Below are 241,721 nucleotides of genomic sequence, written 5' to 3' on the forward strand. Positions count from 1 at the left end.
CTGTTTCTTTGACCTTTCTAACTTCTTGAGGCTGCCTACATTGCTTGGCTCATGGCTCCCTTCTTCCATCTTTAATGTCAGCAATGATGTAGAGATCTCACATCACATCACTCTAAACTCTTTTTTGTTTCCCTCTTCCACTTTTAAGGACCCTTGTGACAACACTGGGCCCACAGGATAGTGCAGGAGAATCTCCCTATTTTAAGGTCAGAGAATTAGCAAACAACTCAATCTGCAATCTTAATTTCCTTTTATCAACCAAGGTAACATATTCACAGAATCTGGTAATTAAGACTTGGATATCTTTGGGAGGGGCTTATTCTGCCTACCACATCAGGTAACAGAGTATTGCTCATTTATTTAACTGAAAACTTCTATGATTTTATGTAAAATCCATCACATTTTGGGTGGGGGAGTAGTAGTCCTTTATAGTACCACTGAGGAGAAATACTTACATTTACTAAACCATTAAATAAAACCTCTGTAATGAACATTGTTGTTTTACTGAGGGGTCAACTTCTAGTCCATCCTTTTTTGGTACTGGGAAATTTCTGCTTCCCCACTGATGAATCCCAGGATTGCTAATCATATGCCTTATCCTGGGTAAGAAGCAAAAACTTAACCTAAGATAGGCCAACTGAATTCTCTCGTTGGAAACTGAATTGTGGGAAAAGAACAAGATTGACGACAATACATATTTTGTTGTTCCATTGGCTATTACGGCAAAAGTGTCAATCAGCAACAAATATTTCAAATCTTTGGAGCTGCCTGGCTCCTGAGGATGCCAAGCCCAGTTCTTCAGCTTTCTTTTCCTTCCTACAAGCATCTATATATTCTCCCAGTATTTTGCTTATATTAGATAACTTCTAGCATGCAATCAAATTGATACTCTCTCATTCTTTGACCTCTATGACTACATTTCCTGTTTCTCTCAGCTTGTCTGACCACTCCAGGCTCCTACCATGTGAGGTTCCTTTTAGAACTCTCCTCTCTTTTCTGTTCCATAATTGTCCATTCTTAGATGCTTTTTATTCTTTACATTTTCAATGAGATTTCAGTCAAAGCTGTGGCTTTGACTCTTATCTTTACACTGAATTCACAACTCCTGTATTGATCTAACTCTACATTTGCCTGCTATTCATCATCCGCATTTAGATATCACACTACTAACTCAAACTCAGTAGGGCCCAAGTCATATACCTCTCATTAATTTAAAAGCTGGTTTATGTTCTTCATTCCTGATTTCTGTTATCCAGTCCCCCAGGATGGAAAATTGATTAGGATCAGTCTTTCTAATTTTTACTATATTAGATATCTGTTGCTTTTACCTATCCTATATGACAATTTCTTTGAGAAAACTACACTTCTCTCATTCCATGTCAGTCATGGTACTCCGCCTCCGCCCTTCACAGAAATGGTTATGTGATTATACAGAACCAATATGTATAATCATTTATAATGCAATATTTATTATAATTATACTGTTATACTTATTATTAATTTTAGAGAGAGACAGAGATAACAAGTGAGCAGAGGGAGGGAGTTGAGAGGAAGAGAAAGATTCTCAAGCTGACTCCACACTAAACGTGGAGTCCAATGTGGGACTTGATCTACAACCCTGAGATCATGCCCTGGGCTGAAATTAAGAGTTGGATGCTTAATAAACTGAGCCACCCAGGTGCCCCATTGTTATATTAGTATAATCATATGTAATACACAACATAATAATTGTAACATTTATAAATATGAGGTTGGGAAAGAGAAGTCATTGTTACTTTAAGTAGCTAAGCTGGAAGGATATAAATCTGTCATGTACAGCGAGCCTGTCTGGCTCATTATGAGGAGAGTTTTATTTTAAAAGTGTCATCCTGGGGCACCTGGGTGGCTCAGTGGGTTGGGGCTCTGCCTTCAGCTCAGGTCATGGTCTCAGGGTCCTGGGATTGAGCCCCACGTCGGGCTCCCTGCTCAGCTGGGAGCCTGCTTCTCCCTCTCTCTGCCATGTTGTCAAAATATCCATTTAACCCACCCAAACATCTCAAACCCACGCTTTGCTGACCTTTGATAACCTCATTTTTTAAAGTTTCTTTTCCTTTTTTTAAACAAGAGAAAGTAGACAGGTACATGTTGGTAAATGTTAATTGCACAAATCCACATAAAGACACAGTGTAATCTCTGAGCACAATATAGGGAAAAGGCTAGAATTCTATGCACTACTACACAGGGGCCCAGTACCTTCCAGCTTTCAGCATAGCTAAGGGAGCAGAAGGTTTTTCTTTTTTCCCCACAGAGCACAGTGGTGTTGATTCCATAAAGTTTTTGTTGAGACAAGGGGAAATAAAAATGAATTTGGAACAGAAGGGGGTAGAGATTCTTCTCCCATTATATTCCCCCTGAATAAGTTGAGAACCATGGTATAAAAGGAGAGAAAAGAGACTTCAGAAAACAGGGTGAATGAGCACCAGAGGGAGGGGAAAAACACTGCAACTTGATCCCAGGGATTGGAGAAAATTAAAAAAGGAAGGTTGGAATCCAACAGTGTTCCATTAAGTCATCTTCTCCTGCATCCTCCTCCTTCTATCGCCTCATCATCATCTTCCTCATCTTCATCCTCATCTCCTTCTTCAATATCTTCCAATCATTTTATTTCCTTCCCCCTTTTCATCAACCATATGAAGAACCAAGTAGTACTATAATGAAATGGCCAAATACCATCTTTGATGACCACTCCTATCTCATCTGCACCTGCCTCAGAATGGTCAGTAAATCAGGTGGAGTTCTCTGGTTCCTCATGCTGTCTCTTCCTGCTGGTTTTATTCTGCATTTGACTTGAATGTTTTGTCAAATCCTTTCCAGATTTCCATTTGATTTCAGTGGACTTTGATGATGGATCACTACTCTTATTCAGATGAAATTCTTTGGGGGAGAACTTTATTTTCAAAGTAAGGGTTTTCATCAAAATTAAGATCTATTCTGTAACCTGATTTAATACTCCAAGCAGTGCAGATACTTGTGGATGGCTGACATATGTTATTACCCAAAGATTCAGGATTTTGGCAATAAATTCCAACCTCTTCTGGAAAATGGCTGGCAAAGTTGTTACATTTCTTTTCTACTTTCAAAATCACCTCAGTGGCTTGTTCATTAAGTCTGTTTATTTCATTTTGCATTTCATTAATATGTTCAGTTGCTTCTTGCTGTTTCTTTTTCTCCCTTGGCAAGTGCTGAGAGGTTGACATCGCCTCTGGCTAGGGGGCAGGAGGCAATCTTGGTTTCTTCCTTTAAGGTAGGACTGAAGACTGCCATTTGGGGGCCATGCTGTGAGGAAACTCCATAAAACCAGGAGAGATGCACATCTGGAAGAAGTTCTGATTACTCCAAAGTTAACTTATCTTATTTTAAATAATTATTTACATGTCCATTTTGCCTTACACAAATACTTGATTTTATTCATCTGTATATTCTTATCATGCTTTCCATATACTGTTTAAACATTTAAACATTACTGTTGAAACATAAGTACAAGAAAACATTGTTATTGCAGGGTGAGCACAGGATGACAGTGACTTTATTTTATGACAAAAATTATCCTAGTACTTTCTAATAGATGACTTAATTTAATCCATGTAACTTCATACTTTGGGAAACAAAGACCAACGGAAGTAAGGATAGTGTGTGAAGGTGAAAGATGGTGACTATAACAGAACATGAATCCAGATTTTTCTGACTACAAAACTCAAACCCTTTCTACTTCATCATACACCACTCTAGTTTGTTACTGCCAGTACTATGAATACAGTTTTATTTCAGTGGGCCAGATTCACCTTAGTCAAAGATGGGCTTAAATTGTAAAAGCTGAGATTTCCTGAAAGCTCTTGCCCCACCAGTTCGTGATTTCATAAAGAAACAAGTATTTTGCAATTTAGGCATTATTTTTTATCTATAGGTATAGTCCCAAAATGCATAACACAAAACTGAAATAGCAGAAATTGAGCCATAGTTTTGTTGAAACACACTAGTATAACCAGAATATGCAAAATAAAATACCTTTTCTGAAATAGTGTATTACATATTAAGAAAGCAAAAAAAGTCGGTTTTGTTCTCCCCTCCAAGTATTTTCTTCTTAAACCACTTTTAGTTTGTATTCTAGTCCTTACACAAGAGATAAGCTACAATTCTACTGTTACTAGCTCATTTTTGTTGACTTTGAGCAGGTTATCAACTATTTTAGTCTCCTCGTCTGTTAAAAAAAAAAAAAAAAACGCAGAGAAAAATATCGAAATTTAGATAATAAATTTGTTCTCAAAGGGATTAGAATTCAGCTCAAGAAGAAAACTTCATACTGTACTACAACGACGTGAACAATTATCACAACATATTTGTAACTTATTAACTATAAAATTACTTCCTCATTTTGGAAGTATTATTCTGCCCTTTGCCTGATATTTAGTGTGGTATCATTTGGTTTAGGACATACAATACTGTACAATAATGAAATATCAGACTATGTGGGTTACTAATATTATTCAAAAAATTATAATCTTATGATGGTTAAGTAAGTTTTTACTAGCACTTATTTGGTATAAAATACAGTGTAAAAACAAATGATCTGGTTATATTCTTCAACAATTACCAACTTTACCTTATCCGTCCTCGTGATTATAAAGGAAAAACAAATATATCTGATATACATTATTTTTGAGGGTGTTTTGCTTTAAAAAGTCTTGGAAATCAAGTTAATAATATACTTAAAAACTAAAAAATAAACTGAAATAACAATTTTCTAGTTTTTCCCCATTTTCTCATTCCCAGGTAAAGAGATATCTCTAAGAAGAAAAGGGCTAAGGCTCCTAAATCTAGGGCCTTATTTTTCTCATCTGTAAATTGGGGATCTGTAAATTTTCTCATCTGTAAATTGTAAAATCTAGATCTTAATGTGGATTGAGATTACATTTGTCTCTTAGAAAAGGACACAAAATCTAGCATTCTTCCACTTACCATTTGACTGATCTTGCCCAAGTTACTTTACTACTTTGAACTTTTGTTTTACTCATTTGTAAAATGGGGCTAATATGTCTAGTTTATGTAGGTTTGTTTTGAGGATGATAAAAAAAATGTGAAAATGTTTTTACATCACTGATTTGTAAAATGGGGCTAATATGTCTAGCTTATGTAGGTGTGTTTTGAGGATCTGATAAAAAATGTGAAAATGTTTTTACCAAGTATAAGAAAATGTAAGACTAATTATTTCCAAAATGAAATATAATTTTCCCTGCTACAAAGTGCTGCAGATTCTCAGATAAAATATCATATGGAAAAGGACTCAAAGTCTTTTCTCTGTAATGACCCACTTCTTACTGTGTCTGCTTTCCTATAGAAATAGTTCTATCTTTGTACTTGTCTAGGTTATAGCAAAGTCATTTGTGGCAAAGGACAGCAATTGCCCCATGTTACTGCTAATCATTTCAAGAATAACTGAACAGTTAATGACATTTCTGTCCCTTCTGGAATGTAAAAAAAAAAAATTCTTGAAACATATGTTTCAAATTCTTGAAACTATGTGTTACATAAACAATGGTTTCCTATAGAGAACTCTTCTCTAATAATGAAAAGGCAACTTGTATATAATGACAACTAAATGGCTGTGAATGTTAACTAACTGAAAATTACGAAACTATATTCCTAAAGTATAATCTTCCTTGAATCAGAGAAGCAGTGTAAGCTAATATAACAAATAGTACAAGGAAAAAAGAATAAGAAGATATTTCTAATTGTTGATAATTTTTTAATTAATAACTAATGTACCTTCTTAACCAATGATAAAGTTAAATTTACAAATTTTGTAAAGTTGAATATTTTACTTATTGATTTTCCAGAATGTAGTTATAATGTATGTAACTCTGTAATAGTTGTCAACAGTATCCTTTGCAAATTAATGATTTATTCAGCTGCTCTATTAGAGACCTAGAACTCAAAATCATGTCAAGAAAAGGGACAAATTATGCCTATAACCACTCTTGTATTATTAAAACTGGTCTATAAAAAGGCATACATTTAAAAACTCACCCCAGGGGCGCCTGGGTGGCTCAGTGGTTAAGCTGCTGCCTTCGGCTCAGGTCATGATCTCGGGGTCCTGGGATCGAGCCCAGCATCGGGCTCTCTGCTCAGCAGGGAGCCTGCTTCCTCCTCTCCCTCTGCCTGCCTCTCTGCCTACTTGTGATCTCTATCTGTCAAATAAATAAATAAAATATTAAAAAAAATAAAAAAATATAAAAATAAAAACTCACCCCAATGAGGACAGTATGAATAGTCCAGGATTCTAGAAATATTCCCTCCAGAATAAAATATACCAAAAAGTTGTCTTTAATTTGGTATATATGTGGCTTAATGCTATTTAGTAAATTTTCCATGTATGTAGGGCAAATGTCACATCTATAGCATAAAACATGACTGGAAAGATGTGACATTGTTGCAACATTGTTACATGCTGACACAAAACCTATCTAGTCCAAACCCTTTTTTTCTCTGTTATTTTTATATTATCTAGATTTAATGGAAACCCTCAAAACAATACAGTAGTCCCTCCCCACTTATCTGTGGGGGATATATTCCAAGAACCCCAGTCAATGCCTAAAACCACAGATAGTTCCAAATCTCATATATACAATGTTTTTTCTTATGCATGCACACTACCTATGATATAGTTTAATTTATAAACAGGCACAGCAAGAGATTGATGATAAATAATAGAATGGAATAATTTTAACAATTTATTATATTAACAATATTAGCAATATATTATAAAAAAGTTAGTGTATATGGTCTCTCTCTGATCTTACCTCTGTCTATACTCACCTCTGTCGTGATGATGTAAGATGATAAAATGCCTTCATGATGAGAAGAAATAAAGTGAAGGATGTATAGACTATGACTTAGTGTTAGGCTACCACTGACCTCCTGACAGGTCAGAAGGAGAATGACCTATTTCCTGACGGTGGAGAACTGAAACTGTGGAGAGCAAAACTGGATAAGGGGGAACTACAGTATAATGAAATTCCCCCAAAAGTAAACTTTTAATCTCTTCTCTCTCAAATCAATGGATTTCAAATGAGAAAGCAATTTACCACAACATCCGCGGGTTTCTGACCAACATTACAGAGAAAAGGATGGACTTTGGAGTGCAGCCACCTAGGTTTAAATCCTGCTTCCACCAGATGATAGCTGTGTAACCTAGAGTCAATTGCTTAACTTCTCTGTCCCTCAGTTTGCACATTAAATAACGATAGTAAAGCTACATTATCTCACAGGATTTTGAGGAACAATTTGTTAATATTTCTACAGTACTTGGAATACAGTGTATATAATACACATATTTGCTCAGTTAATTTAACAGAATTGATCATAAGATATAGAGTTTACGGAGGAACTGCTTCAATTAGCACTGGGTTTTTGTCAGTAATGAAAAACATTTTTAAAAAAAAATTCTGAAAAATATCCTCAGTTTACTTTCAAGTCAGCAGGTGTCCATTAAACCCTGTGCATCTGGTGCCTTGGGGACGCAAAACAGGTTTATGTGGTCTCGCCCTCGGGAAGTTAACAGACTTCCCGCACTAAACGCTCACAGAACAGAGTTCAAAGGAACATGCAAAAGGAAAGTACTACACTGCCACATAAATCACCCGACAAATAAAGGTACTTGAAAATTCAAGTACTCTAAGTATATGAGTAAGTGCTCTATGTATATCGATAAAAAGCAATTATCAATTGGGAATGCATTTCACATCTACACAGAAAGCTGCTAAATACAAAGCCTCGCATCAACAGACATTGTGCAGCGGCCAAGTTTTCCTTATCTCCGCCTGGGATGTCTGATAAAACCTTGAGTGACCCCACAAAACGCGGCGAATGAAACCCGCTCTGGAAACATCCAAGGGCCGGCGACGGATGCCCGAGAACCCGGAAGACAACGTGCTCACGGGCTCGGCGGACACCTGCATCTTGAGGCTCCCAGCCACAGTCGCGATTAGGGACGAGGCTGTTGTCGCGGCACGTGCTGACCAGTCTGCCCCCGCCAGAAGCAGGAACGACGCGGCTCCCCTCGCCCTCGCATACGATCTTCCGCACGTACGTGCGGTTCTCCCCGGCCTGTCGGGAGAAGGCAACTTTGAATGAGGAGCCGCCGGGATACGGCGCACAAAGAAAGCCACCGAGCGCGCCCACACGGCTTCCCGCGGCCCCGCTCCAGGACATGGGGGACTCCAAGCTGAGAGACGACAGGTTCCTCGAAGCTAACGGTTCTCACGCCACCGCCCCCATCTCAGGGATGAACATCCGAGCTCAATGCCGGGCGAGAACACGCCAGTTCAGCCGGCCGCCGAGGTGCCAGTCAGAGTCACCCCACTCAGCCGCCCCGGATCAGGGCCCCTCACCCCGTCGCCCTCGTCCGGACCATACGTCACTTCCGGCGCGCGCCCGCCCGCGGAGAAAGAACCCGGCCCGGGCGGGGGGGAGGGGGGCGGCGAACCAGGGGGGCGGGGCGGGGGAAAGGGGAGTGTCTGCCCCCGCCGCCGCAGCCGCCGCGGGTGCTCCAGCTGCTGCCTCCCGGGCTGAGGAGTTGGCTGAAGCCCTGCCCTCCGAACCGGCCCAGTCTTCCCGCCCGCTCTCGGGGCGCCAGCGCCGGCAGCACTCATCGCTTCGACCCGTGCAGAAGCGAGACTTGCTTCAGCCGGTGGAGTGGCGGGGACGGCCCCGGCCCCCTTTCCCCTCCCTGACCCCTTCTTTCCATCGCCCCCGTCATGGGGAACGCGGCGACCGCCAAGAAAGGCAGCGAGGTGGAGAGCGGTGAGTCAAGGGCCGGGTCTGGGTACCGTACGGGAGGGCGGGCGCGGGGCATCGACCGCGCGTCCGGGTCGGAGCCCCGAGGCCGCGGGCATGGTCCAGGCCTCGCAGCGGCCGCCGGGAACTGCTCGTGGGGGCCCTAGGGACCAGCTGCCTTCCTCCTCCACAGCCTCCCCCCAGCCCCCGCCCCGCCTCCGGCGTGAGGGCCGAGCGCGTGGGACCGGATGGAGAGATCGAGGGAGAACAGTGTTCCCCGAGATTCCCTTTCTCTTTAGAGCGAGGGGACGCACTCGCTAGAACAATTCCCCAAATATGGTCCGGATAAAGAAGTCCCTTGTACCACTGCAATCCTCGCTTCCTCTACCCTAGACCATCTCTTTGGGAGCCACAGGTAGTGCTGTGGGCAGAGTTGGCTCTTTTCCCTCCATCACTTGGGTTCTGCCCAACCTAATCACAGCTTAGGTACGGGGCTGCTAGTCTGGCTCTCTGCAGGTAAGGTTAATTCTGAATAAGCAGCAGTGGTTTTGAGATCTTACATCTCTTAGGAATGGAAGATGTAACAACTAAACTGCAACTTTATCCATGAAAAAAACCAAGGCAGGTTTGCCTTTGCTTGAAACATTTCAGGAATCTCCTAGAGTGTCTGTAAAACTTAAAGGTCTCTGGGAGATGAAGTGCTTCCACAATAAGATGAATTTCTTCTGACGCTGAAAAGTGCAGGCACCCTGCACTTTACACCAGATAGTAAAAAATCATGCAAGTTGAATTTCTGTATAGTTCAATCAGTCAGGATGGTTGTGAAAAAATATTAATGTGCCTTTGTCAGGTTCATCTCTGATTTTATAATTCAAAATGATAAGACAACAAATGGTACTTGTTATGTCACCAGGACTGAATGACATTTTAGCACTTGAGGGAATGCCAGTGATTTATTCCAGTTTGTATAATTAGTATCTTTTAATGTTTCTATGTTTGTAATGTGTTTTAGGTTGATTTTGTAATTTAGCATGAAGGAATTAGCTTTTTTTTTTTTTTTAACAACAAAGCAGAATCAATTCAGAAAGATTTAGTCATTCATTTTGTTTAATGTGAATAATGAGATCAGATTATATGTTTATATTTCACCAGTGAGGTTTTGGTGTTAGTTTTCAGGAGCTCCAGAAAAGTTTGTTGTAATGTCATACAGATTATCAGTGACCATACTTTAGTATGTGATAGGGAAATTTTAAAAAGCCCATGTAGAGGTAGAACTTTGTTATCTTTTCTTTTTTAACTGCACAAATGTAGTAACTGTACAGAAAGAATAGGAATGTGGAAGATGTAAAGAATTATTTGTGTCTGGTAAGTTATTTTCGTTTTAAAGATAAAAACGTGCTAATTGTGTTGCAAAGGAGTGTGCTTGGTAATTGAATCATATCAGTGATTTTCATTGGCAAGTACTGACATGTACAGTGTTTCCATTTTTAATAATGATAGTAGACTCTTCTCTGATCTATATATTTACATTATTAAGTTACCAAACTTATTCTCCCCAAGACAGTACTGATTTGAAGCTCAGAACTATTGGATAATCTTGGAATATTTACAGAAAACAGGATGGAGACTTTAAATGTTTATCTAAATATATTTAAATTATTCCTATGAATAAAATCTTTCCTGAGCTCTAACTATTAGTGACAGCCTATTTAGTAAGTATGTTAGCCAGCTTTTTATGTAAGTTTATTTATGGAAACTGAAGATCAGTATGGTAGTTTAAATGAATGTTGTGAAGTAATAAAAGAAAATAGCGAGTGATATCTCATAGGGACAGTTATTAGAAATGCCATGTGTTGATCACTCTGTAATTTTATCTGGAGCAATGTTATCATGTGTGTGTTGTTGCTGTTCTATAGTCAATAAAGTTTATTGATATCTCTTAAAACTTAATGAAAGGGCAGCTTTTACCATTGCAAACCTAATTGTTCTGCGTATTTCTTTAAAAAAATTATTCTTGAAAATAAATGCCTTTGAAAATTTGAATGTAGTTATTTAAACTTCAGTTGATACATAACAACATAAACTTCTGGAAATATAAGTAATCTTAGAAATCAGCCTGTATAATCATTCCATTTAATGATTATAAATAGTGATAAATGATTCTAAAGCCAAAGAGTTTGACCTTTGAAGAAGCTGAAGTTAAGATCAGATTACTAGTGATACTAGAGTATCACTAGAATCTGAATCCATTCTGCCTCATGAAATAATCAATTAATACCCATATTTTCAAAATGTCTGTAAAGTGTATTAGTTTCATGTGGAGACTAAGAAAAAGTTCAAGAAATCTACTACCTAGTATAAGTGAAAAAATGTATTCATAAAAGTTATCTGAAGAGCAAAATATGGTAAGTGCTGATATTATGGAAAGTGAAGTTAGAACTCTGAAAACTACAAGTAGGGAAATGTTTGATTTGAAATGATGATTAATATATGTTTATAAAAAATAAAAAATTATATTAAAAAAATGTATAAGGTTGACTAAGATTTGAGGTTTGGTTTGGACCATGCCTGATATAGGTGACTCTGGAGCTTCGTTATAAACATATTCCAGAAGAATGAAACTTTTACCATTTGGTGCCTCTGTTGTAATCTATTCAATCTCTCTACTCTTAGAATAAAGCATTTTCCAGGGTAGGACTTGGAGATGCCATTCTCATCTCTATACTTTTTGGAGATCACATTAAGTTGGGTATTTTTCTACCATAGTGAACTAGGAAATTGTATTGATATACCTTAAAACTTATTGAAAGAACATTTCTTACCATTACATACCAACTGTTGTGTATTTATAAAAACTTACTCTCAAAAATATGGGTTTAAGTGTAGTTACTTCAACTTTCACTAATATACAGAAGCATAAATTTTAAATATATGAGTATATGATTCTCGGAGAAGTTATAAACTCTGGTCATTCAAAATTGTTTTACTTATCCAGTCTCCCACTTCTTTACCCACAGTCACCAATATAAAAAACAGATGCCACCATTTTAACATGGGAAGGTCTTTTGTGATTTATTTCATTAAAAAAAAAAAAAATTAGACCCATTAGGTTGCTTGTGGAGCTTCGTATTACACTTGGATGGCAAAGGTGTTGAAGCCAATGGGTAAAGTGCTGGTAGAGATTTGGAAGCTGGTTCTCCTATGACTGTAAGTGGTAGAACAACAATGTAACCTAGTGTTTGCATAATGATCTTTCAATGTTTTCCAAAGTATCTCTCTGTCTTAAGAGCTTGAGGGTGAATAGAAATTAATCAAAGAAAGTCGCCAGTAGTCTAGGTTCAACCAAATGCAAGTTTCATAACAACTTGCATTTTTGGAGGGCTTACTGTGAACCAGGTTCTCTGTGCACTTTGCATACATGATTTCACTTAATCTTGCCAAACCTATGAAGTAGTTTAATTATTTTTCTATTTTATAAATCAGGAAATGGAGACTCAGAGAGCCTAAATGTCTTGCCTAAATTCATACAGCTAAGAAGTCAAGGAAAAACATCTGAGCCTAGGCAGCTTAACCCTGGACCCGAAATCCTAACCCCTGTGCCAACAGCATATATATATCTAATGGGAAAACTGATTCTGAGACACACAGAATAGCTTAGACTTCACTTTATTTCAGTTTATTATCCATTATAAAAATTTTGGTTGTTTTTAATAGTGACTTCATTTATATATATTAAATATCTTAAATGAGAGTTATTTTTTCTTGTACTGTTCTCCAGATTCTATTTCCTCACCTGTAAAATGAGGATGAAGGATTAAACTGTCTTGAAAATCTTTTCAGACTTGATATGGTAATTTCAAATTAAGCCATGTAAATTAATTTATATACTTACACCCTTCATTGCTGTTTATATTTGTGTTTAATTATTTTTCTCATTTGTAAATGTATACTTTCCCTTCCTGATAAATAGCCAATCAAAACATTCCTATTTAAATCTGTATGGCCATTTTAAAAAGTACTTCGATATCTGCATTATGGTTTAGAGTAGTACTATCCAGGCAGACTTTCTGTGTGGTGGCAATGTTTCTGTATTGTTTAATGTAGTAGGCACTAGGTATATGTGGCTATTGAGCAGTTGAAATATGACCAGGGCAGCTGAGAAACTGAATTTTTAATTTAAATGTGGCTACTAATGTTTGGTATATTAGACAGCACAGGTTTAGAACATAGCTGTCTTTATATGTAATAAAGATGCCAACCCATCTTTTAATCATCTTGGTAATTTGGATCCTCACCAGTATGTGTCGATCAACAGAATGCTGGATTTATCTTTTCTCATACTAGGAATTAACTTATTTCTAAAGCATTTCCTCTGAATAAGCCTCTATGAATTTAGTGATGAGTTTACTATAGTAATTAGTGTATAATCTGTAAAGTTAACTACAAAGTTAATTTCTCTATTGGATTCTACTAGAATTATTATTATTATTTTTAGTTTTTAATATTGACTGTCAGTGAGAATATTTTTATTGAAAGTTTTTATAGATTTAAATGTTGATTAGGAAAAATTTAGTGATCTCATATCTTACTCATGTCTTTAAAGCTTTTAATTATCAGATATTTATTCCAATTTATTAAATTGGCAGAAGTACTTAGGAATAGTTTTTGAGTTAAAAACATTTTTTTTGTTAAAAATTTTTGAAAAAGAAAAAAGGTCATAATGAACAGCAACACTATTGAAATAATAAATACGTATTATCTCATCCAGTTATGTGATCTTGTAATTCATTTTGTGCAGATCATCTAATGCATAAAATCATTTCATGGTTCAAGAACCATGTTTTCCATTCTCCTATTCAGTGTCCTTCACTTAGGATATAGACAGATTGTTGCTTTTCATTGCTGGCAGCAGGATAAAGACAAAGTAAGCCATAGCTTAGTGGCAGAAGCAGCACATGAAAAGGTCCTAGATAAGCCAGGATAGTTATTAAAATCCTTCAGATAGTTAGGAGTTGACCATAAATCATTTTGATATTCCATTAAATTAATAAAATTAAACAATTAGTATAATTTGCAAAATTGTCTGTATATCTAGGTAATATTAATGTTACTATACATATGTGCCCAGATTTTTTCAGGGGAATAAATCTTAAGTTTTTAATGAACAAAGTATGTTAAATAGAAAATGGAATTTATGGTCAGTACCAAATTATTTTGAGTTTTTTAATTTAAAAATATTCCTTCAGGAGGATCCTATATGGTTATTTTCTTTGTTGGCTCATTCATTCCTTCCACATACTGGAGTTCCTAATATGTGATGGACTTCATGCAAATCTCTGAGAGTAAAGATTGAGTATGACACAGTACCTGCTTCAGAGTGCCTGCATTCCAGAAAGGGGAGACATACTTGTCAACAAATTAATGGGGGAGAAAAACTATTACAGATGCTTTCATAAAAGCTCAGTGAGGAAACTGTAGAAAGTATGGTCATTTCCATTGGCATGGAGAAGATGAGATTCAAAAAGGACTTCAGAGAGGAGGTGAGCTCTGAGTTGAGTATTGAAAATGGTAAATGTTCAACAGTGGGATTACAGGGGGAAGTGTCTTCTGAGTAGAAGGAACACAGTGAGCAAAAATGCAGAGGAGTGAAACAAAAGAATATACAGGAAAAGAAAAGTAAGTTGTCTATTATGACTAACTTGAAGGGTGGAACTAGTGGTAGGGAAGAAGGGAAATTATAATATGAAAGATAAGACTGAAGAAATGGATAGAGGCCATGTAATGGAAAGGTTTTGAATTTTAACCCATAGATATTTGGGAGCTATTATAGACTTTGAAATAAGGGAGAGACATGATCAAATATGGGTTTTAGAGAGCTCACTTTGGTGGTACTGAGAAGATGAGTCACTGTGGGACAAGTGGAGTAGAGGTAGGATGATCAGTAAAAAGACTCTCATGCAAGTAAGGGAATTAGAGGGTCTGAATCAAGGTGGTAGAGATAGGTATGCAGGAAAAAATATAAAATTTCATACCTTTGGAAAATGAAAATGAGCAAGCTATACTTGGAGAATGAGGAAAAAGAGGATTTGGGAATAACACCCAAATTATTGTGCCTTAGTGGATGGGTTATGATGCCAGTAATGGAGTCAGGAAATAAAAACAAGTTGAGGAGCAGAATTGGGGAGCATATGGAATTCAGGATGACTGTGGCATTTCTGAGAAAAATGGTATCTGATTGGTTGTTTTGTATGTCTGTTGTCTTTGATTCTCCCAGCCATGGGGGGAAAATGACCTTGGATGGTTAGGATCTGTTCCACATAACATCCTCATTTTGCTCCCTTTTTTAATGCCAGCTGTTTAGAAACTATAGAACTGCAACATCTGACACAATTCCTATGGCTACTAAAAGCTTAGCTTTTTTATTTTGAAAAGAGTCAAAGCTAAGGCACTGACGAAAATGATGCAACTTTTGCAGAACACAGTAATTTAAAATCAGATAAAATATTGCTTTCATAATTAAAGTATGCATCCTGTAAGCTATTGAGTTTTGTAGAGCCATGTGTAATAGTAGAAAGAAAATGTAAAATACAGAACCAATATATTTTACTAAGTAAATATTAGTTTTCTCCCCCTAGAGTGCTTTCAAGTAGATACTAAAAAGTTGGGATATAATTTAATAATAAGAACTTGAACTTAGAATAAGAAAAAATCTAGATTCTTTTTTTTTAAAGATTTTATTTATTTATTTGACAGAGAGAGATCACAGTAGACAGAGAGGCAGGCAGAGAGAGGGAAGCAGGCTCCCTGCTGAGCAGAGAGCCTGATGCCAAACTTGATCCCAGGACCCTGAGATCATGACCTGAGATGAAGGCAGTGGCTTAACCCACTGAGCCACCCAGGTGCCCCGAAAAAATCTAGATTCTGTTTCCTAGTACTTTCTATTATTTCACCTTGAATAAGTGTTTGTTTTAATGTCTCCAAGCTATAGTGTAAATTTGAGAAGGGTGGTTTTGATAATGAGGCTGTGGTCTTTTCCAGTTTTATAATCCAATGATTCCAATGTATTTATTAAGAGAAAGAATGTATATTTAAAAAGTACCAAGTCTTGGGGAAAAATTATAGAAGGTTTTCATAAAATTATGTGACTAGAGAAGTGGCAAATTAGCCCCAGTGTGAGCACGTATAAGGTATTGTCTTTAGGGAGAGTTTTTGTTTTGGGGGTTTTTTTTTTTGTTTGTTTTTCACCTGTACTTACAGGATAGTAGCCTCTGAATTTTGACCTAGGAAGCAAATTTATGAATCACCATATTAGTCTTTGAAGATATTCTCATGTTCTGTTACAGGTAAAGGGATCATTTAAATGTTGGTGATCAGAGGAATGTATTGGAAATAAAACGTACAGCATCCTACTATTAATGTAAAAACCCTTAACATATGATGTGTAGTTGAATTTTTTTTATGATTTTTAAAATTTCTCCAAAAATTTTATTTATTAATTTGGGGGAGAGAGAAAGGAGAGAGAAGGAGCAGACAGAGAGGGAGAAGCAGACTCCCTGCTGAGCACAGAGCCCAACTCAGGGCTCAGTCACAGGACCCCGAGATCATGACCTGAAGTCAGACACTTAGCCAAATAAGCCACCCAAGAGCTCCAGTTATGATTTTTTGGATGTAGCAGAACCAGGGAAAGTTAAGATCAGAAAGGCAGCTAATAGAAGATAATGGAAGGTCCAGTGTATGAGAGTAAACTAAAAAAAAAAAAAAAAAAAAAAAAAAAAAAAAAAAAATCAGAACAGAACTTTTCAAACTACAGTGGTTATGGATACATGACTGAAATGTATAAATCAATAGCATTGACAGAAAATCTGTGATTGTTCACCTAAATTTGAAATACTAGGATTCATGGGATTTTCCTCAAAACTTATAAAAGCTAGTTGTAGAGCAAACAAAATACAACAAAACCTTGATAAACTAGGCTTAGAGAATAAATATATTTAACTACTTTTTAATCATTTATGTTTAAAGGTAAAAAGATCTGTGCTCGTAAATTCAGCTAGTATTCTTAGCAACTTAAGAATTGCTAGAAAATTTTAATGCCTTTTTACTCTTTTTATAGGTCTAATAACCCTCTCAGTTTCTTACCAACTTCTGAAAAAGTCACCTTTTTCTTACTATTGAGGTTTATTATTGTAATGCAGATAATAAATTGTTTCCCCTGATATGAAGGTATAGCTTGAATTGCTTAAACGATACGGAGGTATAGCTTAAATTTTTACTTTAATCTTATAATTCATCCAGTTATTTAATTTTAAAAAATTCTTTGAGGATGGGAGATAAAGAGTTGCCTTTATGTAGCTCATAGTCGTTTGGAAGATTTAAATAAGTAAAAGCATAATTATGAGATATTGGTGGGAAGCATAATATAGGATGTTTCCCATAGTAATAATTTGGCTTTTAACTTTTTGGTTGTCATGTAAATTAGACTCAGTAATGTTCTGAATCTATGCGGATGATTTTCTTAATCAAATCTGGGACTCTTAAAAAAGAGAGAAATGCACTAATTGACAATCCGCAATGAAGAATGATACACTAGTACATTTGACATTAAAGCTGCCTTAGAAAATCCAGTGTAGATGCTGTATCTTATCTGACTTGCTATTTACAGGGTAAAAAGTCCCAGGTTTTATGGCCATGATTTAAGGTTGTATTCCCTGCTGCCGACTATTCATATAACATTAACTGTTCAGTGGCTTTTGAAATTTTTGTTTTCTTGTAAAATAACTATTGAACCTAAACCTTAAATCCTTAGCAAATCTGTATGCTCCATTTGGACTTTGTCCCAAGGTTCTGGGATCGAGCCCCACATCAGGCTCTCTGCTCAGCAGGGAGCCTGCTTTGCCCTCCCTCTCTCTGCGTGCCTCTCTGCCTACTTGTGATCTCTGTCAAATAAATAAATAAAATCTTTAAAAAAAAAAGATACTGTCTTGAGATCTCACTTTAGAGTCCTACTTAATAAAATGAGTATTCAGTTTCTATATTACTTATTCTTAAGTAGATGACATGTAGTATCAGCACACCATTGTCGGTGAGCCACAAACTTAAGAGAACATGTTTGTACAGGTATTACTTAGCTTCTTTTGTAGGAGCTAGTTCTGTTGATAATTTAGCCCCTCTAATCCAAGGAGAAGCTTCCTAGCAGCCATGAAAGGTTAAACTGGGGAAAGATATGAATTCCTCTTTAGGCTATAATCTTAAAGTTACTAAATAAGCCATAGTTCATGGTAGAATGACAAAGACAGAATAGTCATTTATTTGTCATTCATTCAGTAGTCATTGGTCAGTATTTATTGAGTACCTACTGTGTACCAGCATATAGACTATATGCTAGTCCACAGATGCAAATGTGTGAGTAAAAATAAGACTTGGTTCCTATTTTAAGCTGGGAAACAGATACATACAGATATTTATGATAAAAATGTACAGTGATACCTTTTATCATAAGATTGCTACTGGGGTGAAAATACAACACAGGAATTTATATAAGAATAAGTGTAGAATTTCTGAGATCATCTTGGGAGATTGACTGACTGACTGAAATAGAAACTGGCTTTGAGTCCGTTTTGGAGATGTTTACGTTTGTGATTGTAGCACTTATACTAGTATTGATTTGTCAGCTGTTTCTCTGACTATGCATTGTGATCTTTCTCTATACTCTAAGCCCTGCATTTATCCTAGGTGGCTTCACATCCTTACCATTGTGTTTCAGTTCCTTGATCACATTATTTCCTATCCCCTTCTGTTGACTTGATTTATTAACTGCTCAAGAATCATTAATGTACACATACCATTTTCTGATCGTAACACCCTCTCCTTTTTCTTTGCTCTTTAAATATTCTTACTGTTAATCTTCATCAGAATCTTTCATCCATTCATCCATCATGTCTCTCACTTCGTTTTCCTTCTTAACCAATTTGGATTACATAGTCCCCAAGATCTGTTGCACTTTTATCTTTTTATCACATATTTCTGACAGAACTCTAACTGATAAACTCTACTTTCTCAGTGCTTTCAGCAAAGAGCTAAAAAACCGCTAGAGAAAACCAAAAGGGCAATATAAATTCAGCCACAAATAGACTGTCAGCATGATTTGGCAATTCTACCATATTTCTCTGATCAACACTGTCCCATTCTTTATAATTTCTATTTTATTCTCTTCACCCTTCTCAATCTTCATTATTACTCTCATTTTAAGAGATGATCTTACCTCAAATCTCACAAGGAAAATAACATATATCAGACAATCCCTTCACCTTTTTTTTTTTTTTAAGATTTTATTTATTTATTTGACAGAGAGAGATCACAAGCAGGCAGAGAGGCAGGCAGAGAGAGAAGAGGAAGCAGGCTCCCTGCTGAGCAGAAAGCCTGATTCGGGGCTTGATCCTAGGACTCTGAGACCATGACCCAAGCCGAAGGCAGCGGCTTAACCCACTGAACCACCCAGGCACCCACCTTTACCTTTACCTTCTTTTTATCAAACATGCACACTTGCTAGATTTTAACTTAATTTATTTTGTTATTTTGTTTTATTAGAAGAATTGTCTGTTCCATTTATCTGTTGTTACATCACATATCACTCCTTCATTTAGTGGCTTAAAGCAATGATAACATTTATTTTGCTTTGGAAAGTACAGTTTGGGCAGAGCTCTACAAGGATACCTCATCTCTGCTTTTTTTTTTTTTAAGATTTTATTTATTTGAGAGAGAGAGAGAGATCACAAGTAGGCAGAGAGGCAGGCAGAGAGAGAAAGGGGAGGAAGCAGGCTCCAAAACAAAGTAGTATCATGTTGGTTTATATATTCTGTATACATATACTTCAGTTTAAATTTGTATCTCTTCTTGGTTTAAAAATATTCATACTCTCATAGTTAAATGGGAACATATTTTTATTCTCTGTGAAGATAGAGCTTTTATTAACTGCAAATATAAATTCTTCTAATTGAGAAAGGAATTGAGTTACACGCCTTCCCCTCACTTTTAAATAAATCAACTGAATATCCTATGAGAATTTAGAAGCTAACTACTTTGGTGTTTAGAAATTACTTATTTGGACATTTAACATTATTAACCTGATGTCTGTATCATACTGAAATCCATAAAGTAGTAGAAGTGTTCTCAAAGAAACAATAATAGATGTTATAGAATACTTACTTCAGCTCACACAGTTACTTTCAAAATCTTTCCTAATATGCAAATTGGACATAGTGCTAATTTGTGAGGTTTAGAAATCATATATTCTGTGGTTCTCCTGGGACCAGGAAGATGGTCATAAATGGTAGCTATAGTTTTTGAGAGAAAACTGTCTATAGATTGGGCACCTTTTTCAACAAGTTGTCTGAATTACTGGTCAGTGAACAGTTAGAAACTGCAAATTAATTTAGTAGAGTATTTTTATATTAGGTTACAAGTAGTTGACTTATTAACTATTATATTAACAATTATAATTAAAAATTAAATATAAGTATATTCATAATTTCAAGATCATCAAGAATAAAAAGATAAAAATTCAGAGGGAAATTTTAGAGTTATCTATCAGAACTTTAAAAATGACATGAAGCAGCTTAAGTCATTTATTTCTCATAACCCTGTGTGGTAGATACTATTATTCTCTTTTTTTCTAGTAAGAAACCAAGGTTATAGAAGTTAAACACACAGCTAGTTAAATGGCAGAGCTGAGGGTGACACAGACTTACATGGTCTAATTCAAGGCCCTTATAAGCACTGTTTTACACTGCTCCTCTAACATGATGATGATGTTTTCTTTTAAAAATTGTGCATTTGAAACTGTCCTAGAATCTAAGGGCCTCTCAAAGCTCTATCTACATATCACCTTTTTAGAAATTACTTAATTTTTCCTACTGCCAGACACTGATAGCACTGCATATATAATAACTCATTTAATCTTCACAACCTTTTGAGTAAGGAACAATGATTGCTCTTATTTTATATAAGAGGAAATTTAGGCCCAGAAAGGTTAGGTAACTTGTCCAAAGTTATTGTTAGTAAGCAGTGAAACTAGAATTTGAACCCAGGAAATCTAACTCTAGAGTCTGTTCCTAACCACCGCACTATATTGGCCACTTCTCTAAAAATTTATAGTTTTTTTCTTCATTCACAGATTACGTTTGTAATCATCTTTCTAGTGACAGAAAACTCATTACTCTGTAAAACAGGAGTCTTACATATCAGTCAGGGATACACCAGAGAAACAGAATCAGTGGGATATGTATTAAGAGATACATTGCAAGCAATTGACTTAACTTATGGTGGGATCTGGCTAGGCAAGTCCAAAGGGCAAGTCTAAAATTCATAGGCATTTAGGAAGGGCAAGCTGGAATTCTTGGCTGGGTTGAAGCTGCAGTCCACAGGCTGAATTTCTTCAGGGAAGCTTTAGTTCTGCTATAAACTTTTCAGCTGATTGAATCAGACCCAGATGATCTAGGATCATCTTTTTTACTTAAAGTAAACTGATTATAGGCTTTAATCACATCTAATAAATGCCTCTATAGCAACACCTAGATTAGTGTTTGACTGGATAATTATTTAGATACTGTACCCTAGCCAAGTTGACCCAAAAGTGATCACTGGCTTTTTTTTTTTTTTTTTTTAAACCCTGGGGTGGGTTTGGGGTGGTCAGCTGCTTTCTTTCTTTCTTTCTTTTTTTTTTTTTTAATTTTATTTATTTATTTGTCAGAGAGAGAGAGCGAGAGAGAGCGAGCAAGCACAGGCAGACAGAGTGGCAGGCAGAGGCAAAGGGAGAAGCAGGCTCCCTGCGGAGCAAGGAGCCCGATGCGGGACTTGATCCCAGGACGCTGGGATCATGACCTGAGCCGAAGGCAGCCGCTTAACCAACTGAGCCACCCAAGCGTCCCTGCTTTCATTTTTTTAAGCTAGGAATGAAACTTCTGTTTTCTTTTCTATCTTCCATGTATTTATTGATTACTCCTGCCACCTCTTCAAGTCTACCCCACCCCATTATCACACCAAAAGGATTTCAGGTGTTTTGCCATTGAAGACATCTACATAAAACATACTACCTTTAAAACAAAATTTTAAAAATGAACAAGAGCCTCAAAATAAAAGGTAGAGCAATGATTGAACCAGAAAACCTATGCTAAAGCTAGTTACCTTTTTGAGCATAAAATTAGCACTTTTTACATGGCAAAAGAGTCATATAGTTAGAATCTCTTCCTCAAATTCACAAATATCCTAATAAGAATTTAGCATCAAATTCTAACAGGAAATACATCTATATAAATACATATATACATATATTAATAAATATAAATACATATATAAATAAATATAAATTGGCCTACAAGATAATTATTACTTAATAAAAGAGAATTCTCTGTAGATTTTGAGGTACAAGAATGAGGTTTCAGAGAGATGCATACAGTTATTTTTATTGTTGCTGTTATTATTTTGGTAATTCTTATTTATATCTTGATTTTTTTTATCCTCTTTTGATAAAATTTAAAATGCTATAAGCTCCTTTATTAAGACATAGAGATTTAAGATGATGCCTCATATACCTTTAACCTGACTAAAAGGTTTATCTTAAATGTGTATCTTATGGTTGCTCTCAACTTAAGAAAGTTGGGATTTATTGAAATAAGGACATTCATTGTCTTATAGCAGCCTAAAGTGAGGCACAAGGTAGAGAAGCTGTCTCAGAAAAAAACATGAATGCAGCTTTTGTCTATTGAAGTTGATTATAATTTGATAATAAGAAATGTATAATATTTTATTATTATTATCAAAGTGTAGTTGACTTACAATATATTAGATTCAGGTATACAACATAATGATTCGATATTTATGCGTATTACAAAATGATCATCATGATAAATCTAGCTACTATGTATCATCATACAGTATACATTGTTGCAGATTATTAGGTAAATTCTTTCTTCTATACATTGTATCCTTTGTCTTATTTATTTTAAAACTGGAAGTTTATACCTTTTAATCTCCTTCTGCCATTTGTCCATCCCAACACTCACTTTCCCTCTGGCAGCCACAGATTATTTTTATCTATGAGTCTATTTCTGTTTGGGACTTTTTTATTTTGTTGTTAATTTATTTTATTTTTTATTTTTCACATATAAGTAAAATCTTAGGGTATTTGTTTTTATCTGACTTATTTCACTTAACATAATACCTTCCAGGACCATCCAAGTTGTCACAATGGCAAGATTCATTCTTTTTTATGGCTGAATAATATTCCATTATACTTATTAATTCGTTGAGGTATGTTCTCTCTATAACCACTATGTTGAGTTTTTATCATAATGGATGTTGAATTTTATCAAATGCTATTCTGCATCTATTGAGATGATCATGAGTTTTATTCCTTCACTTTGTTTCTAGTTTATCATATTGATTGATTTGTGGATATTGAACCATCCCTTGCATCCTTGGGGTAAATCCCACTTGATAAGGGTGATGATCCATTTAATGTATTGTTGAATTTGGTTTGTTAATATTTGTTGAGGATTTTTACATCAATGTTCATCAGGGATATTGGCCTGTAATTTTCTTTTTTGTGGTGGCCTTTCAGTTTTTTGCAGTAGTTCGAGAAGGATATATATTAAGTCTTCTTTACATGTTTGGTTGAATTTACCTGTGAAGGCATCTGGTCCTGGACTTTTGTTGATTGTGAGTTTTTTATTACTGATACAAATTCGGAACTACTAATCAGTCTGTTCGGATTTTCTGTTTCTTCTTTGTTCAGTTTTGGAAGATTGTATGTGTCTAGGACTTTATCCATGTCTTCTAGGTTGTCCCATCTGTTGACATTTAATTATTCATAATTGTTTCCTTGGACCCTTTGTGTCTGTGGTACAAGTTGTAACTTCTCTTTCATTTTTGATTTTGTTTGGCTCCTCTTTTTTTCTCTTGAGAGTCTGGCTAAAGGTTTATCAGTTTTATTGATCTTTTCAAAGAACCAGCCATTAGTTTCATTGATCTTTTCTGTTGTTTGTTAGTCTCTATTTCATTTATTTCCCCTCTGATCTTTATTATTTCTTTCCTTCTATTAACTTTGAGCTTTGTTTGTTCTTCTTTATCTACTTCTTTTAGGTGTAAGGTTGGATGGTTTATTTGGAAATTTTCTTGTTTCTTAAAGTGGGCCTGTATCACTGTAACTTCCCTCTTAGAACTGCTTTAGTTGTATCCCATAGATTTTGTATTTCATGTTTCCTTTTTCCTTTGTCTCCAGGTATTTTTAAAAATTTTCGCGTTGATTTCTTTGTGTACCCACTGGTTATTAAGTAACATGTTGTTTAGCCTGTGTTTGTGGTTTTTTTCCAGGTGATTTTACTACTTTTGTCTTTTAATCTTCATACTGGTTATGCAAGCAGTTGGTCCACTACCTTTACTGTATGTTTACCTTCCCTAGCAAGAATTTTTCTTTCATTATTTTCTTCTTTCTAGTTATGGCCTTTTCTTTTTCATTTAATGAAGATCTTTAACATTTCTTGTAAGGCCACTTTGGTGTTAGTGAACTCATTTATCTTTTGCTTGTTTGGGAATCTCCTATTTCTCCTTCAATTCTCAGCTATAATCTTGCTGGGTAGAGTAATCTTGTTTTAAGTTTTTTCCTTTCAGCATTTTGAATATATTATGCCAGTCCTTCTGGCTTGTAAAGTTTCAGCTGAAATATGAACTGATAGCCCTATGTGGGTTCTGTTGTATGTGATTAGTTTTTCTCTTGCTGCTTTTAAAATTCTCTCTTCAACTATTGACACTTTGGTTATGTGTCTTGGTGTGGATCTCTTTTGGTTAATCTTATCTGGAATTCTCATTGCTTCCTGGATTTGGATGTCTATCTCCTTCACCAGGTTAGAGAAGTTTTCAGTCAATTTTCTTTCAAGTAGGTTTTCTGTTTCTTTCTCTCTTATCCTCCTGGGGCTCTTGCAAATGTTAGTGTGTGTGATGTTATGTCAGAATTTCCTTAAACTAACCTTATTTTAAAAATTCTTCTTTCTTATTTTTGTTTAGATTGGTGGATTTCCACTGCCCTATATTCCAGATTGCTGATCTGGTCATCTACATCATCTAATCTGCTGTTGATTCCCTCTAGTGTAGTTTTCATTTTGGTTCTATTCTTCAGTTCCAATTGGTTCTTTTTTATATTTTCTGTCTCTTTGTTGAAGTTCTCACTGTGTACCTTCTTTTTCTTGCTTTGGTGAGTATCTTCATGACCATTACTTGAACTCTTTCCTAGTAGATTTGTTATCTCCATTTCATTTCATTCTTTTCTGAGGTTTTGTCTTCTTTCTTTCTTTTTTTTAAAAATATTTTATTTTTTATAAATATATATTTTTATCCCCAGGGGTACAGGTCTGTGAATCACCTGGTTTACAAACTTCACAGCACTCACCAAAGCACATATCCTCCCCAATGTCCATAACCCCACCCCTCTTTACCCAACCCTCCTCCCCCCAGCAACCCTCAGTTTGTTTTGTGAGATTAAGAGTCACTTATGGTTTGTCTGCCTCCCAATCCCATCTTGTTTCATTGATTCTTCTCCTACCCACTTAAGCCCACATGTTGCATCACCACTTCCTCATATCAGGGAGATCATATGATAGTTGTCTTTCTCTGCTTGACTTATTTCGCTAAGCATGATACGCTCTAGTTCCATCCATGTTGTCGCAAATGGCAAGATTTCATTTCTTTTGATGGCTGCATAGTATTCCATTGTGTATATATACCACATCTTCTTGATCCATTCATCTGTTGATGGACATCTAGGTTCTTTCCATAGTTTGGCTATTGTGGACATTGCTGCTATAAACATTCGGGTGCACGTGCCCCTTCAGATCACTACGTTTGTATCTTTAAGGTAAATACCCAGTAGTGCAATTGCTGGGTCATAGGGCAGTTCTATTTTCAACATTTTGAGGAGCCTCCATGCTGTTTTCCAGAGTGGCTGGACCAGCTTGCATTCCCACCAACAGTGTAGGAGGGTTCCCCTTTCTCCACATCCTCGCCAGCATCTGTCATTTCGTGACTTGTTGATTTTAGCCATTCTGACTGGTGTGAGGTGATATCTCATTGTGGTTTTGATTTGTATTTCCCTGATGCCGAGTTATATGGAGCACTTTTTCATGTGTCTGTTGGCCGTCTGGATATCTTCTTTGCAGAAATGTCTGTTCATGTCCTCTGCCCATTTCTTGATGGGATTATTTGTTCTTTGGGTGTTGAGTTTGATAAGTTCTTTATAGATTCTGGACACTAGTCCTTTATCTGATATGTCGTTTGCAAATATCTTCTCCCATTCTGTCAGTTGTCTTTTGATTTTGTGAACTGTTTCCTTTGCTGTGCAAAAGCTTTTGATCTTGATGAAATCCCAATAGCTCATTTTTGCCCTTGCTTCCCTTGCTTTGGTGATGTTCCTAGGAAGATGTTGCTGCGGCTGAGGTCGAAGAGGTTGCTGCCTGTGTTCTCCTCAAGGATTTTGATGGATTCCTTTTGCACATTGAGGTCCTTAATCCATTTTGAGTCTATTTTCGTGTGTGGTGTAAGGAAATGGTCCAATTTCATTTTTCTGCATGTGGCTGTCCAATTTTCCCAACACCATTTATTGAAGAGGCTGTCTTTTTTCCACTGGAAATTCTTTCCTGCTTTTTCGAAGATTAGTTGACCATAGAGTTGAGGGTCAATTTCTGTGCTCTCTATTCTGTTCCGTTGATCTATGTGTCTGTTTTTGTGCCAGTACCATGCTGTCTTGATGATGAGAGCTTTGTAATAGAGCTTGAAGTCCAGAATTGTGATGCCACCAACTTTGGCTTTCTTTTTCAATATCCCTTTGGCTCCTCGAGGTCTTTTCTGGTTCCATATAAATTTTAAAATTATTTGTTCCATTTCTTTGAAAAAGATGGATGGTACTTTGATAGGAATTGCATTAAATGTGTAGATTGCTTTAGGTAGCACAGACATTTTCACAATATTTATTCTTCCAATCCAGGAGCATGGAACATTTTTCCATTTCTTTGTGTCTTCCTCAATTTCTTTCATGAGTACTTTATAGTTTTCTGAGTATAGATTCTGTGTCTCTTTGGTTAGGTTTATTCCTAGGTATCTTATGGTTTGGGGTGCAATTGTAAATGGGATTGACTCCTTCATTTCTCTTTCTTCTGTCTTCTTGTTGGTGTAGAGAAATGCAACTGATTTCTGTGGATTGATTTTATATCCTGACACTTTACTGAATTCCTGTACAAGTTCCAGCAGTTTTGGAGTCGAGTCTTTTGGGTTTTCCACATATAGTATCATATCATCTGCGAAGAGTGATAATTTGACTTCTTCTTTGCCGATTTGGATGCCTTTAATTTCCTTCTGTTGTCTGATTGCTGAGGCTAGGACTTCTAGTACTATGTTGAATAGCAGTGGTGATAGTGGACATCCCTGCCGTGTTCCTGACCTTAGTGGAATAGCTTTCAGTTTTTCTCCATTGAGAATGATATTTGCGGTGGGTTTCTCATAGATGGCTTTGATGATATTGAGGTATGTGCCCTCTATCCCTACACTTTGAAGAGTTTTGATCAGGAAGGGATGCTGTACTTTGTCAAATGCTTTTTCAGCATCTATTGAGAGAATCATATGGTTCTTGTTCTTTCTTTTAGTGATGTGTTGTATCACACTGACTGATTTGCGGATGTTGAACCAACCTTGCAGCCCTGGAATAAATCCCACTTGGTCGTGGTGAATAATCGTTTTAATGTACTGTTGAATCCTATTGGCTAGTATTTTGGTGAGAATTTTCGCATCTGTGTTCATCAAGGATATTGGTCTATAGCTCTCTTTTTTGATGGGATCCTTGTCTGGTTTGGGGATCAAGGTGATGCTGGCCTCATAAAATGAGTTTGGAAGTTTTCCTTCCATTTCTATTTTTTGGAACAGTTTCAGGAGAATAGGAATTAGTTCTTCTTTAAATGTTTGGTAGAATTCCCCCGGGAAGCCGTCTGGCCCTGGGCTTTTGTTTGTTTGGAAATTTTTAATGACCGTTTGAATCTCCTTACTGGTTATGGGTCTGTTCAGGCTTTCTATTTCTTCCTGGTTCAGTTGTGGTAGTTTATATGTTTCTAGGAATGCATCCATTTCTTCCAGATTGTCAAATTTGTTGGCATAGGGTTACTCATAGTATGTTCTTATAATAGTTTGTATTTCTTTGGTGTTAGTTGTGATCTCTCCTCTTTCATTCATGATTTTATTTATTTGGGTCCTTTCTCTTTTCTTTTTGATAAGTCTGGCCAGGGGCTTATCAATTTTATTAATTCTTTCAAAGAACCAGCTCCTAGTTTCGTTGATTTGCTCTATTGTTTTATGGGTTTCTATTTCATTGATTTCTGCTCTGATCTTTATGATTTCTCTTCTCCTGCTGGGCTTAGGGTTTCTTTCTTGTTCTTTCTCCAGCTCCTTTAGGTGTAGGGTTAGGTTGTGTACCTGAGACCTTTCTTGTTTCTTGAGAAAGGCTTGTACCGCTATCTATTTTCCTCTCAGGACTGCCTTTGTTGTGTCCCACAGATTTTGAACCGTTGTATTTTCATTATCATTTGTTTCCATGATTTTTTTCAATTCTTCTTTAATTTCCCGGTTGACCCATTCATTCTTTAGAAGGATGCTGTTTAGTCTCCATGTATTTGGGTTCTTTCCAAACTTCCTCTTGTGGTTGAGTTCTAGCTTCAGAGCATTGTGGTCTGAAAATATGCAAGGAATGATCCCAATCTTTTGATTCCGGTTGAGTCCTGATTTAGGACCGAGGATGTGATCTATTCTGGAGAATGTTCCATGTGCACTAGAGAAGAATGTGTATTCTGTTGCTTTGGGATGAAATGTTCTGAATATATCTGTGATGTCCATCTGGTCCAGTGTGTCGTTTAAGGCCTTTATTTCCTTGCTGATCTTTTGCTTGGATGATCTGTCCATTTCAGTGAGGAGAGTGTTAAAGTCCCCTACTATTATTGTATTATTGTCGATGTGTTTCTTTGATTTTGTTATTAGTTGGTTTATATAGTTGGGTGCTCCCACGTTGGGGGCATAGATATTTAAAATTGTTAGATCTTCTTGTTGGACAGACCCTTTGAGTATGATATAGTGTCCTTCCTCATCTTTTATTATAGTCTTTGGCCTAAAATCTAATTGATCTTATATAAGGATTGCCACTCCTGCTTTCTTCTGATGTCCATTAGCATGGTAAATTCTTTTCCACCCCCTCACTTTAAATCTGGAGGTGTCTTCAGGCTTAAAATGAGTTTCTTGGAGGCAGCATATAGATGGGTTTTGTTTTTTTATCCATTCTGATACCCTGTGTCTTTTGACAGGGGCATTTAGCCCATTAACATTCAGGGTAACTATTGAGAGATATGAATTTAGTGCCATTGTATTGCCTATAAGGTGACTGTTACTGTATATGGTCTCTGTTCCTTTCTGATCTACCACTTGTGGGCTCTCTCTTTGCTTAGAGGACCCATTTCAATATTTCCTGTAGAGCTGGTTTGGTGTTTGCAAATTCTTCCAGTTTTTGTTTGTCCTGGAAGCTTTTAATCTCTCCTTCTATTTTCAATGATAGCCTAGCTAGATATAGTATTCTTGGCTGCATGTTTTTCTCGTTTAGTGCTTTGAAAATATCATGCCAGCACTTTCTGGCCTGCCAGGTCTCTGTGGATAAGTCAGCTGCCAATCTAATATTTTTACCAATGTATGTTACAGACTTCTTTTCCCGGGCTGCTTTCAGGATTTTCTCTTTGTCACTGATACTTGTAAATTTTACTATTAGGTGACGGGGTGTGGGCCTATTCTTATTGATTTTGAGGGGTGTTCTCTAAACCTCCTCAATTTTGATGCTCGTTCCCTTTGCCATATTGGGGAAATTCTCCCCAGTAATTCTCTCCAGTATACCTTCTGCTCCCCTCTCTCTTTCTTCTTCTTCTGCAATCCCAATTATTCTAATGTTGTTTCGTCTTATGGTGTCACTTATCTCTCGAATTCTCCCCTCATGTCCAGTAGCTGTTTGTCCCTCTTTTGCTCAGCTTCTTTATTTTCTGTCATTTGGTCTTCTATATCACTAATTCTTTCTTCTGCCTCATTTATCCTAGCAGTGAGAGCCTCCATTTTTGATTGCTCCTCATTAATAGCTTTTTAAATTTCAATTTGGTTAGATTTTAGTTCTTTTATTTCTCCAGAAAGGGCTTTTATATCTCCCGAGAGGGTTTCTCTAATATCTTCCATGCCTTTTTCGAGCCCGGCTAGAACCTTGAGAATTGTCATTCTGAACTCTAGATCTGACATATTACCAATGTCTGTATTGATTAGGTCCCTAGCCTTCGGTACTGCCTCTTGTTCTTTTTTTTGTGGTGAATTTTTCTGCCTTGTCATTTTGTCCAGATAAGAGTATATGAAGGAGCATGTAAAATACCAGAAGGGTGGCAACAACCCCAGGAAAATATGCTTTAACCAAATCAGAAGAGATCCCAAATCGTGAGGGGGGAGAAAGGGGATAAAAAGAGGTTCAAAAAGAAAGAAAGGAAAAAAAAGAAAAAAAAAAGAAAAGTATTTAAAAAAGAAAACGAATAAAGAAAAATATAAAAAAGAAAAAATATATATATTAGAAAAACTAGTTTAAAAACGATAAATAGAAAAGGGGAAAAGTTAAAAAAAATTTAGCAGAAGAAGAGAAAAAAATGAAAAAAAAAATTAAATTAACTGCAAGACTAAAAAAATCACAGGGAGAAAGCCATGAGTTCCGTGCTTTGCTTTCTCCTCCTCTGGAATTCTGCTGCTCTCCTTGGTATTGAAACCGCACTCCTTGGTAGGTGAACTTGGTCTTGGCTGGATTTCTTGTTGATCTTCTGGGGGAGGGGCCTGGTGTAGTGATTCTCAAATGTCTTTGCCCCAGTCGGAATTGCACCGTCCTTACCAGGGGCTGGGCTGAGTAGTCCGCTCGGGTTTGCTTTCAGGGGCTTTTGTTCCCTGAGCACTTTCCGTAGAGTTCCGAGGACAGGAAACAAATGGCGGCGCCCTGGTCTCCGGCCTGGAGGAGCCGAGAGCCCGGGGCCCCACTCCTCAGTGTGCCCTCAGAGAGCAGCGCCCCCTTACTCCCGTCTGCCTGACCTCTGGCCTTGCTCCGAGTTCACTGAGCCTGCGACCGGTTCAAGGTAACCCCGAGCTGTGATCTTACTGTCCGTTCTGTCTCTGTAGCCGGCTTTCCCGTTCCAATACCCGCAAGCTCTGCAACACTCAGACACCCCCGATCCTTCTGTGACCCTGCGGGACCTGAGGCCACGCTGACCCCGAGTGGGCTTCGCCCAGGTTTAGCCTCTGGAGCAATGTCCCTCAGCGGAACAGACTTTTAAAAGTCCTGATTTTGTGCTCCGTTGCTCCGCCGCTTGCCGGGAGCCGGCCCCTCCCCCAGGGTCTATCTTCCTGTCGCTTTCGATTCACTTCTCCTCCAGTCCTACCTTTCTGAAAGTGGTTGTTTTTCTGTTTCCAGAATTGCTGTTCTTCTTCTCTTCGATCTGCCGATGGATTTGCAGGTGTTTGCAATCTTTAGATAAGCTATCTAGCTGATCTCCTGGTAGCTGAAGTAGTCTCAGCCTGCTACTTCTCCGCCATCTTGACTCCTCCCTCGGTTTTGTCTTATTTCTTAATGTGTAATATACCTCTGTCTTCTTTTTTGCCTAAGTCTATTTGTTTCTATATATTAAGTGGATCTGTTATGTCTCCTAATATTCAAGGAGTAGCTTTATACAGAAGATATCTTATGGGGCACAGTAGTGTAAACCTTCCTTGTCTTGGGCACTCAGGTGCCCCAAGAGTGACCTGTGTGGGCTGCGTACACCCTCCTGTTGTGACTGGGTTGTGATTGGTACACTCATGGTACGTGGAATTTTCCCTCAACACAGCTCTCTGCAAGGTTTAGCCATGACTGTTTCAGGTAGCTAATATGTGAGTCTGGCCCCATGCCCATCTGGCTGAGAGGCCTGGCTGTAAGCTGACTAATGCAGGTTAGTTGGTATGTGTGGTTGGACCCTAGCAAGGCTGGCTGCAAGGCCCAGCTGCCATATCTTTAGCTGGTCAGGTGGTTGGGGCAGTCCTTTGGCATGGTTCACTTCAAGATTGGGCTATGATTATTGTAGGTATTTTAGTGTGCTAGACAGGCCCTCCAGGGCAGGGATACTTGGAAGAGGCTTTGGTGCTGGCCAGGCCACCCAGCAGGAGGTACTCTGGACCAGGTGGGTGATTGAGTGAGGTGATTCTGCAGGGGCATGTGCTAATAGGGTAAGCAGTGCTAGTGCAATAGATGGAGAGTGTCAGAAATGGCACCCACCAGCACTGGGCCAGCGAGGAAGAAGGGAAGTGCCAAGAGGAAAAAAAATGGTGCTTCTCTGGCACATGCCCTAAAATTAGTCAATAACTAATTGATCTCCTTCATGTGTTACCCAGGGCATTTTTAAACTGCTGCCTCTGCTCTGGTACTTGGAATGACTGAGATTGTGCACTTGCCTTTTAAGAGCAAACTCTCGATTTCCTACTATCCCCCAGCTCCCCTGGACATAAGCCAGGAGTTGTGGGGGTTTGTCTTACTGGTGCAGGTCCCTTGGGCTTTGGAGCCTAATGAGGGACTCATACCCCTCATTCCTCAGGGAGGGCTTGTTTGATTATGATATCTCTTCTGCTAGTGGGTCCTTGCACTGAGGGTATGGGTCCTAAATGAACCGCATCTCCACCCCTCCTAATCCTCTCAATATGGCTTTATCTTTATATCCTTAGTTGTGTATGATTAGTTCTGCTAGTGTTTAGTTCATTCTTAGAGATATTTGTTCTATATGTAGTATAGATTTTGATGTGTCCCTGGGAGGAGGCAGCTCATCCCATCTTGGTCCCACCCCCTAACCCAGAGTTTGTTTGTTTGTTTTTCACTTTTTATTTTATTTTATTTGACAGAAAGAGAGAAAGAGAGAGAGAGATCACAAGTAGGCAGAGAGGCAGGCAGAGGGGGAGGGGGAAGCAGGCCTCCTGCTTAGCAGAAAGTCCGATGTGGGGCTCAATCCCAGGACCCTGAGATAATGACCTGAGCTGAAGGCAGAGGCTTAATCCACTGAGCCAGGTGCCCCCTAACCCAGAGTTTTAACAGAAGTTTTATCTCATTGATTAAAAGGGGCAGAGAGAGTTCATAGTGAAAAGAAGCTTCTGAGCTCTCAAAGTCCTGTGAAAAGGATGCGGGCTCAGTAGCTATTCACCTCTAAACAATGGCCATTTCTTATGGAAAATGAAAGATGACTCAGAGGATGCAGCCAAGAACAGAGAGCTAAGAGACATGAAAAACCGCTGCCAAGGCTAATCAGGGAACTGGTGACATGTGCCCACTGGATTTCAGAATTGTTATTGACCAATGACTGTTATGTTTTCTGGTTTTCTCCCTTTTTGAATGGGAGTGTCCACTGAAATTTTCATATTCTTACCTGACCGTTGTATAGTAGGTGTGTGTTGGGCAGTTAACTTGTATCATTTGTTCATCTCATATTGGAGGAATTGTACTTGAGAAGCTGCAACAAAGAAACTTGATCTGTGAAGCTTCATCCATATATAAATAACTGTACCTGATTGTAATGTGATGAGACTTTTGGAGCTGGGGCGGGGGGTTGAATATATTTTGAAAATGAAGGAGTATAAATAATATGTGGTCAGAGGGTAGACTGTGACAGTAAAGATGGGTGCAAAATTTTAACCACCCTTTGCATCCAGAGGCTTAGCTGATTTCTTTAGCCCATTGAAACTCTGATTGTTTAACCAGTAAAATATGGTGTATGTGATGCTGGTCAGTTCCAGGCTTATGCCTTTGAGAGGACTGACAGCCTCTTCTGTCAGAGAAGCCCACTGCTGTGTGAGAAGTCTGGCTATTATGAGACCAGCATACTGTTAGAAGTCCAACTAGCCACTTAGAGAAAGAGAGGAAGAAAGATGAGAATGTGAAAGATTGGCCATATGGAGTAGCTCCTAGGTATAAACAATTGAATGAAGGTTTCTTAGACCTTTCAGGGAGCCCAGCCTTCAGCTGAAATCAGATGAGTTAATGACTCAGGCAATAGTGAGAAGCAAGATGCCAGACATATGACCTCAGTTGTGCTATTCCAGTCATTCTCCAGCTGTTTGAGCAACTAGCTCAGACACCTTACCTTGTAGAACTGTACCTTATCCAAATGCTTAAATCACAGAATTATGAGCAACGTATGGTTATTGTTAAAGCTAAGTTTTGGTGTTTATTACATAGGAATATACAACTGAAATATAAATGAAGGAACTGAAATACAGAAAAATTGTATCACTTGCCTAACTTTAAAGAGATAATAGAACCGTTGCCTTCAATCATGTTTTAAACTGCTTGTATGCCTCTTCTTTACAGAAGACACACTGGGGTGCTCACTTCGGCAGCACATATACTTAAATCAGGAGACACACTGGGGCCCCTTTTTGATCATTAAAGAACCTGTCTACACCTACAGGTTTTCCTTATAATGCATTTATTCCTACCACTTTTCATCTAATAGTTGGACAACTATGGTTAGCATATCCCTTGACTTAATTCTACAGTAATGTTATAATCTGAGGGTACAGTTGGGTACTGTCCCTTAGTTTAAAAAAAAAATCTCAGAAGGCATCTTTTCTGAGCATTTTGTAACAGAAATTCTGCACACAAAAGCATTTAGTTAGCAAAGTGCAACTGACTGAAAATTTCTTAAAGGAAAGTCAGGATAGTTTATATAATTTACCAAAAGGTAAGCAACTTAATTCTCGTAAGGCATTAAAGTTTTTCTCAGATGTCCTTCAGATTGCATTAGAGGTTTTCTGTTTTGACTATTCACTAGAACAAAATTCTATCCTGGTCATTTTCTTCCTTCTGGATGATTTCATCTGGAACATTCAATTCCTTCCCACCTCCTTATTCACAGAGAAATGTCTCTCTTTCACAAAAAACTCAATCTAACAGTGAAATAGTGACACCTGCTTTTTGTTTTTCTCAGAGTGAATTTATCAAACTATTTTTCTCAGTAAAGGAGTTTTCATAACTATTAAGGTGAAAACTTCCACTCACCATTACTTATACATAAGAAAAAAAAGAAGACAAATCTTAGCCAGAATCTTCTAGTCACAGATCAACTCTTGTTACCAATTTTGTTCAATATATTTTTTATAAGTATATGGGTGCCTAAGAATAAATGAGATTAAAATGATAATAATGGCATAGTGCTTATTATATGCCAGACACTGTTATAAGTGCTTTAATCTGGTTTATTTTATTTAATCCACTTCACAATCCAGTGAGTCTATACTTTTATTGACCCCATTTGCAGGTGAAGAAACTGAAGTATTTAAGTAATTTGCCCAAGGTCACATAACCAAGATTCAAGTCCAGGCCATTTTTACCTTATAGCCTGCGCTTTTAACCATTATTCTAACCTGCCATCCATATTAAACATACTGACTTGTAGTTTGGTTTTTTTTCCTTTTTATGTCATGAATTTTTCCATGCAGCCCGATATTATTTAGTAAGGAATTTTTTTACATTCAGTATGTTACATTTATTAAAATAATAATATGTATAGACTAATTTTTTAACTCTCTACTTCAATAGTAACTATTCTCCCTACTTGTAATAGATTGATGAGTTTTGCCTGTTTTATAAATGTAATCATACAGTATGTACTCTTTTCTGCCTGGTTTCTTTTGCATGACAGTTTGTAGGATTCATCCCTATGGTTAAACATAGTTGGAAATTGTCCATTCTATTTGCCATACAATACTCCATATTTTGAATATATTGTAGTTTACCCATTCTGTTGAAATGTGGTAAATTTCCATTTTGGGGCTATCATAAATGGTGCTGCAGTAAACATTACATGTATATTGGTGAACATATGTATACATTTCTATAGAATATGTTGCAGATTGTAGATATTTAGATTTAATAGATGTGGTCAAATAATTTTCCAAAGTGATTGTTCCAACTTGTATTACTACCAGCACTATATGAGAATTCTTATTGTTCTACATTCTTACCAACTTTTGGTTGTTTCTTTCTTTTTGCTCAACCTTTCTGGTGGGTGTTAAAATAACATTTGTATAATTGTATAGTGTTCCACTGTAAGACTATGTACTTTTTTTTTTTAAGGCACTTCCTGTGGTTGAACATTTAACTTATTTCTATTCTTTCTTTGAAAAAAAAATGATGTGTTGACACTAATGGTCTTGTCTATTTTTTAAGACTTCGGATACATGTTTCTTATGCACCTAATTGTACAAATAATATATGAGTGTTTCACTGAAGCATTACAAGAATGAGTTATTATAACTCTTCCAACTTCAGTTACTCAGTAAAAGATAGCATCTCATATTTTAATTTAATTTCCAGCAAAAGTTGAACATTGTGTTTATTGGCAGTTTTTATATTTTTAATAAATAGTCTGTTCTCATTCTGTGCTCGTATTTCTCTTGAAATATTTATAAATGTCTATATAATACCATTATTAACTCTTTCTGGTATTATATGTTGTAAACTTTCCTTTTTATCCTTCAACTTTATAAAAACTAAGTGGTTTGTAATCAAATATATATATTTTACAGTTTTTATCTTTGGTATACTTTAAAGGGCCTACTCATATTTTCAACTCTTCCATTCTGCTCTCTTCTTTCCTTTTGTATATGTATATGTATGTATGCATGGATGCACAGAAGCATCCATGCATACATATACATGTGTCCGGTAAGCATCATCAGTAATTCTAGTGTTATTCTATGAATTTTTTTCTTTACTCTGTAATAGAGTTTCCCTACTCTATAGTGTTTACCCAAAAGAATTACTTAAAGTACCACCACTCCCCCCCCCCTTTTTTTTATCTTTGTGACCAACACATATCTCTATTCTGTTCTCCAGGCATATCTAATTTTTACTGGATATGTTTCCTAGAAAGCCAAATTGAGGAAATTTTCTTTTCCCTAAATCTCCATCTCCTTTGGGGAACTTACCTCATCATGTAAGCCAGAAATCTAGAAGTCTAGATTCCTTCATTTTTTTTATTCCCGGCTTCTCATTGGTGACAGGATCTTATTAATAATTTGTCCTCTCATTTCCAGTTTCACTATGCCTAGCTTATTTCAGGTCTTTATCATCCCTTTCACTGATATATAAAATAGTTGCTCAACCATTCCCCTATATTTATTTTTCTTAGCCATCTCTCAAATCTGATCTAGTTACTTACTGCCTAAGATTATTTTTATTGTGCTTCATTGCATATAGGATAGAACCTATTCTTAGCATGGTATGTAAGGCCTGTCATGATTGGGCATGATTTCCTTTCTGTTGCACCACATGGTGCTTTTAAGACACAATAAGATTTTACTGTGAGTGCACTGACATTGTTTCTGATTTTAACACCCAAAGTTGTGGTATTCAGAAGTGTGTCTCGGATAAAAACAATTCTTTCTGTACTGCTAGGTAGTATTTATTTATATTTTACAAGTCAGCTTTTTTAAAGCAAAACAATATACTAGAAAATATATTGGCTTAATTCAAAACTAAATCAAAATTATTTTGCCTGCTGTTTCCTATTTGGGATTATCTATATTAGCATCTTTCATTAGTACGAGTTATTAAAGATTTACCATACCTGAACTCTTCTTTCATTATTTGATTTTATGGAAATATCTCAAAGGAATTAACCAAAGATATAAATAGTATGTTATAAATACATGATTACTGATTTCTTGATGGTATCTTAAGTATGCTTTTTTTAAAGCTATAGTTTCTGAAATTCACCCTCCTACTCCCCCCGCCCCCCATAAGGCCTTTAACCATACTATTTCCTGGATGGAGATCTTTCTATCTTATCTCCCAGTTCCTGATGAACCCTTTTTCATATCCTTTACATTTCATTTCAGTCATTATGCTTTTCAGAAGGTGTTCTTTGATCTTCCTACACTAGATTAAGGTCTCCTGTTATCTTTTTATGGAATCAGGGAACTGGTTTTTTGTTTTGTTTTGTTTTGTTTTTTAAATAATACAGTCTTCCCACTGAACTGTAATGTCTGTTTTTGCTCAGATTGAAATCTACCACATAGTACTGTGTGTGGCACATAGTGGGTACTCATGAAATAGTTGATGAATAAATAGTTTCTTGATAGGCAAAAGAGGATAGATCTGAAATATTTTTCAGAGAGATGCTTGTTTTAAATATGGCCATGACAACTTAGATATATCTAAAAATTACTGTAAAAAGTATCTATTGACCCTGTAGAATCCTGTGCTAACAATTTTTATTTTACGTTTATTTCTAATATAAGATTGGGAAGTTACCTATCAAGATACTCAGCAGTATGCTTAGTAGTAGAGAATACTAATAGTTATGTGCCTAGAGAGAATTGTAACTGTTTTTCAACTTCAGGCCAGGGTTAACTCATTAGATTAGACACAGTGTCTCAATAAGAAACTAATGTTGCAAGAGAGTCTTATAAACTTGATTTACCGACATAAGATCAAACATTATTTTGCAGAATTGAGAACATAGTGGGATAGCAGTGACTGTTCATTGGTGGCATTGCTACCAGTCTTGGAGATGACCGTTCAATTTCACATCAGATTGCTTTTCAACTCTGTCTTGCCTTCTTTGGTTCATATCTTTATCTAGTCTTCCAGTCTTCTTCTGTACAACTCTGTAATGTACCCATTGAATAAATTCTTTTTCTGCTTGAATTAATGTTTTTTTATTGTTTTGTTTTTTACTACTAACAACCTACTATATGTCCTAAAGGGGAACCTAATTTACATTAGTGAATTAATTGATGTCCACCCAGGAAAGGCAACTTGGGAACTTCTTTGTATGTATGTTTCATAAGGCTTCCTGTAAACCAGTGAAAAGTATTCTTAGGATGTATAGTTAAGCTCTTTGGCATAGGAATCAAGGAGCATAAGACTGTAAATAATAGTTCAGAGAAATATTTTTCTGTAGGACTCTGAAAGACAGTGTTTCATACTCCTTAAGTAAAGAGATTGGCAGGAAATATTTTCAATGAATAAAACTGGTAGGATTAATATCTAGAATGAAAATATTTTATAAGTCAGCAAAAAGATATAATATGAAAAAGGAAAGAAAAATAAAGTATATGAATAGGTAAATTACCAAAGATGAAATTCGGATGATCAGTTGACATATGAAGATATTTTACCTCACAAATGATCAGTCAAATGTGATTTAAAGTGAGAGGTCTTTTTTTCATTTGCCAGATTTAGCAAAGATGAACAAGTCACATGCGTGGCAAGCATATTGAGTATAAATTGGAATAGCCACTCCTGGGATGATTAGGTTGTATTTATTAAAACTGAAAATGGGTATAAATTAGACTCAGGAACTTCCCTTTTTTGGTACCTCCTGAATAGAAACACATATGTACAAAACGAAGTATGTATTTTTTTTTTTTTAGATTTTATTTATTTATTTGACAGAGATCACAAGTAGACAGAGAGGCAGGCAGAGAGAGAGAGAGAGAGAGAGAGAGAGAGAGAGAAGCAGGCTCCCTGCTGAGCAGAGAGCCTGATAAGGGACTCGATCCCAGGACCCTGAGATCATGACCTGAGCCGAAGGCAGTGGCTTAACCCACTGAGCCACCCAGGTGCCCCCGAAGTATGTATTTTTAAGAAAAGGAAAAGAGAAGAATTGGCAAGGATGTGAAGAAATTGGAACCCTCATACATCATTGGTGGAAATGTAAAATAGTGCACCCACTTTGGAAACAGTGTGGCAGTTTCTCAAAATGCTAAGCACCAAATTACCACACCCAGAAGTTTTACTCCTAGAAATCTATTCAGGAGAAATAAAAACATATGTTCACAGAATAACTTGTACATGAATGTTCATAGCAGTATTATTCATAATAACCATAAAGTGGAAACAACTAAATTGGCAAAGAGAAGGTGCTATATCTAGACAATGAAATATTATTAAGAAATAAAAAGTAACAAAGTATTGATACATGTGCCAACATGGGTGAACTTCGAAAACATTACGCTAAATGGAAGAAATGAGACCCCAAAGACCACATATTGTATAATTTCATTTCTATAAAAAGACAAAGTCTGTAGAAGCAGAAAGTAGATTAGTGGTTGCCCAAGGCTAGAGGTGGGAATGGAGAATGGCTGCAGATGGGCATGAGGTTTTTTCGGGGGGTGATGAGAAATGTTCTAAAGTGAAGTAATGATAATTGCGTAACTATAAATTTACCTTAAAAGTCCTACTGAATTGTACACTTAAAACTGCTTAATTTCATGGTATCATAATTTCAAAATGATTAATGCCTGGTGATTTCATAAAATTATGGCCTGAGATGGTAGGTTAATTCTTGTATGAAGGGTAGCTGGGAAAAATTATGACCAGAGACATAGCATGACTTTTAGGAGAAATAAAATAGAGCATGCACATGCAGAGATAGAAAGAGGGATGGAGGGTGGAGAGAGGGAGAGATACAGATGCTCATTATCACATTCTTTGTAATAATGGAAACAAATAACCTAAAGGCTCATCAATAGAAAAACAGCTAAGTAGAATATGGTGTATTTGAAAAAAGGAACTTGCAAAAAGATATTTAGAACATGACACCATTTGGGTATATTAAAAAATAGTAGTATATATATATATATTTTTTTTTTGTGGAACTATGTGTATGTAAAGTATGAAAAAGAGATTTGAAGGCTAAGCACAAATTTAGAATAGTGGTTCCCTCTTGGGAGCCAAGCAGAGAAGTTGATGAAGATAGAAATCAGGAGGGCCTTTAGTACTGTATGCAATTCAAATTTACTCAAAATTAAAAATTACTTAATTTTTAAAAAGTATAAACAGAAAAATGGACTTGAAGCCAAATATTCCAATTTGTCAATTGTAGTATTTCGGGTGGTGGGATTAAGAATGAGAAAAGAAATCAAAATCTTAAGAACAAATACGTAAGAGCCATCTTTCTCTTTGGTTACCTAATATAAAGGCGTTTTTTAAAAAATAATGTAGAAGTGGGAAAAAAACCCCCAAAACTTGAAAAATGGCAGTGATAACCCTGTGAGCCCAAAGCAGACCTTGCAGAAACAATACCAGAACAGCAGCTTACCATTAAGGTCACTGACTTTTGGAACAGAGCATCAGTGACTACCAACAGGAAAAGCTAGGATTCTGCCTATAATCAGAGGGAACTTAGGGATCATGGTATTTTATTGGCCGGGGCCATAATATAATTAGTGAACTTTCCAAATTTTAATATTTTGAACACTGTATAGCCGCGTTCCACACTTACCATCCTCTATTTCTTATTAAAAAATTAATCTTGCTTTTATAAAATCTGATATTTTTCAGACCACTTATATTATTCATTTCTTCAGTTGCGGAAAAGGGGAACTTACTTCTGTCACTACCTGGCAGCTTTTAAAATTCATTTACTTATAGAAAATATTTGCTTTTTTATAAAAAGTGGAATAATCCAAAAAATTATACTTATTTACAGAATATGTATTAAATGCAAGAAGTAGAAGCCCAATTGAAACTGATTAAAATGCAAAGAGAATCAATTTTCTGAATAATTTGAAAGTTCGAGTGATGAGCCAGGCTTTAAGAATTGACCTTAAATGATGTTATTAGATATATTAGATATATCTGTCTCTCTTTCTGTTTTTCTTTTTCTGTTTTACAATATTGATAGTTTGGGTTGTTGTTGTTATTTTTTTTTAATAGTCAGAACCTGCAGCTGGAAGTCACTGAGATACTGACTCTGAGAAAACTTATTTCCATGATCTGTGCTTGCCAGCAGAAACTATACCCTCCCATGTTTACCTTCCAAGTATCATAGAAGTGCATTTAACAGAGAGGACTTTATTTGCATCCAAACTTTAGGAAGTCCAGGAAATATATTTTATAGCTTTCCAGCCTCTTCTACTACTACAGAATAGAAAGGATGTTGTTGAATGAGCCTATTTCCAACATCCAACTCAATTCACTCCCTTGGCTGCTTATCACCTATACGCACCGTTTTACTGATGCTTCCAAACAACAATGGCAACCACAATATGCTACATTTAATTTGACGCTGCTATCCTCCATATAAATGAAAGCACACTCAAACATCTACCCAAAGGGAGAGACTCAAAATACCATCAGCTCCTGTATCAATCTGTGGATGATATTTATCTCAGCCATTAGTTTCTCACAGTGATTTTGTGCTGCCTTTGTTTTAAATTATAAAGTTAATCACCACTATCATCCCTTATATGAAATTCTTGGGGAAAGGGCAGAAGGAAATCAATGTGTTTATATATTATATACACTTACATTCATATGTACACACATTAGAGCAAAGTAGTATTTATGGGTAGCTGCCGCAGTCCTTGTTTTGTCTAGAAGTTGGTATTATATATATAAGCTCCCCAGTGTTTATCCCATGTTCTATCTGCCAGCATATAAATTAGAAGGGGTTCTATTTTAGAATAGTAGTTTAGATCATCATTCTTGAGTTACTGAAAACTTGTTAGTGTTTCCTATAGTGGAATGCTGAGGTAACTCATGTGTTTTTCACCATTTAATATGGAAATTATAAGAAGACACCTCACAAGATCTCCTAGGATCCATTCCTTTTCTTCTCTGCTTGCATTTTGTAGCAACAACCTTTGTCAGTGATAACCAGATTAATTACCCAAACAAAAATAGTAACTCCTTTTTTTGCATTATTGTAGTGCAGTGAGGAGACCAGAATACTCAGGTGGCACTCTTAACTTCCAGTTCTAGAGGTTCATTGTTATATCTTCTTGGTAGACGTATCCTTTTTTTTTTTTTTTTTTTTTTTTTTTTTAAGAAGGATCCCTTTCATGAGTGCCAAGATTTCTAAATCATCCAAGATCACAGGAACTGGAAGCAAACCTTCCTCAAATGGATAATTAAATATGATACTATATTTCGTTAATTCTAGGATACATACTTTTCTCATACATTATTGTCTCTGAAATTAGGATGCTTCCTACACTTAGTGTTATCCTATAGTTACTGTCAGGCAGTACTTGTGACATACTTGTCATTATCTTTGCATATACAACATCAGAACAGATATATTGGAAGAAAATCTGGAGGTAGTAGTAGAGCACTGCAAGAAATATTGCATGAACAATATTCTTGATGTCATATAGGACAATAATTGTGTAAAAACATAATGACTGTGAGTCAAAAAATGACTCTATAGTTAAAATATAAATGTGAAGGAGTTTTAGGAATTCCTTAACCAATTTTTTTATGTTTTTTTTATTTTATGTATATACAAGTGATGTAAGATAGAAAGTTATGACAAAATAGGTCCAAAGTAGTTCTAAAGAAAAACAGAAATTGTGGCTAATAAAGCATTATCTCATCATAGTTTAATTGTTGTACTTTTTTTCTTTTTTCTTTCTTAGTGGTAAATAAAATAATAATGATTCTTACAACTGATTAGTCTTAGATTCAATGAAATAGTGAAGTCTGCCACTTCTACCTCTAGCCTCTGGTTCTCACATCTATGTTTTTTATGGTTGAAGAAACACCACTATGACAGATTTCTTTCACAAAAAAAGATTTCAGGACATTTCAGGTTTTCTTGACAATAATTAATCTTCAGTAATTTTTGAGTTAATGTTAATCAGTTTTTCTTCAACAGCCTTATACTGGCTGTTACAAGTTTTATGTATTTCTGTCAGTGTTCATATTTTGTGTTAAACAACAAGAAATTTTATTAAAATTAAATTAATTAACATATAATGTATTACGGTTTCAGAGGTAGAAATCAGTTTTATATAATACCCAGTGCTCATTATATCACGGGTCCTCCTTGATGCCCATCACCCACTTACCCCATCCCCCCAACTTACCCCCCTCCATCAGCCCTCAGTTTATTTCCTATGATTAAGAGTCTCTTACGGTTTGCTTCCCTCTCTGATTTCATCTTGTTTTATTTTTTCCTCTCTTTCCCTATGATCCTCTGTTTTGTTTCTTAAATCCCACATATGAGTGAGATCATATGATTATTGTCTTTCTCTGGTTGACTTATTTCACTTAGTATAATACCCTCTAGTTCCATCCATTTTATTGCAAATGGCAAGATTTCAGTTTTTGACAGCTGAGCAGTATTCCATTGTGAATATATATCTCATCTTCTTTATCCATTCATCTGTTGATGGACATCTGGGCTCTTTCCATAGTTTGGCTGTTGTGGACATTGCTGTTATAAACATTGGGATATAGATGACCCTTCGGATCACTCTCTTTGTATCTTTTGGGTAAATACCCAGTAGTGCAATTGCTGGGTCATAGAGTAGCTCTATTTTCAATTTCTTGAGGAACCTCCAATCTGTTTTCCAGAGTGGCTGCATCAGCTTGCATTCCCACCAACAGTGTAAGAGGGTTCCCCTTTCTCCATAGCCTCACCAACTTTGTTGTTTCCTGACTTGTTAATTTTAGCCGTTCTGACTGGTGTGAGGTGGTATCTCGTTGCAGTTTTGACTTGTGTTTCCCTGATTCTGAGTGATGTTGAGTGTTTTTCATCTATCTGTTGGCCATTTGGATGTCTTCGGAAAAATGTCTGTTCATGTCTTCTGCCCATTTTGTGATTGGATTATTTGTTCTTTGGGTGTTAAGTTTCATAAGTTCTTTATAGATTTTGGTTACTAGCCTTTTATCTGATAAGACATTAACAGCAAGAAATTTAAAAATCTTTTTCTAACATATTCATATTTCTCTTCATTAATTTAATTATGAGGCAAAGTAGCCTATTCATTTTTTTAAATAACTTACTATTTTTGTGTGACCTAAAAATTTTTTGTTGTGTCACTTTGCTAAATAAGAATAATATTGATTTTGTGGCTCTTTTTCATCTGTTTTGTGTTCCATTATGTTTCTATCTAAATATTATCTTGGTACTTTAATAAATAAATGTAAAGATGAAAAAGGAGGTGCTCTTCATGTATGTTCAAGTCATAGGTCTATAATTTTTTCTTTTGAAAAATCCGCAAACTTTTTCCAAGTTGCAGCTAAAATGACATATTCCTATATCGGTTCCCCTTAGTTAATTCTCTGAGTTGCCTCCAGCCACTTCCTTAACACCTGACATAATGGGTTAGTATGAAGAGGGAAAGTTGGAATGAAAGAACAGGAGTTTTAACCAATTGTAATGTAAAATATCTCACTTTTGCAAATCTTACAAAAGCATATATTTGGGAACACAATGCTAGACTCTCTCCCAGGGCATTAGAATTTTCTCCTGCACCTGGAGGTTCCTGAAATTTAGGTTTCTTTAGCTTGGCAGGTAATTTGTTGTGGATCTTGGATTTCAGTTCTCTTTATGAGGGAATGCCTCTCTTTTGACTGGCCACTTACTAGACTCCCTTGTCTACACATCTTTCCCTTGGGTCTCTAAGACAAAAACACATTTTTCTGGGCATTGCAAGGGAAACTCCCTCTCTGTGCTATTTTACTCTGCCAGTGGACCTAAGTATCTTCATCTACCATAATATCTACATTTGGTACATTTGGTAAGTCTCCTGAAACAGTCTCTAACTTCTGTGGACTCTAGAGAACAGGAGATAGGTCCCATCTCTGAGTGGTTCTCCAGAAGCCCCTTATTTGATCTGAGGTAAAGGTGAAACACCACCTTTGCTACATGGTGTTGCCTACCTCACAACTCAGTACATAACAGTTGTTTCAGGACTCTTCTACTTCTGCTTCTGTTGTAAATTGGTTAATGTTGGTTGATCTGGTATTATGATCTTAGTGTGTCTCTGTACACATGGCTTAGTCCCTGTTTGAGAGTAATTAGCATCTCTTCCTTTTGTGTTCAGTTTGGGGAGGTTGATCACCTGATGGAAAACTAAAGAGAATCATTTTAATACTAATTGGTGTCTTAGGTATCTACTGAATTGCTTTTGGCCCTTAGTTTTCTCCTGGAAATCCTGTACTGAACTGGGCACAAGTTTTTGAGGGCTCATGTATTCTAGGTTCTTTGACTGTTACCAAGAAAGCAAAAATAAACGGATTCATTATGAACATTCAAATGTAATATGAAGAATAATATGGCCATATATTAAGTGGTAGGTTTTTTTTTTTAATATTTTAAAATTTATTTTAGAGAGAGACCATGAGTAGGTGGAGAGGCAGAGGGAGCAGAGAAGAGATCCTCAAGCACACTCTCTGCCAAGCAGGGGAGACTGATGCAGGGCTGGACCCCGAGATCATGACCTGAGCCGAAATCCGGAGTCGCTTAACTGACTGAGCCACCCAGGTGCCCCTTACGCCATAGTTTCTAAACCCCACTGGAACCACCCAATATAAGAACAACTGTTTTCTTTAAAGTTATATGAGATTTTACAGAAGATTTGGGCTTTACCATAGCAACTATGATTGAACTTATGAAATTAAATATACTATATAATACATTTACTAGTAATTTTTCATTAAATTATTACTGAATCCAAATGTGATATTGGAATGTTATAGCCGACTTTGAAGGACTTCATTTTTTCATTGAGTTTTGTAAATAGGGAAGATTTACCAGAGCGGGTAAATGGGGGATCAGTTTCTTATGTCCTTTATATGGGAATTTTATAGTTTGATTTGTATGTTTGAAATGATGCTCTTTTATATCTCTAGTACATAAAATTTCTGTGCTAGGGTCTAAAATTGCCGTTTTTTGTATACTGCTAAAACCTTAGGTGATGAAAATAAAAGATTTCTCTGGATTTGTATGTGAATCCTAAGTGGCCCCATTCTGCCACCTTCTGGCTGACTTCATATCTTCTAGTGGTATGAATTGAGACTCCTCTAACTGTTCCTGCCATGGTTGGCACATATCATTTATTTTGGGCCCTGGGAGATTTCACATGGGGTCAGTTTAAGCTGTAACTAGTTCTAGTACCCTAGGCTCACATTTATTTCTCAGTTCTAAAATGTCTCAGTTTATGGAATGTGATACCACATGATGATGTGAAGTGTTGTTTGTTGCCTTTAACAGTATGTAGTTATAACTACTTTTGGGTTTTCCTCAAATATCAGTAGATATTACTTGAAATTAAGACATATCAAGTTTGTTAGATATTTTTCACAGTCACATTAAGAAAATTATTTGGAGAGTGATATAGGAATGGAGTTTACTGAAATCAAGGCTAAGTTCTTGGAAACTAATGTTAGGTTCCTTAATCACTTAACAGAGCTTGAAATAAAAGGAGAAACCAAGTGCATGTTAATGAAATCTTAGTACTTCTTTGGTTTTGTGACTCTTAAGTATACACTTTTCATTTATTCAAGAAAGATGTTGTTAAAGGTTTAAAACTTGAAGATATATTTGAAATAAGTACGATATACTTTTTAGGTAGAAGGAAATATAGGATATTACAATTTTATGACCTTTTGCAACATGCTTTATCTCTCTGTTCCTCTGGAAAATGAGATAATTATTGATCTCAAAGGTATGTTGTTATGAGAAGTATATGCATTATTTAGTTAATGCGAATGCTTACAACAGTGTCTGACATATAATAAGTAAGTATCATCAATCTTACAACATCCAGAATATATTTCATATTCTTACATATATTTTTTATTAACATATAATGTATTATTTGCCCCAGGGGTACAGGTCTGTGAATGATCAGGCTTACACACTTCACAGCACTCACCATAACACATACTCTCTCTAATGCCCACAACCCAATCACTCTCTCCCTAACCCCCACCCCCCAGCAACCCTCAGTTTGTTTTGTGAGATTAAGAGTGTCTTATGATTTGTCTCCTTCCTAATCACATCTTGTTTCATCATATTCTTATATATTTTATAAGTAAATAGACTCCAAAATATCCTGGACAATGTTTTATATTTTCTTACAGTTTTATATCCAATGTGAAATTAGAATAGAGAAATTGAAGATAGTGAAAATGTATAGCCTGCTAAAGTAGTGTAGAAATATATGTGATATACTGGGGCGTATCTTTGTGTGATTTATATTTGACTTGAAAAATCTAAAATTGTCTCATAAGAGCTATGGTGTATCTTAAAAAATGACTCAATTCAAAAACATTTATAGAATTTGTACTTTGTAGTCACCATTGTTTTAGATTCTAGAGATAGAAATTTAGGGGAGAAGCTCACGAGAAGAGTTAGAAGTATAAGCTAATTATTGTACACTGTGGTCAGTACAATGATGTGGGTGTTAATGTATTTTAGGAGTTAGAACTGAGGAACTAACACTGAAATAAACTTTGGGTAACAAGTAGGAATTTGCCAGGAGAAACTCATCTTACCTAAATGCAACTTTTATGCTTAATATTTTGACTACTGGTTTATCTGTACATTCCCACATTTTGTATTAGTAATATACTTTCTTTCATATCCAGAATGCTTTGTCATGCATCACCTGAAGAATGAGATTCTCAAGTGTTTGTATTTTAGTAGGGAAGGTCTGGCTTCCATTATGGTAATTCTGAGTAAAGGTAAACTGTATTTTTCTGGGTGTGCATTTGCAATGTTGTTATCTGAACCTGTAGCCCCCTACAATCACTTCCCCATTCTGTGGAGGTAGACCTATCATACTGGCCGTCCTGAGGCCAGAGTTTGCCCTTATCTATATGGATGAAGACTCTCATTTCAGTGAAAGGAATGATTCCATTTATGTAGTGGTAGTGGGAGTTGAAGGGATAAGTTCTATATTCTTCACTCCTGTATCAAGGATTTAGAAAGTCCCTCCATGGAGATTTAGATGTTGGACTGCCTGGCCATTATCTTGGCTAGTGAGTCAGTAGTGAGTCAATGGAAGATTCTCATCAACATAAAGGACTATAAGGGCTAGAGGGAGAGATCTCCTACATCAACTATGATTAGAAGCTTCATATTTTCAATTTCACACATTTAGTATTCTGAAAATAGAATGCCACTTTCCCCATCCCAATCACCTTATTACATTTAACTCTTGTCTCAGTTTTCTCTTGATGCCATGACAAATTACCTTAAATTCAGGGGTTTAAAACAACATCCATTTATTATCTCATAATTTTTTAAGTCATGGTTCTGTTAGGCTCTTATCTGGAGTTCCTGGGGAAGATTCTGCTTCCAGGGTCATTAATATTTTTAGCAGAATTCATTTTCTTTTGGTTACACAACTGAGGTCTCTGTTTCCTTGATGGTGTCATCTGGGGGCTGTTCGTAGCTCCTAGAGGCCTTTCGCTGGTCCTTGAACATGGACTCTAATATCTCAGAGCCAGTGTGTTGAATCCTTTTCATGCTTAGAATCTGATTGTTTCTTGTCCTGGCCCTCTTCTGCTTCCACTAGAGAGTCTCTGCTTTTAAGAGCTAATATGATTAGATCATTCTCACCTGGATAACCCTTAAGAACCTATTTTAAGGTCATTAATTAGTAACCTTAATTATATCTGCAAAGTCTCTTTAGCCATTTATTACAGCATATTTAAGGATCCATTGTTTCACTTTCAAGTATGGGTTTTTTTTTTTTGTTTTTTGTTTTTTTTTTTAGATTTTATTTATTGAGAGAGAGAGAATGAGAGAGAGAGAGTGACCATGAGAAGGGGGAGGGTCAGAGGGAGAAGCAGACTCCCTGCTGAGTAGGGAGCCTGATGCGGGACTCGATCCTGAGACTCCAGGATCATGACCTGAACCGAAGGCAGTCACTTTAACCAACTGAGCCACCCAGGCACCCTCAAGTATGGTTTTGAACCAAAGTGGAAGATTGTGTGTACAAAGGCAGTAGAGTTTAAAAAAAAAAAAGGGTCATGTTGTACTCAAGAAATGGTAGTTAAGTTAGCATTGTTATTGTTTGAGATATAAATTGGTAAAATGGAGCTAAACGGAGACCTGCTTGAGTTTGACAAAGGTCCTTGATTACTGTGCTAAGGGTTTAGATTTTTGTAGGCCTTTGAAGTCACTTGAGTTTGTTTTTCTTTGGAATGACATAGGATTGTGTTTTAGTAATATGACAAATATGAGAGAACTAAGACATTGGGAGCTTAGAGAAAAAAGTACCTTTTCTCCAAATCTCTGGTATGTATATCACAGTTTCATAGTCACCACCAAGAGAGAGATTTATTTACCATTTTAAGTAAATTTAAGCCATTCTTTTTTCCCCTGAGTAACCAGAAGTATAAAACACTTGATAAGGTAATTTTAAAATAAAGTTTAGAATGTAATAATGTGTTCTAGACTCCACTGCAACTATTTTTGAAATTTCCAATTTGATGTCTGTTTGACAAAACCTTTGTCATACTTCCAACCTGTTCTTTACCCTTCCCCCATCTTAGTAATTGGCATGACTATTTACCCAGATGCTCAAGGAAAAACATTGGTTATTTTTATAACTTTCTTTTATTCATTCTCCAGGTTCAGTGTGTCACCAGATTTCCCTGTTTCTCTAAAATATGTAAATGAAATTTGTCCATTTGTCTCTCTCACCACAATCTCAGTGTAAGTGACCACCATCTCTTGCCTGGACTTTTTAATAGTCTCAATTGTTTTCCCTGCTTCCATTCTTACTCTGAGCTTAACACAGACCCTCATCTCCCAATCCATTCTCTGCCTAGTAGTCCTGTTATTTCTGTCCATTCTTCTGTCAGGGTCTTTCATTCACTGATTCTTCTTCCTGGGTTACTCTTTTTCCATTAGCCTTTGATTTTCTCCTTTTCTTTATACTTCAGGTCTTGACAACTCAAAGTAAAGTCATGTTCCTTAGACATCTTTGATGACCCAATATAAAATAATCATCTCCCTGCAAGTTACACTCTGTCATATCTTCTCTTATTTCCTTCTTCACATTTCTTAATCTGAGAAGGGGAGTAACTGGAAAGAGTAGAGCACGTCATATTTATTCTTACCTATAGCCTTCATTTATGTAGATTGATCTTTTTGCTTTGCTGTTTTCACTTTTTCTGGTCTATGTAAATCCTGCTTTTCCTCCAAGACTCTTCTCAAGTTTTACATATTCCATTCCATTTTCCTCAGTACCTAGTATACACTGAACCCTTCTTTCTATTCTTTATGGTTTTTTTGGTGCTTTAACGTCCTTTAGGCCTTTAAAGTCCCTTAAGTAGAAAATACTACTAGGGATGTTAGAGTTCTAAATGGTCAGTCTTTATCTTTATATTTGCTGTGGGGTCTTCCATATAGAACAAGTAGCAGGAGTTCCTTGATATGTGAGTTCTTTGACATGTTTGTTTGGGATAGTATATCAGTAAAGTTACTTTGTTAAAAAAAATTATCTCAAGCCATAAAAGATTAACTATACAGAAAAATTTGCATCCGTTCTACAGCTGTATATTTAGTTATATGTGATATAAATCTTCAATTATTACCTGTAGCAAATACTACTACCTTTTACTTGACTTTTAAATTTCTTGAGTAGTTACTTTTACATAATTATTTTATATTCTCTATAATTCAACACTTGGACATTATGAATACTCAGTATATATTTATGGGTGGTTATATATTCTCTGTTTCTTTGTTGATTAGAAAAAAAGAATTCAGGTCCATCGGCATGTGTTCATAAGTTCTCTGGAATGTAAATTACTTAAGCTAACTAAATGAGTGTGTTATATCAATATCAAAAATATTTTCTAAGAAGTTGTTAAAACTAACTCACTTTTTACAATATCTGCCATTTTCCCAGGGAATAAAATATTCACTAGTAGAACTTTACTGTTTCAAGACCTAACCATTATCTCCTAGTTGAGTGAATGTAGGGAAACGGAAAAAAATCCACTGTGTATATTACCCAAGATACATTATAAAATGTGTACTTTTGCACATCAGGTGAAGATAAATAAGGGAGGAAAACCAAAGAGTAGCATAAGCTGGCTAAGTTGAAAAATTAGAAAATAGTGATTCATCAAATAAAATCTGAAAAACAGGTGCATCAGAGGTTTAAACATATCATTAAGAAGCAAAACAGGTGCATCAGCAGTTTAAACATATCACTAGGAAGTGTAATAATTTCCCTGTGTCCCTTAAAAATACCTGGAAAACATTGAGTTAGATATTCCAAAGCCTTTATTTGTTGGAAAAATAAAAACTGATGACAAAAATGTTGTATTGTGGAACTCCTCAGGAGGTATACTCAACTGTATCAGTATATTAAAAAATCTGCCCTTCCAGAAAAGAATGAAGGTAACTTACCTGCTAGTATTACTAATAGTTGCATTTAATTAGGTAAACAGTGTGAGTTCAGAACAATTAATCATTCGCCATAACTGTTTATTCATGATTCATTACTGAACTAGTTTACTGTCACTGACTATAATTTAAATGAGAATTTTGTGTTTTTTCTTTTTTTTTATATTTGATAGCTGTACACAGTAAATTTAGTTCTTATTCCCTGTTGAACTCTGACTTTTGAAAAGTTATTTTAATAATACACTGAATTATCTATATTAACTGTTTTCCTGTTTGGGGATTTACAGTTTTGTTTTGATAATACTTCAGTGAAAACACTTTATGCTTTGAAATAAATTTATTATTTCCTATTATACTAAGGATGAATATATGTTCAATGAGAATTTTTTATTTAAAGAAAACTGATTTGCAAAATTTTTCATTATGTTAAAAAAAAAAGAAAGGAATTAAAAAGTAGGATTTTGACCGGGACTCTTCAATTTCTGATCTATTTTTCATTAAGATTATTTCTATAATGTGGGTACCCCATCTGCTAAAAAATACAATTTTAAACAGGGTTTTTGACATACAGTATGGGACCAGAGAACTGACAACTTTCATATTTTTAGATCAATATTGACTTGATGTCAAATAAATGTCTATTTCTCTTTTGATGTGGAATAATAAGGTACTATCTTTGTATCTTAAATCAATTTATCTTATTACTTAATAAGCAAGATTATAAATGTTTTGGGTTGTTATACTTTGAGTATTTTTTACTATGTGATAATTTAGGCATTATGGAGAGTTAAGGATGAAAAATAGATTATGAGTATGAAAATTTATATATTTGAAAATATATTATTTTACCAAGCGTGAAACCATTAATTCCATATTAATGATGGCACCATCTTTGTTATTAGTAATAATTGTGCAGGAAGAGGGAAGGCTAATCATTGTGAAATATGCCCAAAGCATTGTTCAATAATGGTCTACTCTCTGAGGGAAAATATATTAGTAGAGCCTTATCTCAGTTTGGGGAGAGCATCCCTCCTAGTCCAGCCCCCTGTTGGCTTCCTTTCTCAAGAGGGAGAAAAGCTACATCATGGAGAAACACCTGTAAAGGTCACAGCCCACAGAAACAGTCCAAACAGGAAACTAAGATTTAATTCTAAAATTATGGAATGCTTTTCCTCCCCCATACTTTACCCTCTTATCAAAATAAAGAAAGAAAACATCAATTATGCAAAGTGTGTGTGTGTGTGTGTGTGTGTGTGTGTGTGTGTGTGTGGTGTGTGTGTATAACAGATATATAACAGGAATACAGTATAATAACAGTGAAATATAGCCTAAAGAGGCATGGACTCTGACAGAGAAGTACTGAGGGAAGCCCAGAGCCAATAAGGGACTCAAAACAAAGATAATGGAGGAACTTGAAACTTCTGCCACCTATTATGAATATCAAACACAGCTCACCTCCTGGCCAAATTAACAGACCCACATAGTAAATGCTTATTTACCTCTGGTCCTATTTCCCAATGCCAAATAGTGAACTTTCAGCAAAAAGTTAGAGGACATCCCTAAAGACAAGAAAGAACAGTGTGAAAGACAATGCACCAGAAACAGACTCAATTGTTGGAATTATCAGATAGAGAATTTGAAATAACTGATTAAGACATAAGAACTGTAATGGAAATAGTAGACAATATGCAAGAAAACATGAATATTGTAAGCAGAGAGAAACTCTAAGGAAGTATCAAAAGCAAGCGCTAGAGGTTAAAAAAAGACACTAACAAATAAATCCCTTTGATGAGTCATCAACAGAATGGACACAGCTGAGGAAAGAAATCATTGAGATTGAAGATAAATCAATGGGAAATACCTAAACTGACATGCAAAGAAAAAAAAGAATTGGGGGAAAAACCCCAGAACTGAACATCAATAACTATGAGATAGTTTTTTAAAGTGTAACATGCTTAATTGGAATACCAGAAGGAGAAGGAAAAGAAAAGAACTATTTGTGAAAGGAATAATGGCAGAAAATGGTACAAAATTAATTACAGACACCAAAACACAGACCCAAGAAGCTTGGAAAATACCAAGCAAAATAAATATCAAAATAACTACACCTAGGCACATCATACTCAAATTGCAGAAAACCAAAAACTATGAAAATCTTGAAAGAGGCCTTAGGAGGACGGTAAAAACCTTACCATTAGAGGAATTATGACAGCCTTCTCCTCACCCACCAAATGAGAAGAGTTTTAAGTATTTTAAGAGTTGAAAGAAAAAAGGCCACTAACAGATAATTCTGTATCCACTGAAATTATTCTTAAAAAGTGAAAGAGAAAGTCTAAGGGTATTTATTGTCAGCAGACTTGTCCTATAAGAAAAGACAGAAAGAAGTTCTTCAGGGAGAAGGAAAATTATATAGGTTAGAAATTTGGATGTATATAAAGAAAGGAAAAGCATAAGAAAAAAGGAAGATAAAGTATTTTTATTATTCATTGATCTAAAGCAGAACTAAGATAATAGTAACAAGGTACTGGGTGATTATGGAATATGGATAAATGAGAGGAAGGACAGCAGTGTCTATAAGGTTTAGGAGAAGGGGTTGGGGAATGCTCAATTATAAGTTACCCACACTACAAGAGCAGTATACTGCTATTTAAGGGTGGACTGAGATTAGTTAAAAATGTATATTTCAGGGCATCTGGCTGGCTCAGTGAGTAGAACATGCAACTCTTGATCTCAGGGTTGTAAGTTCATGCCCCACATTGGGTGTGGAGCTTTCTTTAAAAAATGTATACTGCAAACATTGGAATAACCACTAAAATTTTCCTGAAAAGAATAATTCATATGTTAAGAGAGTAGATTAAATGTAATAATATAAAATGTTCATTAAAATCAGAAGAGACAGAAAAGTAGGGGGAAAACACATGCAATGGGTAGAAAACAGTTATAAATATGTAGATATTAATATACTTATGATAATAGTTACTTTAAATGTGAATGGCTTAAATGCACTAATTAAAAGACAGATTTTGTCAGAGTGGGTAAAAAAATAAGACCCTTATATAAAAAGAAAGACCCAGTTATGTGTTATCTATGAGAAACTCACTTTAAATATAAAAAATTATATTAAAAAAATAAAGGGATGAAGAAAGATATACCATGTTATCACTAACCAAAAGAAAGCTGGAGTAACTATATTTCAGACAAAGTAGATTTCAGAGCAAGGAAAATTATGAAGGATAAAAACAACATTACATAATGATTTGGTGGTCAATTTTGCAAGAATTCTTAACAATCCTAAATATTGCACTTAACAAGATTATCAAAATACCTGAGGCAAAACCTGATAGAATTGGAAAGAGATATAGAAAAAGCCACTATAGCTGGAGACTTTAACACTCCTCTTAAGCAGAAAATCAGTAAGTATATAGATAATTGAACTACACTATCAGTCAACTGATCTAATTAACATTTATAGACTATTCCATTCAACCACATCAGAATATACATTCTTCTTTAGTTTGTGTTGAGCATAAGCAAAAGAGATCACATTCTGGGCCATAAACCCCACCTATCATGTTTGAAGAAATAGTACTCATGCAAAGTATATTCTCAGATCACAGTGGAATTAAACTAGAAACTGGTAACAAATTAAGCTGGAAAAATCCCAATTATAGAAATTAATTGAGGAATGTACTTTTAAATAACACCTGGGTCAAAGAAGAAGTCTCAAGAAATTTTAAAATAATATAAATGAAAATGAAAATACAATTTATCACAATTTGGGGGATTTAGCAAAAGCAGTGCTTAGCAGGCAATTTATAACCTTAAATGCATAAAGCGGAAAAGATGAAATATCTAAAATCAGTAACAATGAGTTTCTACCTTAGGAAAATAGAAAAAGAAAAATAATTTAAGCCTAATGCAAACTGAAGGAAGAAATAATACAGAGCAAAAATTGAATACAGGAAAACAATGAGAAAAATTGTTTTTAAAAGTTTGGTCTAGGGAAAAATCAATAAAATTGATAAATATCTAGGGAGCCTAATTAAAAAAAAAAAAAACCATGAAAAGCCCAAATTACCAATATCAGAACTGAAAGCTGGATGATCAGTATAGCCCCTAAGGGCATTAAAAGGTAATAAAAGAATACTATGAAAAATTCTAGGCCCACAAAGTGATAGCTCTGATGAAATGGGCCAGTTTTTTGAAGGACATAGATTATCAAAACTGACAAAAGGAGAAATAGGTAATTGAATAGGTCTATATCTATTAAAACTGAATCAATAATTTGAAAATTAATAATTAAGAAATAATTTCTGAAAAGCATCAGGATCAGATGGATTCACTAGTGAATTCTACCAGATAAAACTCTATTATAAGATAAAAAACATGGTTGCCTGGGTGGCTCAGTTTGTTAAGCATCTGACTCTTGATTTCAGCTTAGATCGTGATCTCAGGGTTATGAGATCAAGCCCCGCATCAAGCTCCATGCTGGGCATGGAGCCTGCTTAAGATTCTGTCTCTCTCTGTCCTTCCTCCCTGCCACTTGCACTCTCTTTCCCTTAAAAAAGGAGGAAAACATCCAATTAAGAAGTGGGCAAAAGATCTGGACAGACATCTCACTAACAATAATGATGGTAAATAAGCATGTAAGAAGATGCTCATTGTCACTAGGGAATTGCAAATTAAAATAACAGTAGGATACTACTATACATCTTTTAGAATAACTAAAGTAAAGACATACACAAGTTGCCAATTTCTTATAAGAACAGTGGGAACTCCTTTCATTGGTGATGGTGATAAAAAATAGTACAGCCATTTTGGAAGACATTTAGGCAATTTCCTGCAAAGCTAAGCATAGCCTTACCATACATGTCAACAATCACACTGCTAGGAATTTAATTTACTATACTGATTTTAAAACTATGTCCACACAAAAACCTGCACATGAAAATTTACAGCTTCTATTTTTAATTGCCAAAAACTGGAAGCAACCATGGTCCTTCAGTAGGTGAATTGATAAACAGACTGTGGTATATCCATATGATAGGTTATTATTCAGTGATAAAAAGAAATAAGACATAAAGCCACAACAAGACATGCATGAATTTTAAATGCATATTGCTAAGTGATAGAAGCAGTCTGAAAAGTCTGCATGGGATGTGACTCCAATTTTGACACCATGGAAAAGGCAAAACTCTAGTAATGGTAAAAAGTTCAGTAGGTGCCAAAGATTGGGGAACCACAGGATATTTACAAAGGTGGTAAAATTTCTGTATGATAATGTAATTGTGGTTACATGACATTATGCATTTGTCCACATCCATAGTGCCTTCATACAAAGTAAATCTGAATGTATGTAATTTTTTCATATATGTAATTTTTAAAAACATCATATAGAAAATTGAGAGATCCCAGAATTAAATTCAGACTGTGACAAAACAATCTAATTGTATTGCAAATTCATGAAACAACCTTACTGAAGATGAGTCAAAAGGTGCTGACCTGAGTAAATTTGGAAAAAAGTGAAATCTGTAAGAGTAGAGGCAAAAGTACATATTAGTGTACGCTAGTTGATAAAGTTGTTTCCCATGGGGTTAAAGTTATTAACTGTACCAGGTTAACAATTCTGATACTGCCACATGTGTATACTGAAATTGAACAAGTGAGTAAATGAATGGTGGATGGTGGAAGCCAGGTTTCTCACTGTTGGAGTGGGAGTTTTTAAGTAAGTAAGGAGGGGGAGTAAAATGAATCATGCAGGCGCCTGCGTGGCTCAGCTGGTTGAGCTACTGCCTTCGGCTCAGGTCATGACCCTGGACTTGCAGGATCTCGTCCTGCATCGGGCTCCCAGCTCCTTGGGGAGTCTGCTTCTCCCTCTGACCCTCTCCTCTCTTATGCTCTATCTCACTCATTCTTCTCAAATAAAGAAAATCTTAAAAAAAAAAAAAAAAAGAATCATGCAGTAATGGATTAGAGTTGGAGACACTAGGAAGAACTCATTTTTATTTCATTATAGACACAACTGATTACATGTAGAAATACAGATATGGTTGTAAAACATTTGTATACACATATATTTCTTGGCTCATCAGCTGAGAAGGCCTAGAGGCAACAACACTCTAGTAGCAACATACTCACCTAGTTCTCAGATCTTTGTTTCTAATACCATTCTCCAGTAAAAGGAAATAGGGCTCCTTGGAGAAATGGCTGATTCTAGAATTGGGGCAGGAAGTATACAAAATGAGCATGGGCCATGTTGTAGTGTTAGAAAGTAAATGTTCAAACATATATGCAAGTGTGCATGTGCTCATGCAAACATACCATTGTATCTCAATGGGACATAGGAGGCAATTGAAAGAGTTTCCAATGGTCAAATCTTGAATAATATAAGCAAAAAAATTAATAACATAGTATTGGATTATAGCTCAAAATATAAAGTAAACATCCATGTGTCCATACTGAATGTAAATAAATGATTGAATGAATAAATCAGGGAGAAGAGACACATTGCCCAGATAGAGGAATTCCACTCTGTCTTCAAGGAATTAGAGTATAATTCCCCTTTCTTTAAGTGTGCGCTGGGCATAGTGACCTCATTCCAACAAGTACAGTATGGATGAGGGTGAAGGGAGTAACTACAGTGGAGGCACTTGAAAAACGCTACCTAAACCAGTAACAAGAATACCATTCACAGTGATAAGTCATGTTGATAGTATATATCCTTGATATGTTATGATACAAATGGCACTTTACTTCTGTTTCCTCAGTAGCCCATAATCCCAGCTAATCATGAAAAATAAACAAAACCCAAAAATACTAACTGAGGAACACTTTACTACATACTTGACCAATACTCCTCAAAATTGTCAAGGTCATCAAAACAAGGAAAATCTGAGAAGAAGTCTAAGGAAACATGAGTCATGACAGCCAAGAGGAGCCAAATGAGACATCAGTACTAAATGCAATGTAGTATCCTAGATGGGGTCCTGGAACAGGAAAAGGACATTAGATTAAAGCTAAGGAAATCTGATTAAACTATGGCCTTTGGTTAACAATAATATATCAAAATTGACTCATTAATTGTACAAATTTGCCATACTAATGTGAGATGTTAATAATAGCTGAAACGTGTGTGTTGGGTATATGGCAACCCTATGGTATCTTTGCAGTTTTTCCATAAATCTAAAAACTGTTCTAAAATTAAAGTTTATTTTGCCAAAAAGTTCCATTTTACATAGGTCTTAAAATGTAAATTATGTATTTTGTCAGGAAGTATCAAGTTGCCAAGGATTTGGAATGGAAAGAAGGAAAGCTTATGAAGAGGCATGAGAAAAGTTCATTATCTTGATTTATGGTCTCACAGTTGTATTTATATCTCAAAACGCCAAATTTCACACTTTGGATATTTGCAGTTTATTGTATGTCAGATATATTCATGAAAACTTTTTTTTTAAACAAATAGGGAACAAACAGAAAAGAAATAAAGAAAACAATAGACCTTGAGCCAATAATATCAATAATTACAGTAAATATAAATGATTTAAACAAGACTCAGCTAGATGTTGTAACAAGAAGTCAACTTTAAATATGCTGATATAATATTTAAAAGCAAAAGAATGGGGGAAAGATAAGTCCATCTTGATACTCTTGTTCGACATGATCACTGAAAGTCCTAGAAATAGAACAAACTATATCTGTTCAAAGATGACAAGCTTGCCTACATAGAAAATCCTAAGAAATCTACAAAAAGAAAAAGGCTCCTAAAACTAATAAGTGTGCTTAGCAAGGTTGCAATATACAAGGTTAAAATATAAAAATGTCATGTTTCTGTATACTAGCAATGAACAACTGCAAACATTTTTAAAGTACTATTTACAGTCACAATCACAATCAATAACTCCAATTTAAAAAAATGGTATGTAGGTATAACTCTTAACAAAATATTTGCAGGATCTTTATTCTCAAGATTATAAAACACTAATGAAAGAAGTCAAAGACCCAAGTAAATGAAGAGATAACTCTATGATCATAGATTGAAAGACTCAGTATATTGAGATATCATTTCTCTCAATAAACACAATCTTAATAAAGTCCCAGCAAGGGAGCACCTGGCTGGCTCAGTCATTAAGTATCTGCCTTTGGCTCAGATCATGATCCCACAGTCCTGGGATGGACCTCTGCATCCTTCTGCCTGCTCAGCGAGAAGCCTGCTTCTTCCTCTTCCACTGCCCCTGCTCGTATTTCCTCTCTTGCTGTCTCCCTCCGTCAAATAAATAAATAAAATCTTTTAAAATAAAAATAAATGAAAAATGAAAAAATAAAGTCCCAGCAAGATTATTTTTGTAGACATAGACAATCTTAAAATATATATAGAAAGGTTAAGGAACTCTGATAATCAAAACAATTAAGAAGAAAATAATGTTGGAACATTTACACTATCAGATTTAAGATTTACTAGAAAACTGTAATAACCAACACACTATGGTGTAGATGAAAGAACTGACACATACACAAATCTGTGGAACATGATAAAGTCCAGAATAGACCCAGACAAATATTGTTAATTGATTTTTGACAAAGGTGCAAAGGCAATTCAGTTGTTAATGGATATATAAATTGTGGTAAATCATACAATGGAATACTATTCAGCAATTAAAAAAATGAGTGAACTATTGAAACACAACAAGGATGAGCCTCAGGTGTTAACACTGTGCTAAATGAAATAAGCCAGTCTTAAAAGTTTGAATCCATTCATAAAATATGTGAATCCATTTAAGTCATTTTTTTGAAAGGCAAAACCATTACCTTAAAACCTTTATTTGAAGAGCAGGGGTCATGGTCATACTATTTGCCCTCTACATGGACAAATACATAATTTATGTATCACATATGCTTCCATGTTTTTCTTTTCTTTAACCTTGAAATTCTAAAGTACATAGTTATTCTTGGCCTCAGCATGATTGTGAACCTAAAGGTAGACAATGAAGTCACATGGCTCTAAGGTGACCGATCATCTGAATGGAAACATTCTAATAAAAAGATTCTTAGATGCTGAACAGTATTTCCAAGAACGAATTCCACCCTCCTGCTGTTCTTTTATTCTGACTTCCCCATCTTTTTTTTTTTTTTTTTTAAGATTTTGTTATTTGAGACAGAGAGAGGGAGAAGGAGATGCAGACTCCCTGCTGAGCCCCCCACTTCCCTATCCCTATTGGAAATATACTGCATTTGAAAAAATCTTTACTTCCTTTGTTGATCACTGTTGTGCAGTACAAAGGAGCTTTGATCTAGGAGCCAGAAGACTTAAGTGACTTTGTGCAAGTCACTTAGTGTTTCTAAGTTTATTTTCTCATCTTAAAGTAGAGATAATAACACCTGTCCTGCCTACTTCATTTGTAAAGATCTGATAAGCCAGTAGAAATTCCCATTTTGTATGTTGTAAAGTAATTGGTAAGTAAATATAAGGTTTCACCACTATTACTAAATATAGGAAAAGAAAAACCTGTTTTGTGGTATAACAGGAGATTCAACTCTGCAAATTGTTATAATCTCAAAAATTAATGCAGAATGAATAATAAGGACTTCATAATCTCAAAGTTGATTACTCTGGTTTTATTATCATACATTATTTAATTAAATTATTAATAGGGTATAAAATATGCTGTTATACCAAATTTGGAGTACAGGGCTAGACATTTTAGTACAAATTAAAGTTCTGTAAATACCATCAGGATGAATAACAAGCAATATACTTCTTAAGATTAATTTCAATTAATCAATTATGAAGGAAGGAATTCAGTTTTAGTAAAAGCTGTAGTTATTTCCTTCTAGCAGTAGATGCCAGTAGAGTTCTTCTTTTTAATAAAAATCAAGTTGCCTAAGTACTTACATAGCAACAACTTCCTGGTCACATTACCATATATAGAAACATTGCTCTGCAGACTAAAGATTCTACTTTCTATAAGGACTTTGTAACAAATGGAAACAGTTTTACTGAAAAAACAGTCCAGGTTTCAAATGTAGGGTTTTCACTCATCTAGTAAGGCTTACTTCCTCCCCATCCTTCTTCTATTTACTTTGCTGTTAATAGCCTTAGGTATTGTTTTAAATAAATGAATCTTAGTGTTCTAGTTAGGACTCTGGAATATCTGTTCTAAGCTTGAGCAACCTTGAATATGTCTGGCTAAACATGTTAAAGATGATATGGTGGGGTTGAAGTGTTAGGATTAGTTCGTTCATTTGGAAGAGAATACCATGAGTTGAATATTTTGGGAAGGTTAATGTGTCAGAGATGAGTGATTGAAAGAAATGACTGGAAGCAGGGAAAACAAGTTATTTTAGAAATTCACATTTGCACATTATAAAAATGAAACCCAAAGAATGAACAAAATTTAGTAACTGTAGAAAAAAAGAGTTCAATGACATTGCATAAATAAAATTAAAACGTTTTCAAGTATTTAATGATTTTACTTAGACCTTTAATTTGTTAGAAATGAATGCTTTCATTTTTAGGGGGAGACGAACCATGAGAGACTGTGGATTCTGAGAAACAAACTGAGGGTTTTGGAGGGGAGGAGGCTAAGGGGTTGGGTGAACCTGGAGGTGGGTATTAAGGATGGCACATATTGTATGGAGCACTGGGTATAGTGCATAAAAAATGAATCTTGGGACACTGAAAACAAAAATAAAATTACAAAAAAAGAGAATGCTTTCTTGAACATATTGAGTATATAATACATGCTCTATATTGATGAATTCAAGTAACATAATTTGAGACATAAATTTATAAATAGCAAGTTTTAACACAGAAGTTTAAATCAGTGGAGAAAGAAGAGAGAAATTTATTTTCTAAGAAATATGTTGGAAAATTCAGTGAAGAGGTGACACTTGGAGTGAGTCTCAAGGATGAAAGAAATTTCTCCTCTAAGACAGCAAGGCAGAGAATTAAGGGATTTCATCCACTTCAGGCCCTGTAGTCCTTCCATGCTCTGTAGAGACTGAACAGACTGCAGACACTTGTTCAGTCCTGTTTTGTGTAAAGCACTGTCAGATGTTTAAAAAAAATTATCTATTCTTATACACACATGTTTACACAGAAAGCTACAGATTTTAAAAGCTTAGTATTATAGATACTGTTCCCTATTTGGTTACATTGATACTAATTTTATTACACAAAACAAAATATACAACAGTGGAGCTGTTACTTGGCAAAATTCATAAGTCAATTTGTGTGTGTGTGTGTGTGTGTGTGTGTGTGTGTTGTCCTAAACTGATTATATTATTGTTCCAGTTTATTTATTATTGTTGTTCCTATTCTATTTGTCAAGCAGCTGGCAGGAAATTTGGACTAAGGTATTTTTAGGTAGATCCTCTCTCTCCCCCAAGGAGAAAAGCATATAGATTTTTCATCCTTTAATTAGTGTCAAAAGGCAAGTACTCGAGTTCATAATTAAGTGTCACAGGTTACTTTTTTCCTGCAATTGGCCAATGGCAAATTTTACTTTCTTTTAATCAAAGGAGTTGTTTCTAAGTCAGACCTAAAGTTAGGGATCAGTGAAGAAGTAGTACTCAGTGTTAAGTTTTAAAAATTAAGATGTTTCAGTAAACTAGAAGGAATTTTTTTTTTCAGTTGAAATGTTTTGCTGTGGCTGATTTTACGTAACTTTAAATCTTATATTTTGTTCATTTTTTCATATTTTAAAATGTACTGCTGATAAACACTTGTCAGCAGATGGTAAGTTTGATAAGCAGTACTCATATACTACATTTTTGTAGTTCCTGTATATATTAGACTTAAGTCAATGAGTTAGCAACATTTGGTTCTTTTTTTAAAGTGCTAGTTCAGATATTTCTTAGTTAAAACATGTTATAAAGTTGTTTTGCAAGGGCTTTTAATATCCAGTTTATATGAGTTTTCAGTGAAAAGTTAACTGCTTATCAGGATTCATAAAATCTGTACATTAGCTGATTTCCTGAAAAAAAAAAAAAAAACCACACAACCTTTTTAACATATTATATTTGGAGAGTGGTTTGGCCTTGAATTGTTTGCATAGAGTTGTAATACATGTTTAACTAGTTTTCTTTTTGAAAAGTTTTTTTCAGTCTGTATATAAAGTCTTATCTTTAATGTTCTCACTAAGATTAAACACTCTTAAGCATAAAACCATTTAGACTGATATTGCAAGTCTTTAAAATCCCCATCTCTAGTTGAGATGGAGGGTTTGCTAAGAAAGGCTCAGTAATGTACTGTTTTATATTAACAGGAAACAGAGCAGCAGTAGTGGTTTGAATACCCTGCAAACAGGAAGTTTGACACATGCATAGCTCTTAGCTTCTGTGTAAGAACTTGTTGAGCTCCTTCTGAAAATATTTTCATTTACTTTAAGTAAAGTGCAAATGCACATGAATGGCAGCTTATAAAGAACTACCCTGTAACCAGTATACGGGTACAACTGCTCTTCAGAAATTGGAAGGTTTTGCTAGCCGATTATTTCATAGACATTCTAAAAGTACTGCACATGATCAGAAAACTGCTCTGGAAAATGACAGCCTTCATTTCTCTGAGCATACTGCTTTATGGGACAGATCAAGTAAGTTTTGTTTGTTTTTTTTTAATGATACATTTTAACTAGAAGCTAAAATACTAATTGGAGTTTTAGAATCAAACATAAAGAACAATGTTTTGTCTTTTTGTAATTCATACAAGGACATTTTGCAGGATGAAGTTGCAAAATCCCACAAAACTTGATTATAAGTTGAACTGAATCGTGTAGTTCATTGTTTTGTTTTATATGTGACCATTAAGTCCCATGTCAGTAGGAAATTTTCTACAGAATTTTATGTCATGTCTAGTGAATGTTAGTTTGTTTTTATTTTTTGTTCTTATATGAAAGTGAAAAGCCTAAATTTTAGAAAGAATAATCAGTTTATTTTTTTTTTAAGTTTTTTGGATTTATAATCCTTAAAATTTAAAAGGGCAGAAGACTCTGGAATTTATAATTAAAGTTCTACTGTGTTTACCATTTTTTATTTTTAAGTACCTGTGTGAAAGTTACTTCAGGTTTTTTTATAAGCAGGATTTCTAATACGAAAGCATAGTATAATTACTCTATGTAAAATCTTATATTTATAACATAATAAATATCAAAAGCTTTTATATTTTTATTTTATGTTATTTTAATTGTGGTTAAAGGAGGGAAAACTTGTTTATGCATACATCACATTCTTTCCAGGCATGGTAAAATGTTTGAACTCGGTGCTTTGCTAAAATGTAACCATTTTTGGTGACATGCACTTTAAAAGATAAATTTCAGGTATAAACAATACCAGTACCTCCATTCCACATCTCACCAAAAATACCCTCCCCAAGGTATTTTTGTCATTGTGATTAAAGGAACAATAGAATTACCCTTGGTACCTTTGCCCTTTTTGCTATGTTTGATGATCAAATAGCACTAGGTTTTGCTTTTTTCTGTTTATATATTCCATTGCAGTTTAAAACTCAGTTTAAAAAAATAAAACAAACCAAGAATGGTTTACAAAATTTAGTCCTTGGTTTTTTACAGTACCTTCATGGTTCTATAGAAGTTTATTTGAATTATTTATTTACTGCATCAGAATTTTTTTTTACCTCCTTTGAGCTGTTTTAAGGAGAAAGTAAAGAACATATATATTGTTAAAATTCTTCTTACTTGAAGGTTTTGATTGTTTATAATTAATCCTTACTGTAAAGCAGGTCGATAGATGAGGAATCTCAAATATCTTCAAGGTAATGAACTGTTAAATATTAGAAATAATTCTACATTATTAAGATTAACCAAACAGCAGAAGTTTGTTATTCATTCCACTTGTCCTGTTCTATTAAATTGCACTCTTCTAGGTCCCTTTGGAAATCTTTTTCATGCATTTGGAAGACCTTTTAATTAAGCGTTCAATTAAGAATGGAGACAGTACTGAATTAGTTTCTGTTTCACTAGTACCTACTCCTCCAAAACAGACATAGTAGGTGTCTGTTTAGTAAATGTATCTCAAATGTGTTTGATGAATGAATGAGATCACAGGCTTGTAATAAAACTTATGTTTGAACCATACTGTCACTATTTCTTAAAAATGTATGGGGCCTGTGATGTTTTCTGAAACACATTTTAAAACTAACTATTGAAGATAACATCATGAGCATGATTTCTTTTAGAAAAAAGAGACTGATGGGGCGCCTGGGTGGCTCAGTGGGTTAAAGCCTCTGCCTTCGGCTCAGGTTGTGATTCTAGGGTCCTGGAATAGAGCCCCACATTGGGCTCTCTGCTCAGCCCACTGCCTACCTCTCTGCCTACTTGTGATCTCTGTCGGTCAAATAAATAAATAAAATCTTTAAAAAAAAAAAAGAAAAAAGAAAAAAAGAGACTGATAAAATGCTGTTAACATTTTTCTGAATTGTGATGTCACAAAATAAAATAAATAGTACACTTGTAACACAAGTAAAATTAGGTGCAGGCCTTGTAGCCCTGCAAATAATAGGCATGACACAAGAAATATTTAGAATAACTGAATATTCATTAATCAAGTATTTCTTCTACTCTCTTCTCTTTTTCATATCCCAAAAATATCAAAAGACACAATAATTTTATATACATAATGATGGGTATAGTAAACACAAGCTCTAGTTTTCTGTTATGGAGTGTGTTACTGTAGAGGAGAAAACACTGATGCAACAGAAACAGAAATCCTATCATTTCAAAATTCCAGGGTTTATTTTTGTGATGAAAGCACAAATTACCATTTACAGAGTGAGTTATAGAAGGAACTTTTACTATATGAAGTTTTTATGAAAACCACATTCTTCAAAGCTACTTAAAGCATTCTACTTGTATGACTTGTTTGACAAGAAAAAAGAATGTACTATCTCCTGATAATAAACATTTTGAATATGCTTGTTCCAAAAGTGCTATTTTAAGAAATCAACTAAGCACAGAAAATACATGTAATTTTTTTTTAATTGCCTGTTGAGTAAAGATTAATTACCAATTTAAGCATTTATGAAATGTAACAAGTTTTAATCCAAGTTTTTTCTCTAGTGATAGTAAATATAGGAAGAAATACAGTATAAAAGCCACACAGAACTGTGTTTTATCTTCTGTTATTAAACTAAGTAACAGGAATTCCTGTTTGATAACATAAATATTTAACAGCTGATTCCATCTACATATAAGTACAAGAAGTTCAAAAGAAAAACATGGAGGAATTCTGCTTTTTGTTCTGACTCAGAATGAACAGGAGTATTGATGTTCATTGAGTTCTCTTTGTAGCAAATGTATTATGGTTAGCTTTTAAATATTTCTTTGATCATAAGTGGTATATCAAATTATACAATGCTGAACTTAATTGAAGTTTTCACGATTTAAATCTTGGACTTTATACACTTAATGAATGTCTAATAACATTTTAAGGACTAAATAGGTGAATACCATCAAACACTTTTTTTATTCTCCTTCCCCATGAATTGACAAGCTATTTTTCTGGTAGATAAAAAGCTGTATGAGTGAATCTTAGATTTACGTATCATATTAAACAAATACACAATTTTATATATAGATTTCTTCAGGTAGGATTAGATAACTAAAATGGTTTATCAGGCCACTTTATCTAGTTAGTTTTACCTTTCCAAAGCTCATACGATCTTTAAGACAATTCACTTTCATGTTTTTTTTTTTTTTCCCTTGAAGATTAATTTATTCATTTTAGAGAGGGGCAGGGAGGAGCAGTGGGAGAGAGAGAAATCTCAAGCAGACTCCATACTGAATGTGGAGCCCAATGTGGGGCTGGATCTCATGACCCTGAGATCATGTCATGAATTGAAATCAATAGTCAGAGACGTAACTGACTGAGCCACCCAGATACCACTTTCATGTTTATTTCTTAGGCCACTGAATCTTTGTTACTGCAACTTCCTTTTTTTCCCCATTGTAACTTCTAAGCTAGAACACCATCCACATTATCCTTTTATCTGCTTTTTCTATCAGCAGCTATTCCATAAGTTTCTTGGTAGCAATCCATTTTTAGTCATTTGGCAAATGTTTTTGAGAATTTACTGTATCATGGTCTATAAATGGGCTATGGGAAAAATAAGTTCTAGTTCTTACCTTCAAAAACAAGAGTAGGAAGAGCAAACATACAACCAACATAATATTTAAGGTATAGTGAAATGGTTACTTAAAATTGTAAGTTTACTGTAGGAGCTTAGTGTAAGAAGAAATTAACATTAAGGGGAGATGGGACTACCTTTAAGAATATGAAGAATGAATTGACTTCTGAGACTCAGAAAAGGAGGAAAAGGTTATTTTAATATAAGAAAATAAATAACATACACAAATATGTGAAAACATGAAAATTTAGGGTTTACTGAAAAGACATGGTAAGATATTAGAAGGGTAGCCTGTAGATCTGATCTTGGAAATCTATCATATACTCAGAATTTTGAACTACATTCTAATAGACAGTGGGGAGCTAATCTGTTTTTTTTAAGTGGAAGATAGTATATGTGCGTTCTTTGTTAAAAGGGCCTAAAGAATTTTAATTTTTTTTTTTTTTTAAATTTTTTATTTTTTATAACATATATTTTTTATAAACATATATTTTTATCCCCAGGTCTGTGAATCACCAGGTTTACACACTTCACAGCACTCACCAAATCACATACCCTCCCCAATGTCCATAATCCCACCCCCTTCTCCCCAACCCCCTCCCCCCGGCAACCCTCAGTTTGTTTTGTGAGATTAAGAGTCACTTATGGTTTGTCTCCCTCCCAATCCCATCTTGTTTCATTTATTCTTCTACCCACTTAAGCCTCCATGTTGCATCACCACTTCCTCATATCAGGGAGATCATATGATAGTTGTCTTTCTCTGCTTGACTTATTTCGCTAAGCATGATACGCTCTAGTTCCATCCACGTTGTTGCAAATGGCAAGATTTCATTTCTTTTGATGGCTGCATAGTATTCCATTGTGTATATATACCACATCTTCTTGATCCATTCATCTGTTGATGGACATCTAGGTTCTTTCCATAGTTTGGCTATTGTGGACATTGCTGCTATAAACATTCGGGTGCACGTGCCCCTTTGGATCACTACGTTTGTATCTTTAGGGTAAATACCCAATAGTGCAATTGCTGGGTCATAGGGCAGTTCTATTTTCAACATTTTGAGGAACCTCCATGCTGTTTTCCAGAGTGGCTGCACCAGCTTGCATTCCCACCAACAGTGTAGGAGGGTTCCCCTTTCTCCGCATCCTCGCCAGCATCTGTCATTTCCTGACTTGTTGATTTTAGCCATTCTGACTGGTGTGAGGTGATATCTCATTGTGGTTTTGATTTGTATTTCCCTGATGCCGAGTGATATGGAGCACTTTTTCATGTGTCTGTTGGCCATCTGGATGTCTTCTTTGCAGAAATTTCTGTTCATGTCCTCTGCCCATTTCTTGATTGTATTATTTGTTCTTTGGGTGTTGAGTTTGCTAAGTTCTTTATAGATTCTGGACACTAGTCCTTTATCTGATATGTCGTTTGCAAATATCTTCTCCCATTCTGTCAGTTGTCTTTTGATTTTGTTAACTGTTTCCTTTGCTGTGCAAAAGCTTTTGATCTTGATGAAATCCCAGTAGTTCATTTTTTCCCTTGCTTCCCTTGCCTTTTGCGTTGTTCCTAGGAAGATGTTGCTGCGGCAGAGGTCGAAGAGGTTGCTGCCCGTGTTCTCCTCAAGGATTTTGATGGATTCCTTTCGTACATTGAGATCCTTCATCCATTTTGAGTCTATTTTTGTGTGTGGTGTAAGGAAATGGTCCAATTTCATTTTTCTGCATGTGGCTGTCCAATTTTCCCAACACCATTTATTGAAAAGGCTGTCTTTTTTCCATTGGACATTCTTTCCTGCTTTGTCGAAGATTAGTTGACCATAGAGTTGAGGGTCTATTTCTGGGCTCTCTATTCTGTTCCATTGATCTATGTGTCTGTTTTTGTGCCAGTACCATGCTGTCTTGATGATGACAGCTTTGTAATAGAGCTTGAAGTCCGGAATTGTGATGCCACCAACGTTGGCTTTCTTTTTCAATATCCCTTTGGCTATTCGAGGTCTTTTCTGGTTCCATATAAATTTTAGCATTATTTGTTCCATTTCTTTGAAAAAGATGGATGGTACTTTGATAGGAATTGCATTAAATGTGTAGATTGCTTTAGGTAGCATAGACATTTTCACAATATTTATTCTTCCAATCCAGGAGCATGGAACATTTTTCCATTTCTTTGTGTCTTCCTCAATTTCTTTCATGAGTACTTTATAGTTTTCTGAGTATAGATTCTGTGTCTCTTTGGTTAGGTTTATTCCTAGGTATCTTATGGTTTTGGATGCAATTGTAAATGGGATTGACTCCTTAATATCTCTTTCTTCTGTCTTGCTGTTGGTGTAGAGAAATGCAACTGATTTCTGTGCATTGATTTTATATCCTGACACTTTACTGAATTCCTGTATAAGTTCTAGCAGTTTTGGAGTGGAGTCTTTTGGGTTTTCCACATATAGTATCATATCATCTGCGAAGAGTGATAATTTGACTTCTTCTTTGCCGATTTGGATGCCTTTAATTTCCTTTTGTTGTCTGATTGCTGAGGCTAGGACCTCTAGTACGATGTTGAATAGCAGTGGTGATAATGGACATCCCTGCCGTGTTCCTGACCTTAGCGGAAAAGCTTTCAGTTTTTCTCCATTGAGAATGATATTTGCGGTGGGTTTTTCATAGATGGCTTTGATGATATTGAGGTATGTGCCCTCTATCCCTACACTTTGAAGAGTTTTGATCAGGAAGGGATGTTGTACTTTGTCAAATGCTTTTTCAGCATCTATTGAGAGTATCATATGGTTCTTGTTCTTACTTTTATTGATGTGTTGTATCACATTGACTGATTTGCGGATGTTGAACCAACCTTGCAGCCCTGGAATAAATCCCACTTGGTCGTGGTGAATAATCTTTTTAATGTACTGTTGAATCCTATTGGCTAGTATTTTGTTGAGTATTTTCGCATCTGTGTTCATCAAGGATATTGGTCTATAGCTCTCTTTTTTGGTGGGATCCTTGTCTGGTTTTGGGATCAAGGTGATGCTGGCCTCATAAAATGAGTTTGGAAGTTTTCCTTCCATTTCTATTTTTTGGAACAGTTTTAGGAGAATAGGAATTAGTTCTTCTTTAAATGTTTGGTAGAATTCCCCCGGGAAGCCGTCTGGCCCTGGGCTTTTGTTTGTTTGGAGATTTTTAATGACTGTTTCAATCTCCTTACTGGTTATGGGTCTGTTCAGGCTTTCTATTTCTTCCTGGTTCAGTTGTGGTAGTTTATATGTTTCTAGGAATGCATCCATTTCTTCCAGATTGTCAAATTTATTGGCGTAGAGTTGCTCATAGTATGTTCTTATAATAGTTTGTATTTCTTTGATGTTAGTTGTGATCTCTCCTCTTTCATTCATGATTTTATTTATTTGGGTCCTTTCTCTTTTCTTTTTGATAAGTCGGGCCAGGGGTTTATCAATTTTATTAATTCTTTCAAAGAACCAGCTCCTAGTTTCGTTGATTTGTTCTATTGTTTTTTTGGTTTCTATTTCATTGATTTCTGCTCTGATCTTTATGATTTCTCTTCTCCTGCTGGGCTTAGGGTTTCTTTCTTGTTCTTTCTCCAGCTCCTTTAGGTGTAGGGTTAGGTTGTGTACCTGAGACCTTTCTTGTTTCTTGAGAAAGGCTTGTACCGCTATATATTTTCCTCTCAGGACTGCCTTTGTTGTGTCCCACAGATTTTGAACCGTTGTATTTTCATTATCATTTGTTTCCATGATTTTTTTCAATTCTTCTTTAATTTCCCGGTTGACCCATTCATTCTTTAGAAGGATACTGTTTAGTCTCCATGTATTTGGGTTCTTTCCAAACTTCCTTTTGTGGTTGAGTTCTAGCTTTAGAGCATTGTGGTCTGAAAATATGCAGGGAATGATCCCAATCTTTTGATACCTGTTGAGTCCTGATTTAGGACCGAGGATGTGATCTATTCTGGAGAATGTTCCATGTGCACTAGAGAAGAATGTGTATTCTGTTGCTTTGGGATGAAATATTCTGAATATATCTGTGATGTCCATCTGGTCCAGTGTGTCATTTAAGGCCTTTATTTCCTTGCTGATCTTTTGCTTGGATGACCTGTCCATTTCAGTGAGGGGAGTGTTAAAGTCCCCTACTATTATTGTATTATTGTTGATGTGTTTCTTTGATTTTGTTATTAATTGGTTTATATAGTTGGCTGCTCCCACATTGGGGGCATAGATATTTAAAATTGTTAAATCTTCTTGTTGGACAGACCCTTTGAGTATGATATAGTGTCCTTCCTCATCTCTTATTATAGTCTTTGGCTTAAAATCTAATTGATCTGATATAAGGATTGCCACTCCTGCTTTCTTCTGATGTCCATTAGCATGGTAAATTCTTTTCCACCCCCTCACTTTAAATCTGGAGGTGTCTTCGGGCTTAAAATGTGTTTCTTGGAGGCAACATATAGATGGGTTTTGTTTTTTTATCCATTCTGATACCCTGTGTCTTTTGACAGGGGCATTTAGCCCATTCACATTCAGGGTAACTATTGAGAGATATGAATTTAGTGCCATTGTATTGCCTGTAAGGTGACTGTTACTGTATATGGTCTCTGTTCCTTTCTGATCTACCACTTGTAGGCTCTCTCTTTGCTTAGAGGACCCCTTTCAATATTTCCTGTAGAGCTGGTTTGGTATTTGCAAATTCTTTCAGTTGTTGTTTGTCCTGGAAGCTTTTAATCTCTCCTTCTATTTTCAATGATAGCCTAGCTGGATATAGTATTCTTGGCTGCATGTTTTTCTCGTTTAGTGCTCTGAAAATATCATGCCAGCTCTTTCTGGCCTGCCAGGTCTCTGTGGATAAGTCAGCTGCCAATCTAATATTTTTACCATTGTATGTTACAGACTTCTTTTCCCGGGCTGCTTTCAGGATTTTCTCTTTGTCATTGAGACTTGTAAATTTTACTATTAGGTGACGGGGTGTGGGCCTATTCTTATTGATTTTGAGGGGCATTCTCTGAACCTCCTGAATTTTGATGTTCGTTCCCTTTGCCATATTGGGGAAATTCTCCCCAATAATTCTCTCCAGTATACCTTCTGCTCCCCTCTCACTTTCTTCTTCTTCTGGAATCCCAATTATTCTAATGTTGTTTCGTCTTATGGTGTCACTTATCTCTCGAATTCTCCCCTCATGGTCCAGTAGCTGTTTGTCCCTCTTTTGATCAGCTTCTTTATTCTCTGTCATTTGGTCTTCTATATCACTAATTCTTTCTTCTGCCTCATTTATCCTAGCAGTGAGAGCCTCCATTTTTGATTGCACCTCATTAATAGCTTTTTTGATTTCAACTTGGTTAGATTTTAGTTCTTTTATTTCTCCAGAAAGGGCTTTTATATCTCTCGAGAGGGTTTCTCTAATATCTTCCATGCCTTTTTCGAGCCCGGCTAGAACCTTGAGAATTGTCATTCTGAACTCTAGATCTGACATATTACTGATGTCTGTATTGATTAGGTCCCTAGCCTTCGGTACTGCCTCTTGTTCTTTTTTTTGTGGTGAATTTTTACGTCTTGTCATTTTGTCCAGATAAGAGTAAATGAAGGGGCAAGTAAAATACTAAAAGGGTGGCAACAACCCCAGGAAAATATGCTTTAGCCAAATTAGAAGAGATCCAAAATCGTGAGTGGGGAGAAAGGGGATAAAAAGAGGTTCAAAAAGGAAGAAAGAAAAAAGAAAAAAGAAAAAAAAAAAAGAAAAAAGAAAAAAAAAAAAAAGAAAAGAAAAGAATTTTTTTAAAAAAGAAAACACCTAAGAAAAATGTAAAAAAATATATATATATATTAGATAAACTAGTAAAAAATCGTTAAAAAAGAAAAAGGTAACAGTTAAAAAAAAATTTTACCCGAAGGCGAGAAAAAAAAAAAATGAAAAAGAAAAAATTAAATTAACTGCAAGACTAAAAAAAATCACAGGAAAAAAGCCATGAGTTCCGTGCTTGGCTTTCTCCTCCTCTGGAATTCTGCTGCTCTCCTTGGTATTGAAACCGCACTCCTTGGTAGGTGAACTTGGTCTCGGCTAGATTTCTTGTTGATCTTCTGGGGGAGGGGCCTGTTGTAGTGATTCTCAAGTGTCTTTGCCCCAGGCGGAATTACACCGCCCTTACCCTGGGCCGGGGTGAGTAATCCGCTCGGGTTTGCTTTCAGGAGCTTTTGTTCCCTGAGCGCTTTCCGTAGAGTTCCAGAGGACGGGAATACAAATGGCGGCCTCCTGGTCTCCGGCCGGGAGGAGCCGAGAGCCCAGGGCCCCACTCCTCAGTGCGCCCTCAGAGAACAGCGCCCAGTTACTCCCGTCTGCCTGACCTCCGGCCGCGCTCCGAGCTCACCGAGCCTGCGACCGGTTCAAGGTAACACGGAGCTGCAAGCTTACTGTCGGCTCTGTCTCTGTAGCCGGCTTTCCCGTTCCAATACCCGCAAGCTCTGCGACACTCAGACACCCCCGATCCTTCTGTGACCCTGCGGGACCTGAGGCCACGCTGACCCCGCGTGGGCTTCGCCCCGGTTTAGCCTCTGGAGCGATGTCCCTCAGCGGAACAGACTTTTAAAAGTCCTGATTTTGTGCGCGGTTGCTCCGCCGCTTGCCGGGAGCCGGCCCCTCCCCCCGGGGTCTATCTTCCCGTCGCTTTGGATTCACTTCTCCGCCGGTCCTACCTTTCAGAAAGTGGTTGTTTTTCTGTTTCCAGAATTGCTGTTTTTCTTCTCTTCAATCTGCTGATGGATTTTCAGGTGTTTGCAATCTTTAGATAAGCTATCTAGCTGATCTCCGGCTAGCTGAAGCAGTCTCAGCTTGCTACTTCTCCGCCATCTTGACTCCTCCAAGAATTTTAATTTTAACTAGCATAATAAAGGAAAAGTTAACTGGCTTATTCTGCCAGGAAATAAGCAGGAAATTTGGATACTAAAGATTTTCTATTTCAGCTGGGCAGGTATTTACAACTAAGACTTTTGGTCAGTACATGACCATAGCAAATGAATAGTCAGACACTGGATTCCCTTTACAATAACAGTGCTAATTTAAGATGTTTCTTCTCTCTGGAATTCCTTTTCCTTTCTCCCACCAGTGGTAAGATCTGCTCTTACGTTCAGACTCTGTTCAATTACTATCTCTAACAAAAATCACCAGAGCATTCTTTTCCTATTTTTCATTCCAATAAAATTCATAATCTTCTTTCTTTGTTCTCCTATCATCTTATGCTCACTTCAATTATTGTTTATTTTATAGATTTAAAAAAAGTTTTTATTTTTTAGTAATAGTTTTATTATTAAAGTTATATTACATTATTCCTTAAGTTACATATCTCCCATATTTGACTTTGAACTCCTAGAGGGCATAAATTTGTCAATTTATTTTTGGTATTACCAGCCTGTTTCTCAATAAACACTGAGTTGTTTGTTATATTGCCTTTAAATATCACTATGGTCTTACACTAACAAGCATTCTTTAATTTGTTCTATTATGATCTTTGCGATTTATTTCAAAGGCTTATGGTTACTAACCAAAAGCAGTAAGATGCTGGCCTGAACATGGAAAATACCACTTTCCAGAGGCACTAAACTCTTCAGCATTATCTGTGCATTTTTATCATGATTGCTTATAAGAACTTGAATAATCAGCAGACCTTATACTAAGCTAATGGGAAAATTAAGTAATTTAACATTAGAAAATGTTTCCATGGGCTACTTAGCAATGCCATATTGTATATCAAGTATAATAACATAAAAGTAGCTTCTATTTGCTTGTGTTTTGCAAGAGTAACCATACTACATGGTTAGAGAAAAAGGAAGATTAAGTATATATTCTAGGTATTGTCTTGCTACTCGAAGTGTGTTGCCAATCCAACAGCATTAGCATCACCTGGGAGCCTGTTGCAAAGGAAAACGCTCTGGATGCCTGGGTGACTCAGTCAGTTAAGTGACTGCCTTTGGCTTATGTCCCGATCCCTGGGTCCTGGATAGAGTCCCACATCGGGCTCCTTGCTTAGCAGGGAATCTGCTTCTCTCTCTGCCTGTTGTTCCCCCTGCTTGTGTTCTCTCTCTCTGACAAATAAATAAATAAAATATTTTTCAAAAAAAGAAAAACCCTCAGGCCCTATCAAACCTGAGTCAGAATCTTCATTTTAACAGAATTATCCAGCTGATTGATACGCACATTAAAGTTAGAGAAGCACTTTTTCCCTAGTAATATTTTAATCCTATTATCAAATAATATATCTTCACTGGAGAAAAATTTGCAAACCTTAGAAAAGAACAACAACAAAAAAAAGAAACCACACAATTCCACCAAAAGATAACCACTGCTAAAACCTTTTGTACATATAGTCTTGTAGCTCTAGATATCTTTTGTATATATAGACTGCTTTTTGCATAGATGAACAAATTTCCACCAGCCCCTCAATTTGGATCTTTTAGTGCACAGTATTTTATTACATTTTTGCTTGTCATAAAGAGTTGTTACATAATACATTTTAAGATGGCTGTTTTGTATTCAATTGTATTCAATTTGTATTCAATTGAAGGATGTAACACTATTTAACTGATCACTGGCCATCTAGACTGTTTTTAATTTTTGTTATTATACAAAAAAATGCTGTGATAAACATCCTTTTAGTGAAATCTTTGTATATATTATTTTTATATTTTATAGGACAAATTTGGAGAACTGTTATGACTATTTTAAGACTTTTGTAATAATTACACCCCAGATATACAAGTAATATAATCTTTTGGAGTTGAATTTGTTTTCACTATTCAGAGATGTTTAAATTCCCTGCCTTATTTTCTCCTTTATTATTAGTTTTTATCAGAATTCTCCACTTTTCAAAACTGATCAATTATTAGGAGCAAATGGTCTGAAAGACATATTTTAGTTGACAAATAGAGCATTATCATTATATGTTCCTTGGTAGTCAACAGACAATAATCTACTTGGAGATTCAGACATATTATAAAGTATATCACATACTTCTGATTGTGCAATATAGCTGTGACTCTTATCCCTTCATTCCCATATTCCCTGGGTGGAATATTGTCATATACATTATCATATGAAACATTTATCTATTGTCAGACATTGTTTTAAGGACATTGCATGTATTCATTCATGTAATTCCTTAAAAAGCCTAGTAGGGTTTACAGATGAAGAGAATAAAGCACATTGAGGGACAGTAATTTTTTCAAGATAACATACTTAAATAGGAAGAAATTTGAACCCAGGCAGTCTGGCTCCAAAGTCCATGCTTTTAGTACCTATTCTGTGAAATCTTTCTGTATGTGTGTAAGAAAAATGGGTCTCTGGCTCCTATAGCAAAGATTTTGTGTCTTGGGTTTCCTGTCAGATGAGAGACAGTGTGTGCATTATGAGGACCAAGAAGATGAACAGGCTAGAAAGAGAAGTTTGAAAATAAGATGCCTTCCAAAAAGAGCTAATAAATCAAAACTGGACTGATACATTCTCTGAAGGATTGAATATTACTTGCAAAATCCTAAAATAATGGCTGTTTTTAACTGAGCTTTTAACTAGTTGTATAACTAGTATGGCCACTTATGATACAAATAAGGTTTCATCTTTTAAATATTCAGATTAATCACTTATACTAATCTGTTTATATTAGCACGACTGCTAAGTAGCTCTTTTCTTGGTGTCTCCTTCCACTCCCCTTTCACATACTGCTTAACTTTTGACAGTTTACTCATTACAGAGAGGCTAATCTTCCTTTCAAAGCATGAATAAAGAGGTGAGAATTTTGATTAGTATATAAGCTAGTGGTCTCATTTTCAGCTTCATTTGATTTTGCCACTGCTACATGGTTTCGTGGATTAAAACTTATCCCCAAGAATTTGATGTATCCTTGCTCTTGATGTGATGACACTGACCCTTGTGGAGACCTTATGGTTCATATTAATATTGGACTTTCCAGTGTTATGTTTATCCAAGCGATAAAGCACAGGATTTAGTTTCCTTAATTTATACTTAAATGCTTCATGAGCCTGACTTCCACTCCAGGTCAAATGTGTGACAACGGTATCTTTCAGCCCTTTCCCCACACTGTACCAAAATCAGCCTTCCTTTCTTGAACATCTTGTGCAGGAATAGCAAACTGGTTGTCTATAACTCAGATGTAGCTCACAGATAAATTTTGTTTGGTCCTCATGGTATTTTTTTAATAATTGAATTTTATACCATTATTTTTTTATAAAAATATAAAATGATTTTTAAACAAAAGATTTCATATTAATATTGGACTTTAGTATCCTTGAACCATTAGAAAAGTTGATTTCAGAGGCCCCTTATTCCATTTAAGAACAAATGGGCACTGAATGAATATCCTTTTTACTCAGGATTTATACTGTGTGATTTACTCTGTCTGGCCTTCTATTGTTTTGCCTATACGTCCTCTGTAGACACTAAATTTGGCACATAGTGCCTCTAATTTAAACCCTAAATCACCAACTCAGATTCTCCTTTCCTTTTTGATAAAGCTTGTTTAGTGTGCCTTCCTACTTATGGACCACAGATACTATCACTAAAATTCATGAAAGAAATTCTGGTAATTCTAAACCTTAGGAAGAATGATGTCTAGTTTTAATCCTTCCCTTTCAGGATCCCCATTTTATTTTTAATATAGATCTACTTACCTCCGCCTCTTTAATTAATTTTGTTTACCATTAGGTATTGGGAAGGAATAGCCTTTACTAGCTCCAAAGGGTTTTTGTTAGGTCATTCCCCCCAGCTAATGAATGCCTGCTAGCCTTACACCTACATAATTAAGTTGTCCACTGAAGTGATTCTTCCCAGAGCAAAGAAGATCCTTGCTTCAGTCAACTGTCTCTACTTACATAGAGGAGCACTTGACAACGTTTTATTTTAAAGATTTATTTATTTATTGGAGAGTGAGAGAATGAGAGAGAGAGTGCATACATGTGCCCTTGCAAGCATGGGGAGGGGCAGAAGGTGAGAGAAAGAGGGAAAGAATCTTAAGCAGACTCACCACTGAGCGTGGAGCCAGATATAACAGAAGGCTCAATATCACAACCCTGAGACCATGACATCAGCTGAAATCAAGAGTTGGGGACATAACTGAACCACCCAGGAACAATGACAACTTTTAAAAAATTAAGTATAATTTATATACCATAAAACTTTGTCATTGGAGTTCAATGTAGAGTTCAGTGTTTATTAATAAATTTGTAGAATTGTGCAGCCATCTCCACAATTCATTTTTAGAATATTTCCATCACTTCAGAAAGTTTTATACCCGTTGGCAGTTAGTCTCCACTTTTCATCTAAACCACAGACAAACTCTGATGTTTTCTGGGCCTACAGATTTTCTTTTCTGGACATTTTCTACCTCTACAGATTTTCTGTCCCTATAGATTTTTGTCATTACAGATTTTTCATTTCTGGATGTTTTATATAAATGGAATTTATACAACATGTAATCTGTTGTTTCTGACTTCTTGCACTTAAAGTTTTGATGTTTATCCATGTGAAAGAACATAAAAAATAATTTTATTGCTGAATTATAGCATGCTTTATGGATATAATACATTTTGTTTAACCATTCAGCAACTGATAAACATTAAGGTTATTTCCAGTTTGGGATTATTTGGATAATGTCATGATAAACATTTGGATACAAGACTGAGCAGTTTTTCTGCTTTTAGTTCTCTTAAGCAGATATCTAGGAGTACAATTGCTGGGTCAAGGCTAAGTTTATGTTTATTCTTTTAAGAAACTTCCAAATTGTTTTAAGTGGCTTTACCCTTTTACATTGCCACCAGCAATATATGAGGGTTATAGTTTCTTCACATTCTTGTTAATACTTGATATCATCAGTCTTTTTAATTATAACCATTCTGTTATATGTGAATTGGTATTTCATTGTGATTTCAATTTGTATTTCCCTAATAATTGATGATGTTGAGCATATTTTCATATGTTCTTAGAAGCCATTTGTGTATCTTCTTTGGAGAAACACATTTTCAAATCTTTTGCTCACCTTCAAAACAGGATTTTTGCCTTCTTATTACCAAGTCTTAAAAATTCTATATATATTCTAAATACAAGTTCTTTACCAAATACATAATTTGCAAATATTTACTCTTGGTCTATGGCTTGTCTTATTTTCTTAAATGGTGTCTTTGAAGAGTAAAAGTTTGTGATTTTAATGAAGTACAGTTTATCATTTTTTCCTTTATACTTTGTACTTTTGTTGCTAAATCAAATCATTGTCTAACCCAAGGCAATGATGATTTTTATTCTCTGCTTTCATCCAGAAATCCATTTTTTTAGTTGTCTTTGTATTTATGATGTGAGGCATGGAGTGAAGTCCTTCACCCCATCCTTCGTATGGCTATCCAATTTTTACTGTACTTTTTTTAATCCAATTTTTAGCATCAGCTATCAGTTTCTTTTTTTTTTATTTAATTTTTTTCAGTGTTCCAAGATTCATTGTTTATGCACCACACCCAGTACTCCATACAATACATGCCCTCCTTAATACCTACCACCATGCTCATCCAACCCTCCACCCCCTCCCCTCCAAAACCCTCAGTTTGTTTGTCAGAGTCCACAGTCTCTCATGGTTCATCCCCTCCTCTGATTTCCCCCAACTCACTTCTCTTCCTCTTCTCCCAGTGTCCTCCATGTTATTCCTTATGCTCCACAAGTAAGTGAAACCAAATGATAATTGACTCTCTCCGCTTGATTTACTTCACTCAGCATAATTTCCTCCAATCCCATCCATGTTGACACAAAAGTTGGGTATTCATCCTTTCTGACGAAGGCATAATATTCCATTGTATATGTGGACCATATCTTCTTAATTATTTTTATTAACATATAATGTATATTTGTCCCAAGGGTACAGGTCTGTGAATCATCAGGCTTACATACTTCACGGCACTCACCATATCATATACCCTCCTCAATGTCCGTAAACCAACCACCCTCTCCATACCCTCCCTCCGCCCAGCAACCCTCAGCTTGTTTTGGGGGATTAAGAGTATCTTGTGATTTGTCTCCTGATCCCATCTTGTTTCATTTTTTTCCTTCTCTAGCCCCCAAGCCCCCCACTCTACCTCTCAAAATCCCCATATGAGGGATATCATATGATAATTGTCTTTCTCTGATTGACTTATTTCGCTCAGCATAATACCCTCTAGTTCCATCCATGTCATCACAAATGGCAAGATTTCATTTCTTTTGATGGATGCATAGTATTCCATTGTATATATATACCACCTATTCTTTATCCATTCATCTGTTGATGGACATCTAGGTTCTTTCCATAGTTTGGCTATTGTGGACATTGCTGCTATAAACATTTGAGTGCACGTGCCCCTTCCAACCACTACATTTGTATCTTTAGGGTAAATACCCAGTAGTGCAATTGCTGGGTTGTAGGGTAGCCTTATTTCCAACTTTTTGAGGAACCTCCATGGTATTTTCCAGAGTGGTTGCAGAAGTTTGCATTCCCACCAACAGTGTAGGGGGGTTCTCCTTTCTCTGTGTCCTCTCCTGCATCTGTCATTTCCTGACTTGTTAATTTTACCATTCAGATCGGTATGAGGTAGTATCTCACCATGGTTTTGATTAGTATTTCCCTGATGATGACTGATATGGAACTTTTTCATGTGTCTGTTGGCCATCTGGATGTCTTTGCAGAAATATCTGTTCATATCCTCTGCCATTTCTTGATTGGATTATTTATTCTTTTAGGATTATTTGTTCCATTTCTTTGGGAATAAATGGATGGTATATTGATAGGAATTGCATTAAATATGTAGATTGCTTTAGGTAGCATAGACATTTTTACAGTATTTATTCTTCCAATCCAGGAACATGGAACATTTTGCCATTTCTTTGTGTCTTCCTCAATTTCTTTCATGAGTACTTTATAGTTTTCTGAGTATAGATTCTTTGCCTCTTTGGTTAGGTTTATTCCTAGGTATCTTATAGTTTTGGGTGCAATTGTAAATGGGATTGACTCCTTCATTTTTCTTTCTTCTTCTTGTTGTTGGTGTAGAGAAATGCAACTGATTTCTGTGGATTGGTTTTATATCCTGACACTTTACTGAATTCCTATACAAGTTCTAGCAGTTTTGGAGTGGAGTCTTTTGGGTTTTCCACATATAGTATATCATCTGTGAAGAGTGATAGTTTGACTTCTTCTTTGCCTGTTTGGATGCCTTTAATTTATTTTTGTTTTCTGATTGCTGAGGCTAGGACTTCTAGTACTATGTTGAATAGCAGGGGATATAGTGGAAATCACTGCCCTGTTCCTGACCTTAGGGGAAAAGCTCTCAGTTTTTCCCCATTGAGAATGATATTCACTGTGGGTTTTTCATAGATGACTTTGAAGATATTGAGGTATGTACCTTCTGTCCCTACACTTTGAAGAGTTTTGATCAAGAAAGGATGCTGTACTTTGTCAAATGCATTTTTAGCATCAATTGAGAGTATCATATGGTTCTTGTTCTTTCTTTTATTAATGTATTGTATCACATTGATTGATTTGCAAATGTTGAACCAACCTTGCAGCCCAGGAATAAATCCCACTTGGCTGTGGTGAATAATCCTTTTAATGTACTGTTGGAGCCTGTTGGCTAGTATTTTGGTGAGAATTTTCGCTTCTGTGTTCATCAAGGATATTGGTCTATAATTCTCCTTTTTGATGGGGTCTTTGTCTGGTTTTGGGATCAAGATAATGCTGGCCTCATAAAATGAGTTTGGAAGTTTTCCTTCCATTTCTATTTCTTTTTCTTTTTCTCTTTCTTTCTTTTTTTCTTTTCTTTCTTTTTTTTTTTTTTTTTTTTGAACAGTTTCAGGAGAATAGGTATTAATTCTTTAAATGTTTGATGTAATTTCCCTGGGAAGCCATCTAGTGCTGGGCTCTTCTTTTTTGGGAGATTTTGTTGACTGCTTCAATCTCCTTGTGGTTAGGGGTCTGTTCAAGTTTTCTATTTCTTCCTGGTTCAGTTTTGGTAGTTTTTACATCTCTAGGAATGCATCCATTTATTCCAGATTGTCACATTTGCTGGCATATCGTTGCACGTAATATGTTCTTATAATTGTTTGTATTTCTTTGGTCTTGGTTGTGATCTCCTCTTTCATTCATGATTTTATTTATTTGGGTCCTTTCTCTTTGCTTTTTGATAAGTCTGGCCAGGGGTTTATCAATCTTATTAATTCTTTCAAAGAACAGCTCCTAGTTTCATTGATTTGTTCTACTGTTCTTTTGGTTTTTATTTCATTGTTTTCTGTTCGGATCTTTTATTATTTCTCTTCTGCTGGGTTTAGGCTTTGTTTACTGTTCTTTCTCCAGCTCCTTTAGGTGTAGGGTTAGGTTGTGTATTTGAGACCTTTCTTGTTTCTTGAGAAAGGCTTATATCGCTATATACTTCTCTCTCAGGACCACCTTTGCTGTGTCCCACAGATTTTGAACTGTTGTGTTTTCATTTTCATTTGTTTCCATGAGTTTTTTCAATTCTTCTTTAATTTCCTGGTTGACCCATTCATTCTTTAGTAGGATGCTCTTTAGCCTCCATGTATTTCTGTTCTTTCCAACTCTCCTCTTGTGATTGAGTTCTGGCTTGAGAGCATTGTGGTCTGAAAATATGCAGGAAATGATCCCAATCTTTTGGTACTGGTTGAGACCTGATTTGTGACCCAGGATGTGATCTATTCTGGAGAAGGTTCCATGTGCACTAGAGAAGAATGTGTATTCTTTTGCTTTGGGATGGAATGTTCTAATATATCTGTGATGTCCCTCTGATCCAGTGTGTCATTTAAGGCCTTTATTTCCTTGTTGATCTTTTGCTTGGATGATCTGTCCATTTCAGTGAGGGAGATATTAGAGTCCCCTAGTATTATTGTATTATTATTGATGTGTTTCTTTGATTTTGTTATTAATTGGTTTATATAGTTGGCTGTTCCTTTATTAGGGGCATACACATTTAAAATTGTTACATTTTCTTGTTGGACAGACCCTTTAAGTATGATATAGTGTCCTTCCTCATCTCTTATAATAGTCTTTGGCTTAAACTTAAAATCTAATTGATCTGATATAAGGATTGCCACCCCAGCTTTCTTTTGATGTCCATTAGCATGGCAAATTGTTTTTCACCCCCTCACTTTCAACCTGGAGGTGTCTTTGGGTCTAAAATGAGTTTCTTGTAGATTGTATATTGATGAGTTTAGTTTTTTAATCCATTTTGATACCCTGTGTTTTTTGATTGTGGCATTTAGCCAATTTACATTCAGGGTAACTATTGAGAGATATGAATTTAGTGCCATTGTATTGCCTGAAAGGTGACTATTACTGTATATTGTCTTTTCCTTTCTGGTCTACTACTTTAGGCTCTTTCTTTGCATAGAGGACCCCTTTCAATATTTCCTATAGGGCTGGTTTGTTGTTTGAAAATTCTTTTAATTTTTCTTTGTCCTGGAAGCTTTTTATCTCTCCTTCTATTTTCAATGATAACCTAGCTGGATATAGTATTCTTGGCTGCATATTTTTCTCATTTAATGCTCTGAATATATCATGCCAGTGCTTTCTGGCCTGCCAGGTCTCCATGGATAAGTCTGCTGCCGGTCTAATATTTCTAGCACTGTATGTCACAGACTTCTTGTCCCGAGCTGCCTTCAGGATTTTCTCTTTGTCATTAAGACATGTAAGTTTTACTATTTGATGACAGGGTGTGGATCTATTTTTATTGATTTTGAGGGGTTTCTTTGTGCCTCCTGGATTTTGATGCTTGTTTCCTTTGCCATATTAGGGAAATTCTGTACTATAATTTGCTCCAATATACCTTCTGCCCCCCCTTTCTTCTTCTTCTGGAATCCTAATTTTTCTGATATTGTTTCATCTTATGATATCACTTATCTCTCGAATTCTCCCCTCCTTGGACCATATCTTCTTTATCCATTCATCTGTTAAAGGGCATCTTGGCTCTTTCCACAGTTTGGCAACTGTGGTCATTCCTGCTCTGAACATTGGGAATACAGATGAGATGGCCCTTCTTTTCACTATATCTGTATCTTTGGGGTAAATACCCAGAAGTGCAATTGCAGGGTCATAGAGTAGCTCTATTTTTAATTTCTTAAGGAATCTCCACACAGTTTTCCAAAGTGGCTGCACCAACTTGCATTCCCTCCAACAGTGTAAACAGGTTCCCCTTTCTCCACATCCTCTCCAGCACTTGTTGTTTACTGTCTTGTTAATTTTGGCAATTTTAACTGGTGTAAGGTGGTATCTCACTGTGGTTTTGATTTGCATCTCCCTGATGGCTAAAGTTGATGAACATTTTTTCATGTGTCTGTTAGCGTTTGTATGTCTTCTTTGGAGAAGTGTCTGTTCATGTCTTCTGCCCATTTTTTAATGTGATTATCTGTTTTTTGAGTGTTGAGTTTGAGGAGTTCTTTATAGATCCTTGATATCAGTCCTTTGTCTGTAGTGTCATTTGGGAATATCTTCTCCCATTCCATGGGTTGCCTCTTTGTTTTGTTTACTGTTTCCTTTGATCAGCTATTAGTTTCTTAAAAAAAAAAATCTGCTAGAATTTTTCATAGAAATTGTACTGAATCTGTAGATTAATTTGTAAAGAATTGCTCTTTTAACAATATTGAGTGTTATAATCCATGAAGATGAAATATTTCTGCATTTTATAGATGTTCTTTAATTTCTATGCAGTGTTTCCTATTTTTTTAGTGCAAGAGTCTTGTTAAAATTGATTTTTAAATATTTTATTTCTGTTAACACTTGTGAATGGAGTGGTTTCTTTTAGGTTGTTTGTTCCTAGTATATTAAAATGTTATTGATTTTTCTATATTAATCTTACATCCTATAATGTTAATAAACTCATTTTTTAGTTCTAGTAGTTTCTTTGTAGATTCCTTAAAATTTTCTACATATAGAATTACATCATCTGCAAATAAAGACAGCTTTCTTTCTTATCAATCTGTATGCCTTTTTTCTTACCTCATTGCACTGACTAAAACTTCTAACACAAAATCGCATAGAAGTGGTGAATGCCAACATCTTTGCCTTATTCCCAGTTCTTGGAGGAAAAATATTCCATTTTTCACCATTATATATGAGGTAAGCTATAGAGTATCCCCCCACACACACATGCACTTTTTTAGCTTGATGAAGTTCCCTTCTAGTCCTAGTTATCACAGGTGTTGAATTTTATGGAATGCTTCTTCCTTATATATACAGATGATTATGTAGTTTTGTCTTTTATTTTATTAATACAGCATATTTCCTAATTGATTTTCAGTGTTGAACCAACCTTGCATTCCTGCAACAAAGCCTACATGGTCATGGTATATAATCCTTTTTATATACTGTTGGATTAGGTGTGTTAATATTTTGATTGTGATAGTTGCATTGTGGTGCATATTGGTCTGTAATTTTCTTATGATCTTTGCCTAGCTTTGTCTAGCTTTGGTATCAAACATTATAGAATAAATTGGGCAGTGTCACATCCTCCTTTATATTCTGAAAAAGTTTATGTAGGATTGGTACTAAATCTTTGGATGTTTCATAGACTCCCCTGAGGAAACTATATGGAAATGAGCTTTTTCTTATGGGAACAATTTTAATTACTAATTCAATTTTTTTTTAATTTTTTATTTTTTATAAACATATATTTTTATCCCCAGGGGTACAGGTCTGTGAATCACCAGGTTTACATACTTCACAGCACTCACCAAATCACATACCCTCCCTAATGTCCATAATCCCACCCCCTTCTCCCAAAACCCCTCCCCCCAGTAATCCTCAGTTTGTTTTGTGAGATTAAGAGTCACTTATGGTTTGTCTCCCTCCCAATCCCATCTTGTTTCATTTATTCTTCTTCTACCCACTTAAGCCCACATGTTGCATCACCACTTCCTCATATCAGGGAGATCATATGATAGTTGTCTTTCTCTGCTTGACTTATTTCACTAAGCATGATACGCTCTAGTTCCATCCATGTTGTCGCAAATGGCAAGATTTCATTTCTTTTGATGGCTGCATAGTATTCCATTGTGTATATATACCACATCTTCTTGATCCATTCATCTGTTGACGGACATCTAGGTTCTTTCCATAGTTTGGCTATTGTGGACATTGCTGCTATAAACATTCGGGTGCATGTGCCCCTTTGGATCACTACATTTGTATCTTTAGGGTAAATACCCAATAGTGCAATTGCTGGGTCATAGGGCAGTTCTATTTTCAACATTTTGAGGAACCTCCATGCTGTTTTCCAGAGTGGCTGCACCAGCTTGCATTCCCACCAACAGTGTAGGAGGGTTCCCCTTTCTCCGCATCCTCGCCAGCATCTGTCATTCCTGACTTGTTGATTTTAGCCATTCTGACTGGTGTGAGGTGATATCTCATTGTGGTTTTGATTTGTATTTCCCTGATGCCGAGTGATATGGAGCACTTTTTCATGTGTCTGTTGGCCAATTCAATTTTTTTAAATATTTAATTATTTATTTTTTTGACAGACAGAGATTACAAGTAGGCAGAGTCAGGAGGAGAGAGAGGGGGAAGCAGGCTCCCCGCTGAGCAGAGAACCTGACTTGGGACTCGATCCCAGGACTCTGAGATCATGACCTGAGCCAAAGGCAGCGGCCCAACCCACTGAGCCACTCAGGTGCCCTAATTCAACATTTTAATTTGTTCATAGGTCTTCTCAGATTTTCTCTTTCTTCTTGAGTTAAGTTTCACTAACTTGTCTTTCTATGAATTTGTCCAGTTCATCTAAGTTACATAATCAAGATAAAGTTGTTTATAGTATTCTCTTATAATTTTTTAAAATTTCTCTAATGTCAATGATAATGTTCTTTCATTTTTCATTTGGTTAATTATTATCTTCCCTATTTTGTCTTGTTTTATTATGTTTCATGAGTTTTAATGTTTCGTCAGTCTAGCTTGAGGTGTATCAGTAAGACTTTGCTCTTATTCATTTTCTCTGTTGTTTTACTATTTTCTATTTCATTGAATTTTCCTCTAACCTGCTGTTTGGTTTTGGTTCAATTTGATCTTCTTTCTTGAGTTTCTTAAGGTAGAAGAAGCTTAGATTATTGTTTGGGACTTTTCTTCTTTTCTAATATAGGTGTTTAAATCTACAGATTTCCCTATAAGCTTTGCTTTGTCTCCATTTCATAAATGTTGATTTCTCATTGTAGGTGTTTTTAATTCAGTCCAAAATATTTTCTAATCATCCTTTAGATTTCTTTGTGATTTAAATCCAAATATTTGGGGCTTTCCAAATTTTCTGTTGTTGATTTCTAATTTAATTCTGCTGTAATGAAAGAACATATTTTGAATGATTTCTAGTCCTTTCTGATTAATATATTTTTTAGCTTATGCTTAATATGGAAATTTCCATTTGTGCTTGAAAAGACCATGTATTTTGATGATGTTAGGTGCTATGTTTTATAAGTGTCAAATTTTAATGGTATTATTCAAGTTTTCTGTATCTTTGCTGATTATCTGTCTAGTTTTTCCATGAATTATTGAGAGGGGAATATTGAAATTTTCAACTATAATTGTTGAATTATCTAGTCCTTCTTTTAATCCTGCTATTTTTGTTTTAGCGTTTTGGGAGCTATTTTGTTTAGTGTATATAGATTTCTAATTGTTAAATCTCTAAGATGTATTGGCCATTTTATCATTATGTCCTTTTTTGTCTGAAGTACTTTTTTTTTTCCTCTTAAAGTCTATTTTGTCTGATACTGATTTAGGTACTCCAGCTGTCTTATGGTTACTTTTTGCATGGTGTTTTTTTTTTTTCTTTTCCTTTCAATCTATTTATATCTTCAAATCTGGCTTTTGTAGATAGCATACAGTTGGACCTTGCTTTTTTATGATCCAGTCTGATAATTTCTGCCTTTTAATCTGTCTTTATTCCATTCATATTCAACGTAATAATTAATATGGTTGGATTTCCATCTTCCTTTGTGCTATTTGTTTTTGATATGTCTTATAATTTTTGTGTATTTTTCTCTTTTATTTCTTTAGTGTTAAACAAATATGTATTGGGTACCATTTTAATTTCTCTTTGCTTTTTAACTAAATTTTTAAAAGATATTTTCTTGATGCTTAAGTGTTATAGTGTACATTTTATCTTATCACAATCTCCTTCAGGATAGTACTGACTTAATTCTAGTGAAATATAGCTATTTTAATCCAATATAGCTCCATTTCTTCTCCAGCTCTGTGTTATTTTCACATATAGTACATGTACATTTTTGTAAACCCAGCATAGCAATTTCATACAATTTAAGTCCTTTAAAGAAATTAAGAGAAGACAGAAAAGTATATATTTATAAAGTTTTTTACTTATATTTTTTACCATTTCCTGTATTCTTCATTCTTCCTGTCAATTTGAGTATTGTCTGGTATCATTTCCTTTCAGCCTGAAGGACAGCCTTAAGTATTTCTGTTTGCAACAAACATTCTCAGCTGTTAGTTATTTGGAAAGGTCTATTTTGCCTTTGTTTTTGGAGAATAGTGTTTTGGGTAGAAAATTTTTGTGAACAGGTTTGTTTCTTTTTTCTCTTAGCAGTCTGAACATATCATTCCACTGCCTTCTAACTTCCCTGTTTCTGGTAATTCTATTTTTTTCCCTTGTACATGATTAGTCATTTTTCTCTTGCTGCTTTTAAGATATTCTCTTTGACTTTGTCTTTCAAAAACTTGAGTATGATATGTCTGGGTATAGATCTCTTTGTGTTTATTCTAGTTGATATTGTTTGAACTTCTGTATCTGTGGGGTATTGTTTACCATCCAGTTGGATTTTCAACCAGTATTTCTTCAAATATTTTTTCTTTGCCCTTTGTCTTTCACCTCTCTTTCTAAGATTCCTATACATGTATGCTGCTACCCTTGATATCCCACAGATTTGTGAGATTCTGTTCATTTTTTCCCTATCTTTTGTTCTCTGTATTTTTCAGTTTGGATATTTGTATTGATCTATCTTCACCTTCACTGATGCAGTGTTTGGCCTCAGAACTTCTGTTGGGTCTATGTAGTCAGTTTATAAATTTTGGTTACTGTACTTTTGAAGTCTATAATTTTTTTCTGAAGATTTTATTTATTTGACAGAGTGAGAAATCACAAGTAGGCAGAGAGCCCGATGTGAGGCTCAATCCCAGGACCCTGAGATCATGACCTGAGCCAACGGCAGAGGCTTAACCCACTGAGCTCCCCAGGTGCCCCTGAAGTCTGTAATATTTATATTATAAATTATTACTCTTTCTGTATTGAAACATTATTATTATATTGCCATTACATTTTCCTTTAATTCTTTAAACATTTCCTTTTATTCATTGATGTATTTATAATAGCTGTTTTAAAGTCTTTTGTCTGCTAAATCCTATATCTTAGCCTATTCAGAGAAATTTTCTATTGACTGCCTTTCCTCTTCATTATGGATTATATAATATTTTTGTTAAAAAAATTGGTTTTTTTTAAATGATAATTTTGTGGCAGTTCTAGATTCTGATTTTTTTTTCTTCCCTGTTTCTTTTTATTTATTTTTAATAATTTTTTGGCCTTAATGTATGGTCTGTCCCCTATGATGTCTGGTTTCTCTACTAGGGTTTACCCTGTGTCTATGTACTTAGTTGTTGTTCAGTGACTGATCAGAGGTTGTGCTCAAACACTTTGAGCAAGTCTGTGCTGATGGAGCTGTTTGTGTGTTGAAAGGGACATTAGGTGCTCAGGCAGTTTTCATGTCTGTACCAATTTTAACTTTCTGCAGGGCCCTCTTGGGTCTCCCCTATGGGAATAGCTTCCTAGTTAGCCAGGGATATGTGAGGAGCTTATTTAGGTCCTCTTTGACTCTTTCATTTCCATTTTCCATGTTAAATTTCTTGCTAGACCACCAGTCTGCTGCTCACCCCTATGAAAGGCCACAACTAGAGTAGCAAAGCTGGATACTTTCCCTATTCATTTCCTACGGTTTGCTGTTTTTATTGACAACATCATGTGTGGGATGATTTTTTTTTTCTTGTCTCCTCTGTATATCACGTCAGCCCTTTCTGGCAGCAAAGCTGCTAGTTGTCATGGCCAGCCTTACCTGATAGAAATACTGCACTGACTGAGCTGTTGAAGGAACAGGAACAGCACTAAGCAAGACCACCACAGACTTCCACTGTTCTTATACAAAGTTTAGCAGTTTTTCATGAATACATGCTTCTCGATTTGTTGTTTGTGATTGCTAGATTTCCAGAACCACAAGGTGGTTGTTTTTGACAACTTTGTTCAGCTTCATATTTGTTTCTTAGAGAAAAGATTTGCTGACTTACTCATTCCTCCATCACCAGAAGTCCTATCTCACCTGGCAGCTTTCAAAATGGCAAGTTCACTTGCTGAAGTTTCAAACTTAATAAGCTACTATTCTATATATCCTTTGTACCATTTTGTTACAAAATTTAGGTCTCTAAGAATCAGAATAGTCTGTTCCCCATATTATCCAGTCTACCCACCTTGCTATACAACTGTCATCATCATCTTCTTTGATGTAAGGAATTTTACATTTCAACAGTAATCTTCAGTAACTTTTTGTATATTATTCTCTTTTGAAAACCACTAAGTGGCATCTGAGACTGTTTGTAATGCTGAATTTAATGGAAGTTTATAAATAAATTATTTTATGATTCTGCTTTATAAACGAAGGAACATATAGGGTTGTTTTTGTTTCTTCTGTAATACATAATGTTTAAATGGTTAAAATTTGTGCTGCAGTATAGCTTTCTGGCTCATGAAAAATGAAAGCTATCAGCGATCTGGGCAATAAGATTCATCGCCAATAGTCACTAGCAACAGCACACAGCATTTTAATATCAGTGAGGTCCACAGCTAGCAGTAAGAGCTGGTGTAATTGAAAGACGTTTAGGTGCAATCATTCTGCTGTTTGTTCCTTGCCAGGTTCAACATGGGATTGTGTGAGTATTTGAAGAAAACAGCATTTTTTTTTTATATCTTTGAAAGATGTAAAAAGGGTAGATAAGTGCTTGAATTTAAGAAACGTGATGATTTTTAAATTATGTGGCTCTAAAATAAAAAGATATTTTATTTGTCTTGCTTGATTAAAGCTTTAGAAAAGCTACTCCTTGGTTACAAGTGAACCGATAATTCTGGTCTAATGTTGCCGTGGTAACAACTCATGCTGATATAATTGAGAACATCTTATACATCCTGGTTTGAACATTTTCTCCCTGCCATTTTGAGTTGTTCTAGTGGTATATGAAGGAGACTACGATAACCAGCTTGAAAGAAATTAAATCTCGTTATACACATCTTTGGCATTAATCTGTTGTTTACTAGTGATATCTCATGCTGGGCAGTTATGCTTTGGTTCTAGGGGCTTTTCTTTTTTAAACAAAAGAAAGCTATTTTCATTTTCTGTGTGCTGCATGTTCCAGTGTATGTGTTTACACCATCGGTTCGTCTACCTCTAGAGATTAGCATAACTCCCTTTGCTGTTGGATTGTTGTTTTGAGCAATATGTTTTGGAAAGGTTGATTTTCATCATGAGTGGTAAGTATGCTCTCTGAGCCTCTGCAGCTATATGTTTTAAAAATATTTAAATATAAGAGGAAAAAATATTTTCTAAAGGGGAAATTGTAAAGCCAGAGCTATAGTGAATTACGTTTTCTGTTGATGCTTTTGCATTTTGGAATTATAGTAATTTGCTTTTAAAATCTATTGAGAACTGTGGACAAGTAAAACCACTGCTAATAGTCAATACCAATAATCAGTCTCTAATTTTCTTTATGGTTTGATTTATTGTATTCATCAAATACTGTTGTTATTGTGTTACAAATGAGTGAGTATTTTAAAGACCCACCATGATAAGAGAGAAATTTCTTTATAGTATATGATCCTGAAGATAATTAAACTTTCCATTTATTGGTTTATCATTCTAATATTAATTTTTGTTAGCTTATTTTTGTTATTTTTCAAATATTAATCTTTTAAAAAATACTAATCTTAAATAAGATGCTGCTAGAATTTTGTTGATTTATTGGTTGCTTTTAACTACAGTTCTTGAGAAATAAAGATTTGATGATGAAATAAATATGTGCATTTTGGTTTTGGAGGCTTTGTTAAAATTTTTCAGAGATACTGTTGTAAGGGGAAATAATTTGTTAGAATAAGTACTTTTGTGATCATTAGTTTCCTTTTTTTGTTTTTATATTGACTTTTTTTTTTGAAACATGTCCAAAAATGTTCTTTGAGAAAGCATCCTACAGTATATACTGCAGTTTATCATAGGATAAAAGCTGTTCACTTTAAGCCAAACCTGCAGCTAAAAATAGATATCCTGTTGTTAGAGTGAGAAATATTTGCTTAGAGCATAATTCATTTGCATCTTTTTGTTTAACTAAAAAAGAGGATGTTTATAAGTTAACCTTTGAATCGGATACATTTTTAGGAGAACTGTTATTTTTTTTTAATAATATGTAACAATCTATAATTTACACTTAAAGGATTTGGAATTGGAATTCAGAACCTATATAATGATGGAATTCAAAATAAATGTGCCTTTTCTTCCATAATTGGAGATCACCTCATTACTGCCAATAATTTTTTTTTTAATCCTGCTGCCATATACCATAAGTCTCTACAGCACTGTTAGGTATTTGTTTATAAAATGATACTAGACATTAAAGGACATTTTCACTTGCAAGATATTAAGAATTGTTATTGTTATTTTTCTGCTAATAGATAGATCTTTCTGATCTAGTTTTTGAAATTTGGACTAATATTACAAAATCAGCATGTTAACATTCCTTAGGATTTCTGTGGATATCAAAATTGAATATACCTGGTTATCATACTTAAAATATTAGATTTCTTTGGCTCTAGCCAGTAAGTGTTTTTTTCTTTGAAAGTTTGGTTTAAAACAGAATTTTTAGGTAACCACTGTAGTATTCTAGAGGTTTTACAGTTGGATGTATTGATTTTAGCTGAAGAAAATTTTTGCTTCTTTTCTGTTGCTTAATTTCTCTTTGAAGAATGTATGGATTATTCAGATAATGTTTGATATACTTGAACATATTGTCTTGTCCTTATAGCCCTTTCTACCACAGGAATCTTACTAATCACAATTAGACATTCTGACTTTTTCAGTATTGTCCAATTTCAACTAATTTTACTCCTATCAGAGTGTTTACAAGCCTTAACCATTTCAAAATGTGGGAAATCACAAATGAAGTGTGATTTTACTTATAAAAATAAACAAATGCTAGTCCTTTTTATCTGAGTTTATAGCTATACATGTGGTATTTATATGCATGTGGTATTTTTCTAGTTAAAAAGCTACTCTTTTTCTCCTTCCTGCCTATTAAGTGTTAGGTTTCTCTGAGAATCTATCTTTGGCCCTCTCTTTTTTTTTTTTTTTAAAGATTTATTTATTTATTTGACAGAGATTACAAGTAGGCAGAGAGGCAGGCAGAGAGAGAGAGAGGAGGAAGCAGGCTCCCTGCTGAGCAGAGAGCCCGATGCGGGACTCGATCCCAGGACCCTGAGATCATGACCTGAGCCGAAGGCAGCGGCTTAACCCACTGAGCCACCCAGGCGCCCTCTTTGGCCCTCTCTTAATGCTATATTTTCTCCAAATGATCTCATCCATGCCCATATCTTCAGTTGTTACCTGAAGATTCAGCTCAAATGTAAATTTCCTCTTTCCATCCCAAATCTACTCCTTTTTCATCGATTTCTATTTTTGTTAATGAGCCCAGTGCCCATGTAGGAATTTAAAACAGAAACCTTATAGTGATTCCTAACTTGTTTTTAACCCCACCCCTTAGGCATTAATTTTTATTGATTCTGTATCAGAAATGCCTCAGAAATCACTCAATATTCTCTAGTCACACTAATACTGGGAATGCTTAAGATTAGGCATTCTATATATTCTCAGTCCTGTTCTAGTAATTGCTTCACCAGCCTCACAGCTTCCAGTTTTATATCCTTCCAGATCATTCATTTAACATGCTGCCATTTTTTAAATGCCAGTATGCCCATTTTGTGACCCAACATGAAAACTTTCAGTTATTCCTTATTGTCTCTAAGATAAAGGTTAAATTCCTTAAAGTAAAGTATGTCAGATCAATCATCTACCTTTCTGGCTTTATTTATCTGCATCTCTCATAAAATTCTGAACTGGCCATACTATACTACATATTATTCCTTGCTACCTTTTCGTATTTATATCTTCTGTCATAAAAATTATGAAAACCAGTTAGCTTTTCAGTGCCTTAATCATAGACTCTACAGAGTTAGGTGATTCCCCTGTACTCCCAAAACAGACTTATAAATTATACCAATTGTTTAAATTATACTGAAATTATATACTGGCATTTCAGTTTTCAGTCTCCAAACTTTGAACTCCTTAAGTCAAGGGTATCATTTCTAGTAGCTATACCAGTGCACCAAATGTGGTAATGAACTCATAAATTCTTAAAGAATAAATGAATGACAAAATTACCTATATTTGAGTACTTTTCTTACAGTTTCAATGAAAAATATCAGACCTGTGTTTTAGTTTTTGATTCATATGCTTATCAGAACAAAACTAGCACCCTTATTTCAGAATTCCAGAAGAGAATTCTTATTGGCCTAGCTGCAGTGAAGGGCAAACTTCTGAAGAAGCAGCTTAACCTGCTGTGAATGACAGGAAAGTTATAGAGCTGAGCACAAGCATTTACTTAAGCTTCCCTTCCTAGGTCTGTATTTTCTAGATTAAAAATGTAAGAACACAAAACTGGAAAATCAGTTTATCAGTTCTCAGTTTTAGAATTAAGAAACTGTACTTGGCCAAAAATATACAGTATCAGATTGAAGATCATACACCAAAGTCTAACAGTTTTACTTTGAGTAGCTTGCCTTTATGGAAAATTAATAAACAATAGTTCTACCCTCACTAACTTGGAGGGATGGATGAAGCTTATAAGAAAGGCTTTGGGGGAGATGAGTAGAAGATCCAACACTGGTGATTACTTTCATTTTAAAACAGTTATGGGACACCCAAGAATTGTTAAGCTATTCCAAGTTTAAAAGGTGGCTTTTTTACTTCCATATATAACAGGGCTCTTCCTTGATGTGGTGGGTATCACCACCAGCAAGAAACCCTGTGGTACTGCCTCCATTCCCATTTCTGAAAGTTCCTGAATTTTTTAAGTGATAATATAAATATGTACCAACTAAAAGATTTGAGAAACTGATTCTAACACAGCAAAATAGGAAGTGAGATGATCCACCTTATTTGAGGGCATTTGTAAAGTTTTGAAAGTCTTCTCATTGTTCATTGTTTATAAATGGATAAAAAAGAAAAGCAACAACATGGAGCCCATGAATGAGATTATGCATCATTAAAGGATAAATCACAGAATTTGAGAGGAAAAGAATGAACTTATATTTAGAATATGTTGGGGAGAGTTTAAAAATAAGAAATTATAAATAGTATCTGTGTTGAATTCTTAAAAATTCCAAGTGAACATGAATCTGTGTTCACTTGAAAGATAAGATTAAAAAAATTTTTTTTTTAAACCAAGAGAGTAGGATGAGAAGAGAGCTGTCTGACAGGCAGGAATAGAAAAGACATTATGATAAGGGATTGATATAAGAAAATGAACCTGGCATTTGCAGAACATAAAGCTGCATTAGAAGCAATAAAGAACAAAATAATCACTGCAGGAAAGTACATTAATGATATGGAGAACTAGCTTGATAAAACCTACCAGGATCTAGGGGGAATGGACAGGCTAGAAATTATGAGGTAAAAATTATGTTAGAGTAGCAAACGCTACAAATTGAATAAATCGCATTCCTTCAGAACAGATAATGACCAATAAAATAGGAACAATAATAAAAAAATATGATTCAGGGAAACTTCTTAAGTGAAAAAAACCCTGAATCTATAGATTCAATGAGCTCATTGTGTTTTGACAAAGATTAATACAAATACCAATACCTAAATATATCTTGATAGAAGTTTTTAATTTCAAAGATAAAGAATTATACAAAAATCAAGCTATCTCTGCATCTTACAACTTAACATAAAGCTTGTCTTATAAAGAAAAAAAAAAATCCAAACATTTTAGATTAGATAATTTTAAAAGCTTTCTGGAGCAAAAATTAATGATGATACAACAACATCTAGAAATGCTAAATAAAATATAACAAGCATCCCTTTAAGTGAATACCTGAACTTACAAGAATATAATAGAAATCCTCAGTGTACAAAAAGTGAACTGGTAAATGGAAACCATAGTTGTAAGGGGGAGCATTTTTTGACTACCCTGAGGAGATTTTCTATCTTGGCTAACCAGAGGGCTTTCATTTTAAATGGCCTCACAGAGACAGAAGAACTTATTTGACCCATGCATCTTCCAATTTCCTAGACTCTACATAAAGCCAAGATCCTCAAAGGATTATAACCTCAGTGAAAGCACAGATTAGAAAATAAAGCCTCTCCACTGACACAAGGAGAAAATAAGGAAGTTTGTATTTCTCGGCTTAGATTCCTGGGACATGGGAGGAGTAGGTGTGCTTGTATGTGGGATTCCTCTCCTGAGAGTTTGTAATCAACTGCTTCTCTAGTAAATTTCATTTTTTTAATCTGTATTAATTATGTAGTCTAAGAATCACCAATAAAATAAAATACATTATTGTAACAGTCCCAGGCTAGTAACATCTACTGGATGCTAGGCAGAAGCTCATACAAACTGTATCCTCAAGTCGAGCCCTGCAGGTTTCTCACAGGTAAAGCTCAACTGAACTTTAAATTCACAATCCAAAATCCAAATAGATACACACACACTCTACTACAAACAATATTCAGCAGATACAACAGGATTACATGCTTCCAAGAATGTCAGAGAGTAGAATTGTCACAAGCTACCATTTAAAATTAATAATCGCATAAAAAAGAAATACAAGAGAAAAAAACTACGCATCTCTAACAGAATCTCAAAACATAGAAAACAAAGTTGACCCATTTAGAAAGAAAAATTGTAAGTTTGGATGTTTATAGAGAATGCTCACCCAGTAATTGGAGGATATACAGAAATATATAGAACACTTAGAAAACTGATTATACAACTAAACATGTTCAAAATATTTTAAAGAATTGATATATGGGCCATGATATCTAACCACAAAGCAATTACGTTTAATCAGTAAAAAGGACTTGTTAAACAGATTAACAAACACACAAATATTACATTAAGGGATTTAAAAATTCAGATAACTCACAGGTCAAGAATAAACTCAATATAAAATTGAAATTGAGCTATCTATGAAAATTGTGCAGCTAAAGTGGATTTAGAAACAAAGTTTTAAATGCTTATATCTGGAAAGGAGACATTAATGATGTAAGTATTTAAATAAATAAAGAAGGCACAGCATGGTTAATCAAAAAACAAACAAACTAACGAAGACATGAGCAAAACTCAATAAAATAGAAAATTAAAATCCATCAGAACCAAAGGTTAGTTCATAAGAAAGAGTTTTAAAAGAGTTGATGAGAACTATAGCTATTTAAGTTTTAATCATAATTAAGATCTTTATTCAAAACTTAACAAAATTAGGACTGGGCAGTTTTAAGATCAAGTTCTAGGATGAATTCAAAGAACAAAAATTTCAGTCTTGTACAAAATCTTTCAAAGAATTAAAAAAGAGGAGAAACTTTTAAATTTATTTATTGAGTCAAGTATAGCTTTACAAGTAAATTATGGGAAAAGAAAATTAATTAGAAACATTTTCTCTGAAGTTAGGAACAGGAAAAGGATGCTCATTGTCTGTTTCTGTAAAGTATTGAAATGTTAGTCATAACCTGCACAATAAGACAATTAAAAAATGGAGGAAACAAAATTGTCATTATTCATAGATGATAGGTGATTCTCTGCATAGAGAATTCAAGAGAATCTACCAATGCTATTTTAGAATTAATGAGAGATACAGTAAGATCAGTATATAAACATCAACCATACATCAGCAAGAAACAAATGGTATTCTTTTAAAAATTCTCCCTTTTACAATAGTAACCCAAGTCCTAAAGAACCTAGGACTATATCTAATAAAAATATAATAAGACTTGTAAGGAAAAAAATTATAAAATTTTACTGAGAGATATTTACCTTATCTTTAACAATAAGATATGATTTCATACCCATTATGTTAGTAACACATTTTATTAAGGATATGGATCATCAAAGATATGGTGGCAAACTAAACTGGCACAACATTTATTGAGGCAGTTCTTACTATCTAGTAAAGTTGAAAATGTGCATACCCCATCATCTAGGGACCCACTCCTAGCTCTATATTGTCTAGTAGCAAGACAGAATATTTTAATTTAGAACTGAGTGGAAAATCTTTAACATATGATTGTGATGACATAATATTTCTCTAAGGAAAGTCTCAGTGAACAATTAAGAAAGTCAAGTACATTTCAAAGAGTACTTCAAAGATTGCTTGGGTTATTTATGGCTGTAAATTTAAAGTTTTTATTACAAAATCCTACAAGAAACATCTCCAATCAAACATGTCTTGGATGGCCTAGAAAATCCACAACATCCCTAAAACAAGTGCACGTTGGGAGAGAAAGCATGTAAATATTAGTTGTGAATGATTACACCATGTGGATTCATGGTGTATCCATTTCTCCATGTAGATACTAGTTAAATAATGTTTCTATAATTTGATCATTTAAATGTATATGTTTCACAAAAATATTTTATTTGTTAACAGTTTAGTGAAAGCTAGTCAATTATACTGTTCACTTGTAACCAAGACTTGATAATTAACCAATTTTAAAAAATGAGAAAGAATAGTAAAATAGATATTACAATAGGAAATATACTTTTCATTGCCTATTAAATTTCTAAATACCCATTCATGTGTGACTTTATGCATGTCTACATGATATCTTAGTAAACAAAAGGAGGCATGGTTCCAACCACTGAAGTGCACAAATACAATTGTAGTAATTAAAATTGTTTTTTTTATATTCCCTATCACTTTTAAAATTACAGTGAACTTGCTCTGAGTGAACATGCTTGAAAATGGTGAGGCAAATTAAGTATCCCTTCAGTAAAGTGAACACAACTGGTCTTTACATTTAAGGGATAGAATATATTTCATTAAGAAATTTCCAGAATAGGGCTTGGTTGGTTCTATATATATATATATATATATTCATATACATATTCTCTGGATATATATCCTGAGAATATGTTGTAATCCTCAGATAAAACACTTCTGAATATGTATGCCAAGTATTTCTGATTCTTTTCCTATGTGTAAATATACTAGTGAACATATACAAATGGGTTACTTCTTGTGGGTGTGTTATTTTATGTGTTATTTAATCTGTTTAACTTATTTGTTCTTTTTGACCAAGCTCGCAAATCATCAGAAGCATCTGGTAGGAAACTATTTTTTACAGAATAATTCTGTTGCTTTGTTGCTATAAACTGGATTTTTATTAGGTATCTTATTTTTATTAGGTATCTTATTAGGCAATTAGAATGTTTTATATTTAGTTTACTGAAAATATTTGCAGTACAGTGTATGTGTTTGGGGGTTATTCTTAGAAATAACAATTGAAGAACTCTAAAGAGGTGGGTGTTTGAAATAGGGGTGACAGAAGACAGACTATTACACTCAACTAGATTTACACTTTCCAGAGGTTTTGGAAAGGATTGTACTGTTCTGTTATTTGTTGATAGAACTTGGTATTTTCATAGGTAATTAACCTCAGTTTCCATCCTATTCTTCATTTGCTGATATACACAAAATAACTTTTAAATAGACTAATGCTTTCATTAAGGTAAAGGAGAAAGATAAAAATAATTTAATTGCAGAGAGATCAGGGAGCCCACAAATTACAATCTCTTCAATAAGAAAAAATTTTAAACTATTACTACAAAACATATTAAGAAACATACCATTATTTATAATACCTTTCTCTTTTCCTAATGGGAAATATTAGAAGAATAGCCCTCTTCCTTATTCCCTACATAGACAGCCATCAAAGTTTAAACCCCCAGGCCTCAAACCCTAACCATTAAATGCTCCTTACTCCATCTGGCCCCCTCTTCCTTAGCAAATGATCTTGCTTCCCGTTTCCCAGAAGAAATGAGTCTAGCAGGTGTGAATAACTTAGTTTACTTCCACTCCTTCCTACACATTGAAAAGCATCACTACAGCAAATAGTTACTCTCATGATTGGGCACCTTCACACCTATACACTTCTAGCTCAGTTTCTGGCACCACTAAACAGTACGCAATAAATGTTGTTGAGAGATTGTTAAATGAGCAGCAAGGAGGTAAATACCTGAAAGACACTAATGTCTTTCAAAAGGGAGTTACAAAGTGTTATAATTAATAGTGTTGTTCCTCCAGTGAAGTTCTGAATAAATAATAGAAGTCCAATGATGGCATTGCAATAGTTACAGGATGTGTGTTTCAGTATACACTACTTAACATTATTAGTACTTTTGCTACAAGTTTGTTAGTTGTTTTAAGGAGAATTAGAATGGTATTGATTTTGACACTAAATAAAAATTACTGTTTTTATTGCTTTACCATTTCATTTTAAAAAGCCCTCTTTGAATATGTCAAAAAATTGAGTTTCCATAATAATGTTTTATTTCAGTATATAATATTCTAAGAAAATGTGTGTAGGTGACATCATGCTAATATGTTGATTTTGTGAGTGTTATTTAATCACTGTTTATTTTTTTTGGATACAAGCTTGCTCCTCTTCAGAAATATCTGGTAGGCAACTACTTTTTAATAAAACAAATGTTACCTTTAAACTTTTTATCTGGTTGTTTGCAAGTTGTTATGCTCCTCATAAGTTACATTTTTGTAAAATATATAGAGTTAATAAAACAAATATAACACTGTGAAGTAGTGGGAGTTGTACAGGGTAGCAGAAGACAGATTAATACACACCACTTAAATTAGATAACCCAGGTTAATGGATGGTTTTTTAAAGAAAAAGTACTGTTGTAACTTTGGAACAAAACAGCTAATATTTTAATTGGGTATTTACCTTAGAAAGTTTATAGTCTGATTTGTTCTATTTTCTGATTGTTTCCCTTTATTTTTTCTGACATATATTAACTAAAAGTTTAGTAAAGTTGTGTTTTTACTGTAAAAGATGTGTTAATATGGGAAATGACATTTATCTCATTACAAAGAAACTGAAGAACGTAACATCAGAGTAGTTGTAATCAGTATAGTAATGAATTTCTAAATTCTTACAAACCGTCAACAACAACCTCTTTTTAGCTTTGCATAGTGGCATAGTATAATAACATGCTCTTTTTATAATAAGCAGTAATGTAAGTATATTTAACATAGAATCCAAAAGTACCTAATAAATGCGTTTATAGTGAAACATTCTTACTCATTGTAGGATTATCTGCATAACATGGAGTAAAGATATGCCATACTTGACTTTTTAATGAATTTTCCTAATGTTTAAAATGAACTTTGTAATCAATTTTTAAGCTGTGTTCTGTGTATAAATATATTCAAAAATATTTTGAAGGTGAAAAGAATTAAATTTTTTATGTACTTGTGGAAACACAGAAAATTGTCATTTTGTTTCTTCTTTATCTCATGAGTTTGGGTAAACATTCAGTCCCCTTTGTAGGAATCCCTTTGGTATGCTCATGTCTTCTGAATGCAGTGTGAGATCCTTAAATGATACAGATGGAAAAGAAAATAAGTTTACTTGGAAAAAATATATAATTGAAATGTATACTTCTAGGAAGAAATTGATTTAATTTTTGGTAGTCCTTTTCATTTCTTGTAGTACATTATTGACCAGTACAGAACAAAATATATTTGCAGAAAAATTCTTCATTGAGATCTTTTCCTAAAGAAAGTTACTAATCACCATTAGGTACTTAGTTACCCATAATCATGTAGCTAAGAAGTATTAGAGCCAATATTCTAGTTCAGATATCCCAACCTCCCAAACTTGTGGCTGTTTCAGGACATCACAGTGGTTTAAATGGTTAAATATAGATATTGCATACCTGTTAGAATATAACAAGAGCAAAAAAATTTGAGAATTTCAATTATATGCTTTAGAGGGAACTCTGAATTGAATGTGCTGCAGTATTTGAATTTGGCTAACTCTCCTACCGCTTATTTTATTAATTAGCTGCCAATACCTTATGTCAGTGGATATAAAATTTTTAAACAACTAGAGAAAAACATTTAGAAAGTGAAATTCAACATTGTCTAAAAATAGTAAAACCAAACCAAATACATATGGTTCTAGATTGCTTATTGTTCGTTATTCATAACCAGCATATTGTGAAATATTTTATTTCTGGTGTTTATATTTGTAAGATGTATATTTAGGTTAACTTACATTTTTACAGAGTTAACTGTGTTCATCTTTGTATCTAAACAGTGCACATATAAACTAGAGATTTTATGTTTGTATATATACTTATATGACAAAAAATGTTGTAGGAATAGAGTTTGCTTCATGGAACTATTTAATGACATTATAATTAATACTTAACCTTACTTTATAAAAGCAAATCTCTTAATTTGTTGAAATAATTCACAAAATTTAGTAGCTTTGATTCCTATCCATTTCTGATAATTTTTATGTAAGACCTTTTTGAGAATTGTTACTTTCTGTAATGTAACTTAGCAGTGAACTTGGAATATTGATGAGTACAGAGAATTTCCTGAATATCCTACTAGTAAATGAAATTAAGTAGTATCTTAAATTTTTCCTCTAGCTCATACACCAAGCAGGGAGAAGAAAATTTTCTTTCAGTGTACCATCTTTGGCAAATACTGCCAGTCCTTCCTTTGACCAGTTACTTTTTTCTTAACTCCAGATCCACTTAGCAGGAAGTGACAGGAGATGCTGAAATAGGATGTTAGGAATATTTTTTTTTTCCTTTCCCTGATTCCTTTCCTTGTCTCCAAATTATCTACACTCGTGCAAGCATCTGGAGAGTTTATACCACAACTTGATGTGCAAGTTCTATAAATAGAAGATAACCAAAAATATTTTTCAAAAGAAATCAGTTGTATATTTTGAGAATCACAAGTTGTTGTTTCTTAAAAGCCACAGTAGCATTCAGCAGGAAATTTTGTTTTTAATTTATTTTAGCTGTCATCTCTAAGTCAGGGCCATTGCAAATATGTCAGCACCATGAGAAGAATAAATAAAATATACTCTTGTAAAACCACTCATCCCCAGTTGTAACTAATACATTAACTTTTAGGAGTAGGGTAACTTGAACCATCCTAAACTCAAAATGTAAGACTTTTCCACCCCCAAATCCACCCCCAGGAGGAATTAGATCATATTTGCATAATTAGGTGCAGTTATTTGATTCACTGTTTTGGTGGTTGAGATTTTCATACAAAGGAAAGATTCTAATTTTAAAAATTGTTTTTCTCAAATTTTCTAAAATAGGTATTTTGAGAGTATTTTACAGCAAAATACAAGTGACAGTTTATATGAAGTAGTAAAATAATGTCTTCAGAAATGAACACTCTTAGTGTTACTTTAAAAACTAATGTCTGCTCCTGGTGCTTATCATCACCATTTTGAAATCTCAAAACATTTGGAATGCCAACAGCCTTTTTTGGTTAGCAACAGTGTTTTGGCAAAGGTAATTTACACAGGTAAAAGAGGAAATAATAATGTATATCTTGAAATGCCTCACTTAAATACCACTACATCATTAGATGATCTTATCAAAGAATTTGTGACCCCTCATTTCCACTACTAGTTTGGTCTTTTCTTCATCATCACCATCACTCTTAGTATTTCTAAAATAAGTTCCACTCTAAGTTCATTTTGCCTAACTTTTTACTATTTCAGCATTATTTAAATTCTGTTGTCTTCTTTATTTATAGATTTAGATATCAGAGAAATATCAGGAACTTCCAAACAAAAAGAAATACTGAAATAAATACTTCTTGAATTGCCAGGTTTTGCTCTCATACTTGACTATAGGAACAAGTATACATTTTGTTAATGCTGTCTTATCTCTGGAATCTTTTTCCTATTTCTTTTTAAACTCCTGAAGTCATTCTGTAGACAGAAGTCATTATGGAAACTTTGTGGAGAGAAAATGAAAAAGAGGAAACCTTTTAAATGATTTGTTATTTAACAGATCTTAAAACTTCAAACCATAGTTTCATAATGTAGCTGTTACTGATCACAGATAAACATCTGGTTTTGAATGCTTTACTTTAGTGTACATTTTAATTTTGCTTCAAATTTAGAATATGAGATTTTTTAAAGCTGTTTGGGTATTTTGTTTTTGGTGTTTCTTTTTTGTTTTTAAGTCTTTGTGGGTATCCTTTATGTGTAGCCTGTATTTTTTCTTTTCTCTCTAACATCAGTAGAGAAAACACAAATCTAGTAACATAAATCCTTATACCTGAAAACAGCCTTTTATTGAAGTCAGTTATATTTGAAATTCCACAAATCAGCAAGTTCACATTCTCCAGATGTCTTCAGTTCTTATAGTTAACAGCTTTGTTAATACCACTGCTGGCTTATTAATAATGAATATTTTCTCCTAGATTGATTTCTGACTGTTTTACATTACTTTCAGATATGTTTTCAGGAATGGCATTTTTATTATTAGATTTGAAATTATGAAAGTGATCTCCATATAGAATAATATTAGACCTTAGAAATTTAAGAAAATATTTGCTTCTTGTTTAGAGGAAGTAAGTAGTCCTCTAGTTTATCATGGTTATGAATATACATTTCATGGTAACAATTGTTGACATAAGTCTGTGTTTTTAAAATATATTCTTACAAGACAAAATTTGTTTCTGTTTGTTTGTTTTAATTATATTTTCAGTGAAAGAGTTTCTAGCCAAAGCCAAAGAAGACTTTCTTAAAAAATGGGAAAATCCTGCTCCGGTAAGGAATATCTAAAATTTTCTACTATTTAAAAGTCCTGTTATATAAAAATCATGATTCTTGCCCAGGTAATTTACTATTTAAGAAATTGTAAAATAGCATTAAACATTCAAGTTGCATTTTAAAAAATAAGCTTAACATAGGAATTTTACCATAATATTATAACATTATGTTTTGATTTCCTAACTAATAATTTTATCTAGACCTAAATTGGAGAAGAACCTAATTTCCATTACAATATATGATTACATAAATTTTGATACTAATTATAAGTTGCTACAAACTCTCGATATTTTTTAATGTATAGTAATTTTGATTTGTGCCTTTGATACTATTGTGCAGTTTCAAATTCTTAATCACAAATACTTAGTTATTGGCAACATACCAAGTACACAGGGATCCTTTTTCATAAACATTGGATGGGGTAAATTCTACATAATTTAAGTACTTTAAATTGTAAGTGAGACCTAAAAACTGAGTATTAAAAAGAACCATTTATGTTTGTCAAAAAATCTATTTTTAAAGTTAAAAATAATTAATGAACTTTAATACCAAATTCAATTTTGAACATCAATTTTCCTACCACAAACATTTTTATTTCAAGTATCTTTTTCACTAAAAATATTTAATTCTAAATATTTTTTGAAGATGCCATTATATCACCATTTTTTATAAAGATATTAAGATTAAAAGCACGAACTGTACTTTAAAACATAGTTACTCTAGCAGTCGTGAGAAGTTAGACATTATCTAACATCAAACACTGAGGAAGGTGAGGAGGATGGCACATTTGAATGAAAAGCAGTAACTAACAAAAAGAGATGTTCTGTTTGTTGTCTATTACCTCAATCTGCTCCCATTATTTACTTGGGAACTATATTAAACATTTCAGTTGGTGTTCTTAAGACCAAAAAATTAAGCATTAATCCATAAAATTAAATAATTCAATCAGAATTCTAAGAGCTTTTTCTATCTTGATATAGAATCTCATAGCAATTTAAAATCATTAGAAATTTGAAATTAAATTTCATGAAACAAGTTTTATAACTTAGAGCTGCTTGCTCTCTCTGTAATGATTCAGCAAGAAGCTATGCTATGTCTCCAATGGCAAGCTTTGATTTGTAATAGAGATTAAATCCAATGACAGTGAACTGTAGTAACTCTCCAGATTTCTTACTTCTACAAGAATCACATCGCCTCATATTTTTCTCAAGCTAAATACTATAAAGACTGACACTCACAAATACTTTTTTCCAAGATTTTCATGAAGATCTTTGTAATGAAAACCTATTAAACAAATGGGTCAGCAATTACTACTTGTGGCTATTTAGCACATAATTTCTTCCCACTAATTTTCATTTTGTTGTGGCAGCAACAAATTCAATAGATTGATGCCTCCAATTCTTTGCTTCTATGCTATAGCCAAAGCCAAACAAAGATGTTTGCTTATAATAACAAAGCATCTGTTGAGAGAGAAAAAGAGCCTGATTATTGTTCTGAGACTCTGACTTTCAGTTATCTTTGTGGGAATGAGGAACTCTTCTTCCTTATTATTACTGTTTTAGGTAATACCAGGTTATTATAATATCAGAGAAAGAGCCATTAAGATCTTCATGCTGTTATTTTCCAGTCCTTTAAGCTTTGTATAAAGATAGAAATGAAGTAAGACAGTGCTGTCTTCAGAGGTAACTCTAGTGAAAGGACTCTGGCCCTCAGTTTATTTATTCATTAGAATTATTTGTGAGTACAGTGAGACTATGACTTCCATGATTGTCCATGTCAATATACTGCTGGTCAGTATGGGATTATTAAAATATGGAATTTATTTACTAAAAGTTTAATACTAGGAATTCATATTGGAATTCATTATGCCCTTTAATATTTCAGCTTAGGCTCTTATTTTCTCCCATTATTGTTGTGCTTTGTTTTGCAATATAATTCTCTTTTCAAATATTAATTCATTTCTTCTTATTCAAAGGGAAAAATAGAACCAATAGCCTGGAATCTCAGTAGTCTTTTTGTATTATTTTTAAATGGATAATTTTAAATAATCTCTTCTGACTATATATAACTAAATCTATTATAGCTACCATTGTCTTATGAGAATTTCTAATTTTAAAGTTTATTTTATTTTTCATATATATGTAGAATAATGCTGGGCTGGAGGATTTTGAAAGGAAAAAAACCCTTGGAACGGGTTCATTTGGAAGAGTCATGTTGGTAAAACATAAAGCCACTGAACAGTATTATGCCATGAAGATCTTAGATAAGCAGAAGGTGAGTGTATTTGTCTTTATTTACCTGAAGGATAAACTTCAGTTTTATCAGCTAGATTATTAAACAGATCCAATATAATGACTTTCCGTTGATATCTGCAGATAATTTTATTGTTGCATTTAATTTCATTCTTATTTATTGTGACTCTGATACACAGTTAATAAGTATACGGGAATACATTATTATTTCAATAATGTTATTTGAATAAGTTTGTGTATGTTTACTAACAAAATAATGAATTCACCATGTAAAGAACAGGCATCTCTACTACATTCTGCCTTGTGGAAAATGCAGAGATCAGTTGTACTGGATCTTTAGATTGAGGTAACAGAAACTTGGTGATTTTATTTTATGATTTGTTTTGATTGACAGTGGAAGGCCTTTGTTTGACGTGATTGAGTTTGCTGAGTTTAAAATGTCAGTTAAACCGGAGAAAAAGTTGGAATACTAATACTATAAAAATTATCAAATGATTGTTATATACCTGAAACTAATATAATGTCAGATGTCAATTTTATCTCAATAAAAATATTAAATCGTTTTTGAAAAACCAGGGGGTTTTTTTGTAGTTGTTGTTTTTAAGATTTTTATTTATTTATTTGACAGAGAGAGAGATCACAAGTAGGCAAAGAGGCAGGCAGAGAGAGAGGAAGGAAAGCAGGCTCCCGGCTGAGCAGAGAGCTTGATGCAGGGCTCGATCCCAGGACCTCGGGATCATGACCTGAGCCAAAGGCAGAGGCTTAACCCACTGAGCCACCCAGACGCCCTGAAAAACCAGTTTTTAAGTTTTTATCGCATATTGGTATATCTGATGAATCTGGATGTCTGAATTGTTTACACTTTAATTGTTAGACTTCTGTTTTCCTGGTAATCACATACAAGTAAGGGGATGTGAAAGAAAATGGTAAATCTTGAATATTATCTTACAGTTATTATGTTCCCAAGAATGACATTTTGGCTTACTGGAATATAGAAAAAATATAGAAAAAAAACCAGTACTGAGCTGGATGTGGAGTGAACAGTACTGAGCTAGTAGTCAGGGATACAGATAGTGGCTAGACTGATGCTATCCAATAGAAATAGAATGTGAGCCACTTAAGTAATTTTAAATTTTTTAATAGCCACATTTAAAAAGTAAAAAGAAATAGTTGAAATCAATCTTAATAGATTTTATTTAGCTCAGTGTATCTAAAATATTGTCATTGCAACGTGTAATTAACATAAAAATGGAGACATTTTACTTTCTTCATACTAAGTCTTCAATAGCTAATGTATATATCACACTTACAGTACATCTCCATCTAGGTTAGCCACAATTCAAGTGTTAAATAACCACATGTTAGTGTGGCTATCATGTTGGACAGCACAGCATTCGACTGGTCTGAAGTTCAGTACAAAAAGTGCTTTAAAACAAAAACAAATTTAACCTCCAACATGAAAAAGAATAATGACTTACATCTCTCTAAAATTAAATACACCCATACACACATTTAGTTGTGTATCTTTGTCTTCTACCCTTTTTCATATAACCTTTTTAACCATGCTTCCTGAAAAAATAGTTTAATCATTCTATCCACCAAGTCACTTCCTCTTAAGTCTTTAACCCATGATAATTTAACTGTCTCCTTATTTATCTCCTTCCTCTTGCTATTCCACTAAAATGGCTCTGCAAGGGTCACCAATCCAGTGTACTAAGCAATAAAACCAGTGGGCTCTTTTTACTCATTTTTTTAAACGATTTTTATTTATTTATTTGACAGAGATCACAGGTAGGCAGAGAGGCACGCAGAGAGAGAGGAAGGGAAGCAGGCTCCCTGCTGAACAGAGAGCCCGATTCGGGGCTCCGTCCCAGGACCCTGGGATCATGAGCTGAGCCGAAGGCAGAGGCTTTAACCCACTGAGCCATCCAGGCGCCCTCTTTTTCTCATCTTATATGACATTATAGAACCTATGACTGTGCTAACCACTCCCTTGAAACTGTCTTGTCCCTGGACTTCTGACACCCTTTGTTCTTCTAATTATGCTCACCCCTCTGGGCTCTTCTTTTTTAGAGGCATTTTCCCGTTTTTTTTTTTTTCCTGTCTACTCTTTAAAGATTGCTAATCTCAATCTCTGGACTATCCCCTTTTCTTGTTTTCATGTTTTATACCCTCTCCCTCTGGACTCTGTCCAAACTTCGATTCATCTTTGAGCCCTGTACCCCTAATTTGTACAATCTGAGCACAGAGCTCTTAGAGACTGACTAGTCCTTGCTCTAATTTTCTAGATGAGGTCATTGGGTCTCAGAGAGAGTAAGTGACTTGTACACTTGTACTGGTAACACATAAAATGCTTCAAAATTCTGATTTGAATGAAATATTCTTTATTAAATCTGTCATTAAAGTGTTATTATCTGGATAGGCCCTAATATTTTGCTATCTTTCTTAAGGAATAATAGACTGTGCTTTAGTCATAAAATATTAAAGGGATTACATAATATGCCATTTTTACATTTAAAGTATTTAGGGAAGAAGTTCTTAATTCCTTTTTTTTTTTCCTTAACAAGGCAGTGACTTGTTAAGTAAATTACTAAGAAGTTTACCCCTTAGATAAATCATGAAAAGAGAGTATTTGCCACCCTGTCATATCTGCTATGGCAATGTTCTGAATCCATTCATAATTAGGACAAAGACTTTATATTCTGAAATTTTTCAAGTTTATTTATTTGAATTTGATAAAGATAAGTAATAAAATAACACTCCATGATCACCTTCTTTTCTGTTAATGAAGTTACAAGCCTTTCAATTTTGGCTTCTCCTATCTTAGGGTATATGGGTTAAGAGGAAAATATCAGTACAGAAATTAAGGAAATTGCATTTCTTCATTCCATACGATTGTCAAGCATTGCTAGGAACTACATATTTACTGTATCAGTGAATCTTCACAACTTTGCATGACATTAATCTCCTTTTTACGGCAGTGACCTTTCTATTCAAGTAGTTTTTCCAGTATCAAAAAGGCTAGTGAGATAAACCAAGAATTTGGCTAGGTTGGTCTGATTTCTGTGCCTGTGCTTCTCCCATCCAAGTACCAGGCATGACCCTGCCTAGCCTCCGAGATCAGAGATCAGGCGCGTTCACAGTGGTATGGCCGTAGACTGTGCCTATGCTTCTTAATTTTTCCTTTGAAATGTATTTGTAACTCCTAAGATCCTTTCTACCATCACCTAGTTTGGTTGGTCCCTCATTAATGTTAACTGGGTTTTCACAATAACATCTTAATTTCTACAACCCCAGACTTTGCACCTTCTATTAATTCACCTTCCTCACTGCCAAAAAAGTTTTTCTTACCATATCATGTGATTTTATTTACTCGCTCAAAAAGCTTCCTAATACTAATTCAATACAAGCAGAACTCTGCATCCTACTTCCAAATTCTTCATAACTATCTTCCATACTTTACCATAGTCTTATTTCACACTGTTCCCCTGCATGTCCTCTATTCTCTACTTCTCTGATTGAAACTTGACTCCCCAGGAGTATACGTGCCATGCTGGGTGGGCTGCAGGAGTATGTGATGATATAGAGCCCATCTTCCTTATCAAAAAACTTCTCAAGTGTTTGGCTAAAAGAAAATTAGCCAATAAGTAATCATTTGTAAATGCTTTTAAATATACATATTTAAGCCAACAGAAATATTAAAAAGTAAATATGAATTTTATATGCATGTTGAAAATAAAGCATGGACTAAACCCCCAGGGTTACTTGTTATTTTTTTCTCTGCATTTAAGGGTATTTTCTTAAATACCAAATCTTGAGAAACACTGTCCTAAGCTTTTTTCAGATAAAACTAGCATTCAGACTTATCTTTGTGTATTGCCCCCTTTAGGTAATGGTTCTGGATATTAACCCTGACCACACTATCTCCTCTGTCTTTTCCTAATCTGTATTATCTATTCATCTGTAAGGCTCAGATGAACCCTCACCCTTTTTAATAGATTTTAATAACAGTTCATATTTTTTTGAGCTTTTACTCTGTGCTTGGCACTGTGTTAATCACTTCACATGCATTATGCGACACAGTCATCTTTAAAGTATTATTATCAACATTTTATAGATGAAGAACCTGGAATTAGATTATGTATTGGGCCTAACATAAACATTTTTTTGTCTGAACACTTACAACATTATAATTGGCAACTGTTTGCATATTAATATTCAAATATTCATATGCCATACTTCCAAATAGATTTTTTTAAATTAACATATAATGTATTATCTGTTTCAGGGCTACAGGTCTGTCTCACACACTTCACAGCGCTCACCATAGCACATACCCTCCCCAGTGTCCCTCACCCAGCCATCCTTTCGCCCCCACTCTCCTTCACTGAGAAAACCTCAGTTTGTTTCCTGAGATTAAGGGTCTCTTATGGTTTGTCTCCCTCTCTGGTTTCATCTTGTTTCATTTTTTCCTCTCTTCTGTGATTCTCTGCCTTGTTTCTTTAATTCTGCATATCAGTGAGATCACATGATAATTGTCTTTCCCTGACTGACTTATTTCACTTAGCATAATAGCCTCTAGTTCTAAGTAGATTTTATGCAGCATTAAGGCAGACACTTCCTTGTCTTTATCTCAGTTGCATTATTGTGCCTTTTATGTAGTAGTATGCAAACTTAAAAGTAAATTAGATTTTAATTAGTTAACTTTTTAAATTAACTTAAAAATTAACTGGGCATTTGTGCTTTGCCAGTTCATTTATCATATATATATCATGTATCATTTATTTCTAATTGTTATGCCCTACATATGCATAGTTGGCTTAGAGATATAATGCAGAAAGCCTTTCTATTACAGTTTTTATTACTTATTTCATATTACTTATTTACTTATTACATATTACTTATTTCATATTATCAATGCCTAACTAGAAGCCTACTATATCAAAATATATAGAGAGAAGCATATGTTACATCTAGACAATGAAGTATTATTCATCACTCAAAAGAAATGAACTATCAAGCCATTACTAAGTGAAAGAAGCCAGTTTGAAAAGGCTATATAGTCTGTGATTCCAACTATATGACATTCTACAAAAGGCAAAACTAGGAAGACAGTAAAAAGATCAGTGATTGCCTGTGGTTAGTAGGGAGGAACAGATGATTAAGTGAAACACAGAAATTTTAGGACAGTGAAAATACTCGGTATGGTATTATAATGGTGTACACATGTCATTCTACATTTGTCCAAACCCACAGAATATACAACACGGAGAGATGTGTCAGTGTAAGTTCATCACTTGTAACAAATGTATCACTCTGGTCAGGGGGGATGTTGATATTGTGGGAGGCTATGCCTGTGTGGGGAGGGGATTCTCTTGGAAAATCCCTGTATCTTCTGTTCAATTCTGTGAACCTGAAACTGTTAAAAAAAAGAATAATAAAATAAATAATAATTTTTTTAAAATCTATTTTTTAAAGTAAATATAAAGCAATAGTAATCTTCCAGCTAATGTTGCATAATTTGTTGTAGTAAGTATGGACTAATTAGTTATGTGACTGTTATTTGAACAGAAGTGGTCCGACCACTTCATATTGCAGTTAAAAAAACCAAAATCCTAAGGGTTGAAATAACATCCCCAAAATCACAAAACTACTTGATTAGAAGGCCTAGATTAGAATACAGATCTTCTGACTCTGAGTCAAGTATTCTTTGCTCAGTATTATTTTTATACTATAATTGTATATGCTAATAATTCGATGGTATATTTACCTTTCTTATTTATGTTCAACTTCTTGAATTCACTAACAATAAGCCTCTAGCAAGAAAGAATGCCGCATTCTAATGATTTGCACATATACTGGACAATTACTTATATCTCCCTAAGGTCACCTCTTCTTAAATTAAAAATAGCATCAATGTGGGATAGAAACATAGTCTTCAAGAAGATAAGTTACTTTCCCCTCCTATGTATTTGATTGAGTAGACAATCCAGAGTAGCCTTGATTAATTCTAAATGACCTATTTGTTATAAGACATAGTTGGGTTTTTGCCGATATTTTGGGTGTCCTCTCTTGTGACTGCACAAATTAAATTTTTAGAATTTAATCTTGTATTTATTCAGGTATTAGGAAATGAACAGATTGCTCATTTTTACCCACTGTTTTTCAGTTATTGGCTTTTCTTCAATCCGTAATTTCCTTGCTGATCTTCTGAAGACCTAAAATCAATACCAACTTATTGTAGTGATTTGTACCAACTACTTTAGTGGACTGACTATATAAGTCATTAGGAGCTAAGTATTTTCACATAGCAGTTTTTAAAGTACTGTATTAGAAGTCTGTTTCTTCTTAGCTTTTACTTCTTGACTGAAAATCATAGTTGACCTTCATAAGACCAAATTTTAAATCTTCTGTTAGGTATTTCATTTGAATCTGAGAAACCTCACTGGTGGTTATTATCGCCCATATTCAACTTAGTTATTTGCTTATCCAAGCTCATTATTACATGAAAAACATTTTAAGTTTTTTCTTTTAAATTATAGTGAGTTTTAAATTCTGTTTAAGTATGTTAAATATATTTGTCTCTCAATCACAGGTTGTTAAGCTGAAGCAAATAGAGCACACCTTGAATGAGAAAAGAATATTACAGGCGGTGAATTTTCCTTTTCTTGTTCGACTGGAGTACGCTTTTAAGGTAGATTTTACAATATTCAAATAAAATATTTTTACCCTCATATATTTTTAAAAATATGAAACTGTGATAAGATTCTAAGCCAAATGTTAAACCTGGAGAATATGAATAAACAAAAAAAGTAATATATTTAGATTTTACATAATTAAATTCTATTGTGCTTATAAACTTAGGTTAACATTTGACAAGGTTTTGGCTCTCCCTAGGGAGATTTTTAAAGGTAATATGTAACTTCTCATGAGATGGTATTATAAATTCAAATATTTCAGTTTATCAGAATCCATAGAAATATCTTATTAAGCAGTTCTTAAACTCATGCAAATGACCACATATGTTCCTTTTAAACCTTTTCTGATACAATTGTACCATCTTATTTTCCTTAGTAATTTGTTCTGGTCTTTCCATTTATACAAGGCAGAATAGTCTTTGGCCTTCCATTCAGGTATCTCATAAGGTTGCACAAGATTTATTCTTGAAGTTGGCAGCTTTTCAGCTCTTTAGAATGATTCTTGGCATCTCTGCAATATTCATTCATATGAACCATTTTAACATTTTTTCCTTTTTCTCCTTTATTCTTTAAATCAGATGAACTTCTGTGTATTTAGGATGATGTTAAAAATCATTAATCTCTCTGACCTAATTTAGTACATAAAATGTAAACATTATTACTTTTGCAAATTGTTATTTTAACTGTTATTCCTTTGCATACACTATAGCATTAAGTCATTGCCTCAGTGTCTAATTGTTCAAAAGTTAGTGTTCCCTGCAAGGACAGAAACAGCAAAAATCCCAGACTAATTTGTGGCAGGAATACTAGGAGAAAATAAAAATGAATTCCCCATTGTTGAAAAATGAGAGCATCTTCCATTTATTCTCTCTTTCCCAATGTTAGTAACCTCTCGGGTGGATTTTAAATTTGTCTTTTTCTAATTTGACATGGTGTTATCTTAAAAAATTTTCTTGAAATAATCTAGGTTTCATAATTTTGATTTATTGTTTTTATTTGTTCCTAGGATAATTCTAATTTATACATGGTTATGGAATATGTCCCTGGGGGTGAAATGTTTTCACATCTAAGAAGAATTGGAAGGTTCAGGTAATTAATATTTTACCCTCCTCAAATCTTTATATTCTTTGTGTTTGTTTAAAACCAATTTTTTAAGTTTTGTCAATGCTACAAATTTATTTATTTTTATTTAGTAGTATGTTAGCTATATGAAGAAATTATGTAGAAATATTAATAAAAGGCCACACCATACTGAGTTTTAAAAAAAATCAAATGAAAATAGTACTGGGTGGCCCAGTCAGTTAAGCGTCTGCTCAGGTCATGATCCCAGGGTCCTGGGATGGAGCCTATGTCTGCTTCTCCCTTTCCCTCTGTCCCACCCCAGCCCACCCCACCCCAACCCCACCCCCCTCTCTCTCTCAAATTTTAAAAACCTTTAAAAAAAAGAAAATGAAAGCACCATGATACCATTGTAAATATTCTACCCTTGATAGGTATTATGAAGGTCCATTATTTAAAGAATTTCTAGAACCCACAAAATTTAATTTAAACATACCAATATTAATTGAACAAATATTAATACAACTCTGGGAAAGAGGTTTGCATAAAGATGAAGATAAGAAAGGGAGTACCTAGGGACGCCTGGGTGGCTCAGTTGGTTAAGCAGCTGCCTTCGGCTCAGGTCATGATCCCAGTGTCCTGGGATCGAGTCCCACATCGGGCTCCGTACTCAGCAGGGAGCCTGCTTCTCCCTCTGCCTCTGCCTGCCATTCTGTCTGCCTGTGCTCGCTCTCTCCCTCTCTCTGATAAATAAATAAAACCTTTAAAAAAAAAAAAAAAAAAGAAAGGGAGTACCTAGAAAAGATAATAATAGTATCATAGTGGTGAGATTATGAAAGTTTGTTTCAAATAAATTTAATTCTCCTTAAAGTTGTTGCTATATTGAGTTTTAAATATATAGATGTAATTTGGCCATCTGGATGGCTCAGTCAGTTAAATGTCTGCCTTTGGGTCAGGTCATGGTCTCAGGGTCCTGGGATCAAGCCCCACATCGGGCACTCTGCTCAGTGGGGTGTCTGCTTCTTCCTCTCCTTCTGCCTGCTGCTCCCCCTGCTTGTGTTCTCTCTCTCTCAAATAAATAAGTAAATAAAATCTTTAAAACAGAGTTTATGCCTTATCATTAGGTTATCACTGAAAAGGCTACACAATTTTAAAAATAGATTCTGTTAACCTTACCTGTGTGTAATAGTTTGTAAGCTACTACTGTTTATTAGAAATCACTAACAGAATGAAGCTGAAACCAGAGCAGGTCCAGCTTCATTTAGCACATTATATCATTATATCATGATGAAAGTGTGTGCAGGAGTTCAAACTGGGCTGATGGTAATCTGATTCAGAAAAAGATGATGATTGATTCAGATTATCACAAGATCATATTCAATTATGGGCCAACATTAGAGTTATTTTAGTTACCTGAGGCCTAAGCCAAAATAAATTTATTGACCTAATATGATAAGACACCTAATATGTTCTGGGCACTATGCTAATGCAAAGCAACTTCTGTTTATTTTTAATGATTCCTTTCACCGATTTTCCTCTCTCCTACTACTCTTGTCCACAAAGACCCAAAATCCTCAGATTGCCCTTTGATAATTCAAAGTTGTACACTGAAGCACTACACCTACACCTGTCTTCAAAAACTATTTTGTCCATTTTTTATAATTACTAACTTCTTTCCTTTGCAACTCCCCACACTCGTATTTCTTTAATACTTGGTACTAGGAGGAAAAACAAGTTGATTGCAATAATTCACACTGAGACACTGTCTTTTCTGATCTTTCACTTGTACTGCATGTATGCTTAAGAGGTTACTAACTCCTATCTTAGAAACTTTGAGGTGACAAGAATACTGAGTTCTTGTTGAGCATGGCTTAACAATATTGTTGATCATGGCTTAAAGCTGTTTCAGCATTTTCAGAAATATTTCTGAAATATTTCAGAATATTTCAAAATATTTCAGAATATTTTGCTTTCATCCTTTAACAATTTGATTACAGATCTATGTAATGTTCATGTTCCTCCATTCAAATATCAGTGTGTGGAAATAAATATAAAATGCTTAGTGCATCTTATATTCTGATAAATTTATATTTATTTATAAGGTACTAAGTGCATCTTGTATTTACAGATGCATGGAAAATTGGAGGGGACCTTGCAAGTCAAATGTTTCCAAAGTGAGGGATGTTTCAATGACAAGGATGATTCTTCCAGTTTCCCTTTAAAATGTCCCTCCCCCCAATTCCTTGTCATACAATGTATGATACAGATTTTACAGTCTTGAGATGGGGCTGGAACTCTAAAGGTATTATAAAATATTTTCCCCTAAAAGTATTTTTCTTTACATATTCATTTATTCAACAAATATTTCCTAAGCATCTGATATGTATCAGGCTAGAACCTAGGAAATATAGTGACAGGCAAAAGGAGCAGCATATATAATCTTTTTTGGAATTTCTATTTCTTGTGCTGAGAGATCAAATTAATGCCAGCCATCTTGAGGGAAATTCTATTCATAGTTCATGTTATTTATTGAGGACATAAATCTGAAAGTCATTGTAGTTTATCAGGCCAGTTAGCAGAATTCATTGTATACACTAGCAGATGAAATAGAAACTCAAATTAGAAAATCAGTACATCCTTGGAGTAATACTCAGAATGTAACATCAACATTACAGTGATCTATCAGTTGATCTAATTTGTGCATACAAGAACTGTACATGTTTACACATACTAGTTACACCTATGTTTATATATCTGTATAAACATGGATAGTAAAAGATTTGGAAATTCAGACACTAGGATTGTATCTATGGCTTCTGGATAGCATTATGGGTGCTCTTTATTCTTCATCAATGTTTTATGATTATTTTTTATAATGAGATTGTATCATTTTTGTAATAGGAATAGTGTGGGTGAAATGGCATTAGTCTTCAGATTAATTCAGTTAAACAACTTCTGTGTTTATTTCTGTGAAATTCTTTAAGCACTTAAATTTCTAAGAAAGGTAGACAGAGCCTATCAACAGTAACAATGCCCTGATAAACCATGTAATTGACACATTTGCTTTTCAGTCATTCTCAAGGTCAGATATAAGTATAAAGACATCAATATCTTCTAATATGGCCAATAATAATTTAAAATAAGGTGACTATTTTAGAGTTATATTTTTCTTCAATATATGCTGCTTCCTAAGTATATTAAAAAGTATTATTACTTGAAGATAATTCAGATAATTCAGATATTCAGAAACTAACAAGATTCTTTATATATGTTTAAAAGAAAAAATTTCTTTTTGCTTCTAAAATATCTCTACCCTATATTAATTTTTTATATAATCTACTAATTACCATGTGTTAACTCATTTTATAGAAAAATCAATGTTTTTTTCTTTGTAGTGAACCCCATGCACGGTTCTATGCAGCTCAGATAGTGCTAACATTCGAGTACCTCCATTCACTAGACCTCATCTACAGAGATCTAAAACCTGAAAATCTCTTAATTGACCACCAAGGGTATATCCAGGTATGACTTGAACACATTTATATAACGTATTTGAGAATATACTAGGTGAAAGTTGTTTATATTTAACCTCAACTACCAATATTGGATTTTTTTTTTCCTTGAGCGAGACAATTACTTCTTCCTAATAGCTTAAATTGAGCTCATGATTCTGCCACTATTACAGAGACCTAAAATCCCATCAAGAATAGAACCTGTTTATACCTCCCATAGTCTGTAGCTGTGAACAGAACACAGGCTCCTACATACAGAAATATATAGAATAGCTAAATTTGTGAGTTCTCATTTAGTGCCAGGCATTATTCCAAGTGTTTTACATGTATCATCTTTTTTAGTCCTGATAGCCTTATAAAGTTAAGTACTGCTGTTATCCTCATTTCAAGGCTAACAAAATTAAGGCACAGCAGGTCACATGGGCAGTAGTGTCAGAATTTGAAACCAGCCTGTCGCCAGAGTCTTTGTTCCTTTAACACTACACTGCAGCTGCCAAAGGGCCCTGGCTTCCAGTACTGATCTAGTGGAGGTGTTTTCTTTCTGCTGCTTCTATCAGTAGAATGAGAGCATCCCTTTTTACACAGTTACCAATAGGTTCTCCTATTGATGCTTTTGCACTTCTAATGACAGAATTCATGGCAGAGCATATCCTGGACTCAAGGAACACTTTCAGCACTGCTTCATTTTTGTTAAAACTATCTACTGTTACCTTTTTTGATGTTTATTTCTTTGTTTGAGTCGGGGAAAAGTTCTCCAGAATGAACCTTCAGTCACTAATAGTGGCCTGCATGGATTAGTTTCAATTACATTGACTTAATTTTTTTTCCATGGTTTTCATTTTAACCCTGATTTTTAACTTTCAACTTAAGTATGATAAATACATTTATTGTGAATTCATGAATGTTCACAAGTTTGTTTGTTTGTTTTTTTCTTTCATAGGTTACAGACTTCGGGTTTGCCAAAAGAGTTAAAGGCAGAACTTGGACATTATGTGGCACTCCAGAATATTTGGCTCCAGAGATCATCCTCAGCAAGGTATATTTATAATCCCATTATGCAAGAAGTAAAAATATAAGGCATGCATCACTGTAGACTTTTAAAAAAGAGTTTACTGATCTAATATTAAACTTCTGTCTCATCTAAATTATGAATTTGTCTAATTACTAAAATAATAATTACTTACAATCTACCACTAATCCAGTAACCTCTCAATTTTAACTCTGGATCTAAGAGAAAGAGTACGGTAGAGCATAGGAAATATAGTCAATAATATTGTGATAACTTTGTATTGTGGCACATGGTAACTAGATTAATCATGGTAATCATTTCATAATACATATAAAATGTTCAATCACTGTGTTGTCCACCTGCAAGTAATACTGTATGTCAGTGCTACTTCAAAAAATATAATGTGAATAAATCTAACCTCTAGATTCATATTTTTTTTTTCCAATTTTACTGAGACTAAGTGCCATAAATCACTGTATATATTTAAGGCATACAGCATCATGGTTTGATTTACATAGACTGTGGAATAGATTACCACACATCATATCATATAGACGTAGTAAAAAGAAAAGGAAAAGTCCATGTTTTGAAACAAAAAGCATAGCCTTTTCATAATTATTCCCAGTAGCAGGAGTGTGGGAAACTTTTGTATGTGTTATCCCACAAGGCAAATGTAAAAATGATCGGTACTAGTTCTCAATTCTTCTTCTATTTCAACTTTACCCCTTAAATGAAAGAAATCTAAGCAGAGTTCTTTTTATTTTAAACAGGAATACCATAGCCATTGAATAGCCTTTTTAAAGATAGTTTTACTTTTCAAAGCAGTGAAGATGTCGTGAGAGAAATTTGTTTCATTATCTAAAAGGATGGTTTCGGTTCTGTTTTCCTTCCCACTGCCATCCCTATGCTGGGAAAGCTAGAAAGGAGAAATTAACAATGACTGAACACAAAAAATGCCAAGAAAAGAGAAAGGGGCAGCACACATGCCTTAATATTTACAACTAGAGAACGACCCCCTGAATAATTGAAATTTGGCTAACCTATATATACCTAGATATAAGAATAGAATAAAATGACCTCATTCAACTTTCCTTTCATTATCTTTATAATTTAAATCATCTATAACTTTCAGTCTTTTGAAATCTAAATATCATTGCTATTAACACATTTCTTCTGTGAGAACATTTAACAATATGATGACAGAATAAGCACCAAAACTTTAAAAAATGTGGATATATTATAAAAGTAATGATGTTCATTGCACAAAATTTGGAAAAGGGAGAAAAATAAAAAGAAACAACCCCAAAACCTGTCAACTCACCATCCAGAGATAGCCTTTTTAAAAAATATTTTTTAATATATTTTTCTGTGCATGTTATCATAGTTGAGATATAGTGAATGTATAGTTTGTACTCAACTTTTTTCACTTGAATGATAACAAGCATGCAAACATCATTCTAATGGCTTATTTGCAAATGTATGAAAAAGTATTTTGCCATTCTTCTGTTGCTAAATATTCAGATCATTCCTTTTTCTTTTTTATTTTGCTGTTATAAATAACTGTGATAAACATAAACATTTTGTGCATAAAGCTTTTTCTGCATTTCAAATTATTTTTTCAGGACAGATTCCCAGAAGTAGAGTTACTGGGACGAAGGGTATGAATATTTTTAAGTCTCTCCATAAATATTGCCAGAGTGCTTTCCAAAAACATTGTAACATTTTACACTCCTATTAGCAGTGTGAGAGTGACTGTTCAGTCACACTATCCAGCATTAGATATTCTTATTTTTAAAATCGTTACTAATTTAGTAGGCAATAAATGATATTTTATTATTTTAAGTCTCATGTCTTTGGTTATTAGATTTTTTTTAATGCTTTATAGACGTTTGGTGGATTTTGTTTGTGTGTGTGTCTGAATTATTAGTTCCTGTCTTTTGCCCATTTTCAATTGTAATTTAGTTTTTCTTACTGATTTAATTCTCTGTATCTAGGGTATTAAAATATCTGGCATAATGTTTATAAACATTAGCACACAATCTGAAAAATAAAAATCGAAGTTTACTAAAGGATCTGGCTCAACATCATACGCTTTCATTATAATAGAAGTATTGTAATAAATGGCATTACTAGTGAGTTGATTAAAGCAAAGTTGATGCCCATTTCTATTAGCAAAACAAAGTGCTATTTTTATGCTAGTCTCCCTTTAAAAACACATATAGTAAAAAAAAAGAAAACCTCTCTATTATAGTTTATTTTAGCTAATAATTTGAAAATTAAATGGTTTATAAAGCTAATATTTTAACAAAAATTTCAAGTATGGGGAGCGGTGAAGGTAATTTGAGGGCAGACCAAAAGATGTGGCAAAAACTCAGTTCATTTCTCTCCATGATTGAGTCTTTTGTGCCAACTGACATTGATCATAATTGATAACAAACTATATAAACATGCTAATATTTTATTTTTATTTTCTTATAAATACTACTAGTTCTTAATTTTAGCAAGTTTGTTATGAGAGGAAAGAAGCAATTAGAAATAACCTTAGAATTATACATTTGGGCTGCAATGTACTTTTACATATGTTATTTCCTTTTATTTGATAAAGTCCTTACAAAAACCCCATGAATTAGTAATTTTTTTCTGTGTACCTTTTAGAGATGAGAAGCAAGACAGTAGGATAACTAGAACAAACTTGAATATTTACATTTGTTAGGCTCCAAATTAAACTTGTAGCTTTCATTAAGATCCTGTGAAGTGGATAAGAATGCCCATAGTATCTTCATCTCTGAACATCAACAGTATAGAGTATTGTGAAGTCAACTCTACTGTTTACTATGAAGTCCAGTATTTACCATTTTGTTTAAAAAACCTTTGCTTTTCTAAGAATGCTCTAGAAAACTTGATATATAAGGTTATGGGCCTAGAATGGACTTGAAAAGGTAATTTAGTAACTCCTTTTCTGTTGTTGAACAACAACTAAATTACCCCAATTAACTAGGGGATATATATTGTCTATAATATTCTTAATGATTTTAGGAAGAAGATTTAATAGTATTTCCTGATCCAATATCTGGAAATTCTCCCTGTTGTTTAATTCAAATGTAATCTGATATATTTTGTTCATTTTTAAATTCTATCCTGAATAGCTAGCTGCTCAGCAACTGCTCTTTAACAAAGTTCATATGCTTGAAGATCATTTTGAAATCATCTATGACTTCATTCTCTTCTGAGTAGATTAAGTAATAATTAATATTTTCTGCTGTTTGTCTTAGGGCTACAATAAGGCAGTGGATTGGTGGGCATTAGGCGTGTTAATCTATGAAATGGCAGCTGGCTATCCCCCATTCTTTGCAGACCAACCAATTCAGATTTATGAAAAGATTGTTTCTGGAAAGGTAAGTAGAATATTTTATTATTCCTCTGTCATTCATTATTCCTATAATGTTGCATAAGGTTTGTAGATCAACACCATTATGTAGCTTATGTAAGATCTCAAGAAAGAATAAGAACCAAAGATGATATGAAGAATATTGAGAGAACTAAAATACTTTAAAATCACTGAATGAGAGAAGCATACAGTAGTTTACCATTATCTGCAGTTTCAGTGATCTGCAGTCAACTACAGTCCAAAGTAGGTGATCCTCCTTCTAAGCTCTCATCAGAAGGTCAGTCATAGCCTACCACTATGTCACAACACCTACGTTATTCACCTCACTTCATGTCATCAGGTGGAAATTGTATCATCTCACGTCATCACTAGAGGGTGAGTAACATACAATAAGATAGTTTGAGAGAGGGACATAGAGAAAGTGACCACACCCACATAACTTTTATTATAGCAGATTGTTATAATGATTCAGTATTTTTAATTTCTTACTGAGCGTAATTCATAAATCAAACATTATCAGAGGCATGTTTATATAGGAAAAAGCAGTATATAGAGAGTTCAACCAAGATTAAGAATGCAGAAATTACACTAATAGTTCTGAATAATTTAATTATAGATTATTACAAAGTTCCTGAATCTTTACTACATTGCTTTTATTTATATTTAACTTTATAAAAGGAATAAAACTATCTGACAAGGATGCCATAACTAAATTTCACTTACTTAGAAAAATTGCTTTAAAATGAATGTACCTTTATTTGTATGAATTGGCCTTCATCAGGCAATCATTACATTGTGTAAAAGTTTTTTAACTGCTTATGAATATGTTTTTATTTCACATCAAACTCTAATAGTCAGGATACAATATTAACATTTAAATCTGCATATATTCTAAAATCGTAACTGTTGAAATCTGAGTTACCTTGACAACACCTTAGCAACATAAAATTTTATCTTATCACAGATATTTTTCTTCATTTATTTAGAAATAGAATAGGATGTTTGGTGTACCGTTGTTTTTAACTAAAGGTGCCAGATTGCCAGATTATCTCTTCCCATATTGGATATAAAGTTATTTTCATCCCTTTCCCCTATGCTGCTAGAGTAGAACTCATGAAAGCAGAATATTGCCATTAAGTGATCTCTAGGATCTGTTTTATGTGAATATAAAGTCTTTTGCACCATTCGCAATAAAACTATCTGTTTCAGCACCCAAATCCAAGCTAGAATGTATCTTTATCTACCTTACAAAAGTATTATTATCTCTCTAGCTAGTAAATAAAGCCAAACTAGAGACAAATATTTTAATTTTGTAATTATTCAAGTCATTAAAAATCAAATTATGGTCTTTCAAATCCTGTATTTGTATTTAAAATTGTCAATGGTTTGGATGATGTATCATTTTAAAATATATGTTTCAATGAGAATTATTTTTTCTAAGTTTTTAGAAGTCTGTTATTATTTTATGCTACATTTTATATGTATTATATTTTTCCATTCTGAAACCATGTTACAAAGACTATAGGTGTAGTAACATCAAAATTAAAAGAAAATGTATTTAATGAAGTGATTAATTCACTGGAATACATACATTTGAAAATTAGATTAAGTACTTTCTCTATTACAATATTTTAACTCAGGTTGGTATTTTTAATGCACAGAAAGATGATCAATCAGCTTGTTAGCTTCCTTCCTACACATATTTTGCCTTTAAAAAAGGAAGGGGTGGTATTTTAAATGTCAAATTATTCACGTAATATCAAGGTTCAGGTTTAGAAATGATTGTTGACAGAAAAGTCTTATAATTCTCACATTAAAGTTGCCATATCCTAGCAATATATATGCTGAGTTTCTGTATATAGTCTTCAAATTTCATACTTTGGTGCCATATACTGTATGACAAGAATCAGTTATGGTTTCTACAACAACTCTGTTTGGTTGCATTACTCTTAGAAATATAAAACTTAATATTGTGTTCAAAATTGATACTTGTAAATTAGGCAGTCAAGTAACAGCTGTTGTGGAAACCATAACTTTACAGTCCTTGAAATTATATAATTAAAAAAAATTCTGAGCTTCATTACATATAAAGTAAATATTATCCCATTATTAATGAGCACCAGAAATGCACACAGAGACACTCTACAAAATGTAAAGTTATAAACACACATATATAGAGAATGATCAAAGAGGTAGTGCATTTTTTCCTCGAGGGAAATTCACATTCACATGAAGGGTAATTGATTAGCAGTTAACTGACTATTCTTTTTTGTGTCATGGGTCCCTAGAACAATTCCCAGTTTAGGTGATTCACTAGGAAGAGTTTTAGACTTCAGCATATAGTAATACCCAAGAAATTAATACCATCTATTCTAACAAGTATATTCATTATAAGATACCTTATAACAAAAAGGTATAAAGTAAAATCAGCAAAGGGAAAGGCTCATGGGGCAGTCTCCTGAGGAAACTAGGCACGGCTTTCAAGAGTCTTCTCCCAGTGGAGTTAACAAGGAATGAACTTAATTCTTCTAGCAACAAATTGTTGTCTACCAGGGAAGCTCATTAGAGACTCAGTGCCCAGCGATTTTATTGGGATCGTATGTACACCTTCTGCCTAGTGCATACCTACATCCCAAACTCACAGAGCAAAATAGATATTCAGTATAAGCCATACTGTTTGTACAATCTAGGTACAGTGAATGCTCATTATTTAGGGAAAGTTTCCTATCATTTTAAAGAACTGTTACCATGCCACTTCCCAGATATCTGCCTAGGGCTAAACTTGCAAGCACGCATTCCTTAAGGGTAACAGCCCCAACCTGCTACATTATCTCTTTTCTGCACAGATTCTATTTCCTAAATAATAAACACATGTGCAGAAATGCCACTACACTTTTTCTAAGATGCTATTGTTAATGCTTTTGGGAAATTTAAATCCATTTTCTGTTTGTCTATGGTTATAATTAAAGAAACTTCGAAACTCAGTAGTCATTTCCATAAAATTCAAAAGCAGCTTTACCAATGCCGAAAACCCTGGCCATTTCTTAACACTTTGCTGTGGTCATTTAAAATTCTTCTTAATAGTTTTTTTGAGACAGTCCTTACTCTAGTGGTCTTTTGGGCAAATGACGGCAACTTGTTGTACAGTGAAGGGAATGAGGATCTGGTGGGTAATGGTCCTTTGTAACCATCCTAACTCCTGCTCTTTTTGCATAGGTAAAAGAACAGATCAGGAGTCCACATTTGTAGTACTCATATTTAATAAGTATTTTTTAAATGTACTGGTTCTTTTTATGTATAAAGATTCAGGCTGATTAAAGTTGCCTCAGGTCCTATGAAGCAGGGTGGAGGTTGGTACCGTATCTATAGGAAATCTAACATGAAAGTTGTTATTATGCCTTTTGGAAAATTTATTAATATATATGCTCATTTTTGCTAGATAATTTGTTACTGGGATATAGATTTCTTAGAACTATACCTAATTTAGAAAGTTAATTTGTTTTCTTTTTTAAAATTTAAATTCAATTAGCCAACATGTGGTACATTAGTTTCAGGTACAGAAAGGTAATTTTTAAAAATTTATTCCAGCATACTTATGGACAGGAGTTAACAGATTATTGCTTGCTGGCTGTGTGCAAACTCTTTTGAGTCATTTAAGCCAGTAAATTTTATCCCAATGCATAAAAGGTCATATTACTAGTTTGTCACTTGCAAAGTAACAGCAATAAAAATTTTCCCTTCTTCAGAGATCAACTTTGTAATTCTGTGATTAAACTGAGTGTACACAAATTGATTTTGGTTTTATTTTGTTTCTTAAAGTAAAAAAAAAGTACAAGGCTTTATAAGCAGAACCAATATTCTATCAAGTTTGATAATTCAGAGTGAATTTTGTAGTTGGTTTAACATGATGTGATTTGGTGAAGTTGTTTAAAATATTAGCTATATTTACAATGCTGTTTTTCTAAAATAGGGTCATTTCCTTTTTCTCCTTCACTCTACCAAATTTATATACCATAAGGAAAGAAGAAAATGCTCTTCTATAAATTAAAAGCTACAGCATAAGATGAGAAGGAACTTCTTGACTTTTCCAAATGACTTTTCTAGCACAGACTGTCCTTGAGTAGTCCAGATATCTAGTTAGAGATATTGCTGTCTTCCAAGTTCCTTCTTTGATTTGAAAATTCAACTTATTAAAATATTATTCTAACACAAAGGTCAAAAAATTAAAAATGTATTGAATTAGTGCCTTGCATCAGTTTCATAAAAATTACCTAATTTCTTTTCAAACTGGGGGATGAAGTACACTTTCATCATTTTATAGATGAGGTAACTGAGACTCAGAAAAGTGAAAGTTTGCCCAAAAGTATAGAGCATGTATGTGACTGAGTTGGAATTGAAACTCAGGTATTCTTTCTACGGAAGCGAGAGACTGGTAGAATTTTTGAGATGATAAAAAATGCTCAGTTTTACTTAGCTTGGTTCTCTTATCCTATATGTAGGTAAATCAAGATTCAGAATTGCCCAAAGATAAAAGGTAGTTTGTGGCAAAGCCAGAAACAGAATCTAATTCAGTGGTTCATTTATTATCTGTACCCTTGGCTTCAGTGACTCTTCACAATCTTAGTTTTATTCCTGCCTTACTCATCTTTCCTTGTCACCCTCCTTGCCTTGGACCTCTTCTCCTCTCTGCACTTTCTCCATTGGCGCCCTCATCCAGCTTCATGACTCTAAATACCAACTGACAATTCCAAATTCAGTTTTTCAGTCCATTCCTGGTTCTTGGTTGCAGACGCTTGTAGCCAACTTCCTGAGATCTCCATTCAGGTATCTAATAAATATCCTAAGCTAACTCTGTCCATAACTAACAGATTTTTATTTTCCCTAACAAATCTGTTCTTCCCACTGCTCTTCCATCTCAGTTGATGGCAACATGATCCTTTCAGTTACTCAGGCCAAGACACTGTGGAGTCTTCATATCTAATGTACAGGAAAACCATTTGGGGTCTATCTTTATCTACCTTTAGAATATACAGAATTCAACCACTTCTTACCACCTCCACTGATAACTGCTGTCTTCTGAGTCACTCTTTCTTTAAAAATTTCAAATTAGACCGTGTTACTCCTTCCAGAACCTTGCAATGATTCCCCATTTTCTTCAGAGTAGAAATCAAAGACCTTACAGTGCAAGAGTTTGTGGGGGATGAGTGAATGACAACATTTTGATAAATTACTATCATTTCTCTTCCTTACTAGGATGGAAACTCTGTGAAGATAGGACTGTTTGTCTTATTTTGTTTACTACTGTATCCCAAGCACTGTGTGCCTAATATGTAGAAGGTGTTCGATCATTATTTGTCAAATTTGAATTCTTGCATTCATTTAATACTGAGTACATATTGTATGTCAGACCAGTGATAGATACAGCAATTAGTTATGATCTCTGCTTTCATGAAGTGGACACTCATTCTCAGAGATACTGACTCAGTTGGTCTTCTGTATATTCCAAACATCTGTATTTTTTAAATTATCACAGACTACTTTGATACACAGTCTATGTCAAAAGCTTGTTCTGTATGTCTGTACCTCATCATAGAAATATATCTACTCTCAAGAATATATTATTAGGAAACTCGGAAGTAACTTAGTCTCTAAAGGTTGTTAAAGAATCCTAACCAAGAAATATTAATGTATATTGTGCAAACACCTCTTTCATTTTAATGCCAGTTTCCAATAATCTTATCTCTCAGATCTAAAGGTTTAATGGATCTAGACTTTTTCTTTTCCATATCTGGCTCTTTTTCAGGTACTTTCACATTGTTTGCCCAATAATGGACTGGCTGAAGGACATAGAAGTCAATTATTTTCCCCAAGAATGATACTAAGTTGGTAGTCTCACAGGAGCTTGGGTTCCTTATCTTAAAGGGTTAGACTTATCTGAAGGTTTAGACTAAATTAAACTAAAACTTCCTTTGCTCCAATATTCTAGAATTCTGATTTCAATTTCTACAGCAGTTATAATTCTTAATAAAAATAGAAATAATACACTTCTAAATATAATTTTGAAGGAAAAATTAGTCATTCTTCCCATTATAGATATCTTTGGAGTTTCCAAGTTAATATACCATAAATAAAAGCCTTGCATCTAAAACACAATTGTGTTTAAGTCATTTTTTGGTTTTTGCTAATTTCAGTTTGATGAATCAACATGGCTCTTTGGAAAGTCAAATCAACAAAGAAACTACATTTCTGATCATGTTTCAGATCATAGAAAAAAATACTTTCATAATGATTCCCATTATTTCTCCTTCAGTATACTTAAAAGATCTGACATATTCTCATCATTAACATGCTTACTATGTAAGTGTGGGCTACCTAACAGAATCTCTGGGGGAGAACGGGGTGTGATTAGAGGTGAAGAGGATATGTCTATCATTTGATAAGGTTTCCAGATAACTCTGATTTCTACCGTCACAACTCCCCAACTACAACTCCCCATTTGAGAATATCTCTTCTAAAGTTTACAAATGTATACACACACATTAACTAATCCAACACCAATACTTCATCTGCATTCCAAAATAAAGAACTACTCTATTTAGGTGTGTTTATTCTTTAGGCATTCTGTTGCACATTACCTGAATCTGTAAGAATGGTACATTGTCTAGTATTCTGAACATCATGAAAGGGAAAATAACTGGCACTCTACATTGAGCAGTTCATGCAGACTCTGTTCCATACAAGGATAGCTCCATTTTTAATAAGTTACTTCTTGGCAATCTAAGCAAAGTTGGAATATAACCACTGTGTAAATATATCATGTTATTTTTAGACAGTATGCCTTTTGAATACCACATATTCTCTAGTTTCTACTCCGACTATGATAAATGAGGAATTGTGCAGCAAATATTTTTAAGATGAAAATTTCATTCTTTTGGAAATGTCCTGACAATAACTATTTTCAGGTTATTGAATCATGAAAACAGTATGGAATAATTAAGAATGTATACTCTAAAGTCAGAATAGCTGGTTTGGAATTACAGCTCTGTTGCCACTTATTAGCTCTATAGTCTTGGCAAATAACTTAATCTGTATAAGTTTCAATTACATCACCTGTAAAATGGAAGTTATAATCATATTTACCTTAATGTTAAATTTTGGGATTTATGAGCCAGTGTGCATTAAGTTTAGCACAGTGCTGAACTTCTAATAAGCCATTATAGCAATAAAACTTTACTTTTAGAACTAAAAACTAAAGATGGTGGCAATTCACTTTTTTTTTTTTTTTTTTAAGAACACAAACCCTTTTATAGTGTATGGTAATATAAGCTTTGCAAAAATGAGGATTTTAGTAGCTAATTTCTATGAGTTGACTCCCAAATCCTGTTCAGTTATTAGCTATTTGATCTTCAATTGGTTGTTGGACACAAATACTAGTTTTCCTCTAGTATGATGATTTTAGTTTACTTACATTAAAATTTTTTGCATCTGTCACTGACAGAAAAAATAAAACTTCTGCACAAAGTAATGAACAGAGTTGCAAATAATGTTTCTCAAGCTTTCGTGCACATATGAATGAATCACTTAGAGATAAAAACCTCAGAATTTCAGACCCAGTGCCCTCATCATTTGAAGTAAGCCCCAGAAATCAACATTTTTATCCCTCCTAGGATAGGAGGAACACACTTCGTACATAAACACACTTCCAGTACAAAATAGCATCAGTAGCAGAAGTAGCAGAAGACTAGAGTTAGGAATCTGGTTTTGCCAAAGAGTCTGGCTTTGCCTGCTAATGGTTTAACTTATACTTTGAAAATATGAGAATGTACATCATGTTGAGCTTTTTTAAAGTCAGACTATAAATTGAAGACCATGTAATAAAGAATAAAACTCATGAGCCTAGCAACATGACTAGATTTTTAGTCCCAACTCTGCCACTTTGTAGTGCAATGATTGGGTAAGTTACAATATCTGCGCATCCTAATTTCTCCATCTTTAGAATATAATTAATACCATATTCATCAGCTATGCCATAGTTCATTGCTATATATCCAGCACGAGAGCAGTGTAGTATACAGTAGGTCTCAATTACGGTTAGCTGGATGAACTACATTATTTGAAATGGTGTAATAAATTCGGGGAATAACAACACAAAACTGGCACAGTACCCTCCCCCTAGAAGTTCATGGTCTGGGGGAAAGACATACACAGATAATACAGCATTTGCAGAAAACCATAGCACTTGTAGAAAACCACAGCAAGAATGTAAAGAGCTCAGAAATGGATGTTAACCCTTTAAAGCATTTTCTTCAGAGGTCTCTGGTCTGTTTAAAGTTGAGGCCATGCTAACCATTGGAATGTATGTTTGACAACATGGTGTGTTGGTACAGGTCCGATTCCCATCGCACTTCAGTTCAGATCTCAAGGACCTTCTAAGGAACCTGCTGCAGGTGGATTTGACGAAGCGGTTTGGAAACCTGAAGAATGGCGTGAGTGATATAAAAACTCACAAGTGGTTTGCCACCACAGATTGGATTGCTATTTACCAGAGGAAGGTGAGCCGTTTCTTTAATTTAAGAGCTTTGAAAGTTTGGTATTTAAATTATATATAGGTAATAGAGATTGTTCCAACTTAACACAGGACTTTAATTTATTTTTACCTTTGATTTAATACTATGCAGGACGTAAGGGACCTTTCCAACCCACAGCTTAAAAACGAGTTTTCTCCTTGATAAAAGAAAAAGCATATTCTGTCTTGACCATCAACCTGAAATGTTGTCAGTGTCAAATTTCTCCTACGTAGGCCTCTTATTCTTCAAATATCATGGTAATGATATAGCAGACAATGTCCCAAAGGTTTGCATTTCAAAACTGATATGAAACCACATTAGAAAAACAACATAAACAAATAGAGTCTCCCACCGAGATTGGCACAAGCTAGATTCAATAATATTTAATAGCTAGATTCATTAGATATTTTTCAGTGTTTATCAATTCACCTTTATAACAAATTGAGACATTTAACAAAAGCTTTTGCTGTGAATTACTTTTATCTCACCTTTGTTTCTTAAATGCCCGGTTAAATATAATTTGTATTTATAAAGTGTTTACATCTTGACTATATTGCTTTTTTTTCCATGAAACAAAAACTTCTGTTTCAGAGACTTGCCATATTTAATGATGTTGTGCAGCACAAGTGAATTTCCTTAGGAAGAAAATGTAAATGCTGTCATTGAATATTAATAGCACATTTTTCCAAGTTTATGTCTTTTAGAAAAAATTACAAAAACAAAGCATTAAAAGAATTTAATAATGCAAAAAGACCAAAACAAGGCGAGTACAGTAGTCTCTGCATCTCATAAGATAGGTTCAGAAACTCCCTAGCCATTAAATTATGAAACAGTCCTTAGCATCATTACCTCAGCTGGATGTGCTGTATGGGCAAGAGCAATTCTTTTGGGGAGACTTATTGAATCTATACTTTCGTCCAGTGCTTTTTGATCTGACTTATTTTTGTTCTCTCAGCATTTGTTGAATGAATTGAATTTTTTGGCCCCTTATTTGAAATTCCACCTTTACTAATGCTAATTTATTAAATACTTCAGTCTGTTTGTGAAATTTATTTTTTTAAAGATTTTATTTATTTATTTGACAGAGAGATCACAAGTAGGCAGATCAGCAGGCAGACAGAGAGGGGGAAGCAGGCTACCTATTGAGCAGAGAGCCTGATGTGGGGCTCCATCCCAGGACCCTGAGGTCATGACCTTGAGCCGAAGGCTGAGGCTCAACCACTGAGCCACCCAGGCACCCTGCGAAATTTATTTTTAATGGAGTTCCTTTTGTCTATTCTTGTACTGTATACTATACCATTTTATATAGGCTTATGGTGTTTTTTTAATTTTCAGAATATATATTTAATATGTGGAATTCTTATAAATATTCATGGAAAAGTACATAATTCAGATTTTTTTACAGTCTTACTGTATGAAAAATACACAATACAAAATTTGCTGTCACGGCCATTTGTAGGTGTACAGTTAAATGGTATTAAGTACATTCACACTGTTGTGTCGCCTTCACCACCATATCTCTCCAGAACTCTTCCATCTTGCAAAACTAGAACTCTGTACCCATTTAACAATAACTCCGTGTTTTATTGGTCTTTCCAAATATTTATATTGTATTTGGGGCTCTTAATTGGGATAACAGTATATTAGTTAGAAGAGAATCAAAATCTTGACAATTCCTTATAATGAACATGTTATATTTCTACCTTTATTCAAACATTTTCTGTCATTCAATAAAGTCTTAGAAAGCCCTGCCCCATATAGGTCCAGTTTCTTTCTTAAAGAACCAAAATCTCTACTTCACTATGAGTGGGGCCTTTATGGAACCTAGTTTAAAATAATAATATTAAATTCCTCAAAAAAATAAAGTTATTCCTTAAATTTATACTTTGATTGCTATTGCAAATGCATTTGCTTTGCCATTATAGTAGGCTATAGGGGGAAACATAATTTCTATGTTTGTGTTGTAACTGGCCACCTTACTAAATTCTGTTGTTGATTTCCATAGGTTTTTCAGTGATTTCCTTGCATTTTATGGTTAAATATTTACAGTGGGCGGAGGTATCATTTGCCTTTACTGAAAGAGTGGGACTGTTGAGCTGTATTGTCTTATTCTTGTTTTGAATGGGAATGCCTTTCATGTTTTAGCTTCAAATATGAAGTTAGCTATTTATCTCGGATAACTATTCTTGATCAGATTAAGAAAATATCAAGAAAAGAAAACAAAAAACATATAAAAAAAGAAAATATCCTTGATTCCTAGTTTATTGTGCTTTTTCTTCTTTGACATATTAGCATAATGAATTATATCAATTAGATATCTTAACATTCCTAAACACCATTTAATCATGAGGTATTATTACTGTAATACCTGCAAAATATTATTTAAAATATGCAAAATCAATTTGCTAAAATTTTATTTAGGATTTTTGTCTATATAGTCATGAGTTTAATTTATCTGCAGTTTTGTTTTTCTGGAGTTGAGATTATGGGATACATTAAATGAATGAATGAATTCATTAAATGAGCTTGGAAATTTTCCATATCTTTTTATTCTTTGGGACACTTGAGGAAATAGGAACTAATTTCTACTTACTACTTGGAAATTTTAACAAACTAATTTTTCTTTGGCTTTTGGTTTCTAAGTTTTTGCTTCTTCAGTCAATTTCAGAAGTTTATATTTTCTTGTAAAATCATCCATATTCCTCTAATTATCGCTGTTTATACTATCTTTATTGTTATATTTGTGTTAATTAATGCTATATTTAGATGTATTTATTAGATTTGCTTGAGGTTGGCCCGTTTTATTAGTATTTTTTAAATGATGCATTTTTAATATTTTCATATTTATATTAAAAAGAAAATTCCTGCTATTGGCATTTACTAATTTATGCATATTGTGTATTATATTTTTACACTTCTTTTTTTTTTAAGAAAAGGCTTTTATTTATTTGAGAGAAGGACAGCACAAGGTGGGGGAGGGGGAGAGGAAGAACCAGGCTTTCTACTGAGCATGAAGCCCAATATGGGGCTGGAACCCAGGACCCCAGGATCATGACCTGAGCCCAAGGCAGATGTTTAACCAACTGAGCCACCCAAGTGCCCCTACAATTATTCTTAAAGCGGGATTACATTGAACTGCTCCTGCCCATTTAGAGTTCATGTGCTTTCCAGAGGGCTTAACTTACCTTAGATAGTGAACAGCTTATCTGCCAAGAAGTAGCACCCTATAGCAAACAGATTGTAGTATTGAATAGATTGATCAACTGCAGATCTTGACTATCAGTTGGACTTGAAGATCCCTGGATAATTTATAAATAGAAATAATTGAGTACCTCATTGTAGCCATTTGTTTTAATATCTCAGTTATAACTGTGCACACCAATACCAAAATTATCAAAAATGATCATTTGAACAGTCATAGATTTTGTTATTCTCTGACCAAGTGCTCATGAGCAATGAAATAGTCCAATAGTCCAAGAGTCCAATAGTCTCTAGCAGAAGCAGGAAACAGAAGAAAGAGGCCTGGACAACTCAAACTATGCAATCACTGTACAGGTAGAGATGATCCCAACAGGTGTGATCCTAAATTGCCACCTGGCTAGATGTGAGGCAGCTGTCTGCATTGCTGATTCCTCTGCGTGCTGCAGAACCACAGTCCCCAGAGCGTGCATGTGAGGCAACCAGCTGGCAAACTAAAAGATGATATTAGACTTCCCAGTCCTATGGTCTTTTTAAATGTCTTGTTTGTGTATGTATCTTATACTAACATACTTATGTGAGTAAATAATTTATAAATAGCTACACATATATTGGTGATTTATGCTCAAAAATGTTTTTATTAAAAGGTATATAAATCCAAAAACTTTGGAGACCACTGGTTTACATATTAGAAAGAACCTATATCAGAAGCGGGGAATCATGAGTCACCTGGGTGGTTCAGTTGGTTGAACATCCAACTCTTGGTTTCGGCTCAGGTCATGAGATCAAGTTTCACATCAGGCTCAGCGCAGAATCAGCTTGAGCTTATCTCCCTCTCCCTCCCTCCCCCTGCTTGCTCATACCCTCTTTCTCTCAAATAAATAAAAATTTTAAAAAGGAAGGAACCGATAAGGAAAAATCTAGAATTCTGTAACCTGAAGTGCCAGCATTTTGATACCATTGGTTAATTATCCTAGACATCTCTTAAGTATTGTACCATTCCTTAAATGAAAATGTTGAGATAATGGCAAACCTACTGTTTGCTGCTTTTTCTAATGCGGTTATCATTTAGGGACTTAAAGGCATTTAAAGATGTGACCATATAATAATAGTGGGAATGTATTTTCTTTGGTGTTTAGAAACTCCCAAGCATTCATTTTTCTTCTTTATTATTCCAATATGTGTGTCCTCCTCGCCACACACACACACACACACACACCACCACCGCACAATTAACTCAAGTCTTAACACTATCTACCTGTAGATAGCATCAGACCCCATAGGTTGAGGGCTCAGTCCTATAAGAGTGCCCGTATCCCCCACCACTTCAGACATTCATCACAGTCTAACCACCTGTGCTTCTGACTAAGAGGCTATAGATCAGAGGTTCCCACAAACTCCTGGGTTTCAATTACTTTGCTAGAGCAGCTCACAGAACTCAGAAACTTCACTTACTATTACCAGTTTATTATAAAAGAATGTAACACAGAACAGCCAGATGGAAGAGATACATAGGACATGTATGTGGAAAGGGCTCAGAGCTTCCTGCTACCTTCAAGCACAACACTCTTCCCAAATCCCCATTTGTTTATCAACCTGGAAACTCTCCAAACCCCATCCTTGTGAAGTTTTATGGCTTCGTTACATAGGCGTGATTGTTTAAATCATTGGCCACTGGCAACTAAATTAGTCTCCAATCCCTCTTCCCTCCTGGACGTCAGGGGCTAAGACTGAAAGTTCCAAGTGTCTAATTAGTGCCCATCCTTAGGTTAGCTAGAGGCTTTCCAGAAGTCACCTCATTAACATAACATTTATGAAGTCCTTAAAGAGCTCTCTGTTCAGGATTGGGATGAAAACCAAATATATTTTTCCTATTATAAATCGTAATATCACAGTTACGTTTCCTTCTCAAATGTAGGTTGAAGCACCATTCATACCAAAGTTCAGAGGCTCTGGAGATACCAGCAACTTTGATGACTATGAAGAAGAAGATATCCGCGTCTCTATAACAGAAAAATGTGCAAAAGAATTTTGTGAATTTTAAAGCCGAGCAACAAGATGACATCAGAACTCACACTCAGTCTTTGCACTCTGTTGGGAGATACGGTGGAGCTGAGACCGTCCTTGTTGAAGCAGTTACCTAGTTCTGTCATTCCAGCGACTGAGTGAGGTCTTTATTGCCATCCGTGTGTGCGCTCTGCATCCACCTCTGTAACAAGGCACCGCTAAGCAAAGCATTGTCTGTGCCATAACACACAACTAGACACTTTCCTGCTTCCCTTTGGTTCTCCTGCCCTACGTCTATTTCTTCCTTTTTCATTTTCATCAGTTTTTCTCCAAACAGTACTCCACTTTATTTTGTTGGTGTTTCGGATGGGCAGTGTTATGGCTCTGTGATATTTCCAAGGAAGGATAAGTGTTGCCTTTGGTAGTTCTTGCCATTATTTTTGTTGGTCAGTGGCTTGAGGATATATTTCCAATAACTATTTTTACTTTGAGTAGCTCAGACTCAGTTTTGCCAAAACTTTTGACAATTTTTGAAGACAGTTTTTTGTCTCATCAACAAGGCAGTTTATACAAAACAAAACAATAACTTTCGTAGAATTCACTGTTCTGGCAAGACACTTGGATAGACTAACATCGAGTAGTTAGCCCCAGCAGTTTGAATTTCTAGAGATCAGAGGCTCTATTTCCCTTCACTACCTTTTGTATCATCTTCCCCTTGAGTAATTAAGTGACCAGCTGTGCAGTGTGACAAATGTGTCTCCTTCACAGGAAAAACTAATGCTATGGATCATCACTTGGTACCAGCATTTCTGTAGGTATTAGAGCTAGCTCTAAGATTTCTAAACCTTCACTTCTCCATAAGCGTTTTAGCCAGTATTTTAACAGAAGGTGACTGAAGAAGAAAGTGACAATTTTTAAGTTTCTCAAATAGTCCTCATTATAAACTTTTTAAAGGAAAAGAATTAAAAACATTAATGCGGACAAATACCTGCTGAGTCAAACAAATGGCTTGATACTTGTAAACAGTATAGAGATGCTCTTATTTATATGATGTTTTTCTTTGTTTCGCTTTGCTTTGTTTTGCAGTAATGTTTTGTTAAGAACAAAAGGAATTGTTGCCAGGTTATTCTGATGTACTCTATTTGTCAGCCTGAGGGAGAGGCACTGTTGAAGCTTCGGCTTTCATCCTGTGCCTCATCAATGAGGAAAAGGGATGAAGTTTTTTAAAACTGCCACAATTGTGTTTTAATTTTGAGGTGTGATATTTTTAAACATGTCAGAATTTCAAGCCTTTTTCTTTCAGTAAACAGAATGTATGATCATGCAGATACAATTTTAGTATTTGAGTTTAATTTTTTTTATATTTCTTTGCCAATAACATTGCTGTCACATGGAAATTTCAGGCACTTTTGCACACTTAGTTCAACATTTGTTGAGAATCCATGGCTTAATTCTGTTTTTTAAATATTTTTGTCTTTGCTTTTAAATTTGGCCATCTGGTTTTATCTCCGTGTGTCAGTGACCTATCTTAAAACAACACACCAAAAGAGTCTAAAATAAACTGTGTTCATTTTTTATGATCAATTACATGCATATAAGTTGTTTTTAATCAAACTGATCTTAATGTATATATAAGCATTCTATTTGCTTCATTATTGGTGCAGGTCACTGACTACTTCTTTTCCTCTGTACCACACCCCTGTATAAAACCTTTGAAGACATTGAAAAAAGCCTGTCTGGAATATTCTCTGCATCAATCTGTACATCTATTGGTTGTCAAGTGTTTTTGCATGGTTATGTCATTTAAAAGCTGATGCTGATTTCAGTTGGTCCACCTATATTTAAAATGTGCAAGGAAAATATAAAATACTTTGCTGTATCAAGTTTTATGTGACAAAAATATATCATCATGTTAATAAATTTAATACATCATTTGTATAAAATATTTTAATTAGTTTTTGGCCCAAGAACATGCTGATCATTGTATTCTATGTGTATGCTACAAATTCTATGGTAGCTTTATTGTATATTATTGTAAAATTATTTTAATAAATCTTGGGGATGACACTTTGATTATTACGCTTTAGTTTTCAGCAATTAAAAAGATTTAGACTCTGCCTAGGTAGATGCCCCTAGGCGTACATTGGTTTTGAGGGCTATTTCGCCATTCCCATCTTACTCTCCACTTAAAGGACATGAGCAAGCTCTCTGATATGTCAAGAGAGTCTATTTCCAACCAATCAAGTACACTGAATTAGAATATCTTAAAGTTATATAAAACTCACAGTTTCAGCCACAGTTTAGCCAAGAATGAAATAAAAACTTGAATAATCAGTGGAATAAATCAGTATTTAACCTAAAATCACATTATTTGAAACAGAAGAAATGACATTTTTCCTCAGTAAATAATAAGGAGATGGCATTGCAGAGGAAGGACCCCTGACTCAAAAGTCAAGAAATTTGGGTCTCAAGCTTGTCTGTCACACAGTCAGGATGACCTTGGCCTTAGCGCTACAAAATGAGTTCCATTTTGATCAAAATGAGTTCTAAGGTCTTTTCTAATTTTCACATGTCATGACAAGATTCTTTTTATTTGACAGTTTGAAGGGATAATGTGCTTTGAAGTAAGACTTGGTAAGGTGATATTTTAAGGCCTTTCTTCTCTTTCTTCTCCTTATCTCACAGTGTTCTTAAAATTTTTTGAATATCACAAGGACTTCATGTCTCTTTTGATTCCTTCCTCCTTCACTGATGCTAAAAATCCAATTGATATCAAACGGTCAACCTACCAAAAAAGATACTGTGGCTTGTGGGTATTGCTGTCTTTTTTTTGATATGTTCTTGTATTGACTGCCCATTGGCCTGAAAATACTCATCAAAAGCCTAAAAAAAAAAAAAATCATTTTTTTCCCACTGACTGTTTTATCTGCTTGTTGTAAGAATCAAATGAAATAATGTATGTGAAAGCACCTTGTAAACTGTAACCTATCAATGTAAAATGTTAAGGTGTGTTGTTATTTCATTAATTAATTCTTTGTTTAGAATGGAATTTCCTATGCACCACTGTAGCTAGGAAATGCTGAAAACAACTGTGTTTTTTAAGTAATCATAACAGCAAAATTAAAGTATCTTCAAAGGATAAAACAGTTGTTGAGTCTTGTGTTCTATTTGGTGCCCTTACCTCCCGATTTCTTTTCTGCATATACTATAGATGCTTCTAGATTCCAGTTTTTAGGCATTTGGGTTGATCTGTGGTAGTAGGAACAGTAATAGGAGAGAAACATCCACCAATCAAGTCCAACTGAGTGTATATTAAGAAACTAATAAATTCATTCCACAGTTTCTAAAAAGTGGATCTATTTCTTCCTCATGCTCTTACTCCAAATTACTCTTAACAGAATGTTGAAAATATTCATAGTTAAATGATTGATACTACAAGAGACACCTTCTATTGGAAAAATGAACTATGAAGTTTTACTTTTTTTTTTAAAAGATTTTATGTATTTATTTGACAGATAGAGATCACAAGTAGGCTGAGAGGCAGGCAGAGAGAGAGAGAGAGGGGGGAGGAAGCAGGCTCCCTGCTGAGCAGAGAGCCCAATGTGGCTCGATCCCAGGACCCTGGGATCATGACCCAAGCTGAAGGCAGAGGCTTTAACCCACTGAGCCACCCAGGCACCCCAAATTTTTACTTTCTTTTTTTCAGAAGTGTTGTTGAGTTCACATTACTTCTTTTGATTTCAGCCAGGTTGATTAGTGTGTGTTAATGTAGTTGTCCTTGACCTCAAGAAATGATGTTTTAGGTAATTACTTTAACAGCTTACTATTTTTTATTGTTAGGATTGTTACTGTAAATATTTGTAAATATTGATGTACTTTATAACACCATGTTTACTATCTTTATACCAATGTTTGCTTTATTTTATCATTGTCAGGGCCTAACACAAAGTGCCAGTTTTCTCATTTCTATATACAACTAATTACAAAAATCTAGGCCTATCTTCACTCCAAATCATCATTTGAAAGCCATTTAAATTTTCTCTTATGCACAAATATTGGATGCGAAGTTAAATACTTTTCATTTTAGTTTTCTTGAACATTTTCCATATGCCTTACTTAATAGCCTTTGATAAGGGCTCTCTGATAAGGGCTGAATTGTGTTTCTTCAGAACTTATATGTTGAAGTCCTTCCTGTTGTAGCTCAGAATATGACTATATTTGATGGCAGGACCTTTATGTTTTTTAAGATTTTATTTATATTTGGTTGGGAGAGCAGGAGCAGCAGAGGGGAGGGGCAGGCAGAGGGAGAAGCAGGCTCCCCATTGGGCAGGGACCCTGATGTGGGGCTCTGAACTAAAGGCAGATGCTTAACCAGCTGAGCCCCCAGGCACCCATGAAGGTAGGAGCTTTAATTAGGGTAAAATGAGGTGCTATGGATGGGCCCTAATCTGACAACTGGTGAATCTGTAAGAAGAGATTAGGACATAGAAAATGCAGGCCCAGAAAAACCATGTGGAGACATAAGAGGGAGATGGCCCTCTACCATTCAAGGAGAGAGGATTCAAAAGAAGCCAGCCCTGCTAACATCTTGATCTTGGACTTTTAACCTTTAGAACTGTGAGAAAAAAAAAAAAATTTGTGCTGCTTAAGCTGCCCACTCTGTGGTAACAAACTAGTACACCCACCAGTACTCCTGTGTATACACTGTATTCCTCTGATGAAGGTCTTGCACTGATCTCACTTCAAATGCTTTGTTAACTGACACAAACTGAAATAACTTACCATAAGCAAAAAACAAGCAAACAAACAAAACAATGTCTGTGTGGTCACAAACCTCAGTGTACCTGCTGTCTTACTTCTTTTTTTTTTTTTGTTTTGTTTTGTTTTAGTTGCTGATGATGTGATTTTCTACTTTGTTTATTTTTTTTTTAATTTTTTATTTTTTATAAACATATATTTTTATCCCCAGGGGTACAGGTCTGTGAATCACCAGGTTTACACACTTCACAGCACTCACCAAATCACATACCCTCCCCAATGTCCATAATCCCACCCCCTTCTCCCAAACCCCCTCCCCCCGGCAACCCTCAGTTTGTTTTGTAAGATTAAGAGTCACTTATGGTTTGTCTCCCTCCCAATCCCATCTTGTTTCATTTATTCTTCTTCTACCCACTTAAGCCTCCATGTTGTATCACCACTTCCTCATATCAGGGAGATCATATGATAGTTGTCTTTCTCTGCTTGACTTATTTCACTAAGCATGATACGCTCTAGTTCCATCCATGTTGTTGCAAATGGCAAGATTTCATTTCTTTTGATGGCTGCATAGTATTCCATTGTGTATATATACCACATCTTCTGGATCCATTCATCTGTTGATGGACATCTAGGTTCTTTCCATAGTTTGGCTATTGTGGACATTGCTGCTATAAACATTCGGGTGCATGTGCCCCTTTGGATCACTACATTCGTATCTTTAGGGTAAATACCCAATAGTGCAATTGCTGGGTCATAGGGCAGTTCTATTTTCAACATTTTGAGGAACCTCCATGCTGTTTTCCAGAGTGGCTGCACCAGCTTGCATTCCCACCAACAGTGTAGGAGGGTTCCCCTTTCTCCGCATCCTCGCCAGCATCTGTCATTTCCTGACTTGTTGATTTTAGCCATTCTGACTGGTGTGAGGTGATATCTCATTGTGGTTTTGATTTGTATTTCCCTGATGCCGAGTGATATGGAGCACTTTTTCATGTGTCTGTTCGCCATCTGGATGTCTTCTTTGCAGAAATGTCTGTTCATGTCCTCTGCCCATTTCTTGATTGGATTATTTGTTCTTTGGGTGTTGAGTTTGCTAAGTTCTTTATAGATTCTGGACACTAGTCCTTTATCTGATATGTCGTTTGCAAATATCTTCTCCCATTCTGTCAGTTGCCTTTTGATTTTGTTAACTGTTTCCTTTGCTGTGCAAAAGCTTTTGATCTTGATGAAATCCCAGTAGTTCATTTTTGCCCTTGCTTCCCTTGCCTTTGGCGTTGTTCCTAGGAAGATGTTGCTGCGGCAGAGGTCGAAGAGGTTGCTGCCCGTGTTCTCCTCAAGGATTTTGATGGATTCCTTTCGTACATTGAGGTCCTTCATCCATTTTGAGTCTATTTTTGTGTGTGGTGTAAGGGAATGGTCCAATTTCATTTTTCTGCATGTGGCTGTCCAATTTTCCCAGCACCATTTATTGAAAAGGCTGTCTTTTTTCCATTGGACATTCTTTCCTGCTTTGTCGAAGATTAGTTGACCATAGATTTGAGGGTCTATTTCTGGGCTCTCTATTCTGTTCCATTGATCTATGTGTCTGTTTTTGTGCCAGTACCATGCTGTCTTGATGATGACAGCTTTGTAATAGAGCCTGAAGTCCGGAATTGTGATGCCACCAACGTTGGCTTTCTTTTTCAATATCCCTTTGGCTATTCGAGGTCTTTTCTGGTTCCATATAAATTTTAGCATTATTTGTTCCATTTCTTTGAAAAAGATGGATGGTACTTTGATAGGAATTGCATTAAATGTGTAGATTGCTTTAGGTAGCATAGACATTTTCACAATATTTATTCTTCCAATCCAGGAGCATGGAACATTTTTCCATTTCTTTGTGTCTTCCTCAATTTCTTTCATGAGTACTTTATAGTTTTCTGAGTATAGATTCTGTGTCTCTTTGGTTAGGTTTATTCCTAGGTATCTTATGGTTTTGGATGCAATTGTAAATGGGATTGACTCCTTAATATCTCTTTCTTCTGTCTTGCTGTTGGTGTAGAGAAATGCACAAGAACCATATGATACTCTCAATAGATGCTGAAAAAGCATTTGACAAAGTACAACATCCCTTCCTGATCAAAACTCTTCAAAGTGTAGGGATAGAGGGCACATACCTCAATATCATCAAAGCCATCTATGAAAAACCCACCGCAAATATCATTCTCAATGGAGAAAAACTGAAAGCTTTTCCGCTAAGGTCAGGAACACGGCAGGGATGTCCATTATCACCACTGCTATTCAACATCGTACTAGAGGTCCTCGCCTCAGCAATCAGACAACAAAAGGAAATTAAAGGCATCCAAATCGGCAAAGAAGAAGTCAAATTATCACTCTTCGCAGATGATATGATACTATATGTGGAAAACCCAAAAGACTCCACTCCAAAACTGCTAGAACTTATACAGGAATTCAGTAAAGTGTCAGGATATAAAATCAATGCTGTCTTACTTCTAATCTTTTCTGGACTATAAGCAGGAGAGGGAAGACAGTAGTTACTGAGCATAGGGGAAAGGATGGGTAGCTGAAACCAATTCTAACTCCTGGTTAGACTTACTCTTGCCATCAAGCTATCTTCTTGAAGCTGTGATAATACAACCTAAAACTGAGCAAATCATTAAATTTGGAGTCTCTGTCATCTCTTAATGGTGAGGTTAATGAAATAGCCAAAAGGAAAGTTGGAAGAGGATAAAGTGTTGGTGAATAAGCTGCAGTTGGTGCAGTGGTAGCAATTGTCACAGTAAATTATTACCTCAATATGTTAATTTTCTATTGCTACTGTAACAAATTGCCATAAACTTAGTGACTTAAAACAACATAAATGCATTATCTATAGCCCTGGAGGTCTGGTATTAAAAATATGTTTCATTGGGTTAAAATCAACATGTCAGCAGGAGTGTATTCTTTCTAGAGACTGAAGCTGCCCACTTTCCTTGACTGGTGACCCCTTGCCTCCATCTTCAAAGCCAGCAATATTGAGCTGGGTCTATATGTTGCATCCCTCTAACTTCCTCTTCCTCCTCCCTCTCACATTTAAAGACCCTCATGACTTTACTGAGCCACCTGGATGTCCAGGTTATTCACCCTATTGTAAAATCAGCTAATGAGCAACCTTAATTCCCCTCTGCCATATAACCTATCACATTCACAAGTTCTGGGAATTTGGGCATGAACATCTCTGGGGCAGAGGGAGAAGAGAGAGAAATTATCCTACCTACCACACTTACTAATGTCATTTTAGGTGGAAAATATGATTAGCTGAAAGGCAGAATCTTTTCACAATTTCACAATTTTCACAATCTCTTCACAATTCCAACAGAGCCTAGACTTAAACATATTTTCCTGAAGTGTAGTAACTAGCAGGCAGCACATTTTCAAGGACACTGTCATGGAACTGGAGTAGCAAATCCATTCTGAATACCTTCAAAAATACTCAATATCACAACACCGTTCACTGACACATTCAAAACCCAAACCACAATTGGATATCACTACATACCCACAGAAAGACTAAAATCAGTAACACTGGTAATGCCAAGTGTTGGTGAGGATGGAGAGCAACTGGATGGAAGGGTCATGCATTCCCAGTGGGAACGTAAAATGGCACAGCCACTGTGCCAAATAGTATGGCTGTCTGTACAAAGTTGACCATTCACTTGCCATATGATTACCCACCCTATTCTAGGTATTTACTCAAGATAATGAGAACATATGCTTATACAAAGACATGAATGTCCAGCAACTTTGCAACAGTCCCAAAATGAGAACAATTCAAACAAACAGCAGCAGATGAACAGATCAGCAAATGATGCTATGTCCATCCAATGAAATACTACTCACCAGGAAAAAAGAGCACACTACTGACACAAGCAGCAACATTAGTGCATCTAAAAAGCATCTTGATTGTCTACACCTGCAAAAACTCCTTGAACTTTGTACTTAAAAATGAGTACATTATACCTTTGCAAAGATGTTTCAAAAAACAATTATGCAAAGGAAATAAATTTTAGAGTACACAGGATTTAAATAGAAGGTTAGTGATTTGGAAGATAGAGTTTAGGAAATCTCAGAATTTATACTCAAATGGTAGAGATAGAAAAATATGAGAGAAAAGTTAAGAAACATGGGAGTTCACCCTTGAGACATAATTGTCTGAAGTTTTAAAGAAAGGAGACATAACTATGGAAAAGTAATGTCTCCAAAGTTCTCAATGACTATTTTTAAACTTAAAATTATACTCCCAAGTAAACGGCTGTTTCATTGCAAGGTGGAGGACATTCTTTCAAGGCACCCTAGCCCTCTAGCAAACAGATAGGTCTGACCAGTAAGAAGTGATGGTAAGACAGAGAAGGGAGCAGAAAGGTATAAGCAGAGTGTTTCCCTCCCTATATCTCTCTCTGTTCTGTACCATCACTGGAGTCTTCTCCATTGTCCCAGCTCCTGGTCACTGTTACAGTTCTCCACTAGATAGCCCTTGCTTCTCAGCTCTGTGAACCCCACTCTTCCTTTTTTCCTCCAGGCCAGGGCAATAAATTGCTCTGCAGTTACTCATCTTTGGGTGACTTCACCATTTTAGCATTTGTCTTTATCTTTGGCTGGTTTTATAAATATGACTGATACTTTTTTTGTTATATTAATTGCAGCTGTTAGACTCCCTATTCTTCCATCACCTGTAGAACCAATTTCTTCTATTAAATCTCTTCTGTTGAAATACCTAGAATGGTTTCTGCTTTCCCAGCTGGACTCTGATGTTCCCGTTATCATCACTCTTATTCTGCATTGTGTTGAAGGATCTTAGCCATCATAGTAAAAGAACAAGGCAAAGGTAATCCTAGCCATCACAGTAAGAGAAGAAACAACAGAGGTAAAATTAAGGCCACCCCAAATAAAATACATTGTAAAAATTTTTTACCTACAGGGACTCAATAAGGCACTTGTAAAGGTATATGTGAAGGAAAATGGTCCTTCAAGGAATAAATAGCTTCTGGAAAGCTTGAACAGAACCACTCCCTCTCCCCCACCCCCACCAGGAAAAACTTCATTAGAAATAAAAATGAGATAGACATAGAAGAGCTTTAAAAATTCTGGTCATGCTAAAATTTAAAAGACACACAAACCCTCCTTTTTTCCTTTTGCCCTCCATCCCCAAACATATAGAAATGATGGAATATATTTTTAAATATCTTTAAAGGCATAGATTCCACTCAAAACAAAATAAACATCTCCACAGACCAGAAACACGAAAATACACAGTGGTAAGTGGAGATGAATCCACAGACTCACCTAACATACAGAGAAGATTTTTTTTTTTTTTTTTACAATGAGATAATTACAGCGCAGAGAATAAAAAGGTGAAGAGATTAAAGAAAGTTCAGAAATGGTAATAGATACTGAGAACAAAGATGATCTACTGTTGGCATCCTGAGTTTTGAAACAAATGAATGAAACAAAAATATTCAAATATATCACATAGAAATGTTCTGCCAAAATGAAGAAAAACTGAATTTATATATTGAAAGAATACACTGTTTTTCAGGGGGAAATGACACAGAGCTTTCAACATCAAGCCATACTATGATCAGGATATTGAACTCCAATGATTAAAATGTTATGCATAATCACTTCTCGGCCTTTTGGCAAAGATCAAGTGTAAAATGTTATGCATAAGAATGAAGTCACCTTAAGGTGCGGGCAGAAACAGATTGGCCTCAGATGTCTCCACAGTAATACTTGGTGCCAAAAAAACAATTAAATAACGGCTATAAAGTTCTAGGGGAAAGAAAGTAGAAGCAAAGAGTATTATACCTAGCCAAGTTGCTTTTTATTTAAAAGCACGAGACAGGTCCCTGTTAATAAATGAAAGAATTTGAAAACCTATGAGCCCTTCATACCCAACTGGATATATGAATCAAAATAAAGAACTTAGTAATGAAGAAGCCATGAGAAAAAGCCCATGGTGAACACTGACTGAATCTGTCTAAATGTCATACTAATTATAAGCAACTATGGTAATTAGAACTATAAAACCAAATGGAAGTGTTTTAAACCTTGGCAAAATCGAAATAAGATAACCAGCAAAATAGGGAAAGGAAGTGAGACTGGTAATTTCTTACCCTTTATTACAGGAAGTCAACTAATAGAATCTAAAATTAGTATGTGTGGTTAAATGAGATAATGACTCTAACTTCTGAATGATTTTTTTTTTATAATTGTGTAACTATTTTGTAAGGAAGAACCATTTATCAGCAGTTTTCCAACTTCTTTTTCTTGTGTTAAATTCAATTACATTTATTTTCATTTCAGTTTCTCCTAGTAAATTGGATTTTATAATATAAGTAACATGAAGTTGAAAACCTTCTGTTAAAAAATATGATGTAATTTTTATAAAACGCATGCTATCTAGTGATGTACCTCTCCCATCTCTCTGGCCTTCTGGCTCTATGTGTGCATAGGGTAAAGCCTGGGATGTAACTCATGGTATAGGGTTTGGGGTTATCTCCTAATTTCTCCTTTGTACTTTGCTGAATTGCTTGCATTCTTTAAAATGGTAAAGCAATTAACCAAAAATCTATATGACCAATAACGGAGCATTGAAATTTTTATCCATTTTTCAAAAAGCAAATATTATGATACTTACTCTTAGCAAGTAAGCCATTTTCACCAGAGTGCTGTCTTCTCAAGAAAGCCCAATGTCTTTCTTTCAAGATTGAAAATGAGACAGCATATCATTGATAATGATTTTGAGAAAACCACCAGATGTCACTGAAATAGCCTCATGAGCATTATCACTGCCACAAGGAAGTGTTTTCATCTCGTTCTTCATTTCCCAAACTCACGAGCACCCTTCCCTTTAATAGCCAGACCACTGCCATATGGAAAAAAAGACTCTTGTCTTCACTGCCCATTTCTTCAGAGTACACTGAAAACTCATACTTAATGAGCACAACCACTTGTTCCTAAAATTTTACTATTTTCTTTATATTAAATCGAAGTCAGGAAGCACAGAGTTAAGTGCAGCCTGTTCTCTCTGAATAAATCATGTGGTTACTGGCATCCAGAAAAAGCCTCTTTCATTCAAGTAGCAATGTCCTTCTTTGTTATTTACAGATCTGTGGATAACTTCATTCCTGTCTGTACCATGGCTCAGAAAATAATCGCAAACCAAACACAAGTTTTCTTCCATATGATAAACAAACAAAAATCTGCTGAGCACTTCACATATACTCAACACCTAAAACCAAGCATAGAATCTTCTCATCGGTGGTCTCACCTCCACCGGTCTGGATAGCATGCCAGTGATTTTTTCCCCTCTTTTTGCTTTCTCTCCCTTCATACTTGTTATTTATGGAACCTGGCTTGCACCTTTCTGAATATAATGTGTTGGTACCAATTCTTGCTAAAAGAGGAAGACTCTGAATCTTGCTTTTGTACTTTGGGAACAGATAGTAGTCCTAGACTCTCTCCCTAACAAATAACAGGCCACACAATGCAAAGCATTTTTAGTAAAAAGAAAGGGGGTGGGACGGAGCAGTGAATTCACATAACCAGAAAGTCTGAGGGTGGACTTCTGTCACAGTAACGTCTAAAAGACCAAACTATATCACCAAAATTTTGCCTCTCTCTCAACCACCTGGCCCTGTCCTCAGAATTAACTTCACCCTCAATAGGTACGCTCCATGGAGCAGAAAATAAAACCACCAGCCCCTTCAGGCTTGCACTTGTGAAAGTGCCCATGGTCTCAGATGAAGGAGATGGAAGTTTCAGAAGTTTCTCCTGCACTGTATAAGTCCCCCAAGGGGACCCATGGTCCAGCCTGAGTCAGAGCCTACATCTGAGCCTGGACGAGGAGACAGCCATGATTAACAGCCTCACCAGAATTCTGTGGACTGGGGAGAGGTAGTTTTCCAAAGAAAGTCGTGCTAGTCAGACAGGAAAAAATTGATGTTCACCAAAGTCTTCTATATTTTCCACCAAAAAACCACAACAATTTTGTATGGAAAAGCATTATTTTGTGTTCTGGAAAAACTTTGTGGGTTTACCAGAGTGATGGGTATAAAAAATTTCACTGTACCATGCCAGCTCTTAAGAAATGATCCTAATAAACAACATCATGAGCTAGGGGCAAATGACTCATCAATCCTATAAAACCCTTTCAATTTACATGTGGTTCAACCTTAGGAAATCAATTATTCTGTTCCAGGAATTCACAACATTAACATCCATTCCTAACTTTAAAATTTTAAAAATATTTTAGTAAGTTATGAATAGGAAGCTTTAGTAACATGGTAGTAGTAATATCCAAGAAATTTATCATAAATATTTACTTTATAGTGAGATATTAGAAGCATTCATATTTAAGTGAAGAACAGGGCACCATTATTATTCAACATTTTCCTGAGACTGTAGTCAATGCAATAACTTCCGAAAAATAAGCAGAGGTTTAAATATTGTCACTAAGCAGGCAAATGTGTCTACACTTAAAATCTAAGACAATAAATTGAAAAATTACTGGACTTAACAAGAGAACAGAGTAAGAGGGCTAAACATAAAATTAACCTATAAAAATCAATCATTTTTTCTTATGACTTAAATAAACAATAATTGGAACCTGCCTTATTACCGCAGTAGGAAGCGCGTCAGCCTCATAAATAAATAATAACTAGAAAATGTAATTTTTAAAACCCCATTCACACTATCAACAAAACTATATCATACCAAAGGCTAAATGTAATGAAAAAGGAGTATGCTTTGCTTGAAGACAACAATGGTTACAGAAGAACACAGAATATAAATGTATCCACAAATAAAATTTTAAAATAAATAAATTGGGGCACCTGGGTGGCTCAGTGGGTTAAAGCCTCTGCCTTAAGCTCAGGTCACAATCCCAGGGTCCTGGGACTGAGCCCCGCATGGGGCTCTCTGCTCAGCAGGTAGCCCACTTCCCCTCCTCTCTCTCTGCCTGCTTCTGCCTACTTGTGATCTCTGTCTGTCAAATAAATAAAATTTTTAAAAATCTTTAAAAAAATAAATAAATTCTGAAGCAAATTTTGCAATATATATTACAAAGGATTAATACCCACCACTGATAAAAGGAATCCTAGCAAAAACAACCTAACTAAAAGTAAGAAAAAAGAATATGAATAAGTGACAAAAAAACACAAATGGAAATTTTTTTTTTAGAAAGCCCAGGCATATGAGGAATCAGCATGAAGTGAACACAAGATGGCAAAACAATGTAAAAGATTTGGGAGTGGGGGAATATTTTTCACATGTAAGAACTCAGAAAGATTATCTCTTATGCATTGTTTCACAGCAAGTTGTTTGGATACTGGTGTAAAACACAACAAACATGAGGAAGTGGAATATAAGAAATGGTGAGACCAAACCAAGAGTTCAAGAACAAGAAATGCCAGGTAAAAACAGAGCAGTGGGCCTAGAAAGCAAGTGCTCCACACTAGAACAAGAACTTGGTGAGCTCCCAAAAATGGGCTTTAAGAAAACATAAAAAGGCGGGGCACCTGGATGGCTCAGTCGGTTAAGTATCTGCCCTCAGCTCAGGTCATGATCTCAGGGTCCTGGGACAGAGCTCTGCATCGGGCTCCCTGCTCGGTGGGGAGTCTGCTCCTCCTTCTCCTCCCCACTCATGCTCTCTCTCACTATCTCTCTCCCTCTCAAATAAATAAACAAAATCTTTAAAAATTAAATAAATAGGCTAAAATGGATCTCAGTAACACATAAGATAGAGGTAAAAGGCAGGATTTGGTGAACAGAAAACATACTTCTAACAAAAAACAAGGACTCCACTAAAAACAAAAAACATCTAAACAAGAAAACTAGAGTCCAAAACATGCAGCATATTAAGATATGGTATGTGAGCCATGATGGAGTATAGGAAGTAGAATCCCTTCTTTGTCATTTTTTAAACACCAGGAACATTTGTGGTGAGCAGAATGCAGACCCTTAGAGATGCGCGCGTGCCCTATTCCTTAGAACCTGTGACTATCTTACCCTTCCGCAGCACAAGGAATTTTGCAGATGTGATGAAGATTATGAAATTTGATATGGGGGAACTACCCTGGATTGTCCGGGTAGACCCCATCTAATCACATGAGTGCTTCGTAGCAGAGACATTTCCAGGCAACAATCGCAGAAAACCATGACGATGGAAGAATGATCAGAGAAATCCAACGACTGGCTTTGGATATGGAGGAAGGAGCCAGGAGCCTAGGCAGGTGACCTATAATAGCTGGGAAAGGCAAGGGAATAAATCCATCCATAGAAACCCCAGCAGGACAGCCCTGCTGACATCTTGATTTTAGTCCACTGAGACCCGTGGAGGCCTTCTGACTCCCAAAACCTTAGATTAGTGTTGCTTTAGTCAGTCACTAAGCAACGGTGGTGTTCGGGAGGGCACTTAGTCTATGGGAATTTGTGAGAGCAGCAGCTGGAGGCTAATATGCTCTGCAAAGTGCAGGAGACATGACACTGACATGTGATCCCACACTGAAAAGGATATCATAGTCTCAGTAGCATAAATCTACTTCTGATACCCAACCTTTTAGACTCAACCGACATATACTATAAGACTTGAAGAACGTTACAGGATAGAAGGCAAACATGAATTACCCAAACGAAAAAAATGAGAAGGTAGAAAGAGCAGTCGATGGAAGCGTCCTTACCCTACAAAACAGGAACCCGGAGACCTCACCGAAAGTTGGTGAAATAAGAAAGAAAGATTTAAGTACGAAATGGGAAGCTACACAAAGGTACCAACAGAAGAACTAAAGATAGTGTTACCTATCAAAAATTAGGATGCAAAGGGAGAAAGTGACACAGGGTGGTATGATATCTAAAATGGAAAAACCAGCAAATAATATAAATGTGGTAGTGCCACAAAATTTTCTTCACACACCACTGAAAGCAGAGAATACGTAACTCCTTTGGGCCTCAACATTCCAGTTCTTCTCCCAATCCCACACCCTCTGGCCAAGGGAAGAAAGAGTTGTTATACTGTTTGACTAAAAGCATACTCCAGACTAATACATCAAACAATTCCTTTAGAAAATATTCAGTCTCTCCTGAGAGTTTCCCTTCCCCCTGATCCCCTGATCATGTGTCTGCAGGAGGGGGTGAGGGGGTGGGGCTGCGGTTCCCTCATGTGTCCTCACTCACTGGGAAAGGGGGTCCTGCCTCATGCTGGACCTTGGGTGTGCCCTCCGTTTTCCAATTTGGTTCATTTGTTAAGCTCCGCATGTCCGGCACGACGCTCGGCATGAGTCTAAGTCATCTGCTCTTCCAGGTCAGACACCCCATCTGCTCCAGCCCCACCGAGCCCCCCCATCTCAGGTCACAGTGTGTTCTGTCCACATTAGACATTTGGCTGCCCTCTGCATTGATGGTCAGGCACAGAAGCTCTGAACATATGGGTGTACCACCATCTGTCGTGAAATTGCCACTGGCATGTCACTACTAATGATGAAAATACCAAACACCCTCCTTGATTCAAGGAATCCCTTTAATGGCAAGCCCTCAATTACCTGCAGTCCAACACATGATCTTGAGTGAGTGACAGAGACGCTAGGGCGGCTCTAGCCCCACAAGCACCCAGGGCAGCATGTCACCCATGAGAACACCATCAGCATGTCATGGCAGAGATGGCCAGCCTTGCCAGCATGCTGATTTGCGGCAGACCCCGGGCTCTCATGTGCTCTAGTGTTCCTCCTTCACTTCTTCCACTCACCCAAGAAGCCTCCAAGTCCTGGCAGGTGGGGGCTGGTTCTCATGCGCCTTCAGGTCAACCTGGCAGGCCCTACCCTTCACCTAACGAGTGTTGATTTATTGCCCGAATGTGGGTCTGAGTATACTCTGGACATGTTAGCCAATAAAATTATAAATCGGACATGTTAGCCAATAAAATTATAAATCGGATAGGCTCACAGAAGCTGTCCGTTCTGGCACACAAGCACAAAAATTAGATGTGACAGCTATTCTCCTATATCAGCTGTGTCATCAACGGAACAAGTGTGGGCTTTGAAATAACATCTACTGAATAATATCTTGGCCCCATCGTTCACTGGTTGTTCAGAAATGAGCAAATCGCTTGGCCTTGCCCATGCTCAGTCTCCTCACTTGTAAAATGGAGATTTAAGAGGGCAAATAAAATTGAAACAAGTTTAAAAAGAAAAGCATTCAAAGCATCTAACACATTTCCTCGTTCATAACAGGTATACAGTGAATACAGAGTGAATGTTCATTTCTTTTCCCCTCTCTCTTTCCCTCAAAGTGTGTGTGTGTGTGTGTGTGTGTGTGTGTGTAGATAATATACCCAGAGAAACTGGAGAAGAGTAAACCTCAGGCATCAAAAAAGGTGATGTTTGGGGGCACAAGAGTGGCTCAGCAGGTTGGTTTCAGCTCAGGTCCTGCTACAGAACTCCAAAGTGGGCTCCGCACTCAGAACACAGTCTGCTTGAGATTCTCTTCCTCTCCTCACCCCACCCTATTCCCTCTCTCAAATAAATAAATAAACAAACAAACAAATAAATAAATAAAATCTTAGGGGGGGGGGAGTGATGTCCGGTAACTATGTGGGTCCAGGAGCTGGGTTTCTTTTTGCCTCTGGGTCTGCTGCCCTCGTACAGTCAGGCAGATTGGGAGTGACTGTGGGACTGCCCTTGAGCTGATCTTTCCCCCAAGACTTGCAGTCAGTCTACAGGCTTTGCTGGGGGCTTTGCTGGCCAGGCTCCCAGTGAAGACAAGTGCCCCTTTGTGCCTGTTCTTTCCATTTTTAGAAAGATGACTAATTTGCTCTCTGTCTGAGAGAAATGCTTTATAAATTGTGGTCCTTGCCCAGATCTATGACTAAGTTGCAGGAGCCTGCAAGGTTCACAGGGTCTGGGCACTTCCTGAGATGGCGTCACCGTGGAACTAAAAGCAGGCCATGCAGTGGCCTTCCCCTGAATGTCCATACAGGGAAGAGTCCTCACACCTGGAAAGAAATACTTAGGGAACACCAAGGAAAGGGGCAGAGCTAAAATCCACTCAAGTTCACCTCTTTTTCCCTGAAAAAAAAAAATTTCTTTTTTTAATGAAACATTATCTAAGGGTTGCTCTTTTGTCTGGGTCACGGGGAAAGTCACGTTATTTTAGAAAGGAAATGAAGTGGCATTTCTTGGCAGCCAATTTTGAATTCTACATTTTAAATCATTCAAAGAGCTTCTGCAGCTGGCGGAAGATAGAAACTTATTTGAAGAGAGGACTGAGAAACTCATCAAAGAATTACAACTCCTTGGGGTAATTTTGATCCTAAATAGGACAGATGCCATCTGTGTGGCGTGGTTCTTTCCTTCATTCATTCGTTCATTCAGAAATATTATTAGGCGTGATTGTTGTGAGGGCCCTCTGCTAAGTACTCATGACACAAAGATAGGAGACATGGACATGAACAAATAATCAAAGCACGTGAGACAGATAAAGAATGTATTAGCAGAGCACAACGATTGCTGGGAAGAAGGGCTGCAGGAAGGCTGAGGGGAAGGAGTTGGGGAACACTGCACAGTTTAAGTAAGCCCTGACCTTCCAGGGTAAGGACAAGGTCTCCAGGTGTATCTATGGGGAAGGGCATCCTAATCAGAGAGACGAGTGAGTGGTAAGCCACAGCCCAGATACAGGGAACTGCAATCAATGTTCTGGAATATGGAAATACGAGATAGCAATGGAAAAGTGGTGACAGATGAGGTTGGAGAAGTAATGCTGGGTCACAACGTGAGAGGCATGGAATGCTAGATTATGGACTTTGGACTTCACCCTGTGGTTTATTGGAATCCACTGAAGAATGTTCAGTAGAAGCATAAAATGATGTGGTCTATGTTGCATTTTAGAGTGTAGACTGGAATCAGGAAGAATGGAGCCTAAGAGATGAGCAAAAACAGCATTATAATAATCCAGTAAAGATGCAATCGTGGCCGCAGGTGCAAAGGAGAGGACAGATTGTAGAACTTGGTGACCACTGGACTAGAAAGTGAGGGGCTCCCAGGTCTCAGGCTCAAGAAGAAGATTTGAGCATGAGTGCATATATGGCTATTGAAAATGTAGTTGGTGAGGTTATTCTCAGCACATCAGAGAAGTGTATATAAACACAGAGGTTTGGGAGTCAGCACACACGGTAAAGGTGGTACAGCTGAATCCTTAGGCATAATGAAATCATTTCCGGGGGGGATACATGGAGCCGAAGTTATAAATGGACCTCTCAAAGCCAAATACGGCAATAGTTGTGTTTGGTTTGGCTCATATAATGCTTTTAAACATTAAAATTTCCTGCCAATAATTAAAAGCTGTGAGATATATCAATGAAACAAAATTGAAAGTTCTGACTTTCTTTGAAAAAGCAGAAGATCTGACAACAACATAGTAACAACTGGCTGATTGATCAGCCAGTATCCCTTTACCCACCTGTCCAGCTTCACTCATTCATTACCACCTGTTTGGTCTCTGAAGACCTGATTTGCAAAGAAAGGGCTATAGAACAAGCACAGTAAGGGGCTCGCAGCAGCTGCCACCCGGACGCTACCCAAAGACATGCACGTCCCAATCCCCAGAACCTCTGAAGAGGTTAGGATACATGGCAAAGGGGGCAGCAGATGGAATCAAGTTGCTCAGACTTGTGTGGACTACCCCAGTGGGCCCAGTCTAATCACGAAGTCTTTAAAATCAGAAGGGGGAGACAGAAGAGGAAGTCGGAGTGACACAGCATGAGAAGGACTCAGCCCCAAATTGCTGGTTGGAAGATGGCTGAGGGCCATGAGCTTCAGGGAACTGGGAAAGGCAAGGAAATAGACTCCCCCCTAGAGCTTCCAGAAGGAAACACAGCCCCCCCCGACACCTTGATTTTAGCCCAGTGAGATCTGTGTATATCAGTTCTGATGTACAAAACTGCACAACAATAACTTTGTGTTATTTCAAGCCACCAAGTTTGAGGTTATGACAGCCATAGAAAACTAGCACACAGCTGAAAGTAAATGAGTATCCAGGAAAAGAGACTGGGGAAAAAAAAAAAAAAAAAAAACAGGAGAGACCAGAGGGAGCATAGTTAGATAATCAAGAGAGGACCCATTTTCAAGACCCATCGAATGACACTTTCATGGCAAGTCCAGTTCTGAGGAAGGGTGCAATGTACCAGTGATGTCCAAACCGAGGGGGACACATCAGATCCACTCTGGAACACTGTTAGAGAGATCAGTCCCAGCACCCACCCCAGGCTACCGCCCTCCGACGACGCAGAGACAGGTTTATCCATCACTGAATGAGATGAACCAGCGTTTTACTAGATTAAATGAGTACTAGATTAAATTGTGTTTGTTGACTTAGCTCCTACTCTTAAGGCTCCTTGTAGCCTTTTAACAGAAGAAAGCCCATTTGAAATTTAATGCCACATTTTATTAAAGCTATTTATCTGCACGGATTTTGTCCCTAGGTGGATAATAAACTCCTTGTAGATGGTAGGTGCTTGCCAAATATTTGATGAGTACCTAAATGAAATGGATGTAGCCACAGGAGGACTCTGCTGTTTTCTAGAGCTAGCAAGAAGAGCAGAGATTGTTTATCTCCTAAGCCACTATAAATTAAATGATTCGGGTTATTTATGCACTTGCACTTGTATATGGATGAAGTTGTAATTTTCTCTTTAGATGCCTAGAATCCTCCACTACTCATTGGGTCATCAGAACAAGCCAGGATTAATTCCCAGAGGGCTCCTGGAACAGCTGACAAGGTACCTCCTTTCAGTCTCATTCCTGAAATGACCTTAGGTAATAGTACACTATCCTTCATAAAATGAAATCTATCTCTCGCCTAATCCTGGATTGTTGCAGAGAAAATTCCAGTTCAATACCCAAAATCACTGAGCTAAGAGTGTCAGCCTCAGAGCCACGGTGGCCATCCTCCACTTGGTATAACTCTGACAGTCAAAATGTGACATCAGTGTGGGCCCTGGACACACTGGCATATGGAGACCTGATCTACTTTACCACCGGCAATTACCAAGGCCAAGGAGAGTATTGTGCTGCTGTAGTCCCAATGTGGGAAAAGAATTCCAAATTCTGTTAACAGAAGATTAGGATTGAAGCAGAGATTTCAGGCAAAGGGAAGAGCCATGAGCTGAGATCTAGAAAGCAGATTCTAGAAGCTTCTGAGGGACATCTTGCCTTCTGGGAAGAAGGGGTATCTATCAACTGTATGGACTGTAATAAGAGTGGCTGACAGAGAGTGCTACATGCATTCAAGCCAAGCATGTCAGGAATGAGTATGACAGCACAGAAATCATTGGAATGGAAGCCACGTTGCAGTGTGTTAAGAATAGGCTTTTGAAAAGCTCAGATGAGATGGGAAAGTAGGTCAGGGTGCTAGAAAGAAATGTCATAATAAAGGAAGATTTTTATTTTGTTGTTATGTGCTTGGTTCTATTTTTAGGGTTAAGAGGACTTAGAAATATATACAATCTGAGGAAGGGAGAGGCTTAAAACATAGGAAAGAAAATGAAAAAGGACCAAAGATGGAGCTGAAGTGAAGAGATGGGACCATCGACACTAGGCACAGGTAAGCTTAGTCAAGAAATATCTCTTGAGAACTTATTATGCGCCAGTCACTCTCCAAAGTGCCGGGAACGAACAATGCAGACACAGATGCCGTCCTTCCCTGCTGACACTTACAGTCTAGAAGAGCGTACTTCCTTTTGGTCCCCTTTAGTTGTGAGGGACAGAAGCCAACTAGCTTAAGGGGAAAAGAGAGTTAACTCATGAAACAAACAAACAAAAACAAAAACAAAAACAAAAAAAAAACAGGCATGACTGCTTCTAAAGAGTGATTGAAATATTACAGGATTCTCTCTGCCTCCCACTTGGTTTCATTTTTCTCAAGAAGCCTGTACCCCTGTGGTAGCAGAGATGGTGCCCACCATCTCCATCATGACATGGTCTATCACGCCTAGAGTCTCGGTAAAATTAATAGACCACATCTCAGGGGCTCTGCCAAGCGCCTGTGGATTGACTCTGAAGAGACAAGGCACCAGAGTGAACGATGTTGACGATGCAGAGATTCGAGGATGGGAAAGTGGATGCCTAGAAAACGGTTTTTCTCAGAAAATTGGAAGCCAGTCCATATGCAGAGAAGGTGGGGCAGAGGTAAGTTAGGGGGTATGTGGAAAAGGGTGAGGGCTTGGAAGAGTAGCTGAGGAAAACAGGAAAAGGGGAAGACCCTTGCCAAAAGGATGATTAAGGGTTAACCGAGTTTGAAAACCATGAACTTGTCATGGCCCTAAGCTGCCCAGCTCTATAATTGTCTCTGCAGGCGCAGCCCTGAATAATGACAGCTGTGGCCCTTTGTGTAGAAAGGCACAGTGAGAAGCCCAATCTTCCTACCATTCTGGGAGAACTTGGCTATCGCGCAGACCCCCAGGAGTCCAGGAGCGGTATTTGTACAAGGGTTCCCAAAGCTCTCAGGAAACAAGGACAGAGGGTGGCCTTGTAGGACACTGACTTTAGGCAATGCAACCCCCCATCTCAGGAAACCATCCACTAAGAACAGGACACTCATTTGATGGCACAGGATGCCCAGACGGTTGATCTCCTAGACCACATCTCCTTGAACAGGAAAAATGTGCATGTTGCACTTCTGGCTGCTACCCGGCAAATGCTTCATGGCCTTGGCCCTGATACATTTTTCCCTCCAAGTTGCTAAGGAATTAATTTTTCTTATGCTACCCCCAAACACCAGGCACTTTAAGTTTGATGTCTCCTTTAGCCCTGTCATCATATTGTTAAAATGGGTATGACTACCCTCGTGTTATAGAAGAGGGTGTTAACACTCAAGATGCTGCTCAACTTGCCCAAAGTGACACAGCTAGCAAGGAGAGGCCCTGGGGTATGGAAAGGCCATTCTTTCGTCTCTTACTTGTGCTCCTATTTTCCATCATTGGGTTTCCTAGAACACGATTTGTTACACTGGGAGCCTCGAATTTCTGGAGATCCTCAAATGTATTCTCAAGGTCTGTGAGAAGGCTTTCTGCCTTTAGAGAGTCTTTCCTTTGCTTGGGTTTCAGAGACATTGGCCTACAGAATGGTGCTCACTTGCAGGGAGCTGCCTCCTCGCCCTGAGCAGGTGTGGACGGGAACTTTGGGAGCAAGTACTGAGCTTGTCATTGTGTGGGTTGCGAAGGGCGTAGGCCCCCCTGGCTTACCATAGCCGTGCCTTTGCCAGGAATGTGTCAGACGGGGTATGGCAGTGGCTTCTAAGGAAGCCAGGAGGAGACATGCAAGCTTCCAAGTGGAAAATACCAAGGACAATAATGATCACAGCAGAAAACAAAACAAAACAAAACTTCATTTGCCTTCAAAAGGCAAAGTCCAGGGGGCTTGGAGCTTTGCTTAGGACACTCGACACTGGAGGCAGCCCAGACCAAACACCATTGCCAGTGTCACCCCTCCCACATTTGTTCCCAGGACCAATGGAAAAAGTGAGATTCAAAGGTTAGGGCTACATAGACCATTACATTTTAAAAGTACATCTACTTTTTCAAAAAAAAAAAAAAAAAAAAAAAAAAAAAACTTTTACTCCTTCCTAAAGCTCCTCCAGTAAGGTATTATTAAGCCCATCTTATAGGGGAAGAAATAGAGCTCAGAATGGAAGGTCACAAGAAAGTAGCAGGGGCAGAATCAATTGCTGGACCTTCCAGAGCAGGTTCCTTCCACGGAGCCCACTCAAAGTATCTTTCCCAGCAGTACTAGAAGACATCAGCATGGAGGTCAACTGCCATCTCCTTGAGTTATCTAGTTAATATACTTTCAAGAAAAAAAGTATATATACATGTATATACATATATATGTTTCCAGATCAACATGCTATTTTCTCCTCCTGCAAATACCGAGTCAACAGATGTTTCACAATGGAATATTCTGGAAAATGAAATAGAGGTCTTTAATGCTCCACGTCTGGCTGATGGTAAGTTTTCTCTGCCTCCTCACCAGGCGAGGCCCTTCCTTAAATAAAGCCGAATGTGTAATTTGTTCTCATCGCTGTGGCGAGCGCAGGAAAGTCTTCAGAAAAAGAAGGAAACAAAACCAGATTTTGGAAACCACCGCATTTGGTCCTTCCTACCAGGTTTTGCTTTCTGGATGATCCCCAGTGGAGACATCCGTACCCATCGAGGGCCGAGAGCTGGCAGCACGGGGGGCCAGTGCCACTGGCTAATAGGGTTTGTTTGACCTCCACGGTCTCCTGCTGAGGTAATATGAGAAATTAACTGGCCTTGGGGAAGAGAAATACCTAACTCCAGATAGCCCACCCTGTCCCACCTAAAGGGAGGATGGGTGTGTGGAGGAAAAAACCTGAGAAATACTTGTGTAGTTCAAAGGCCAGAGACCTCCCCTTACTAAGAGATGGAGACTTAATCCTAGGGCTGTAAAACTCTCCCTCTCCACACCTGACACCACATTACTAAAGGCCCGTTTACAGCAGTTCATTTTACTTGGTGCATCATGTCCAGTTATCAAGAAAAAATTACAAGACATACTCAAAGCCAAAAAAATTTTTTTTTGAAGAGACAGAGCAAATCGCCAAACCAGACATGGCAGGGATGTTAGAATTATCAGACTGGGGCTTTAAAACAACTAGGACTGGTTCTAAGGAATAAGTAGACAGCATGAAAGAATGGAAGGACAATGTAAGCAGAGAGAAGGAAACCCTAAGAAAGAACCAAAAAGAAAAGCTAGAGATTAAACACACACACACACACACACACACACACACACACACACACACTATAAGAGAAATGAAGAACACCTCTGATGGGCTCTTTTTAGTAGACTGGGCACAGTGGAGGAAAGAATCCCTGAGCTTAAGGATGTATATCAGTAGAAATTTCCAAAACTGGAAAGTAAAGAATAAAGGTTGAAAAAAATAGGAAAGACTATCCAAGGACTATGGGACAACCGCAAAAGATGTAACATATGTGTAGTGAGAACGTCAAAAAGAAAAGAAATTGATAAAGGAACAGAAGAAATACTGAAACAACAATGAATCAGAATTTCCCAAGTTTATGTCAGTTACCAAACTATATCCAGGAAACTCAGAAACCCCAAGCAGGATGCATGCAACAAACAAAAATCACCCACATGTAGGTGTATCATTTTCAAATGACAGAAAATCAAAAGTGAAGAAGAAATCTTGAAAAAAGCCAGAAGGGGAGGGGGGACATCTTACCTATAGAGAAACAAAGATAAGAATTATATTCAACTTTTCCTCAGAAATCATCCTAGTTCATCCACATAGACCAAACATTCTAGAATTCTGAGCCCTACAAAATTAGCATTTAAATTTAAATTAGCATTTAAAACCAAAATAAAAAAAAAATTTCCTCAAACAAAAGTGGAAAGAATGTTTTACCAAAGATCTGTCTTACAAGAAGTGTTAAAAGAACTTCTTTAGAGAGGAGAATAATATAGATTAGAAATTCGGATCTACATAAAGAAAGGAAGAGCATCAGAGAAGAAACAGTGAAGATAAAATAAAAACTTCTAATCTTCTTATTCTTAATTGATCTTGCCAAATAACAATTTGTTCACTACCTGGGAATTAATCTAGACATATACCTTACACCTTCACAAAAATTAAAATGAATCACAGACCTAAATATAAAGCACAAAACTATAAAACTCCTGGAACACCACATTGGAGAGAACCTAGATGACCTTGGACATGGAAATGACTTTTAAATACAAACCAAAGGCACAATCCATGAAAGAAAAAATTGGTAAATATATTTCGTTAAAATTAAAAACTTCTGGGGACACCTGGGTGGCTCAGCTGGTAAGCATCAGACACTTGATTTCTGCTCAGGTCACGATGTCAGGGGTGTGAGATCGAGCATCACATCAAGCCCCATGTTGGGATCCATAATGGGCATAGAACCTGCTTACGATTCTCTCTCTCCCTTTCCCTTTGCCCCTCCTCCACCGACACTCTCTCCCCCACCTCAATAAAACAAAACAAAACAAAACAAAAAGAACTTCTGTTCTGTGAATATTCTCAAGAATATTCTCATCTCAAAGATGAGTTAATTCTGGAAGGAACGCTCAACTTATATCAAATAGAGTAAATGTGCTGTTCTTTTTGAGAAAGCATATCAAAAGTTGCTCCACATCATATGTCATCAGGAGAAGGCACATTAAAAGAAGGGTGACTAATATTACTTTTTTTAATCTTTATTTTTTTTTAAAGTAATCTCTATACCCAGCGTGGGGCTCAAAGTCACTACCCCAAGATCAAGAGTCACATGGTCCACTGACTGAGCTGGTCAGGCACCCCAAAACTTCTGCTGTGTAAGGCAATGATAAGAAAATGAGACAACAACACAGAGACTGGGAGCATACCTTGTAACAGACACATCTGACAGGGAGCATACCTTGTAACAGACACATCTGATAAAGCACTATTACCCAAAATATACAAAGATCGCTTAAAAACTGACAATATGAAAATGAACAACCTAGTTAAAATGGGCCAACCGCTTAACAGACACCTCATCAAAGAAGACCTAGAGATGACAAGCATATGAGCTCTTTGCCACATCTGCAGTGGGCAGCAATCAGAAGACTGACATTCCAGAAAATGTCGACATTACTTGAAGGGCTGCACAGCTATTGTGAAGAGCCTCAGAAGAGCCCTGCAGAAGGACTTCAAGCACATCAGTATAAAAGTCCGTCTTCTTGGAAAGAAAAAGAAGAGGCTCTGGGTTAACAAACAGTGGGGAAATAGAAAGGAAATGGCTACTGTTCACACTTTCCGTAGTCACATACAGAACATGATCAAGGGTGTTACACTGGGTTTTCGTTGCAAGATGAGGTCTTTGTATGCTCACTTCCCCCATCAATGTCATTAGTCAGGGGAGTAGGTCTTTGACTGAAGTCCAAAATTTCTTGGGTGACAAATACATCTGCAGTGTTTGGATGAGGCCACACATCGCTTGGGTTCAGTGTCTCGTGCCCAGAAAGATGAGTTAATTCTGGAAGGAACGCTCAACTTATATCAAATTCCGCTGCTTTGATTCAGCAAGCCACAACAGTTGAAAACAAGGCTATCAGAAAATTTGAGGATGGATCCATGTCTCTGAAAAAGGAATAGCTCCTCAGGCTGATGAATAACTTCTAAGTTGTTCAGGAACAAAAATAAAATGATAGATGATTCTTGGGACCTAGCTGTGATATTTTAAAGATAGAGTAAATGTGCTGTTCTTTTTGAGAAAGCATATCAAAAGTTGCTCCACATCATATGTCATCAGGAGAAGGCACATTAAAAGCCTGATGAGATACTACACACTACGTATCTAGAATGGCCAAAATCCACAACACTGACAACACTAAATGTTGGTGGGGTGGGGAGCAATGGGACCTCTCAGACATTGGTTGAGAAAATGCAAAACACATAGTCACTTTGAAACACGGTTTGGCAGTTTCTTACAAAACTCAACATACTCTTACTGCATGATCCAGCAAACCATGCTCCTTGACATTAGCCCAAAAGAATTGAAAACTTACGTCCACACAAAAACCTGCACAAGAATATTTATGACAGCTGTTCTCAGAATTGTAAGAGCTTAGAAGCAACCAGGATGTCCTTCAGTAAGGGAACAGATAAATAAACTGAGGTCCATTCAGATAGTGGAGTATTATCCAGTGCTAAGAGAAAACGAGTTATCAATCCATAAAAGGACACAGAGAAAGCTTAAATGCATACTGCTTAAGTGAAAGAAACCAATCTGAAAAGCTACATACTATATGATTCCAACTATATGACATCCTAGAACAGCAAAACTATGGACACGGTCATTTCCAGGGGTTAGTGTAGGGAAAGGGTTGAATAGGTGGATCACAGAGGATTTTTAGGGCAATGAAAACACTCTGTATGATACATGTCATTATACATTCGTTCAAACCCATAGAACACACAATACCAAGAGAGAACCCTAATGGATGATCACCAGAGGGGATGGGGGGGTGGAAGGATAGTGAAGAGGAGTGGGAGATACAAGCTTGCTTCCAGTTGTGGAATGACTAAATCATGGGAATAAAAGGCACAGCATAGGGAATATAGACAATGGTATTGTAATAGGGTCATGTGGTAACAGACAGTAGCCACACTTGCGGTGAGCACAGCATAACATATAGAGAAGTGGAATCACTATGTTGTACACCTGAAAGTAATGTAATATCATGTGTCAAATGTTCAAAAACAAAAAAAGTGGTGAGCCCTAATGTAAACAATAGACTTTGAATGATTTTGACATGTCCATGAAGATCCACCCATGTAATGAATATCCAACTCTGGTGGCAGATGTTGATAATGGGAGAGGCTAAGCATGTGGTGGGGGCAGGATGGTATATAGAAAATCTCTATACCTTCGTCTAAATTTTTCTGTGAACCTCAAACTACACTAAGAAAGTAGAGTCTTGAAAGAAACTCAGGAGCTGGCTGAGGTCTCCCGGATATGGCTCAGCATTGCCACAGGAAGTGATCCTGGGCTGAGCAGGAGAGGTCAGTTACTGTGACCAGTGTTTTTGAAACAGTCACCAGACCAATAAAGAGGGGACACAAGAGGATATGGAAGAAGGAAGAAGAAGGAAACCCATCAGTTGGAATAGAGTTTCTTAACTGGAAGGACTAACAAGACAAAACAGGAAGAGAAGCTAAGAGTTATTCTGGAGTCAGAGGTGAGGTGCTGGGGCTTGTCAGTCTGGTTCCATCAGGACCTCAGCAGTATCGAGCACCAGCCTGAGTATTCCTGTCCTATGTGACTCCTGGTGTCACTTCTCCCTAGAGACAATAAGATGTGTCCCTGCAAAGGGAGAGACCCAAATACACCAAATTCCACCCTGAAATACAATTTTTGGAATTTTATCTCATTCTCTGAAAACCTGTCAGACAATGTCCATTTCAGTCATTTCATCAAATGATTTCTTCAACTGGCAAAATTTATAATAGTAGGCTCATAAAGACAATTAGAGAAAACTTGGACAAGTTGGGCAAACAGGCAGTTGTTACTAAGGTCCTACTCAGCCAACATTCGCTAATGTCCTAATGTTAACGTCCAGTCAATGCTGACCTTCTAGCCCTCTAAGATTCATGTGACTGTGGCAGGTAAAAGAGTTTCAAACTGAAGGCTAAATGTGTCCATGGACTACTTCCTTCTGAATTGATTTCCCATGGCCGACTTAGCCATATAATGTGTGATAATAACAAGCTAACATGTCATAAATCTTCATATATCCAGCATTTGACTTTATTACAGTGGGCCTCCTAGAAATGTGGATTACTTCCCTGTCAGGCAGTCTTTACCTGGTTTTGCTGTCCTTAGCCCATTCGTGGGAACGTGTGCGTTTTTATGATGTTGGTACAAACACGTATATTGATAGGCATCTAATCACCATATTAATTGTTAACCCAGACTGGAAAAGTTTCATATTTTTTTTTTTTTTACTTTATAGACATTTCTTTCAATAGAAAAACAAAAGTTAGAAGGAAAAAGTGTGTGTTAAGATTAGTCGAGTAGAACTCCCCAAAATAACTCCCGCTGCTTTATATACCTCACGAACAAATAATGAAGAAAATTGAGATGGAACCTATTTTCCTTCTAACACTGGATGGTTCCTAGGTAATTCAGGGTGGGAACGTATGATGTATCGGGTATCAAGGCAAGGATGAGAGTACTGACTGAAGAGCCATCTTATGCTGGGGGTTCTGCAACTTCTGAGGGTAGAGCAGGGGAGAGGCAGGATGGTGGGAGGGGGTTAGGTTAGGGAAATGGGACACGCAGTTCTCTGATGTCCAGAGCTGTCTGGGCACCTCCATAGCTGAACCTTCTGGGCTCATCCCTCACTTGTCTACTTCTCTAGTTTCAACGAAGCTCTGTTGCTTGGAAACTCACATAAAATGTGAAGTGGGAGTGTTGCAAACCAACCTATCATAACCTTGTTTTTATTACCCTTATGGCATTTCAAGGTGAAAGACTATATTTAGCCTTGTATTTTGCTTTCTCCGGGAAATCCCAGACAACTGCAAAGAAGCTGCGAAGTTTTTCACACTCTTCGGTGGGACCCTGTGCTTTCCCACTCTGATCTTCAGGAAGCCTGAGGTCCAGAGGTCCATCTACTCTAGGACACGAATGGTCTAGGAGCCACTTACAAAGCAGATTCCTTTTATCCCCTCTTAAATTCCACAGAACAACCTTAGATACAGGATTTTTTTTTTTAACCCAAGTTTTACATAAAGAAATAACTGCTAGCCATTTCCACACCAATTTATCTGCTGTTATGGGAACATTTTCTAAGAAAAAGACATGATCTGTCTGACATCCTTCATCCACCCCCTCCACTTTCTCTTTTCTAACGAAAAATGTGCTGTGGTAAAGCTACCTTTGTATCATTCTTAGGCTTAAATAACCGTCTGGCAACATAGGGCACTAGACTTTCCCATAACAAGAAAACAAGCAACTTGGGTCTTTTTAAGTGAGTGAAAGGACTTTCACACATTTTTTCAGAAATAACAAAAAACTAACAGAGGGTCCCAGGGAAAAGCTAGCAAGCATTGCCATATGCGAAGTCTCTACATATTTAACAGGAAGAGGGTGTTTGATCCTTTGTCCAAACCACTGCATACGTGGATTCCTGATCTTGTTCCTGCTTTATTTACTTGCTGTCTCTCACATGTCAGGTAATAAATCGTCCCTTCACGTCACCCCGACCCTGCTGGAAAACATCTCTAGTTCTATAAGGCACACTATAGACAACTTTCCAATTAAGGGCACAGGATCTGCAGTCAAAAGATCTGGATTTGAGACTTGTGTCTGTCATGTACTTGCTACATAATTGAGCACTGCTGTTTACATCAATACTGTGTCCCCTTCCGTAAAATAGGATACTTGCAGTACCTACTTCAGTTGCCTCATCTAACCAAAGGAAATAATAACATGGCAGATCTCACTGGGTTAGTGTGACAACACAATGAAGTAAATGAATGCAAGGTTCATAGCCGAGTAGGGTATACAGCAGGCATTCAAAAATGGTAGTTCTAAAGATGATATTATAAATATGGCATTTAGAAAATGACTCTCATGTCAACCATGTCTTTCATTGTAGATTTGTTGATTGGTATCTATCCCTCCTGCAAACCAGGACACTCTCTGAGGCCTCCCTCCCATACCCTCTGCCTTCCAAACTATTCCACTTCCTGAAAATGCCCAGAAACCATCATCCTTGGCACTTGTTGACCACCAGTGCCTTCTATCAAGCCTCATCCTCTCTCTGCTATACTCTTGCAATAGCCTCTCAGCCACTTTTTCTCCCTAATCTCTTTGCCTTCTGCTTTCCCTTCTTATATCCTTACCACACACACAATGATCATTCTTCTTCTTCTTTTCAAAGACTTTTATTTATTTATCTGTCAGAGAAAGAGAGCAAGCACCACAGGGGGAGCGGCAGGCAGAGGGAGAAGAAGCAGGATCCCCACTGAGCAAGAAGCCTGATGCAGGACTGGATCTTAGAACTCTGGGATCATGACTGGAGCCAAAGAGAGACACTCTACCAACTGAGCCACCCAAGAGTTCCCACAGTGATCATTCTAAAAATCAGTTTGTTCATGTCCCTTCATTAATGAAGACCCTACAATAGCTCCCTATTAATAAAAGGATTATCTCCAAACTCCTTAGCCAAACATATAGTCAGTCCTCCATGCTCTGGCTCTCCCTTCCTATGCCAACTTTGTTCCTGCCAATCTCTCATGACTGCCCCACAGACCAGCAACCACAGAAACTCTTCTAATTCCAAGAATATTGGGGTAACCACACTCCAAGATGGTCCCTAATGATCCCCACCTCCTAGTATTCATGCCCTTGTGAAGTCTTCTCCCACACAGTCCCAGAGTTGCTCTGGGGGACCAACAGAATGGCAGAGGGGGTGGTGTGTCACTTGCAAGATGAGGTTATAAGTAACTGGGGCTCCTATCTTCGCCTCGGTCTGCCTTTCATATTACTTGCCCTCAGGGAAACTACGCCATGTAAGTAACTCTATGGAAAGGCCTACCTGGTGAGGAACTGAAAATTTCTGCTGACAGTCACATGAGTGAGCTCGGGTACTGCTCTTCCTGCCCCTTCAGATGATTGCGGTCCCAGCCAATGCCTGAGAACAACTTCATGAGAGACCATAAGGCAAGACCATCCAGTCAGGCATTGCCCAGATTCATGACTTTCAGCAACTGTATGAGATCTCACTTATTACTGTAAGCTGCTAAATTTGGAAGTAATTTGTTAGGTAGCCATGCAAAAGCCCTCTTCGTTTATACCTCCTTTCCCTTGCACATTCCTTTAGACGTGATGCCTGTTGTCCATTCCCATCATGTAAGCCTCAGCGCAAAGTCACTTACTCCATAAAACTGTGCCACTCCTCCTCCACACCGTCTTGTCTGTCATTTGTGTTCACATAACATCTGGCATTTACTTCCACTGTGACACCTGTCGTTTTGTCCTGTGTGGTAGCCTGAATAATAGTCCCCCAAGATACCCAAGTCCTCATCCCCAGAACCTACAAACTTTACCTTCTATAGCAATGGGGACTTTGCAGATGTGATTAAGTTATAACCCTGAAATAGGGAGATGATGGATTATAGATTATGAGGATGGGTGGATACCATCGCAAAGATCCATATATGAGGAACCCAGGAGGATTCAGAGTGAGAGAGATGACCAGGGATGGTGGAAGCAGATCCTGGAGTGACATGTTCTCAAGAGGGAAACAGGGAGACATAACCAGGGGATACAGGCAGTCAGTAACAGTTGAAAAAAGGCCAGATAACAAATCCTCCCCTAGAGCTTCCAGAAGGGACACAGCTTCGTGGCACCTTTATTTTAGTCAAATAAGAACCATTTTAGATTTCTCATTCCCAGAATTGCTAAAAGAACAAACGTGTATTTTAAGTCACTAAACTTGTGATCATTTGTTACAACAACATAGGAAACCCATACATCCTGTGTGTGTTTGTTAACCATACCCCTGATACCATACACATACATGAGGCTCTTAGCTCCCTGAAAATCATGTTTGTTTCCAAAACCTTAAACAATACCTGGAATATGTTAGTGCTCAGTAAAATGTGTTGGTTAGTCAAATACATAAACTAGTTTAAATTCTTCAGGCTATAAATTAAATATTCCATTGTATAATCAAATGTAATGGTTTTCTCCAAGAACTCTTTCCTGGTGAAGTGTCCTTCGTTTCCAGGCAGATCTACAATTCCTGTCTAGAAAAAAATTCTTAAAGGCTTATCCTTAAAGCAAAAAGGAATATCAGAGGTCATCTCTTAGGTGTGATGACGGAGATGAAATATATTCTGGAGTAGATCTTTCTTTCCTTAAGTGTAAGACTTAAAAGAGACACAAAAATGTGGATAGTTCGGTGAAGAAACACAAATGTAAGTAAAGGGTCAGGACTCAAGGGGGTGGCACCTGCATTTCCGATTGATAGCATTGATCTTACTGAGAGTACATACACTCTGCCCCTCACTCACTGTGAAACTCTACTTTTTCTCAGTTCCTTCACCCATATAATTAAGTGATTTATTAAAATTCATTCAGTATTTATTTAACAAATATTTGTTGAGAATCTAGCATGTTCCAAGCCTAGTTCCAGATGTCAGGAGCATAGTTTTATTTTTTTTTAAGATTTTATTTATTTATTTGACAGAGAGAAATCACAAGTAGGCAGAGAGGCAGAGAAAGAGAGAGGAGGAAGCAGGCTCCCTGCTGAGCAGAGAGCCCGATGCGGGACTTGATCCCAGGACCCCGAGATCATGACCTGAGCCACCCAGGCGCCCCAGGAGGATAGTTTTAAACAATACATCCTACCCTCATGGATTCTAGAGTAAGTTAGATAATAAAAATAAATATGAAAAAATATATAGTATGACAAACACTGTGGAGAACAATAAGTTAGGAAAGGAGCTCAGTGATTACAGAAATAGAGGTGGATGAAGAAAGAAAAACTCATTGAGACCGTGAGGTTTGAATCAAGTCCAGAGGAGGTTAAGGAGCAAATAATTCAGATAATTGGAAGGAAATGAAGGAGTGGAAATAGCAGGTGCAAAGGCCCTGAGGCAGGAGAATGCCTGGTATGCACCTATGTTCAAAGACTAGCAAGGAGGTCAGCATATCTGTATTGGAGTGAACAAGAACAGGAGTGAGCAGGAAACAAGATCCGGAAAGGTTTTAGGGAAGGATCAGATACTATAGACCAATGCTGACCAATACAAATCTAATGCAAGCCAGAAATGTGGAGTCACATATGCAACGTAAAATTTTCTACTAACCACTCTACAAGAATAAAAAGAAACTGGTGAAATTAATTTTAGTACTATATTTTGTTTATCCAATATATTCAAAATATTATAATTTCAATATATAATCAGTATAAAGATGACTGAATATTTTACATTTTTATGTTTTATTTTTCTGGTTTAAAAAAAATGTATATTTTATTTATTTATTGGAGAGAGAGTGAGGGTGAGAGAGAACATGAGAGTATGAGAGGTGAGAGAGTCAGAAGGAGAAGCATACGCCCTGCTGAGCTGGAAGCTTGATGCAGCCCTTGATTCTGGGACTCCAGGATCAAGACCTGAGCTAAAGACAGTTGCTTAACCAACTGAACTACCCAGACACTCCTATTTTTCCAGTTTTATTGAGGTATAATTGACATAAAACATTGTATTAGTTTAAGATGTACAACATAATGATTTGATATATGTATATATTGGAAAATGCTTCACACAGTACATTTAGTTAACTTCTATCACCTCACACAGTTATAATTTTTCTTATGATGAGAACTTTTAATTTCTACTCTCTTAGCAACTTTCAAATATACAATACAGTATTATTAACTATAGATACCATGCTAGATATTACATTCCCATGACTTACTTATCATATAACTACAGGTTTGTACCTTCTGACTCCTACACCTATTCCCTCAATACCCTACCCACCACCTACCACCAGCTCCTGAATCTTCAAATTCTTTTTTCTCAAAGGAATTCCTCAAAATCTACTGTGTGTTTTACTTCTCAGTTCAGACTGACCCTACCTCGAGTGATCTCTAACCACATGCCACCAGTGGTCACCTGTTTGGACAGCATAGCTATAGAGCTTAAGAAGTCTTTCTAAGGGCATTGGCTTTGACTCCATAGGAAATAGGAACCATGACAGAGTTTTGAGAAAAGAAGTGACATGATCTAATTTATATTTGAAAGGATCACTTCGGTTGCCATGTTGAGATAGTCTATAAGGGGTGACAGGAGAAGCAGGGAGACCAGATGGGAAGTTGTGGTGGTAATGCAGACAAGAGATAGTGGTGATCCCACCCAAAGGGAACAGCGGAGATGGAAGAAGTGGTTGAACTCAGAACATATTTTGAGATGGAGCCAATGGGGTTTCTTGACTGACTGAAGTATGAAAGAAAAAGGAGAGTTAAGAGTGAGACCAGTAGAAAAACTTGAAAGTTTTCATGGGTTTTAATCACTTGGTTAAACCACTTAACTCTCCTGAGACCATGTGTCTTTCTCTATAACAAGGTGACAGCATTCTAGGAAGAGGAACCCCGAGATCATAGGCTGTAGGGCTAAAGTGTACCAGGTAATGCTCAGGGAAAACCAGTGTGGTTGAAGAGGTGCCAGCAAGGAGGAAAAGCAGCAGGGATGTGGTCAGAAAGGTAACAGCGATGTGGTTTATAAAGGAACCATGTTGCGTCCCTTCAATTTCAGGGAATACGGAGCATAACAAGTAAACTCACCAAAAAACAAAACTTAGGCCACCATGTTATGGTTAAAAACTCAGCATCAGACTTATCCAGGCCAGAACTATTAATTTTTATGGTCTTTTGTTTTTCTTTTCCACAAATTCAGTTAATCTTATATATACAGGTGTAGACAATGGGAACAACAGAGTTCTTTTGATTTGATCCAGAAAGAGAAAGCCGTTCAGAGCCAGAATTCCCATGAAGGTGATGAAGCTTAATTCTGAAGCCTCTTCTAGCATTCTAGACTCAATTTCGTACTGATCCTTTTTTTTTTTTCTTAAGGAAAAAAAAAAAAACTGGATACACTTCAGGATCAACAAAACCTAGATCTTCTCTTACTTATGAAAAACATTCCGTCTGAGACATCTCTTGGGAATAAAACTAACTGACTTGGGTAAAAGCAGAAAGGACCTGCACACCTGGCCAGGACCAGTCATTATGCCCCAGGAAAGGAGTCAGCACCTCCCCAGCTTCTGCCCTTTGGAAAGGTACAGTTAAGAGAATTATGTAGGAGGATTTATGTTTGTCCTTCCTAAGTCTGTTTGATCACAAAATCAGGTGTGTTGCTTTAAAAAAGTATAGATTCCTAGGTCTTACCCCAGATCCACTAATTTGATCTCAGAGGGCAGAGCCCAGGAATCTTTATTGTAAGGAAGCTCCACCCATGGGCACCAGTGCATTAGGGCTTCTGAAACATAATTTTGAGATAATAAGGCATAACTCTGGGAATTCCTGGAAGGAAGAGCAATCTCCATCCCAAAAACTGGGTGGGGGAGTTCCCGAGCTGTTCATTACTTCAAGAGACACTCAATCACAGATTCATAGTTTGGGCAGCTCTTTCTCTACCCTCGAAGGTGCATCCAGTAAGAGGAGGGGCCAACATTGGCCATCTGAGAACAGGCATGGGTAAGAAGAGATGAACTCAAGATGGGGCCCTCAGGAGCCCTTCAAGGATGGATGTGTCATGTTTCTCTCCCAGGAGGGGCCTTCTGCCCCTCCAGGGACCTGCAGGGGAGCAAAAAAAAAAAAAAAAAAAAAAAAAAAAAAGAAGAAGAAGAAGAAGTTTGCTTCCCGGATTTCCAGTTTCCATACCTGGCCTGAGACTGGCTGGGCTACAAGGAGAGGCTCAGGAGAGTGAGCCCAGGCACATTTGCTTACATGATAGAGCAACAGGTAGGAGAGGCCGAAAAATGAGCTCAGAGTTACCCAACAATTAGGCTGGCAGATCTGGGAGGGCGTGAGCCTGAAGGTGTCAGCAGGGGCAACTCTCCCTGCCCCTACTGCATGAAATAAAAAGTTTGTTTTGTTCTAGGAAAGAATGAAGCCAAAACAGAGCATCAGTGCTGAGAAATGGAAAGAGAAGGAATCCTGAAGATGCTGTTGGGTCTCCAGAGACAAACCTTTCTGAGGCCAGCCCTGCCTTTCTTCCCCTCGCTCTGACGTATCAGTAAATTCTCTTTTTTTGCTTGAGATAGTTTGAGTTGGGTTTCTGTAACTTGCAGTCAGAGTGTTCTAACTAATAGAAGTTCTGTAAACATTAAAAGAATAATAGACAAATATAAAAGATGAATAAGTGAAAGTCAATTTACAGAATCATATCTTTGGTAGCATTCTATTTGTGTATGTAAAGTATGTTTTGTGTGTGAATTTTATTTTATTTTATCTTATTTCATTTCGCCTTTTTTTTTTTTTTTTTTTTTTTTTTTTTTTTTTTTTTTGTAAATGCCTAGGAATGACTGGAAGAACACTTACTACACCATTAGTAAGAGATAAGACTGGGGAATTCTTACAGTCCTAGACTGGTTACTGATAATGGGCATGCATTACCTTCATAATAAAAATACTAAATGTAAAAAGAAAAGGGAAAAAAGTTAGTCACTGAATGGACCAGATACTTGCCTGCCCCCAAAGCCTTGATTTTCTTGGCAGAGAGAAGAGAGAATTAGAGGCAGAAAATAGAATAGGTTCTGCTGTTATCCAATCAATACTATATTGATTGAGCGGGTAAGGCAGGGAGAAATAGACAGACTTAGTTACATAAAACTAAGAGAGTTTGCGTCATAGGAAATGAAATGCTCAGAGCTTAACCGGTCGATGAAAATACAAAAAGAGCTGAAAAGTGACCATTACTATTTAAGTCTCACAGTTTGGGGATGGGGAAGGTGGGTGTGGGAGGGGGAAGCATATCTCCTTAGAGGTGCCAATTGGGGACTGGAACCCGCTGACTAGAAGACAGAGGGAGCCTCTGCAGGTGCTTAGAACTTGCAACATTACCACTTCCGGTTACATGGGTGGCCAGGAAGTCCTCATTGAAACAGTCACTTTAAACGGAAGACACTGGGGCGCCTGGGTGGCTCAATGGGTTAAAGCCTCTGCCTTAGGCTCAGGTCATAATCCTGGGGTCCTGGGATGGAGCCCAGCATCAGGGCTCTCTGCTCAGCAGGGAGCCTGCTTCCCTTCCTCTCTCTCTGCCTACCTGTGATCTCTGTCTGTCAAATAAATAAAATCTTTAAAAAATAAAAAAAATAAAGGGAAGACATTAGAGGAGAGGAGGTGGAGAGAGCCTTTGCAAAAGGGGATTAAGAGGAGTCAACAAGGGGTGCCTGGGTGGCTCAGTGGGTTAAAGCCTCTGCCTTCAGCTCAGTTCATGATCCCAGCGTCCTGGGATTGAGCCCCACATCTGGATCTCTGCCCCGCAAGGAGCCTGCTTCCTCCTCTCTCTCTCTGCCTACCTCTCTGCCTACTTGTGATCTCTATCAAATAAATAAATAAAATATTAAAAAAAAAAAGAGGAGTCAGCAAGTCACCAGAATTAAAAAGGTTAATCCAGAAGCAGAAACTCTCCTGCCAAACGCGGTGGGATGGACCTCAAGAGGGGGGCTTTAATGAATTCTGTTACCTCATTCAAAGGACTCAGAGTAAAGGAGACCCCCCCCCAGGACCTTATATATAATTAAGGAAGCAACTTAAGAACATATATATATAGATATATATATGGCCTCCAATTCATAGTACATGTACATCAACTTCCAGGGGTTAATAAAAGAAAGTTTTAATCTCTCAGTAATTACAAATTTCACATATTTTTGCAAATCTGGCATGTAGCAAAGGAATCTGAGCTGGGTTGATACTTTAGGGCAAATGTACCAGAAAGAACATGAGATGAGAGGGATTGAGTCAGAGGCAGTATCAGCTTCTATTTTCAGAAAACAGCCACTCTGGACATAAACCAAAAAGGTAGGCAGTGTGTATGCACTTGCCCTGAGACCGAGTCCACATCAGTCTCTGGTCACAGCTGCACACAGAGATAGCAAAGCACTATCTCCCTATCCGGGGAACTAAGATAAAGATTGCATATGACAACATAGTTTTTCCACAAAGAAAATTTGCATCAGCAGTCACCCCGCTTCTGAGTAGAGACTTTCTGGCCTCCCCGCTGAGCAACAGCTTATAGTCTAAGTTCTTTCTCCACCCAGAAGCCCACTTGCCATACTAATCACCCCTGGACACACTTATCATTCGAGAGCATGCCTATTTTAGCAGCTAGATAGAGGCAGAGGCTGACCCCAAGTGCAAGTATTCTCAGCCTGATTTCAACTTTGGCTTTGTTCTTCTTTCTTTGAAACCTGGATTTATAGCAAGCCAGGCCATCCATCCATCCCCAACCATTTAATCAGGAAAGTGTCAGCACTAATGACAGGTGCTGGAGAGATGGAATCAAATGAGACATTAATGGAACCAGATGTGAGTAAGATGATGCTGCAGTTATGATGGCATGACCATGCTGACTACCCCACTCTCGAAACTTCAGTTTCTTCAACCTTAAAATGCAACTAAATATTGGTAACTTTTGGAGTTGGACTGAGGGATGTCAATTGCCTAGAACTGCTCCCTAAGTCACAGTTGTTATTATTACAGACTATTAGTGGAGGAGACAACGGAATACACCACAGGCTACAAGGTCATGCCAACTACATAATCTAGGATCCTCGCCTCATTTTCTTATCAACGATTAACAATCTTAATTCCATGTGCAACCTTCATGCTCCTTTGCCATGTAACCCAACGCATCCACAGGTTCTGGGGATTAGGACGTGGGCATGGGAAAGTATGAATTGTTCTGTGTACTACAGCTATAAATCTAGGTGCAGAATTGCTGAATAATAGAGTACATGGATTTTCAATTTTGCTTCATAATGTCAAATTATTTTCCAAACTAATCACACCAATTTATACTCATTCCAGCAAAGAGCTGTGCTTGCTCCCCACCTCATTAACACATCGTGCTCAGACTTCTAAAAAATTTCCCATCTGGGGGGTGTAAAATTGTATCTCAGAGTTTGGATTTTTATTTTGCTAATACTGAGATTGAGTATTTTAATATGTTGATTGGTCACATGGGTTTCCTCTTCTATGAATTGCCTGCTTTTCTATTTGTTTTTTTCCTTAAAATTCATAGCAATTTTTTATTCATCTGAATATTAGTATTTTGTCAGTTAAATACTACAAATATTTTCTCCCCATTTATATTATGTTCTGATGAACCAAAGCTTCTACTCTGATTGTGCTCAGATTTCTTCAATATTTTTCTTTACAAATTATATTTTTGTGTCTTTAGAAAATTCTTTCTTATCCTGTTGGCATAAGGAAGGTCTCTTATATTTACTTCCAAAAATTTAAAGTTTTTCCTTTCATACTTATGTTTCTAATCCACCTGAAGTTGATGTTTTTGGCATGATATGAGGCAAAGATCTAATTACATTATGTCTTCGGTCAGCTGGATAACCAATTGTCCAAGACCATTTACATCATAGATCAAGTTCCTCATATTCCATGTCCATTTGGGAGCTTTCTCTTATATTCTATTAGTCAATTTATTTCTTCTTCTTCAGTATCACAGTTACTTCATGCATTACATCTGTAACACATCTCTATATTCAATAAGACAAACCTCTAGTACCTTTGTTCCTTTTTGACAGCACCTTAGATTTCTTGATTCTTTATGGTTACATATATTTTAGACCCAGCTCAGTTTCTTCAAAACACCCTGTTGAGATTTTTATTACAACTTCACTGTGAGTATGCATTATTTGTGGTAGAGTTGAACTCTTCACAATAACGAATACCCCTATTCAGGAACATGATATATTTCTACTTACTTCAACATTCTCTAATGTCTTGCAATAAAGTTATATGATGTTTTCATAAAAGTCTTGCAACATATTTGGTGAGAGTTATTCCCAGGTATATTGTAGTTTTGCTGTACTTGAAAATGATATATTTTTCAAAGTACATTTTCTTACTCTTTTTGTTAGTAATTGATATTAATCTCATATCTATCAAATTATATTATTAATTTTAATTTTTAATTCTATTTTAATTCTAATTATTAATTTATTAATTTTTATAATTTTCCATAGTTCTTTATTTTTCTATGTGGCTAATTACATCATCTATGAAGTAATGGTAATTTTAAAAAAACTTGTTATTCCTTTTCTTTTCTTTCTTTTTTTTTTTTTTTTAGGATTTTATTTATCTGACACAGAGAGAGAGATCACAAGCAGGCAGAGAGGCAGACAGTGGTGAGGGCGTGGGGAGCAGGCTCCCTGCTGAGCAGAGAGCCCGATGTGTGGCTCCATCCCAGGACCCTGAGATCATGACCTGAGTGGAAGGCAGAGGCTTAACCCACTGAGCCACCCAGGTGCCCCCTTTTCTTTTCTGTGTGGCTAGGACTTCCAGTATGTGTTGGCTAGACATAGCATTTGCAGACATTCTTCCCATCTTACTGATTTCTAAGGGAATGCTTCTAACCTTTCACCAGTGAGTGAAATTGTTGTGAGTCTTTGGCAAATATTTTTTATCAGCTCAAGTGATGTAATGTCTATTCCTAGTTGACTAAGAGTTTCTGTTTGCTTGTCCGTTTGCTTGTTTGTCTTAACGTGAATATTAAATTTTATACAACGATTTGTCTGCAACTATTGAGATGAGCATGTGTTTATTCTTCATTAACCTATAATTTGGTGAATTACATTAATTGATTTTTCAAAGGTTAAACTATTCTCTGTTCTAAGTATAAACTCAATTTCTGTATTGTCTAATCATATCTTTCATGCTTTTTGGAATATTTTATCTATCAATTACTGAGAAAGATACATTTAAATGATTTCCTATAGTGAAGAATTTGACAATTTCTCTTTGTAATTATGTCACATTTCCTTTTATGCTATTGAAGCTATGTTATTAGGTATGTAAAAATTGAGTCATTTTATCTTCCCAGTGAATTAAGTTTGTTATCATTCCTGAGGGATCTCCTTTGTCTATCAAGTTTTTTGCCCTAACATCTATGTTATATGATTAGATATACTCCAACTCTTTTTAAAAATATTTGTCTAAAATATCTCTTTAATTCTAACTCCTATTTATTTATATTTTAGGCATGTCTCTGATAACCAGCTCAGACATAGATTTTTTTTTTTTGAAGATTTTATTTATTTGTCAGAGAGAGAGGGCACGAACACAAGCAGGCAGAGTGGCAGGCAGAGGTGGAGAGAGAAGCAGGCTCGCTGCTGAGCAAGGAGTCCCATGCGGGACTTGATTCCAGGACCCTGGAATCATGACCTGAGCTGAACGCAGCAGCTTAACCAACTGAGCCACCCAGGCATCCCTAGATTTTGATTTTTTAATTCAATCTCACAACCTGCTTTCAACTGGAAGTTTAGTCCACTTACTTTTATTGATACATTTTAATTTGTCTCTATCATCCATTTTTAAACTTTCTATTTGTTCTGACTTTTCTGTTCTTTTTTCTTCTTGCCTTATTTTAATTTATTCAATTTTTTAATTCCAAAAATTTCCTTCCTCTAGTTTTGTAATTATAAGCTTTATTTTTGTTCATTAAGTAGTTCCTTTGAAATCAGAATATGCATGCTTAACCTAATAGACTCTATACTTATTATCTTTATAACCTTCCCAAATATCTCAGGATGTGAGAATGTTTTAACTCCTATCATCACTCTACCTTAAAATCTATTATTTTTTAATTCCACAAGTTGTACTTTTATTATTTATTATTTGTATTTTTTGTATTCAGATTTATCCAACCATTGTGCCTTTTCCTTTACTCAACATCAGTTTTTGTTACTCAAACTTTCATTCTGGATAATTTTCCTTCTTTTTAGAAAAAAAATTTTTAAGTTTTTTTTTTGTTTGTTTGTTTATCTGTTTGTTTTAAGTTTTAAGTGATCTCTGCACCCAACGTGGGGCTCAAATTTACAACCCCAATATCAGGAGTGTCATGTTCCACTGACTGAACCAGCCAGGCATGCCTCATTTTCCACCTTCTTGAAGACACTCTTAGAAGTTCTTTAATTAAGAGTTTTTTGATGTTAAATTTTCTCAGTGTGTGTTTATCCAAACTACCTCTATTTTATCTCCATTTTGAAAAATAGTTTTGGTAGAGAAAGTTAGTATTTACTAAATATCCATGTAACTCTCTTTATTTCTCACTCTCTTTTGCAGATGGTGTGGGACTTTGTGACTCATTCTGGTCAAAGGACTGTAATTAGAAAAAATGTTTCCCTTCAAGAAAAAGGTAGTTAGAATCTGTGTTCCTCCATGTTCCTCTTTCCCTCCTGAAATGATCTCATTGCTCATGTAACCCTGGGTGATGTAGCTAGAAAGAGCAGAGCCGCTGTTAGCCTGAGTCCCTTGGTGACTGTCTAGAGCAGGGCACACTCTGACCTATCCTTGATGCATAATGCAAGAGATAAACTTTCGTTAAGCCACAGAGGTTTCAGCCTTAATTTGTTACTACAGCATAATCTAACTTATTCTGATGAGCAGTTTTAATGGGTAAGTAATTATTTCAGTTACTATCCGTCAGCACATTTAAAATACTTTCCCACAATCTTTTGTCTTCCATATTTGTTATTCAGAATTCACCTGTCTCATTGTAATTGCTTTATTGGTAAACTGTATTTTCGGCTTTGGATAAATTTTAATATCTTCTGTCTTTGGCATTCTGAAGTTTTGCAAAAATGTGTTTAGGTGATTATGTGTCTGTGTCTGTGTCTGTTTAAATTTATCTCATTGAGGGTCCTCTGGGTTTTAGAATCTGAGGTTACTATCTTTCATCAGTTCTGAAATGCCTCATTAATTAGGTCCTCAAATATTGTTTTTTTCTTTCCTGTATTATCTGCTCTTGAAATTCTGATTAGAGGCATACTGAGCTCTCTCATGCTATCTTCCATGACTGAACGTCTCTGTCGTATTTCCTAGCAGTTTTCTCTGTGCTGCATTTTGTGTAAGGTTTCCCAATCCGTGCTTCCCATTCCCTAATTCTCTGTCAGCTATGGTTTCCTCCACTCTCAATTCTTTCACTGGGTTTTTAATTTCAATCTTTTCATCTTTCCTTTCTAGAAGTTCTATTTTGTTATTTTTCAAATGCGATGGATATTTTTATATTCTCTATCTCTTTCCTCACATTTTTATTTCCTTTAAAATTTTATTTTACCATGTTAAACATTCATTTTACTTTTAAATTTATCCATATATCTAATAAATCATTTGATTTATATATTTTATCACTTCTGTTAAATTCTTCAGAGTAAGAGAAGTGCTCCATCTATTTTTATTACTTCAAATTGCTTATACCTTAGAATATAGAAAACTTAACACTGGATTCTTCCCTGTTCCTAGATGTCTAATTCTGTGTCCAGCTGTCACTATGGGCACAAATCTCAATATACAACATTCATTACTGTAGCGACACCAATCACCCTACCTCTGCTGATAAGTGTGTCTTTCTCATGTCACTAAGTCCGCCTCCAACTGGCCTTATCTCTACTGCAAACTTCATAATTTTAATTCAGGAGTTTATGATTATTTCTAAATCTCAAGATCTACCCCCTTCTTTCCATATCTCTAGACTGCTGCTGTGTTTTGGAGAATGTCCAAAAATATGACCTTTGGATAAGGGGATGAGACTGTACAAATTTTTGCTTCTTAGTACCATCTGCCTGGGAATAAAAATCTCTGGGCAGGAAGAAATAAGAAAGGAAGGAAGACAATTTTGAGGAAGTCTGCATATACATCCTTCCCACTATGGAGAACATGAGGGTAAGTATTCTGTATCCCAGTGATGAGTTTTCAATAATTAGGGGTAGTTTCAACAACAATTTGATCTACTACCTACTCATGCTTATAAATCCTGGCTTATGAATTATACTAAAATTATCCTGCATTTTCTAACTGATGTATGGCTTGTGATCTTCTGTCAGTCCAATTCTTACCCAGGAGCAGGTATTACATGTTTTGTAAACTTTCTAGACTAAATCATCTTAGCAACGTTTATTTATTTCATGTGATAAAACAGATCCCACACTGTTTAAAAAAACAAACAAACAACAACAACAACCCTGAATTTGTTTTCAAGTGTATGTTTGACTCTTGACCAGCATTCTAGGTGTGAATTTTAGGTATAACAATGTTCACAGGGAATGTTTACCTTAACAATATTTACAGGTTTTTCATTTAAAGCATATGGATTCATCTTCAATATCAGCACACAAGACCTCTTTAGTCCCTTAACAAACGTTCTACTATCCAACACCAAATGTCAATATCCAATATTAAAGTAGCCAATATCAAATCTTGGTTGGGAGAACTAATTTTTATAAAACACTGTTGAATGAAATGCAGTCTATCTGTATCAGTGTCTTAAGACTGCCATAATAGGGGCGCCTGGGTGGCTCAGTGGGTTAAGCCGCTGCCTTCGGCTCAGGTCATGATCTCGGAGTCCTGGGATCGAGTCCCGCATCGGGCTCTCTGCTCAGCAGGGAGCCTGCTTCCTTCTCTCTCTCTCTCTCTGCCTGCCTCTCAGTGTACTTGTGATTTCTCTCTGTCAAATAAATAAATAAAATCTTTAAAAAAAAAAAAAAAAAAGACTGCCATAATAAAGTTCCACAAATTGGGTGCCTTAAAACAACAGAAATGTATTCTTTCATAGTCTGGAAGCCAGAGTCTGAATCAAAGTTTTGGCAGAACCAGCCTCCCTCTGACACATCTACGGAAGGGTCCTTCCTTGCTTCTTCCAGCTTCTGGCAGCCCCAGGTGTCCCTTAGCTTGAGGCCACATAACTTGTCTTTCCCTTCATCTTCCCTCTAAGTCTATCCTCACACGGCACCTTTCTCTCTGTCTCACTTCTTCTTACAAGAATACCTCCCACTCCAGTACAACTTCATCTAAATAATTATATCTGCAATGTCTCTATTTCCAAATAAGGTTGCATTCTAAGGTACTGGGGATTAGGACTTCAACATATTTTTTTTGGAGGACACATTTCAACCCAAAGACATTAGTTACTCCTCCAAAGAGATGATTTTATCTTCTAAATAGGCTTGGATCCCACAATATATGAACCACAGGAATGTGCCTTTTCTGGACTACGTGGAGATGCCAGATTTTCACCTTTAATTAAACAATGCTGTAAGAAATAGCTTAATGAATGGCACTATTGTATTTACTAATCAAATTCATTAAGAATCCTGCTCCCTTTGATTTCTTTTCAGAACCAAACATGACAAAAATTTCCCCCTTGTATAACTCATAGGTTTTCATTTAGAGTCAATGAAAACCATATATCAAATATGTGGGGTTTTTTCTTTTCTTTTTTTAAAAATTATGTATTTTTTTCTTGCTTTGGTTGCTAGGAAGCTTAAAAACTCAGCCATAATTTAATTTAATAACTTCGTAGGATGCTGCAGCTACATATCTTCATTTTTGTTTCTCCTCTGGTATTGATACTTTATTTTCATTTGGATATTGAGTAGTTTTTTAAAATTGCTTCTTATATTATTATGAGTCACTTGAATACTTTGTTTTAAAATGTTAGTAATAGGTAAGTGGGGAAAAAAAAAAACCAAAACAAAAACAAAGAAGTAAAACTCTCTCCCTCCTTCTCCGCCTCCCCTACTTTCTTTCTCCATGTCTCTCTTTATTCACACCAGATTTTCCTCCTGTCCCAGCTTATCCATCACTGAATGACTGACTAAAGACTATGAGCCATCAACACTCAGTACTCTGGTTTACATTTTAGATGGATGATTCAAACCGTACACAGGTCAATAAAGCAAGGCAAGATGCTCACTTTATTTATTCTTGATGAAATCAACTAATAAATCTCCTCGACTTCCTTCAAGAAAGGTCAGGGGAAAAAAATAGCATAGGATCCATGCAACAGTAAAAATAAAAGAAATCTGGAAAAGTAGAGGAAATAAGTAGAAAAAATTAAATCCCTGAAAATCACACTGAGAGCATCAAGGAATAGAATTTAAACAGAAGAAAATTGGACATGGAGGGCAAGCTATTGAAAAAAAATCACATAGAATTTAGTGGAAAATGACACAGAATGAAAGTGATGAGGGGGAAGATGAAAGAGGCAGAAAACAAACAAGAGAAAACTGACAGGAATGACTGCTATCTTTGAAGCTGTGAATGAATACGTGGAACCAAAAAAATTTACATAATAGAAGAATTTTCTGAAATAAAAAAAATCTTACCACATTCCAAGAAAATTTAATAAAAGCTTTTTTTTTTCCCCCCCTGGGAACTTCAAGGACTGTAAAAAACAAAACAAAATAAAACAAACAAACAAACAAAACTATGGTCATCCAGGCCAAAGGAAAATGTCATCCTCAAAAACGAAATCAGACAATATTAGATGCTAGGAGAAAATGGAACAGTGGCTAATGAATATTAAAGAAAAAAAAATTCTATGCCTGGTCTAACCTTTCATATGTAATGGTAAGAAAAAGAAATTCTCAAATACATAAGAACTCAAGAAGCATAACATTTATGAACTTCTGAAGAATCTGTCAGCAAAAAAAAAATCAGGACAATGAACAGATGAGTAACAATAATGAATTCATGAATGAGAAAGTCATGAGGTAGAAAAGGTTTGGTGATGAGCTTTGAATCTCTTTGTGCATGAAATTATATTTAAGTAACTAGGATTCTATGCCATAAAGTGAAATGTAATTGCTATAACACTTAAAAGAAAAATTATATAAGATAAAGAATAATACTTTGATGATAATAGAGAGAGAGACAAGAATCATGTTTGCTCTCCAAACTAACAGAGAGGGGGAGGGTGGGGAGGAGAAAATAGTTTAAGTAGATCAATTTCATCATCTTTCACCATCATTTCATTTCTAAGGTAAACTAAGAAGTATAAATGTAAACATATAATTTAATACACTTTACAACCTCTAAATTGCTAGAGCATGGTAGGTGGCCTTCTCAAGTGGCTCCCAGTGATCCCCAACTCCTGGTAGCATGCCTTTACGTGTAGGCTAGACGTAATGACTTGTCTCTAACAAAGAGAATGTGGCAAAGTGATGGATTTCAGTTCCGAAGTTGCGCTTTTAAAGACTGTGAGTTCCATCTTGCTGACACCCTTTCTCTGCTTCTTCTCTCACACTTGTTTTGATTAAGCCAGGCCTCCATGTTGTGAGTGGCCCTAAGCTGAGGCCCACGTGACAGGAAACGGAGGCTCTCTGGCTGCCCAAGAGGAACTAAATCCTGTCAACAACCATGTGGGAAAGCTTGAAAGCAGATCCTCCCCAACAGGAGCCTTCAGCTGGGTACGGTGCCTAGCACAACACCTGAAGCGGAGGACTCAGCTGAGCCGTGCCAGGATTCCTGACCCACAGAACGTACAAGGTTAACGTGTGTGCTGTTTTAAGCTGCCAGGGTGGGGGGTAGTTTGTTCCACTGCAAAAAATAACTGCTACACAGAGGAAGATAAAAACAAAAAGCAAAACGAGAATGAAGAAAACAGATCTTAAAGCAAAAGAGAAAACAAAGGAACAAGCATTCCAAATGTATACAGACACAACAGATAAAGTTAAACATATTTCATTAAAATAATTTCAAGTAGGATAGAATAAGCCATTTTTAAAAAAAATGATTAAATGAGACAGAGACACTTTATGACAGCAAAGAATATACAACTGCTTCATAAGCAATGAAGTTAGTATTGCTAGTATGAATCTTCATATATCAAATAATATAAAATACACAAAGGAAAACTTCAAGAAATAAAAAAATAAGTAAAAGAAATGTTAGGAGACTTTTCCCACAGTGTCCTTCCCACAAGGCTCCAAATGTCCCCTCATCTGTCTCCATGTTACAGACTACCCCAACCCCTGAACTCTTCCACTGAGTCCTCTGGAATTTGTGATTCCTCTCCCACATCAGTTTTCATTGCTATTAATCTGGTTCAAGCCACTATTATTGCTTGCCTGGGTTACCGCAATTGCTCTTTGCCCATGCAGCTTTCTCCATTGCTCTCTATGATCCCTTCTAGATATAGCAGCCAGGATAATCCTTCCAAAATATGCCTGACCACGTCACTCCTCTGCTCTAAACTCTCTGGTAGCTGCCCATTTCATTCAGTGTGTAAGCCCAAGTCCTCGTTATACTCTCCAAGCCTTATATCACCTGTCCCAACCCAGTGGTCACCCTCAGTCCTCCTCTTTCTCACTCTGGCTTTCTCCAGTCCAGCCACACTGACATCCTGGCTGTTTCTTGAAAACTCCAGCCACACGCTCGCCTTGTGGCCTATGCCTAACTGTTCTCTCTCCCTGGAATGTTCTTTTCTCAGAAGTCCACACAGTCATTCCTTTATCAACTTCAAATTGTTTCTTGAATGTCATCTTCTCAATAAAATTTATCCTGATCATTATATTTAACCTTTCAACCAACACTCTCCTGTCTTCCCAATCTCCTTTATCCTACTTTATTTTTTCAAAACACTTTCTAATCTACCATTGAATTTACTTACTTAATTTATGTTTATTATTTATTGTCTGCCTCTTCCCACACTCACATTAGAGTATAAGCTCCACAAGAGCAGTAAAATTCTGATTCAATTATTTATGTAGCTCAAGTATCTAGAAAGGTGCCTAGTACATAAAGCACTCAAAAGATCACTCAAAAGATATTTGTCGACTGACCAATTCTCAGCCTTGTCAAACGTATGCCTCTTTTCATAATAAAAACAGGGCAATCTGCTCCTTAACACTGTGAAAGGAAAGTCATAAACTACCTACACATATAATTTTTTTAAAAATTCAAAGTGATGCCTTAACTGTAATATAAAGGAAAAAGTAAATGTGTGATTCATTATGGAACTGCTCAGGCATCCCTAAACTAAAAGATGCAATGAAGCAATCAGATGCCTGCATTCATCTGTGGAATCCCTGTGAAATGGACAGCCATTAAATGAACTGTATTGGTGATTCAAATTCCAAACACTGTATTGCCATTCAACGTACTACATTCCAGGAAAAGTCAATACATCTTATAACTATGTGAAAAACACTTTATGTTTATATATAAAAAGACTCTAGACTCCAGTAAATGTAAATAGTTTTTTCATCTACATGAATGGACAGTAGAATAATCAAGTCACACCAAATGCAGGAAATTCTTTGCTGTGCAGTACTAGCCTGGGCTCTGCAAGATACCTGGCATCTTTGGCTCCACCAACTACATTCCAGTAGTCCTCCCTCCCCAGTCCCTGGGACAAGCAAAATCACTCTGGTAAATTTCCAAAACAACTCCCGGAGGTAGATCCATCCCAGCAGACTGGTTCCGTAAATCCAGTAGCCTGCTTTTCTATTGTCATTGGCTACCTCTCTATAGCATTTGACCTGTTAATAAACTCCTCTTCACTTCTCCTTCCTTCCTTGGCTTCCAAGTCATGGCACTCCTGCAGCTTTCCCAATTTCACTTCTGCAGTTCCTGCCAGGTGTCATTGACTCTTCTCCTCCCCTTACCCATCTCCAATGCCCTTCCTTATTTATTTGAGAGAAAGAGAGAGAGAACAGGGGGAGGGACAGAGAGAAAAGGAGAGAGACTCTCAAGCAGACTCCCCGCTGAGCGTAGTCCCAAGCAGGGCTCATCTCACATGACTTGAGCAGAAATCAAAAGCAGGATGCCTAAACAACTGAGTCACCCAGATGCCCCTGCCCTTCCTTTTCCCACTCCACAAGGTCTTCAACTCACTCTCCTAAGGAATTAATTCTCAAAGTTTCGTTTCTACACAGAATACCCAAGTCCACACTTCCAATTGACATTCTGTCATTCATACACAGAAAGCCTCAATTATACATGTCCAAAATTAAACTAGTCATCTTCCTCTAAAATTTGTTATTCCATCCATTGTACCTATCATCCATTTAGTCAATCTAGAAGTGACACTTATCTTTGGACCCTAGTCCTCAAGCCCACATTCAGTTGATTGCCCTGCTCCCTGTTCATTTTGCCTTGGAAGTGTCTCATATCTGCTCCCTTTCTATTACTGTAGTTTAAGCTCGTATTACCTGTGACTTAGAATAATGTCACAGCCTCTCAACTGGAACTTCAACTCCCATTTATCTTTTGATATTTCCACAAAAGGAGGTAATGATAGTATTTATTAGTATTTATAAATAACACGTTATTTATATTTAGTATAGTGGCGATCCAGTGCTCATTATATGCCAGCCACTATACTAAATGCTTCCCATCTCTTTTAATCTGTATGACCACATAATAAAGTAGGAGTTATTATTATTGAAATTTTAGAGATGAGGAAAAGAGGTATGGGGAAGTCAAATAACTTACTTACGTTCATAAAGCTAGCTCCAAAGTGACACCAGGATCCCAGCTCTGTCTGGCTTTTAAAATCCCCGTTGTTCTTTGCTTTTTTTTTTTGTTTGTTTGTTTCCCCTGATACAACATTTTCATATTGCCTCTAGTCTCATCACAACCTTCTAGTCAGTCTTTACACCCCGCCCCCATCCACCCCCATCCATCCCCCTCCCACACCATTTCTTTCCTCTTCCTCCCTCCATTATCCATCTACCACTTTTCCTTATTGATTCTAGCCTGATCACAATCTTCCATTCAGTCTCTATGCTTCCCGGTCCATTCTTCCCACCCATAGGTTCCTTGATTTTACTTATTTCCTTACTAAGGATTCACCCACCAGCTATTTCAAGAGAGTCCTTCAGGGCAGGCTCTTCTTTTACTGCGCCCACCACATCTGCCCAAAGCCCTCCTTCTCTCCCAGCTGCTGAAAGCAGGGTTAGAAAAGGAAATGAATAAAGCGGATACAAAAAACTTCCTGCATCTTAAGTTCTTCCCTGTCTAACTCAGTGTTGTTCTATCGTTTCAACAAAAGGAACCAAATGAAAGGTGCTCTGTGAACTGTGGAGTGCTCTGCAAACGTAAAGTGAGATATAGTCACCCTACCTTCGCATGCTCCGGGGTTTAGCTGAGTTACTCTGTGATCGAAAGCAAAGGTGTTCCAAGTGGAGCACGCCACGTTTGTGCTCGGAGTGAAGGAAGAGTAAGGCCCCAAATAATATGAATTTGGCTCGGGAAATGTCTACTTGTCATTACCGCCCAAACCCAGCTTAAGAAGTTCAACAGGTCGTGAGCCAGTAAGACCGGGCAATAATGGTATTGGCCTGAACACCCCCAATTTAAAACTCTCTCTAGGAATGTTCCTTTCCCCCAGCTCTCTGGAGGTTTTAAGCTGTTGCAAAGGTCGTCCCAGACTTTCAAACGGCCCCCGCCCTGCGCCCTCCCTCCCCGACCTCTCGGCTTCCTGGTGGCCCCAGCCCTCGGACCCCCGCCCCGCCCGCCGGCGGAGGACTACAAGTCCCGGCGTGCCGCGCGCGCGCCCGGCCGGCTGCACCCGGGTTGGGCGCGTGGCGGCCGCCGAGCTCTGCGCGGGGGAAAGCCTCCCGGCGCCGGCCATGCGGGGAGGTAAGTGATACGCTCGTGCTGCGAGGGCACTGGGAACGCGGCCACCCTCTACCCTCTCCAGGATTAAAGGAAACGAAGAAAACCACAATAAAAACCGCCCTGCCCTCCCTCGTCACTGCTGTGTGTCCGGTGCTCCCGCAGCTTGTTGCACCCACGAGCGTGGAATGTGTCACCCTGGAGTGGAACTGGGGGCAGAAGCGTGCCGGGCTCCGCCGAGAGCTGCGGCTCGCCGGGGCTGCGGGGCCGAGCTCGCAGGATGGGACTGGGTGGTGGCACCGGCGCGGCTGGGCGCCCAGCGAGCGCCACACCCCCACACTCCCTTTCCACAGACGGGCTCCCCGGGGAGCCCCCAAACTCAAAGACGAACGGTTTCTTCTTGGAAGTCTTAGTCAGAAACTTTCCCCTCTTGTCGCCGGTGCCACCAGCGAGTCGTTTGTCTATCGGACGGCGCCGCTCCTCCAAGAGGCTTCCAGGCGTCCCCTCTCCTGCCTTCAGTCTTGCCCCACCGCTCGCTCTCCAGGCCGCTCCTCCCGCTCCCCTGAGACGCCCTTAGGGACGCGGTGAGCACGGCCCTGCCCTCCGGCGACTTCTCGAGGTTTCTTCGGCAGCCACGTGGACCCAGGTCTGCACTCTGCGATGTGGGCTGGACACTCCTGCGGGCCGGTTCCCCGACGGGAGGCAGGGCGAGTGGGTCCCTTGGGACCCCGCCGGTTCCCGGGGTGGGGGCTGGGATGGGGGGAGTGAGTCCTGAACAATAAAAGAAGCTCTATCAGAGGCACCAGCTTCCTGCCCTTGCTGACTCATCTCCCCTCCTCAGCCCATTCTCAACTGTGCCCGAAAGTTCTGCTTCAGAATCCCAACACGAGGATCTCCCAAGTTATTCTAGCGCATCCCGTAATATCAGAATAATGGATCAGACGATCTTGTTTGTCTCTCTCACCCTACACTTAACACACTACACACCCGCGCCCATAAAAACGCACCGTGCACTCTACACACTACACACGCCACAAACACATACCATACGTATTACACACAGCATACACATCACATAAACATACATACATACACACACTTTGTTTATCCTACAGGCTGTATACACATACCATATACAATATACATACGCATCATTTTTATTAGTGGAGAAGAGAGTTAAATCAGTTTGTTGGAGAGAGTAAGGAGGAAGTGGGTGAGTACCAGTATATATACTTCTACCCACAAATGTCGATTTATTCCCAAGTTAGAAACTAGCTGATGAGTGAAACCTGCCCTTGTTAGAATTTAAAATGCTTTCTTGACTCTTTTTTTCCCCCATAAAATGGGATTGATTTCCTACATCATCTTCTGAAATCTTTACCGTTATCTAACAGGCAAACTTGATCACAGCAGAGGAGAGAGAAGGAGATGTCCTGTATGTGTAGGAAGAAAATCTTGGAGAAACTTCACAGAAACCTTCCTCCTGTAGGGGTGTTTAAGGAAAAGTTACATGTAACTAGATTTTCTTTGCCTCTCCTTTCAAGATTCAGAGCTGACCTGATTTTGTTCTGAGCCATTGGCTTGACAGTGCTGTTGAGACACGTTTCCCATCCATCCTTCCCCCCAGGACTCACACCCCAGCCCATCTGAATTTAGTTGGAGCACATTTCAGGAATTTCAGATCAACTCCCAAAGCATTATGAAATCTGTTGATGAAAGGGCTCTCTATCTCCAGAAGAGTTCATCATTTTGATCAGTGGTGGTAAGACTCCCCTGTTTGACCAGACTCAAAAAAAATGGTCCTCAAAAATAAATGAACACTTAGAATTTGTCCCTAAATTATTGTTGTTATTATTATTGTTGTTTTTAGAATTTGTCCCTAAATTATCATTTGCTTTTTCAGAGGAGGAATGGTGAAGATGGGCAGAGAGAGCATTTGAAATCTTTTTCAGTCATGATCTTTCATGAAGTTGAACTTTTCTAATATCCTTCGTGGAATAGATGAGGGGAAAATAAATTTGACTTTGAAATTCAGGTTGCAAATTTAGATTATAATTTCTAATCTTCTCCTAGGGCCCTTAAAAAATTATTAAAGAAAAGGGAGACCTATTACTTTCTCCTCAGTTCTTCCTGAGTTCTACGCAGTCATATAGCAACAGATGATTTTTTTTTTTTTCTACAATCCCTCTTGGGAACCTGTATTCTTTCTGCCCTATCTTAAGTAGTTTAGTTGACATCTTGACTTAAAAGTGTCCAAATATTGAATGTTGTTTCTTTTGATGAAAGCTATGCATGCTTTCTGTGTATCTATGGCATATTTGTGGAATGGGAATGTTTCCACTCAGCCATGGTTTCAGCCAAGCAAGGGAACTGTGAGATTGGCCAGAGTAAATTAAAAGATCATGCCTAGTCTCCCTATGCCACCTTCCCATTTCCTGAATGGGGGGAGATACTATAAATTTGGAGATTGGCATAGTATCTTCTTTTTCATATGTAACTAATATAGGACGTGGTGCTCATGGATAGTGTTAGTTAGATTTGTTGAATTACGCTTTGTATGCAACTGGAATAAACAGTTAAGATTAAACCTCCCAGAACTAATTGTTTTTGTAGAATGAGATTTGTTTCATTTTTCATTTTGGCTGACTTCATATGGTGGGTTGAATGCCAAAATAAAAGAATGTAGGTGTTCTCAAAAGATCTGGTCATCCACTTTGCATCCTCTGAAATATGTTACTTCCTGCATAATGAAGAAAAGGATTTTCTGCTGGGCAGTGCTTTCCTTATTCTTAAAGAGATTGCTTAAAAGCCAGCCCTGGGAACTTTGTCCATGAGTCTCTGTTAGGAAGAAAGTGTAACACAGGTCTGTAGCTCCTGAGTATTTACTGATTATAGCCAGTAGTGCTAGGTTCTTTCTCTTATTTTCTCTTGTTTTTTTTTTTTTTTTTCTCCCATGGGGGAGAAAAATAGTTTTCAAAACATGACATTCCTGCTCAGAACAACAGCAAGGATCTATCATGCAGCAACCATGAAGGGGGTTGGGGGAGAGAGTAAATAAGGGGCTATCGATACTGCAGGTTTTTCTTTACACGACAGGTGCAGGGAGAGTTCTGCAGTTCTTGGACTCCTGATTCATTCACTTCCACTAATTGTGCTGAAGGTAGTTAGCAAAAGTGAACAGGCACACTGTAGCTTTAAAAAGTCAGCCATGAACCAGAAGGCAGTTGGTGCAGCTTGTGTGTGATTCCTAACGTCATGTTGGCTGAGAGCCAGCCTGGTTTTATTTCACTGTGTCAAATTGTACCTCCTTATTGAATTCCTTTGCCAGCCTACTTTGTGAAAGAAAACATTGGGGTTTCTTTGGCTGCTCTTGATAAGCCTATAAAAATGACATGTTTTAGTTGCTTCTAGGTAGGTTTTCTTTTTACTCTTCCACAAAAAGAAAATAATAATAATAATAAGACAATGTAGTATGGTGTTACAGAGTATCATTGTTAGTGTTTTGTTTTGTTTTGTTTTGTTTCTGAGATGCTTAGAAAATGGTGAATGTGTAACAGTTTCCAACTGAAGTGAAATCATTTCTTTTGGCATGGAGCAGCAGCACTATCTTCTGTCTACTCTGTAACGGTGTGTGAATGTATGTTAATATCTATATATATATTAAATGTTGGATTTCTCTGTGAATGATCTAAGTGGTTTAGCAACTGAAAGTTTGTGTGTGTGTGCGCGTGCACATGTGTGTGTATGTGTGTGTATCAGAAGTGAAGATTATCCCACACTTAACAGTATTATTTGTTAATCATCTACTTCTCGAACAGTGATAAAATCTTGTGAATATACTAAATGATGCACTTGTCATGTCAGAGTAATCCCTAGAGAAGGAGTGCCGAAGTATAAAGTAATTTGAGAGGAAATGTATTTAATTTATGGCTTCAGCTGTAGAACAAGCACGTTTCAGAACTAGTTTTTTAAAGCAGTTTTGTTCATAGCTTTTTCATCTTGCTAATTGCATATTAATTGTGGAGGGTTTTTTATTTTTTCACAGTCCTCATCCTACTAAACAAAAAGACAAAGTGATGGATGCTACTATATCTCCTTGGACATTTTCGTGATTTTTACATAAATCTAATGAGCTGCCTCCCCTCTCTTACACACACACACACACTCCCCAGCACCAACCTTCTGTGCTAAGGGATATCTGACATTTTTGTGAGCTTCCAGCTTTACCACAGCGTGGCCATCTCACAGACAGGTTTTGAGGCTTTCGTTGAGCATATGTGAGGTAGGGGAATACTTGCTGACAAAAGCTTTAAGTGCTCTTTTGCATTGCAATGAAAAAATAGAAGGTTTGTGAGTGAACAAACAAAAAAAAAATACAATTAAAAAAAAGAAAAAGAAAAGAAATCCTAGCCCGTGGTCTGAAGGAGCAGGAAAAGGGTGATTGTTTATCTTGACTTTGACTCATTTATGAGTTGCAATGTCTTAAGTGAGAGCTTGGCACCCAGGGGAAGCTGTGCCAGTTCACACAGCACTTGTTTTGAAGGAGGATTCAATTTCATTTGTAAATGCTTATTGTCAAGGCAGGGAGTGCCAGTACAGATGAAAGCACCCCAATCCGTCTCCTCCAGTTCTTTAGGTTTAATCACATCTCTCCTATCGCTGAGGGAACTGGTGGTTTAAACAAACATACATGAACTGGTGTGAAGCTGTAAAAGGGACCACTATGTTTCCGATTCAGAATATATATTCTTCTCTCACTTTCTAAGAATTAAACACAAGCTTTTCTCCCTTATTGATTAGTTGCTGAAGTAAAGGAACCCTGCAGCCTTCCCATGCTATCTGTTGACATGGAAAACAAGGAAAATGGCTCTGTCGGTGTAAAAAAGTAAGTGAAACTGGCTTGTGAGTTCTGCTTCTGCAAACAACAGAGGGACTTGGTTTCTATTTTTATACTTCTTGCTTATCTACTACAATGTACTGTTTGGGGGTGATTTTGCGTGGTCTGCACTGGCCACCAGACTCCCTCCCCCTCTCCCCACAACCCCAGTTGCCTTTTTCTTTATTCCATTTCTAAGACAGAGATGTCTCAGGCATCAAACTGTGCATAAAGGGTTAGGGTGTCAGGCTTTGGAACAGGGACCATGGAGGATCTCAGCCCTGCATTCTGTATATTGAAACAAAAACACTGAGCAAACAGACTCTGCCTTCCAAGTCCATTGGCTACAAGGGTGGGGGCAGAATAGAGAATTTGAGTCTTTTTAAATAAAATCACGTCTATCAAAACTGAGACCTGTAGTAAAGGAAAGAAAAAAGCTTTAGTTAGAATACAAAGTTAAACAACTGTGTCCTACTAATTTTATGAACTGATCCTTGAATGTGAAACATTTCAGTACATAACATAGTGTATTTTCATGTCTGTTCTCACATTTGAAACTTTGTGGTGAATTATATGCTTGATTCTTTTAGAAGGGAAAATTTAGTAGCATTATGTAGCATATTCTGAAACATGCTACATATTTCAGGGTAACTTGTAGGATATCTGTGAGTATATAAAAAATATGTATATCCCTATTTAGATGTTATTTTGAAGCTACAACCACTTGGACTACCAGGAGAAAGTAAGTTCCAAGAGAGTGTTATTGTTCCATTTTTTCCACGCCATTTAGTTTAAAATTGCCTTCAACTTGAGCTTTGGAGAAAACTAATTAAATAAATAATGCATAGAAGTTAGGATATCTAAATGAGGGAATAGTGTGCTACGTGATTGTGTGTAGAGGGTATATTTTGCTTCACAGCAAAGTTACATTAAAATAAACTTAATAAAATCTGCTTTTAAAGATTCTTGGGTAGTGTATATATCAGTGCCATGATGGTATGTTTATCCCATTCTTGAAGTTTAAGGTTGGTAAATACCAGAGAAACAAACGAAAGAGATGCGCCTTTTTTTTTCCTTTATGAGTTAGATCAGTGCTCTCCAGTAAGTCTAGTACTTTGAACAGTGATGGAAATGTTCTTCACTTGCGCTGTGCAAAATGGTAGCCACTGGTCACACGTGGCTGTTTAAAAATTTGCAATGTGACTAATGTAACTGATAATTGAACTTTTAAGCAATTTTAAAAGTTAACAGCTTTATTGATATGTAATTGACATGTAATAAACTGCATGTATTTAAAGTATAAAATATGTAAGTTTTGATACTTTTATATGCCCGTGGAACCATTACCTCAATCAAGATAACCACCCAAATTTCCTTGTAACCCTTTATAATCTCTCCCTCCTATTCTTCCCTGCCACCATATCCCCAGGCAACCACTGATATACTATCTGTCACTGTAGATTAGTTTACTTTTTCTAGGGTTTTATATAAATGCTATTATTCAGAATGTACCTTTTTGAGGGGAGTGGGGGGGTGTGGTTTCTTTTACCCAGCATAGTTAATTTGGGATTCACCCATGTAATAGTGTCTATCAGTAGTTCATTACTTTTTATTACTAAGTAACATTTCATTGTGTAGATATACACCAATTTGTTCACTGTTTATCCATCCATTTGCTGATAGACATTTGGGTTGTTTCCATTTTTTAGGTATTACAAATAAAGCTGCTTTGACTCTGTGTACAGGTCTGTGTGGGGACATATGCTTTCATTTCTTTTGGATATATAGGAATGGAATGACTGGGCTATCCGGCAGGTATATATTTAACTTTTTAAGAAACTTAGAAATTGTTTTCTCAACTGGTTGTTATTTTAAATACCCACCAGCATTGTATAAAAATTCCATTTGTTCCATATCCTCATGTACTCAGTATGATCAGTCTTTTTCATATTTGATATTATAGTTTGCATTTTCATTTCCCTAATGACTAAAGATGTTGAGCATCTCATGTGCTTATTTGCCATCCATACATCTTTCTTAAGTAAAATATGGTCCAAATCTTTTGCTCATCTTTTTTATTGGGCTAGTTATTTATGTCTATTTTGTAGATAATTTTTGTATATTCTGGATACAAGTCCTTTATATACATGATTTGATAATATTTTCCAGTAGTATGTGACTTGTCTTTTCATTCTCTCTAAGGTGTCTTTCAAAGTTAGGAATTTTTAATTCCAATGAACTCCAGTTTATCAATTTTTTATTTTATGAATAATGTTTATCTTTTATTTTAAAGATTTTATTTATTTATTTGACAGAGAGAGAAAGAGAGAGAGAGAGACAGCAACAGAGAGAATGCAAGCAGCGGGAATGGGAGATGGAGAAGCAGGCTTCCTGCTGAGCAGGGAGCCTGATGCGGGCTCAATCCCAGGACACTGGGATCATGACCTGAGCCAAAGGCAGATGCTTAACAAGGGAGCAACCCAGACACCCCATCTTTTTATTTTTTTAAGATTTATTTATGTATGTATGTATTTAAGACTATGCACAGATATGTGAGAGCAGGGGTGGGGAGGGGCAGAGAGAGAGGGAGAGAGAATCTTAAGCAGGCTCCATGCCCATGATGGCCCAACAAGGGACTTCATCTCATGACCCTGAGATCATGACCTGAGCCAAAATCGAGTCACATGCTTAACTGACTGAGCCACCCAGGCGCCCCATGAATAGTCCTTTTAGTGTCATGTCTAAGAATATTTGCCTAACCTAAAGTTGCAAAGGCTTACATTTTCTTAGATTTGGGACTGTGAGTTTTGAGTAAATTTTTGTGTATGTTATAAGATAAAGATTAAATTAGTTTCTGTTTGTGGTGGTGGTGGTAGGGTTTTTTGTCTAAGAATATCCAATTATTCCCACACTGTTTGTTGAAATGTTCCTGCAACTTTGTTGAAAAATAATTGACTATATATGTGTGGATCTGTTTCTGGAATTTTTATCCCATTCATAATTTTGTATATATTTATGCCAATATAACATAATTGATAACTATAGCTGTATAGCAAATCTTGAAATCAAGTAGTGTTATCTATTTAACCTTGTTCTTTTTCAGACTTGTTTTGTCTCTCCTAGGTTCTTTGCATTTCCAAATGATTTTTAGAATCAATTTGTCAATTTCTACCAAAACAAAAACAAAAACAAAAAAAAAACACCTGCTGGTGCTTTGATGGCATTGCATTGAATTATATAGATAACTTTCGGAGAATTGATCTAACAGTTTTGGGTCTTCCAACTCATTAACACAGTATTTTTCTCCATTTACTTAGGTCTTATGTAATTTCTCTCAGCGATGTTTTGTAGTTTCCCATCTGTATGTCATGCACATCTTTTGTCAGATATATCCCTACATAATTTTATAATTTCATGCTATTATAAATGGTATTGCTTCTTAATTTTAATATCCAATTGTTAGTTGATAGTATATAGAAATACTATTGATTTTTGCATATTGACCTTATACTCCACAATCTTGATAAACTCATTTATTAGTCTAGTAACTTTTTGGTAGATTCCATTAGATATTTAACATAGATAATTATGGGGGCACCTGGGTGGCTCAGTTGGTTAAGCATCTGCCTTCAGCTCTGGTCATTATCTGAGGATCCTGGGATGGAGCCCCGCATCAAACTTCCTGCTCAGTGGAGAACCTACTTCTTCCTCTTCTTCTGGTGATCCCCCTGTTTGTGCTCTCTCCCATTCTCTCTCTGTCAAATAAATAAATAAATCTTTTTAAAAATATTATATCTTGTAAGTAAAAAGAATCTAACATTTTCCTTCCCTATGTGAATGTATTTTATTTTTTTACCGGTTTTATTGCACAGAATAGGATCTCCACCAACAAGTTGCATAGAAGTGGTGAGATTAGACAAACTAGTTTTGTTTCCTGAGGGAAAACATTTAGTCTTTTTCCTATCTTTCATTTTCTATATGTGTCTCTTTTTTGTCTGCCTTTAAGATGTTTTTCTTTATCATTGATTTTAAAGCAATTTGATTATGAGATGTGGTATAGTTTTCTTCATCTTTCTTGTGCTTGGAATTTTGTTTTGTTTTGTTTTTTGGCTCTATTGGCTGTTTTCATCAAGTTTAGAAGTTTTCCAGGCATTATTTTTTGGTTTCCCTCATTCCTCCTTTGGTGATTCCAATTATAGTGTATTTGATCACTTGATATGGTGCCACAATTCACTAATGCCCTAGGTTGTTTTTTTTTTTTTTTCATTCATTTTTCTTTGTGTTTCGTTTCGGATAGTTTCTATTGTTTTGCCTTCAAGGTCTCTAATCTTTCCTTCTGAAATGTATAATCTATTGTTAATCCCACTCACTGTGTTTTCCATTTCAGACAATGTAGGTTTCATCTCTAGAAGTTCAAATTGGGTCTTATTTTTATATGTTGATATCTCTGTTTAACATTTTTAGTCTTTCCTCTTGCTTCTGAACATATGAAGTATAGTCATTGTAACTGTTTCAGTGTCCCTGTCTACTAATTCTGTCATTTCTGAGTCCATTTCAGTTGACTGATTTCTCAGTGAATGGGTTATATTTCTCTACTGCTTTCCATACCTGATAACTTTTGATTTGAGTGTCAGATATTGTGAATTTTTATGTTTTTGGGTGCTGGTTATTTTTATAGGAATTATAAATATTCCTGATCTCTGTCCTGGGTGCAGATAGGTTACTGGGAAACAATTTTTGATCCTATTATGTCTTATAAGTTTTGTTAGCAGGACCACAGCTTCATTTAGTTTAAGGGTATTTTTCCCCACTTACTGAGGCAAGACCCATCTTTGTACTCTAGCCAGTGCTCATGAATTATGAGATTTTCCTCTCTGGTAGATGGAGACATGTACTTTTCCCATCCCTGCATGATCCCTGAGGATTGTTCTCTCTAATTATTTGGGGTGGCTCTTTCCCCAGACTCGGTTAGTTTCCTCACATGTATGTGATAATCATTGCTCTGCTGAGTACTTAAGAAAGCCTCTGTGCATCTCCAAAGTTTTCCTGCTGAGAACTTTCTCCGTCTTTAGGACTCTCCTCTGTGAACTCTTTCTTCAGGGAGTAGTGAATAGAGCTTACCTTGCTTGTTTTCCATCCCTTGGGAATCACTGTCCTCTATTACCTATGTCTAGTGTCTTGAATGTCATTCTTTTATATATTTTCTTCTACTTTTTTCATTACTTAGGCAGAAGGATAAATCTGGGCCTTTTTACTCCATCTTGACTAGAAACAGAAGTACCAGTTAATTATTACAACCACAAATGGTTAGTGGTTAACCTAATGGACAGTGTAGAGTTAGATTATAATAGAATCCCAAAAGGCACAAGATTAGACCCTTACAGCTGTTTCTGAGATCTGCCAAAACTGGGGCTTGTTTTGCTTTCATTTTCTTTCCAGACATGGAAAATATAGTTGCTTTACTTGGTAAAGTACTGTTACAAACGGTCATTTCCAAAGAAGTCTGGGATAATAACCCTTATTCACTGGCCACATACTTCTGATCAGAGCTTTAGTTTTGCAAGGATACTGTTTATGAAGTCCCTTCATATGTTTAGTACTTTTGTACTTGTCAATCCTCACAACAACATTTTAAGACATATGTTTTTATTCTCATCTTACAGATGAGAAAACTAAAGCTCCAAGAGGATGAAACCATATTATTAAAGTGGTATTTTACATGTTTTATACTAAAATTTCTAAATCCATTTTGTATTTTATCCCTTATATCTCAATTTGGAAATAAAATTTTCATTGGAAATATTTGATCTGTATTAGATTTCATAAGATTTACAGTTGAAAAAATAGACTTACATAATTCCAAGCATAGTTAAAAGTTCCAATAAATGAATCAAGTGCCAAAAAATTATTTTTGTATTATATGCATATACATTGACACAACTGGATCTTCTTTTTTGGAAGATTTTATTTGACTTTGAAACAAATGCATATCGATTTCAAAATGTCTTTCCAAGTTAAATAAATTTACTAAAACTTATACCAACTAAATATAATTAATATTGAATTCAAAGTGGTGTTATATAAATTTATAAACAACTAAGTTTATCAATGTCAGTATATCAGTTTTCAAATTTTTCTTAAAATTGTTTTATGTTAGAAAAATGTAAAATTATTATTGCATACTATCATTGGATTGTATACTCTGAAAAATTTCAATTTCAAATTTTATGCCTGTCTGGCTGGGTCACAAATCAGCTTCTTTCCCCCCCCCCCCCTCGGGGAGGTATAAACTTAGTTCATTCACATGTAGTGTGATATCAATGAGAAAATATAATATACTATGCCATTTTTTTTATCTTCATTGAAAATTTGTCAAGTACTCATTTGCTTTAATAAAATCTTGAATTAGAGCAATAGTAGATCTTTGTAAACTTCTAGGACTTATCCAACAAGCATTGGCAAAGAACACACATCATTATATTCCTTGTATTTTTCCCCCCATAATTCCATTATACGACATTGCAATGGCATTTCCAAATATATAATGATTATTTAACAATGATATACATGACATTTCAAGAGTCTGCTTTAGAAAACTGAACATGAATATCATACAGTAGAATAAAGCATTAAGGGGAACATTAGTCAGTTGTTTTAGAATTACATTAAACCCAGATTTTTTTTAGTTAATGTAGCTAAAGTACCATTATTAGAATAGAATTTAATTTTTCACATCTAGCTGAAATTCTTCTTTGGCAGATATAAAAGATTTAAAAATATTTATGTCTGAGTTCAATTTTTCAGGCCATAAATTGACAATATTTCTCCATAAATTTGGAAGTTTTTCAAGACAAAGCATACTTCCAGTATTAATTGGGCAATGTGTTTTATGTAGCACTATTCATAGAAAGCTAAAGAAAAGTAATCGTGTTTTTCAAATTTTGAACCAGTTGATATTGTTAAAAAATTTTGTCTTCAGGCAATTTTGGGGTGGCTTGACTGAACAATATTTCACTTTTTGTGAAGTACCTTTTTAGTCTTTTCTCATAATATACTAAGAAAACTGAATATAACCAGATGTCTATGGAAAAAATTTTTTCTTTTTTGTGCAAGAATCCAAGCCATTTATAGCTATACAAATTTATAAGCTCGGATTCTGTTTGAAATCACTTCAAAACGTTTTGTTGGACATTTAATTTTTAATTCATGTGGCTAATAGCATTAATTCTTTTTTAGATCATTGAGAAGAAAGTTACCAAATTTACTATATATCTACTGAAAATGTCTTAATATTGTCCATTTTATTATCTTTATCTTTTTTTTTTTTTTGCATAACAAACAGCTTTTTTTCCTTTTGCTCTGCTCCAGCAAATTGCAATTGCTATTCATTGTGAAATTTCCAGTATACTTTCAGCCAGCCTCTTTTTTCTTTTTTTTTTCCTCCAACCTCCCTTTTTCTTTACTGTTCTGGTTCTAGTGCTAGTTTCTGCATCTCCTTTCAATTCTTCATCAATAATATGCTACCTTTTTAAACTTTAAAAATTTATCCATACTTATCTCAACTAAAATTTATTAAAATTAAAATAGTTAAGAATGTCAACTTAATTACCACTTGTGACATACAAAGAGATTCTCATAACTTGAGCTGTCTGCATCAGACACATTACAGTGTTACATGAGTATGTAAGAAAACATCATTTGAACTGAATCAGTTGATACCAACTAGACTGGCTATATGTTTATGTATAATACTGGAGAGGACACAGGCGTCTGATAGGAGAACTTTCAACAAATTAGCCTAGGTGATGCAGCAGTTAAAGTGAAATGCTGTCACACCAACAATGGAGCTGTGTTTTTTTTTTTTTTTTAAGATTTTATTTATTTATTTGACAGAGAGAAATTACAAGTACACTGAGAGGCAGGCAGAGAGAGAGAGAAGGAAGCAGGCTCCCTGCTGAGCAGAGAGCCCGATGCGGGACTCGATCCCAGGACCCTGAGATCATGACCTGAGCCAAAGGCAGCGGCTTAACCCACTGAGCCACCCAGGCGCCCCTGGAGCTGTGTTTAACAGAAATGTATTTTATATCTGTTAAAGTTTTTACATTTAAATTTAAACTAATAGGGATGCCTGAGTGGCTCAGTGGGTTAAGCCACTGCCTTCGGCTCAGATCACGATCCCAGCGTCCTGGGATAGAGTTCCACATCCATCGGGCTCCTTGCTCAGTGGGGAGCCTGCTTCTCTCTCTGCCTCTGCCTGCTGCTCTGCCTACTTGCTTTCTCTCTCTCTCTCTCTCTCTGACAAATAAATAAATAAAATCTTAAAAAAATACAAAAACAAATTTAACCTAATAAAAAGTAAATACAGTTAATAATTCAGTTCCTCAGTCAAATAGTAAATGCCCAATAGCTACATGGGACTAATGGCTACCATATTGCATAGGTCATTGCCAAGTGAAGCTCTTGCACACCTGCACCAGGAGAAAGATTACATGAATATGAAACTGAGGATGATGATTACCTCAGGTCAGGGGAGTGAGGGAAAATGGATGTATTTATTGTCCAGATCCTAACTTTTATTTTGCCTGGAGGGTTCATGGGTGTTTATTAAGTTTTGAAATAACTAACTAAATAACTAAGAGGGAGCCATTTTAATAGTCTGAACTATATCCTTCTACAGTTTGTATACAAGTACTTTCTGTATCCATATGTGTACACATAGTCATGTAATACAAGAATATACACAAACAATCACACATATATTCAAAGGACACATAAAATAAGCTGTTATTGAACAAATGGGATTATAGTATTCTCTTTTTGTGGATTGTAGATGCACAGATGTTGGATTAATCATAGACCTTGATACATGACACTCTTATCATTGTTCTACATTTGGACATGATGTTAGATCAATGTTAGAATTTTTACTAAATTCTAAAAAAAAAATTATAGGTATTTTGCATGTATGTGCCTATCTGTACAAATCATAAATATTCAATGTCAAATATATATTAATATATAATTTAATTTGATACTTATATATGTGTGTGTATATATATATATATATATATATATATATATATTTTTTTTTTTTTTTTTTTGCCATTCACTTAGTCTTGCTCCCTTTTTCAACAGTGGGCCTTTTTTCCCCTTCTTTCATTGTCTTCTAGGATAGAGGAGGAACCAATGCTCCCACACAATAGATGCTTATAATAAGTTAGCAGCTTTTCAACAGGAAGCAGTTTATTTCTCTTTCACCACCATGCCCCTCACCCCTCAGTGGGGAAGCTCTACTGCAATAGAAAACTCACAGTAGCAAGGTTTAGGAAGGGCTTTCTTTTAAGATTTTATTTATTTATTTGACACAGAGAGAGGAGAGTCCTATTGAGGGGAGGGGAAGAGAGAGAAGGAGAACCACACTCCCCACTCAGTGGGGGGCCTGGTGTGGGGCTCCATCCCAGGACCCTGGGATCATGACCTGAGCCGAAGGCAGAGGCTTAACCCAATGAGCCATCCAGGACTCATCCAGCCTCATCAAGGACTTTCAAAAGAAGCTACTTATTAATGTCATGTCTTTTCTTGCATCTGTATCTCACCATATCCTCTGCCTTTGCAGTCAGTGTATGGTTTCATTTTGAAGAAGGGATTTTTTTTTTTAATTTTGGAACTAAAATTCCTTTTATAATTAGGAATGTGATACTTTTCTTCTTAATGGGTACTATAAAGTTTTAACGTGATCTAGTAGTATAATACTAACTTTTGAGAGTCTGTTACCTGTAGTAACTATTAAGCATTAATTTTTTGCCCATGTGAATTAGAGGGTTAGCAGGTGAATGGTAGATGTAAAATATTAGGGTAGAGTTAGAAATTATTATTAGCATTGCTAGAATTTGAAAACTCTGAACTTATTGTAGAATTATCAAAGAGACTTTTCATATAACAGTAATAACAATGGCTATTCTTACTTTACCTCATTAAAAAAAAAAATCTAACAATGCATATGGGTACAACAATCCACCAGTCAGGTCTCCATCTCTAAGGGAAGCAGTCACATCTATGGTTAAATAAAGAACTTCATGGGATATAGGATACCTGGTTATTTGCTTGGAACACTTGCCTGGCTACACAGCAGAAATTTAGTACACAGCAAAGGAAAAAGAGGAAACTTGTAGAAATAATTAATGTGTCTGATCACTGGGTTTCAGCTTTTGCTCAATCCTGTCCTTTTGTGGTGCTGCATAAATAACTAACGGTCCTTAGATATATGTTCTTTGAAAGCAATGAGGAATTGTATCCTGCTGCTAGGTAGTTCCTGGGTACTCTCTCCCCATTAAGCCCCTCTCATCTGTTCTGTCCGCCTTTCCCAGACCCACAGCCACACTGCTTGACTCTCTACCTGAATGCAATGAATGATGGTTCCCACCATGCTGTTCTTTCCGGGGAACAGCAATCTGGAACAGGTATCTCATCATGATGGTGAGATACCTCTATACTAAATGCAAGGGAAATAAAACTCCCAAAACATTTTGAGGGGCTAAATACCAAATGCCTCTTAATGGTTTGTTAGGGAAGGAAGAAAGGAAGGAAGGCAGGCAGGAGGGAGGAAGGGAGGGAAGAAGAAAAGAATAGCAGGAGAGGGGAGGTAGCCTGAGTCCTGAGCCCATAATTCAAACTTGACAAATAACCTTTCTTACCAGGATCCAATGTTATAACTCTTCTGCAGATATGTTTGGTGGGATAAGTCAGGGTGCTATATGGTTTCTTGAATACAGATGTTATATAGGAGTTAATGGTGATTCTTGTAACTGGTACAGTTTTATTTTTCTTAGTGAGGCTAGAATTCATTCCTTAATATTATATAGTGATCTGTTCACTCTGATACATACTGTATGGCTCAGGCAGCCATAACAAAATACCATAGATTGAGTAGTTTAAAGAACAGAAATTTATTACTCACAATTTTGGAAATGGGGAAGTCCAAGATCAAGGTACCAGCAGATTCAGCTCCCGATAAGAGCTGTCTTTCTAGCTTGTACATGGTCACATTCTCCTTAGATCTTTATGATGGTGAGATACCTCTATACCTCTTCCTGGGGTGTGTGTATGCTGGCTCTTACAAGGCCACCAATCCTATTGGATTAGGATCCCACACTTATGACCTCATTTAACCTTAATTGTCCTATCTCCTAAAAGCCCTAAGTCTAAATGCTATCACATCAAGGGGTAGCGCTTCACCATACGAATTGATGGGGAGGAGGACATAATTCACTTTTGCCATATAGCCTTATGATAAATATTTCATTATTCCCTTAAATGATAACGTGAGTTAAGAATTGAATCTGTTTATTGTTTTGATTTGTACCATTATGTCCATTGCAAATGACAATCCACCAGTCAGGTCTCCATCTCTAAGGGAAGCAGTCACATCTATGGTTAAATAAAGAACTTCATGGGATATAGGATACCTGGTTATTTGCTTGGAACACTTGCCTGGCTACACAGCAAAGGAAAAAGAGGAAACTTGTAGAAATAATTATGTGTCTGATCATTGGGTACATTTCGAAAGAGTAAAATGCATAAAACCATAGAGTCAGCCAGGCATATCATTTAAAGCATGAAAACAACAGGAGTTTCATCAAATCTAGCAAAATTCACAAATGTGCATTATATATATTTTATACATGATCAGCCCTGAGGGGTTGCTGTTTTCTACATAGTGTCTGGTATGCTACAGTCATCCCTACAGAAGGAAAACCGAGTTTGTCTAAACAATAATGCCATACCTAAGTCCTTTGGCAGAGTGAGCTCTGTGCTGTGGCTCAGAACAGGGGGGGAAAGCTCTTCAGGTGGTCCTTGCACGGTGTTCCTTGTACTAACTGGGGTATGAAACACATGCTGAAACACATGTCTGTGCTTAGCCTGAATTTTGGTGTGACTTATATCTGATGATGAATAAAAAATTAATTCATTGCATGCTCCTGAGAGGAGTGTCCTTATTCAGGGGTCTTTTTTTTGTCCTACAAAGTTGAGAACAGGCAAGGAAGTGGGGGCAGTTATAGAAATCCCTTGTTTTCAGAAAGATAGGGTGGAGTGCTGGGGAGGCTTTCCCAGCAGAGATATGTCAAAGACAGAGTGCCGTGTGCTTCCAGAAGGGAGCCATCAGCCTGAAGTAATTTCTGTTACAGAGGAAAGAAGTGCAGGAAGATGTCCTGTCTGTCCCTGGGACTGCTCCTGTTGTTTCTTCTGATTCAGGGCTCCAAGGTCTCTCTACATCCCTAACACAGCCTGACTCCCCTTGCCATGGTGACTCTTACTTCTCTTCCTTTCTCTATCTCTCAATTCCTCCTGCTCCTTAACCACCCTCTGGAATAAGGCAGGTGACATATATAACCATAACCTTTTTCATCATTTAGCTGACTCGAGATTTTCCCCTTCGTGAGACAATGGGTTCCCAAGGCTCATCAAGTGCCTGGCAGCTTCAAATTAATTAATGATTGGAATAAAAGATTGGGCATATTAGGAACAGGACTTTTAACCAGTACCTTTTAAAATGACTAAGGTTCTAATCTTTGGAAGCTGAACCACAGAGCTTTGAAGCGTAACCAAGCTGTGGATATGGGAAAATCCAGGATGTTGCCCAGTTGGATTTCAGTACAAGCTTAGAATGGGAAATAAGCCTGGGAAGTTATGTTTGAATCAAATTTCTGAATGCCAAGCTAAAGAATTTGAAATATACAGAAGGCTTGAAGAATTATTTGCTTTTTCAGTGTTTCCATTGCTTGAGTATGCTGCAGCTAAATGCAGACAACTTTTATTTATCAAAGTATTAAAAAATGAAAAATGTCCTGTCAAGAACCTTTGAATCATCCTTTCTCTTTTTTAGTCCTGCCTTTTAGCCAGATCCCTGCTAGTTTGGTTGAAGGGAAAAGAAGAAAGAAGTAGAGATAAAACTAAAGCCTATTTAGTGTCTTCATTGTTAGATATGTCACAGGCCAAAAAATTAAAAAAAAAAACAAACCCAGTATTAATTTATTATAGTCAGAATTATATTGCTTTTAGCCATAGGCTATTCTAAGATCTGGGCAAAGAGTAGTTTAATTTAATGTTGAAAATAAGTTATAAAGATCAAGGCAGTACAGAATTAGAATGCATTTCTGAGTGGTAACATTGAGAGTTACCTTTATAAAAGGAGTAACGTGATAAATATATCACTGTAATATATTAGCTAATGCCTAAAATAACTTTTGCTCTGAACTTTAAAGCAGAAATGCAATCAATGAATATAATGGAGTTTTGAAGTCTCATGTGAATTGTATTTATCCACAGTTTCCTTTTGGTCTCATCAACCTTCAGAATCTAGAATATCGCAAGTGCTAAAAACTATACACATGCTAGATTCTAAGAAAGGGTTTCAACTATGTTCCACCTGCCTTCACTAATGTGTAAAGGGGAAATGGAGACCTCAGCTGCCAGCGCTTAAAATTATAATATGTCAACATGAAAAACACTCACAGTAAGGTCTCCATCTGCATGTACCTGCCAAATTTTTATTTACCGCATTTCTGTCCCAATAATTGTGTCTCTAGATCTCTTTTAAAGTGAGGTGATTGTTTAATTAAGGGATAATTGTTTCCCAGTGTGAATTATCCTTGCATCATATAATTTTTATCAATATATGATGCACTTAACCCATATGCACAGCGACTAAATGGTGATTGGGTTAAATGGAAACATTGGTTTGATTAGGTGATGGGATCATAGATAAATTTTGCCCTACGTTTCTTGCTAATTTTTTGTAATAAGTTAAAATACATACATATTTTTTAAAGATCTCATGCCTGGAAAAATATTCATGAATTTATCATCTTTATCCATTATATTTTAAGAAACATTTTTTTGCTATGATGATAGTGAAATAAAAAATATCAAACAATAATGGAACTTATATCTGCCATCTCATTTCATCAGTGCAAAATTAACAGCCGCAACGGGAACCACCATCTGGGAGGTGTTTTAGACCGCACCATTTAAATTCCTTCTGGAATTTGACGTGTACAAGTTATAAGAAAAGATCTGGAGAGAACAGTCCATTTAAAAGGAAACAGAGTGTCTCGGTTTGCTCACAAATAGCAGTCCTTTAGGAGACGTATGGCTTTCTCAGTGGGGAAGGGTGACACTTAAATCCATCCTGTGAAATGCACTCATAATTTCATATAGCCTCAGCACTCCATGCGCCCCCCCCAACTCCCACTTTTAGGTTGCCCTTGATCATCGCCAGTTTTCTCCTTAAAACTGTTCACCAAAACCACTAGATGCCCAGCGAAATTATTCATCATACTTTAAAATAAACAACCTTGAAGTGACAACATGTGCCCACATGTACCTACCTCTGCAAGCCATCCCCTCTAAGGCTTAACTTAGGATGTGTTTGGAGCAGTAGATGCCTTTCTGAATTGCCCTTGAAGATCCCAAGTTGTCCTAATTAGCAGAACCTTTTGGGCCCTCCAGCAGGTGTGTCCTCAGTAGCACTTTTTCAGCCCTCAGCTCCAGTATCACTTAGAGTTAGCTGTTCACATGTCTGCTTCCCTACCCAGATCGCTAGCTCTCTGAGGGCAGGGACTATGCATTCCTATCCTTGTAACCCGGCATCCAGCCCTGGACTGAGAAGTCAGTAGGCTTAAATATTTGTTGTATTGAGGAGTTGATTGGAAAAGCATAGATTTGGAAGCAAGCATGTATGGAATCCAATCCCGGCTTTATCTACTATGTGGTTTGGGGTGACTTTCTTAACCTTTCTGAGCCCTCGTTCCCTAAAAACAGGTTACAGTAGCCAATTGACAAGGAGTTAGGAGGTTGATCATAGGAAATGTATGAAGAGCATATTGTAGATTCTATATACTCTGGTTCTTAGTCCACAGGTGCAACGGAGCTTCGCTGTGCATCAGCAATGCACCTGAGACCTGAACTAGGTGCACAAGAGCTGAAGAGAGGAAGGCTGTCAGGCCTAAACTTAGGGTGGGCCAGTCACTAAATGGTTTCATGCCCCTCGTTTCCTCTGCTTGGGTCTCCTTACCCTAAATATGAGAAAGTGCGTAGTTTTTCATCGCTCCTCTTCTTCATGCCATACTATGAGCAGTACCGTAGTCTTTGTTCTCTACCGCATTGCTCATACTCAAGAATATTTCACAATTATGGAAGTGATGATGTCATATCCCAGCAGAATAAGAATCAGGAAAGCCTCTCATCCTAAAAGTACAATGTAGCATGCTTTGTTATTATAATTAGATAACTATTCTTTATGAGAAAAAGCTGTTAATTGGAGTCAGCCACAGGGAGAGTGGATTCAGATGTTTTCTGGGGCACTTAAAAGTATATCCGATGGGACTCCGCTCACTGCCAGAAGTGAGCTGATTAGGAAACTTAAAAGATGTGTTAAGGGATGCCTGGGTGGCTCAGTGGGTTAAAGCCTCTGTCTTCGGCTCAGGTCATGATCCCAGGATCCTGGGATTGAGTCCCACATTGGGCTCTCTGCTCACCAGGGAGCCTGCTTCCCTTCTCTCTCTGTCTGCCTACTTGTGATCTCTGTCAAATAAATAAATAAAAATCTTAAAAAAAAAAAAGATTTTTGGAACAATGAACTTCTTTCTAAACATTCTTTAAACCTACCTTAAGCAAGAGAGGAAAAGAAAATGGTACCTTAAAAGAACTGCCCAGTGTCAGCTGTTGATGGCCTGTGTTAATAGGATGATGGAAAAGTCCCAGCATGTGGGTAATTTTTCAAAAATCCATTTAGCTTAAAAAAAAAAAATTTAGGTTTGACTTTAAAATACATAGTAATGTGTGGCAGTGTTAGGGTGAAAGTAGTTTTTCCCCTGTGTATATTACCTGTTAAATGTTAGGTAGGGGTGTGTGTGTGTGTGTGTGTAGTAAGCACGCATATATATGAATGCATATGTACATGTGGACATGCGTGTTTACAGATTGACAATCTCTAAGCTCAAAAGGGAAAACACTATTAACTAGTAAACTTTGCTTTTCAGTTAAAACATTGTGTTGATAAGTCATTGTTGAAGTGTGCCATTGATTGAAGGCTCTCTTGAGTTAAGATAGAGATTTGGTTTTGAAGGGGCGGGAGGTGGGAGGTCAGGGTACCAGGTGGTGGGTATTATAGAGGGCATGGAGCACTGGGTGTGGTGCAAAAATAATGAATACTGTTATGCTGAAAATAAAAAATAAATTTAAAAAAAAGAGGTTTGGTTTTTTTTTTTAAGATTTTATTTATTTATTTGACAGATAGACATCACGAGTAGGCAGAGAGGCAGGCAGAGAAAGAGAGGAGGGAGCAGGCTCCCCGCGGAGCAGAGAGCCCGATGTGGGGCTCAATCCAGGACCCTGGGATCATTACCTAAGCTGAAGGCAGAGGCTTAACCCACTGAGCCACCCAGGCGCCCCAGGGGTTTGGTTTTTTAATCAAATATTTTAAGTTCCTACTATGAGCAAAACATTATGCTGGGGATGAGGCAGAGGCACAGCTTGTCCCTTGACTTTTATTTGAGGGTTTTCAGGAATCCTCAAAGTCTGGGCAATTTCACTTCCTTAAAAAGTAACATGAATCCTTTCCACTTTCACTAGCATGTTGAACCTCCTACCTATGCTTAGTTCTAGGCCCAATTTTCTTCTCACCCTCTCCCAAGACTTCAGTTGCTATCTAAAAATTCAATCTCCAGAATGGATACCTCCAGCCCACTCATCTGTTTTGAGCACCAGACTCAGTCCCACATTAAATCTCTGCTTGGATGTAGATGGTACCCAAAATTCAGTGTATTCAACTAAACCTGGCAATGCCATCTAAGTGAAGTTACCACCATCCATCCAGTTCCATGACACTTCCATCTCCTTCATTCTCTATGTCTAGTCCACCACTAAGTCATGCTGATTTTCTTGGATAAAAATCTTTTAAATATGCACACTTCCTCTCCTTGTCCATAGCCACCACTCTAGTCTGGATCACCATGATCTCTTGCGTGGATGACTGCAGCCGACCACCTCTCACTGGCACCCCTCCTTCCCCTTTGGCTCATCTCTAATTCTCTTTTTCAAAATGCAAATCTGATCAGGTCACCCCCTTTACATAAGGCCAGTTAGCAAGTTTTATTGCTCATAGACAAAAATCCAGAATCCTCAGTGTGGCCTCCAACACCTGCATGGCTCCCTTGACTGTATGTATATATTCCTGCTGAAGATTCTGGAATAAACTTCACCTGATTTCATTCTGTTAACTTCTGCCTTCTTTCTAGACCTTGCCCCGAATGAAACTCGCATGGGAATGCATCTGCTAGCTCCTTAAACTGCCATAGTTAAAACTCCTTAAACTGTCCTTTATAGCACTTACCACAATGTGCAGCTGTGCATTTAGTTGTATGATTACTGATTATCATCTCTCCCCACAGGACTGTAGGTCCACAAGAGAGCAGACCATGTCTGTTCGCTCTTTAGTGTATTCCTAGCAGGAGAGTTGATAGGAGCTTTGTTCTGAAGGATTTCCCAAGCCAAGTTAAGCTATTTGGAATTCATCTTTAAAGCAGTAGAAGGGTTTGGTGGATTTTAAGCAGGGGAGCAATGTGATTAGATGTACACTGTGGAAGAATCACTTTGGATGAGGTATAGATAAATCCAGACAAATACTCCTGAAAGAGAAATGAGGCAAAGTCACAGTAATGGTGGATCCTTGCCATTCTTTCTCTATTCTACTTTTCCTATCCTTCCTTTCTAAATCCAGTGAGATAAATTACTCATAGAACCTCTCAGATGCTTGGTCATCATATAGTCATGTGACTACTGGTTGAGTTCCTAAGTATATGCTTGACACTAGGAATAATAAGATGATTCAGGCCCAGTTGTGTATTCCCAGCCCACATCTCCCACTCTGATGGAAGAGACTGCTCAATAAGAAGAGAGTATGATCCAGCGTGGAAAATGCTGCAATGGGAGTTCAAATGGAGTTCTCGAATGCAGAGAAGATTATAACTAAAACAGTTCCCTGGTGGGGCCAGAAAATGCCCCACAGAGGAGGTGGCATGGGAACTAGGATGAACTAGGTAGGAATGGTGGATTGTATCAAGTAGACACAAATGAGGGAGCATTGTCAGTGTCTGGAATAGCACATGCAAAGGCCCAGAACTGTGAAAGGGCACAGCATACTGGAGAGTGGCTTTAGCTCTGTGATTTCACAGCTGTAGAGAGGATATGAGGCGATAGGAATGGGGAAGGTGGTAGGGGATGGAAAAAGACAGGTGCATGGGGGCCGTATTGTACAGGGCCTGGTGTTCTTAATTCAGGAGTATGAGTATCATCCTGTGAGTTGCCGGAAATCATGGAACCACTCTTAATATCTCTGGATTAAAAACCAATTCATGAGGAAGCACTTCATATGAAGGGTCTAATGGTTTATGAGGAAAACAATGACTGAGCCAATAAGAGTGACAATGTCCTGAGCCCAAGAAACACAAGAATGATTATGGTCCTGAGAGGAAAAGTGGAATCTGGGCCTCTGAGGGAAGAGAGGGCCACGAATCTAGCAAGCTGGCCAGGGCCTGCCCCTAGGAGACTGGGTAGTAAGCTGGGCCACACACTCTTGCATGCTCCACTACTCCAAGTTTCTGGGTTTGTGTTTTGCAGTTCCATGGAGAATGGGAGGCCGCCAGATCCCGCAGACTGGGCTGTGATGGATGTCGTCAACTATTTCCGAACAGCAGGATTTGAGGAGCAAGCTAGTGCTTTTCAGGAGCAGGTAAGTCGGTCCAGAGAAACCCACAATGAACATAGTTACCTCTTCCTCGTGGCAGGCAGAGGGAGCGAGGAGGAAGAGGACCAGAGAGCAGTGAGGGATCTCTGAGGCTCTGCATGTCCTCTGTGTAAACACCCATCATGGTGGACCATTGAGGAGGGTGGGAAAGGGGAGAAGGAAAGTGATGAGCGATTGATTCCTTCCTGAGAGGGGAGCCCGATCCCTGGGACTCACTCTCTGCTGCAGGAAGGAGGGCTAACATTCATTTGCATCTGCATCTGCTGAAAGATGGGATGGCTCTACCTTCACCACAGACACATGGAAGCAGAACGTGAGAGGAAAGGGAAATGAAGGGCCGATCTGACTAGAGACAAAGAGCACTGTCCGTTACTGGTCCCGGCACCAACCAAGCTAGGAAGCCCCCTCCAGTTTGTGTTCCAGATGCTTAACAAGGTAGAGTGGAAAGAGTACAGGTTTAGAGTCAAATCCTATTTCTTCTAACTCTGTGTGACCCTGGGCAAGTTCCTATCTCTCTCTGAGAAAACTGGCCCAACTTGATAGGTGGTAGTGTGAGGATTAAGGGACTTTGTCTGCACAGTGCCTAGGGTAGGTCCTGCTACAGTGTTGATGTCCCCTGGACCCTCGGATCCAGGGTTCATATTGGAAGGAGGGAGTAGGGGGACCCTCTCCATTATCTGGGTGATTCCTGATTCCCATTTTTTAGGCTGGGCCAGCTCTCTAAACATAGTGCCCAAAGGGGCTTTGACCATGAGGAAGCAAATTGAGGGGACATGTTGTGGTCCACACCAGACCAGCTCTGTAGGGAAACAGATCCTATCTCCCTATCAGTGAAGCCTGTAGTTTTCTAAGCATTACATTTACTTCTCCAGTTTTGTAATATAATTGATAGAATTATAAATTGAAGAATGTGTCTGGCTGCTTCTTCCGTATCCATTTAGCTCTCTCTTATTCTCTTAAGCTGGGTTTGGCTAGTGAAACTTTATATATATATATATATATGTATCTCAATCTCTAAATCTCCTTCAATATTTTCTTCAAACCTGATCTCTCTCTCTCTCTCTCATTCTCTCTCTCTCTATATATATATATACACACACACACATATATAGTTGTTGCTGTTGGTAATTTGGAAAATTTGCTGAAATAGCAGCTTAAATCACTTCACACTCACCAGAATAGCTAAAATTAGAAAGATTTATAAATTTAAACGTTAAAGAGAAGGTAGAACAAACACATTTTCCTTTATTGTTGGTGGGGATGTAAAATACTCATACATCTACCCCATGATCCAGCAGTTTAAATCCTGAGTATTTACCCAAGGGAAATGAAAACATATGTCCACAGAAGATTTATCCAAAATTATTCTTAGTGGCTTTATTCATAATAGTCCAAAACTGGAAGCCTAAGTGTTCATCACTGGGAGAATGTGGTAGAGTCACACAATGGAATACCACCCGTAATCCAAAGGAACAAACTAGTAATATGTAAAGCAGTCTGGATGAGTCTCAAAGTATCATACTGAGTAAGAGAACCCTAACAGAGGAGTTCATATTCAACAGTTCCTTCCTATCTTAGTCCATTCGGGCTGCTATAATGAAAAACTATAAACTGGGTGGCTTTAAGCAATAAACATTTATTTCTTACAGTTCCAGAAGCTGGGGATTCCAAGACTAAAGAAACTATAGACTAGGTGTCTGGTGAGGGCCTGCATCCTAGACAACTGTCTTTTTGCTGTGTCCTCATATGGAGGAAGGGATGAGCGAGCTCTCTGGGGCTCCTTTTGGAAGGGCGCTAATCCGTATAATCACCTCCCAAGGGCCCTACCTTCTAACACCATAATCAATGATCTCTAATACCCCCTGGAGTATTAGAGATTACATTTCAACATATGAATTTTGGGGAGACATAAACATTCAGACCATAGCAATTTCACCTAGATGAAAGTTGAGAACAGGAAAACACATCATTGGTAGCAAGAATTAAACAGTGGTTGCCTCTGGATAGGTGGGAGTGGAGAATGGCTGGAAAGCGGCATGAAGGAACATTCTGGGTCCCAGTGAGGATCTGGGCTACAGGCATCTGCTTCAGTAGAGGCACTGCAGATGCACAGACATGTACAGATGTTACAGATCTATGGGCTACATAGCCTTTACATTTTACCTCAAAAGAAAAGGAACTATAAAAAACACTAAGCAATTAGTCATAGGCAAACTAAAATGTTTAGGAGAATACACTGATTTATACAACTTACATTGAAATGCATCAAAATATGGGTTGACAGTTGGATAGAAGAATGAGTAGAGGGATAAACATATGATAAAGCAAGTATAAAAAATGTTAACTATAGAGTCTAGGTGGTGGTCATATTGGTGTTCACTGTATGTTCTTACAACTTCGTGTTTGAATTTTTTAAAATAATATTTTATTTATTCACTTAACAGAGAGAGACAGAGATCACAGGTAGGCAGAGAGGCAGGCAGGGGGTGGGGAAGCACGGTCTCTGCTGAGCAGAGAGCCCGATGCAGGGCTCGATCCCAGGACCCTGAGATCGTGACCCGAGCCGAAGGCAGAGGCTTAACCCACTGAGCCACTCAGATGCCCCTGAAAATTTTTATAATAAAATCATGGGGGTGGAAAGCTCAGGTTGAAAGATAAAGGCCTATCAGCTGGAACATATTTTATTGTAGTTTTTAGTGGAGTTATATCCATTTGTGTTATTATAGTTGAATAGCTCTCTTCTGAAATTAAATTTAAATAATATTGTAAAAGGTTAACAACAACAAAAAAAGGACTTAGCTAAAAGGTCTCTTGGCCCAATTCCCAGCTGTCCAAAAGCATTTTTAAGATTGGGCTTTTATTCAGACTCCTCTGAGGCAGTTGTCCCAGATTGGGTGGGGGGTGTCCTTTGGGCCTTCCAGATTCTGTGCAGGACCTCAGAATGCAGCTGGCCAGCTCTGAGCTTGGCTCAGAAATGGACCCTTTCTCCCAGGAATGACATCATTCTGGCATCAGCAATACTGGGAAGCAAAAGAGAACAAACTCTCCCAAAGGTCTTCATTCAGAAGTCTTTCAAGTGGGGAAAGGGCATCATCTTGCTACTGTGCTCAGCCCAACTCAGGAGCCTGAGAAATGAATTCCCAGGGCACTAGAGTTTTGCAAGCATGGTCTAGAAGCTCAAGCTCCTTCATTCTCATGGAAGGGCAATTGGGTAGAGGAAAGAGTCTCCCTTGAATTATTCCCTGGAAGTGATCTAGATCTTCCTCCTGCAGTGTAATTCTCATCTTCTTTCCTTTTCTCTATAAAGGAGGTAGAGGGAGGGCAAGGAGGGAACCACTAGTCAGGCCCAGCCTGATGAGACAAGTAGCTGCTGTGCTTTCCGTGAGGACTGAGAATCAGGATCCTTTACCAGGTTCCCCTGCCTCTTCCGTCATCATGCCTCAGAAAGCTTTATGTTTCACCTTCAAGGATCTTCCTGTTAGTGAACCTCAAGCTCACCCTAGATGAGAAGACCACCACCCCCAGCCCAAACACGTGACCCTTCCAGGCACATCTTCTAGGTCATGACAACTGAGAAGCTATAAGAAAGACCACCTGCTGAAATCTCCTCAAGAAAAACTTTGCCCTACCATTGGAAAGAAACAGGACCCAGCTGGAAAGTACCCTTACACCACCTTGGAAAGGGGCAGGTCCAGAAAATATAGTACAGTTGCCAGTGATATGGGGAGCTTAGTTTCATGGCTGACTGTGGTACGCTGAATGTTTTTGCCCCCTCCCCCAGTTTCCCAAATTCATTTGTGGAAACCCTAATTCCAAACATGATGATATTATATGGTGGGCTTTTGGAGATAGTCAGATTTAGGTGAGGTCATGAGTGCAGAGCCCTCACGATGGGAGTAGTTCCCTGAGGAGAAGAGTCCAGAGAGCTGTCTCTGTCTTTTCTCTGCCATGTGAGGATGCAGCAAGATGATAGCCACCCATCAGCCAGGAAGAGGGCCTCACCAAGAACCTGACCATGCCAGCACTGTGAGCTTAGACTTTCAGCCTCCAGAACTGTGATGAGAATGTAGAGCTGACTTAAATAGTGATGTTGATGCTGGACATGTCCACCCTCGGCTGGGCTGAGTTTCAGGAGAATATCTGACTTTACGGTGTGGTCTCACAGTATGATACGGGATGTTCTGTTGCTGTAGCAACCAAACACAGATGTGGCTTTCTAGTAGCATACCTCCCTGGAAGATATCAGGCCACTGAGCGAGGTTAATCCAAAGGGTAAAAATGGCACCCCATGTTTCTGTGGTATGAAGCATCTGGTGAAGCTGGTGGTCTTTGCATGACCTCCTTTCTTTGAGCAGGGACACTGCCACATGACAATGATTTCCATTAAGTTTCCTTCTGGTGCAATGACCTCTATCAAGTTTTCTTCCGGAAAACCTCTTTTGAGCCTGCATTGCAAGCTACCACTATAAGCCAAAAGAACTGTCAAAAGGGAAGTTCTAAGCCCCTGCCCAGCCCCCCATGACCCAATATCATCAGTATGTGTGTTTCAAGTTGTTTTACTGTTCTGGCCAGTCCCCTTTAAAACCAGTGAGATCCCTCTTCCTTCACTCATTGACCTCATTAACATAGTGCTCCGGAGGGTTCACTGGCCAGTAAGAGCAGGAGGCAGTGGGAGTCCTTCCTAGAGGAGGCAATAATGACAACTCTGTCAGTACTCTCTTTCCCATAGACACCGTGGGGTGGTGGCTATTTTCCCAGGTGTCCCCTGGCAGGCAGATCTCTCATGCTGTGGTGACTCCTAGTTTCTTTTCTCCTGATTGACATTGGTCACTAGAGGATCCTGAAGAATTTCCCTTTTCAGGACTCAGATTTCTATAACATGAACATTGATTTAAGTAGGCAGAATATTGGTCAAGCTGTTGCATTAATAGCCAAGTGTTAACTTAGGACTGGCCTTCATGAAGTATGCTTTCAATGCACAGCACAGAGCCCAAAACTACTTGAGATGTTATATATACACAGTTGGATTTTGGTGACTAGATGATAAAAAATTGGCATTTGCTTGTGGATATGGGTTGCCTGGTTTTCAAGAGCCAAAGGTAGTTCAGGAATTTGGCTCTCCTAAGAGCATTAGTTTTTTAGAGAACCTTTTGACTAACTTCTTTACAAAACATCTCTACCTTCCTCACAGAACATTTAAGACGAGGTTTACGGTGTCAGCCTCTGAAGGCTAAGTGAGCACCATTCTCAGGTGGAAAACCATTTCTATGGACAGTGCTGTTAGTTGCCAGTTAAGGAATGCTGGCAGCTCCGTATGGCACCATCACCACTCAAATTGGACCATAATGCAGGTCCCAGACAGCTCTGCCCCTCGTAATGTAGTCACTTCACTTCCATGTCTTCATCTGTCTGACTTGCATACTCAGATTATATATGAAGAAGATGGAAGACAGTGATCTGCCATTCAGTCGGTGTCATATAATTCATATTGTTTGAATCCCTCAAACTTACAAGTGAGCAACATCAGTGATTCTATTTCTTTCTTTCTTAAAGATTTTATTCACTTATTTGACAGAGAGAGATCACAAGTAAGCAGAGAAGCAGGCAGAGAGAGTGGGGGAAACAGGCTCCCCGCTGAGCAGAGAGCCCGACGTGGGGCTCAATCCCAGGACCCTGAGATCATGACCTGAGCTGAAAGCAGAGGCTTAACCCACTGAGCCATCCAGGTGCCCCAGTGATTCTGTTTCTAGAACAATATGTATCACTGATAGTTTTTTTCTCAGATAAATTTTTTCTCATGACAATATAGTATGCAATTCGTGGTGACAAATTAATTTTACTCTACTATCTCCTCACTTTCTCCAAACCACTTGGATAAGAGCAGTATTCTACTCTGAAATGGTTGTTTAAGCCATTCATTTGAAATGCAAAGATTGGCATTTTTTTCAGATGACTATTTGCTAACTTTCTGAAGCCACTGACTTAACAAATGTGAGTAAAAATTCTCACTGCTACAAATTGCCAAACAACACTACTTCCAAAAGAAGTAGGAAAGTGGGGAGGCCAATCAGAGCAACTCTGAGCCTAGTAGCCTAAGTCATGGCCAGATGGATTTCAACTGTAGTGATTTTCTGGATATTTATTTATTTCTTTTTTTTTTTTAAGATTTTGTTTATTTACCTATAAATAAATAAAAAAGAAGCAAGAGAGAGAGAGAGTGAACACGAGCTGGGAGAGGGGCAACAGAAAAGGGGAGAAGCAGACTCCCTGCTGAACAGGGAGCCCCATGTGGGGCTTTTAGCCCCAGGACCCCAAGATCATGACCTGAGCCAAAGGCAGACGCTTAACCGACTGAGCCACCCAGGTGCCCCTGTGGTGGATATTTCTCCTTAGACCAAGGACAAATCGAGTTTTGGGAGGCCTAAAGCTTTTACAATTTTAAGAGCCCTCCTTGGGGAAAGAAGTTTGAAAATATGAATACAAAATTACTGAGGCAGAAGTTAAGCTTCATTAGCTTCATGGTAAACCCAGCTCTGAGTGAGACCAGTTAAAACCTCACAAATTGGAAGTAACTGTTATTACTTTATCAGCACTTTATAATACCAACTACTGAAAATATTTAAGGTGCCTTGACACCTGATATTTCTTAACAGTTGAAGGCTTCTGAAATGCTTAAAATATTTTATAACATAATCAATAGGGGAAGTGGCAACTCAAACTCTGCAGATGTGTCCTTCCAGTCTATAAATATTTATGAAGTACTCAAAAAACAAACGGATGGTGCTAACAATAAGAAACCAGCCAAGAGTATTGAAAGCAAAACTGATAAGGAAAGGACCTTTTGAGTTTTTGATTGAAATAGAATAGATTTCTCTGAACCAAAAATTTCCAATGGTTGTTTAAGTCATTTACTTGAAATGAGACCAGTTGTAAGACATTGTTACCTAACCAGGTACAAACGTAGTGCTTCTTTGGCTTTTTCACTCATTTAAGTGTTCCAATAGTTGTTGTAGCTTTTTTCACTCATTCAAGTGTTCCAATAGTTGTTGTAGCTTTTTCTAACTCTTAATTAAAATGAAACAAGATGGGATTGGGAGGGAGACAAACCATAAGTGACTCTTAATCTCACAAAACAAACTGAGGGTTGCTGGGGGGAGGGGGGTTGGGAGAAGAGGGGTGGAGTTATGGACATTGGGATGGTATGTGCTTTGGTGAGTGCTGTGAAGTGTGTAAACCTGGCGATTCACAGATCTGTACCCCTGGGGATAAAAATATATGTTTATAAAAAATAAAAAATTTTAAAAAATGAATATAAAACTCTTGAAGTAAATAATGTCCATTATTGCGAGTATTTTTTTATTTTAACAAACCACCTGAAACCATTGTAGGTATAGGGACCATTTGAAGGAAACACAGAATTCCTGGCAGGGGAAGATCAAATAGAAAGGCATGAGGACATGAGAAAAACATGATTTATCATGAGAATTCCAAGTACCTTAGAGTAAGAGGTATGGATCAGGGAATGTCAAGGAATAAGACTGAAAGATAAACAGAGGTCCAGAATACAGGTAGTCTGGTTTGCCTGGCAAAAGAGAGACTTCACCTGAGAGGCACTGGGAAACCATGGAAGGATATTAAGTGGGACGTGAGTGCCAGGATGAGATTTGTGGTTCTGAAAGATCAAAGATCAGTCTGTTGGCAGTGTGGAGAATGGATCGGAGGACAAGAAGATGGAAGGTGGGAAAGCTGCTGCAGTGATTCTACTGGGCCAAGGAAGACATGGATTAGAAAATCTGGGGAAGACGGGCAAAAAATTTAGTGGATCACTGGCAATGGAGGTTGAAGATTTGTCCCATTTCTGTTCTCTGCTATAACCCAAGACTGAGTTCACTGCCCACAGGTGGGAACGTGAGGGGGCTTGGATGCTGCCAGGCTTCCAGGTGGGTGGTTGTAAAGTAGTGCCATTAACTTGGATGTTTGTGGGAGATAAGTTGTAAAAGGGATATAATGAGCACAGTTTGGGGCACATTAAATTTGAAGGCCTGTGGTACATCCAGGTGTGTGTATCTAGCAGACAGTTTGGGGGAAGAGTGAGACCTGGAGGCAGAGATCTGAGGTCATTAGTAGTCACGGGAGAGATGAGAATGAGAGGCATTTAAAAGCAGAAGAGGAAAAGGTCCATGTCAGCACCCTGGGGGAATAACAAAGTTTTAATTGTTTGGAGAAGAAAAGTAACTAGCAAAAGCAACTGAGAAAGAACAGTGGGTGGGGGGGTGGGTAGGGAAAGAACCAGTAATGAGAACTTGTACGGAAACCAGTGAAGGAGTAAGTTTCAGAAAAATGCAATGATCAACAAGTTCAGATACCTGAAAAAGGTGAAGCCCTGGTGGTGGGGTCTGTGAATGATGGTGGAGTTTCAGTGGAGGTGGGGAAGGGGGAGGGTGGGTGACTGGGAAGTAGAGGACGCTTTCCTCCTTCGAGCAGTGAGTGGGAGGCCAGCCAAGTGAAGGGAGAACCAGGAGCTGGAGTGTCATGTAGGCATGAGGGTTCTTGTTTTTGTTTGTTGGTTTGGTTGTTTGTTTTTTAACATATATTATTTGTTTCAGGGGTGCAGGTCTGTGATTCATCAGTCTTACACAATTGGCATAAGGGTTCTTTTTAAGAGAGGAGACACTCAAACTTATTTATATGCAGGAAAGTAGCCAAAAGAATTAGGTTAAAATTGAATGAGATTGAGGACAGTTAAATAAAGCAGACTCCCTTAGGATAAGGAAAAGGATGAGATCAAAGAGTATGGAAGGGCAAGGACATGGAGAATTTGGAACCCTCATGCATTGCTGGTTGGGAATATAAAATGGTACAGCCACTGTAGGAAAGTTTAGTGGGTCTTCAAAAAGTTAAGCATAGAATTACCATATGGCTCAACAATTCTCCACAAAGAATTGAAAAGAGGGACTCAAATAGATACTACAATCGTACACAATTTGTGTACAATAGTACACAAATGTTCATTGCAGCATTATTCACAATTACCAAAAGGTAGAAACAACCCAAGTGTCTATGAACAGGTGAATGGATAAACAAAATATGGTATATCCATACAACAGAATATTACTCAGCCATAAAAAGGAGTCAAGTTCTGACCCATGCTATGTGGATAAACCTTGAAAACACTACACTAAGTGAAGTAAACCACTTAAATATTGTATGATTCCATTCACAGGAAATACCTAAAATAGGCAACTTCATAGAGACAAAAATATTAGAACTTCTAAGGGCTGGGGGAGAGGGGAATTACTGTTTAATAGAGTTTGTTTGGGGTGATGGAAGAGTTTAAAAAAAATAGATGGTAACAATGATTTCACAATGTTGTGACTACAATTAATGCCACTACCTTATACACTTAAAAATGGTTAACTAAGGGCACCTCAGTGGGTTAAAGCCTCTGCCTTCGGCTGACGTCATGATTCCAGGGTCCTGGGATCGAGCCCCACATAGGGCTCTCTGCTCAGCAGGTAGCCTGCTTCCCTTCCTCTCTGCCTGCTTGTGATCTCTGCCTGTGAAGTAAATAAATAAGATCTTTAAAAAAAAAAAATGGTTAACTAAAATGGCCTGCTTCATGCTATACATATTTTACCATAATAAAATGTTATGTTGGCCATGATATACATGATTCCGTTCATTCAGTTTGGTCAATAAAATATTCAACGCTTTCATTTTTTTGTTTTTAAAAAAATGAAGGGATTAATTCTGAGCAAGACAGGGATGTCTTTCTCTATCCTTCCTGTTTTTCCTCTATCCTTCCTGTGCTCTGGGGGCATAGGTGAGGATGTGTACAGATCTAGCTAAGATTGCCGTTGTCCCCAGGGACATTAAGGGAGTTCCCAACAGATTCTTATTTCCTTTGCTAAACAAGAAGCAAGCTCCTGTGCTTGGGGTGGACAGGATGGGGAGAGGTTTAATAAGGAACTGGAGGAGAGCAGTGAGTTTAAGAGTGGCTATCAAAGGGAATGGGAGAGGGAGCTGACCAAGGATACATAGAAGAACTGCAGAGTAATTTTCCTGCCCCAGCTGAGACTGGCACATGGCTTCTGTGTAGGATTTCATCTTCAAATCTTGTTTATTTTCCCCAGCTGCATCAGGCATAGGAGTCAGAGAAGTTGGATTGCTATTCTTCTCCTTGATGAGGTGTTTGTGGCATGGGCACCATGGTTGACTAATGGCCAAAGAGGGCAATTTGAGAGGGTATATAAAAGAATGGTTCAGGGATGCCTGGGTGGCTCAGTTGGTTGAGCAGCTGCCTTTAGCTCAGGTCATGATCCTGGACTTCCAGGATCGAGTCCCGTATCGGGCTCCCAGCTCCTTGGGGAGTCTGCTTCTCCCTCTGATCCTCTCCTCTCTCATGTTCTCTCTCACTCATTCTCTCTCAAATAAATAAATAAAATCTTTAAAAAAAAAAAAAAAAAGAATGGTTCAGGGGCACCTGGGTGGCTCAGTTGGTTAAGGATCTGCCTTTGGCTCAAGTCATGATTCCAGGGTCCTGGGATCAAGCCCCACATCAGGCCCCTGCTCAGTGGAAAACCTGCTTCTCCCTCTCCCACTCCTCTTCCTTGTGGTCTCTCTTTCACTGTCTCTCTCTGTCAAATAAATAAAATCTTAAAAAAAAAAAAAAAGAGTAGTTCACATGGCCAACCAAGGGGTACAGACTTGATACAAATGAAGAGTCTGAAGGAGACTCATGACCCAATTCCATCTAGGAATTGAAATGTGAAAATCGGTGTAATGAGAGTGAAGAGTGAGAGATAGGATAGGATTTTGGACTTCAAGTTGCAGAGGTAGGACTTTGCTGGTTGATGACATTATTGAAGTTTCTGGAAGTGAAGGTGAAGTTGTGGACATGGTGTATTAGAGTGGACTAACTGTTGTCACAAGTAGATAAAAAGATGTATAATGGCTTAATTATAATAGAAGCTTGTTTCTTATTCATGTAAATAGTCCGTGGTGGTTGTGGGAGTGTTCTCCTTCTCTACAATTCAAGAACCCAGGGTGATGGAGGCTCTGTCATCTGCAGTCAGATCAAGATCATCCAGACGTTGACATTCAGTTGGCATAAAGATAAAGAGGAAGGAGGAGCACATGCAAGTAGTTTTATGGGCCGGGTGTTCACAGAAAGAGGTACACATAATCTCTTCATATGTCATTGGCCAGGACATGGTCACACGGCCACACCAAATTGCAAGGAAATCTGAGAGATGTGTAGTTATGTGTCCTGGAAAAAAGAGCAACCAGCCACCCTTCCTACACTTGAGCCTCAAAGTTATTTTTTAAAGCATCTGCTGTTGTGATGTTGCTACTTAGTTTTATTCTTAAGTCCGGAGATAAGTTTCAAAAAGGCTAACTTTATAAAGATAGCTGAAGTGAAAAAGCCTTATCTGACCATACATGGGAAGCCTTCACTTCTAATTCTGTTCCTTGTATCTATTCTGGTGGTTTTTGTTTTTTTTTTTTTTCCATCTAGGCAGACATCTCTGTAACCCAGTTTCCTCATTTGATGAAGTGAGTTTCATTCTTTTTCTTCATCAGAAATGTGTACAAGGTTTTTTTGGTAATAGAGCCCCTTTATCACACACTTTGTGCCAGTAGCAAATATTAAATAACAGGGAGATACGCATTAAGTCACTGAAGGCATTAGCCCTCACAATGAGCCAAAATGGATTTTGTGTCGAATTAAAGGGCAAGACCCATTTTGCTTCTGACCGTTACCTTAACAAATGAGGTAAAGACTTCTTTTTGAGCCACATAGATGTATTTTTTTTCTATAAACAAGCTGCTCAGTGTTGGTTTTTTAAACTAGGTGAAATCTTCCTCATATGTATATTATCCACCTCATATTTTCTGCCAATAGGGATGCAAGGCAGGCACAGCATCAGCTGAGAGTCATTGGCTGATAATGTTGAGCTCATAGTCACTCTCCTCACATTGAGCTGTGGGGGCGGGGGAGGGGGGAAGAGTAAAGGACACCAAAGAGGAATTTCCTCCCCAGAAGAGAGTTTGTTCCAACAACTATGTGAGGAGATTCAAAGGGTCTTGGTATAGACTGGAGTGGCTCACCATCCTACTTTCCAAAATTATATGGAAGTTGTTCTGAAAACAAACTCTATGTCTTGGTAAGGAAAGGTCCTTTAAGGAAACATGATGAATTACTATAGAGTACTAGGTGTGCCTCAAAACGCATCCCCCGCTGATATTAAGAAGGCTTACCACCAGTTAGCTCTTCAGGTACATCCAGACAAGAACCCAGAAAACAGGGAGGCAGCTGAGGAGAAATTCAAACGAGTAGTAGAAGCCTATGACGTCTTGTCTGATACCAAGAAACGCAACAACTATGACAAGTCCAAAGAGAACCACATCAAAATGGAAAATACAGGTGACTGCAGAGACAAAAACTGCTTGAAAGAGAAACCACGGTTTGAGAGGCCACACTGTGGCTTTCAAAATGTCTTTGAAGATGGAGACTTCTTCTCAGGAGATTGTTTTTCCACTGGTCATGTGGGTAAGGCCAGGAGATTTCACTCCTCCTTCTTTGATGTCATCCCCATATTGGACACAGGATTTTCCACATTTGTATCCCTGGGCTCCAGACCAAGTCCCCCTTCCTCTGGGACATTTGTACCCTTTGTAAGCAGTGGAATGGGAAACTTCAGGCTGGTCACCACTTGTAGCCAGATAGTGAATGGCAAGAGAGTTGTTACAAAGAAAGTTCTAGAAAATGTGAGAGGGAAGACTGAAGTGGAAAAGGACAGCCCATTTCATCAAATTCCTCCACATCATGGGTAAGGAGTCTGTGCTTTGTTCTTTCATAGGGAGACTTTTCTGTAAGGATGGTGAGTCTGATGCTTATCAAAGACAGAATCGGCATCTAAGAGTGTGTTGAACTAGAATGGACAGAAGGCAGCTTAGTCCAAACCTCTTATTTCACAGAGGAAAGAAATAATTGGCCAGATGATACACAAGAAACTAAGAAGCAGCAGAGTTTGGCTTTCATCCCATCTTCTGTTTTTAATTGAGCCTTCTTTTCCTCTGAACTATATTTGAGACAGCAGAGACCACCCCACAAGTATGGCCTTCTGGGTTAGTTGCAGGGCCCTCCTATCAGAAAGCCCACTGACTTCTCTTTGACTTTTTCACTGTCCCTCCTTGCTATTAACCAGTTTCCTCTTTCTTGACAGCCACTGTTCTTCTCTTCCCAACCTCTTCCTACCTCATCATTCCAATTGGCCATATCACAATCTCCATTGAAAGAGCTATCAAGGTGTATTAGCATTTGTAGAGAGAAAGAGTGAAAAGTAAAAGGATTAAGATTTTTTTTTTAATAGAGACTTTTTTAAAAATAGCTAGCCTTTATGGAGTACTTGGTAGATATCAGGCATTCTACTTCACCTGTGTTATCTCAATAATTCTTTCAGCAGTGAAATACAGTAGCTACTTTTCCTCCATCATATATGTAAGGAAACGAGGCTGAGAGAGATTAATAACTTGCCCAGGCCCCACCTAATAAGCAATAAAATAATGTCTTTCTCTAAAACATATGTTTCTCTACTGAGCTATAATATCTAAGGATCCCACTCAGTTATTTTTACATCATGGGTCTTGCTTTCATTGGAAATTTACACGTACCATTTCTAAACCTTACTTCCATACATGAGTACTTGCTGGAACTTATTAAGTAGGCAAAGATTTTTTGCATAAATATTCTTGTCCAACAGGTACTTGGGTTACTCTTACATGAAGATAGAAACTGAAACTGACAAATGATTATCCCTAACACAGGGCGGTAAACAGGATCCCAAGATGTGAACTATCTTTTTGTTTTGACTTTAATCATAACATACATGCTAAATCATGGGATTTTTAAATATTTATTTAACTGGATCTGGTCACCCTCCAACCCCTTCATTTATGCTAATAAACAGACTGGGGTACAGAGGAGTGGTTACTTGTGGAAAATGACTGACGGAGTCTGCATCAGAAACTCTTGTCTTCCCAGTCTCATGCTCCTTCTAGTACACCATGCTGACTGGCAAAATTTGGATTTCATTTGCATCTCAATCTTTTATAGAAGTTATGTAACAAATGATTCGCTTCCTTAATCAAGGAACTTTTCTGTGTTTGCAGTTTTTATGAGACAAATTTTTGATGTAGTCTTGAGCTTTTTTAATCTCACCGAATTTTCTGAACTTGAACAGGAATACGCCTACATCCCTCTGGCAAAGGGTAGCATTCAGGCAGGGAGCACACTTCCAGAAAGGAAGCAGTAGATGGATTTGGAATTGGAACACATCCTGTTCTTGCTGCTTACTAGTCATTGAGAACCTCCTGTCTGTCAGGCACTGTACTAGGTGCCTTACGTGAATGAATCATTTCTAATCTGTAGAATCCTTCAGGGATTTGTTTTCATTTTGCAAGTAAGGAAACTGAGGCTCAGGAAATTCAGGTCCTTTGTCTAGGCTCACACAATAAGCAGTGGAGAGACAAGGTTCAGACTGTAGTTTGTTTGACCTGGAAGCTCACATTTCCATCATGTTGTGTTCTACTGCCATTCATCTGAGCTGCTGTAGTCATGACCAAAGAGGAATGTTTTGTTGTATGTATGAGTTATATTCATTTCCAGTTTTTAAAATGAGGATTTCCAGATGGAGCTTTCTTTTACCAGCCCTAGTGTGAGGTGAACTGCAGTATGGCTACTGAACAAAGGGAAAATCAAATTGGAGCATGAAACTTGATTTTCCATTTTGTCTTAAATAAAATCCAAATTTCAGCATTTTTCACAGACAACTTGGCTTTTGACAGAAATGCTGAGTTGTAGAAGGACTTTTTTGCCAGCAAAGATTAAAAAAAAAAAAAAATTCGGTTAGTCAAGGAAGTTTTCTTGTTGTGTAGAAATGAAAGCAGTGTCATCTCTTCCTGATGTCCATTTAAAATCTGTAGGAAGTTAAGTAGGAGCAAACAACAACAAAGGCAAGAAGGAGAGCAGGAAGGGCTTTGCTGTTTTTTAAAGCGTTACAAGTGAGTACTTCATCATCTCAGGCAATCTAAGATATATGGGAGCTTTGAAGAAACCTATGATTCAGATTCCTGTGACCTCATAGTGCCTTCAGAACTGCTAGAGTGGTTTCCGCATGTCATAAGCTCCTCAGCCAATTCTCATCCTTACAGCTTTTACTGATGGGCAGTCTTTGGGCTTACTAGCTGCGTAAGGAGAAGAAAACATTTTAGATTTGGAAAGTCAAATCCTTTGTCCTTAAATAAATTTCCAGTCTGCCCTGTCAACTAACTGCTTTTTTATGCACCATGTTTTTGAATAGTTGTCTCTCACAAATTAATGTGAGACTTTTTTTTTTCTAGTTGTCAGCAAAATAAAGGTTTCCAGAGTTCAATAACACCAAAAGGCAGTTAGAAGTAATTCCTTGCCCTTCTGCTCTGGTTCATGATAGGTGGTTGACAAATGACATGAGGACCATGGGCCTGTTGAGGAACAATAAGTGATTATATAACTCATAGCTCAGGAAGCATTTGTGAAAGTAGTATCTCATGGAATCCTATCAGAAACCCCAAAATCCCCACATTACCAACTGAGGAGACAGAGGAGTAAGGGATTTACCCAAAGTCACAAAGTGGGTATTTCTTTCTCTCTTTCTCTCTTTTTCTTTCCTTCCTTCCTTCCAAGATTTTCATTTATTTATTTAAGAGAAAGAGAAAGAGAGAGGGCACGAGCAAGGGGAGCAGCAGACAGAGGGAGAAGCAGGCTCCTGGCTGAGCAGGGAGCCTGACATGGAACTCAATCCCAGAACCCTGGAATCATGACCCAAGTCAAAGGCAGACGCTCAACTGACTGAGTCACCCAGGCATCCCAAAGTGGGTGTTTCTTCAGCCCATGAGCCCAGTGGTGTTTCTCCACACACAGAGACATACAAAGCACATTTTCTTCATAGCCTGGTAAAACACAAGAGAATTTGGAAGAATGGCTTTCTTGGGGTCAGTGTAGGAAAGAGTCAGTTTTGTGTAGTTGGAATTACACGCCTGTCCCCTTATCTGTCCATCAGTGGGGGAGATGGTTACAGACATATGTCTGTACAGACAAGTCAATGCTTACCAGACATGCGCAGCTGGTCCATCTCTTGAGCCCAAGCCCCCTAAGAGCCAGCTCACTTGTCCCACAGTAAAAAATAATAAAAATAAGGTGGTATTCAGCAAGCTTCTCAGTGATCCCTTTCCAGAAGTTCCAAACTACTTTCTGTATTTGGGATCCATATCCCTTTCATGAAAAGCCTGTTCATATTTTACCCCCAAAGCTTTGTGGTCTCCAGGGAACTCTGGTTGGGTACCTGAAGGGAGTGGGAAGTAGACTCTGAGAGAGCAGGGGCAGAGCCCTGCCCGTCACTACCTTCACTACCTGAATCTTGAGGATCCACTAAAAGGAAGTATGATAGGTTGATTTTCAGGTTGAGACAGGATGGTTCTTTTATTTTTATTTATTTATTTTTTTTAGATTTTATTTATTTATTTGACAGAGACAGAGATCACAAGTAGACAGAGAGGCAGGCAGAGAGAGGAAGGAAAGCAGGCTCCTGCTGAGCAGAGAGCCCGATGTGGGGCTCGATCCCAGGACCCTGTGATCATGACCTGAGCTGAAGGTGGAGGCTTTAACCCGCTGAGCCACCCCGGTGCCCCAAGGTTCTTCTTTTAAAGGACAGGAAAGAAAAAAAAAGAAAGAAAGAGGACAGAAAGGAAGTTCACAGAGAGTGAATCATTTTTCCACTGCCCATTGTTGTAATTGACAAGATTCTGGAATACCTAGTCATCTATGACCCCATTGGTTCACCTATACTACACATATTTACTTCCAAGTGTCAAGAGAAACACCAAGGTGTTACAGAAAGAACATCAGCTTTGGTTTTAGGCAGGTGATTTACACTCCTCTGTTTTCCTTGCCTAACTTCGTGATCTTAGGCACAATAACTTCTCGCCTTGGTCCTTGGTTTGCCTGTAAAATCTGATAATACCTGCCTGCCCTAATTTATAGAGTTGTTTTAGGAGTTAAGTACACAGAAATTTTGCACAAACTTCAGTACATTTTATAAATGGAAAGGGTCATTATTTCTTTCAGAAACAATATCTCTGACTCTTACAAATATATGTGCCAAGCCTGCCATCATTTTTTTAAGATTTGACTTTAGGGATGTGATCTTGAAAACAAGATCAGCTATGGATTATATTTAATTCAAAAATAAAAGTGAAAAATGGAACATAAAAATAGAGGAGTCCATATTTTCCATTTGACCCAAGTGAAAAAGTAATGTTTTTAGCTTGAGGACAATCAATATGTCTTTTTCCTTTGAACTTTTTTTGTTCTTCATTATCCTTGAGCTTTTGGACTCAGTGTTGGTTTTACCGTCTTCTTCCATTATAGGAGATTGATGGAAAATCCCTGCTATTGATGACAAGAAATGATGTGTTGACGGGACTTCAGTTAAAACTGGGGCCTGCTCTGAAAATCTACGAGTATCATGTAAAACCTCTGCAGACAAAACATCTAAAGAACAACTCTTCATAGTACAAATTGGGGTCTTAAACCTCAAAAAATACATAAGATATAATTTAGTTTCATGTGATGAAACTTTGTAAACAGAATACATACATGTGTATATGTAAAGAATTTCAGTCAAATGAAAAGTTATCCTATGGGATAGACTAGGCAATCCATCCGCTGACCTGAACTCAGCCAGGAGGAGCAAGGATGACTTGTGGACAGCATGGTTTTCCTGGTGGAGCTTGTCAAACAGAGTTATCTTTGACATGGTTGGACACCCCTCCCCACCAAAGGGGTTATCTTCAGATTGCTTTCCCAAAATCCTTGAAAAAGTGTTGAATGCAATGATCTTCTGGTTACAGATGTAGAGAGATGAAAGACCAGAAAACTTAGGGAAGGGGAGAAAAGAGAGAGAGATGCTGTCTCCCTTGAATCCCTCTGCTCCTTAGAGTTTGTGTTATTTGGATGGAATTGCCGACACCCTCTTTTATAGAGGGTCCTTCACTTGACCTTATTAAGGTTTCACTGGGATGTACTGCGATGTTTGAGAGGAACGTGCATCATGGCCCCTGCAGGAGCAGAGCCTCTGAAAAGAGAAACTCTGTTTTGTCTTGGGGATCGCCATCCATATTCAGCTTTTTTCACAGGGGATAATGATATTTTCTGCATAGATTTACTTTCAAATTGGCTCTTTGTTTCTGAAGAAGAAAGCATTTTTTCACTTTATGGTTTGTATTTATACTGATTTGTTTCTGAAGGAATTTGCCGAGAGTTATAGATCAAAAAGCCTTGTTACTAGGACAGAATATTTTTATATATATTCCTTCATGATGGTGTAATATTTTTTTAATTGCTCTGATGCTTTGTTTGATTCTTGGTTTGAGTACTTGTCTTTAAGAACTTGAAAAAAGTGAGCTTGCTACATCTCTGTTCAAAGAGACATTTGTTCAAATCTCTGTGTGTCAATACCTTGTTGAATTGGTGCTTTGTGGTTGCAATAAAGCATTGCTTCAGTTTATTGCCAGTGTCTGATCTTTTCTGCTTGGTCGCCTCTTCAATTGGGATTAAGGATTAAGGTTATTCTTCAACACCATGGAAAGAAAGTCAAGCCTACAAAAACAAAACAAAACAACAACAACAACTTTAGATATATAAAACATTTTGATCTATTTATGGACTTCTTTATAAACTGCATTGTCCAAATAGGCCTTGTTCCTTCTCTTGCCCCATCCAAAAATCAATTTTAGGTATCATTTTAGCCAAAGAATAATAATAATAATTCTTCTCCTTCTTTTTCTTTCTCCTCCTCCTCCCATTCTTCTTCTCCTCCCCTTCTCCCTCCCCACCACCCTTCTCCTCCTTGTTTTTCACTGTACGCTAGTGAAGGGTCATGAATTTCTGGAAATTTTGGTGAAAGCTACGCACTTTCCTCCAGGCAAAAGCTCATATTCCCACATATAAAACTTTGCAGCGTTGATGGACTCCCCCAGGTTCTTCTGTCTTCCCCTTCCTCAAGTTAAGAGCCACTATTTTAGAGAGTTATAATTCACTCTCCTGTGAAGATAATTTCTCTAAAGAACAGAAAATCTGAAGATGAGATTGAAAAAAAAAAAAAAAAACAGGAAATGGTGTAATGAGTGGAGTTGAAAAATGCATTCCAAATTAATTCAATTATGGAGTGTATGGAGTCTGAAATTTAAGTAATGCTTTGTTTTGCATGATAAGTGGGAGAAGTGGTTACAAAAGAGACATTTTCCATCCCCACGTTCTCACAGTCTACAGATCATGCAAAACTAGAAGGCAGGGGCACCTGGGTGGCTCAGTGGGTTAAGCCTCTGCCTTCAGATCAGGTCATGATCTCAGGATCCTGGGCTCGAGCCCTGCATCCTCTCTCTCTCTACCGGCCTCTCTGCCTACTTGTGATCTCTGTCTGTCAAATAAACAAACAAAATCTTTACCCAAAAAAAAAAAAAAAAACCTAAAAGGCAGAATATATTTATGTACCGTGGGGAACAGTACTGATAAAAAGTGAAAAGTGTAATTGCTGGTGATGCAGGCCAATGAAGAACTGAATTCACCCCTCTGAAAGACTTGCCCACAGGTGAAATAGTGATGATGTGCGACCCTTCTCTGCCTCTATGGGATAGCATGAGTATCTCCACATTACTTCTGCTCATGCACCTGATACTTTATATATGAGTCTGGAAAAATATGACTATAACCTAAAACTGCCTCCCTGCCCTCACCCCCACCCTCCAAGTAAGGTAAACAAGACAGAAGGGAGTCTTCATGTACCACATCCAGGGAGACCAGAGATGGCATGGCCCTCCATGATGTTAAGGATTCCTCCTACCCTTTTGCTCCATCGTGCATACTACTTATTTTCAGAATCCTTTCATGGCCCAAGATGGCTGCTTTAGCTCTCCCCATCACCACTTGACTTCTAATCTTTCCAGCAGGAAAAAGAAAAGAGGAAAGGAACATACCTCCTCCCTCTAAAGACACTTCCAAGAAATTGCACATACTTCCCCTTATATCTTGTCCAGAATTCAATCACATTGCCACACTGCAGCTGCAAAAGAGGCTTGAAATATTCTTTTCCTTAGAGCCCATGGGTCCAACTAACAAAAGTCCCATTATTCTACAAATAAGGGAGAAGAGATATTAGAGGACAATGTCCTGTCACCACCGTCAGCTGGCCATTGAATACTTGGAGCAAATGTTGCTGAAAGTATGTTTTTAGTTGTATTTTTCTCTAGATTTGAACTTGGGCTTATACTCCCTTCAGTCCCTGGATGCTTTTATCCCGTCACCTCTCACAACTACCAAAAGTCTTGTTCCCTAACCCCAACCTGACTCAACTAAGCTTTAGGCCCAGGCTACTCCATACAAGCTTGTCAGGTATGGGGAAAAGGAAAGGAAAAGAAAATATCTTAATTGAAAAGCAAACTGAAAAGAATCAAATCATTTCTTGTTAGCCCTTTGTTGACAGCTTTCAGGCAAAATTAGCAAACTAAAGATAGTGTGCCTTTCATGCCTCCAGAATAATGCCTTGACAATAACTGAGGGTGCTTCCTGCACCCTCATGGGAAAGGAAGTGTTATCAAAACAAGAGGCTGGAAGTACTTGAAATTCAGCTGGTAGGCAGCCTTTGTCTCCAAACAGCCCTAAAATCAGAAATGTCTGAGTCCTTTCTGATCACACCAGGTTTCTGTTCCTGTGATCCGGGCCTGCAGCTAGTAGCAAATACCCACAGACATGGGGAAGCACCTTGTAAGCATAAGTGGGAATGAGCACACCTTGGTGCCAATATATTTCATGTGAGAATTGTTTAATATTCAATTTGATTATTCTCAACTGGAGGAGCAGACAGGATATCAAAATCGTGAGGGATTTAAAAAAAAAAATTGCCCCTCCACCTCTCTTCTCCACCCCATGTTTTAGCCTGGGATTCAGATTCCAGAAAGGACCTGTAATGAATTGGTTTGAAGGCGAGGTCACAAACTGGTCTCTTTTAGTGGAATCTAAGCTGACATTTTCTTTGGCCAGTGCAGTATGTGTGTGTTCTTATGACTACATTTGCATTCTTCTAGGTGAGGCTGAAAGCTCCAATTTATTACAATCTTTTTAATTCCCTAACACCTTGCAGCCGGCAACTGCACTCTTTTACATTGTCATTATAAGGTATGTGAAATTCAGACTGCTGATGGAGGGCAAGGACCATACAGAGAGCCTCCTTAGCGTAAGTTAATTCAGGAATTAGCACTTATCAGTAGATTTAGTTGAAAAGAAAATAAGGTGGCATAGTGCATCAGAATGTGCTGCAGATTTGAGCATCATTTTTGATACTTAATGGACATGACGAATATGAACTTCATATTCAGAGAGAAGTTGGTGGCCATCTCCTTGTCCTCTACTCAACAAATACCCTATGTGAGCATGGTTTCTGTCCCTCTAAGCTTAGCATCCACATTCAGGGGAACATACTGTCCTTCCGTTGCATTAGAGAAATAGATCTTAGAAGGAATTTAATTTGGAAAAGTCTAATGACCCTCAGTTACCCAACCACTCCTATATTTGGAAGCCAAATGCAAGGAGTACTTACTGGTGGTGATCCATCTGCCTTTTGACGGTCATTGCAAATGGGATCTGCAGGGGTCAGGTCTGGGCACAGAGCCATTAAGCGTTTTCTGTAATGATTTGGAAGATGAAGTTAAATGTTCAGAGAGCTGACTGCTGTAGGACAGATAAGCTTCTTTGGAGAAAACTTGATAATTCTGCTTCTAGACCAGGAGCAGAAGCAACAGGAAGGAAAGAGAAAGCATTGGGTACACTAATGAGCAGCTCGTTAGTTTCATGCTACAGCTCCATAGGCAATTAAATAGTCTGGGTACCATTTCTGGCCAGTCTTGGCAGTTCTACACAGAGACAAAGAGATTAAAACGGTCACGTCTCAGGTTATTTGGTGACTGTGTTATAACACAGCTACCACAGTGAACCTCAAAAAAGAAGTTATGTCCAGCCTAGCACTGGGGCAGAATAATGTAGGACCCTGTGAGTAAAAGCAAGAGGAGTCTTTGGCTACCCACAAGAAGGAAGCTAGGCTGATGTTTCTTTACCTCAGGTAGGCAGAGTGTTCCTGTCTACTATTATCTTTAGGGAGACATCAGGAATGCTGGGGATGCCAGCCAATCTCCAAATAGAACATATGCTCCACTTCCACAGAGTAAGTGTCTGGGAAGAGCTACCACATTTACCATAGCAGAGGTTAGGAAAGAGGTGTCAGTAACACTGCACCTACTTGTTACCTGTAGGGCAGGCCATGGCCTCGGGAAGTAAGATCTAGAAACAACAAAATAAGGGAGCAAGATAAATTGAGCTCTCATCTAAGCCTTTGAGATCACAGAACTTCAAGACCGTAAGCTTCCAGAAGAGTCAGGTAGAGCAACCAAGGAGATATCTTCCAGAAGTTTCTCCAGTTCTGTCATCTGTGGGGCAGAGACATCTATGGCAACATTTGCAAGTTAAATGTCTTCTTTCTAAATTAAAGATAACAGATTCTTTCAGTAAATTGTGTTCCATTTCCTTTTTCAATGGGCTACACTCTATTTTTACATGCTGGGAAATATACAATTTGGAAATAAAACTGTAAAACTCGTCAGATTATAAACATATTTTGAGAGAAACTCAGTAAAACCTTCAAGCAACTAGCAGTTCCTGCCTTTAAGAATTAGTGTTTGGCCCAGGATGTTAACTACAATGGAATTAAAATATAAATAAATACATGCATACATACATATAAATAAATAAGAAGTAGTGTTTGGGACAGTGTTCTCCCTCCTACACCAGAACCCAATGACCCCAGTTGAGATACACTATGCCATAGTGGGTGGGAGCACTGGGGCTGCTCCACATAGATCTCCACATAGATCCACAGCCCCATCATTTACTAGATATGGGTAGGTGTATCCAGTAGGTGTATGGCTTACTTGGCCTCAGGGTCCTCACCTATTCTCTAGTGCAGAGACAGAGACAGCATAGAGCAACACCTGCCTGGCACTGTCCAATAAATATATAATGTCATATATACATATATATAAAATAAATATATGGTATATAATAAATATAACTTTAAATGTGTCACTTAAAATTTTCTAGTAGTCACATTTTTAAAAGTAAAAAATAAAACAGGAAAATTAAATAATCTAATCTGCTAAATCCAAAATATTACCATTTCCATACATGATCAATGTCAAAATTACTGATATACTTTACAATCTTTCTAAGGTATGTCTTCAAAAGCCACTGTGTATTTGACACTTACAGCACATCTCTATCAGGATAGAACAGCTCAAGTGTATCATTTAAGATTAGTTTCAGTGGAAAACATAGGTAACAATGACTTAGGCAAGTAGAATTTCCCTACTGTGTAGATGAGGTCTGAAGTAAGCAGATCAGGGTTGGGATAGCCACTCCCAAATCATTGGGCCCCAGTGTTTTCCTAGGGTTTTCCTCCACCATCTTCAACACAGAGCTTCCTGTGTGCTCCAAGATGGCTGTTTAAATGTCCTTTATCACAACTGTATTCTAGCCAAGAAGGAAAGAAGGATACCTATTGTCAGAAGTTGCATACAGCACTTCTACTTGTGTTTCTTGGATAAGAACTTAGTCATTTGGCCATACCTAGCTGCAAGGGGAAATTGGGAGCTGTAGTGTTTGTTTCAGACAGCTGCATATTCAGCTAAACAGATAGGAGGGTGGATACTGTGGGGAAGATCGTAATCCTTCCATAATACCAGTGTCAAGATTGATGGAGAATTTAATGAGAGTACATAGTATAGTCATTAGTATAACAGGAAAAAGGCATTAAAGTATGATTTTATTACTATGGTCTCACTCCATTTTTCAAGGCCAAACCAGTCACAGAATTAACAAACATATGCTCAACCCAAATACTGTTTATTTTATGCATTCTAAAATTTCTAAAAGATAAAAACAATTACTTTCTCAGATTCTTGGATTTGGGGTGGTTCTAGATACTTTATCTTCATGGGGGCACATAAAAGAAAAAAATTTGCATTATTTAAGCTCCACAAAAAAATGTTATGCTGAGTTAAGGGAAATGTGCTGAGCAAAATGCATATAAGTTTTTATTGGTCCCCAAAGGCCTAGAGAAGTTAGTTTGAGGCATTTGGTGAATTCTAAATATATCTCATCCCTAATCCAAAATGAACATTCAATGACATTCAAAATGGTTTTGTGAGACTAATGAAAGGGAGACCTCTGCTACCTTTGTGATTTTAATGAAGACATGTGTGGGTCAATAACAAACATCAAAAAAAAATTTTTTTTTAATTTAAAAATCTAAGATCTGCATTCATTAATTTGAGCCAATTAGGTTGACATCAGTCTGTTTAATTATCTATTTGGGCAGATTTTGTAATGAATTTTTAATGCTAAGGTGACTTCTCCCAGCCACCCTAATGTCTGTAGGTTATTCATCAGCCTTCTGTATGGTGTGCATGCAGAATGCAGAGTAACATTGGCCTAACCCACACAGAGTTAAAAAGGAAACCACTGAAGCTGTGAATTCACATTGGAGGGGTAAGAGAACACTGGACTAGGTGTCAGCAGACCTGGGTTCTAATCCCAGATCCTCTACTGACTTACCTGTAAGACCCTGTACAAGTCTCTTAACTTCTGTTGGTTCAATTGCCTATGTAAAATAAGCAAGTCCAGCTAGAAGTTTATTTCAACAATTTCTATGGGAATTTGATTCTATAGGAATCAAATAATTTGAGTTAAACACGTCACTGCTCTCTCCACCATTCAGTGAAAACTCTACAACACTGTCCTGTCCTACAGTTTCTTTTCCCCTTCGTAAATATTCTAAGTTTTCAGTCTGATTGATTCTCTCTTGGCTGTGTAGTGGACTGGGAAGAGCTATTTCTCTTGAGAATTGTCAAGTTTGCATGTTGTACAAACCTATAGCTTTAAGTTAAAATTGTTCTCACTGTGTCCCCGGTGGAAGTATCCTCTGTCTAGGAATAGGACCTCTACACAATCAAAGCCTAGAGCCGAGGGGATGAGAAAGCACACATTTCCCAACTGGGTCATTGGGTGTGATGGTGAGTGGGGCCACTCGTATTTTTACCCTTTGGTTAACATATCCACGTGCTCTAACTTCTAAGGACATAGCACCACATAAGAGTGAAGTATTTAGCGTACATACCACGTCCTGGGCGATGGTGCCCCATCATCACATAGTATCATCTCCAAGCTAGTACCTCAGCTGTACCTTCAAAAGACCATTCCATTGCCCTTATCAAGTCAGCAGCTTCTAGACAGTACAGTATATGATAGGACTAGAGGATCATAAGATCAGTTACAGACTGTCCTATTTCCTTTATTTTAAAGTAGTTCTCATGGTCCCTCGATCTGAATAATTTTGTGCAGGATTGTGTAAGCCCCTGGACAGTGCTGCCAAGTGAGTCCCTGTAGGCAGGAAAAGCAAAGCCATACTCAAAATATGTATCAATTCTAGTTAAGATAAGTCATTGCCCCTTTTGGAGTGAAAGGGGTCCAATGTATACAACTCATTGCCAAGTAGCTGCTTAGTGTTCTCAAGGATCAGTGCCATATCAAGTTCTCACTTGATTTTGGTCTCTACTGCTGGAAAGTTGAATGTTTGTGAGCAACAGTTATGATCAGTAATAGAAAGTAGAATCTCGTGCTTTGGGGCCCATGTATGGCCTCATTCTCTGCTGTCATGGCTACTCTATTCATGAGCTCATTATGTCAGCATTGGGATTGCCAGTGACAAAGGCTGACTGACATGAACTGGTCAAGTCATACTGTCTACTTGATTGGTCAGTGCCTCTTCCATGATTGGTACTCTTTGATAGACATTATGCAATACAAAGATCCTCACGTTTAATGTTCAGTGATTTTTGCCCAGGTCTTAATTTATAAAGATCCCTCAGTGACAAAATGGTAAGTCAAAGCATTAAAGGAAGAATTTATTGCTTACATTTCCTGAGAAAGGGGGACATACCATATCATGCAGGGCCAGAAGGGAAGCACCTGCTTTTGGTCAGAAAGCAAAAGCAGGGGCGAAGGGAAGGCCTAGAACAGAACCTTTATTGAGGTTTCCATGGGAAAGGCAAACCAGGAAAGAGTTTAGGATTGGCTGGTTTGAATAATTCTGTCAAGATTTGGGGCATAGGGGCTGTCTCTTCTCTAGTTGTCTGACTTCTAGCCCTGGGTTGACTTAAGACAGAAGAAATATTAGCTTGGTGTGTGGATTAGATAAGGGGGGTGGTTGGATCAGACAGGAGAGGAATGCTTTCCTATCTTTAGGAATTAGCTACCCCTGGGAGGGTCAATATCACACTAGGTCTGTAAGGACCACCAAGATATCAAAACATCATGAAAAGCATGACTAATACATAATAGATCCATTCACAGTCTCTCCCTTCTTCCCAATCTTCCAATCTTTTTCTTCCCAGGAGCCTGACCAACCAAGCTATTTGTCCATGAATTTATATATATTCTTACCTAGGACCCCTTTTCTTTCCACACTTGTCTTTCTTAGATGACCCTTTGGTGCATTTCCAAAAGCTTTTTTCACTGAGAGTATTTACCTTCAATGCTGTCAAAACAGCCACCCTCCCTTTATGACTATAAGTGTGAGAGGTGTTGGAGAAACACTGGAGGATGACATGAAGGTTGGGACCCACATAACTTTCTTGTGTCCTCTAGACCTACTTGTGCCTGATTCCAGATCTATCATTTCCATATTACAGTGGATTGCTGCTGGTCTCACCAAACCATAATACCTAGTGCGTTTGGTAGAAACCAGCTCATGATGAATAGCTCTGGCCACAAAGTCCCTCTATGTCCCATAAGAAGCATTTGTCTTTACCAAGATTCAATAACACACCAGGAGCTATTTATCAAATAGTGAGTAATTCTTGTCTATAGATGGCATAAACCAGAACCCTAGGAGTCAATGTTGCAATTTTCATACTGGAGCTTTCTATAAACCCCATACGACATCTTCCTCAGTCAGGTACATTTCTAAATAGCATCGTGTCTACTAATTCATATGGCTGAAGCATCAGGAATGTTTGTACCCAGCCTGGACCTGCTTTGGGACACACACAAAACTGAAAGACTTTGTCACCCAGTAGATTGGACCAATATTCCCCTTGGAATATCCCAGTGAAATGTGATGCCTCCAAAACATAGAAAGACTACCAGGCTACACAGACTACTGTGTATTCTTCTTAGTGGTAGAAAGTTTGAGATGCAATAATGTGCCCTTTGGAAGAGATATGCTGGAACACCCTAGATCAAAGGTCATGAAACTTTTCCTATTTAGGCCAGAGATTAAATATTGTATGCTTTGTGGGCCAAATAGTCTCTATTACAACTACTCAACACATAAACAATACATAAGCAAATGGCTGTGTTCCAATAAAACTTATTTACAAAAACAGATGATAAGATAGATTTTTCCAACCCCTGTCCTAGACCTAAAAACTTCACTAACATGGTGGGCTCCACCGTTCGCTAAAGTACAAGCACCACTCCTT

At 36.8% G+C, this 241,721-nt stretch overlaps 2 protein-coding genes, 1 long non-coding RNA gene and 2 pseudogenes across 16 annotated transcripts; 4 read left to right on the top strand and 1 right to left on the bottom strand.

Moving 5' to 3' along the window:
• Nucleotides 1-2,001: 2,001 nt before the first annotated feature.
• LOC131808845 (protein SET-like) lies at nucleotides 2,002-8,201 on the bottom strand (annotated as a pseudogene).
• A 399-nt stretch (nucleotides 8,202-8,600) lies between these two features.
• Nucleotides 8,601-141,025, top strand: PRKACB (protein kinase cAMP-activated catalytic subunit beta). 8 transcript variants are annotated; one of them, XM_059134984.1, is made up of 12 exons: nucleotides 92,076-92,188; nucleotides 100,654-100,677; nucleotides 102,009-102,032; nucleotides 106,127-106,188; nucleotides 108,337-108,465; nucleotides 115,039-115,137; nucleotides 116,148-116,230; nucleotides 119,596-119,722; nucleotides 120,653-120,748; nucleotides 123,994-124,116; nucleotides 132,497-132,661; nucleotides 137,793-141,025. In XM_059134984.1, exons 1-12 carry the CDS (start codon nucleotides 92,179-92,181, stop codon nucleotides 137,916-137,918), a joined length of 1,068 nt encoding a protein of 355 aa, XP_058990967.1. In that variant the 5' UTR covers nucleotides 92,076-92,178; the 3' UTR covers nucleotides 137,919-141,025. The 8 variants fall into 8 exon arrangements, with proteins under 8 accessions (XP_058990969.1, XP_058990966.1, XP_058990973.1 ...); XM_059134985.1 differs by lacking the exon at nucleotides 92,076-92,188 and adding an exon at nucleotides 92,467-92,783; XM_059134987.1 differs by lacking the exon at nucleotides 102,009-102,032 and having other exon boundaries at nucleotides 92,077-92,188.
• Nucleotides 141,026-159,612: 18,587 nt separating this feature from the next.
• LOC131810525 (large ribosomal subunit protein uL6-like) lies at nucleotides 159,613-164,865 on the top strand (annotated as a pseudogene).
• A 16,213-nt stretch (nucleotides 164,866-181,078) lies between these two features.
• LOC131809852 (uncharacterized) lies at nucleotides 181,079-186,963 on the top strand. Its single transcript, XR_009345317.1, has 3 exons — nucleotides 181,079-181,150; nucleotides 182,486-182,676; nucleotides 186,056-186,963. It is a non-coding gene; the product is annotated as an uncharacterized LOC131809852 (long non-coding RNA).
• A 3,342-nt stretch (nucleotides 186,964-190,305) lies between these two features.
• On the top strand, nucleotides 190,306-232,642 carry SAMD13 (sterile alpha motif domain containing 13). Of its 7 annotated transcripts, XM_059137140.1 has the most exons (5): nucleotides 190,306-190,377; nucleotides 195,154-195,238; nucleotides 213,908-214,019; nucleotides 225,553-225,590; nucleotides 231,505-232,642. In XM_059137140.1, exons 1-5 carry the CDS (start codon nucleotides 190,368-190,370, stop codon nucleotides 231,530-231,532), a joined length of 273 nt encoding a protein of 90 aa, XP_058993123.1. In that variant the 5' UTR covers nucleotides 190,306-190,367; the 3' UTR covers nucleotides 231,533-232,642. The 7 variants fall into 7 exon arrangements, with proteins under 7 accessions (XP_058993123.1, XP_058993118.1, XP_058993120.1 ...); XM_059137135.1 differs by lacking the exon at nucleotides 225,553-225,590; XM_059137137.1 differs by lacking the exons at nucleotides 190,306-190,377; nucleotides 225,553-225,590 and adding an exon at nucleotides 190,384-190,999.
• The last annotated feature ends 9,079 nt before the right edge of the window (nucleotides 232,643-241,721 follow it).

This window comes from Mustela lutreola, chromosome 10 (assembly GCF_030435805.1).
Source record: "Mustela lutreola isolate mMusLut2 chromosome 10, mMusLut2.pri, whole genome shotgun sequence".
Taxonomy (NCBI): Eukaryota; Metazoa; Chordata; class Mammalia; order Carnivora; family Mustelidae; genus Mustela; species Mustela lutreola.

Coding starts and splice junctions, on each gene's coding strand:
- PRKACB (XM_059134983.1), top strand. CDS start 64,489: ATGGCAGCTTATAAAGAACTACCCTGTAACCAGTATACGGGTACAACT. Junction 64,673..106,126: donor TGCTTTATGGGACAGATCAA/GTAAGTTTTGTT, acceptor TTATATTTTCAG/TGAAAGAGTTTCTAGCCAAA. Junction 120,749..123,993: donor CAGAGATCATCCTCAGCAAG/GTATATTTATAA, acceptor TGTTTGTCTTAG/GGCTACAATAAGGCAGTGGA.
- SAMD13 (XM_059137134.1), top strand. CDS start 226,227: ATGATGAATTACTATAGAGTACTAGGTGTGCCTCAAAACGCATCCCCC. Junction 226,868..231,504: donor CAAATTCCTCCACATCATGG/GTAAGGAGTCTG, acceptor CTTCCATTATAG/GAGATTGATGGAAAATCCCT.